Raw genomic sequence first — 261,839 nt, forward strand, 5'->3', positions numbered from 1 at the left:
TCACTACTGGTCAGTAATGGGGCCTTGCTGATGAATGGGGTTGCTGGACTGGGGTATTGCTGTGCTGCACAAACTGCTCATTTGCCTAGAGGGCTGCTGGTTTGCAGGAAGGTGGGGCCTTAGTGGTGGATTGCCCTAGGCTTGGAGCCTTGCTGCAGGCCCTCAGCTGTGAGACTGGTTGCTGCTGCTCCTGGTCTTGGACCTTACTCTCCTCCCACCCCAGTGAGACAGACCTTTTCTGCATCTAGTAAGCTATATCCCTGCTCCTAGATCAATTATGAAGTGGTTTTCTAGTTGTTTAGAGGGGAATTTTGGAGGGCTTCAGAGGGTTCCTTCCTCACTCCACCATCTTGGCAACTGATAAAGTTTAAAATTTTTGAGTCAATGTTTATGAATGATATTAGCTTCTGATTTGCCTTATGTATATTTTCTTTCCATGGCTTATGTATTAGGACTATATTTGTCTCATAAAAGGATTCTGGTAGGGTGCTTTGTTTTTCTGTTTTTGAGAATAGTTTATAACATTTTTTTCATTAAAAACTTGACAGAATTCTCCTGTGAATCCACCAGTACCTGGAGTTGTTGTGTTCTCTCCATCCCCCCACCCTCATTTTGGTAGTTCCTTTGTAGCTAGATCTATTTCCTTTTCTGAGATTAGGTCATATAAGGTCTCTATCCAGTCTTGAGATAGTTTGGGTATTTTACATTTTTAAAAGTAGTCCTCTATTTCTTGTTTGTTCTCAGTTTTGGTAGCATATAACTCTGCATAATATATTGTTATCATTGTTGTTTTTCCTTCTGGATCTGCTGTGATTTCACCTTGCTCATTTGCTATTTTATCAACATGATTTTCTGCCCTCTTATTTTTAATCAGATTAGCTAAAGTTGGTTAACTTTATTAATCTTTTCAGAAAATCAGATTTTAATTTTACTCATTTTGATGTATTTTTATTTCCAGCTGATCTATTCTTCTTCTAATTTTTAATACCTTCTCTTTTCTGCTTATTTTAGTTTTGTATGTTTCTTGGTTTTCTAATTTTTAAGTTAGTATTCAGTTTGCTGATCCTCTCTTTTTCTACATTGGTGATGTTTGTATGGATATATATTTTACTCCAATACTGGCTTTAGCTGTATTCCAAAATTTTTGGTTTATTGTTTCATCATAATTATTTTCTTTCATATAGTTATTGTTTCTATGATTTGTTTCTTGATCCACTCATTATTTAGAATTTCATTGTTATGTTTATATTTGGGTCTCTGTATTTTGTACATTGTCCCTAAGCAATGGCTTTTAATCGTATTATGGTCTCTAAAGGATATATTTGCCATTTCTGCTTTTTTATATTTGTTTGTAATATCTCTGTGCCATCATATGGACTTTTTAAATAAAATTTCCATGTGGTACTAAGAAATATGTATATTCTTTTGCAATCCATTTAGAAGATGCCATAAGTCTTTTAGTTCTTCTTTCTCTAGCAGTTTGTTTAGATCCATATTTTTCCTTTTGTCTATCTTTTTTTTTGACTTATCAAAACTGAGAAGGGGATATTAAAGTCTCTTATCACTATCGTGTTATTTTTGTCAACCTGAATTAAAGAGAAAGCTGCCAATATAGCAAAAATTAGCCAGGGTAAGAAAGTAGCAACCGGGGTTTCACATAGCAGCAAGTGCTAGGGAACCCAAAGAGGAGGCTGGGCATGGAGTTCTTATAAAGTACAAAGGGTAGAAGGAGAAGGGCTGCAGGTGAAAGAGTTTGAGACATTCCATGGTTTCACAAGATAAGTTGTTTAATTTATACAACAACTGAAACTACATAAAGAAAGCTTGGAAATTCCAGAGGGGAGAGTCTAGGACACTTACAAAATAATCAGAGGCTGGAAGTGATAATGTTTGGTGAGCTTCAAGAAATTCATGGGTCTGGGAACAAGGAACAAGGTCAGCTTCAGTTAGCTAGATGCATTTGATATCTCCTCCTCTTGGTCATGATGAATTCTGAAATTTCATGGCTGACCAAAGAAAGTGTCAAGGAGTTTGATGAGCTGGGCTGCAAGGTGTTCACTCCAGCTGCAAGGTAGACTGGTCTAGGGCTGGATCCCTAGAAAATGAAAAAGAAACAAGATGGTAAATGTCTAAAAAAGTTTTGAGTGACCCCAGCAGGAAGACAGAAGGGAAACCTTAGTGATGAGAGAGTCGCCATGGGGAGAAAGGATTAAAGGAAGAGCTCTGACACTAACTCTGAAAATGTGCAGGCAATATTTGGGACATCTGTCTTTTAGGGAATTAGAAACATTTTACAGTCATAATGTCTTGGAAAAAATAAGAATAAGTAGGTTCTGTCCAGCACACTTTCTTTTTCCCTGGCACTTTACATTTTCCTTGAAAATATTTGATCATCATTAAATGATTTGGCAACATTCTTATTGCCTAAAAATGCCATAATAGTAGCATAGTTAGGACAGCATTTAAAAAGTACATAAAAACTAAGCTGTAAAAAAATACAAAAGCTAATAAAACAGGACACTGGTTAGCAAAGTTCGCAAACCAGGCAATAAAACAAAATATATTCATGGAAAGAAAAAGGTTAAAACAGCATAAATGTGCTTTAAAACAAAAATGCCAGATAGTAATAAGACAAATTCTGTTGATTATCAATGAAAATAATCAAGGGGATAAAGTATCAAATAAATACATAAAGCCATCATAATATATGAATGATAGGAACATGAAAATGTGAAATGCCTATGAAACTTACAAAAAGACAACAGTAAACTTTGTTTTTAACTACCGCACCATTCTTCGTGTATAGTAATATACTTTCCAACATGCAACAGCTTGTAATTGACAGGCTATTATTCACTTATTTGATTATAAAGTCACTTGTTTCATTTCAATAAAATTCAAACCTAAGCTGATCCTAAGTAGATTTCATATTTTCCCCCCATTGGAAATAGTTCAAAAAACAAAGCACTAGATCATTGTTAGGACCCTGCTTATACTCGTCAAGATAAACACCAGTGGAAAAGGCTGGAGAAAAAAGGAAAAGGCAGTTTACGTAAAATATTTTTTAAAATATCAAGACTTATGTAAACTTCGAGAGTGCTTATGAGCTTCTCCAGGCAAAATTAATTTACCATGAACTCTAAGTTTGTTGACTTCCTTTGAGAGATTTCTTTGAATATATATGATAAACCTCCTTTGTTCCCTCCATTCTCTCTTTCAGTCCCTTATCTTCTTAGTGTGGTTGACTGGTTACTGTACTCCAGGAGTACATTTTTGACTTGACTAAAAATTGCATGCTTCCAGCAGTGTTTGACTTAATCCAGTTCATCAGCTCTACTGTGTCTGGGTCATAGAGTTCTCACAACTCTAATGGCTCTGCCATCATATCTGACCAGAGTATGAGTGTCAATACTGATACTGAATACTTCATCCTTTTCCTCCTCTTTAGTATATAGAGAAGGACCAGTTTTTCAAAGTAGCTCCCGCATGTCACTACTACCTAAACCAAATGATGCACACATACAAAATGCAGTGCATACTAAATGCCAACCCTACAAAAAGAATAGAGGGCATTGAGTTGTAGGTGGTTCTAGGCTTCAGTACTACTGCACATTTTCCCTTATTCTCTACGGACTGCAGATTGATCGAATCAATGAGATTCCAAGGAGCAATAACATCCACTATCACTGTAATGAAAAGAAAGAACATATCCTCATAAAAGAGAAAAGTATGTGAGTCTTTCAAGTATATTAAAGGGAAGGAAACCAAAAGTTTCTTCACCTATGTGAAGAAACACAGATTTGCACCAAAATCCCTTATTCTCCAAATCCAAATTTTGCCCTCAGAAATTTAGGTATGTGTTCATCTGACTTTAGATTAAGAAATTAAGATTAATAGGGCTATTGAGAAAAACTGTTAAACAAAGCACTAAGGTTAAGTAGTACAAAAGTTTCCCCGGCCTATTACTGAAGGCTCCAGTTTTCAGATTTTTTTTTTTTTTGGAAATTTTCTTGCTAATTACAAGTGATTTTGCCCAGGGTCACATAGTCATTATGCCCTGGAGAGTATCTCACAGGAGAGACATGAACCAGGTGTTCCTGACTTTGAGGGTTCTGTACCTGATAACCTTGGCAAGGTTTGTTCTGATTCCCAGGTTTTGATTCTACCTAGAAGTCATTCAGCTTGGTCTTTCTTGGAGGAAGTCTTTAAATTAATATTTAAAAGAAATGAATAAGGAATGATCTCATTTCCTCCTCAGTAACCGCATTCTGGAGTTTTACCAGATAGAAGAAAGTCTTTTTTAGCAGCAAAGCAATAAGTCAAGGGTTGGACAGAGGGCAAAATGCCTGGGGCCATCTCTCTTCTCAATTTTTAAAATGAGAAGCTTATAGAAACCTAGCCAGTATGGTACTGCAGGCTTTTTAAAGTTGTGTGATGGCCACATTCCAAATTTCCAGGAGAGCTTTAGGATCTATAGGCTTAGAGGCTTTGCTACTAAATTTAAAATTTGGCTTTAATACAGCCAAATAAATGTAGGTGGAACTTAATTTCTTACATGCAAGCTGATTTGTAAACTTTCCCATAGTTCTTACACCTCAAAAATCTTGCAGTTCTCGTTATGAAACCATATTAGTAACAGAGCAGATGAAAACTTATAACCATACCCAAATTAATAAATATAGGTTCTAAAAAGCCAGGTCAAAGTGGGTAGACAAGACCACTAGATGCCCATCTAACTTCATTTGTAAACCCTTTAGGCTTCAGAACTCTTAGGGCAATATGGTACAATGGGAATCTCTGCTCTTTGTACCTTTCAGTTCTCAACTAAAATCAAACCACTTACTTGAATGGTTAGCAGGGCTAACCAGATCCTAGGACTCTGCTTTTCACAAATGGTGACATCTTAAAGATATTCCCACCATTCCAAATTCACAGAAAAAAAAAAGAAAAGAAAAGAAAACCATTATAGATATCTATTGCATTTCTAAAAGAATAATTTCAAGTATTTAACATCATTCTTTCAACAATCGAATCTATAACAATTTAATCTATAACCCCAAGGAATACTGATCTAAAAATATCAAATATCTACATTACAAATTGTTAAACTGAAGTAACTTGTTTTAAGATTGCACAATTAACAAATTTCCAAACCCATGCTATTTTTTAATGCTGTCTTAATGCCAAACAGCACAATAACTCATGACTTATCAAAAGTGTCTTACCAGGAGAAACATATTTCATTTAAAATAAGACCAGAATAAATTCAATTACACCTGCATCTGTGTTCTCAAATGGCATTATTTGCAATGTATCTGATGCCCATCTATGGTTAGCATTTCAAAAAGAGTCCCTTATCATCAATAAATTCATTTTTAATACACATAGTGATTATTCCCAGCTTAAAACTGTTGACTAAGAAACCAGACAGTTTCCTGGATTTAAATTGAACACAATCTACAAACTTGAACTTTGGGGCTCAATTAAATGTGGATTTACAATTTCTAATACTCGAGGTTAATTATCAATTAAAGTTTTAACAAATCAAGCTGTAGTCACCCTCTGCCTCTCTGCATAAATTCTCTTTCTTGACAATTCTGCTTTGAGTGACAGAAAGAATTATATAGCTAAGTACAAAGGTAAGGGACTTATTCAGATTAATTGGTTGGGTAGGGGAAAGGAAGCATGTAGCTACCAACTCCCTCACCTTCCTCATCTCCTCTCATTCAAGGTTCCAGGTAGGGAGAAAAAAAAAAGCAACTCATCTTGTAATCAGGGACACATACATATATACAACACAGCACACTTTTACACAAATAGCATTCCTCAAAGATAGGATACAGTAGTGGTGTGCATAAATTAATACACCCTCTGTATCCTCAGAGCCTCATCAATTTGAGCTAGACTAACTGGTCTTTTTTGGGGGGAAGATTTTGTTAATGAAGGGGTGAGGCAGCACTTGCACTGCATCTGGTGGCAATTTTTCTTCCAATGGCCTGACTTTTTATAAGTCACTCTTAGGGCTTAGGGTTTGCCTGGAAGGGAAGGGCTAAAGGCCAAGGAGGAAGATTCAGGAACAAATGGGGGACACCCAAACCCCTCCTGTCCCAGGATAGTTGTTCTGGGTGCTCTTGTACCAGCTTCAGAGGTTTTAAGTATGTTGAGAGGGTGTGAGTAAGTTTTATTTTAAGAAAAAAGATTGAGAATGAAGATTATATAGTCTGATTTGAAAGTATCCCTTAACATACTGAGAGGAGGAAAAAGGCATGCAAAATTAAAATAAAAATCAGAATTCTTTGCTCATTCATTCTTCTATTTATTAAAAATCCATTAATTATAAGCACAGCTCTTGAAATGAGGATGGATGAAAGAGGTAAGAAAAATAATTAAAGGCTGCCATGTTGTACCACTCTGACTGAGGAGTCTCCGGCATGTTCTAGTCGATTCCTAGATCCAACAATACCTGCCAAATCAAAGAGTATGATGTCAGTCAACTCATTTTGGTCTATAGATCAAACTGGATTGGAACTTTTTCCCTTCTCTCAAATGCTTGCTTTCTTTCTTTCTCTTTTTCTCTCTTTCTTTCTTTTTTGAGAACTCAGTAGTAACAAAAATCATGTAAACAATAAAAAGAGAAAAGCAAATAGAAGACATAAATGCCATATCCTAATTGTAGCTTCAAGAGATTAAACTTTTTTTTGGTAATCATATTTTGGTAACAAATAAGGAGACCAAATATTACAAATTCAAATTTTATATAGGTATTTATGCAGGATATTTCAATGGAGACCAAATTCCAGATAATGTATAAGAAAATAACTGACATTTATATAGTTCCTTAACATTTTCAAAGTTCTTTGAATACATTACCTCAAAATAACCTTACTTAACCTTAGATTAAGTGACTTGCCAGATCACGCAACTAGTGTCTGATGCCAAATTTGAACTCAGGTCTTTCCTAATTCTAGGGCCAGTATACTATACACTGATCCACCTCACTGCCTCAATATGTATGATTGAAGCAGTGAAGTGGTTCAGTAGAAAGAATTGGACCTGTAGTCAGGAAGACCTGAGTTCAAATCCAGTCCCAGACAAATCCAGCTACGTGATCCTGGGTAAGTCATTTAACCTCTGTTTTCTCATTTGTAAAACTGGAATAATAGTTGGTTGTTGTGAAGATAAACTAACACTTATAAAACATTCTGTAAACCTCAATGCCCTACATAAATGCTAACTTAATATTGTTGTTACTAAAAGGTAATAGTGACGGTGTTAGCATTTATATGGAACTTTGATGTTTGCAAATAATGATTTTTCTTACTTGAAAATCAATATTTTAGCTTTTTTCTCTCTCTTGCTTTGACCTCTTTTGGTTGGTGGAGTGCCTGTTAGCACAGGCTGTGGCATAAAGATGGCTAAGTCTAAGAACCATACCAGCCACAACCAAGCACAAAAATGGCACAGAAATGACATGGAGAAACCTAGGTCACAGAGATATGTGACTCTGAAAGGAGTTGACCCCAAGTTTCTGAGAACATGCACTTTGTCAAGAAACACAGGAAGAAGGGGCTGAAGAAGATGCAGGTCAACAACTCCAAAGCCATTAAGGTCCCAAGCACCAAGACCTCCACGGTCAAACTCTTCAGCCCCAAGGCCAGTGCCTGGCATACTGACCACAAGGTGGTCACCAAGTGTCCAGGCCCTAGGGTCTGCACCAAACATCCAAGCCCCAGGATCACGAAGCCTGAATCTAAGGTTGCCAAAACCACTGACCCTAAGACTGCCAAGCTCACTGACCCCGAGGTCACCAAGTCTGCCACCAAAGTCAGCAAGTCTACTAAATCTGACCCCAAGGTCACCAATCTGATGCCAAGGTTGCCAAGTCTGATTCCAAGGCTGCCAAGTCCAATCCCAAGGCAGTCAAGTCTGATTCTAAGACCACAAAGCCCAGTGATTCCAAGGCTGCTAAGCCTACTGACCCCAAGCCTGCCAAGTCCAAATCCAAAGATGCTGGGGATAAAACTAATTGTCCCAAGCCTTCAAAATAGATGCTTCAGGACAGAAGGACTTGTTTAAACCCTAAACCACCAGTTTTTCCCAGCCAGGGTATGATTATATACTATTTTGTACAAATAAAGTAAATGATGAGTCGAAAAAGAAGAAAATCAATATTTTAAGTCACATCTCTACAATGAACCATGAACCTTGATTATTTGATTATAAATTCAATTTGTTTTCATTCATCTTTCCACAAAGTAATACTGCTAAACAGCAATAGACATTACACTTAAAATCTTATGTTACTGAAATCAGAGCAGAAGGTACTACAATGGCTGTTAGGGCTTATATAGCAACACAATAAAGGGTTTTAGCTCTTGAAGATGCATTTCTTAAACTTGACAAAAAATACTAGATTTTACTAGTTTTATGTATGATGCTATGCCAGTTTTCAACACCTATTACTACTTTCACATAAAACTAAGAAACCCCCTCTAAAATCTATGTTTCCATTGAATAACAATCCCCCACTTCTAATATTAATGCCATTATATGTACAACATTCATTCATTCAGCACTAACAAAAAATTTAGGGACAATGTAATGTGCTAGATGCTAGGGGACCTACAAAAATGTAGATCAGGATCTCTGCTGAGAGTAGAAGGAAGTGAATCATATATACCTAATAGAAATTAGAAAATAAATTACAAATGCGCTAAAGGAATATAAAGTCCTATGAAATCAGGTAGATGAAAAATATCTGACTGGGTAGTCATAGAAAAAGAAATATTTGAGCTGGGCTTTGGTGAATGAAGAATCTATGTGATCATATTGCATTTTTGTAATGATAATTACGATTATTCTCAGTGTTTAATTCTGATTTAATCATTTTTTGATTGGGCCACCACTATTCCAATTCTATTTCCTGAAAATGTTTAACACCTTGATGAATGGTGGGTAAAAGAGGCAACGGGGAGAATGAATGCAAAGAAAAAGGGTGGCAAAAAAAAATAGATTCTCTTTAACATTATATTTTAAAACTATCTTGTATTATTTGGGACAGTTATTTGGCAGAATTGGATAAAACACACATGTGCCTCCCTCTAGCAATCAGTTCTTTAATGTTCTCTTGGAATACAAGTCTAGTTTTTGGCTTAATGGTTAACTGTGTTATAGCGGACTTCAAGTTATATTGTGAGAGAAATGATTTAGAATTATTTTATAGATTAAATATCATCTGATTCAAATCTAACTCCTTTGCAGATGAAGGAACCAAGGCCCAGAAAGACTGTTTTGCTTAAGATCAAATGGTTAGTAACTGTAGGATGTCAACAGACTCTAGCATAAGGGACTGCTGCTATATATTCAAAATGTAGATGGGGGTGGGGTGGGGGAAGTCAACTCTACCTCATTTAATTTATATTCTAACCAAACTTATTTTATGTGCTATTTTCCACACCCTGTTCTTCATCATCTTGGTCTCCATGCCTTCGTTCCAACGCCTGGAATGTTCCTTCTCCTCCCTTCCATTTCTTGGAATACTTATATCCCTTAAAGACCCAGTTCAATATCCTACAAAATGAGGTCTCTTGTGATTCCCTCACTTGTTACTTCTTAACCCACTTCCGAAATTATTTTTGGGATGTATTTTATATTTATTTGTGTAAAATATAAGCTCCTTGAGGACAGAGACTGTCATATAAGTATTATTTAGGCAGCAGGGTATTCCTCATAGATAATCTATAGCACTTTGTACAAGCCAAGTATTGTTAAAAAGGAATCTGTGGTTTGAGCTTATCTGTAAACAGATAGGTGTGTAGACAAGCAAAAATTTGAAGAAGCAAATGACTTGATTTATTAAGAAACAAAGTTTAAAACCAGGAATCCAGGAATAGTGAATGAAATTATATAGGTCTTTTGATTTAAATACATTTTGTGGATCAGTATGACCTCTTGTGTTGAAAGAGGAAACTGCGGTATTTTAGTACCTTGCTAGGAAGTTCAAGGAAATAATTTTAATTTTCTGAAACATATCACTTTTCTCACTGTTCCCTTTTTTATGCCTCCCTCAAATATTTCTAAGGCATTATATATGAAACTATATTGTTTATACTCAAGCATAGACATACACATTAAATTATGTACATGACACAGATACAAAATAAAGTAAATCAACAAAAAGAGATAGGAAGCAGTGTAGTGTTGACAATTACTTTGCAAAGAATGCTCCTTTGTCAACCTTATGTTAACAGAAATAGAAATAATGAAAATATAAACATTTCTAAACTGCAGTCTAATAATATAAATCAATATGTTTATATTACAAACATTTAAGTAATGCATTATTGTATGACAAAGTTATGGCAGCATAAAACAATGAAACCCTAAGTTATTAATAGACCAAAAAGCATCTTTTCAAGACTATAATATATACAGTAGTCAGATGTTATCAAGAGCTAAAGGTACTATAAGTCTGAATTCCATTTTTTTTCTTTTTGGCAATCCACAATGCCACCTTCTTATTCTCTTGTACACATGTTGCATCCTATGTCTTCAGAGCGCTCTTTGAGGCTTAATGAAAAGTCTATACAATACTTATTTTTTAATATTTCAAAAATTTATTATTTTATTGGTATGAGCATCCAACACAAATTTTAACCTTACTAGAAGGACTTCAGCAGTTTTCAGCTGAAACAAACTTTAATAAGAAAAATACCATCACTACTGAGTAGCCAGGCTTAAGACCACAGGGCTAGTTTTGGCAACCAATTTCCTGGTGGTATTCAAAGTTTTTTCAGAACCATTGGGGCTTGTGCTCCATTGGCATAGTCTTCCTTAATCCAGGATCATATTCATGAAATGATGAGGAATTAGATCAGAACTTTAATGAAACCTTATCAATAAATGTAAACAATAAAAGTACTTCCTTGGTTAATGGCAAAACAATAATTCCTATAAGTGTAATAGGAAAATATAGGTGGCTACTACCATCCTGTGTAATAAAGAGATTTTTTTCACCACTGATCTCCCATTCCGGAAATTGTTGGACACCAAGAAACATAGTCACTCTTTGCTCTAAAAAATTTTATGAGATACTGAAGATTCTGCCTACTGTAATGCTGTAAGACATAATTATGAGAATTCTTGGAATTTTTATAAGCTCTTTCATCTTTGATTCTCAAAAGTTAAAAAATACTGATTCATTAAGCAGGATAAGATCTTTCTGAAGTATTCAGATCTTTAGAGATGGTTCATTCAAAGCACATAGAATAACTGAAAGAATATTGTGCCAATTTTTTCTTAACTGGAAAATAAAAAAGAGTGTAAATAGGCCATGTGTATGAAATTTTTTTCTCCATTAAGATGCTTTTATTTTTAAAACAAGTTATTTAACGCAAAAATATTTAACTTTTTATTTATTCAGCATTTGATGCTTACTGAGTTGACTCAAGGCCATGTGGCTTTTCATAGATGCTAAAAATAACAACCATACAATGCACCCTAGATTTTCAAAATGAGAAGGAGGAAAAAGAATTGTAGCCTACAGAATCAGATCTCCTGGCTGAATGAGTTTGATTTAAAAATAATCCTTCAAAAGATAAGTGTTGTCTCCTAACGAAACTTTTGGTTACGAAGGTACAGAAAGCAGATGGTCCCAACACCACTTGTCACTTGGAAATTAATAAAGTATACTTATGCTAGTCAGATATTAAGGGAGAAGATATTCCCTGGATCAGATTTCTTATGTGATCACAAAGTTCTAATATCTGAGAAGTATGCATTAGGGATAGCCAAAGGATCCCCAACAATAAACTCTGGCTATCATACTATAAACCATGATAATGGGAGGAAAATTCTGATAGTCAGTGATAGTTTATATGTGGGAATAATTTAGCTATCTCCCAAACATTCTTTTGGCCATTTATTAAATGCAAGAAAGAAAAAACAACTCTTCAATTCACAAATTACATTAGCTAAAGGATCTACTAAAATGAATTATTCACTTTACACTCTTGGAAAAAACACACAGAGAGAAACAGGCAGCAGGTGACCAACTTTAGGGATGTTGCAGAGTAGAATATCAAGAAATTGGATCCAGCTTAGCAATTCAATTACTTAATGAAAGTGATCCTGTGCTCGGGCTATTTTTGCCTATCCATTAAAACAAATCTCCATCATGCCTAAAGTCACTGTTTTCAAAGCAAATTTCCCAAAGGCCAAGACAGGAGTTTGCATCTATCTGACTTAGTCAGAATGTTAATTCAAAAGAAAGTCTGGGAGAAGGACCAAGGAACTGCCACATTTAGAAACCAGTCGGTCAGTCAATAAGAATTTATTAACCGCTTACTATTCTCAGGGCATTTTGCTAAGCTTTGGATCTCAAAAGAAAGCAAAAGATAGTGCCTGTCCTCGGGAAGCTTCTAATCTAATGGAAGCAGGAAACAGCAAGCAGGCAGAGAAAATAAAATATTGTCATTTTTTAAATGAAAATTTGCAATATCAAGTTATTTATCCTTAAAGTCCATACCTCCATTGTGAGAAGAGTTAACTTTACTGAAACTATCAATAACCGAGTGTGTGGCTATCTCTTCCTTATTTGCTCGTGGGCACTCTGCCCTTCTCACTAGCTTTAGCTCTCAATCAAAACCAGGTTTTGCCGGAGAGACGTTACGAAACTCTATAGTAACCGCTTCATTCTTCTCTGCTGTCTGTGTTGCAGGTAGGCGGGACCAGCAGGAAAAGGAGGAGCAGGAGCTTGAAGGACACCACATCACTGGGATCCGGCCTAAACTGAGATCTTCCTCCCTGGACAGTTCCCCACGTGGGCACTGTCTTCCCAGACTCGGGGGAAAACCCAGTGATCCTTCGTGAAGGCAGCCAGATCCAGCCAGGGAAACAGGACTGAGTGTCCTGGGGCACCACCTCTTTTATGTTTCTAAAAAGGCGTAAATGTAAGAACTCTCTTAGTTACACTTTAGTGTTGGGAATCCCGCCCCGACCCCCTTTCCCTTCCCAACTTCCAGAACAACCCAAGCACTAGCGGCCCCTCTACGGGATCAAGGACTTTAAGGGCATCCGGAGAGTTGCTCCCAAACCATGCCAGTCCCAAACCTCTCCAGCTTCAACAGCTGGATACGGTTAGCCTTTCCCGTTTTCCTCGTCAGTCAGACTGAAAACTCGTATCTAAGTTGATTCTGAGACGGCTGGGGATGGGGGAAACACGCCTAAACAAGCGCCCTGATGGAAGGGAGACCTGAATCAAAGAGTCAAGGTTACCTGAGCCCACAGTAGGTGCTACAGCCAGAGTAGGAGGTTTGGCACGGCCACTGGCCAAACTTTTCTACCTAGTATCTGATATCCTTGCAGTGACTGCTAAAACTACATCACTAAGGACAGTCAGCTTCTTTTTCAGAAGCGTGACCTAAAACAGGATGGGGAGGGAGGAGGGGGAGAGGCCGGGGGAAAAACAAGTCTAGTTTTGTCAGTTGAGGATCGACATAAAGTGGTTCCCATCTACCCACCACCCCATACCTCAATGCATTCATACATCATTTTCCCAGCACCTGCTGGTTTCCCCTTTCTGATAAGAGATTCTGGGAGCTAGAATGCATTGTAAATTAAATCATTCCATCAGCAAGTATTACATGCCTACAATGCACCCGGCATTGGGCTAGGAGTTAAGCATACAAGTAAAAGAATGATAAAATCCTTACTAGCAAGAACTTACATTCTAATAGAGAGAAAAAATAACATCCAAATATACAGTACAGTGTGAGGAAAATAGTTGATATCTATAAATTTATACAAAAATAGTTAATACAAGTTAATTTGGGAGGGAGGGCATTACAGGATAAGGGGATCTAGAGAGGCTTCATGCAGAAGATGTACTTGAGCTGCATTTTAAAAAGAGAGAGGTAAGGAGGGGGTGTATTCCAGGCATATGGGATAGCCAGTTCAAAGGCACACAGACCGGAGATGGAGTGAGGGATGTGAGGAACGGAGAGGAGACCAGTTTGGCTGAACGGAAGAATGAGGATGGGGAGACGTGGGAGCAGGTGATCAGGGGCTCCTTGCATAACTTGCACTACTCTAGCAGAGAGGCTAGTCGGGTGGCAATCCTTACCAGGCCTCAGTAGCCACCTCTCCTCGCTGCACCGCCGCCCCTCCCTTATCTCCCCCTCTGCCTCGGTACCCAAGCAAGCGAAATCACTCGAGCCAGAGATCTGAGCCACCTTTCTCCCTCTTCCCGCTGTTTGTCCCTGGGGATGTGTGGTGCACCCCCGTTATCCCTCCTTCCTTCCTTCCCCGCCCCTTTTCACAACCCAGTTCCATCAAGTCCCCTTCCTCCCCTCCCCCTCCTCGCCTCCGAGCCTGGCACCGCAACCCGCTCTCCTTTGCCCGCAGGTGATGTCATGCCCGTTGTTTTGGTGCGCCCGACCAATAGGACTCACCTCCTGGATTCTACAGGAGCCGGGATGGGCCCTTCCTCTCAGCAGCAGCAGGACTCCCCTGTCTCTACCATAACGCATTGCGCAGGGTGCACCACCGCCAGGTCTCCCTGCAGCTTTAACAGTCCTGCCATGGAAACCCCACTGCAGCTGCAGCGAGGCTTCTTCCCCGAGCAGTCGCCAAATCAGCCCCAGCCGCCGCCGCAGATCCAGGACAAGCCGTGCCTGTCCTTCCAGCCGCACTCGAGGCAGCAGCACTACTACCACCAGCCGCCGCCGCCGCCGCCTCAGATACACCAGTGGCAGCCGGGCAGCAGCGGCAGCAGCTCATGCCTTCAGTGCAACAGCTGCGCCTCCTCCGGCGCCCAGGGGGCGGGGGTAAGGGGGGGGGAGAACCTGCCCCTGCTGCTCCGCACCTCGTCCCCCGGCAGCGCCTTTGGGACCCGCAACTCCTCGCCGGCGTCCACCTCGTCCTGCTGCTGCTGCTCTCGGAGGGGCAGCCAGCTCAACGTGAGTGAGCTGAATCCCTCCAGCCATGCCAGCGTCCCTAGGAAGCAGCAGCAGCAGCAGCAGTTCCCCCAGCACCAGTACCCTTCCCAGTACCACCAGGGCAGCTTGCAGCAGGCTGCCAGTCCCACCAGCAGCCTCCGAAGCAGCGGCGGTGGCAGCGGGCACCTCCACCACCATCGCCATCCCCACCAGCAGCAGCTGCAGCAGGTTCGCAGGGAGAGCAACCCCTTCACCGAAATAGCCATGAGCAGCTGCAGGTACAACGGGGGAGTCATGCGTCCGCTCAGCAACTTAAGCTCCTCCCGCAGGAACCTGCACGAGATGGACTCCGAGTCTCAGCCCCTGCAGCCCTCCGCTTCCCCCGCCGTGGCCGTGCCTCCTCCTGCTGGGGCCCCCTCGTCCTCGGCCCCGGAGATAGTGGTGTCCAAGCCCGAACACAACAACTCCAACAACCTAGCGCTGTACGGGAGCGGCGGGGGTACTGCTGTGGGCGATGCGGGAGGCGGGGGTGGCAGAAGCGGACTGGGCGGCAGCAGCGGGACCAAGCCTAGCAAGAAGAAGAACCAGAACATAGGGTACCGGCTGGGCCTCCGGAGAGCCTTGTTTGAGAAGAGGAAGCGGCTCAGCGATTACGCTCTCATCTTCGGCATGTTCGGGATCGTGGTCATGGTCATTGAGACGGAGCTGTCCTGGGGCGCCTACGACAAGGTACCCGCTCCCACCTCAAACACACCCCTCCTGCTTTCCTACCCCGGGATGACTGGGCACACACAAAAGCACTAACCACTGCACCTTCGAACACTCCTTAGGTCGTTTAGGCAGGGGCATGTATGGGGTGACTCTGCGCTGGGCAGAGTGGGGACCCTAAGACATGTGGGCCTGCCAGCTCCTTCCTTTCCTGGAGCTCTTTGCTTCAGGATGAGCATTTCGGAAGTGCCTCTCGCTGCCGCCCAAGGTGCCCGGGTATTCTTGCAAATGAAATAAATAATCCAGGGACTAAGGGAGGTCTACTTTGTGCCACTGTGCTGGACTTTGCGTCCATTCTCCTGCACCTTTAAGATCACAGTAACTTTTGTTCCTGGTTTTCTCGCCTTCTGTAGTTTGGGGATCAGTAGCTGGGTCCCGGAGATCACCTTTCACCCTGTCCTCTTTATCCTCATTACCCTAATCTCTGCGTGGTCTCAGAGGCAGAGCGAAGGCAGGTGGGCAAAGAGGGTTCACTTCCATTGCAGAAACTGCTTGTCTCCGTGTGTCATTATAGGGGGTGTCAGTGAAGTGACACACCATTAATGTGGTTTTGAAAGAAAGTTCTTGTCTCTGTTTCAGGCATCCCTATATTCCCTAGCTCTGAAATGCCTTATCAGCCTCTCCACGATTATCCTGCTTGGTCTTATAATTGTGTATCACGCCAGGGAGATACAGGTAACAAATATGTTGCTTTTACAAATTATGAAAATGCTTCCTTAGTAGAAATGAATGAACCAGTCAGACTTAAAAAAAATTTTTTTGAGTTAATGGACATAGCTTACAAGTCTAAGAGAGTAAACTGATTTAAAAAAAACCAAAGACTTGGTGTTTTGAAGTATTATGGTGATTTTCAGCTTAAAAGTTAAATAGAATGTTTCTTGTTTTCCTCAACAGAGCTATAAATATCTATATAGGAACAGAACTACTTGAGTGGGTAATTTGACTCTAGAAATTCAATTCTTTCAGTTATTAAAACAGGTTCTTTCTCTTCTCCTTCCTCTTCATTCTCTCTTTTCTCTAATCTTTAAGGCTTCTATTTCTTCTCATGATGTTAGCATGTTTGATGCTTTCTTGTTTAACTTCAAATTCGTGTTTTTTTTTCTTTTTAATGAATTTTATCTGTTTTATTCCTTTTCAAATGAAGGGGTATGTAGGTGAAATCATAGCCATCTAGTGGACAAACTGCAAAAGTAATTTTCAGTGAGCCAAGTGTTAAAAGAGGGGAGAGAAGTTAAAAAAAAAAAATTTAAGTATGGTTTTTCAGCCTGACTTTTCTGCCATTGGTGTAGTTAATGAGTATTCTATAAATTGTCATAGAACGTTCTTTCTGTCTTTAAACTGTTACATCCATAGATTTGGCTTAATGTTGGAGTCAGGAAGATATGAGGTCAAGTTTTGTCTCTTGATATACGTTGTGTGACCCTGGGCAAGACAAGTAACTTCTCACTGTCCCAGACAACTCTGTGATAAGTTGCAGTATATTTATGGTTTTTAATTGGAATGGGAGAAATTTTTCCCCCTGTGAGTTCTCTAAACCAATGAAACAAGGGCAAATAGTCATAGATTTTACAATCTATGTTTCATTATTGACACATAGATGTTTTGAAGTGAATGCTTTTTATATTGAAGGACTAGAGAGATTTGATTGATTCCCAGGGTTTCTTATATAAATATATCTTGCAATTCTATGACATTGTTATAAATATCATTTTAAACATTAAATCTTCAAATTTATGCTGATGAATGCTTTCCTTTGGGAGCTATCTTCTTATTTAGGGTGTCAGTTACTACTTTCATCTGAATAAATTTGTATTTATTTTAAATTACCATCTAGCAAACATGCACTAACCTTGAAAGGGAAAAAAATCTAAGATAATTTTAAAAAATGCATATGTATGTGTATACATATATGTGTGTGTGTGTGTGTATAATTGTGGGAGCAGTATATCATCACTGCTAGTTTTGAATTAATCTTGAAAATCTCAAGGTATCTGGGATAAAGGAAGGTCACATTTTGGAGTGGTAGGATTAGGGGAGAAGAGCAGAAGTTAGGTACAAAGAATGAATAAAACTTTACTGACAGAGAAACTTCTTTAGTCCTAGGTTGTACAACAGTGGATTATTCTAGGAAAGAGGCATTATATTGATATTTTATGTTTTAAGGTAAGAGGTAATTTCTAAAATTGACCATGTTTTCCTATTCTTGTGCTTAGAGGGCATATCCCCCTCCAAAACACAAAAATGTTGCTGAAGCACAGAGCTGTTTTTCAGTTCAATTATACAAATATTTTGGTCAATAAAAGGCAAGATTTCAGTAGTATATAAAACTACTTTTTCTCAACTTTGAGATTTTGATTAAGAATGTCATACACTTCTTAATGATTTCTTCCCCTATAGTTAATATGATTATATTTCATCATCAAACAACTTCACATAACATTTTGATTTCAACCCTAAAGCACAATAGTTTCATTAAATCATTCTACAACCTCATAAGACTTGAAACGCTCATGGTAACCATTACATTTCATGACTTAATATTTTCTTGGGGAAGGTTATAAGAAACAATGAGAAGGTGCATTTTGCCTGTGTGTTTCATTTATCCATAGCAAAAGTATCCTACTAACTAAAATGTTTGAATTGCTATCATTATTGTTTTTCTCTGTGTGCAAGATAAAACCATACAGAAATCTAAAGCATGTTAACAAAATATTAATTATATATCCATGAATAATTTTGGTACTATATTAAAAGAGTCATAAGTACTAAAACTTGGAAAAGTTACTCTGCAAGAATTAGGGAAATGTATTTGCCTTAGCTGAAATGTAATAACTTTCGCAAGGACCGTTTGTCCTAATGAAATTGATGCTAACATTGAAATAAAGTAACATTTCCTTTTGCCTATTGGAAGCACTTCAGTGTGTTTTACTGTTTCTATCAAGTCAAGGCAACAAACATTTATTAAGCACCTTTTATGTGCCAAATGCAGCTCACAGGCAATATACAAACAATATATATTCAATATAAATTGGAGATAACGACAGAGGGAAACACTGTCATTTAGGATTGGGAAAGGCTTCTACAAGTTTGAATTTTATCTGAAACTTGTGACACAAAACACAAGATTACAAACTTTTTAATAAATTCAGAATAAGTATTTAACAATATCAGACAATTATCATGTGTCCAATATAGATATGCAGCTTTTAAATTTCATGTTTTCTTTAAGTGTTTTTTCTTAACTGAAAATCATTTTATCTCTGGTGTTTGTCTTTTTTAAAAATAATTTTTTATTTTTATTTATTTATTTTCATTTATCAGCTGGTAATAAGGAAGGAAAGACAGACAGAAGGAAGGAAGTAAAGAAAGCAGGAAGGAAAGAGGGGAAAAGAGGAATGAAAAAAACACATTGAATCCACCAAGTTAGAAAGTAGGGGACTACAAAAGTGTCCCCTTTTAACCATAGAATGGATTTAAGCATGTATGCAAAATATCACATATAAATTGGCATTGTAAATAATAAGGAAAAGGTCCATTTCACTTTCTGTAATTATTCAATCATGTCCAACTCTTCACGATTCCTTTTGGGGTTTTCTTGGCAAACATACTGGAGTGGTTTGCCATTTCCTTCTCCAGTTCTTTTTATAGATGAGGAACTGAGGCAAACAGGATTAAGTGACTTGCCCAGGGTCACTAATAGGTGTCTGAGGCTAGATTTGAACTCAGACCTGACGCTAAGACTGGCACTGTATCCCTTGTGCCATCTAGCTCCGCTTTTCACCAAGTGGCAGCTAATCACATGTATGTAGTGCTGACAATGTACGTCCTGCATATATTGGTTCAAGTTCAACTTCTGTGTAAGGTATAAAAAAGCCTCTTTGATTTGCCAAACATGTTAGTATGTTACATGATAGGAAATCAGTATTTTGTGAATGGATTTCTTTTTCAGAACTTCATCTTGAATTTATTTTTATAACCTAAAATACCCAGCTGTCGTTTTTGACAGCTTCTCTTTTTGTTTACCATGCTGGTCTCTTTCATGAATATGATTTCTTATCATATTGGTGGAGAATAAATGCTTTTCAAATGTTTTGTATTTAAAGAGTTGTAAAGCCACTAACAACATTATGAGAACTTAGCCTCTTCATTAGGAACCTTGGGGAATCAAGTTTCAAAACTGTCACTGAAACTTCTAACAAAGTATTTAGGCTAAATACAGCAAAGAAATACTGTTCAGTGGAGCACAAAAGGGGGAAAAATTGTGGTAGTAAAGTTTTTAACAGTGGAATAAATTCAGATTTGATGTCACATTTCAGCACCACAGACAACTCTTCACCTTTTGAATCAGCTATAGTTTATATAATTCCTAATGTTTATATAATTCCTACCTTTTATACTTTTTCAGAGTTTAAAAATATCCAACATTTAGTTGCTTTCTAAAGTCTAAGACAAGACAAACTGATATAGTGGGATTTTTTTCATAATGATATATGTTATAACACAACTACATAATAAATTCTACATTCTGAATCCATTTGCAGAGTATTTTTTTTGGTTCTTCACATAAATGCCTCTTAAAAAAAAGAAACAATTTTATACAATACTAAATGAAAACTGTGTGCCAAATGTGTAGCTTTTTAATCCACCTTCACAATTGAAATGTGGTAAATTACAGAGGGCTTATGGTGATTTTTTTTAAATCACCAGAAGTTGATATTGGAGATATTGCTTTAATGGATTAATTGCAAAATGCTACTTTCAAATAATATTTAGAACTTTGATAAGAATGATGACTTTAATTCTACTGTTTATCCTCTTCATGCTTTTATAATTAATATTTTTATAACTTTCCAGTGTGGAAAAAGTTTTAAATCTGAATTCACATTCATCTAGGATGCAGCTAAGTAAATGTACTAGTATTGCTGAGAGACAACATGGCTGAGAGAGCTGGCTTTGGAGTCAGGAAGACCTAATTTCAAGCCCCACTTCTGCCATATGCTGGCTATATCATTCTCGGCAAGTCAATTAGTCTCTTAATGTCTCATCAACTCTCTCTGACCATAAACTTGCAAAGTTGTAGCACATTTGCACTGATCGAATGCTTCACCAAGAGTTTACTATACAGATGAAATCACAAGTCTGAACAAACCAAAAATAAATAACAGACAGTATTACAGATTTGGAAGATTGTAAGGTGAATAATAATCTACACAGTAATACAGTGCTTCATCAGTTCATGTCTATTGTCTGATAATCAGCCTTGTTTAATTTGGAGGGAGACGCTCATCACTGGTTTGGCAACAGGGCAAGAAAATAATTGGACATAGGAACTCTTTAAGTTTAAGTAATTGAGAGATTGTGGTATATTTTGGTCAAGGAAAATTCCTTATTTTATGGATGGGAAACTGAGTCTCAGAAATATAAAATGACTTGCCCCAGGTCACACAGGTAATTCCAACCCTATCTGTTCATAGCTATGTGACTTGTGACAAATTGTTTCACTTTTATGCCCTCAGCTTCCAAAAGGTTAGACAAGAGAGCTGATCTCTGAAGGCTCTTTATACTCTGATATCTAAGGTCTATGATTCTAAAACCTGATCTAGCTCTGGCATTCCATAATTCTAACCGCCCTCCCACTTCAAGCTCTGATATTCTCTGATATTCACACCTCTCCTGACTATGGCATTCTATGATTCGTGATTCTAAGGTTCCTTCTAGCTCTGGTAATGTATTTCCTCCTGTTACATGACCTCTCTCAACTCTAGCATTCTATGATCTAAAATTCTAAGGCAGCCTCGAGGTCTGACATTCTATGAATCAATGTTGCAGAGTTGGGATTTGAACCAGTGCAACCCCCTTCCTGTCCCTGCTATATACGGCTGGGTCTTATTTCTGGGGGAAGAAATTGGCCTTATTGTTTAAGTTGATAGTTTGTTTTTTCCCCTCATTTTTCTTTCAATTACATGAAAAGATACTTTTCAACATTCACTTTTGTAAGATTTTGAGTTCTAAATTTTCCCTTTCTCCCTTCCCTCCCACCTCCCCAATACAGTAAACAATATGATATAGGTTATACATACCCAATCATGTTAAACATATTTCCATATTAATCATATTATGAAAGAAAGAACAAAATGAAAAACCATGAGAAAGAAAAAGCAAAAAAAAAAGTGAAAGTAGTACACTTTGATCTGCATTCAGACTCCATAGCTCTTTCTCTGGATGTGGATAGCATTTTCCATCATGAGTCTCTCGGAATTGTCTTAGATCATTGTATTGCTGAGAAAATTGTAGTTGATCATCTGAACAATGTTGCTGTTACTATGTACAACATTCTCCTGGTTCTGCTCACTTTACCCAGAATCAGTCCATATAAATCTTTCCAGGTTTTTCTGAAATCTGCATGCTCATCATTTCTTATAGCACAACAATATTCCATTACATGCATATACCATAGTTTGTTCAGCTGCTTCCCAACTGATGGACATCCCTTCAATTTCCAATTCTTTGCCACCACAAAAAATAGCTGCTATAAATATTTTTGTACATGTGGGTCCTTTCCCTTTTTTTTTTTTTTTTTTTTTTTTTTTTACAGTCTCTTTGGGTTACAGATGTAGGAATGGTATTGCTGGATCAACGGGCAGGGCACATTTTTATAGCCCTTTAGGCATAATTCTGTTTTGCTTTCCAGAATGACTGGATCCATTCACAACACCACCAGCAGTGCATTAGTTTCCCACATCTTCTCCATAAGTTGAAAGTTTTTAAAAATGTCTCTGAGCTTCTAGTCATTTACAAGTGTAACAAGTTTTAGATTCTTTTGTGGAGAATTGATCATATTGACAGTATTCTGCTGCCATTTAGTTCAAAGAAATCACACATGAGAAATTTGTCAGATTTCCCTTTTGTCATTTACTTGACTACCAAGAGACTGTAAAATTCTCCCTCTCCATTGCTTTTAAGTAAAGATATCTCTATTAATAGCTATACTATTTGATCTAATTTGTGCTGAGACCCTAAATTTTTTAAAATTCTATTTTCTCACATTTTAGGGATGCACAGCAGGGCATCCATGGCTTGAAAACACATGGGAAGGAAAGAAGGAAGGAAGAAGAAAGACAGAGAGAATCACTTAGTGTTTAGTATTTCTTCTCCACCATCTACACTTTCACACCTTGCCCTACCCCCAACCACAGTCAATTGCAGTAGTTGGATAGCTATCATAGTAAGGATTTTGAGAGTTCAGAAGGCACTTGAAAGCCTGCTTATCTGTATAGGACACTTATAATAAGTGGTTGCTTTCCAAGCTGAACAGAAAATACATAATTGTTTTTTTCCCCCATATCTTTCCAACTTCTGAAAAACTTATTACTTGGCTGATGCCTTTTATATGTGAAATTCTTTAAAGAAACGATGATATCCTATTATAGACAAATCGTCTTATTCCTATTCATTCACTAATTTCTGATAATCCATCAAATAATGATCTGATTGATTTCCAATTTCAAAGACAAAATAAACTGAAGGAATGTATTAATTTCAGGACGAAGACAGGGAAGAAGAGATTTTCCCAGAATTGTTTTTATGCCCCTGTTATGCCAGTATTATAGAGATTTTATAGACTGACACCTAGGGGAGATCAGTAAAAACTAACAAACATGAAGGGGATATTTTGCTATGTGATGTTAAGAAAAACAGCAAGTGTCAATGTTCATCAGCGTATTTCACCTTACCTGAAACAAGACTCTCAGTTCTTGTAACTTCATGTATATACACTGTAGTAACAAAATCACTCGGGACTAATTTATTCTACCTACCTGTTTAACGACCTTTGCATTATTAATGTATTTGGTACTAAATAAAACCATCCTGATGTGTTTACAGAGTAGCAACACAAGTGAATTAGGAATGATACTTTTAGGTTTACTACAAGTGGTTTTACTTATGCTTTCTTATGTAGGTCACATCACAGCATAGAAAAAAAAGGCACTGCCAGCAGAAACTATTATAAAACTAAATTTGGCAAGCTACCGAAAGAGGCTCTAAATGGATTTAATGAAAAGGCAATGAAAGTCAGATACTTTATAAGTAATCAATTCAGTTTGGGAGGTTTTTTTTTAAGCCTGATAAATATTTTATTTGCTTTCTACACATGGTGAAGAGACATCCTCTTGTGGAAACTCTCCACTAATACAAATTCACAGCTTGTCAATTTATAGTTTTAAAGAAGTGAAAGATTGTGGCATGTCCACTGTCTCACAGGTAATATATCTACAGCCAAGCGGGATTTAAATATGGGTTCTTCTAACTCTGAGGCTAACCAATACCCCACTTTTTTCCTTTCTAAGCATTTAATAAAAATACCATTTGTTTCCATAAATAATCTAGATTTTTTTTAAAAAATCAAAGTGTATGTCTTCTCTTGGAAAAGGAGGTTAGATTATCATTTTATACTTCAACATCTCCCCAATTATTTCTTAAATGAAGCTGTTTCTAAGGAACTTGCAGTGGAAGTACTATAATGTTATCATATAGGTTATTCCCTGGAAAAGTTGTGAAACCATTGTTTCTGACATCTCCTTTGCACTTTTTCATACTGAATTAGAATAGTTAAACAATGCTTTGATACCTGTGAGGTAAAAGTTAGGTATCTGCCTCACAGGGCTTTTGCAAAAACAAAAGGTGATCTTCCTTTTATGTAAAGGATTTAGAGTATTATGTGGTACAGTGCTAGAGTGCTGGTTGTGGAGATAAGGAGACCTGAGGCCAAATCCAACCTCAAATACTTCCTAGTTGTATGACCCTGACTGGGCAAGCCATTTAACCTCCATTTGCCTCAGTTTCCTCAGCTCTAACATGGGTATAATAAAAACACCTGCCTCCCAAAGTTGTTGTAAGGATCAAATGAGATATCTGTAAAACACTTAGAACAGTGTCTAGCACATAGTAGGTGCTATACAAACATTGGCTATTATCTTCAACAGCATCATCATACCTAGAACAATGAGTTGCCAGTGAAGCTGGAATATATCAATGGTTATAAGTTAAAGAATTCCTGGGAGAGTAAGAAGGGGCCAGAATTTAGGAACTTTAAATGCCAAAGGACTTCATATTTGATCATAAAGATAGTTGGGGGTGGGGAAGTATTGAGAAAGGGACTGACCAGTTGGGTGCTTTAGGAAAATCACTTTGGTCCTCAATGGAAGGTGGTTTACAGTGGAAAGAGACTTGAGACAGAGAGATCAGAAAGGTTATTATAATAGTTCAGGCAGAGGAAATGAGGACTTGAACTAGGTTTGTAGCTTGAACTATGGTGGTGGTTATATGAGTGGAGTGAAAGCAATCTATATTAGTGATATTGTGAAAATAGATGTAATAAGATATAGAAACACATTGGATGTGTAGGGTGAGATGGATTGAGGAGTTGAGGATGACATCAAGTTTGTAAGCCTGGGTGGCTGAGTGTTGTATCTGGTCAGTAACAGATTAACTTCTAAGCTTCTTTTTCCACCTTTCTTTTTTTAAAAAGTATTATTTATTTAAAAACATTCTTTTTCTTAAATTTTGAGTTTCAAATTCTTTTCCTCCCTGTCATCCCTCTTCTATTCACTAAGAAGGCAAGTGATATAATATTAATTATACATGTGAAATCATGCAAAGCATTTCCATATTAGCCATATCAGAAAAATCAAATTGAGAAAATCATACTTCAATTTGCACTCAGAGTTCATTGGTTCTCTCTCCAGAGGTGAATAGCATTTTTTTCATCATGAGTCCTTTGGAATTATCTTGGATCAAGGTATTGATCAGAGGAGTCAAGTCTTTTATAGTTGATCATCATTGCTCCTGCTATGTACAATGATATCCCAGTTTTCACTTCACTTCGCCTCAGTTCATATAGGTCTTGCTATGTTTTCCTGAAATCACCACCCCCATCATTTCTTAGAACACAGTAGTACTCCATCACAATCATGTGCCACAACTTATTCAGCCTTTCTCTAGTTGATAAGCATCCCCTCTATTTCCAGTTCTTTGCCACCACAAAAAGAGGTACTAGAAGTATTTTTGTTCTTATAAGTTCTTTTCCTATTTCTTTGATCTCTTTAGAGTACAGATAGAGTAGTGGCATTGCTCAAAGGGTATGCAATTTTATAACCTTTTGGGCATATAGTTCCAATTTGTTCTCCAGAATTGTTAGACCAGTTCACTACTCCAGCAATATTTCATCAGTGCACCTATTTTCCCACATTCCTTTCAGGATTTGTCATTTTTGATAGCTGTGAGGTAGTACCTGAGAAGTTTTTTAATTTGCATTTTTTTAATCATTTAGATTTAGAACATTTCTTCATATGACTATAGATATTGTTATTTCTTCTTCTGAAAACTGCCTGTTAATATTCCTTGACTATGTATCAGTTTTTATAAACTTACTTGTTTCTTGTATATTTGAAAAATGAGAAATTTATCAGAGAAACTTGCTATAAAATGTTGGTGTTACTTCATTATCTATGATGCTATTTAGCAAAATGTAGTCTCCCTGATTATCTCTTGTCATTAGATCTATTTTTGCTTTTGCTTTGTCTGAGAACTTGATTGCTAGCTTTGCCTTTTTTTTACTTCAGCTGAATCATATTAGATTCTGCTAAAGCCCTTTATCTCTGTGTGTTTAGATTTCCAATGTGTCTCTTGGATACAACATATAGTTGGATTCTGGTTTCTAATGCATTCTACTGTCTGCCTTCATTTTATGGTTGAACTCATCCCATTCACATACACAGTAATGATTACTAACTGTGTTTACCTCCATCCTATTTTCTTCTGTTTATCTTTCTCTCTTTTTTTATCTTGTCTCTCCTCAAAAGTTTGTTTACTTCTGATTACTGCCTGCCTTATCTCCCTTTTATCATCCCTGCCCTCCTGCACATCTCCTATCTCCTTCCCTTCCTATTTTCCTATTGGGTAAGATAGATTTCTATGCACAATAGAGTATATATATTATACACTTCCTTTGAAACAATTGTACTACATTTTCCCCTTCACTATAAAAACTCTTCTGTGCACATCTCTTTTACATGGAAAATTTCTCCCCTCCCCCTTTGTTCACTCCTTTCATTTTTTTTAAATCATCCCAACATAATCAGTTCATACCTGTGTGCTCTGTCTATGTAGACTCCTTCTAACTATCTTAATAATGATAAGATTCTTAGGAATTTCATGTATCATCTTCCCATATAGGAATGCAAACAGCTTAACTGTATTGAGTCTTGTGTTTAAATGTCAGATTTTCCATTCATCTCTGGACTTTTCATCAGGAATGCTTGAAAGTCCTCTATTTTATTACCCCTGGAAGGGGTACCCATTTACCCCTGGAAGGATTTTACTTAGTTTTGCTGAGTAAGCTATTCTTGGTTATAATCCTAGCTCCTTTGTGTTCCAGAACATTATACTCCAAACTCTCCACTCCTTGAAAATGGAAGCTGCTAAATTTTGCCTTTGTTTTACTCTTTCTTGATGTTTCATGGAATCATTAGCTTCCAGTTGCCCAAATCTAATTTTTAAGGAATTATTTTCTTCAGGGAGCTTTTGTACCTTTTTTTCTATTCTGAGAGGTCTTTTCATCAGTGAATTTTTGTGCTTCTTTTATCATTAGACTAATTCTGTTTTTAAGGTGTTATTTTCTTCAATTTTTTTTTTGGTGCCTCTTTTACCAAGCTGTTAGTTTTTTTATAATTATTTTGCATCACTCTCATTTCTTTCCCCAGTTTTTCCTCTACCACTCTTATCTTTTTCTTTAATGCTTCTAGGAATTTTTGCTGGGTTTATATCCAGATAGCATTTTTTTAAAGTTTTAGTTATAAGCTGTGTTCTCATTGTTTTCTTGTGAATTTATGTCTCAATCTTCCAGACCACCATAGTAGCTTTTTAATGGTCAAATTCTTTTTGTTGCTGTTGTTTGCTCATTTTTCAAGTTTATTTCTTGACTTTGAACTTTATGTTAAGTTGGGCTCTGTTCACCTAGGGTTGAAGAAGCACTGTTCTAAGCTTCAGGCTTTTTCATGCTGCTATTTTCAGTTAGTTCTGGGGATCTGCAAGTTTTCAGTGCTTCCAATGTGGAGTGATTCAGGAAAAGTCACTATTCACCAGGTCTGCACATTGATTTTTACACAAGAAGGGCCCCTGTTCCCTTGCAGCCACAAGTGCCAGCATTACTTCTCTTGACCCTAGATCTGTGACCAGGTCCCCTGTTCTCCTGCAACCACAAGTAGTATGTTGTAATAAAAATCTGCAGTGGAGAGAAACTGAGGCCCAAAGGTCAGAGCATGATCGTTTATTAGCAAGGTTTACAGTTGTCAATAAATGCAATCCCCAAAGCCCCTCAGTGGCCGGGGATACATTAGAACAATTGGAGCAGTCTTTTATACAGTTAGTAAAGGTGTAGGGTAAGTTTACATTTGGCATAATCATGCTGACTTGTTTACAAAAGAGGGTTTCCAAAGTCCATGGTAAGGGGGGAAGCACAGTCAATATCCTCTGGAAAGTCTGAAAAATCCTATGTCAGTGACCTTATACCAAAGTAGTCACATGCTAGGTTTATGGCCAGGCAGAATGTCTTATGACCTTGTTGATTCAATGGGTATGGGCAGAGAAATGGGGAAGTTAACATCTTATAAACTCCAGTGTTAGGTAGTCATACTGTCCTTTAAATCAAACTAAATCTTAAGTACTCATTCTACTGATGAAAACTAAACTAGGCCTCCTAATTCTTAATCTATCAGTAATAAATAAGTAATAGAATGATATCAAAGTTAATACTCCTCTTTGCCTTGGAACTGTGATGAGGGCCTCTGCTCCTTTGTTATCTGCCACAAGCATTCCTCTCTGCCCTGGAACTATGACCAAGAACTGCATATGGGTACGAGAATTCTCCATCACTGCCAGTTATACCCAGTGCCAGCAAGGGGTCCTCTGTAATCTCTTTCTGACCAATTGTCCAACCCCCTTGCCTTCTCTGGGCTGAGAGTTCAAGAAGCTGTTACTGCTGCCATTGTAACAGCCACATCCAAGGTCCATTGCTGATGTTACTGCCACATGCATTATGGGCTGCTCCCACCCCATTGTCCCAGACTCTCTTGCTGACTTCCTAAGTTGTCTTAGCCTGAAAAATGTCTCTCTGATCTTTTGTTAACTCTGCTGTTCCAAAATTTGATTTGAGGAGTTATTTTCAGTTGTTTGGAGGGGAATGTTTGTTAGGAGACTTCAGTTGAATTGCTGCTTCTAATCTGCCATGTTGGCTCCACCCTTAATTTCTGAACTTCTTATTCGCTACCTGATACACAATGGCAAACATTTGTTAATTAGAATACAAATAGTCCCAAAGAGTTAAGTTAAAAGTGAACAAAGGAAATACTTTAAGTAATGGAAAATTCTGGTGTTTAATCACCACTTCAGAGACCAAGGATAGCAAGAATTTTCAAAGGATTATGTTTAAAGACTGAAATTGATGGCCCTTTGCTTCCTTTCTGTTTCTTGTTATACATTTATGTGATATTAAAATAAATTACCTTGACTAAATCCATTATAATTGTGAGGGCATGGAGCCAGGGGAGTATATCATAGATGCCAACCTTGTTGTATGTTCTACTTGCCTCACTGAATTCTAGCAAAATAGGCTACTTTTAAAAATTAAGCCCTTTTTTTAAATACAGTATACACAGTAGACTTTTACATTTTTCAAAAGAATTTCTAACATTTTCTCTAGATTCTTTTCATCTCTCAGTTTATGATCTTATGATCTCTTGAACTTCAGGTGATTTGTAATTTATCACTGCTAATCTCTCGTTTCAAACAACATACTATTAATCTGCTGAATTTTAAACTTTGATTTCTAAATTTGTATTGGGTAAGTAGTTAAATCTTGAGTAGAAGAAATGATTCATTTTGTCCCACTCATGAAATAGAATGAAAACGTTACTGACAGCCATACTTTCTTTAACATTTGCCAAAGTAGTGTAAACATTAATCATTATCTTATTCATTTTACAAGCATTTACTGAGTGCTAACCAGAGTCACTGTGTTAAGTGCTCTAAGGAAGACAAAGACTTTGACCACAAGAAGCTGAGAGATTTTTAAAAAAGATAAAACATATCCATAGTTAAGTTATAATATAAAATAGACTACTTTAAGAAAGCTACAAGGTACTAAACAGTTTCAAAGAAGGACCACATTTTACTGTAAGTAGTTTAGAAAATTCAAATTACTCTCTGTCATTAAATTAAGCAGTTTGGTAGAGAAATTATCCTATAGGCCACTATGATCTTAGCCACTAGAATGCAAACTGTTGTTGCTGATTAATTAAATTTTTTTGGTCTTTCCTAGACTTTTGATTTCCACAGTGCGTGAACTCTCTCTAATAATACAGATGTATAGTAAAATTTTATTTATAGTTTAAGAGATTATCTGGGAAACTAGGAAGTTAAAGGATTTATCCATAGTCACACAGCCGTGTCAGAAACAAAACTCAAACCCAAGTCTTCCTGGCTGTGGCTTCCGCTGTTTCCATGCCATGCCTATTCTAATGCTGTCCTTTAAAGGAAACTAATGGCATACTATGCTCACTACCAGGCTTGCCCCTTTAGTTTAACACAATTATTTTGAACAGTATAAATTATCAAGTAATTTTTTTATGAATATGGCTATAGTTTAGTATTATTTTCTTAACTATCCATTATAGCTTCTAATACTAAGGAAACTATGGATGATTAATCTTTAAGGTAAAGTTTTTACTGAATAACTTGTGGGATGCAGGAGATTGAACTTTTTCTAGCACTGAATAACCTACTGCAATAAATTTTTTAAAAAATTAAAATAAATGAGTTTTCAGCTTCTTACCTGTACATACCAGATGGGTTTTTTTGTGGAGATCAGGTAAGAAAATGTCTACAAAACACTTTGCAAGCCTTAAAATATTACGTAGTTGTCAACTATCATATTGAACATTTCATAATTACAATAAGAATATACATGTACAAGGAATGCTATAAAGCCTATCTTCTGAAATGTATCTAGCATTTCCAAATGTTTATTTGGATAGTGGTATTTAAGGAAAACTTGATTTAGTTTCATTCTAGCATCTAAGAAAGAGTCTTGGTATTAAAGAAAATAATAAAACAATGAAGCATTTTTATCATTTGTGATTAGTATATTTTTAAGCTGGATCTGATAGCTTAAAAGCTTGAATTTATCTATTAATTTTGCATGCAATATTACAAAATTTTTAATATTAATGCAGAAAAGATGGCATATTTTAGTTTTATTCTTATTCTTCTAAAACTACTCCTCTAGTGAACCTCATTAATCTCGTTTTTCAGTATCAATCAAGGTATCAAATGAAAATGCACTGTACATATATATATATATATATATATATATATACATATATATATATATATATATATATATATATATATATATATATATATATATATATACATACACACACTCACATATACATACACACGCACACACGGTCAGTCCTTAACTTTTCCAGAGGTAATGCTCCTGGAAAACAGCACAAAAGTAAAAAATGCAAACGTTGATACATGGAACCTATGGAAAGTGGGGGTTTGAATTAAGAAAAATTGTAATTTTTAGCTACAGATTGCTGAAGATAGACTTTTCTAGGTACAATTCTTTATAACAAAACATTAATTCCATAATACGTACTTTTCCTAACACATGAAATAACCCATAAAATGCAGTACACAAAATAAAACTGGTAACAGGTGAAACAGTTTTTCTCAATACTTTCCTCCATGTTGAGAATATAATTAATCATTGATTCATTAACATCAAACTCACAGCAACAGCAGCTCAGACATTCTATTCTGGTTAGAAGCTTATCTAATATCTTTATTTTCTCACTAAGCCACTTTGTTTGGGCTTAGAGCCCAAAAGATTTGCACTATGTTTTAGGGGAATAACTGCAACACAAAATATGAATTTTAAAGGCAACAATGAAAATATGCAACAAATGTAAGGGAGCTCTAACAGTAGGATGAAAAAGACCAGTGAAGTACCTAGTAGGATACCAGCTGTTCCACAGACTTGTGGGCATCTTGCTTCTCATTTTTTTTCTTTACTGCTTATAGACACTAATGTGCCTGGTTGCCAATATGAAAACAAAATTGAGTTTACTAATACAATCACAGGAATGCTGAAAGTTAAGCATGCTAATGTTGAGGATTGACTGTGTATATGTGTGATACATACACACATATTTTATGTATCTTGTAGTGTAAAGGGGAGCTTCTCAGATGTTTGTTTATTAAAGAAGCTGTTTCCATTCCAGAAGGAGAACTCCCTATGGCTATATTTAATTCCCATATTGTAAAAGCCCTTGACTCTCAGATTCCTGTAACATTTGAAAAAAGCTTATGTCTGGCTGCTCATTTTTCTCAATACTGGAAAAAAATGTCCTATTTTAGATATTTTTATTCTTTTCTATTTCATATATATATATAAAACTCAAACTATTTTCATGACTAAGTGTTGTCTCTTCGATGTGTGTTTTTGTGTCTGTATAGAGGAAGAACCAAACATACTTCTTTTTATAGTTCTGGTCTGACTGTCTCTGTCTCTCTAAAAGCAATCTTGTTTGGTAGCAGTAATTTCTAAATAACTTGGGCATCTAGTGTTGCTCTTGGCACTTTTATACTAACTCAGCAAAAAATATAGGGTTAGTATATCTCCCAATATCCTTATTTTAAAAACTGACTATCTAATCAGTTGTTAACTGATTATGAATGGCTAACTGCTTTGCAACCCTTTTCAAGCAACAAAGGTTTTTACTCCCTCTTTGATTGCCAGCTGCATAGGTGGACAATTGGTAACTAACAAGAAATTTAACTAGAACTACTCAATAAATGAAATCTTTCTTTGCTGGAAATAGACCTTCAGGTATGAACTAGAATGAGAACAAAAAGTCTATAAAGAAATAGCCAATGAAATAAAGTAGTTTTTGCAGGGGAAGGGTGGCATAATGTTGGATGAGAGAGAGTAATATAATAAAAGATTGAGTATGTATTTTGACTCAATAACTTCTGGATTATTCATACTTTTCCCCTCTCTTAATTTGGATAGTGGATACCAATCAATACTAAGTCACAAATTACTTTAGCAAGTGAAAGCTTCTTTTAAGACAAAAGGGAAAAAATCATTGATAGATGAGTTGATATGAAATGTAATTGTGAAGAATTAGGATTTTGGGGAAGAACAGTGTTCAAAAATGTTCAAAAATCACTCCATTAAGGTGTATGTCTAGTATAGGTAAGGGTCCTTTCTAACATATTTATGTAATTTGCTGGAAGATTTTTAAACTTCTTTTCACTTAGGAGTTTTCAGCTAAATCTGAGATTCACTTTCAAACACTTTACTCAGGAGAATTTGAGGATTTACAATAATTCCATAGATCCTTGTGTCCACAAAGTAAGAGTACAAAGGGACATCTCACTTCATATCAGCTTACCTGTCAGTGATTTTTTGTTGTTATTTTAAAAGGAATTTTCACCTGCTAACGTTGTTTGGGATTAGGCATTGATTGGTGTCCATTACCCGAATTAATAGAGTGGAGAAGTGTGTATAATCCAGAAGTTACTTGAATTTAGCCAAAATATACATGCATGCCTCTGTGATATTATTTTCTTTCTTTCCACCTTATTTCTACTATCCCCTGCAAAAACTGCTTTATTCCATTGGCCATTTTTAATTTACTTTTTGTTCTCCTTCTGGTTAATAAACAAACACTGGACAATGTGATACTGTGATGGTTCCAGAAAGTTGCTCTCTCCTGGACAAGCCTAAGTGGCAGTCTAAAAACGGAAAAAGTAAAGATACTACTTTATAAAGATAAAATTGGTACCTTCTGTCTAGGAATATCCTTGTCACAATAGAACTTGTGACAACAGGTCAAACCGCACTACTGTAGAGAGCAGAAGCCGGTATCCAGTTAAACACATACCCCTGGTTTAAGAGAGGTAATGGATCAAGACCAGGGGATTTGTTCAAGAAGGAGAGGCAAGCGAATACTAATTTGTCTACTACCCTCAACCCCAAACACACCTATCCAGAACTGGTACCTTTCCATCAGCTCTTTCCCTTCTTGAATGCAGACCACCAAATTATAGCTACACCTGACAGGGATCTCTTTGTTACTTCCCAAATGTAGTCACTATGCAGGAGGGCTCTTCAATCCTAAACTTCATATAATCTCAGGGTTTACCAGGACTTATCCTTTTCATGATTCTGTAATCCAGGCATATAACTCCCCACCCTTCCCCGTTAGGCCTTCCAAACTGAAAAAATAATGAGGTCCTTCACCAAGATCTCCCTCTTTTACCCTTCTCCTCCTTTCCTATAAACCCATGCCTTTGGCTCGCATCTTTTCCTTCACCCCTGTCTCCCATAATCAGGTAACCCTTCTTGCGAGGACAATCCCTCCATAGGCACAAGTGCCTCCATTCCATACCATCTTCTCCATCAAATTGTACCCTGTATCCCTTCTCTTAGCCTTCCTCTTTCTGCTGACTACTTCTTTCCGACATACAAGTGTGCCCATGTCTCCTCAATTCTCAAAAATTCCCGGTTTGATTCATCTATCCCAACTAGTTCTCCTATCACCTCTCCTCCCTTTTGTAGCTAAACTCCTTGAGAAAGCAGCTTATACTTGTTGACTCTCCTTCTTCTTCTCATTGTTTACTTCAGCATTTAACTTGAAACTACTGTCTCCAAAGTTGCTAATGATCTCTTAATTGCCGACACTAAATTTTTCTCAATTGTCATCCTTCTCAACCTCTCTGCAGACACTGTTGATCACCCCCTTCTGCTTGCTAATCTCTTTTCTCTTGGTTTTTGTGGCACTATTCTGTCCTGTTTCTCCTACCTATATAATAATTGGTCCTTCTCATTCTCCTTTACTGCATCTCCATTGAGGACATGCCTACCAACTGTTGGTATCCCCTAGGGTTAGCCCTGAGCCCTCTTTTCTCCTCCTTCTATACTGTTTAAATATCATTTCTATGATGATGATTCTAAAGTCTGTTTGTCCTGACTTAACCTCTCTGCTGACATCCGGATCCACATCTTCAACTGTTTATTCACCATCTTGAATTGGATATCCCGCAGACATATCCAAAACTGAATATATTATCTTCCCCCCCAAATCTTCCCCTCTTCTTAACTTTCCTATTACTATTGAGGATACTACCATCTCCCTTTCCACCCATATTCACAAAATAGGTGTCAACTCCAACTCTTCACTTTCTCTCCTCCCCTCCCCCCCATTTCCAGTCATCTTTTTAATATGCCCCTTGTCTCCTCTGACACTACCCCACCCTGGGGCAGGCCCTCATCACTTCATGCCTGAGCTACTGCAATAGCCTGATGATTTGTCCTCCAATTACTCTAATTCATAATCCTTTAGCTATCAAAGTCATCTTCCTAAAGCACAAGTTTGGCCAGGTGGCCTCCCCTACTCTTCCCCACACCCCAACTTAAGAAACCTTAGTGTCTTCCTATCACTTCTAGGATTGAATATCAAATTCTCTGTTTGGCTTTTACTTCACTATTACCCTACCTACCTTTTAAGGGTTGCTAGGCAGATAGAGTACTGTGTTTGAAGTCAGGAGGACCTGGCATCAAATTCAGCCTCAAACACTTACTAGGTGTGTCATCCAGGGCAAGTCTCTTAACCCCATTTGCCTCAGTTTCCTCATCTGTAAAATAAACTGGAGAAGTAAATGGTAAAGCACTCCAGTATCTTTGCCAAGAAAACCCCAAATGGGGTCATGGAGCGTCAGACAAGACTGAAAATGACTCAACAAAAGCAAAAACCTACCTTTCCAATCATCTTTCAGCTTATATCTCCTCCCTGACCTGCTCTGAGATCCAGTGACACTGACATCCTTGCTGTTCGGACAAGACATTCCATCTCACCCTCCTGCAGTTTTCGTTGGCTGTGCCTATACCAGGAATGTTCTTCCTCATCTCCTATTGAATTCCCTAGCATCCTTCCATCTTAAGATCTCTCTTAATCCTTGGGCTTTCCCTTTGTTGATTATTTCCCATTTATCCAGCATGTAGGTTGTTTGTACATAGAGCTTACGTTGTCTCCCCCATTAGACTGTGAGCTTTTTGAGAGTAGGGGCTGTCCTTTACCTATTTTTGTATACTCAGCACTTAGTACAATGCCTGGAATATAATAGATGCTTTATAAATGTTTCTTGATTGATTTCAAACCTGTGTTCTTTTATTGTCTTTTTTTTTTACCTTTATTTCCTTATCTCTCTCAGCCCTGTTCTACTGAATTAGCTACTTCATGTTTGTCATAAACTCCAGTCGTTCCCTGTTACCTCCAGGATCAGATATAAAATCCTTTTTCATTCAAAGCCCTTCAAATCCTTTGTAGTTTTCTAGTGTTCTTACACTTTACTCCCTTCCACAGATTCCAGAATCCAGTGATGCTGGTTTTCTTGCTGTGCCTGGCACACAACCTTCCTTGTCCCAGCTCTCAGCATTTTCCCTGACTGCTCCCATTCCTGGGACCCTCCCTTTCCTCATCTCTACTGCCCACTTTTCTTCTAGTCTCAGTTAAAATTCTGCCTTTAGCAAGAAGCTTTTCCCAGTCCTTTGATTTTAGCACCTTCTCCTGGGATTTTATTCTTGCATATTTTAGTTGTTAGCATGTTATCTCCCTCATTAGACTGTAAGAGATATCAGGAAATTCCTTAGCTCAGATATTCTTGGAGAGTAATTCCTTCCACTTAGGTTTGATGGACGATCATTAAATCAAGACATAAGGCTAGAAGATAAAAAGTTTAATTAGCATCAGTAGATAGGGAAGTTGCTGGGTAGCTAGCTACTACAGCACAGGAAGATTCACACCTATATGGGGTTTTACACAACTTTTATGGCTGGTGGCTAGAGGAGCCTGTCACGTGAGGCTGCTCAGCCACTTTCCATATTTCAGAGGTTGAGTGGTAGGCACAGGTTGTCAGGTGATTTCGTTGGGGGGGGGGAAGCCGGGGAGGGGGGGAGCCGGGGGGAGGGGGGAGGGGGGGAGAAGACGGCTAAATGTCCTAACTTTGGAGTAACCTTGGTGTTAAACAAGATCAAGTCTATTCTAGGGAGTTTTCCCTGTAATTCAGCAGCTAGGCGTCTGTTAGATAGAGTGCTGAGCCTAAAATCAGAAAGATTTCATCTTCCTGAGTTCAAATCTGGCCTCAGATACTTACTAGTTGTGGGACCTGGGGCAAGTCACTTTAACCCTATTTGCCTCAGTTTTCTCTTCTGTAAAATAAACTAAAGAAGGAAATGGCAAACCACTCCAATATCCTTGCCAAGAAAATCCCAAATAGGGGTGTGAAGAATCTGACATGACTGAACAATAAATTTTCTTGTAGTTAATCTCATCAGAATGTCTTGGTGAAATTCAAGGTCTAAGCCGGTAGAGACTTCCTTTTGAGATGGAATCAGGCTAAGAGTAGACCTCTTTGACCTCTAAGGCTCTGATTTCTGGGGAGATGTTTTCCCTGCTCTCACAGCACACAGGTTTTGTCCATTTTCTCCACAGATTCATGAGAGCAGGGTCCATTTTTTGTCTGTTTTTGTATCTCTAGTTCTTAGCAGAGCTCATGACACATAGTGGTACCTAATAAGTGCTTGGGGCAGCTAGGTGGCTGTGGATAGAGCAAAAGATCTGGAATCAGGAAGACCCGAGTGCAAATTCACTCTCAGACACTTCTTAACTATGTGACCCTGGGCAAGGACACATACCCCTGTTTGCCTCAGTTCCTTTATCTGTAAAATGAGCTGGAGAATGACAAACCACTTCAAATGGGGTCACCTTGGACGGAAGGGTCTGATACTACTGAATGACTATAAACTACTTGACTCATTAATCCTTAAGTGTCACTATGGCTTAATCTATAGTTTTCCCCCTTCCTTTTAAAAATAGGAATGTTCCTTTTTAGCTTTACTTGGAATTCTTAAATTGTAATTGTTAATTGAGATGATTCAGATGTGAAGATAACAGATTTTAGAAATACAAATAAATAGAATAACCTGACTTATTGTACCTCCCATCAGTAATGCCTTTCTTAGGTAAAGCAAAACATACAAAATATATACAAAATTGGTCTGAATGCATCTAATATTAATATTAATTTTTATTAATTAATATTATGTATATTAATAATGTACAAAAACAAAATATTAACATAATTTTTGTTAATGTTATTTTGTATATTAATCAAAATTACAAAATATATACAAAATTGGTCTGAATGCATCTAATATTAATATTAATTTTTATTAATTAATATTATGTATATTAATAATGTACAAAAACAAAATATTAATATAATTTTTATTAATGTTATTTTGTATATTAATCAAAATTACAAAATATATACAAAATTGGTCTGAATTTCAAATTTTAATATTAGCTCAGATTCTTCCATCAAATTACTGATTTTCAAAAACTCTTGGAATTTCTTTATACTTAAAAATAATTGTTTTGAGGAAAAATTAGGTTCATAGGCTTTTTCAAGATAGAAGGTTCCTTAGAGGTCACCTACTCCATACTGTCTCAGAAGTGCATGCTAAGCATGTGTCATAGGGCTATGGATTGAAAGCCAGAAGGGACCTTACAGGTTATCTAGTACACGGCTTCTTAAATTTTTTCCACTCGCTACCCCTTTTTGCCTTTCAGCAATGTTGGATGGACTGTGTGACTTGAGGGCATGAGCAGTGCAAAGTGTGCTGACTTTGTGTTCCAAACCAAGGTTGCACTGAAGTTGCTCCATATAAAAAGGGGCAAGGTCTTCCTGACTCCATGCCCTGCACTCTATCCATAGCCACCTAGCTGCCCCAGCCATTTATTAGTCACCTATTCTGTGTCATGAACTGTGCTAAGAACTAGAGATACGAAGAAAAGGATAACTGCTCTGATTCATTAATTGATTTTTGGTCATTGTGAGTTCAGAAACCTTTTACTGTTGCCAAATTTTCCACGATCCCATTTGAGATCCGGATCGACATCCATTTAAGGAAGAGGAAACTTCCCTAGAGAAGTGAAATGATTTGCTAAGTGTCAGAGGCAGGATTAGAACTTTAGATTCATCATTCAGCTATAACAGTTTGCCTGTAAATAATAAACTCCAAAGGGCTACAAGTCCTTAAAGATAAGTTCTTTTTAATTTTTTAAAATTACATTTTATTTTTAAGTTATCAAGAATTTACTTTTTTCTCCCTTTCTCCCTTAACCCTCACTGGAAAAAAAAGAAAAGATAAATGAAACCTTTGTAACAAGTATGCATAGACAAGAAAAACAAATTTCTACATTAGTCTATATCCAAAAACATACCATTTTTGTCTATTTAGTTCATTGCCTTTCTATCAGGAGGTAAATAATTTTCTTCATCAATCCTCTAGAATTTTATTTATTTCATTCATCAAGGTTTGTAAGTCTTACTAAATTGCTTGTTTTTACAATATTGTTAAAGTTCTAAAACAGAGGTGGTAGCATGTTTTAGCAGTGTAATGATATAAGGCTTTCTTATATAATAAAAGATTTTTATATCAGTGAAACGACATATCCAGTCCTAATCTTAATGATTTAGTCTAGATCAGATTCCATTGGTATATATAGGGAACTTCAGTGGGGAAATGGCCTCCACTAATGCAGATATAGATTGGCAACTCATTGGAAATTTATAGTCTTAGAAAGTTTCCTGGGGCAATGAGAGGTTAAAGTGACTTTCCAGGGCAACACAAAGAATAAGGGTCAGTAGCTAGACTTGGAGCCTGGTCTTCTTGCCTGCAAGGATGCCCTTCTATCCACAATACCACACTACCTCTCACCAGGCCAGAATACATAAAAATAAGAAGATATGTGTGAATCTCATTTTGTGTGAAAAATGAATAAACACTTGGCTCTACCACTAGTTACTCTTTTTTCCTCTCCTCTGGACTATAAGCTAGGCTTTATTTTTAATTCCTTTAGACTTTGTTCATCTTCTGCAATTAAACAAGGATTTATTAAGTGTCTGTTGTTTGTAAAATACCATAACAGAGTGAAAGGTCTTTGAGAACAGGGGCTATGTTTTAGTAACTTTTATAGTTCACACACTGTCTAGCACAATGAATTATGTTTTGTTAAGTTTAGTATTTTGACTTCCAACAGCAGTTTGGCAAATCATTTATTCTATTTACTTGTATTACCTAGCATGCTAGCTGTGAGAAGTTGGAGAAAAGAAAAAAAAATTACGTGTTTAATACTCAGAATTTGTTTTAGGAGAATATGTAAGGGAATATGATATTTATAAGAAACTGAGAAAATAGTTTCATTTCAGATGATTAAGATCTTTTGAAGAAAATAGCCATATTATTGAATTATATATTATGGGGGGGGTGTATGTACGTGTGGGCATGTGTGCATGTGCGTGTGTGTGTGTGCATGTGCATGTGTGTGTGTGCATGTGCGTGTGTGCGTGTGTGTGTGTGTGTGTGTGTGTGTGTGTGTGTGTGTGTGTGTGTGTAAGATTTGTCAGGGTTTCCTAGGACACTTGCATTGTGAATCCTGTGCAATCCAGGCAACTGGGAATTTGGAGACAACTTTTAGTTTGGCCTTTGCAATGAACTTGCTGTGGGTTAAGTGACTCCAGGTTTTCTAGGTCTCATTTTTTTCATCTGTAAAATAATAGGCTTAGCCTAGCCCTAGATGATCTTTATGGTCCCTTCTAGCTCTGACTGAGTAGTGAGCTTACCCTTCCAAAGTGCTGAACTTAGAGACCAGAGCTCCAGGTTCTGTTCTCACGTCTGACAAAACTTGTTATGTGACCCTGGGCAAGTCATTCATCCTTCAGCGTACCCAGGCAACTCTTTCAGACAATTAGTTTCAGAAAAGCTGCAGATCTGCATGGGAATAAGGTTTGTTTTTTCTCTGTTGGACTATACTATGCCAACCAAATCACAGTTTCAGGTTAAAAAAAATTGCTTATACTATTTCCCTGACAGAGTTGTCCTGAGGAAAGTGCTTTGCAAACCTTAAGGCACTGTATAAAGTCAAGTTAACATTACTGTGGTGGTGGTGATAATGACAATGAATCGAGTAGCTGCATGGTAAAGTGGATAGGGTTCTGAACTTAAAGTAAGAATGATCTGAGTTCAAATTCTGCCTCAGGCTTTATTAACTCTGTGAATCTAGTAGACAAATCACTTAACCTATTTCAGCCTCAGTTTCCTCATCTGTAAAATGAGGATGCTAATAGTACCTTCCTCACAGGATTGTTATAAGGAACAAGTGAGATAACCTATGTAAAGTGATCTGTAAAACTGAAAATATGTAAATGACTGTAGAGATGATGATAACATTTCACATGAATTTTTGGTGGTGCTGAAATATTGCAGGAGAGCATTATTCGTAACTGAAAAAAATAGGTGAACTTAATTTTATGTCAAAAATGCTTGTTTTTTCTTAACTCATTATTTAGACTACACAATTATAGTATTATGTGAAATGTTTAATGAGACCTTTATATTAAAAAAAAAAAGTACTTGCTTTAATCTAGGTCACAAAGATCACAAGATATTAGAGAGGGAATCTAGTCCAACCCCAGAGAATTTAAAAATGACATGCCAAGGGTTGCAAAAGTGGTTAGGAGCAAACAGAGATTTGAAGCCAGGCCTTCTGCCTCCACACCCAGTACTCTTTCCATTGCCCCATTTTTCAGATAAGTATTGGTCCAGTCAAAGCAGTCATGTGGAAGAGAGGGCAACACGGTGCTATCACTAGGAACATTCCTGGATGTTTTCTTTAGTAATGACCTTCAGAGCTTGTAACATATCATGGCCCTTTGATGGATCTGATTTTTGACAGAATATTGGCTATGGGGAAGGCCTTTTTATCAGGAATAAAAGGGGACGTAGTAGGCTCCTTTTCACTAGATTTTGGTTAGCAAATGTTAACTGACCACCTGTTAGTTATGCTGTTACGGGGATTCTCGAATTCTGAGATCCGTTAGTTCTCATTGCTAACTTTAGATCATCATCAATCTCTAAGGCCATTTGTATCTCCTAAATGTCCAAAAGTTTTTATAATAAATTGAACCTGAAAGTGACAGGATTAGTCATCAGTTAATTTTCATAGCTGTCCTTGGCCTGTTATGTGATGTTGAGCAAAATACTATTCCAGGATTGATTTTTTTCACCTGTAAAAAAAAAATTGAACTTATGAAAGAATTCGGTACTTTGAGATCCCTAGGTGAAAGGCAAGATTTAGTCCCAAAATAACCTTGGCATTAAATCTGACCTCTTTTGTGTGTTGGCATTCTGATGCCCTTCCATCCACACGCTGAATATCTTTTGGGTTTTCCCTCTCTCTCCATTAGCAATTAAAGGGATTGGCATTCACTCTTCTCAGACTCTTATGTTTAAGGAAATCAGAGAATAGGCAATTTTTAGGCCAATATGCTATGCAGGTCTTGAGGTAAAAAGTCACTGAGAGTTATGAACAAGTTTAGTTTTTTGTGGGGGGTGGGCGGGTGGCATGGCAGATCTTACTGAACTCTTATCCATGCACGACAACTCTGATGATAGCATTTAATTTGAATATGAACTTGAAAAATATTTCTAAAGTACAAACTAAAAGATCCTGAGATGAGATGAGTATTTGTATTGTAGAAAAGATTTATTCATCTTGACTAGCCTGTGAAAACACAGATACATTTAAATTTAAAAAATGCCCTCAGTGACGATAATATCGTATTTCCATTCATATGCTGCTTCTTATGCCCAATTATAACTTACATTTTTTTCCTTTAAGCTTAAAATGATGCTATTCCAATTCTGCAAAATAGCATATTGTGTTCTTTAGAGGAAAAAATTGTCTTGAAATCCTGTTCTGTAGTAATAATAAGCCTTGATTGGTAATAAAGGGTGGTTTGTTTTCTTTTTCCCCAGTAACGTTTTACTGCGTCATAAGGAAATGGGGGGCTATTAGCAACAATTTGGTGGGAAAGAAAAACTTTAAATGAATCTGTGGGATGATTGTATGCAAAGGTTAACTATGTACAACATAATGTAACTGCCTCCTACTCATACCCCTTATCCAACATTTGCTGACTGTGTGGCCATCAACAAGTCATGTAACCACTCTGAACCTCAGTTTCCTCATCTACAAAATGCATATAATGAAATAACCTACCAAATAAGATGACTGTCAGAAAAGTAAACCTTAAAATACTATGAAAATATAAGTGGCTGTGGTTTTTGTTATGGCTGCCGTTTGAGTTGCTTTGAATCTGATCTTTTTCCAAATACTCTTTTGTACCAAGAGCCCAAAAGTAGCAAAGTGGGAAGAACTCAAGGAAAGACACAGGATTAAAGGCATTAGAAAGGAACCTAAAGTAGATTATATGGGGTCAATCAAGGCATATTATTTTTTAAAAACCTTATTGTCTCTTCCTTTTTCTTGTTTTTCTTTGCTCCTAATTTGTGAAGTGGCAGTAAGAAAGCAAGTCTAAAGCAGGAAAGATATATAGATATATAATTTAGATATACATATATATGTATACATACATACATGTATACATACATACAGATATATATATATACATATATCCCTACAACAATAGATAGATATCTAAACAAAGGGAAAAGCTAAGAGAGACCAAGGGAAAGAAAAGACAGCAGGAGGAATATGAATGGAGAGAGACACTGTGGAAAATATCTATCAATTTTTCTTAATAGCCCTATTTACATTTTTCTCATAGCAAAATCAGATTTTATCTGTGTTGGTTCTACATGCATTGATTGAATCAATGAGCATTTTAATGGGGAAGATAACCCACATAGTAGGTTTTAGCTGCAAGGAAGATGGAAAATCCTAATACTGCTTAGAGTACAGTGGCAAAGCAGATGATAATGCATATTGTTTAGTCTTACTTCCACTGGTAAAATCATAGCCATCTCTGATGTTTGATAGTGCTGAGTACTTTGATGATGGTTTTATTTTCAGATCATTAGTAACTGTGGCTATAGAGATGGCAGAGATTATAGCACTTCCAAAAGTAGTTACCAGGTAGCCTATCCATAGGGTTGGTTCTTTGGATGATAGCTGCAGGAATTGGGCTGCTTCCTTAGGGAAGACCTAAGGTTGTAGACTTCTATCAAAGTAGTCTGTGGGAAGGTGGTGGTCAAGATCCTAATGAGATTTTGAGAATAAATGTGCCCTGAAGTTTGGGTGTAAACAGTGAATGTAGGTTGAGTCTACATAAATAGGTTTCTTTGAGACAATAATTAATAAACTATGTTAGGATTTACTGCTTAAATGCCTTAAATTCTTGCTGTAGTGAAATTCACTATAGAAAAGAATTTGGAATAGTAAGGTCCATCTTGGAGCTTATCCAGTGGCAACTAATTAATGATGTAAATTTAAAATTAAATGAAACCATGCAGTCTGAGTCCTTTGAAAATATGTTATAATTTGCAACTAGACCCTTTATGTAGCAAGTCAATCCTATTAAACCTCCCTAATTGTTTTGCTTTTCCACTCACTGTAGTCTCTATTACAAACGTTTTCATCCTTCCTTAAACCTCCAGTGGTAATTTCAAAATCCACCTTCTAAGCAGAGGACCTTAGGTCATACTTCATTGAAAAAATTGAGATTATTCTTCAAGAGCACCCTCTTTTTCCCTTTTCCTCCTCATCTCACCATTACTCAGTTGGCTTCTCCTTCACATCTCACATGAAGATGAAGTCCTTCTCCTTGCCAAGACAAACACAACTATAAAACTCTTACTATATCCCATCCCAGCCACTCTGACAGATCAACCCCATTATCATGCTCACTTTCTTGCTAATCTAACTCTCCATATCTACTGGCTGCTTCCTTTTTATTTACAGACATTCCCATGTTGCCCCCACCTCCCTCTTTAAAAGACCTTCATTTGATCCAACTATTCTCACGAATTATCATTCTGTATCTTTGTAACCAAATTCCTTGAGAATTGTCTACAATTAGTGCCACCACTTCCTCTTCTCTTACTCTCTAAGAAACTCTCTGTAATCTGGCTGATGACTTCACCATTCAATTAAATTTGCTCTTCCAAAGTTACCAATGATTTCTCAACTGCCAACTCTAATGACCTTTTCTCAGTCTTCATTCCTGACCTTTCTTTCAATGTGTCTTTGACACATTGAGCACATTCTCCTGGGTGTTCTCTCTTCTCTGTTGTTTTGTCCTTCATTCTGGAAGAGGACTGTGACATCAGGAAGATTATGCCATGACTTGCAAGTGAATTGGATTGAAGTAAGGGAGGACTGTGCAAAGTCACCAACCTCACTTTCTCCTCCTGAGTCATCTGGGTCCAGTGGCAAGATACAGATCAGGATGACTGGAGATGGCCCCCTCCCTCTTCTCCAGATTTTCATGAAACTACTATCTCCTGATTATCCTCATACCTGTCTGACTATGTTGGGCCTTTGCTGGGTCTTCCTGCAGGTCATACCCACTAACTGTGGCTGTCTTCCAAGGATTTTGTCCTAAGTCTCTTCTCTCCCTCTCTACTTGCTTGTTGATCAGGCTGTTGTTGCTAACTGGGTAATTCAGATCATCCTCTCCCTTCTGTCCCTCCCCTTCCTTCTCCTCTCCAAAGGAAGGTAAATTTGGATGGCCAGAGGATGCCCAGTTAACTTGGGACCCAGTTAACTTGGAGCATACTGGCTATATTTCTTTCTTTCTCTTTCTCTCTTTCCTTCCTTCCTTCCTTCCTTCCTTCCTTCCTTCCTTCCTTCCTTCCTTCCTTCCTTCCTTCCTTCTTTCCTTCCTTCCTTCCTTTCTTCCCCAAAACCATAAACCCAGTGCACTGTGAAGGCCAAAGATTGGACAACAATAGGTCCCTGGCCAAACTCCACTTAATGACTACTTTCTAGACCCTCCTGGCTTAAGAGTGATTATCAGTGGTAACTGTTGCTCTTTCTCTCCCAGCTTGATTTACTTATATATTTTTCTTTTGTTCATTAAAGGGGCCATTCTCTGATTACTTCTTAAAGAGGCCTATTCCCTGAATGGGCATCACGTCACTCTAAATGAGTACCTTAATAGGCCTTAGGTGAAAAAGGCCAAAGTCTCCTATTGCATTCTAGGCCATCTCCAGTCATCCTGATGAATATCTGGTCACTGAATCCAGATGGCTCAGGAGGAGAAAGTGAGGCTGGTGACCAGCACAGCCCTCCCTCACTCAAAACAAAGTCAAGGGCAAGTCATATCCTCATTTCTCTGATGTCATGGGCTTCTTTGAAGGATGAACACAAGCTTGTTGATGTCATCAAATCCCAAGTGTTCAATTATCTCTGCTACAGCTGATTGTCCTCATTATCTTTTCATCGGGTACTAACCTTCTTCCTGACCTCCACTCCCACATCACTAACTAACTGTCTTTTGGACATTTCAAACTCAAAACATATTATTTCTCTCCCTCCTGCCCCATATTTTCCATTTCTATTACTGTTAAGGGCACTACCAGCCTCCCAGGATGATCAAAACTTAGGTGTCATCTTTGACTCCTCCCTTGTACTCTCCCCATAAATCTAATCTGTTGCCAATATTGTCATTTCTTCATTCACGGAATATTTTGTATATGTCTCTGTCTCTCTTCTGACATAGCTACCACTCTGATCACCTTGCCTGGGTAGATACCACTTGTCACCTTGCCTGGATTATTCCAATAGTGTACTGGTAAGAATGCCTGCCTGAAGTCTTTCACTCCTCCAGCCCATCCCTCACTCAGCTGCCTTAGTTGTCTTCTTAAAGCACAGGTTTGACTTCCTCCCTACTCAAGAATATCTGATGATTCTCTATCTCTTATTAAATATAAAATCCTATGTTTGACACTTAAAACCCTTACCCTATAATCCAGCAGAACTGGCCTTCTTTCTATACTTCACATCTCTCTCATCTAAATATATGTTATAATATATATATATATATATATATAACGCAATATATATTATATACACATATCATACATAAATGTATTATAATTACTATATATATTTTATGTGTATGTTATATCTCTCCAAATATGTTTTATATATACATAATATAATGTACACATATATTGTATGTTATGGGTATATATGCTATATACATATATTGTATATGTATAATAGAGAGATATGTGATATGTGTGTTCTATATGTGTGTATAATATATACTTAGATATATTATATATGAGAGAAAACATATATATGAGATTTTGTGAATATATAATCTTGCATACAGGACAGCTAGATGATGCAGTGGATAGAGTGCCACGTCTAGAATCAGGGAGACCTCTTCTTGAGTTCAAATTCTGCCTCACATACTAGCTGTGTGACTCTAGGCAAGTTACTTAACACCAGTATCTTTGTCAAGAAAACCCCAAATGGGTCACAAAGAGTTGGACACAATTGAAAAATGACTAAACAACAATGAAAATCTGGCGTATACATAGTTATTTGAATGTTGATTCCTCTATCAGAATGGGAGTTCCGTGAGGGCAAGGTCCATTTTCTGGACCAAGGTTTTGTAAGTATTACTGCATTAATAAGGCAGCTAAGTACTGTAGTGGATGGAGTTAGGAAAACTATTCTTCCTAAGTTTAAATCTGGCCTCATTATCTTTGCCAAGAAAACCACAACTGAAAACAACTGAATAACTCAACTGGTACATGATAAATGCTTAACAAATGCTTGTTGGACTGGTATAAAAATAGATAAATCTTCATTCCTGTCAAGGTCCTGACATTTTCATATAGTTGATACCCCTATACACAAGTACCAAACAGTGATAGAAGGTAGAAAGCACAAAGAATATGTCCAGTCAAATTTTATCTGAAAGTTGAGGTGGACGAGAACATTGTCAGTAGAGGTAGAAAGGAGACCAATGGATCAGGACAAGTTTTTTGGAAGAAATACCACTTGGCTTGGACCTAGAAGGGACTTCAATGGGGAATTAAATATACTTTTGAAAGCTGAAGCTTAATGTGTATTAACCTTTATGGCTGATCAGGGTGGATACAGCTACCTTAGAATCAGGTACAGTTGGGTTCAAGATCTGTCTCTGACACATACAGATGCTGAACTCAGAAAGCCACTTAACATCTTAGTACCTCAGACAATTCTCTACGAATATAAAATTGCAGAACAGAGATTGAGTCTATTAGTAGAGGAAGTTGTCTCACTGGGAGTTTCCTACACCAATGGAATCCATAGTTCTGACAAAAATAAAACTAACTAGTCTATTCAGTCCACTCATGAATTTATCAGGGAGAAGATAATGTATATGGGAGCAGCGAGGTAAGTCAATGGATAGAGCACCAGGTCTGGAGTCGGAGAGACCTGAGTTCAAATTTGACCTCAGACATTTACTAGTTATGTGACCTTGAGTAAGTCATTTAACCCCTATTTACCTCAGTTCATCATCTGTAAAATGGGAACACACTGGAGAAGGAAATGGCAAAACACTCCAGTATCATTACCAAGAAAATCACATGGACCAGTCCATAGAGTCACAAAGGATCATGGCTGAGCAGCAAGAAAATGAATATGCAATTTTAGAAGAAAAACTTAATGGTTCCAAGGTGGGGAAGATTTTCCTTACTGGGACCAACTATGGAAGAACTCACTAGAAACTTTTCATATCTTGAAATATTAGGGTGGGGATCAATCAAATTAAAGACTCAATCATTCCCCATCCTTCCTCTCCACTTAAAGCACTTAACAAGATACCATGACCCTGATAACTTATCAGGTAAGAGCACTTCTGTGAATTTTTGTCTTATCTTACCTGGGTCCAGAGATCCATGACACTTGCCCACCATCTCCGCATTGTGACTCTATTATCAGACCATCTCCATCTCTATCTCTGGAAACTGAGAAGTTGGAGTTTGTCCCCCAGGTACCTCTGGCTCTGATAGGGGAGATTTTGCCTTGTGTTACCAGGACCCAGGTCTCCACATCATCAGGCCACCATCTCCCCACTCTAATCCTCTACAGGTACACTCCTAGCCCACTTCCCAGCCCTCCTTTTACCTCTGTTAGGACATAAGACCTTTGAGTGCAGGAATTGTCTCATTGTTTGTGAATAACAGAGTGACTGACAAATAAAAATAGTAAGCGTTTTAATAAATGCTCTCTCAGTCAAAAGCATTAAACAAAGTGAGGACAACCTACCTTAATCAAGGTGGGAAGAAACTGAGTGCTTCAGATCACTGGATAAAATGAAATGATGCCATAGAAGAAGTATACTGCAGTTGGTTGAGGAGAAAGTTGTGCAATATAGGACGTGTATTATACAGCAAGCTAATTCAGATTCCAGCCTTCAAGTGGAGGATCAGCCTATTGGAGAGAGGACAGCTAAGTTCCTGAGAGAGAACTGCTTGGGGAGATGGGAGCTAGGCAGGAGAGGGGAAAGGGGAGGTGGAACTGAACTCCTCCACCCAACAATGACCTTTCCTCTGAGATTACCTTACATTTACATTCTATATGTCCATACACATACACGTGTATGTGTATATATATATATATGTGTGTGTGTGTATGTGTGTGTGTGCATGTGTGTGTATATATATATATTACATCTACTTAGTTATTTTAATGTTGTGTCTTCTCCACAAGAAGGTGAGCTCTTTAAGTGAATGCAGAGTGGGTTGTTTTGGGGTTGGTTTTTTGGGTTTTTTTTTTTTACCTTTTTTGGTATCCTCAGTACTTACCATAGTTACTTCCATATTGTAAGTACTTGTCGCCTGTCCAATTCTAAAATCACAGGCTCGTTGAATCATAAATTACCTGGAATGTATCTTAAAGGTCATCTATTCCAACCTCCTTCTCTTTTAAAGTGAGGAAACTGAAGCACTGAAAAGATTAAATGACTTTCCCAACCTCACCCAGATAGTAAATGACAGAAATGGAATTCAGATCTAGGTTCTCTTGCTCTAAATCTAGCTCTCTACCACAGCAGACGACTGCCAACAAAGCAAATATTCTACCTCTGTATTTATCCGTATTCGTTTGTGACAAAAGTCATTTCCGAAAATAGTTTGACTCGTATATTTTAAAAATTGGTATTTCAGTTTTCCAGAACTCGGCTGATGATCGCCTCATTTGTATTCATGTAGACCCTTTATTTCATACTAAAGATGATTTTTTTTCTACTTTATTTTTCAGTTATTTATGGTGGACAATGGAGCAGATGACTGGAGAATAGCCATGACTTATGAGCGTATTTTTTTCATCTGCTTGGAAATACTGGTGTGTGCTATACACCCCATACCCGGGAATTATACATTCACATGGACAGCCCGGCTTGCCTTCTCCTATACCTCATCCACAACAACTGCTGATGTGGATATCATTTTGTCTATACCAATGTTCTTAAGACTCTATCTTATTGCCAGAGTTATGCTTTTACATAGCAAACTTTTCACTGATGCCTCCTCTAGAAGCATTGGAGCTCTTAATAAAATAAACTTCAACACACGTTTTGTTATGAAGACTTTAATGACTATATGTCCAGGAACCGTACTGTTGGTTTTTAGTATTTCCTTATGGATAATTGCTGCATGGACTGTGCGAGCCTGTGAAAGGTAAGTTAATTTCTTTCCATGAGAATATTAAGTATGCTATTGTTTCCCTGTAAAAAAGGAAAAGAATTAGGTGCACCTTCTTTTGTTATTTCTGACACCATTCTCTCCAATAATTTCTTCCTGATTCTAACAATAGATGTGTGTATTGGTTTTTTTAAGTGACCATAGCAAACCTGCTTTCAAAGTGTATCTGTTTGGTTATATGGTTTAGGATAATGTCGCCATCAGTATATACACGATTTCTTTCTCATTTACTCTATATGGAGTTTCCGCTCAAGGATTATCTTTGCTTCCTGTGCCATGGTTTATGGCTATGGAATACATAAATTTGATTTTCACTGAAAACACTAGTTTAATAGAAGTCTTGACTCATCCCTAGTCCCCATGACCCCAGGTCCAGCATCGCAATTCTGCCTGTATTGTTTGTGGCCACTGTGGGCATGTCCTATAAAAAATTTACCCAAGTTAAACCCTTTTCAGACTCACTGATTCCCAATAAATGGGAATAACCCCATCCAGAAGAACCATCTTCTCCTTATCTAGCCTAGGTTAGAAACCTCAGGTAACCCCTAAAACCTAGGAGATTGGTAAGAATGAGACCTGTCTCTGGGAAGTATGCAAAATCTTAAACTTAAAGGATAATTTGAAATCTTCTAATCTAGTCCTTTTCACAAGCAGACGTGATCTTAGCCCTGTTTTAAAGATGAGATAACTAAGGCCTTCAGATGTTCAATGGTCTTTCAGTTATATCACATTGGAAGTTTGGGCCTCAATATAGTTGTCTCTTTGTTTTGGAGGAGAGCCAGCACTGAGCCAGGAATCATGATGATGTCCAGCTTTCTACATTTATGCCTGGTGTCAGTCAATTGATAGGGCTCTGGCTAGAGTTTCTAAAGAGAATTAATATTTTTTTCTCTGTCTCTTCACTGACTGTGGTTTTGAATTCTGTCAAGTTCTGAGGTAGAGGACTGATGTGTGCTAATGATAAAAATGAAAAGTCTTTATTGAGAGAAAAACCTCTGAAAATACCTTTGAAATAATTTGCTATTGCTGTTTTTACAAGGAAAAGACTGGTACAGTGTTAAGTGTAAATACCCTGAATTTTGCCTAATTCTTCCTCAACTTTAGTTATGATAAAAGGACCAAAGTAAAATTTTTGTCCAAAAGAAATAAGTATATGATAATTAATTCTATATGTTTTGTGATGATCTAGAGACCTTAAAAAATTGAAGAAATAAAGGATTATCTTCTTATTTGTACAGCCTATATTCTTAAGATATAGCATATTCCTGTTTAGGTAACCATAGTGAGACTTAAAAAACATTTTTTTAAATAATCCTGTAGCCATCCTTGTGGTTTCATAATCAATCAGCAGGCATTTATTACATACCTACTATATGCCAGACAATGTGTTAAATATTATGGATACAAAAAAAGGCCAAAAGACAGTTCCTGCTCTCAAGGAGTTCATAGTCTAATGGGTGAGACAAAATGCAAACAGGATGTATCTATAGATATTTATCTGTCTGTCTATGGCAAATTGGAAATAATCTCAGAAAGAAGGCACTAAGATTAAGGAGGACTAGGAAAAGATTTTTGTAGAAGATGGGATTTTAGCTGAGACTTGAAGAAAGCTAGAGAATCTTAGAGGCAGAGATGAGGAGGAAGAGACATGGCTGTCCAGCCATGGTGCACAGCCAGTGAAAATGCCTGGTATTAGGAGATAGAGTGATTCAAGAGTTATTTCTACTGTTCAATGGAAACTTAATTAAAACATAAGCCAAATCATGGCCCCCAAGCCTAACCATATGCACTAAATGTTGTATATAGTATGGCACAGTTATTCTTTTTAGTAGTAGCAATTTAGTTAGCACTTATCCCTATTTTATAGATAAAGAAGAACTAAGTCACTGAGAGGTTAGGTACTCAATTTCCCAACATTACACAGCTAATAAGTGCTGGAGTCCAAACATAAGTTATGGTCTTCTAATTATAATATTAATTTTTTTCTGCTTCACTGGCGCCTCATAATAATAGCAAATTTATATGTTTTTCCAGATTGACAAAGCACTTCTCTCACAGCTCAAGTATTTTTTAAAAATTTAATAAATGTTGAATGTTAAGGCTATTTAAAAGGATATGTAATTATTACTCATTGATTGGCTGGGTGCCTCAATTTTGGTTTTGCTTTTTAAAATTTTAATGGTATTTTATTTTTTCTAATTACATGTAAAGACAATTTTTAACATTCATTTTTTATAAAATTTTGAGTTCTATGATGGAAAATACTATTCACATCCAGAGAAAGAACTATGGAGTCTGAATGCAGATTTAAGCATACCATTTTCTCTGGGGGTTTTTTTCTCATGGTTTTTCCCTTTTGTTATGATTGTTCTTTCTCAGCATGACTAATGTGGAAATATGTTTTAAAAAGCTAAAATAAAATTTTGAGTTCCAAATTTTCTCCCTCCTTCCTTTTCCTCTTTCTACCCAAGATACTAAGCAATATGAAATAGGTGATATATGTTCAATCATGTAAAATCTATTTCCATATTATAGCTCAGGTATTTTTAAAAAATCTTCGGAATTCCTTTGAGAACAATCAAGTTGGAAAATCTCAATTTGAAAGAAATTTCTTTTCCTTATATTAGTCTTAGAGAAGTCACAAACGATTCTTCGAAAAGCAGTCAGTTAATAAATATTAAGCATTTACTGTGTGCTATGCCCTGTAGTTGCTCGGAATTAAAGTGGTTGAAATGGAAGCAGTCTACAGGAATTTACATTCTAATGGGAGAGAAAAGTAAAGAGTGAATGAACACAATGTAAATACCAGGTAATTTCGGAGAGAGGAAGGACACTAGCAGTTGAAAGGAAAAGCTTGATGAAGAAGACGATGACTGAGTTTTGTCTTAAATGGGAGAGAATGAAGCACAGAAAATGAGGGAATGCGTGCTATAGGTGAGAACACAGATGGAGTCTCAGCCTGTGTGAGGAACAGTGAGAAGGCTAGTTTGGCTGAAAAGCAGAGGGCAAGATAGTAAGTAATATATGATGAAATTGGAAAGACAGGGGTGGGGGGGGGGGGGGTCAGGCTTTCAAACCTCAACAGAGGAGTTGATGTTTTGTCCTAGAGGCTGCTGGAATTCTTGGAATAGGGAAGTCACATGGTCAGATATACACTTAATGAAAATTACTTTGGCAGCTAGGCTAAAGATACAGAGACTTGATGCATGAAATTAGCCTGCTACAATAATCTAAGTGAAAGATAATGAGGGTTAAATTAAGGTGGTTACTGTGTAAGTAGAGAGAAGGGGTTGGATTTGAGAGATGTTGTGGAGGTGAAAGTAGAAAGATTTCACAACTGATTGGATATGTGAGAACAGGGAGAGGAGAGTTGAAGACAATGCTGGGATTGCCATCCTGGAAGACTGGAAGGATGATGCTGTTGTGGACAGAAATAGAGAAATTTGGAAAAGGGGAGAGTTTGGAGGAAAAGATAATGAATTTTGTTTTATCACGTTAAGTTTGAGATATTACTAGAATATCCCATTTAAAATGTCCAATAACCTATGTGTGTGTGTGTGTGTGTGTGTGTTCGTCCTTCATTGCCAAGGAAGACCATGCCATCAGAGAAATGATGACATGACTTGCACTTGACTTTGAGTGAGGGAGGGCTGTGCAGGTCACCAGCCTCACTTCTCCTCCAGAGCCATCTGAATCCAGTGACCAGATGTTCATCAGGATGACTGGAGATGACCCAGGATGAGGCAGTTGGGGTTAAGTAACTTGCTCAAGGTCACACAGCTAGTGAGTGTCAAGTGTCTGAGGTGAGATTTGAACTCAGGTTCTCCTGACTCCTGCACTGGTGCTCTATCCACTGCACCACCTAGCTCACCCCCCCTCCCCAACATAAGCAGTAGATGAAACGGAAATAAAGCTCTAGGGAGAGGCTTGAGTTGGATATATAGATCATCTAGATTGAGGTGATAGTTAAACCTATAAGAGTCAATAAGGTTACCAAGGGAGAGCCTAGGATAGAATGTTCTATAACACTCACAGTTAAAGGTGTGATATGGGTGATAAGCCAGTAACAGAACCAGTAAGGGAGAACTAGAAGAGAGTATGTAGCACATAAATGAAAAAGGATAAGTATTGAGAAAAGAATTGGTTTGGTCATTAAGAGATCATCAATCCCTTTGGTGAGAGAACCTTTCAGTGGAGTGATAAAGTTAGAATCTAGATTGCCAAGGATTAGGGATTGAGTGAAAAGAGAGAAAATACAGGCAGTGAGTGTTAACAGCTTTTTCAAGAAATTTAGTTGAGAAATGGTAATATAATTTAATAAACATAATTTTTACAGAGTTCTTATAATTCACCATCTGTCTTGGTATTTGCAAAGGCTGTCCCCAAACAAGATAGTGAAAAATGGAGAAAGGAAATGGAAAAAGGAAGAAAAGTCAAGCTTCCCCTTTTAAAAGGAAATCCTAGTCCCTGCCAAACTCCCAGAAAACAGAGATTTAGGGTCTACAGTAAGTCTCACTCCCTCACCCTCAGGTGAGAATCCATACTGATCTGGTTGAAAATTCATCTATGATTCCTTTTAGCATGTAGAGTAATATAACTGGAGGTTAGGACAAAACCTCTCTAGGTATTCCTTCACACATCAGTTATGCCAAAATGTCTCTTGAGATCCTTTAACACAGAAGGTAATCTCAGTGAAGATTAAAACAGAAATTTCCTCTGGTTTACTGCACCACCATAGAGCTCTTGAAATTTCCCCAAATGATCCTTAATAGAATTCCTAATTCAGTTCTCAGTAAAACAAGTAAGTAAACTAAAAAGGAAAACTAAAAAGCACCGAAGAAATATGAGCCACCCCTCAAAATGCTATTAAGCCCTTGAGATTTATTACTCAGTTAATTGGCAGACTTTACCCATTGGTTTTGTAGCCCATAAGGATCTTAGGAAAATTGTCTGGACTCGTACCACAATAAGACAAGTATTCGAGATCTGATTAAAAGAAAATAATAACATGAATGAGGCACAGAATTCCCTAGGCACCAGTATTTTAGGGATGTGAAATCCATATTACTCACATTAGCTGTATATAACAGGTACTAATACTTAACTTTTGTTTGAATGCTCATGTCAGCAAAATCGGTCTGACTTAAAAAGTAAACACACAAGGAAACTAACTATCTTATTATGGTCTAAAACAAGAGAAGAAAAAATGCTTATTTTTCCCTAGTGAATTCCTGAAAAGTTAGAATATCCAAGGAGAGAGTACTAGATGAAGAATCTCTTCAGGGGTCCCTGAAAATGTGCAAGGGACTCAAGTATGTCCTGGGCCAAGGGCTTATAATGTATTCCCAAATTGCACTTGTACTGATGGGTTGTATCCCCAGAGGGTAGCTTATTTTTGTTCTAGGGGTAAATCTAGAACCCTCGGGGCTACTTCTACTACTTTAGTTCATGAACTCCCAATGTTGTACTCCCCATCAACAATAAGTAGACAGAATAGACTTTTATCAAAAGTATTTAATATTATGATATAGTAAAAACAGTTGGTATAACCTTCTCTTCCTCCCCAACAAGAAAGGCATACTGTCCCAGAAATATAAATAGCATTCATAGAAAGAGTGAGCTCATATTTAAAGTGTAGTGATAGTGCGGAACATGTATAGGATACACATGGGACAAAAGAGAATACATCTCCTGTTACTTGTAGGACTTGAAAGTTCTTCATATATTCCTCATTTAGTTGTACCTTTGGGTTCTACTAATCTGCTGAGTGGGCTGCTCAGCCTCCTGGATCCCTCTTTTCTTGAGTCATTTACCAGCAATGCTCTCTACCAGAAAGGGTTATACTCCCTGAATCTGCCTCCTCCCTAAGGTCCATATCCCTCTTTATATTCTCAGGGTATATCTCTGTTCCTGGCTAGACAAATTGTCTGTTATTAGTCCAGGAGCTCCAATGACATGGTCATTTGGGTGGAAATGGGGTAATGGTGAAATACTACTCCCCACTTTGCCACTTTCTGGTATGAGCAAAGAGGTCTGCCTCTGCAAAGTGTTCTGAACCTGAAATCCTTCATTGCTGAATGAGCTGCTTCACTCACTGTGTGAGATAATCAATTAATCGAAGAATGTTTCCTGTGTAGTCTCAGATGCCTTCATCTAATGACCAAGGCCCTAAAATCCTATCAAATTATTTAAGGACTTATTCATAAATTTATTCTGGAATTGTAGAAAAATTCCTTAATTTCTCCTTAGGTCTTCTGTGATTATAGTTCTCTGAGGTGGGAGAGAAACATACATACTTAGATAAGTTTTATCCCCTCTCTAGCATATAAATTAAGCATTGTTTAAATGTTATATTGAAAGTAAAATGATTACCTTTGTACCTATGGACAGATAGGAAATTCAGTTTGGTACCATATGATCAACTGGTCAGATTCCTACTTTGTGGCCTTACTATGGGTCTTTGTAAGCTACAGTACAACATAAAGCCTCATAACTTCATAACATTGATATATATCATATGATTTTAAGTTCACTGAGTAAAGTTTTCATTTGTAGTCTGAGAATAGCCTCTTTTGAGAATAATTAAATTTTGTGTCCCTTAGCCACAGTTCAATAAGGATTTGTGATTTTAATATTTTATTTTTCTATATGCGGCAAGCCTAATATCTAGCAAATGTAAATTCTTTATTTTTCATTATTTGGTATAAATTAGAAGTGAGAATTTGAAATGGGAACTAGAGTTTAAAATTCAGACTACTTTTTTCTTTTAAAAAATTATTTAGTATTGTATTTCCCCCAGTTACATGTAAAAACATTTTTAACATGTTTTTAAAATTTTGAATTCCAAATTCTCTCTTTCCCTTCCCACCCCGCATTGAGAAGGTTATTTGATATAGCTTATATATGTGTAGTCATGGCAAATATATTTTCATGTAAGTCACATTGTAGAAGAAAACACAGACCAAAAAAAAAATCAAGAAAAATAAAGCGAAAGAAAGTATACTTCAATCTGTATTCAGACTCCATCAGTTTTTCCTCTGGGGATGGATAGCATTTTTCAAGTCCTACAGAGTTGTCTTATACCATTGTATTGCTGAGAATAGCTGTCATTCCCTGTTGATCATCTTACAACATTGCTGTTATATTCTCTTGATTTCACTTTGCATCAGTTCATGTAAGTCTTTCCAGGTTTTTCTAAGAGCATCCTGCTCATCATTTCCATCACAGTTATATACTACAGCTTGTTCAGCCAGTAGATGGGCATCCCCTCAGTTTCCAATTCGTTGTCTCTAGAGAAGAAGTGCTATAAATATTTTTGTACATAGAAGTCTTTTTCCTTTTTGTTTCTCATTTCTTTTGGGATAGAGACATGGTAGTGGTATTGCTGGGTCAGAGGGTATGCACAGTTTTATGGCCTTTTGGGCATAGTGCCAAATTGCTCTACATAATGTTTGAATCATTCCACAACTCCACTAACAATGCATTAGGGTCAGATTACGTTTTTTAATGATTTTTTTTATTTTGCTTTGCGGCCATGACTTACAAAACAATAACCAAAATAAGTCCTATTTTAATGAACACTGACCATTAGAGACACCTCATTTCCTATTGTTTTTCTTCCATTTGAACCATGTTACCTGTGTTTGTTTCTTCAGTCCTTATAGGAACAAATCTTGCATGACTGAGGGGCAGTGTAAGACTTGTAAGTGATGCAAATATACTTTGCTTCAGTGATCCGATAAGGTCTTGTTTACATTTTGATTTGTGGCTATACCTTAAATAAGCAGTTCATTTCCTCAGTTCTATAAGGTCAAATGTCAGCTATTACAGGAAAAAAAAACTTGTTTGTTTAAGTATTTTTGTCAATAAGTTTCAAATGCAATCAACATTTACTAAGCATCTACCATGTGCAGAGGACAGGGAAATATCTTTGAGATTTTTAGATCATATACAGGTCTTTGACTTCATAGAATTTACAGTCTAATAGAATGGTGACCCAGCTAGACAGATTGGTGTGCTGGGTGTTTAGGGTCAAGAAGACCTGAGTTCAGATCTGGTCTCAGATACTTATTAGCTGTGTGACCCTAGGCAAATAATTTCATCTTTGTCTGCCTCAGTCTCCTCATTTGTAAAAACAAAATATAACATCTATCTTCTAGGATTACTCAGAAGACAAACTGAATTAAGTGCTTTGTAAGATTTTAAAGTTCTATATAATGCTAGCTGTTTTTATACAAAAAAATAATGCTAATATCCAACATTACATGACAAATGCATAAGAATTCAACGGATCTGTTAGACCCTTCGCAAATTTCGTATCCTCTCAGTGCCCCAGGCAAGTCTTTAAGACTTAGTAGAAAAAAAAATTTCAGATATACATTGATTAAGGGAATTACTTCACTGAGAGTTCCTCATATTAATGAAATCACAGCTCTAGTCCAAAAAAAAAATCTACTGATAAGTAAAAGGAAGAGGACATTCTGGACAGTGAAGTTTATTTTTTGAATGAGTACCAAACATTTTCATGAATAGACCCTGCAGCCCTGGGTTGACAAGCATCCTCTCCTCCTAAGATACCCCAGTTCTGAGTTCAAACAGACCATATTTGGTCCTGGAGCCAGGCTGACTTGTTTTTCTTGTCTCTGGCCCTTAAAGCTTAGATTTGTCTCAGGTCTAGGTCTTCCCAATAGGGATTAAGAAATTCTTTTCTATAAAGGTACTCAAGATATAAAACAAATTAGGTATAGAACAACTATTCATTTTCTTCATCACAAATCCTTAAAAATACCGAATATTAATGAATAAGAATTGACAAAAACTTTAAGCACAGTACCATAATCCATAATTCATATTATACTGTTTTGGAGGGTTGATACTTAAAATACCAAAACATGAAACCTTGTATAACTACTGAATAGACATTTCAACATTAACTCAACTCTGTACAACTCATACCTGGTCCACGTTTTTTTTTTTTTTTTTTGACAAAGCCAGAGCACAGTTTGGGGTCGTCTTCCTATAGATGGTCATCTCCTCCAAGAGGCATTCTTGTCACATAGTGGTTATAGGGAGTACCTCCTCCAAGGCATCTTTAGCACTGAGAGGAAATCAGGAGCTCTTAAACTCCTTAGGGAGTTACAAGACCTGAAAAGTCCATCTCCTATGATCACTCCTTAGTTACCTGTGCTCAAATAAAGGAACAAAAACCAAAACAGACAGGTAAGTCAGGAAAGTCAGTCTCAACCTTACCTATCATAAAGATACACATGCTCTTGTTGCTATAATAACTACTGGGAAAAGGTAGAGATTTCCCCCACCTACCACTGGAAGGGCACAGGAAGCCTTATAGAGTCCTACCCTGCTTGCTCATTAGTTAGGAGAAAAGCTCAAGATGGAAGATTCATTTCTTTTAAAAGACTTTCCATTGTAATAGTCTTCCTGGCTCACTGTTCAGTCTTCTTTGATTCAGACTCTCCTCTTCCTCATACTGCTGTCATGCGGACCAAGGGATAATTAAGGGATTACTGTATCATTCCAAAGTAAAAATTGTCTAGTGCCAAAACTGCATACATATTATCAGAAGTGACCAGGAGAACTCAAATCAGCTCCACATTCCCATCCCTGTACAATGCTTCATGGAATATACAGACCTAACCCTAGTAAATGAGGGGAAATTCTCTTGGTAATTCTCCATTACCTATTACATATAAATGCATCATCAGCTCTACTGGTAGTAGATATATTATGGAAGTTGGGAAAGGAAATGGTATTAAGGCGATGTGTCTTTTCAATATAATTTTTCTTTAGTCTGTGACATTTAAATGTCTGTTTCTTCTGTATCCCCAGACTTGGTCTAAATAGTCAATTTCTACCTGATATTCAGTAAAGCTTAACACATAAGATCATAGATGTAGAACTAGAAGGAATTTAGAGATCATCAAATTCAACATCTTCATTTTACAGATGAAGAAACTGAAGTTCAAGAAAGTTGAATGACCTAAATTCATGTAGTAAGTGACAGATTGATGATTCAAACCAAAGTCCTCTTTCTAATTCATGGTGCTTTTCTTCCTTCATTTTTTTCTTATAAATTTAGTAATAATAAATTTAGTATAAATTTATTGACAAAGACAAGTATTCAAATATAGCTTAAGAATAAAACATACACAGAATTCTAAGTTATTTATACTACATTTAGATAATTTTTGTGTATATGACCTTTAACAATATAGTAACAAACTTGTATTGATTTTCCTGTGTCTTATGAACTTTTTTCTTTAAGATAATTTTCATGATAATTTTGACTTTATATGCTTGTAGTAAATATGTATCTGTTCTGTTTTTTCTTTCATATGCCATTGTGTATTTCTTAGTATTCAGAATATTTGCCTTATTTGTGATACAGTAATATTCTTTTGAATGTATGTAAAATTTTTACAGACATTTCCCAAATATATGACATAAGGTTTCAATTTTTTTCCCTCTTTTCTGTTAAAAGAAATATTGTTTTGGGTCTTGCCCTGGTTAGTTAGACAGAATCTAGAAAAGAAAGGTAAAAAATTTTATTTAGCACACCAAGGCAGCAGGAAGTTGGGTGCAGCCAACTTCTATCCAAACTATACTGCTTTTTATAGACAGGAGTAAACAGTTTCCATAGAAGGGCGAAAGTATATTGATTGGTACATGTAATCAATGAGGAGATGAGATTAGTACTGCCTCAATACAGTAGCTTAGGAGATGGAACTGCTGGTTCCTGTAGGTTGGCTGCACATATACCCAAAGCCTAAAGAAAGTTTAAAAATGAGGTCCCTACACAAGTACCTGATTTTGTCCACTTTTCTTTCCCTCGGTTTGCTTATCTCCTCTTCTAGCTCTCTTTCCTTTTTTCCTCTGCTCTCCTTTCTGTTCTATTTCCCCTGTTCCCCTTCTGACTATGAATCTGAGACAGGGTGCCAGAGAGGAGAGAATACTAACCTTGGAGTCAGGAAGACCCAAGTTCAACTCCTGATTCTAAGATCTAGTACCTGAAGAGCTCTGTGCAAATCACTAAACTTCAAAATCCCTGAAGACAATTGCCTAAGACTTATATATTAAGTTTGTAGGCAAGTTATGATTGTTTTGGTAGAGAAAATACCCACAGCAAGAGTGGCTGATAGCGTTGATGCGCAGATCCTTCATATATTCATGTATAAATTACTTTGCTTGACAGAGATCTGAAATTGAGAAGAAAGACATTATTGTGATACATGCATATAGCAGAATATTACTGTGCTGTAAAAAAAAATAGCACGTGATAGAATGTAAGAAACACAGAAAGACTTGGATGAAATCATGCAAAGCAAAGTAAACTGAGCCAGAAAAAACAATATAGCAACGACAACAAAGTACATGGAAAGAATGACCACCACAAAATAATCAAAACTGAGTTTTGTGAAATTATAAAGAAAAAATTCAGCCCCAAAGAAGAGATAAATGAATGAATAAGTGAATGAAAAAAGAAACATTTATTAAGCTCTTAGTGGATGCAAAGCACTAGCTATACTAATTTTTAAAAAGCAAGATAGCTCCTGCTCTCAAGAAACTGATATTCTCATGGGGGAGGGAAACAAGATGTAGGAGATTCAGCTACAAGTCAGATGGAAAATCTCCGTGGTTCTTAGGGTACAGTAGCAAAGCAGATGATAATGTTTCTTATTTAATTTTATTTCTACTAATAAAATCATATTCATTTTTTATGAGGAACCATTTTATAATGCCAAGAAATTTTATGGCAAGAACTTTCTTTTCCTCATCTTTGATAGCTGTGTTTGCTAAGGAGGTAGAGGCTGTAGCACCAAGATACATGCATCTTGCATGTCCATAATGGTTATGGGAGTCCAAGGTAGAAGCAGGGCTAGTAACATATGCCAGGAGGGGGGGGGGGGGTTTACTATTGTTTACCCCCTTGAGTCCTAAGCTATCTCTGTTTTGGTCTGGAAAGACAGTGGTTGCAATAGTGGTAGTAGTTTGATTAGAGTGGCACATACATTGCTGCTTCAGCTAGGATGACTTATCTGTCCTCTGGGTATCATTTGGCTGGCATTTATGTGAAGCTCACCTCCCCACAACCTTCTTTGTCTTCAGAGTTCAGGCTCAACACATATGGAGCACTGCATACATTGTCAGGCAATTTTGATTTGTTCACCAATTTTATCTTTTCCCCCCGCTTCTTCCTCTTTTTCTTTCTTTAAAAAAAACTTTATTATATGACTCTCTAGGAGGTGAAGAGGATGGATACAGGGGGGATGATATAAAAACAAAATATATCAATAAAATTATTTTGGAGGAAAACAAATAGTGCTGTTAGAGATATTTTTGTATGAAGAGAGCTGGTTTATGATCAATAATATTTAATGAATGAAAGATGCTGTTTTAGGGATATATTAATCTATTTATTGGATTATTAACATTCCAAGAGTTTTAAGGGTGATTATTGATGTTTGCGTTTCTTTTTTTCAGGAACTGTCTTCTTTGATCCTTTGACCACTTATCTCTTGGGAAACAAACCTTACTCCTAAAATTTTATATCAGTTCCTTATGCATTTGGTTAGATTTCTATCAGAAATATTCAAAGCTTAGATTTTTCCTAATCTGTTTCTTCCTATTTTATTCTGGATGTTTGATGTTTCTTGTACAAAGGTTCTTCCTTTTCACATAATCCAATCAATATATTTTGTCTACCGTAATTTCTTCTGTTTCTTGAATAGCCAGAAATTGTATATCTTATCCACAACTGTGATAGATGTAACATTCCATTATCTTACCACATTTTGTTACGTAGTATTTTAGAAGGAAATATACTTGTTCTTATTCTACTAATATTAATCCTATACAGCCTTAATACATATATGTGTATATATATATATGCCTCCTTAAAACTGAAAAGGTTTTATTTTATTAACCCAAAGCACTATTGTTTCCCTCCTCTGACTTAATTTCTTTTTTTCTCACATTTTCTCTCATTTCTCTAACTCCTTAAATTAAGTTACTTTTTTTGCTTCTCTTCTCTCTTTTGTCAAATGGATTTCAAATATTATAAAGCCATTAACGGTCTTCTGATAACAAACTAATCATAGAATCACAGAATTGTGACAAGTGGAAGAGACCTCAGTAACTATCCAGTCCAATCCCAAAATATAAGGAATCACTTATGTCACCGTATAAGGGACATTTCCTTCAAGATAGAGAAACCTGATCCCTCAAGACAGTCCTTTCTACTTTTATATGACTTCAATGGCTAGAAAGTATTTCTAATCTAACCTAGTTTTCTTAATCTAGCCTAAATTTACCTCTTTGTAACTTATGGCCATTGTTCCTAGTTCTGCCTTTTAGAGAAAACAGAGTAAGTCTAGCCCATCTTCCACATGATGACCCTTCATATAGTTGAAAGTAGCTGTCATACTCTCTCCGTACCCAAGTCTCTTTTCCAAGTTAAACATGCCCAGTTCCTTCATGTGACATGGACCCAGGGTCCTTTACCATCCTAGTTGTGCTGTCTTGGATACTCCATCTTATCAGTGTCCTTAAACTGAGCTCCCAGAAATGAACATGATACTCCAGATGAGATCTAATGAAAAGAGAGGACAATGGAATGACCCCCTTCCTATTTCAGGAAGCTATATCTGTCTCAAGACAGCCCAAGATCACGTTAGTTTTTCTGATGGCTACATCTCACTATAGCAGTTATTTTTTCATAACAGTTGTTATCCTGTATTTCTGAAACTGATTTTTATTTCCAAGTGTAATGGAGAGCCCATTAGACCATGAACTTTGAATGGGACAGGAGATTTGACTCCTCACTAAAGGATATGCCCCATGAAATGACATGTATCAGATAGTTTTGGGCAAGAAAAGTGTCACTCAGTGACCTAAAAAGGAGTGACTGCCTTCTGTCACTCCCTTCTGCTAATCGTCTAGGAACTCTGCGAAGGCCTTCCTTGGATTTCCTATGAGAAGTGAGTATCTTCTCCTCCCACCTCTTTATCCTTATTCCCTGGGAAAGATGCTGACTGTTCCCACATAATGGAGAGAATACATGGGCTGACTTGCAACATGCAACTAAACTTCAAGACTATGGCAGCCTCTTCTGTTTTGTGTTTATTTCCCCAAGCAGAGGTGACTGAACGATGGTCATGAGAGAAGAACTTTGCTAGGGTGGCTATCTTGACAGTTCAGAGTTTCTGGGTTCCTCACTCAAAACTGACTGACAGCAGGAGGAGTTTTATGAAACCAAACCCTTCTTGAAGAAGATGACGATTGCCAGGAGGATGAGCCTAAACCATGTGCTACTTTGCCAGAAGATTTTGACCTTGATGGACTTGCTCCAAAAATGCAGACTAAAGTGAATATGAAATACCTGTTCTGCAATCCCACAAAAGTTTCCTGTTATAATATTTTAATCTCCCAGAGAATAAAATAGAAATTATGGGTTATCATTTCATTTTTAAAGTTTTTCTCAGTGAATATTTATGAGTTGTTTCCTTATAAGCATTTCTTTTGTGGCAAAGGAAATAAACAGCTGTCCCAAATCTGATCTACTTTCCACATTTCTAGAATAGACCCTGTTCATCCCTTTGGGGAGGACTCTAGACTTGAGCCAAACCTAAATTTTAAGAATTTTTTTTCCTTGTGCTGTCTATTCCTGATTCTCTCCAACCTCATTATCAGTGCTGTGCATTTTTAAGAGGTCTGGCTAGGGTTAAAGATATAGTGTGAGGCTATGTAATAGTTCATATACCTAAGCATTGTGTTCTGACCATTAACTAACTGGTATATTTGGCTCTTAAAGATTACAATGCTTTGTATTGTGGTGACAAGATTAACATAGTACAACTACATATGACAAAATTTGCTCTTCATGTATATAGCACTTGCTCTTGATGTGGTGGATCAGTGGCAAACAAGATGATGTATAATTTTTGAAGACTCTTCCCATGTATATTGCTATCAAAATAGTAAATGTGTTATATGAAGTATGACTTTTTGAATCTACTGAATTAGACTTCTAACTAGCAGAATTTTTTTTTACAGTAATCTTGTTGACAACTTTGGTGTGTCCCTATCTAAACATTGTACTTCCAGATGCCTTCCAGAAAAATTGTACCTTGTGAAACAAAAAAGATAGACAAAATCCTATCAGTGTTAGGTACCAAAATGTATCTGAGTCTAAGACCTAAATCAATCAATATAAAATTAACTTCAGGGCTTTAAGTTAATTCATACTGTGGCAGAAGCTGTACATCTTAAAATACTTCTTTCAGTATTCTTGTTTAAAATTTAAATTTATTTTTTAATTCTGAATTTAATGAACATTTAAAAATATCTATATATAAAGTAAACATAGGAAAAGAGGATTACATGGAAAACTATAAACCTCTATTATCTACTGCTTGCTTTAATATATATTATATATAACATTTTTCTAAATAAAAATACACATACTAAATTCAACATGTTAGTTTTTTAAACCTGCCTTATTTATATCTGGGTTCCCTTCTGATCTTCCTTATATTCTCATCAGTGCATTTTTTAAAAAATGTTTCATTTACTCTTTTTTTCTTTCATTACTTTTTGGTGAGTTTTTTTTGGGGGGGGGCAACTAGCTCCTCTCTATTCTTTACAAATCTCTCACACCTAAAAAAAAAACACACAACACCAATCCTTCTAATGAATAAACCTAGTCAAAACAAATCCACACGTTATCCATGTCCAAAAATGTGTGTCTCATGCTGCACCTTTGGTCCGTTGCTCCTGTCTCAGGAGGTTGGTAGATTGTTTCGTCATGGGTCCTCTGGAGTTATATTGGAGTTGCATTGGAGTTCTTAAGTTTTTTTCAAAGTTGTTTGCATAGGCAACGCTCTTGTTACTATATAAATTGTCCTCGTTCTGCTCACTTGTTTTTCCATCAGTTCATACAAGTCTTCACAAGTTACTCTGAAACTTTCTCTTTGACCATTTTTTATAGCACAATATTACATTAAATTCATATACCATTATGTCATTCACCAATAAAAGAGGACTCCTTTAGCTTCCAGTTTTTGTCACGACAAAAAGAGTGCTGTACATATTTTTGTATCAGTGGATCTTTTTCCTCTTTCTTTGATCTCTGAGGTGTAAGCTTAGTAGTGAGATCACTGAGCACAGGGGCATTGAGGGACATGGTTCCATATTGTGTTCCACAATGGCTTCATCAGCTCGCAGTTGTACTAACCCTGCACTCATTTCCTCATCCTGCAGCCTCTCCAACAGCTACCATTTCCTTTTTTGTCATCTTTGTCAGTCTGATAAGGTGTAAGATAGGATTTCAAAGTGGTTTTAATTTTTATTTCTTTATAATTATTAATAATTTGGAGTCTTTTGCCCTATGGTTGTTGATTACTTAGATTCCTTTCCTTGACAATTTATTAGGGAGTTGTTATCATTGAATATTCTATTAAATAGTTTCCAGTTTTTTATGTGCCTTAGCTAGTAGGAATTAGTAAATATTATTTAGGGAAACAAAGATCATAAATAATAGCTCATTTATATAATGCTTTCTTTACAGAGTGCTTCACATACATTATCTCATTTCATCTTCATAGCACATAGTCTTATTATATGAAACAGATATTTTTATTAAGCCTATTTTAGGGATGAAGTAATTGAGTTTCAACAGAATTAAATGTCTTGCTCAGGGTCATAGAACCTAGTAAGCTTTGATGGCAAGCTTTGAAACCAGACCTTCTTGACTCTGTGTCTAGCAGCACTTTAACACTGTTGTATGTCATATGAAAGGCATCGTAACTAGCCTTCTTACTTTAATACTGTACTGAGTAAGTTATAATAATAACATCATTGATTCTTGTTTTCTTGTCGGTATAGGTATTGGTTGTTCAGTACAATAATAAACATCTCATCAAATGAGGAGAGACTTGGAGAAGAGCTATTGAGTTTCCAGATAGATGCTTCCTAGCATACTATGGGAATTCTCACTCCGACTACAATGTTTGAGGCAGTTTTTCTACATTAGGGTTCAGGTTTTGTGTGTTTCTTGCTACAATTTACGTATATAATTAGGTTCTTGATGGAAATTTGAGCATTGTTGTTCATATTCCTTTCCTTATCCCCCACCTTCCCTTATTAAATTCAGAATACTTGTGCTCCTAGCACATCTTTTCTTATTATTATTCTTATACCTGATTATTCAGACTTATCCCCTGTCTTCACTTCCAACAATATGATGTATCAATGCCTTGCAAATAAATAGTGGGTGTTCAATAAATATTTGTCAAATGAATAAAATCTAAATAATAGACAACACAAAACTGCCTAATAAGTAGTCAATATCATGACATCAGATTCAAGATTCTTGTTCTACCATATCTTCACCATGGAAATATTGTGTTGGTGAAAGTGACTCAGAAGATGTGGAAGCAGGGCCCTCTCATTCACATCAGCCCCACTTCTGCAATCTGTTTCAATTCAGGAGACATTTACTTTGAGTTCTTGCTATGTGTTCAAGACCATACTATTTGCTATGGGAGGACAAACTCAATTATGAACTCTTCAAGACCATGGATTATCCATTATAGTTCACCTGTATACCTGTATTCCATTATAGAGTCTAGCAGAGTACATATGTAGATCCTCAGTAAATGTATGTTGGTCATTTTGTCTCAGTTTACCCATCATTTAAAACAGGAAAGTATTATTAAACAACTTTCTGTACTAAAATTCAACCCAATATAATTTCAAATAGCTCTTATTTTCAAAATCCTTGTATTCCAATAATGATAATACTATCCGTTTATCATATGAAGTGATTTAAGAAATAGCTAATAAAAATTGGAATAATACGAAATAAAGTTTATGTTATTTCAACTTCAATTGTCCTCTGCTATGTCCTATCCTATTTCACTCAAACTTTTCTAATTTTAGTTAATATAACAAGTTTAATGTAGCATAATCAGAAGTATGTATTAATTTAAAATCTCTGTGAAGTGACAGAAAAACAGTTCCTGCACTTTAAGGGATTGGAGGGACTCTGAGTTAAATGGGAATTCTAGAAAGCTGAATCTTTCATAATATGGAATGGTCATGCACAAGGAATCAAGAAAGCTGTTTGACAGGTATGGTGTTGTATTTCCCTTGGAAGTATTTTCATGTCTCTATTTATGTTGCTGATTTTTTACCTGAGCTTTTTTTTGGCATAAAATAATGGATTTTATGTGTTCCTCATAACAACGAAATGATGGAAGTTATTTAAGCAGATAAAGTCAGCGGGGACTCCCCTCAGATTCCTAAATGGGCTTGTGCATTACACTTGGCTTCTCTCTATCTTGAATGTCTTGGCCAGAACAGGAGAGCTAATGTTCTAATAATGTGGCTTTTTTCCCTCACGTATTTCTGTCTTTTTTTTCTCATAGTAGTGTTCAGATACAGGAAGATTGTTGCTCTATGACCTGACTTCTATCATACTATTTGCTTTTCTACATAAATGCTGTCTGAAAGTCAGGTTAATAAGAAAACTAGACAACTCAAGCACTCCTTCAGTCAGAAAAGCTTGTTACAGGGTGTTTTTTTTTTCTAACCAATCAGCTGGAGGACCTCTGAGAAAACTCAACAGCCTCCTGAGGGAAGGGACCACTTAACAGCCAGGTTAAAAAATCCCTTAAATCCTGTCTTTTGTGAGTCAACACATGCTGCTGAATGGGGCCAAGTGATCTCTTTGAAAAATAATGTAAGAATTTTTTTGATGGGTTTTACCTAGGTTAACTTTTTTTAGAGACTTTTTCCTACTTAGTACTCTGCTGACCTCCTGTTTACTCATCATTTTCCTAGGAACCAGGACAAAGAAGTGTTTGCAGAGTGACAGAACAGGTAGAAACACTATTTTCAATATTCTAAGTTTTCTCAGACATTATCCTTTAACGATGCCAATTCATTTCAAACTCTATAGTGTTATATGGAGAGATTAATTTTTCTGATTTTATTTTGGAGTCAGGAAGAACATCTAAGAAAAAGGGAGTAGTTTCCATAAGCCAAGATGAGATTCCCATTAAAGTAAGTATTATAGTATATTTTCTACTAAATTAACACTGCTTTTAATGAAATCTTATTCCTAATCAAAGATTAAAGGTCATTTAAATGGCTGTTTAATACAGTATACCTAATGATTTAAATATTTCTGCTAATTCCTGCTGTCTTGATGATTGTGCCAGTTTGTTTTTATATCTGTTAATTGATATGTTTGTATTCATATATGTATGTGTGAGTATATACTACACCAGTCACAAACCATCTAAATCAGGTTATAAGCTATCAGAGAAATGCTTTAAAATTTTAAGGACTAGAAGTAGCTTTAATCTTTATTAAATAAAAAATTTTTTTTCAGATTCCTGGATTTCAACTTTTATTGGGCTCATATAGCATTAGTAGGAACCCTACAGTGAAATGAAGATCTGAAAAACATGTAAGCTCATATTGTGGATAATATCATTGCTTTGGAATTGGGGCCCTGCCACAAACTCGAAATTGTCACACCATCTTTCCATTAAATGAATCTGAAGTATTCCTCGCTGGCGCCTGTTTAATAACACTTTAAAATTCAATTGTGAATTCCTTCCTCCCTGAAAATATGTTGACTCTGCTATGGCTATTTACTTTGACATTGTAAATAAGAGTGAAACCCCTCTTATTGCTATTATGTAATCATGGATGTTTTGTAATAAAATTCTGTGACTGATACTGCTCCATAGTCTCTAATTCTGAATACAGACCAGATTCTGCAAAATGGAATCTGGGTTAATTGACTTAGAAAAAGATAGCAGTTAAGAAGAGTTTTTCTGTCTGATTTTTAGACAAATGATTTTAATAGTCTGCTGTTAAGAAGTATTTCTTATTTATTTATAAAGAAGCCCTCTATTTAACCATTGTGACATGTAACAGTGATGGTACACCAACTGACATGACATTGCCAGATGAAAATGTTCTTGGAAAAAGTTTTATATGTGTGCACATTTAAAGAATAAGCATAAGTAAAGATCTTGATGGGCTAGGGCATTGGATTGAAGAGTAAATTGAAATTCAAGAGGGATGAATGTAAAATTTTACATTTATGTGAGAAAGAACAACTTTACAAGTTTAGAATTAGAGAGAGATGATTAGATAGCAGTTGCTAGGAAATATATCTGGGGATTTTAATGAACAGCAAGATCAGTGTAAGTTTGTACTATGATATGGCAGTCAAAAAAGTAATATGGTCTTGGGCTGCATTAATAGAGGCATAGCTTCTGGGAATAAGATGGTCATTCCATTGTACTCTGCCTTCATCAGACCTCATCTGGATTAGTGTACTCAGTCTGGAGTGCCAAAGTTTATGGACATTGATAAGATCTAGAATTTCTGGAGAAGGACAACTAGACTGGTGAAGAGCCTTGGGTTCATATCATAGGAGTGTAAGTGAAAGGAAATAGGTATATTTAGACTGGATAAGAGAAGACAAGCTAACTGTCTACATGAAGGGCAAAGACTGGACTTTGTCCTATGTCTATCCTATGAAGGACTGTTATGTGGAAGAGAGAATGGACTTGATATGTTTGGCTCCAGAAGGCATAAGTATGAGCAGTGGATGGAAGTTGCAAAGAGACAAATTTAGACTTGACTAGATTGCCTTGAAAAATGGTGGTGGCTTCTTCCTTGGACAGACCTCAGTCAGAGGGCAAATGGTAATTTATTGACTAAGTTATAGTAGAAATTTTTTTTTGTTGTATAAGTTGGATTAGTTAGTCCATAGGGCAGCTAGGTGGTGCAGTGGATAGAGCGCCAGGCTTAGAGTCAGGAAGACCTGAGTTCAAATCTGGCCTCAGACACTTTACTAACTGTATCTTCCTGGGCAAATCACATAGCCATATTTACCTGTTGTTAACTCATCCATAAAATGAGCTAGAGAAGAAAATGGCAAACTACTCTAGTATATTTACCAAGAAAACCCCAAATGGAATCATGAAGGTAGGGCACGACTGAAACAATTAGATAACAAGAACAAAAATTAGTTGATAAAGTCCCTTCCAACTATCAAATTTTGTGGCATAATTATTATTGTGATTGGCAATCATCACTGTCATATTCAGTTTTATATTCATTATAGTGAGCATAGCCCTGGTCTCTAATTACCCTTCATCCCAGAGGTTCCCCTATTTATTTGGCCAACTTTCCCCTTTTTAAAAAATGATCCAAGACAATTATAAAAGGACTAATGATGAAAAATGCTATCCACCTTCAGAGAAATAAAGAGAAATGAGGAAATCTTTCTATAACCCTTTAATTTGCATCATTTCAAAAGTTATAATTTTTTTAAATGACACATCTTGAATTTAATAATTTATCGTAAATTTGTGGGGTTTTTTCCTGCATTGAAATTTTGATAATGCAACCATAACTGTGACCATATCCATGCAGTATTGTACTGTAAACAAGTCATTACATACATATTTTCCTACTGATGCATGCTGGACTTCACGACAATGCATGACACATTTGTCTTCCAGCACTTACTTGTTAAGACCTGTCTGCAGACCACTGATGGGTTATAACTTGCATTTTGCATGTTTATTTGGAAAATCGCTATGACTTTAACTCTGTTATACAACAGATGAAACATGTACAAACTGTTTTTCAAAATTTTCTTATCTTCTTTCTTATGCTTTCACTATCCCCTTATTTTTATTCGATGCCCCCTAGTTGTACCAGAGCTACTACCACCACCCCTGAATCATTCCAGGGCACTCCAGGGGGTGGTAGCACCCACTTTGGGAACCTCTACTTCATCCTCTGTATCTGCTTTTATTTGGTCATGTAAGTAAAACTGAAGTCACTTCTGTGTTTATTCAAACTCGTGTTTATTCAAATTCTATCCCCAAATTAATGTATTTTATGACAATTTTTAATCTACTTAAAACTGATATTTTTATCCTCATGGGGATGGGAAGAGGGGAAGATGGAAATAGGTTGTACATAATTAAATAATAGATAGAATGACAATTAAAATTCTGTGATCTTCCTCTTTAAGTTTATTTAACTAAAAATTTATTTTAAATATTCTTTTTAAAATTGGGGTTCCAAATTTTCTAGCTCTCTCTCACCCCTCTACCATCCACTGAGAATGCAAATAATATATCAGTTATATACATGAAATCATGTAAAGCCTATTTCCATATTAGCCATTGGAAAAAAAAGCATGAAAAATAAAGTGAGAAAATTATACTTCAATTTGCACTCAAAGTTCCTTATTTCTCTTTATTTTTCTGAAGGTGGATAGCATTTTTTTTCATCATTAGTCCCTTAGAATTGTCTTGGATCATTTTATTGATCAGGGTCATCAAGTCTTTTCACAGTTGGTCATCATTGCTGAATATTGCTGTTAGTGTACACAATGATCTTAATTCTTCACACTTCACTTTGCCTCAGTTCATATATGTATTGCCATGTTTTTTTTCTAAATGCTTTCCAGTCTTTTCTTAGGGCACAACAGTACCTCATCGCAATCATATGCAACAGCTCAATCAGTCATTTCCCAGTTGAGGAGCATCTCCTCAGTTTCCAGTTCTTCGCCACCTTAAAAAGAACTGCTATAAATATTTTATTTACAAATAGTCTCTTTTTCTTTTTCATCTCTTTGGGGTACAGTTATAGTAATGGCATTGCTTAAAGGGTATATTGCATAGTTTCATAGCCCTTTGGGCACAGTTCCAAATTGTTTTCCAGAATGTTCAGATTAGTTTACAGCTATACCAACAGTGAATTAATGTACCTATTCCCCCTCCCACACCTGCAACAATTGTCATTTCTGATAGGTGTAAGGTAGTATCTCAGAGTTGTTTTAATTTGTATTTCTCTAGTCAATTGTGATTTAGAGTATTTTTTAATATGACTATAGGCAATTTTAATTTCTTCTTCTGAAAATTACCTGTTCATATCTTTTGAACATTTATCAATTAGGAAATGGCTCATATTTTTTATAAATTTGACTCAGTTTTCTACATATTTAAGAAATGAGACCTTTATTAGAGAAACATGCTGTAAAAATTTTTTATATTACCTTATTATTTATAGTACCTTTTGTCAAAATGTAGTTTACTTGATTATCTTTTTAAACTTGGTCTATTTTTATTTTGCTTTTTCTAACATCGTGATTGCTGTCCCTGCCTTTTTTATGTCAAACTCATTAGATTCTGTGCCAGTGGCTTATTTTAACTCTGTGTATGTCTTTCTGTTTCAAGTGTGTCTCTTGTAAACAACATATTGTTGGGTTCTTATTTCTAATCCATTCTACTGTCCACTTCTGTTTTATAGGTGAGTGCAGTATGATTACCAACTATATGTTTCACTCCATCCCATTTTCTTCTGTTTTTTCTTTTCTCTTTTATCTTGTTGTTTAGTCATTTCGGGTGTATCTGACTCTTTATAACCCCATTTGGGGTTTTCTTGGCAAAGATACTGGAGTAGTTTGCCATTGCCTTCTCCAGCTCATTTTACAAATGAGCAAACTGAGTCAAACGGTTAAATGACTTGCCAGGGGTCACTCAGCTAGTAAGTATTTGAGGCTGAATTTGAACTCAGGTCTTTCAAACTCCATTCCCAGTGCTTTTGTCTACTACACCACCTAGCTGCCCATCTCATGATTTAAAACATAGTTGGATTCTAGTTTCTAAACCATTCTGCTCTGTGAATGGGTAGCACCTCCCATTCACATTCACAGTTATGATTACTAACTGTATATTTTCCTCCATCCTATTTTCTTCCATTTTTCCTTCTCTTTTTATCCTATCCCCTGTTGTGCTTCTGACCCCTCTTCCATTGATTCACCCTCTCTTTTATCCCCTCCCTTTTTCTCACCCTCCTCCTCTCCTCTTTAGATATTAAATAATATAGATTTTTATACCCAACTGAGTTTGTATATATATTCTTCCTTCTTTGAATCCTTTGGATTTATGTATATTTTTAATATCAAAAACTTTGATAAGATCTTGAATAGTAATATTTTAGGAAGAGTTATTACTAAAAGATTTTTAAGTTGGTTTGTTTTTCCTTCCCAGATTTGGTGGGTTTTTTCCCTCAAAAAAAAAATGAATAGTTTGAAAACAAGTCTATATATAATTGAAAGAAAGGTTACCATTTTCAAAATTTTCAATTACCTGAAACAGAAAATTCTTGACTGACCCTTGTAAGAGTTAATAACATTCATTTTTATTGTATCTCTGAATCTTTTGTTGGCTGTATTTCCAATCTGCTCATGTTCAAAGTGGCTTAAGGAGACAAGACCCCTTCAATTTCATCTGTCTTATGTAAGTTAACTTTCAGATACTAATCAGTATTAATCAAGTGCCTGAATCTCCACAAAACATTTTTTCAACATGACATGTTATTTCAGCTAAGAATATAGGCATTTTAATAGTGATAAGAATTGGGTGTACATTCTCACAAGGTAACTAAGCCACATCTGTGTGAGCAAAGATAATGAGTCTACAAATCCTACTAAGAATACTACTTTATGAAGTTCTCATAAAAGAAGTATCCCTTTTTGTCCTGAAGTATCATTAGAACAGTATGGTTTTTGAATTGTTTGGGTGCACATTTGACTTAATCATTCACGTGACCTTGGGTGTGCTTGGCCTTATGGTGAAGGAAGAAACATTTTGATTTGTAGATATGAAATAGAATGAAGCTACTTGGCCATCATAGGGACTCCTCTTGGAGACTTGGTCTTATTAGCATACTTTAACCAACCTCTACATTTGCCAAAAATAGATAAGCCTTAAATATATAAACATATAAGAAGGGGATAATTTCCATCTCTTAAGTGAATGTGCTCCCATGTGTAGGCTGTATTTATATACACAGATACAGCTGAAACCTTCTCCATGATATTATCACATAAAAGATCTTCTTGAGAAACAGGACTACATTTCTAGGTTTCTACCCCTGGCTTGTCTTTTTAGATGTTTTTCCTGGTTAGCTGCATGTTGCCTTTGCCCATTTGTCTATAGATCCAACTGGACCAATGACTTTTCAGTAGAAAAAGCTCTGTTTATGTGCTTTAAAAAAAATCATAGATGATTCAAATTTTTAATTTGTAAGGTTTAGTACCTGAGAATTGACCCAGGATATCGAAGGATACAAGATACAAAAGAAATCCAGAGTCCTCAAAGACCTCACAAATAATAGATAGATAGATGAAAAGTAATACTCAGAAGAAGAAAATGGCTAAATATACTCACAAGGAAAAAAAAACAATAAAGATATTTAAATGAGCAAAGTGGGTTGCCTATAAAATGAAAAGTACACTCCATTAGTTAATTAGAAGACCTGCATTAATAACTAGCAAATAGTTATCAGATAAATAATTAATTAATTAAAATAATTGCATTAGTTAATCCCTGGAGCAACAGAAATTTAAAAAATTAGAAACCAAGCAGGAAAACAACATATAAAAAAATTAAAGAATTAAAAGAAAAACACAAGGCCTGGTAATCTAGGAACTTAAAGAAATTTTTTGGTGTTTTTTAATAACCAAGTAAATCAATCTAGATGTGTTAGGAAAGGGCAGGAAATAATTAGTGATAAATCATTTGTTGGTAGTTTAGAAAAGGGCAACTAAATGGCACACTGGTTAGAGTACTGTGCTTGGACTCATCTTCCTGAGTTCGTATCTGACCTCAGACACTACTTTTGTGATCCTGAACAAATCACTTAATCCTATTTGCCTCAGTTTCCTCATCTGTCAAATGAGTTGGAGAAGGAAATGGCAGAGCTCTCCAGTTTCTTTGCCAAGAAAATCCCAAATGGGGTCAGCAAGAGTCAGACATCACTGCTAACAACTGAACAACAACTTTTAAAAAATATATTGTGGGGGTAGGAAGTAATGTCTATGAAATATTAATTTACCATATACTAGGCTTTTCATAGAAAGTCAAATAGGAAAAGTATCTAGTTAACTTACATTTACTTTTAAAAATATAATTAAAGATAAAGGAAATGGGAGACCTGTTTTCCAAATGAAAACAGTAATGAAAAGCCTGTAAGTATTTTGTAAAATTGCTTGCAATGCTTACCTTTGCTCTATGAGGTCATAGTTCAGGACCTAAATCTCTTCTCTAGCCATGCCCAATATTGAATTATGTTCAGCAATCACTGTTAGGTAAGGTGTTAAGAAATAGTTAAGGAATTTATTATAGTTAAGGAATTTGGGAGCAAATATAAATAGGAGATGCCTTTTTGTCTTCCTTTCTTTATGAAAGAGCACTTAATATTTTTGTAATGTTTTCTCTGAAGAACTTTTTTTCCTACATGGTGATGGTTTATAATAATGCAGGTTTATTTTGAATTCTTTGCATTTTTTTCTACTCAGGGAAATCAAAAGCAGCTGGGGGAATAGATTCCCATGAGGCAACATTTCAAAATCTGATCATTTGACATTTAGAGAATGATGAACCATTCCATCCCCAGTAAGGCTGTACCCTCAGAAAGGGCATACTAGTTATATCTCCTTCATCAGTGTAACCCTTTTCAAATGCTTTTCTGAGAGAGAATACAGATACTGTATCTTTAAGGGCAAATGGAATGTGGAGAACATCAGCAGTGTGAAAAATGTCTTACTATGAAGTACTTCTCCGTATGGAGTCAGAGAGGTTAAATTTGAGTTGTGAGCTGGTATGAGGAATCTGTTGAGACACAGAGGGTAAAGTGAAATATATTTCTCATTAGTGCGATCTTAAGTGTTACATTACCAAAAAACGTAAAGAGAAGAAGCTGTGAGGAACTAGCAAGTACAATACACTCTGGAAAAACTTTACCATGTTTTCTGAAGAGAGGACAAAGGAAAGGGACTTATCCAGATTTTTACCCCTGAAATAATTTATTTAACTCTTGTCTTGTGGGAAAATATAAAGAAAGGTCTTTTTTCCCCATATTTTTTTTATTTAGTATTTTATTTTTCCCCAGTTACATGTAAAAATCATTTTTAACATTCATTTTTAAAACTTTGAATTCCATGTTGTCTCCCTTTCTCCCCCATTGAGAAGGCAAGCAGTTTGATATAGGTTATACACGCATAGTCATGCAAAGCATTTCCATAATAGTCATGGTGTGAAAAATAACAGACAAGAAAATCCTCGAGAAAAATAAAGTTTTAAAAAAAGTACACTTCACTCTGCATTCAGACACCATCAGTTCTTTGTGGGAATGTGTAGCATTCTTCATTTTAAGTACTTCAGAGCTGTCTTGGATTGTGGTATTGCTGAGAACAGCCAAGTCAGTCACAGCTGATCATCCCACAATATTGCCGTTCCTTTAAGGTACACAGTAAATTTCACTTTGCAAAAACTCATACAAGTCTTTCCAGGTTTCTCTGAAAGCATCCTGCTCATCATTTCCTTCAGCACAATAATATTCCACGACAATCACATGCCATAATTTGTTCAGCCATTCCCCAGTTCATGGGTATCTCCTCAATTTCCAATTCTTTGCCCCCGGGAAAGAGCTGCTATACATAATTTTGTACATATAGGTCTTTTTCCTTTTTAAATTTCTTTTGGGATACAGACCTAGCAGTGGCATTGCCAACTCAAAGTACATGCATAGTTCCAAAATGATCCACAGAATGGTTGAATCAGTTCATTCACCAACAGTGCATTAATGTTTCATTTTTCCCACATCCCCTCCAATACCTGTCATTCACCTTTGCCATCCTTATTAGCCAGTCTCATAGATATGAGGTAGTACCTCAGAACTGTTGTAATTTGCATTTCTCTAATCACTAGTGAGTTAGAGGTTTTTTTACATGGCTATAGATAACTTTGATTGCTTTATCTGAAAACTGATCATATCCTTTGATCATTTATCAGTTAGGAAATGGCTCTCATTTATACAAATTTGATTCAGTTCTCTATATGTTTAAGAAATGAGACCTTTGTCAGAGAAACTTCAAATTTTTTTTTACAGTTAATATTACTAAAGGTATTTCCCTCCATCCTTCCTCTCCCCCCCCCACTTATTCTGTTCTCTCTCCTTTCACCCTGTCCCTTCTCAAAAGCGTTTTGTTGCTGACCACCCCTTCCCCCAACCTTTCCTCCCTTCAATCACCCCTCTTTCCCTTATCTTCTTACCCCCAACTTTCCTGCAGAGTAAGACAGATTTCTATACCTAATTTAGTGTGTATGTTATTCCCTCTTTGAGCCAACTCCAAAGAGAGTAAGGTCAACTCACTCCCCTTCGCTTCCCCCCTCTTCCCCTCCACTGTAAAAATTTTTCCTTGACTCTTGTATATAAGAGAAAATTTGCCCCATTCTGCCTCTTCTTTTCCCCTTTCTCCCAGGATGTTCTTCTCTCACCTGTTAATTTTATTTTTTAGATATCATCCCTTCATACTCAACTCACACCTGTTCCTTCTGTCTATATATACTCCTTCTAACTACCCTAATAATTAGAAAGGTCTTATGAGTTACAAATATTTTCCCATGCAGAAATTTTAATAAGCCTGTTATGATTTTTCTTTCCTGTTTACCTTTCTTATGCTCCTCTTGAGTCTTATATTTGAAAATCAAATTTTCTATTCAGCTCTAGTTGTTTCTCAAGAATGCTTGAAATTACTCAATCTCATTAAATGTCTACTTTTTCTCCTAAAGGATTATACTCAGTTTTGCTGAATAGGTGATTCTTGGTTGAAATCCTAGCTCTTTTGCTGTACAGAATATCATATTCTGAGTCCTCTGATCCTTTAATGGAGAAACTGCTAAATCTTGTGTTATTCTGACTCCACCATATTTGAATTATTTCCTCCTCCCTGCTTGCAATATATTTTTCCTTGACCTGGGAACCCTGGAATTTGACTATAATATTCTTGGGAATTTCCATTTTAGAATCTTTTTCAGGAGGTGATTTGTGGATTCTTTCATTTTCTACTTTATGCTCTGGTTCTAGAATTTCTGTGTAGTTTTCCTTGATAATTTCTTTTTTTTTTTTTTTAGTCATGGCTTTCAGGTGGTCCAATAATTTTTAAAGTATCTCTCCTGGGTCTATTTTCCAGGCCAGTTGTTTTTCCAATGAGATATTTCACATTGTCTTCAATTTTTTCATTCTTTTGATTTTATTTTATTGTTTCTTGGTTTCTCATAAAGTCATTAGCTTCCATTTGCTCCATTCTAATGTTTAAGGAATTGCTTTCTTCAGTGAGCTTTTGGACCTCCTTTCCCATGTGACCAATTTTTCTTTTTAGATTTTCTTCTCATTGGCCTTTGGGATAGGCTATTTTTAAAGTGTTATTTTCTTCAGTATTATTTTGGGGTCTCCTTTAGCAAGCTGTTGGCTACTTTTTCATGATTTTCTTGCATCACTCTCATTTCTCTTCCCAGTTTTTCCTCTACTTCTCTTACTTGATTTTCAAAATACTTTTTGAGCTCTTCTGTGGCCTGAGACCAATTCATGTTTTTCTTGGAGGCTTTGGATTTGAGGAGCTTTGACATTGTTGTCTTCTACTGGATGTGTGTTTTGCTCTTTCTTCATACCATAGTAACTTTGTGTAGTCAAAGGTTGTTGGTTTTTTCCCTTGTTTCTCATATCCCCAGTCTATTATTTGACTTTTTAACTCTTTGTTAAAGTAGGGCTTTGCTTCCAGAGTGGAGGGCCCACCTTCAGGGGTTTTGTGCAGCTGTTTTCAGAAATACTTCCAAGGACCTATAAGTTTTCAATTCTTGCAAAGTGGTATGATCTAAGGAGAAGTGTTTAATAAAATGTTTAACACACCTGTACTCTGGTCTGTGAGTGACCACAAGCACTCTTTTCTGCCCTGGAACTATGAGGAGTGTCCCCCCTCCACTGTGGCTGCAAGCTCTCCCTGGGATTGCCACCCAGGACTGTGACCTGGATCTGAGTATGGGGAAAGCAACAGAGTACTGCCACTGTACTAGCAAAAAGACCTTTGTAATCGCCTTCTGATCATTTGTTCAACCCTCTTACCATCTATGGGCTGAGAGCTCCAGAAACAGCTGCTGCCACTACTGATTCAGTCACTCCCAAGGCCTGCTCCTGGTTTGCTGGGGACCAGTCTCCACTGGTGCAGCCTGCATTGGACTTCACTCCTCTCTCACCATGGTGCAACAAGCCTTTCCTGCTGCCTTATCAAGTTGTCTTGGGCTAGAAATTTGTTTCACTCCACTCTTTTGTGGGTTCTGGTGCCCTATAATTTGTTTAGAGTCACTTTTAAAAGGTATTTGGAAGGGTTTAGAGGAGAGTTCAGGCAAATCCCTGCCTTTACCATCTTGGCTCCGTCCCCAAGAAAGTTCTTAAGTGACTTTAATTAGTATATGGAGTTAACAAATGTGTAAGAAGGTGCTTCAAGATAAGGAAAGAGAAGTCATCTACTATTATACTGAAGGCTTGAAATGACTCTGTGAAATTTCACATGGCCACGTAGACATGTAAACATATTTTTGCTATTTCATTCCTTCCATTTATGTTCAGTAATTTTAATATGTATTTATTTTAGGGAATAAAGTTATTTTGTTAATAGAAAAATAAGTGTAATTTCTATTGAGAGGTTTCCCCCCATTTGTAATGAGAAAGAAAGTTAAATTAGATCCCTATATCCTTCTAAAGCTCAGAAAGAAGACCTCCTGATAAAGCAAATCCCTGAATCACTCTAGATAGAGCTCAGAATGATAAAATTAGCTATAACAATTTTTAGGAAAGGAAATAAATCAAAAGGCACGCTGAAGGGTAATATACGAGAGAGTGGTAGACTCAGATTCCATAAACCTGAGAAGATATGTGATCTTACATCCAGGATTTTTGAGTATTTTCCCCTTTTCATTTCCATTGATCTTTCCTCATAGAATTTATATGCAATGAGTCTGAGAAGCTACTGAAAATCAGTAAAAGTAATTTGTATGTTTAATGATTATTTTAACATTACTGGCTTGCTAATAAAATATCACTACTTTGGGGTATTAACATGGTTAGTATGTATTGTAATGTTTTCAGAGTGGAAATTCATAGAGGTTTCCCACTTTGGGGAGGAGGCCCTAAGAATGTGAATAAGGACATTATAAAAATATCAAAAAGAAATTTCAAAGAAATGGGAGAGTACAAGGCAATTCAGAAAGTAAGGTCAGACCTATAAAGTCAAATCCATCAGTACTCTATGTTATCTATTGGATCATTCAAAGTACCAACTACCTTAACAGTAATAACCAGTGCTGGGAACTTATTTATGAGATCAAGACAATTTTTTCCTTAATGAGAAAGAGGTCCCATAAGTAAGACGTTTGAATTTCAAAGTCCTTGCTATCAGGAATATGATTTTCATATTTAGAGCAGAAAGGATAACTACCAGGGAGACAGGCCTCAGCAAAGTTCCCAACAGTAGGAAAAGATAATTTATCTTTACACAAGACTTGACTCATGTTCCATTGACTTGTGGAGAAATACTACCAATATGTCAGGCAATAGTTAGGTTCCTTGAGTTGCCCGGAGAAATGAGGACCTATGAACAGGCTCCAGCTAAAGTACCTCATTACAGACAGAAATATAAGCCCAAGAGAGTAATTTTCTCAGTGGAGGATTGTTGTTCTCTCGAGGAAGACTTTGTAGAGGTAGAAACCAGGTGTGCAATAGACCTTTTATAAGATTGGCAGGTTTCTCACTTGGACAAAATAAATTGTTTGATAGAAAGTCTTAAAGGCCCCCTAAATTTGAATATGTGGGACCTAAGGAGAAGAAATTGGTTTCTTCTTCTTCCACATATCTGACAAAATGTGTGTGTATTTGTGTGTACGTACGTGTACACAGAGAGAGGGACTCGAATTATTCTATGACTCTCACTTAACAACCATGACAGCAATATTTAGTTTGGCAACATCACTGAGGTCAAAGAGGAGCCATCTAAATACCTATTGTGTGTGGACAACAACTTAACCAAACTGGTAGCAAATGCAGTGATTCCCACGGCATAATGCAGACATAACCAGAATAACCCACTAGCCAACAGACTTCAAGAGCAACTTAAATGAAAATATCCTTATGAACATTGAAATATCCTTATAATATTGAAATTATCACTGAACTGTGACTATGTAACATCTATTATGCAAACATTATGTATATATATATATATATATATATGATATATGAGTATACATATGAGAGAGAGAGAGTGCGTGCGTGCGTGTGTGTGTGTGTGTGTGTGTGTGTGTGTGTGTGTGTGTAAGTATGATAGCCAATATTGCAGACTCAAAGCAAAGACGCAAAGAAGGGTTATCTGAGGAAGTTCACAGAAAACATGCTAAAAAGTAGGCTCTTGAGCAAATTTTGTTATACCACCTAAATTGTATTTGGTACCACTCTTTGGCATGAAATGCAACCTGGAGTTTTTACTCTAAAATAAGGAGAGGGGACCTATGAGAGTCTCTAGGTCCTGGTCCATAGTACCTCTCCATGAACTATCTTAACAAAAAAGATTTACATCTAAAGCTATGTTGTTGTTAGATGCAAGCTGAACTCAGGTAGGAAGGACTTTTTCTGGGCAGAAAGAGCCTTAAAGGGAGACATGCTAAAGTAATTTTTACCGGATTCCAAGGGAAACCTGAAATTGAAAGGTTGTTATCACTTGGAAACTAAAACAGCTAGAATTATGAAACTCAGTCTATGAGTTAAAACATGTAAAACTAGATCAAGAAATAAATATGTATAGCTGTTATTTATTATTTTTTTGCATGCTGAGATTTCCTCTCACTGTATTAAAATCATTTTTTGTACCTTAACCAGCTATTTGGGTCTGTGCTGTGCTGATGATCATCTGGAAATGCATTGGATCTGGAGACAGAGGACCTTGGTTTGAATTCTGGCTCTGCTCTGTGGCTTTCGGCAAGTTACTTTAGCTCTCTCTGAGCCTTAGTTTCCTCATCTGTAAACTTGAATGGGGGAGGGGAGGCTTGGGGAGGAATCCTCTAATGTGTGATGTTGTGATTAACACAAGAGGGTTAAATAAGACAATAAAGATTGAGCTATAATATTTAGTCCAAAGAGGAGGCAACAGAAATGATCATACAGGATACTTTCTGTTTGAGGGTGTCCTATAACATATTGCTTTACTTGTGTAAGAGAAACAAAAAATGAGAAAGGAATGAGTTGCTATTTACTTGTATCACTTCTTTATAAGTCTCAGGTTTGGGATATGGGTGTAAGCACTTTGGGGGCAGGAGGAAAAGGACCAGACTTCAACTGCAGCTTCACTGCTCAATCTTTTCCATAAAATTGGAAGTTCTTTGGTTCATGATCATGTACTTTGTACTATCCCAAGCCAAGGGATATATTTTTTACTGAATAAGTTTTAACTTAAAAGTTTTTTCTGCTTCTTATTTCTTCATCTGAAAAATAAGAGGGATGGGCTAGATATTCTCTAAGATCTCTTCTAGCCATATTGTTCTCTGAGTCAAATGTGTTTATTCAAGACCAACAGATATTTGCTAGGCACTTACTATGTGTAATGTACTGTGGTAGGAAATGGATGATATATAAAGATAAAGAAGACATAAGTCCCCAAGGAACTTAGAATCTCACAGGTCAGAAAGACATATGTTCTGTTTTGTGTTTTTATGGAAGTTTGTGGGAGGAAGAAAGTTTTACGAGTTCATACAAGGAAGAAATCGTTTCCAACTGAGGGAGCTGGAGATGCATACATTAGTTTATCCGCAAGAAGTTTCTTTAATTGTATATTTTTTGGTTATTCTGATAAGGTTTAAATTGGGTGTCATTTATAGGAAAAAGCAATCATTGAACAGTCCAAGGGATCTGAGTTTGAGTCCTGGATCTACCAGAGACTTCTTAAGCCACCTCATTCATTTAGGAAACATCAATTAATTATGTAATTAATGTAGTCATGGGGGTATTCAAAGACAAAAGTTAAAATTTTACTGGGGTTGGGAATTCAGGATATAGATGTCTAGAGATAAGTTATCCAAGAAGGAAGAGATCGCTAAATGGAATGGTTTAGAGAAGCATTGCCAAAGGAAATAACATAAATGGAACAGACAGAAAACTAAGAAGTCTAAGAGTAGTTAGGGAATACATTCCAGGACTGAAGGATATGTGAAGACATGGAGAGGGGAACAGGAATATGCAGCTGAGAGAATAACTAGTAGTCCCTTTTGTCTAGAACATAAACCATGTGAACAGGAGTGTTGTGAAATAAGTCTGGAAAGTAGATTGGAGCCAGATTGTGAAAGGTCTAAAATGATGGGTTGGGAAGTTGATATTTTATTCTAAAAGCAATAGGGGGCCTCTGAAGCTTTTGGCCAGACCTATACCTTTAGAGATTTATTTTGATAGCTAAATGAAAGATAGATTACAGAAAGGAGAAAATTGGGAGCACAGACTCTCTAGGCCTGGATCTCCTTATTTGTAAAATAAGAAGCTGAGACAGTATGGTTTAGATGAAAAAGCATAAGATTCAGAGTCAGAGAACTTAGATTTAAATTTCATTTCTTCTATTTAAGACTTCATGGGACCTTGAGAAACAGTCACTTCACCTCTGACCTCAGTTTCCTCATCTGAAAAAAATCAGCAGGATAAAGCAGAACTTTAAGATTTCTTTTAGCACTGACATTTTTGTAGCATTGTAAGGTTTAAAAAACCTTTGTTTGGCCCTAGAGAACCCTGTATGATCTTCAACAAGTCTGAAATTCAGTTTCCTCATCTGTAAATTAAGGATGATTGTGCAAGTCAAAATCTATTCATCTCTACTTAAAGAAACGTTGATTAGCCATACAGTTGTTTCAAAGTCCTGAGGGAAGGGAGATTTGGAAATAATTTTTTTCTTTATTTCCTTTCCCACAGTTACAGTATCTATGGAAATTTATAACAGAAAGAAACATCTGAGTAAATACAGTAGTTGAATTTGATTTAATTTTTTTCACACTTGCAAGTTAAAGAAAATTAATACATTCTATGTATCAATGGAATAACTTTTCAAGCTCGGTAATCACTTGTCATAATAGTTCTGCAACTGTAAGGTGAATACTTGGTAGATCCAAGGGCCCAATGGATAACAAGTTCTAGGCCTTATTTTCTTTTGAACAATAACATTCTTTCACACTGAACAATTTTCTCTTCTTTTCTTGGCTGATTTTACCATTCATAATTCTAAGTAGCATTATATATAGCATTACTTTATTTCAGGTGTGGATGAAATGGAGTGGTCGTATTTTAAGAATCTTCCACAGTTAATCTAGTGAGGCTATAGCAGGTAGAGAGGTGGGAGGGAAACTATTTGCTTTATTAATGTTTCAGGGATATGCCTTTCTGTACTGTGTTTTCTTCTACAACTAACGATACCAACAGTATGCTGTAAGAGAAATGCATAGAAGCTTTTCTTTCATCAGCCATACATGGGGACTAAGTTAGGGCCTTCTAGCTGATGGTCCATCAGTTACAAATGGCATGACTTTCCTTTGTGATTTTTTTTATTCTATGTCATGGAATAATTTAGAAATAAGAATTTTTTAAATAAAAGAATAATGGTGATTTTTATACCTGCTTATATAGACTGTTGTTTTTATTGACATTAATATTATTAGGCACTTAAATTAGTAATACACTATAATTTCTGATTTTGAAAAATATTCTTATTTTATCCAGTTAAAGCACCAGTTGAAATTAATTTTTTAAAAAATTCTCTACACTATATTAATATCACATAATAAGAAAGGAGTACATTTTAAATTCCTAATGTAGAACCTATTCTGGGATACTCCTAGCTGATATTCTCAGGTTTTATGGTTACACTGTAGAACAGCAGTCTATAAGGCTTTAGCTCATCAACCTCTAATAAGTTTCTCTTTGATAGTAAGCCAGTAGATGCAATTAACCTCTTAGGCAAAGGTCCTTGAGATGGAATAATTTTTAAAAACCCTAGCTAAAAAAATTTTCTGCTATAAACCTGGAGCACACTCCTCCATAAAGACAGATAATATCCATCACATGTTTTCCAAATATAAAGTACCATAGTAATGAGACACTTATGTGGGAACAACCTCTCCTACATATAAGGCTTGGAAGTCCTTTCTCTCCTGTGGAGTCCTCATAAAGCTATCCCTTGAACACAGTGCCTTTGCCAGATTGGCCAGTCAATTTAATTTTCAGGATCTGGTTCTCTCCTCAGATCAACTCAATTGCCAGGGTTACCTCTCTTTCCTTCCTCTCTTTACCTGCTCTGATCCAATCAATTGCCAAGGTCACCAGTGATTGTCATCTTCTTTGCTGCCAGAGGTCTTGCTCCTTAAAGCAGCTTCTAGCCTTGAGTGACTGCCTTTCTATAGACATATATACTTGAAATGGGTTCCTCAAACTCTCTTTTGGAATCTCTATAACTGCTGGGTGGGCTATCTCCTGGGCAGGTAGTTCTGTTGTTAGACACCATGCCAGTAGGGGTAGGAAAAGTAGGATTAAGTGCTTGATTAAAGGCATTAAAGACTAGAAGGTTATGTGGGCCAGCAGAGAACTTTGTCCTATGAATCTGCAGACCACAACGATGTCAGACAAATGATCTGAACTCATGACACAAGCCTTCTAGGTTTGCTTAAAAGTAAAAAACACATTCAAAAATAGACATCATTCAGCTCTCACGGAGTGTTCTGACTGAAATGCTAGGAACCAATTTTCAAGGGTACAATATCCATATTGCTCATATTACCTGCACTAATGGACACTATAATATAACAGATATCAATGCATAGACATTCAACCAAGCATCAGTTATCACAAAGAAATTTGATTACTTTTATATAAAATGCATCAGAAACCTGACTATGCCATTAAAATCAGTTAATTTTTCTCCAGTGGATCCTTGTAATACTAGGACATTTAAGAAGGCAGTACCATTTAGAGTTTCTACAATGGGATTTTGAAAATGCATAGTGACCCAATTTTATTCTAGTCTAATCCATATACCAAAGGAATACCCATTATAACATAAACCAAAAGTAGTCATCCAGCTCCTACTTGAAGGTCTTTCTTTTTCTCTTTCTTTCTTTCTTGATTTCTTTCAGTAAAAGTGAAAGAAAGGTTAGGAGCAAAAACTAAGATCCCAGGAAATAGATTAAGTGTTTTAATCAGAGCTAGAATAGAAAATGCCTCTATACAATGAAGCTCTGAAAGAATTAATGATCCCTCTTCCCCCAAACGCTAAATGGATTAGGAAAATGATCAGAAGGAAAGAGTCTTTTTGATTGCTGCAGTTAATGGAAGTATCTCTTAGGTTTCCCTTTGACCTGCTTGCTGGAAAAGTCAAACTTTGAAGGGTATGTGAAAGAGAGATTGAATAGTTTCAGGAATATGATTCTTCAAGAGTATGCTAAAAATTAAGTGAATGTCGTTCTGTGTGATGCAGCAACCTGGTAATGGAACTGTTGCCTAAACTATGAATCCTTGCTTCTTTAAGAATCCTATAAATTGTGACCTCTACTACAGAAATGTTTAAGGATAAGATAGAGCTCTGTCAGTGTGGATAGTTCTCTCTCTAGAAAGAAAGTGCTTATATTTTAGAACATATAATTTTTAAAAAATTTTTTATGGTAGGCTTGTACCTTCAACACAGAAGACAATACAGTTTTTCTTCCGTATTTTTATACAAATCTGCATATTCAGCTTTCATGTCCCTCCTAAACTTCAGTCTTGCATCTTCATGACATTTGGCCCATAGGCATCTCTAACTCAACAGATATCTTTTATCTTTTCCCCTAAACCTATCTTTCTTACTAACTCCTATTTTGGTAGAAATGATCTTTCCAATCACCCAGGTTCATATCTTTTGAGTCACCTTCGATTTCTCCCCAACCCTAAATTCAGTGATTTGTCAAGGCTTGTCACTTTTGCCTCTGAATTTTATTGTGTCCACACCTTTCTTTCTATTTACCAATCTACCACCCTGGTTCAACCCCACATCACTTCTTGCCTGAACTGTTAGAATAATTATCTGCAGCCAGATTCTGTATTCTCTACAAAATCCTTCACATAGTTAACAATTGGATATTTCTAAAGCATGTGACATGTCAGACACAAACAGATACCCTTTATCTTGCTGTCACCCACAAATGTACTACCTCCATGTTCAAGAATTCCCAAATCCCTTTATTCAACCATAATCTCTTGATTTCACCTCTCACTGTCTTATAAAACCTCAATCTTCATCCACACCATAACCGCCAATCCCTTGACCCCATCTGTTTTCTACCAGGCCATACTCTTGCAATAATCACTGTCTCTTTTCCCCATCATCACTTCTTGACTTTTCAAACAATTCATCTCTGTACTGCCCTCTTCTGTTGAATCCCTAATACCCTATCAAGTCACCAGTTCACCCTGCTAAGCCTCAGCCACCATCCACTGTCTTTGTTCCTACACATGCTGCTAAATCAAGATGGAGAATATAATGCCACTATTCCAACTGAGTAACTACAAATTTGTCACATAACCTCACCTGGGCCTTCACTGCTGTTAGGCAATCCTCCTTTATCAACTCACTATCCCCCCTACCACGGTGACTATTCCAAACCTTTTCATCCTTCCTCAAATCTCTCATATCTCCCCCTCCCCTGACTTTCCCAGTGAGAGAGAACCTTACCTCATTTTACAGAAAAAGATTGTGATCTCTCTCCTCACCTTTTCTTTCTCTCCTATTACTCAGATGCCTTCTGTCATCATCTCTTCCTTCACTGCTGTCTCATGTGATGGATGAATTGACCTTGATCCTCTCAAAGACTAGCCCCTTTACTTGTTAAAGGAATCCCATCATATCCTATCTTCTCCAACAAGCTGCCCCTTCTGTCATCCTAACTTATTTTGAATCTTTGCTTCTCTATTGGCTCATTCCCTACTGCCTACAGACATGCCTATATCTCCCTCATCCTGAAAAAAAAGCCCTCACTTGATCCTTCCATCCTCTCTACCAACCTGTATCTGCTCAAAAAAGCCATCTTCTTAGATGCCTCCACTTTCTCTCCTCTCATCCTCTTCTTAACCTCTTACAATCTCACTTCCAACATCATCATTCCACTGAAACTTTTCTCTCTAAAATTACTAAGGATTTCTTAGTTGCTAAATCCAATGGCTTCTTCTCAATGCACATTGTCCTTGACCCCCTGGAGCCTTTGACATTGTGGATTCCTCTCTTCTCCTTGACACTAGTCTCTTCTGTCTAGGTTTTCAGGCACTTCTCTCTTCTGGTCCTCTTGCCCTCTTAACCAGATCATACCCTCTAACCATGTGTGGTCTAACCTTAGGGTTCTGTCCTAGGCCATCTTCTCTTTTTCTTCTATATTGCTTACCTTAGTGATCTCATCAGTTCCTATGGATTTAATTACCATCTCCATGCTGATGATTCTTAAATCTACCTACCCTGCCTCAACCTTTGTACTGACACCCAGTCTCATGTCTTCAACTGTTTGATATCTCAAACCACACGTCCAGTAGGTATCTTAAACTCATTATGTCCCAAATTGAATTCACTGTTTTCCCCAAAAAAATCCTCCCCCTCTCATGTACCTTCTCTGTTACTGTAGAAGGCAACACTATCCTCCCAGTCCCTCAGGCTCACTACCTTGGAATTATTCTTCTCTCCTCACTATCTCTTAATTCCCATATCCAATCTCTTGCCTCAAGTCTTTCCCTACTGCAACTCATTCTCCATTCAGCCACTAACGAAATTTTCCTCAAACACAGGTCTCATCATGTCACACACACACACACACATACACACACACACACACACACACACACTCCTCTACTCAGTAAATTTCAGTGGCTTCTTCTTGCTTCTAGAAATAAATACAAAATGCTCTGTTTGACATTCAAAACCCTTAATAACCTAGACCCCTCCTATCCTTGCAGGCTTCTTACATCCTACTCCAACACGCATTTTTCAATGCAGTGACATTGGCCTCTGGCTTTTCCAGAAACAAGAACTCCATCTCTCTGCTCTGAGCATTTTCTTTGGCTCTCCCCCATACTTGGAACACTCTCCCTCCTCTGATTCCACTGCTGACCTCCCTGACTCCCTTTGCCTCAACAAAAACCCACCTCTTCCTGGAAGCCTTCCCTTCCCTCTATTAATTATTTCTTATTCATCCTGAACATGGCTTGCTTTGTATATTTGTTTGCCTGTTGTCTCCCCCGTAACCCCAGAACTTAACTGCTCTTCTATTAAAAGGATATGAAAATCACTTTGCATATCTCTCTGTGATAAGACAGATAGAACCGTAATACTGTTTCCATTTTAAAAATAAGGAAGATTTGGCCTGGAGTTATGTACCAATCGTTGAAAGTATTTAACTGATAAAGTCTAGAATTCAGACACAAGCAACTCTTAGCCATTTTGTTCATGGTACTAAGGAAGTAGGTATCCAATATTATTAATATTTGTTTAATGAAACTACTGATTTTGTATTAGCATATGAAAACTTCTTAGGAGTCCTACTGGCTTTCTTTTTAGTACTGATATTAAAATAAGAAATTTTCAGTGGCCTAAATTTTAAGAAAATTGTGCTCTTTCCTAGTATTTGGAATACTTTAACAATAATAACATTCTTGATATATTCATTGGACTTCTTTTGTTGCTGTAACTTTGCTATTTTTATAGGTTTTTGCTTGAAATTCTTTGAGTTGAGGCACAAACTGTCTTTCATTTTAGTTAGAACTCACTTAGCCTTCCTAAAAAGATTTGTATATAAAATAAAAGGTTCTATACCTTCTGAAGATTATATACCAGAGAAGAATAATTAGTATACTTTTTCAAAAGCACTCCGTGACAGTAGTGAAAACACTCAAAATGTCCTTAAGGTCAGATTACAAAACCAAAATCAGGTTGCTATCTTTACTAGAGGACACTAAATCTTTTTTCTTCCAAATATAAAAATTAAACAGCATTCAGGAAGATGTTCAATGTGTTATGATATGAAACATCAGTGCTTCGTAATGATGACGTCAATAAGGTTGAGTATTGTGAGAAGGAAATCATTTAAGGCTGAGACTAAGTAATTCTTTACAGTCATTGAAAAGAAAGATTCTATCACTGGGTCATATAGTTGGAATCACAGAGTTGGAAGAGACTTAGAAGGCATTAAGTACACACCCCTCATTTTAATGATTAAGAAACTGAGGCTAAGAAAATTTAAAGGACTTCCTTAGGGCCCTTTGGGCAAGTTAGTGCCCAGCTAGTTATGACATAGAGTGCCATCTGAGGATATGAGGAAATCTGCAGGTTTGTACTGAACTCTTCTCTGGAGTCATTTAGTTTTTCTAGCTATTGACTGACAATAGCTCCTCAGCAATCTTCTCTGAAAATCACTTAGTCAACAAGCATTTATTAAGTGCCTACTGTGTGCCTGACACTGACAAGATTTTTTAAAATTGTTCTGCAGAGGTTTAGGGATTATATTGACTAGAAGGCCAACTAGAAATAAGTGACTTTTATAACCCTTGCCCTTGAATTTTTAGCCACACAAGGAGGGTACCTTGTTGCAAGAGTTGATACCTTAACAAGAAAAATACCTGATTTAAAATGTGCAGGTAGGAATTATGAAAGAAGTTAGACTGAATAGGGACAAATTTAGAGTACACAGTGAAGTGATGCTGACCATTTTGGGGAAGGGAAATAAGGTTTAGGATCATGCAGCTCTACAGAAAGCATACAAGTGTTGCAAGATCTCTGATGTTTCTTGGCTCTTTTTTCAAATCCACTGCCACCACACTAATTCTGGAACTCATTTTCTTCTGCCTCAGGTGGCTGATTTTTACTGTTTCCAGTCTCTTCCTTCTCCAATTAATGCTTCACACAATTGGCAAAATAATCTTCCTCATTCTTAGGCCTGTTGGGAAGCTTCAGTTGTTTCCCATTACTTACTGGAAAAAACACAAACTCCACAGTTTGGTATTCAAAGCCCTCTGTAGTCTGGCTCCACCATCCACCATGAACTTTATGTTCCAGTACTACTGAGAATTCCCTCACCTTATTTTGTTCTCTCTTAATCTTTCAGTCTGTAAAATGTGCTCTGCCCCTTGGAATATATAGTTCCTTGAGCAGTGAGTGTTTTGCAGTACAGTTATAAAACTTTAGATGTGAGCAGTCCTTAGTTTGGGCTTATTTCCAAACTATTGTAGAAAACACATAAAAAAAGGTCCTCGATTAAGTTCAATATCTGTGTGTAATGTATTGTTCATCAGGAAAGTAGTTTAAATATTGGCTAAGGACCCTGGACGATGTAGTCTATTGCCTTCATGGAACTGTGCTCAGATAGGACTATTGCTCTCGACAGCTTAGACAGTAGGGGCAAGACTTTGTCAATGCCAGAAAGTTTTTCAACTAGAGTATGTACCTAGGAGAGGGGTGAAGTCAGAAGGGAATAAATTGATGCAGTTTAGAGTACTCCATCCTGGGCATCAGCAGGGTGGTAGACAGACATGACAGCAGTAGTCAGAATGGGGGCAGGCCCTCATTATCACATAGGCTGAGAATCCAGGTCCTGTGGACCTGAATGAGAGTATCGTATCTTTTCACTTTCTTTTCTCTCTTCTCACCTAAATAGAAATGTCTTGTTTTCCTTTAAGCTGCCCTTTACTATTTCAGTCAATTCAGTGGCATTTTAAGTCCATAATTCTTTACATCAGTGGTTCTCAAACTTTTTGGTCTCAGGAACCCTTTACGTTCTTAAAAATTACTGAGGACCTCCCAAAGAGCTTTGTTTATCAGTGTTAAATCTATTAATATTCAACACATTCAAAATTAAACAATCAGCACTGTTAAGAAAATAGTTTTGACCTCATGAATCTCATGGATTTCCAAAGGGTCTCAGGGTCCCAAAAGGGCTTCAGACCACACTTTGAGAACTGTCACTTTAAAGAAGTAAGATCTTTCTCAGTTGTTCTCCAAATGAGGTTGCTGTCGGAGAGAAGGAGCAGGGGAAGTCTGGCATTATTGAAGCATGCTGGACAGAAAGTTTCCTTCTGGGAGGATAACAAACTGTTTTTTTTTTTAATAGTTTGAACATTTGGATAAACTTTCACAGATAGAGGGCTGAAATAAATTCAGGAAAGATTTTCTTCCCATATCCCGTCATTGTTATAGACAGAGTGGATGCACAGAGCTAAATCTTTTTCCTCTTAAGACCCAAGAGAAGGGAAGGAGGAAGCTGAAAGAGAGGATAATGTCTTCATGCAAAGTCAGTGGGGGAGGGCAGAGATAAGGTGTGTATTACCTATTCTGCAGAATTTGTATATGGCCCACATAACCCATTTTGGAGGAGGACAGATCTTATTGGCTATATGGAGCCCAATAGTTCTTTTAGTGCCTCATGTTGGCTACAGAATTTTAATTTCTCTCTATTCACACATCTCTTCTGTCTTGTCTCATACCTAAGATGACCTAGATCCTATGTATTTTGGAAAAAATTCCAAGAGAGCATATAGAAAAATATGTGGCACTACTTTTTTCTTTGTAAAATAAATGTATTATTTATTTTTGACATTCATAGTTTTAAAATTTTGAGTTTTGACTCCTCTCCCTCTTGCCTAACTTTCCCCCGCCTACTAAGAAGGCAAGAAATGTGATATCAAATATGCATATGAAATCATGCAAAACATATTTTCATATTAGCCATGTGGCAAAAAAAAAAAAAAAAGCAAGAAAAGTAAAGGTGGAAAAATTATGCTTCATTCTGCACTCAGACTTGATCAGTTCTCTATTTTTGGAGGCATGTGGTATTTTTCATTATAAGTCCTTTGGAATTGTCTTGGACCATTGTATTGATCAAAATAGCTAAGTCATTCACTGTTGATCATCATGTAATTTTGCTATTATGGTACACAACGTTCTCCTTGTTCTGCTCATTTCACTTTGCATCACTACAAATAAATTTTCCCATGTTTTTCTGACACCACTGGGCTCATCATTTCTTGTAGCACAATAGTATTCAATCACAAACACACACAACTTACTTGGCCATTCCCCAACTGATGGGTACCCATTCAATTTCCCATTCTTTGTCACCATGAAAAAAAGTGCTATAAATATTTCTATAGATATAGGCCTCTTTTCCTTTTTTAAAAAAATCTTGTTGGAAAGCAGACTTAGTGGTATTGCTAAATTAAAGGGCACCTGGTCCTTTTGTTCTCTAGAATGATTGGTCCAGTTTACAACTTAACCAACAGTAGACTAGTGCCCCAATTTTTCCATATCCCTTCCAATATTTGTCATTTTCCCTTTCTGTTTTCTTCTGTGGCATTACTTTCAAAGTGTTATTCCAGCCAGATTTGTGTGTCATTCACTTCAGAAGTGGACAGCTCCCACTAATGAACATTTGTCTTCATGAAAGAGTAATGTAATGATTGTGAAATAATGAGAAGTATACTTTATATATCTTAGGACTTTTCCTGTCACAAAATAGGAAGTAAATCATATTATTTCATTTCATTCAAAGTGTAGGCATCACTTAAGTATTCCTTTTTTCTCCTCTCAAGTCTCTTAGATGAAAATGAAGAATTTCTTTTTAGATAGGTAATGGTCCTTTAATTTAAATGTAATTTGATTCTATTTTCTGTCTTCTTTTCTTCTCCATTCCTCTCCTTTTTCTTTCTTTCCTTCCTTCCTTGGAGAGATGCAATTGACTTGTTTAATTATGGCTAAAAAAAAGATATTTACTAAGTTTATTTTAAAAGATTTGTCAAGGTTTCTTTCTATGCCAATTATTTGATACCTTTTGCCACTGAAAAACTCAATATTTTTGATTATTTATTTTGCAAAAGATATTATAAAAGATATATTTGACTGGGGAAAAATGTGTCATGAATAAGAGATGGCAGATATGTAGTCCAAACATTGACTGGTAGCCACAAAACCTGCTAGAGGAAGACCTTTAGTGATTTGGGGAGATTCATGGGAAGAGGATTGATGGAAAGATATGAACAAGGATGACACAGACTGAGTTAGGCAAGGGAAGGAAGGTTATGTTCTCTACTAGTGGGAGTACCGATATCAGTGAAATAATAGACTACCAGGAGTGTCAGTATCTTGTTTCTGCTTCCTTTGGACACATATACTACATATCTCAGGTCCTAAGGGAGCAGTCAATGTCATCCTCTATACTTTATCTCTGAAATGACAGTAAGTTAGTATTTTGCCAAATATAAGTTGCTATAATTAAGCTGAAAATCAGAATTCCAGATAATTAATCTCTATCAGGAGTCCTGAATTCTCCATTACTTCCTAGCTGTGTGATGACCATGGGCAATTAATTTCATCTTTCTAAACCTCATTTTGTTTCCTCATGTGGAAATTTCAGGAAATAATGCTTTCACTGCTTACCTCTAAAAGCATTTTTATTAAGAAGGTGCATGATAAACCATTTAGTTTTAATCATTATTACGGAACATTTGAAATCTTGAAAGAAAGTTCTAAATAAATTCATAAAGAAGATGAGATTACTTTCATTATATAATCCAAGTTGTAGAATATGATCTTGTTCTCTAAAACAATTTCCTGGTTCCCTAAGTTCCAAATTTAATTCTTTGAGGAATTGAGACCCAGAGGATATTAGTGTAAAAATACCAACCTTAGAGTGAAACTTATTATCCTGAATAATTTTAACCACAGTAAATGTTGATGTTTTTTCCTAGGATCTGGTTCTAATTTTACATAATCACTTTCCAAAAATGTTCTTTCTCTGCAGTATGCTAGCATTTTCAGGTTTCTTAGTGAAAAAAAAAATGGCAGCTCAATAAATGTGTGTTCATAACTCCAGTGCCAAGGCACCATTTGTGACAAATCACATAGTGTGCATATCTTGCCCTGCATTCATGAATTGGAAGAAAGTGGTGATTGTGAATTTCTGAATTGGGGATCATTTTTAGAAAAGTAATCTTGAAGACTTGTTGGTATATAATTTTAAAATATTTTTATAGATCGGACATTTTGGACATAATGTACAGTCTTAGTAGCATACTGGACAGAGCACTGTAGTCAGGACTTGAAATTGTCAAACTTTTACCAACTCTAGAACGCTGGACAAGTCACTTAACTCTCTGACACTCAGTTTTGCCATCTATTTGCCATCTATATATACTTTTTACCTCACAGGACTATTATAATAAAGATCCTTTATAAGCCTCAAAATGCAAAGTAAATGTGAACTGTGAGAGTCACGACATAGTAGAAAGAATACTGAAGCTGGAGGCAGAAGACATGAATTCAAAACCCACTTCCTTATTGTGTGATCTTTGGAAAGTCATTTTATCTCTTTGGACCTCATTTTCCTTACGTGTACTAGGAAAGAATTAGAGTAAAATGATACAGCTTGGGCACTCTGGAGAGATCCAATCTTTAAAAACAAGCAAAGTGAATTGGATGGAATTATCTTGTGGTCTGAGAAGTCAGCCAATCAATCAATAAACATTTCTTAAGTACTTACTCTATGCCAGGCACCCTGCTAGACACAGGAGACATAATGACCACATTAAATAGTTCCTACCATCAAGGAGTTTATTTATATTACAGTGAGGGAGGCAAGAGTTCCACATATCAGTATATACAAAATATATACAAAGCTTATATAAAAAGATATTGGAGCAGGAATGGAAAGAGCCAACTGGTGCTGATTCTTGAAAGGATGTTAAATTTCCAGAGTTAATATTTACATCTCAAATCTGAAAATGTTATAAATATATAAATGATTTATTGTTTTTTTGATTCTTCTAGACCTATGAAAGTAATAGAGAAAATGTTAATAATGGAAATTGAAATTTCACAACATAGGAGTCACTTCATTCTTCTTTCTCTCCTACCCCATATCCTGTTTCCAACTCTTGTTGATTCTATCTCTGCAATGTCTCTCACAGTTATCACCTTCTCTCCACTCAAATATCTAGTTCAAGCCCTCATCACCTCACACCTCACACTAGACACTCTGTGTCTAGTCTCTCCCCCAGGTACCAAAATTACATTCGTCAAACACATATCTAAGTCACAATTTGACTATGTTACTCCCCTGTTCTCCAGAAGATCCAGTGGTTCCTAATGTATCTATAGTGGAATGCAAATTATTTGAAACAAACAATAGTTTTGACATAGCTTCATTTTGTGGTAGTAGTGGTAGTGCGTGCATGGTTCTAAAGAGGATAGGCTGACTCAGAGTTTCTGACTTTCACCAGATGAAACTGGATTGAGCTGGTTTCCTTACCGTCATATGTATATGATATACATATCATATGTATCCCTATGTCTTACTGCTCTCTTTTGTAATATTTTAAATTCTGTGGCTTTTGGGGGCAGGTAGGTGGTACAGTGGATAGAGCACTAGTGCAGGAATCAGGAGGACCTAAGTTCAAATCTCTCCTCAGACACTTGACACTCACTAGCTGTGTGACCTTGGGCGAGTCACTTAAGGCCAATTACCTCCTCCTGGATCATCTCCAGTCATCCTGATGAATATCTGGTCACTGGATTCAGATGGCTCTGGAGGAGAAGTGAGGCTGGTGACCTGCACAGCCCTCCCTCACTCAAAAAACAAAGTCAAGTGCAAGTCATGTCATCATTTCTCTGATAGCATGGTCTTCTTCAGCAACAAAGGACGAACACATACACACACATAAATTCCGTGGCTTTTTAAAAAAACTGTTGGTGAGCCTATCAACATTTCAGGGACCATGAAAGGCCACAATAAAACAGGATCATTGGCACCAAATCACAAAAGAAAGTGTGGTTGAAAACAAAAAACATTGTCAAGGACTGGCAAACTATTGCTACAAATAAGTCTAATTAATCCCCAGGAAATAAGGAAAGATCTTGAGATGGACCTGACATCTGGAGGAATTATTCCTCTACAGTATGATGGAGACTTTATAAAGTTAGAGGAACAGGGAGAGGACCACATTATTTTTAAATCTATTTACCAATACACGGAAGAAAAGAAATGTTTGTCATGGGCACAAGATAATAAAAAGACTGGTATAATAAATTTTAGAAAGAGGTCACTATTCAAGGTTATTACAAAACCATTGTAAGAAAAAGTCTTCATCAGACTGTTAAACATTTATATACATATATTTACATACACACACATATATATTAAACATTTAGGGGACTTTAAAAAATTTATAATGGGAAGGGAAGTGTCTCCATGAAGAAAATAATTAACTCTGATAAATATATAGATATATTGCAAAGCAGAAATATATTTGAATCAAATGTTATAGAAGGTTAGAAAATTTATCCAAGGGATGCTTCCATGTTCTGAGAAATCACCTTTCAAAACCTGTAATCAAGGTTAGACTTAGAAAAATGTTTCCTTCATTAAAAATATGTTTGCTATCCAAAGTGATACAAGTGTGGCTTCATGATGAACAGTTAAACAATATGGTTGTCCCTTCCACATCACAACTTTCCCCAACACAGTTTCAATATATTATGAGTCAGCATAAAAAACTAAATGGGCATTTTTGGGGAGTTTTGCAGAAGCTGTAGACAACACACAAAAGCCAGCAGAGCCTATGACCAAACACTTAAACCAAATTTTACAGTAAGGTACTGTAAACACCCCATTTAAAAAAGAAAAAAATCAGACTTTTGGTGCAAAAGAAGGGCCAAAAAATTTTACACAGATTTTGCAGATCTTGGGGATGGTGGGCACCACAGTTCCCAATTGCTGTGATGTAGAAGGGATAACTGTGTTAAAATCATATGACTTCAGTCCCAAATAATGTAAAACAAGTGATAGTAGTAAAATGAGAATATTAAAAGTTTTTGGTGGCTTTTTAAAAAATTTGTGTAAGTCGATATGGATAAGGTTCAGGACTGGATATTTTATTTCACTGGCATAGGGAAAACTCAGATGCAGGAACTTCCTCTAGTAATTCAGATTTTCACTGTCTCTTCAACCTATAATCCTAGAGAGTTGCCTAGAGCACTGAGAGGTTGAGCAATTTGCCTAAGATCACACAGCCAGTTTGATTTACAAGCAACACTTGAATTGAGTTCTTCCTGGATCTGAAGCTGGCTCTGTGTCATGCAGTCTCTCATAAAAGTCAATAATTTTAATCATTTTACTTTGTTCCAGTTAATTTGCACTGCTGTTGGATAGAATACAAACTGATCTTATAACATATAAAGTCTCTGGTTCCAAAATACCATTCCAACTTGATGCATTTTTACCCCTTTCATGCATTCCAGTCAAACTAGTCATTTGATATTACTCACACATTGCCATTCCAACTCCTGCCCTGTGCTTAAATGTCCTCCCTCCACCTCTTTAAATATCTTACTTCCTTCAAAGCTCATCTCAAGCACCACTTCCTGTATGAAATATTTAATACACTACTGAAATTACCTTGTCAAGTTACTATATACATACACACACACACACACACACACACACACATACACACACATACTTATCCAAAAAAAACAACCCCAACCATTTCACAAACGTACAAATGAGAAATGTTACTAGAGAAAATAAAAAGTTCCTTTAATCCTATTAAAGCATAGTGTTAAAAATTTGCATAACCGTATATGTGTAGATTGTGTTTGTCCTTCCGGTACAAAGAGGACCATGACATCAGAGAAATGATGACATGACTTGCAGTTGACTTTGATTTGAGTGAGGGAGGGCTGTACAAGGTCATCAGCCTCACTTTCTCCTCCAGATCCATCTGGGTCCAGTGGCCAGATATTCATTAGGATGACTGGAGACGGGCCAGGATGCAATGGGAGACCTTGGTCTCTTTAGCCTAAGGCCTATTCAGGTACTGAGTTAGAGTGAGGTAATGCCCATTCAGTGAATAGGCCTCTTTAAGAAGTATTCAGGGAATGGCCCCTTTAATGAACCAAAGAAAAAAAATAACTAAATCAAGCTGGGAGGGAAAGAGCAACAGTTACTATTGATAATCACTGTTGAGCCAGGAGGATCCAGAAAACAGCCCTTAAAGGGAGCTTGGGCAGGAACCTATTGTTGTCCAATGTATGGGCTTCAGAGTGCAGTAGGTTTAAGGTTTTTGGAAAGATAGGAGGAAGGAAGGAAGGAGGGAAGGAAGGAAGGAAGGAAGGAAGGAAGGAAGGAAGGAAGGAAGGAAGGAAGGAAGGAAGGAAGGAAGGAAGGAAGGACGGATGGATGGACATCCTCTGGCCATCCAAATTTACCTTCCTTTGGAGAGATATATGTGTAGATATATGTATTATATAGAGAGAGAGATTTAATATCTATATATATGTGTATCACTTCACCATTGCAATAGTGTGCTGGTTGGTTTCCCTGCCACAAGTCTTTCTCCACTCCAGTCCATCTTCCACCCAGCTATCAAATTAATCTTCCTAAAGCACAGATCTGACCACATCTTCCCCCCATTCAATAAACTTCATTGGATCTTTATTGCCTTGTGGCCACTCTAACCATTTGCTGGCAAGGGCCCTGATGGGAAATACAGTTTTTCTCAACTGGAAAGAGGGACTGAAAGATAATGGAGGTGGGAGCCAGCTATTCAGAAAGGTTATTTAAGGGTAAAACATTCTTGAACTTCCAAGTCTTATACTGAAAAAAAAAATTACTATCACTTCCTTCTAATGAGGAATTTTGAGGTATGATAAAATAATGTCAAATATAATCTGTTTATGCATTGAAATATCACCTACCTTTTGAGAGCAGAAGTGAAATGAACAGAAAATGGAAATGGAAAATTGTTAAATAAGAAAATTATTAGGTAGAATGAAAATGAGGCATAACTCAAATCCCATTTCATTGGGTTCCAACTGATTGACCTGTTTCTCTTGTCCTAAAGTTTTGTTCTATTAATTATAGTTAATAATAAGAAGGTTGTTGACTAAGGTTTGAAATAACTTTCAAAAGTTATTTGAAATTTTTAATACTATGTTTTAGTAGAATTCCAGGAACTTTTCTTTTTCTTTAGTAACATTTCTTATTTGTCTGTCTATGAAATGGTTGGGCTTTGTTTTGTTTTGTTTGAATCAGTATTTAGATTCATGGATTCTAACTTTTAAAGCTGAAAGAGACAGTGTTATTTTAGAGGTAAAGAAACCAAAGTTAATTGACTGCTTATGGCCACAAAAGTATTACTATAACCTTTTCCATGATAGAACACAGTTCTGGTATATTATATATCCTTTGACATGCATAATTGGTGCCCAACAATAACTTCATCAACAACAAACCATCTAAATTCATCTGTTAAATTGGAAATTATCTTTTTTAAAATTACTTTTTTCTACTTCTTTGCACCTCAACTGTACCCTCCTCCCAAAAAAGTTTTCCAGTAATTGAAATTTACTGCTTATATCTATCTTCTATTGGGGAAAATAAAAAAGAACAGATTTGCTTCAGCTTACTACCTTCATACTTATGTGACATTTCTGACCATGCTTTTAGATCAGAGTTGTTAAGATTGTTAGAGAGGTGGCATGATGTGGTATATTTTACTCCTTTAATATATTCGTCAGAACAGAACTACCTTCCTTAATAAATTGGGCAGATTCTTTTTATTTTATGTCATGGGGTGAACCTGAGAAAATTGGAGTAAAATTTTCTAACAATGAAGTAGGAGAAATACTGGGTTTATGGAAATGTCACATCTGGAGATTCACAATGTTTGTTTTATTTATTTAATAAGATATCTGCAGGATAGTGAAGATGGAAGAGAAGGAGATCTCAAAAATCAGTAGTCTTAATCTCTTCTTATCCCTTTAGAAAATATTAGGTTAGCCTGAAGGCTGCTGGTAAAATGTTCTATGGGGTGATTTTTGCTGCTTGCATCATCATTCTTTCCTTGAAATTCTCACTGACTGACCCCCATTTTCTGCCTCTCATATCTATTTTGATATCTCTCAACTAGTGCCATTGCTGGGAAGGTCAAACCATACCATGCAGAAAATATTCCCTTTTCCTTGTTCTTACTTCATACATTCACCATATTGTCTTCATACATATTTATGGAATTTGAAATCAGTTGTAAGTTCTGGACTTGGCCTTCCTAATTCCTAGTCTGAAAATTCTTCTTGCTATAGCTGACTAGACAAATGGAATTATGCTTTAATGACTGTTCACAGGTACTAAATGCATAATTAAAAGTACATTTTTGACAGTTCTGGTCCAAAAATAGATCTATTGGTGGGGGAGAGCACTTACTTCCAAATCAGCTAAGTTTAAAAATAGGTGTATTTTTAATGAAAAATGCCAGTGATAGTGTATTATTAATTGATTTTTGCTTTCATATTTAACTCTACAAAATTTTACAAAAGTCTTAGTGTAGTACCAGCATACTTATCCAGAACTTTATCCAGCAACTAATCTAATACTCATCACAGAAACACTCAGGAAAGATTGAACATGGATACAATGGAATATCTTTCTTAACAACTTCTGGTTAAGATAGCCAATTCAAGTTCCTAGAGGAACCTAGAACTCTCAACAAATGCTCCAGCAAAGATATTAAAGACATTAGATGAGAAGAATGATCAAGGAACTATGAAAGAGACTAAGTCCCTCTATCTTGTCCAAAACTATACAAGCTAGCTAGAAGCCTATAATTGCCTAGAACAGGGATATACATGGAGGATTGGAAGGCAGACTGTAACAAGTTTGCAAGAAATGTATGAAATGTAAATATTTACCCAGAGGTCAAATAAGAAGTTGGAGCAGAAATCATTATGTAGCAGGTGATTTTTTTAATGGCTGGAAATCATGTTCTCAGATAAGGGAACAATAAAAGGCATGGTAGGAGAAAAGCAGCAAAGCTACATTATGCTTAAAGTAACCACTAATAATGAAATAATGTCAATACTTAATTTATATGCACTGATGGCATGGAATTTAAATACTTAAGAAATTATTTAAATAGATATCAGAACTATATTTGGGGACCTCAGTGTGTCCCTTTCAGAGCTAGAAAAAAAGGTAATAAAAAGACACAAAAGACAGAAAGTAAGAACCTGAATTGAATTTTTTTTAAGTCAGATATAATAGATTGTTGGCAATTACTGAATGAGAATGGAAAATAGCATGCATATTTCTAAGCAAAAGCCTTATAAAAGTGGGAAAAAAAGGAAAATATTACTATATTACTGGTCAAAAAACAAATTATAATAATCAAAAATGTTTGAAAAAATGATTTAAATTTAATATAGAGCCTAAATGATATAATCCAAATGACATGGGCCAAGGACAAAACATTAGCAGTAGAAAATTTTATCAAAGAAAATGACAATTGAAACAATATACCAAAATTTGGGGGATGCAAGCAAAGCAGACACTTGGGAAAAATTAATATCCCTAAATATTTTCATTAACAAAAGAGTTAAAGAATTGAACAAGCAATTAAAATAATTCTGAAATCCCGAAAATTAAAGAAGAAATAAAGATGAGAAAAATATTGATTTCATAAAGCTATGAATGGTTATTTTAAAAAAACACTAATTAAATAGATTAGCTGCCCACTAACTAGATTTGTTTTAGTTTTTTTTAAAGAGAGGGAGACCCAAAATGCACACAAAAACAAAAGCAAAATTCATAATACATGAAGAAATAATAAGAAACAATATTGGGGGGGAAATGCCGATTATATACCAAGTAAATGAATCATTCAAATGAAATGGCTATTTATAAAAATATAAAATATCTAGATATGTTGATAAACTATACAAACCTTGCCTTGACCACAATAGGAGAGGAATTCCTTTCCACTGGAGCACAGGTATAGTACCCAAGTACCCAGTCCTATTCCTAGTCCTGATTAGCTACTCGTGAACTAAAGGCAGATACCAATAGCCCAGCCTCAGCTTATTACCCATCTAGCTAATTCAGTTACAGTCTGACAGGGAGGAATTAGTAATATCAGAAAGCTTTATGAGGGTGCATTGATACCACTACCAAAGGTTGGTGGTAGATGTAAACCAAGAGCAGAGGCTAGTGTGGTACAAGCAGTGAAACCTATAGGAAAGAACAGAGAAGGAATTGAGAGGAGGAGTCTCATCAAGATATTTGCTAATTGCTATGGGAAGATCTAAACCCTGAGTATCAGTTGCAGGTGGTAGACAAGAATGCTGTCAACAGACTGGCAGTGATTTCTCTGTATATTAATTGGATTTAAGTGAGGGAGAGCTGTGCAAAAGTACCAGCCTCACACTTTCCTCCAGTCATGAAATTAGTCAAGATGACTAGTGATGGTCTGAGATGAAGTAGGTGACCTTGGTCTTTCTGAATTATGGTCTTTCCCAGGCTTCAGTTTATCTGAGGCAACCCTCTTTCAATGACTAAGGGCTAGGTAAGAATTGAGATGAAAGATGGCCTAATTTATCATCACAAAAATATCTGGGAGGGGAAGACCCTGGAAGTTTCTGGCCAGAAAAGAAAACAGTTGCTAATTTATACTCATTCTGAGCCATTAAAACTTTTTTTAAAAATGAGAAACAAAGGCTTGGGCTAGGAGATGTTATTGATGTGAATTCTTTAATTTATTTAGCCAAAATAAAAACTAGCATTATCTGTAATGGAAAAATGCTGGAAGTCTTTCCATTAAGCTTAGGGTGAAAGCAAGGAGGCTCATTGTCATCATTATTTTGATATAACTTTTAAAATGCTAACTCTAGCAATAACAGAAGGTAAAGAAAGGTAATGGACATAGAGAAAGCATAAAAATGATCGCTTTTTACACACAGAAATTACTTATACAGTTTCCCAAGACAACAAACTAAAAAAAAAGAATAAGTAAAGTAAGAAGTTATAAATCAAATCCAAAAGAAATCATTACCCTTTGCCTTCAGTGTATTTCCAAGAAAACCAAGAAATAAAGTAATTCCATTCAAAACACCTGAAGAGATGAAGAAATTAAAGCTATCTATGGTCACATGAAAAAAAATGTTCTAAATCACTATTGATTAGAGAAATACAAATTAAAACAACTCGAGGTACCACCTTATACCTATCAGACATAACAGAAAAGGAAAATGATAAAAGTTGAAGACATGGAAAAATTAGGACATTATTGCATTGTTGGTAGAATTGTGAATTGATACAACCATTCTGGAGAGCAATTTCAAACTATGTCCAAAGGGCTATAAAACTATGCATACCCTTTGATTCAGCAATACCACTACCAGGTCTCTATCCCAATGAGATGGTCTTCTTGAGCCATGAACAACATCCCAATGAGATCATAAGAAAGGGGAAAGGACATATATATATATATATATATATATATATATATATATATATATATATATATATATATATATATATATATATACATACAATAATAATTATGGCAGCTCTTTTTGTAGTGGCAAATAATTAGAAATTGAGGGGATGCCTATCAGTTGGGGAACGACTGAATAAATTGTAGTATATGAATGTAATGGAATACTATTGTGCTATAAGAAATGATGAACAGCCAGATTTCAGAAAAACATGAAAAGACTTACATGAACTAATGCTGAGTGAGGTGAGCAGAGAACATTGTACATATTAACAGCAACATTGTATGATGATCAACTATGATTGACTTAGCTCTTCTCAGCAATACAATGATCCAAGAAAATTCCAAAAGATTCATGATGGAAAGTGCTATCCACATCCAGGGAAAGAATGAATGGAGTCTGAATGTAAATCAGAGCATACTGTTTTCCACTATCCTTGTTGGTTTTTTTCATTTTTTCCTTTTGTTCTGTTTCTTCTTTCACAACATGTCTAATGTGGAAATATGTTTTACATGATTGCACATGCATAACCTACATCAGATTGCTTGCCATCTTGGGGAGATAGATAAAGTAGGAGGGAGAAAAATTTGAAACTCAAAATATTATAAAAATGAATGCTAAAATTGTCTTTACATGTAACTGGAAAAAAATAAAATACTCTTTACATAAACAGACACCATCATCTTCCCAGCCACCAAGGCTCACAACATAGGTATTATGCTCATCTGCTTACTCTCTCGTCTTCAACTCCAATCTAATCTCTTGCCAAGTTCTGTGAATTTTACCTTTATAACATCTCTCAAATCCTCTCCTTTCTGTCCTCAAGCACTGCCATCACCTACTCTAGACTTTTATCACTTCATACATGTACTATTGTAATAGCCTGGAGGATGGTCTCCTTTCTTCAAGTCTCTCCCCACTCTGGTCCATCCTCCACTCAGATGTAAAAGTGATTTTCCATGTTACCACTACCACCACCACCCCATTCAATAAACTACAGTGGTTCCCTATCACTCCAAGAGCAAATGTGAAATTATCTATTTGGCATTCAAAGTCTTTCATAAACTGTCCTTCCCAACCTTTCCAATCTTCTGACACCTCAAATGCCTCACCCAACTAGTGACACAGCTTCTTGCTGTCCCTTGAACAATACACTCCATGTCCTGAATCTGGATATTTTCCCTAGCTATTCCCAATGTGTGGAATGCTTTCTTTCATCTGCCAGGCTTCCATATCTTCCTACACCTTCTACAGGAAGCCTTTTCTAATTTTCCCTTAATTATTTTATCCTTTTTGTTAATTATTTCCAGTTTATCCTATATAGAACTTGCTTGTACAAAGTTTTCATGTTGTCTTCCCCATCAGATTACGAGAACCTAGAGAGCAGGAACTCTCTTGTTTTCATTCGTTATCTTCAGCACTTAGTATAATTCCTGCTTCATAAATGCTTAAACAAAATAAAGAAATTGATTTACTGACAGACTGGTGGTGCGTATATTTTTGGCAGAATATGGCTTAGGTTTTGGTGGAAATCCTCCAATGTAAATCTTTTCAGTATCCTAATTCTACAGTGTCTTAGCTGACTGTCTTCAGGCTGTTTCTTGAAAGATAAATGAGTTTGTGAGAGCTCATGAGTTACAGTTTTAGCAGTGACGACCCACAGAGTGCTTTGAATCTGAGTTCATTGTTGTCTGGTAGATCCAGCCTTGGAGTACAAATCAGAGGGTTACCCCTTAGGAATGCTATAGGCAGAATATATTTGTCCTGACTATCAAAACTTTACTAGCAAATAACCGTCCTCATCGTATACAAGTAAAAATTACCCTGTAATCATGACATTCTTTACGGGGATGAAATATTAATGAATGACAACGTTTAGCATCAAGTTCAAATCGGAATTTAAAAAATTCAAGGATCTCAAATTGGCAATAGAATGAAATATTTAGTATCTTGTGACTAAAGTAATTTTTGCTAAAATTATTTTTCCCCATCCTTGAGGGCTCACACAAAAATAGTATGATGAAGTACACTAATTTTGGAGGCTTGTAAAAATTTTATAATAGAAGTAATCTGTGGAAGGCAAGAAACCCTAACAATGATAGCTCAAATACATAGAGACAAATCAGCTAATGGAAGAAAATTGAATGCAAATTGGTGAAATATGAACTTTCAGTTAATATGAACATCAATTCAGAATGGAGATGTCATTATGAAGAAGAAAAGGAAGCAAATGGAAATTTTCTAGGTAAATTCAGAGCTAAAAGAGTACCTAGGAACAAATCTAGTTTGCAGTCAATGAGGAATGTTTTCTGATTTCATTTTCTTGAGCTGAAAGTAATGGGAGATGAGTAGTACTGAGAACTTTTCCCTAAATAACTTCCAACTGTTTTTTTCTTTTATTTATAACCTTTGTTTTATTTAATGAGATTGTCAGTTACCCATCCTAAAAAGGTACATTGTGCTGCCTCCTTTTTCTATAGCAGTATCTCAACTCTCTCCTCATATCCTGAGGCAATCTTCTGTTTTCTGTTTCACTCCATGTATTTTTGATGTCACTGACTACTCCTCTGGGGCAAGAAAACGGTAGTACCATTGCTACTTCCTATACCTGTTCCAGCGTTGACTAAGTGTTAACTAACCATCTGGGCCAAAGTATAAAGGAGTGAGTGTGTGAGTGTGTGTGTGTGTGTGTGTGTGTGTGTGTGTGTGTGTGTGTCTGTATGTCTGTATGTCTGTATGTCTGTGTCTGTGTCTGTGTCTTTGTCTGTGGAGGTAGGGGGTGTTCACATCTTGTGCCTGCTTGGGCTCAGTAACAATTTAACATTGATTCTTAAAGTTCAAATTTAATGAATAGTGTAATGTCTATGGTTTCTTTGAAATTTATCCTTGATAAGCTTTTATTATCCTAAGAGATGTAATTAACTAAGCATTTAGCCAAAGGATATCACATTACTTATTTCAGAGCAAGAACTTGCCACCCACCCACCACTCCCAAAAAGTAAAATATTCATAATATAGCATGAGTTACCAATTGAATTTCCTAATATCTACTTTCTGGAATTTCAGTAATTTGGAACTATGCCCAAAGGGCTATAAAACTGTGCATTTCTTTGACCCAGCAATACCACTCCTAGGTTTGTTTCCCAAAGAGATAACATAAAGGGGTAAGGGGAAAGAACCTTTTTGTACAAGGATATCTATAGCAGCTCTATTTGTGGTGGCAAAGAATTATAAATTGAAGGGATACCCATCAATTGGGGAAAGGCTGAACAAATTATGGCATGTGACTACACTAGAATGTTATTGTGCTGTAAAAAATTACAAACAGGATGATTTCAGAAAAACCTGGAAAGATTTACATGAACTGATACAGAATGAAGCAAGCGGAACTGGGAGAACATTGTACAGATTAACAGTAATATTGTATGATGAACAACTGTGAATGACTTAGCTGTTCTCAGAAATAGTTATCCAAGACAATCCCAAAGGACTCATGAGGAAAAATGTTATTCCCCTCCAAAGAAAGAACTGATGGGTTCTTAATACAAACTGAAGCATGCTATTTCACTTTTGTTTTTTTATTTTGAGTTTTCTTCCACAAAATGACTAACAGGGAAATGTTTCACATGATTGCATATGTATAACCTATATCAGATTGTTTACCATTTCAAGAAAGGAGGAGGGTAGTGAAGGTGGGATAGAATTTGGAACTTAAAACTTGAGAAAAAAAACAACAAATGTTAAAAATTGTTTTTACAGGCAATTGGGAGAAAATTAAATATTACATGAATAATTTTTAAAAATATTATCTATGTTTGAGAATGCCTATCTCATTCTGTATCTCAACCCCATTACCTTTCTGTCAAGAGGTATCACCAGTACTTTGAAGACACTATTGTTTGCTTCTGTCTTAAGAGTTCTTAGGTTTTTCTAAGTTGTTTTTCTTCATGATATTGTTGTCATTGAGGAAATTGTCCTGTTTATATTTGTTTCAATTTGTATAAACTGCAAATGTACCCATATTTCTCTAAATTAATCATATATATCATTTTTTATGACCCAGTAATATTCCATTATATTTCTATGTTACAATTTTGTTCCATAATTGTCAGGAACCTATTTTGTTTCTATTTCTTTGCTACTATAAAAAAAAACTACAATAAATATCCTTGTACACGTGATTTTTTTCCCCATATCTTTGATGTCCTCAAGATATATGCCTACTAGCAGTGTCATTGAGTCAAAGGGTATGTACACTTTAGTGTAGTGACTTTTTGGATATAATTTCAAATTGTTTTTCAGAATAGATAAACTAATTCACAGTTCCAGTAACAGTACATTAGAGTGCCTGTTCAGTCACAACCTCTCCAACAACTGTTATTTTCATGATGGATATAAAGTGGCAGCTCAGAATTTTTAAATTTATTTTTCTCTAATTTTCTTGATTTGGAATATTTTTCATGTGATTGTCAATAGATGGCCTCTCTTCATTTCAGAACTTTCTATTCATATCCTCTGAATATTTAACTATTAGGGAATTACTCTTACTCATATGTATTTATATCAAGCAATGTATGCTCAGTATATTTTTGGATATTATACCTTTAGCAGAGAAGTTTTACCTCACGGGTACTTAATTCTATCAGATTGCTTTCCAATTTTTCCAGTGGTCTTTGTCAAATGGAATTCTTTTCCCCAGTAAATGATATTTTTGGTTTATCAATCTTCTTTTCCATAATTATTGTTTCTAAGATTTGTTCTTTGATTCGTTTATTGTTTAAAAACTTGTGTTCTTTGAAAAAAGAATGACTCTTCCTGTTATTTCTGTCTTTTTACATTTGCTTGCAGTATCTCTGTGTCTTAGTACCTGGTCAATTTTTGTAAAAAGTTCCAGATGATACTGAGAAATATGTATATTTTTAGTGGTCCCATTTAGAGGATGTCATAAATCTTTTAGCTTGTGTTTCTCCAGGAATTTGTTTAGTTCCACATGTTCTATTTTGTTTATCTTTCTGTTAAACTTATCCAGAACTGAGAGACTGACATAGAAATCTCCTTTCATTGCTGTGTTACTGTCTGTGTATTCTTATTGTGCAATTAATGGTTCCTTTATGAATTTATATCTTAAGGCATGTGGAACATATAAGTTGAATACTGATATTAATTTATTGTCTGTGATTCCTTTCACATAATGTAGTTTCCCTGTTTATCCTTTCTTTATTTTCTGAATGTTTATTTTTGCTTTATTGAATACTATGTTTGTAACTCTTGCCTTTTTGTATTCACTTAATCCTAGAGTGAGTAGAAATTCTGAGAGACAAAGTTCCAAGTAATTAAAAATTAACTTACTAAATAGGCCAGCCAATAATCAATAAATTATTGGCCAGTGATTTTCTCAATAATTGAAGACAAAGATGTAGAGTCCTACGTCATTTTAAATGTTTTCCTGTCTTCCTAACAACATATTTTTAGGCCCTCCCCTGATCAGGAAAAGACCACCCTATTTGGTGGACACTTAATGAGAAGGGGGGCTAAAAGTCTTCAGCTCCTCCTATTGAGAATGTGGCTTGATCATGAGACTCAGCATTCTCCAACAGTCTTGGCACCCTATCCAGGTTCTCTCTGGTTTGGTTTCTCTTACATTATCTGGGTCACCCTAAATTCTAATGAAAGGGGGTAAAGGACAGGAGCTCTTTCTACCAGGGAGGAACCTTACCCAAACTAGATCCTCTTTGTACCTGAAAAAGAAATCAAGTTCCCCAGTTGGGTGGAGTCCTGTCCAGAGGCCTTGAGCAGAGCTGGAATGCTTCTGATATATTCTTTAGCTGGGAAGGGGCTCCTCTCTAAGCCTTTCTCTTTACAGGGAAAGGAATATTACAATTTATTATTAATAATCAAATTGTATAGCATAAAAATTAGTTTCTCTCCTTCCCCACCTTTGATTCACTGACAGACACAATCTCCTCAATGAATCATTAATTCTTATGACACATTTCATCAAATGTTTTCGATCATAAGGCTTAGATGGATGGAAAATAAGGTGAAGGGAAGAGGGAGAGAAATTGACTGATGCATTGACAGGAGCTGTTGGAAGCAGTCCCCTTCAGCAAGCAGACCTTATTAAAAAACAACTGTGCACAGGGAAGAAGTGAAAGGAAAGGGCAGTCCACTAGTACTGTTCATTTCCTCATATCTTATGGCTCAGATGTCTTGCTCAGTTATCTGGTTTCTCAGAACATCTCCTCCTGCAGCCGTCTGGTCCTCTGGAAATCTTTACTCTTGGACGTTCTGGAATAATCTTGTTCTCAGAGCAATTTCTTCTAGCTGTTCTGTTTCTCTGGCTCAGGTTACTTTTAATTTTCTGTTAAAATATCTTGCAAAATAATTCTCAATACAATTAAAGACAGTCACTTTAATTTTGCTCTGCCAGTAATTAGGTCATGTGATAAGAATAACTTAAACCTTATGACTCTAATAAGAACACCAAATTAGACCAGAGAATTTACATTTTTCCATACTCTTTAATGCTCTTACCTAAACCAGGTATTAGATTTAGACACCAGCAACAACAGATTGAAGAGAAAATCTGAAAGAATCTGTGAGGATATGAATTGTACAATGAATTCTTGTGGTTAAGAATTTATATTTACCAATGTAGCTATGTAAGCTAAGATTAAAAGTGCCTTTTAAATTGGCATTGATTCCACCATCATTTCATTCTTCACCTCATGTTCAAGCCCCAGAAAAGGAAGATTTCCAGTTTATTACCTATAACTGCCTTGTGATATAAGTTAGCAAATTATGTTGATATATTTAGGGAATTCAAATAACAGAAAATCAGAAAATTCTGCACCCAGTTTTTATATTTGACATATGTCAAATATCTGATTTGTGATCCTTTTTCCAGAAACAAAATTTTCACCCTAGTTATTTCATTATTTACTCTAATTATCATATTTTTAGCTGCTCATTTTCCACCCTTAGAAGGATAAGATGCTAAGGCTCCAATCCTATATAGAAGCACATAGGCAATAGTATTCTTTGTAGTTAGGCCACAAATGAATTTACCTGATCATCAGGTCATTTCAGATGAGTCTCAGTGCCCAATTTTCCAATAATGATTTTAAGTTCCTTATTCATACATTTAACTTGGCCTGAGCTCTGATGGTAAGATGTGAAATTATGGCTTTATCCCCCAAACAGAAATAAATGCCCAGACAGGAATAAATTTGGAATAAGACAGAATCAGTGAAGTGGGTATCCTTGTCAGAGTCAATGCATATTGATGGGCCAAAGTGAGGAACATTCTCCTTCAGGAGTATCTTAGCAATAAATGTCATAGTGGCAAGTGAGCCAGGAAAAGCCTCTACCCATTGGATGGGTTGGTCAGCAATAATAAAGCAGATCTTATAATGTCCAGCCTTAATGAGATAAATTCATAAATGTTGAAAAGGTGTGTAAGCCAGAAGGCTCTTACCATAAGCCTTGGCATAAAAAAGAATGTTGATTATGTACCTGGCAGGTAGGACAAAAGAAACACACACAGTTGGTGACACCTGAGAAAACCCAAACTCTCCTGACCAAATCCTCACTCCATTGCATGCCAAAATGGACACTCTTATGAACAGATGGGCTTGCCTGGTGGAGAGGAGTGGTTTGCCCTCTGAAGACACTCAGACCACATTAACTTGTTGTGCCTTAAATTTTTGCTTCTACTTCTCCACCTCAGAGTCATCACAGGAAAGAGGAGAGATTAAAAATATGTACAGGGGCTTCCAGGGAAGCAAGCTTAGAAGTAGCACCCTCATTTCCTCTTGAGAGAGAATCAGTCCCTCTCCTATCAGAAAGGCAGTTAATAATAGCCAGGGCAGCGGAAATTTCAGGGCAGACGAGATCCTTAATGAAATCTGCATTTACAATGACTGTCAGCAGAAGTAAAAAATCCTCTTTGTAACAAGCATCCCCACATGCAGATCTTGAATCTGTATAAATGGTGGCACTTCTCTCTTTGGCTGTGTGGCATGCCTGAGTGAGAGCCATCAGCTCAGCAGACTGAGTGCTAAGATTGGAGGGCAGAGAAACAGCCCAGATGTTATTATAGTCAGAGACTACTGCAGCACCTATGTGGTCCTCACAAAAGAGGACCCATCAGTTCAGAAAACAGAGTCAGAATTCTCTAAAACTATGGCAGAGAGATCATCATGGGGCTTCTCAGCCACGTCTGCTACAGATGCAGTCATGTAATAGTTCTCCTGAGAATAGCAAATTGGGTAGCAATGTTGCAGGATTAAGAAATGTATAGCATTTAAAGGCAATGTTCTCTTTCCCCCACAAAGTCACTTCATATTTAACAAGTCTGAAAAGACCTGTGTTCAGTGACAGAGCAAGAGGACCTCAACTTCATAAGGGCATTGTACTATTAAAGGGGAACCCAGAGCCAGATCACAAGCTTTCTCTACCAAGAAGGCATTGACAGCCACAGCCCAGAGACAGAGTGGTGTGGTGGCAGCCACAGCATCTAACTGAGCAGAATGAGCCACTCTGCACAGGGTGAGTCCTAATGCTTGAGTTAGAAACCAGAAGCCACCTCCCTCTGTTTATGTAGAAAAAGAGTAAAGGATTTACTGTAATCTGGGAGTCCCAAGGCAGGTGCAGATAACAGGGCCTGTTTCAGCTATTAGAGCTAAGAGATATTGAGAATTCAAGGGCAGAGGTTTTAGTCAGAGATCCAAGAGGCTTGGCAATCTCACTAAAAAAATATATCCATTGCTTGCAGTATCTAGCTGCTCCTAGGACAGCTCTTACTGCTACTTGGAGAAGGAAGCAGAGAGATATTGAGCAGTGTGAATGCACTTGGGAGAATTAGAGGGAGTCCCAGAAGCTAGAAGAAATTCCAAATAACCCACCTATGGGAGACACCACTGTACCTTTGATTTAGAAATTGGTGAAGCTCCAGTAATGGATACAGTGGCTGTCTTCCTGGTGGATCTCTGCATCTGCTGCTGATAGGAGCAGGTTATCTACATATTGAACTGTGGTAGCACCTTGAAAAGTGATGAAGGGTGAGTCTTGCTGTAAAATTTGAGGAAATAAGATGAGGGTATCTTCATACCCTTGAGGCAACTCAGTCCATGACAGTTCCCAGGTAAAAGCAAACAAATGTTGGGAATCTGGATATATGAGTATTGAAAAAAAATGCAGAACAGAGGTCTGCCACCAAGAAGCATGTTGCTTCACAAAGGATTGATTTGATAGTGGTAGGATTTAGCACGACTGGATGCCTAGGTATGATATATAAAGGAATTGTATGTAGATCTTGAACAAAACAACAGACAAGCTTGCCATTTGGCTGTGGCTCAAGTTTTTTAACAAGGAGAATTAGTGTACTGCATGGGAATTTGCAAGAAGTAGCAATGCCTTGATCTATTAATGTGTCATTTATAGGTGAAATTCCTTCAATAGATTACTTGGACAAGAGATACTGAGAAATAGATGAGGGGAGGGTTCTTTACTTTTAATGGCAACAAGGATGGCAGATTTTAGGAGACCCATGTCAGAGGATGAAGAGGGCCCAGAGGGAACCAGGGATATCAGGCAATTTCAGAAGTACTTCCTACTGTCTCCTGAGTGCTTGGAATGAAGACTGGGAACAAAGAGAGTCCTTGAGCAGCTGTAGGGATACACTGCCATCAGGAGAGCAGGAAATAATAGCCCCAAGTTTAATAGATTATATCCCAAAGAATTTGCAGGGGATTCAGACATGAGGAGAAATGAATGTTCTACTGTTGAAGGATCAGTTGAGGCCATACAGGAAGCTAGTTTAGGAACATATTGAGGCTTCCCTGAAATTCCAACTACATTTAAAGACCCAAGAGAAGTACATTTAAGACTGATTTTGAAGCTGACATGTCCAATAAATAGTCATTGTCATGGGAAAGGGAATGAACTGGGATAACTGAAGGTAGGACATCAGAGTCTGGGAAAGTAAAATTGTTGTCTTCAGGCTCCACAGCCTTTCCCCCTCCTCTGCGTCTTCGTGCATCATTGTTCCTCTGGGAGGCTCTAAAGTCATTACATCTCTTGTTCCAAAATCTGGTCCTTTCTGTCTACACTCTAGAGAAACATGGTCTTGTTTTTTGTAATAGAATCAAATGTGTGAGTCCTGAAACTTTGACAGGGACCCTGCCACCTGTGCAAGGGTCTTACCTCCTGCAAGGGAGCTAAAATGGTTTGGACCAAAGCTGCTCCTTCAGGGGTCATGATAGTCAATCCCTGTTCTTCTCGGTGTTTCTCTTTCTCTTTATTTTTTTCCTGTGTCTACTTCCTCCCTCTCCTTTTCATTCCCTTCATATAAAGCAATTATCTTTCAACTGTATTATGTTCATGGTATACCCACTTGGCCACCACTTGCAAAGAATGCTTCCTTATTTCTGCTGACAGTTGATTCATAAATTAAGTGCAGATATGTGCATCTCTCAGGTTAATTCGATCTAATCCAGCACACTGCTTAGCACTTTCATACAATCTATCATAAAACCAGTTAGAATTTTCTTTCTTTGTTTTGCAAAGTTCCTTCAAATCTATTCCAGTTCCCTGGTCTAATTAAACATGCTCCCATACCTTTAAGTAATGTTTCCATAGCTTTTTATACTTTGATGTAATCTTTGGGATTATTTGAGGCTCAATTATTTTCCTCTAGAGCGCAAACTTGGACTGACCCACCTGTAGGAACTAGCCTGTTCACTATCTATAAATGGTTTGTCTTTCTCTAGGGGAGAACAAAACTTGCATCAAATCCTTCATATCACCCCAAATTGGATTAAAAATCCTAAAGATTGTCTGAAATTGAGAAGCTACCACTGCTGAATCCTTATCAAATTTATTTAGATGTCCCTCCTCTAGGTACACAGATCAGTGGAACTGAAAGGAACATGCTGCCTGAGTAAAACTACAGTCCCCCTGCAGTTATGAGTGGCAACATTTTGTAGAGGAAAAATGCCTTCAGGTTTTACTTTTAACTCAAGAGAAATCAAACTCTTCTTTGAGTGAGATAACTAGGAAGGAAGAGACGAGACTGGGAGAGGAGAGAGAGGAGGTGAAGGAGAAAGTAAAGGAGCTGCAGCTAGCAAAGGCAGCTCTGAAATCTCAGAGTTCTCTAGGAATTCTTTGAACTGTAATTTCCATAGTGGTTATAGAATAAGAGGGCAGGTATCAGGAGGGGACTTCACAGAAGAAGGTGGCAGGGTGAGGTAGTTAGCTAAGGGAGAAGGAGCTGAGGGAAGTAAGGGAGCTAGAGAGGAAGGGGTTAAGGTGGGCTGCAAGACTGGAGGTGAGATCCAGGAGATAGGTGGAAGAAGAAGGAGATGGTTGGTTGGCTGTTTTCCTTCATTCTAGAAGATGACCAAAATGACATCACCATTGTAAAGTGAAGTTTCACTGTGTCCGACTGTGGCTGATCAGACCAATACAAGCTTGGAATGCTCTACCACAAGTTGGGCACAGATAGTCCATGTGAACATTTGGGGTGGATAGTCCAAATTTGCACATCCTACATTTACTTTGTGCTGTTTCGATTCTGCTTTGCTCATAGAGCACAGCACCTTTTCTTATGTGGTCACGCCATGCTGAGCAGTCCCGTGCCAGTGTCTCCCATGTTGCACAGTCAAATCCAAAGTTCTTGAGAGAGACCTTGAGAGTGTCCTTGTATCATTTCTTCTGGCCACCATATAATCACCTGCCCCATACAAGTTCTCCATAAAATACTCTTTTTGGCAAGCATACATTTTTCATTTGAGCAATATGGTCAGCCCATTGGAGTTGCACTCTCTGAAGCATAGTTTGAATACCTGGCAGTTCAGCTCAAGCAAGGACTTCAATGTCTGGTACCTTATCCTACCAGGTGATCCTCATAATCTTCCTAAGACAGTTCAAATGGAAGCAATTCAGTTTCCTGGCATGGTGCTGGTAGACTGTCCATGTTTTACAGACATACAACAATGAGGAGGAAGGAAGAAGAAGGTGAGTAAAGCAGGGCAGAAGATCAGTGGAGAAATTAAGCAGATGCCATCAGATCTCTGAATTCTAGGGGCCAGATCTGTCAATCTATTCCAAAGGTACCAGTAGTCTAGTCACTTAGGATTTTTGTTCCCTATATCTAGTCTTAAATGTTTCAATGTCTGATAATTAAAAGAGTTATCCCTGGGTCACACCCCAGTTGAATCCACTATTGTCTTAGACCAAATGTCATAGAACTAGTTGCCTGCTTTTTTTGCCATCCCTGACTCAATAGAAAATTCTCCTTCATCTCATGCTATGAGGCATCATTCTAAGCCTTTAGCGGGCTCTTTTTTGCTATTGTTGGCTCCCATCATTAATTTTAAAACTTTTTAAACCAGTTTTTAAGATATAGTCTCCCTTTCTTAAGGTTTCAGGAATCCTTCCTAGAAAACCTCACCATAGGCCTTGTGTTTAGATTAGCTGGAGACAGTTTCTCCTTCCCTAAACAAATTAGAGAGCTAAGGACAATGACAAGCTATTACTACACACACACACACACACACACACACACACACACACACAGGAATCACCTTCCCTTCAATGCTAACACACATCATACATTCCTCTCTATTCTCTTCCTGTACTCCCCCTTTCCATGAACCCTCCTATTTTGTAATTTAGTCCTACACACACATACACACACACACACAAAATATTAATCTACCAGTGAACTCAGTCCATAATACCCTTGGCTCACTTTTGCACCATCACTTCCCTGACTTCCACCTTCACCTCTGTCTCCTTGTGTGCATTTAGAAAAAAGTTTCTTAAGGGCATCGCTGCTGTCATTCTGTCACTGCTCCTGAATTGGTTTACTTCTCCTGGATGTCTGTTGTCTAGGGTGTTAGAAAAGCAAACAATTTCCTCAAGTCTGTTTTTTTCCTCTAAGAATGTTTCAAATGCTTTTTTTATTATCAAATATTCATCTTTTTTTTTTCATTTATAGTTAAGCTCAGATTTTCAGGATAAGCTGCATCTTGAGGTCCATTATTCTGAAGGACACATTATTCCACTGACTCCTTCATTTTCTGGTGGGTGCAGAACAGTCTTGTGTTATTTGAATTTCCTTTCCTTTGATTGGGATACTCATTCTTCTGGTCCAGGGGTGGTAAAAGAATGTGTTCTGTGAAGTTTGGGTTCAATCAAAGGGCTGCACTTAAGGACCTAGAGGTCTACATGTGGCCTCAAGGCTACAAGTTCCCCATCCTGATCACTTGTAGAACTTGTTGTGTGTTAACAGCTGAAATCGCCTCTAGTATGTATCTTTTATTTTATACACTTCTTTTTCTGGGGGTGATCTATAGATTCTTTTGATTAGTACTTTGTTTTCTGTGTTCAGAAGTTCTAGGCAGTTTTCATGTATTATTTCTTGCATTATGATTTCGAGTAGTTTGATTATGTCATGTTTTTCTAGGGCCTCTGTAATCCTTAAATTTTCTCTACGCATCCTGCCTTGGAGATCAATATATTTTGCTTGTATAGAGAGCATGTGTTCCTTTAATTTTATTTGTTTCTCTTCTCCCATATTGTCCTTTACTTCTGTGCATTTTCATTCCCAATCAGTTGTTCTTTGATAAGACTTAGCACCATGGATTCAATTTTTTCTTTTCCACCAATTATTTCAGTTATGTGCAGGCTATAAATCCCTGAATTTATTTACTATATCTGGAAACCACATTTCCTTTTGCTATTGAATTTTTCCCCTTGACTTATCTGCTTCCACTCAAGGTCTGAATTTTTATTTTCCTCCTGAAATCTTTGATGATTTTACTCTTTTTTTCTTTTTCTCCCCCTATTACTCACTTTCTGACTCCCTCCCTTCTGATTGTTCCACTGGGGGAATGGAGCCCTCCCCCTGCCCAGGGGCAGGCAGGGCGGGGGGGAGGGGGGGGTGTTTGATTTAAAAGCATCTAGCCTACTCCCTCACTGGGAAATTCATGGTTCATCAACTAAGGTCTCTTCTGCATGAGTATGGGGGCGGGGGGAAAGGTTCAAAACTGGCCATAGATAGATGCTGGTCTCATTCCCTAAGGCTTAGTGCAGCCTTGTCTCATTCCTTCTATTCCTCAGTTCACTGACCTAGTGGTACAGAGCACTGCCACACAGCTATTATCTCAATCTGGGTAAGTTTCTGCAATTTAGAGTTTGGATCTCCATGACACAAGGGAAAGGGCAGGGTCAAGGTGTAGAGTTGAGTTCTGTTACAAGCCCAGAAACGTCCTGCCCTATTCTCTCTTTTCCTCTATTTCCTACAGAGCTCTGTTGCAATATAGAATGTTGCCATACGCCTTGTTGTTACAGCCTCAGAAAATTTCTGAAAATTTCTGCTCTTTGGAGTTTGGCTTTCCTCAGCACTGGAAAGAAGAAAGAGTCTTAGCGGGGGCCAGGGCAGTATTGCATTCTGTTGCAAGTCTGTGGGTAGGTTTGTAGTCATGGTGAGCAGTGGAGGAGGCAGTGCTAAGTGAGCTCAAGTTAGTCATTAGTTCATGGAGTTTGCTTTTTTTTTAACCTTCTTTGGGTTCTTGTTGTCCAAGATCATGGAGACAGCTGAGATTGCTTTATCTCTAACACATAGCTTTTATTTTGGAGATGCTTGAGGGCATAAAAGAAAATGACTAGTCCTTATGTCTTTAGACACATGATCCAGAAGTCTCTTGAATATCTAAAAAACAATCTTACTATGTTTGATTATTTCTGAATTTTGTTTATATGATCTGTTCCGTTAATCAGCTTCTCTCTTTTTAACCTCTATTCAGCAGCTTTGAAGATAACTGCTTCTTGGGGCAGCTTGAGATCTTTTATTGCTAGACCCACTCATTTTTATCTTTTTTTCATTTTTAAAAATTATTTCTTTTTCTTTTTCTCTTCTTCCAGATGAATTTTGTTACTATTTCACCTAGTTCTACAACAAAGTATCACCTTGATATTTTGATTGGTATGGCGCAAAAATATAAATTAATTTAGGTAATGGAATTATTTTAGTTATATTTATAAGACCCAACCTTGAAGAATTAATATTTTACCAATTCTTTTTACTTCTGTAAAGATTATTTTGTAATTATATTTATGTAAGCCTCAATTGTACCTTCATTGTTAAAGCTCCAGATATTTTATAGTTTTTTTAATATGTATTTTTCTGTCTTCTCTTCCTGGGTTTTCTTAGTAATCTATAGAAATGTCATTAGAGGTTTATGTTCCTGTTGTAGACCTAGGACATAAAATGATGTATAAAAATACAAGGCAGGCTATAAGTGCTAAGTGAGTGACATTAAGGGCTGTGAAAAGAGAAATTCGAAAGAATGGATTCTGGGTATGAGTGATATGAAGGTCTAGCAAGGGTAGGGAACCTGTGGCCTTGAGGCCACATGTGACCTTCTAGGTCCTGGGGTGTGGCCTTTTGACTGAGTCCAAGTTTTACAGAATAAAATCCTTTTATTAAAGGGCTTTGTTCTGGGAAATTTGGATTCAAAGGGTCACTCTTGAGGACCTAGAGGGCTACATGTGACCTTGAGTCCTCAGGTTCTCCACCCCTAGAACTTTCTCAGCAATCTTCCATGTTTTTAACAGGATTGTAAAAGGATGTTATGGTATTCAACAGCAACAACTATTTAGGTTTTTTTTTCTTTTTTCAGCGGAGAGTATAGTCAGTGAAAGTAAGCCTCAATATGTACGAGGACACCATTTGCAATTCTGCACCCCATCCTCCCAGTGGAGATGGAGCATACTGGAAGAAGGCAGACATTTAATTGAGAGCAAAGAGATTATGTTCTCTCATATCCTCAAAGAGAAATGAAGATCTGCTCATTTAAAAGGAGAAGCTATTAAATTCATAAAGAAATAACTGCAAGGACATAGGCACAGCCTAAAATCTTAAAACCCTGAAAGAATAATGACAGGAAGAAATTAATAATGAAACCAAAATATTGAAGACTGATGGGCACTGAGAACATTAGGCTGCTATGAATAGTTGTAATAACACTTTCTAACTTCACATACTAAAGAAAGAACTCAATAATTTCCAATGTCTCCATTGATTCTGACTAGGCCTGTAGGTATAAAGGAAAAAGCACTGGATTTGGAGTCAGAAAATCTGGGTTCAAATAGTGTTTCTTCCACTTATTACTCGCTAGCTACTTGAACAAGTTTCTTGTTTTCTCTTGGCTTTGCATCCTCTTACAGAATGAAGTGGTTAAGCTAGGTAATAGTGTCCTCTATGATCCTAAGTCTCAATGATGGGTGTACAGATTTAGGGTATGAAATTGTTTTAAGTAAAATTTTGGCATGCTCTAATTAGATGGGACTTCAAGGACATTATTGAGTGAAAAGAAATTTATTTTCCCTCTCAAAGAAATGATCATGAACGATAACTGACTCTAACTTTCTTTTTAATTGCTATGTCACTAGTTCAAAATGGGTGATATTTCAGTAAGATAGTGATAAGACTGAGGAATTGGGCTATTTCTTCATTCTTCATGTTCTTCTAAGAACATAAATGCCATGATTCTGGCAAACCTGCCTGAGAAGAAAAAAAATCTGCCTAAAAATATCCTGCAGCAATAGTCATTTTTCTTGTGAGAGTGTGTGTTCATCCTTCGATGCCAAAGAAGACCATGCCATCAGAAATGATGACCTGACTTGCACTTGACTTTGTTTTGAGTGAGGGAGGGCTGTGCAGGTCACCAGCCTCACTTCTCCTCCAGAGCTATCTGAGTCCAATGGTCAGATATTCTTCAGGATGAGGCAATTGGGGTTAAGTGACTTGCCCAAGAATACACAGCTAGTAAGTGTTAAGTGTCTGAGATGAGATTTGAACTCAGGTCCTCCTGACTCCTGCACTGATGCTCTATCCACTGCATCACCTAGCTGCCTCTCTTGTGAGTACTGGTAACAAGAAATAACTAGTTTCTTCTTAGCTATATCAATTATCTTAAAAGTTGGAGTCCTAAAAACAAAACAAAACCTAAAAAAGCTAGAGTCCTAAAACCCATCTAGGCCATGAGATGATACCAAAGAATGTGTGATCAACCAATTGGAGAGTGAGGAGATGAGTTGTACCTCACACATTCTCATGGGGTTTTTATTGTATATGACTATAACATCCATTCATGGATGTTAACACCCAGCATTCCTCCACTCTCCTCTCAGTTGTACAACCTCTTCCCTTCTGTGCAGGGCATGAGCCCTTCAAGGTTGTCAGAACTTAACCCTAACTTGGGAATCTGTGTTAGTACCTGGGTGCTACTGGGGAAATCCTCCCTACCCACATTATACCTCCCACTCATCCTTCCAGATCCCTTTGTGTCTAATAATAAGCACCGCTGGGCTATCTCTGATCTATGGGCTAGTTAGTAGAAGTTCCAATCCCCTCTTCTTTTCATTTTTAGTGGGACAGAGTGAGTTATACAAGTTCAGGAAGTGTGGGTATGTATCACCCATTTTCCCCCTAAACACAATCACCTAGTTTGGGAACCTTGGTATTATCTTCAACTCCTTATTCTCACTACATATATCCAGTCTGTTTCTAAATCTTGTCTTTTCTAGCTCCACAGCTCTCACATTTGGCCTTTTCACAGTTACCATCCTAGACCTTCATCTCCTCTCACCTGGAATATATAAATAGCTTCTGAATAGGTCTACGTGCCTCATTTCTCTCTCCTCTTCAATTCATCCTCCACACAGCTGCTAGAATGATTTTTCTAAACAGTAGAATTTTCTAAACCTCAATAAACTCCAGAAGCTCCTGACTGACTCAAAAAAATATCATTTCATGCTTGTTTCATATTTTTAAGAGTGAATAAATTTAAATTTAATTATCTGAATTAAATTAAAAATGTGAATAAATAATTTTAGTTACGTTTTACAATATACATAATTAGTAAAGTAATAGTATAAATACATATTTACATTGGAGATGCATAATCAAATATATTTTACTGATAGGGATGCAAAATAAAAATTTGGGAGACCAGCAACCTATATAATGATGCACTTAGATGATGGTCTCTCAGGGCCTTTCAGGATCTTGCATTTATGATTCTGTGATCCTCAAGAGTATAAATTTCCCAAGAATATACATAGTACTACTCTGCTTTTTTTTAAAATAATATTTCTTTTCCCCAATTAAATGAAAAAAACAACCTTTAATATTTTTTCCCTGCCTCACCCCATCATCTTGGCTCTAGAAGTCTCTGCTTGCTTCTTAAAACAATGAAGGCAAAAGTCTTTATGATCTGGTTCCACTTTAAAATTTTTCAAATATAAAGCATCAAGAAGCATATTTATTATTACTCTTTCCTTTTGACTCATTTCTGTTTTTCTGGATTAAATGTTAGATAAAAACTCTTTGAAAATAAATAACATGAATACATTAGGGGTCACTGACTAACCCAACTCAACAAACCTTTCTGAAACAACTCTTAGGTCCAAGGGACCATGTGTTGCAGTCTCTTAGATCATATTCTGTTCAAAGGCAGTGGTTTCCATAAGCACTTCTGAAAAGTCATAGACTAATCCTTAGAGTTAAGTGAAGAAACTGAATTGTAATTGTACCTTGGAACTGAACTCAGAAAAAAGAAGTATACAATTTTCTTCAGCTTTAAAATGAAGATAACAGCATTCATTACTTTTTTTTTTTACATATACTCACAGGGTATAAAATAATACTTACAAGTGTTTTACCTTTTAAAAAAGTTTTATTGTTTTAATTAACAGAAATCTATTTTCTTTCCCTCTTGCCTTCGACTTCATTGGGGGAAAAACTAAATTACTTGCAACAACTATGCATAGTAAAGCAAAATAAATTCCCTCATTGGAGATTGTGTATGTATGTATTCACAAGTACATGTATGTGTATATCTATTTGTATGTTTGTATGTAAATGTAAACATATAAACATGTGTGCACACATGTATTGTGTGTATGTATACATGTTTCATTCTGTACCCTGAATCCATCACCTCTCTTTAAGAAGTTATATAGCATTTTTCACTACTGGTACTCTGGAATCACGGATGTGTCGATCATCACATTGATCATTCAGCTTTCAAAGTCATTTGTCTTTATGTTGTTAATGTTGCATAACTTGTTCTCCTGGCTCTACTCATTTGATTCTTCATCAAAATAATCTTTAAAATTATTTGTTTTTATAATGTTGATGGTATAGTAAACTGTTCATTTGATTCTGCTTGCATCACTGTGTCATTTGTCTTTCCATGTCTCTGAAAACATCCATTTCCCTGTTTCTTTTTTCCCAAATTTATTTGTTTTCATTTTTCAACATTTACTTCAGTAAATTTTAAATTTTCTCCCCCTTTCTTCCCCCTCCCTCCCCAAGATGGCATGCAATGTTATATGGGTTCTACACATATATTCCTATTAAACACATTTTCATATCAGTCATGTTGCATAGAAGAATTAAAATGAATGAGAGAAACCATGAGAAAAAACAAAACAAAAGAGAAAATAGTTTGTTTCATTCTATGTTCTGACTCCATAGTTCTTTCTCTGGTATGGATGGCATTTTGCATCATGAGTCCTTTGGAAATGTTTTAGGTCCTTGCATTGCTGCGAAGGACTAGGTCTAGCAAAATCAGTCCTCACACACCGGGGCTGTTACTGTGTACAATGTTTTCCTGGTTCTGCTTGCTTCACTCAGCATCAGTTCATATAAATCTTTCCAGGTTTTCCTGTTCATCATTTCTTATGGCACAATAGTATTCCATTACATTCATATACCGCAACTTGTCCAGTCATTCCCCAATCAATGGGCATCCCCTCGATTTCTAGTTCTTTGCCACCACAAAAAGAGCTGCTATAAATATTTTTGCCCATGTGGATCCTTTTCCCATTTTTAAGATCTCTTTGGGATACAGCCTTAGAAGTGGTATTGCTGGGTCAAATGGGAATTTCCATATTTCTTATAGCACAATAGTATCCTATCACGTTCATATACCACAATTTGTTCAGCCCTTCTCCAAATGATGGACATACCCTTAGTTTCCAGTTTTTTTTCACCATAAATGTAATCTGCTATAAATATTTTTGTATACATAAGACCTTTTCCTTTGATCTATTGTCGGTATAAGCCTAGCATGGTATTGCTGAGTCAAAGGGCAAGACTTTTTGTATATAATGCTAGATTGCTTTCTAGAATGTTTGCACCTATTCATAGTTCCACCAACAGTGCCTTTATTGCCTTCAAGGCACTTACATTCTAATGGGGATGGGTTATAGAAAGTATAATATAATATATAACACAATTAAGGAACGATGGGACAAAGAGTTAGAGGACTCTAGGTAGATTTTAAAGATTTTCAACTTTTTCCAAATATTTATTAAAATCCATGCTAATTACTATATAGGTGAAGAAACTTTACTGCCTGCCTCTTTCCAGAAATGCTGACTATGGTGAGAAGGGGAGTGGTGGGGAAGAGAAGAGGCAGGCATTATCCAGAAAGGTGTAACATGGCTTTTCCTGAGCTTTTGGTGCCCAGTAGAATGAGTAGTTTCCTCCTGCTTTCCATCTTTATTTATATTTCCTTAATTTTTCTGTTCACCTCTCCTGTTCTCCAGGTACAAGCCTCATGTCCTCTTTTAAAATTCTTTATGCCTGTGTTACCCCAGTCATCTTTCTTTTTTAACTGCTCCTTCATCTCCACCTCTTCTTCCTTCCACCTTCAGTAGTCTGGTTCTTGATCTCTTGTTTAGATTTAAACATACAATAATATTTCACATTTACTTCTGAATATGTTCATAATGGTCATGGACACAAAACGCCTGTCCCAGAATAATCTGAATTGACCCTGACCTAGGACTGTTCAGTACTAGAACAGCTGAACCTCTCTTACTTCAAATGTGTACTTTTGTGGTTGACTTTGAACCCAGTGATCTTTTTTAAAAAATAGAATGTTCTTCTCTTGCCAGAATTCCTGGTTCAGTACCCATCCAATTTGGTTATGCACAATTCAGTCTTGCAAACCTAGGTACAAGATACAGTGTGACAGTGCCATCTAGTGACTAGATACAACCATATTCTCTGCCTTCCAACAGAAAACCTGTCCCTCACTACTAACTGCCATGTATTTGGAAAACATTAGTGATAGTTCCTAAAATAATATAATATACTTTAATAATATAACATAATATACTTTACTATACCAGTGTAGAAATTTCCTGGTAGCTACAAAGAATAACTTCAATTATCTATTTAAATATTAAACAAAATACATTTGATCACACTACAGGAGAATTGATAGCAATAACAGTCAAGAGCTTGTTCCACTCCAAAAGGAATCACACAGGTGATTCTGGTCTGGCCTTACTTTTAATAACACCATTTATATGTTATTATGGCTCTCTCTGTTTGCCTCACTTGCCCATGATTTTAATATAGTATGTAAAATCCATAAACCTGATGATTTTAAGAGTACAATGATATTTCTGGTTATAGAATCTTTTTATTAACATAAGTGGAAATTTTCAGTAGAGCAAAACTATAACTGACCAGAAAAAACATGTAACTGACTCCTGCTCCTCCCCCTTTTTTTTTTTTTGAAGTCTAATTGTCACTTGAGGTAAAGACTTTAAGCATTTGCTACCTACCCTCCCCTTCCCCTCTCTTTTTTTCATTCAGAGTTCATTGTTTCTTTACCTAAAATACCTTGTCTTTTTTAACTAGATTGTATATGATTTCTCTCACTAGTTTCTCATGTTTGCCAAGTTACTCATTGGTCACTTTCACCACAATAAAAAAAATGTACCAACCTTTTTAGTTTTAGATACTTCAGAAATAGTTGGAATACTAAGTTTTATGCATATAGAATTGAACAAAGATGATGGAACCAAATTTGAAGGAAAAAAATGTGAAAAACACTGACCTATATGCCAGGATTTAGAATGAAATCATACCATGGACTGGTATTTAACACTGCCTATTGTATTTGCTTTTCTTCATTATTTGTTTCAATGGGAACCTGGAGTTACTGTATACAGTAGCTAACTCAACTCTCTCATTTTGCAAATGAAAAACTAGAGCCCAGAGACCATAAACAATTTGCCCAAGGTCATTCATGCTCTAAATAGGTCTTCTGACTCCCAGTTCCAGCCTTCTGAAATATTGATGCCATTTTGAAGGAAAATACAGGAGGTCAGAGACAAGATGGCCAAGTAAAGATAGTGATTTGCCTGAGCTTTCCCAAATTCTCCTCCAAACAATATTAAGATAACACCTCAAAACAAATTCTGGAGGGGCAAAACCAACAAACAGGATGAAGTGAAATAATTTTCCAACCCAGGAACCAGCAGGAACCAGCAGGAAAATACCCTGATCATAGTTCAAGGGTGGAAAAGAGTGCTTGTAGTTGCTCATAGACAAGGCACAGATCAGGGGGTGACCACATCTCTCCTTAGGTCATACCATCTTAGAAGAACTACAAACTTACTATCAGAAAAGAGCAGCACAAAAAAAAAAAAAAAAAAAACCTCAGAATAGCATCCCCTCCATCTCAGGAGCAGAGCCCAACTTTAATGTAAAGTTAGAAGTCAAGAAATAATCTGGGAAATGAGCAACCAAGAAAAAAAACATCCTGATCATAGAAAGTTACTATAGTGACAGGGAAGATCAAAATGCAAACTCAGAAGACAACAAAGTCAAAACATCCAAAGCTTCAAAGAAAAAGGTGAATTGGTCTCAGACCTAAAAAGAATTCCAGGAAGAGCTCAGAAAGGACTTTAAAATTCAAATAAGAGAAGTAAAGGAAATTTTTTGGAAAAAAATGACAGTGAAGCAAGAAAATAATGTAAAAAGAGCCAGAAGTTTGGTAAAAGAGGCACAAAAATTCACTAAAGGAAAGAATTCCTTAAATAGTAGGATTGTATAAATGGAAAAAGAGGTACAAAAGCTCACTGAATAAAACAATTCTTTAAAAATTAGAACTGGGAAAATGGAACCTAATGACTCCATGAGACATAAAGAAGCAATAAAACAAAATCAAAAGCGTGAAAAAATTGAAGAAAAATTGAACTATCACTTTGGAAAACAATTGACCTGAAAAAGAGATTAAGGAGATGTAATTTAAAAATTATTGGACTACAGGAACAGACAAACACCAGCACCAGCCTCATACCTCTGCATACCCAGGGGAATGGGCAGACTCCAGCTCCTAGAATTTCCATATGATTCAGCATAGCGCCAGGCAAACTTGCATTAATCAAAATCAAATAGTCTACCAATGGAGGGAGAGGGGGGAGAGAAAAATCTGGAACTCAAAATCACATAAAGAGGAATACTAAAAATTGTCTTGATATATAATTGGGGGGGGGGAATGAAATACTATTTTTTTTAAAAAAGAATTATTCGACTACCTGAAAGCCATGACCAAAAAAGGACCTGGGTATCATCTTTCAGGAAATTATCAAAGAAAATTGCCCTGATATTCTAGAACCAAAAGGTAAAACATTGAAAGACTTATCAGTCATCTCCTGAAAGAGACCCCAAAATGAAAACTCCTAGGAATATTATAACCAAATTCCAGAGCTCCTGGGTAAAGGAGAAAATAGTACAGGCAGCCAAAAAGAGACAATTAAATATTTAGCAGCTTTTATATTAAGGAATCAGAGGACTTGGAATGTGATATTCTGGAAGGCAGAGGAGCTAGGACTATAATCAAGAATCACTTATCCAGAAAAACTGAGTATAATACTTTAGGGGGAAAATTGGGAATTTCATGAAATAGAGTACTTTTAAGAATTCTCCATAAAAAAGACCACACCTGAATAGAAAATTTGACTTTCAAGTACAGGACACAAGAGAAATCATTATGAAGTCAATAACGTCATTTGCATTCCTACATGGGAAGATGATACTTGTAACTCTAAAAACTTTCCCATTTTTAGGACAGTTAGAAGGAGTTAGAAGTTAGGAGTGTACATAGACAGAGGGTGCAGGTGTGAGTTGACTGTGATGGGGTGATATAAAAAAATTAAAGGATGAGTAAAGGAAATGCATAAGGGGAAGGGGGAGGTAGAATGGGGTAAATTATCTCACATGAAAGAGGTGTAAAAGAGTGTTTTCAGTGGAGGAGAAAATGTGGAGATGGCAGGCTGCACTTGAAACTCACTCATCATAATTAATGATAATAATAACTCAAAGAAGGAACAACATACACACTCATTTAGATATAGAAATCTATCTTACCCTAAAGGGAAGGAGAAAGGAATAAGAGAAAGGGAAGCCTGATAGAAGCAAGAGCAGTTTGGGAGATGCAGTGGTCACAAGCAAAAACACTTTGGAAGGAGGGAGAAGGGGAGAGAGAGAGAGAAATAGAGAGAGAGAGAAATGGGGGAAGTAGAATGAAGGAAAATAGAAAATTAGTCATCATAGCTGGGAATGGTAATGGAATGAACTCACCCACAAAACAAAAGCAGAAAGCAGAATGAATTAAAAACCAGAATCCAATATTATGTTATGTACAAGAAACACACTTGAAGCAGAGAGATACATAGAATAAAGGACTGGAGCAGAATCTATTTTACTTCAGCTGAAATTAAAAAAAAATAGTGGTAGTAATCACAATCACAGATGAAGCAAAAGCAAAGATAGATCTAATTAAAAGAGATAAGTAGGGAAACTACATTTTGTTAAAAGGTATAACTAGATAATCAAGTAATACCAATAATAAACATATATGCCAAATAGTATAACCTCCAAATTCTTAAAGAAAAAAGTTAGACAAAAGGCAAGAGTAAAGTTATAGTAGTGGGGAACCTCACCTTATCCCTCTCAGAACCAAACAAATCTAACCAAAAGATAAGCAAGAAAGAAATTAATGAGATTAAGAGAATTTTAGAAAAGTTAGATATCATAGACCTCTGGAGAAAACTGAATTAGAATAGAAAGGAATATATCTTTATTTTCTCATTTGGTACATGGTATATACACAAAACTTGACCATATATTAGGACATAAAAATCTCACAATCCAATGCAGAAAAGCAAACACCTTAAATGCATCCTTTTTAGATCATAATGAAATAAAATTACATTTAATAAAGGACTGTGAAAATATAAATTAAAAATTAATTTGGAATCTAAATAATCTAATCCTAAAGAATGAGTGGATCAAAGACGAAAACATAGAAATATTCAGTAATTACCTTAAAGAGAGTGACAATGAGACAACATATCAAAATTCATGGGATTCAGCCAAAGTAATACTTGCGAGGAAAATTTTATTTCTAAATGCTTTACATCAGTTAAATATAGCAAAAGCAAATCCATAAATTGGGCATGTAACTTTAAAAAAAGCTAGAAAAAGAACAAATTAGAAGTTCCCACTTAAATTGGAAACTCTGAAAATAAGAGATAATAAAAGTGAAAATAAAAAAACTATTGAACTAATGAATAAAAGTCGGAGCTGGTTTGGAGGGGGACAATAAAATAAATCATTGGTTAACTTGATTTTTAAAACAAGAAAGAAGAAAACCAAATTACCAGTTTCAAAAATGAAAAGATTGAATTCACCACCAATGAAGATAAAATTAAAGAAATTGCTAGGAGCCATTTTGCCCAATTTTATGCCAATATATCTAACAAGAATCATACACTATGGCCAGGTGGGATTTATACCAGTAGTGCAAGGCTGGTTCAATATGAGGAAAACTGTCAGCAGAATTGACCATACCAGTAACATAAACAACAAAAACCATATGATTATCTCAATAGATGCAGGAAAAGGTTTTAACAAAATACAACACTGGGAACTTTGAATTTTGGTTATAATATTCCTGGAAGTTTTTATTTGGGAGTTTCTTTTAGGAGGTGAAAAATGTTGTATTTTTTTCGTATTATATACAAAACTATTTTTACATATTTTTTTTTAAATTTTGAGTTCTAAGATCTCTTCTAAGCAATTTGATATAAATTATACATGTGTAGTCATGAAAAACATATTTGCATGTTAACCAGGTTTCAAAAGGAAACAGAGCAAAAAAAATGACAAAGAAAAGTAAGAAAAATCTTTTATCTTCAATCTGCATTCAGACTCCATCAGTTCTTTCTCTGTAGGTGGAAAGCATTTTTCATCATGAGTTCTTCAGAATGGCCTCAGATCATTGTATTACTGAGAAAAGCTAAGTCATTCACAGTTGTTCATTGTATAATATTGATATTACAGTGTACACTATTTTCTGTTCAGTTCATGTAAGTCTTCCCATGTTTTTCTGAAAGCATACTGCTCATCATTTCTTATAGCATAATAGTATTTCATCCCTATTATATACCACAACTTATTCAGCCATCTCTTAATTGAGAAGCATCTCCACAATTTCAGATTCTTTGCCACCACAAAAAGAGTTGATAAACTACTTAGGTCCTCTTCCTTTTTTAAAAATTTCTTTGAGATACAGACTTAGTGGTTGTGATATTGCTTGTTGGTTAAAAGGGTATGCACAGTTTTAAAGACTTTAAGGCATAGTTCCAAATTGTTCTCCAGGATGGTTGGATCAGTCCACAACTCCATGAAGAGTTTATCGGTGTCCCAATTTTCCCATATCCCCTCCAATATTTGCCATTTTCATTTTCTGTCATATTAGCCAATCTGATAGGTATGAATGGTACCTCAGAGTTTTTTTAATTTGCATTTCTTCAATCAACAGTGATTTAGAGTATTTTTATGTGACCATAATACAGCTTTGACTTCTGAAAACTGCTCATTCATAGCCTTCTTTTTTTCTTCAAATTTATTTTTTTATTTATGGAATAAAAGAAGCATTTCCTTAACACAGCCCAATAAGAAAGATGATTGAACATGAAACTGAAAATTTGCTACTCCCTTCAAATATACAACAAAATTATCATGTAAATTTCTTTTTTTCCTTTTTTCCTATCCTCCCCCACCCTCTCTAGAGTTGGCCACCATTAGACACAAATGGATATATATATATATATATGTAAAATTGCTCTTATGGTCAAAATAACTTATTCACTCAAAATCATTAAAACAGTATTGCTTTTATTGTATACAGTGTTCTCTTGATTCTGCTTATTTTGCTGTTTGCTATTTCATACAAGTCTCTTCATATTTTTCTAAGATCATTGAGCTCATCATTTCTCTTAGCACAGTAGCATTCTATCATAATCATATACCACAACTTGTTCAGACATTCCCCAATTGATGGGCATCCCTGCAATTTCTAGTTCTTTGCCACCACTAAGAGAGCTGCTATTAACATTTTAAAACATACAGGTTCTTTTCCTTTTTCTGCAATCATCTTTGGAAATAGACCTGGTAGTGGTATTGCTAGGTCAAGGGATATAGGTAGTTTAATTAATGCTTTGGGTACTAATTCTAGATTGCTCTCCAAAATGATTTGATCAGTTCACAATTCCACCAGCAATGAATTAGTGTCCCAACTTTTCCATATCCCTGCCAACATTTTTCATTTTCCCCTTTAATCATTTTAGCCAGCTTGGTAGGTATAAGATGATATCTCAAGGATATATTGATTTGCATTTCTTTAATCAATAATGATTTAAAGCATTTTTCATATGACTATAAATTGTTTTGATTTCTTCACTGGAAAACTGCCTTTTCCTGTGCTTTGACCATTTATTAATTGGGGAATGACTTGTATTCTTATGGATTTGACAAAGTTCTTTATATATTTGAGATATGAGACTTTTATCTGAGAAACTCTATAAAAATTTCATAGCCTTCTTATAAATTTGACTCCATTCTCCACATATTGGAGTAATTAGACATTTATCAGAGAAACTTGCAATAAAAATTTTTTCATGTGTATTTCCCTCCTATTTCCCCTGTCTCTCTTTCTCTCCTCTCTCTCTTTCTTCCCTTTCTTCTCTCCTCTCTTTCTCTCCTTCCCTCTCCTTGCATCTCCCTCTGTCTCTCTCTTTCTCCCTCTCTTTCCTCAGAAGTATTTTGCTCTTGACCACTACCTCCTATAATCCACCCTCCATTCTATCAGCCCCTCCCCACCTTTTCCTTATCCCTCTCCCCTCCTACGTCCCTGTAGAGTAAGATAGATTTCTGTATCCAACAGAGTATACATGTTATTCCCTCTTTGAGCCAATTCTGATGTAAGTTTCAAACTTTGTCCACCACTCTTCCCCATATACCACCACTGTAAAAGCTCTTTCACACCTTTGATGTGAGATAATTTACCCCATTCCTCCTATCCCTTCCCTCTTCTTTCAATGCATTCTTCTTTCTCATCCTTTAGTTTTATTTTTTTTAGATATCATCCCATCAAATCAACTCACACCCATGCCCTCTGTCTGCGTATACTCCTTCTAACTGCCCTAATAATGAGAAAGTTCTTAGCAGTTACAAATATCGTCTTCCCATGTAGAAATATAAACAATTTAACCTTAATGAATCCCTTATGATTCTCTTTCCTATTTACCTTTTTATATTTTTCTTCAGCCTTGTATTTGAAAGTCACATTTTCTGTTCACCTCTGGTCTTTTCATCAGGAATGTTGGAAAGTCCTCATTTTATTAAATATCTATTTTTTTTCTTTGAAGGATTATACTCAGTTTTTTTTTCTAATAGGTGATTTTTGGTTATGATCCTATATCCTTTACCACACAGAATATCATATTCCAAGCCCCTCTGATCCTTTTATGTAGAAACTGTTAAATCTTGTGTTATCGTGACTGTAGCTCCACAATACTTTAATTTTTTTTCTGGTTGCTTGCAGTATTTTCTCTTTGACTTGGGAGTTCTGGATTTGGCTAGAATATTCCTGGGAGTTTTCATTTGGAGGATCTTTTTCAGGATGTGATCAGTGGATTCTTTCAATTTCTATTTTACTCTCTGCTTCTAGGATATTAAGGTAGTTTTCCTAGATAATTTCTTGAAAGATGATGTCTAGATTCCTTTTTTGATCATGGCATTTAGGTAACCCAATAATTCTTAAATTATCCCTCCTGGATCCATTTTCCAGGTCAGTTATTCAGGGAGTACTGCCATCCCCAAGTCTTACCTCCTTCAGGTCTCACCACCAACAAGCTCCTTTAGGCAAAATCACTCCCTCTGTCACCCAGGCTAGCTGCTCTACTCTGCCTGCTCTCTCTTCCAGCTCTACCTCAATCTCTCTCTGCTCTGCCCTTCCTACTACACCTGTTGGACAAGCTCTTCCCACCATGGGCTTCATGTAACTCAGGCTGTTTGGCTAGGTCAAAGCTCAAAGCAGGTCACATGGGCCTATTAAAGGACCAGGAAGATCTCCAAACTCCCTCACCATTACAACATTCTAGCATGGGGTGCTATTTTTCCAATTCTAAAAATTCTTTCTCAGGAGAATGTTATTATTTCATACACAAAAAGGATAATTTAACATTGAGTGCGAAGCCCCCAAACTTCTAAAAGAGTAAATCTTAGTATACTTGTTATTCTAAATTAAGTCCATATGATTCCATACCTCTAATATGTAGAACAGTGTTTTTGCACATTCTACCACTTACCAGATAGATATCTGATGAATTGTTACTGCATATTCCCTAGATCAAAGTTTTCAAATACACAACCCACAACACACCCGAGTATGATCCAAACCATCTATTTAACAAACTAGATAAAAATACAGTAAAATCTAGATAACATTTCATTTTAAAACTAAGTCAATATATAACCCACAGGGATCCTTATCTAATGGATTAATGGTAGCTGTTTCTATTTGAGTTTGACATTGCTGCCCTACATCATATGTCAATGCATATTCCCTCTGTCAGATAGATAAGGAGTTTGGGAAATAGAGCATAAGCCTGACACAGAGGCATGACATTAGAAAAATCCATTTGACATGCTTGGTGGTGGGAGGGGATTAGGAGAGGAGGGTGTGGAGGTAAGAGACTCTTTTTTTCTTCTACCACCACCAACCAGAAGATGACCTTGTGAACGCTGAAGGGTCAAAAGACTTCTCACTTATGTCTGAGCAGTGTCCCCAGAACAGAAGTGGCTAGTGGCAGCCTTGGAGAAACTAGAGAGAATTCTCACGACCCTCCACTGTCCTCTCCACCCCACCCCACCCCATTCTACTGAGTCCAGTCCTTTCTCCTACCTTCTAGAAAGAGCCTTATATGCCCTGGGAGTTCTATAGCTGGCCATTTCCAGTTGGGCAGTGTTGCTATTTCCTCCTCCTTTTCCTCCTCTGCCCCTTTTTTTTCTCCTTTGTCCATGTGGGGAATCATATCCTCAAATGTGGGTGCTCTGTTCAAAGGAATATAAATTTTGATCCTTTACAATTCACAAGGTGTCTTGGGGTTTGAGGGTTAGATTTTTTTCTTCTTCTTTACTTATTCTACTTTTATTTTTAACAGGGCTGTTTGTCTCATGTAGTTTTCATTTATGATTTCTTAAAATATAGCTGTGGAAATAAAGTCCATTGGGATTCAAATGGAACTACGTAATTATGCCTTTAAATCCAGATCACTCTAACTCTCACTGACTAGCTAATAATAGGTCCTGGCTCATTGTCTGGGTTTTGATAGGCTCAGAGTGAGTATACATAACAATTATTTCTCCTCTGCCCAGAAACTCTGAGGGTCTTCCCCTTGGAAGATTTGATTCTTTTAGGAAGTCAAACTAGGCCTCAATTCTTACCTAGTCTATAATCACTGAATGGGTGTTGCCTCAGACAAAGTAAGACCTGGGAAATACCTTAGCTTAAAAAGGCCAGGGTCTCCCACTGCATCCTGAGCCATCATCATTCATCCTGATCTGTGTCTTGCCCCTGGATTTTGATGACTCTAGAAGAGAAAGTGAGGCTGATGACTTTGCATAGCTCTGTCTCATCTAAATCCAATTTACTTGCAAGTCAAGACATCACCCTCCTGATGACATCCATCCTCTTCGAAGGGCAAACAGCAGCAACATTACATGCTTTAGGAGCTCTCTAGGACCAGGCTTCCCCTCTGAGAATTAAGGCTTTATTTTCTTTTCCTTTTTTGTCTTTATTGATTTGAGTTGCAAAAGGCCTTTGCAAGCATCAAACCAGGTGCTAACCAATGAGAACTTTATAAAGTGATATTTGTTTGTCAAATTGTAACACTATGTATATGGAAATAGGGAAGAATGTTAATGACCAAATTATAATAGAAATTGCATCTTGTAGACTTTTTTTCTGAAGTCTTTTTAGTATAATTTGAGAAGGATGATTTTGAATCTCCCCAAGTCACTATCCAAGATTTGGAAGTATGGATTTTGCCAAACATATTCAGGGGGATTTGATGAAGGCAGCAAATATTAAACTTTTGGGAGAATGTAAGTATATAAGTGCACTTAATCAATAGATCAATCATACCAACCCTACTCAGAATGATTAACAAGATACTTTTATCAGGTGAGAACATTATTGTTGAATCCAGCAAAAGCATGAAATGTTAACAGACTAGTTAATTAAGCAGGGAAGGATTAGAGGGGGTAAAATGACATGAAGCTCCATAGGAAGTGTGTTAGGATTAGTTTAAGAGACTGAGTGATGCCCTATGGGACTTGTATATAGTAGTAAGGCCAGTTAGATTCCAGTATTTCAAGAACTGGAGTTCACCTTGTGAACTAAAAGGGCCATAGATTGGGGCTTCTCATTACTATCCCATCAGTGTCCCCAGAAGGAGTAGTGGTTGGTGTCCATTTCTGTACTAGGAGCCTAGGAAAACTAGACACACTGAGGAAAGGCACATTCAGGAACCAAACAGAAAACTACACCATGCCCAAGTTGAACCTCATGAAGATGCCACAAAGGTAGAAGAGGAATTACAACAGTCAGGAGCTGTGAGATCACCTCTTTGCCATTTGAGCTCTCTAAGATTGAACCTACTTTACCCTGGATACTGTATGTATTTGTTGGATAGTGTGCCACATACCTTTGAGGAGAATGTTTTGTATTAATTTTTCTTACTATAATACCTTAGTAAATATCTATTTCTCAAAGCTGATTAAGCCTGGTTGACTGAATGGCTTTAACTCATAATCATTGGGGCAAGCACAATAGAAAATTAGAAAACACTAGAAAATTAAAAAAAATTAGAAAATTAGAAAAATAGAACAGTAGAAAATCTCTCCCAAGCCCTCAAGGTTCCACTTGAAGGGAAAAGTACTAGCTGATCATTAGAGACCCAACCTGTTAGTGCTACTGGGAGATGAGAGAGTAAGCCTTCGAGCTTATGCTATTTAAATTTAAATTAAACATTTACTAGTACCTACTATGTGCTGAGAATATAAAGTAGTACTGGAAATATAAGAACAAAGCAAAGCAAGGTAGTGTAGTGGATGAAATCAGGAGACATGAGTTCAAATCTGGTCCCAGACCTTATCAGGGTTACTATGTAACCTTGGATAAATCACTAAACTTTGTCTCAGTTTCTCAGTCTGTCAACTGGAGGTAATGATAGCACTTCCAGGGCTTAAGACAGTGCCTAGCACATTGTAAATACTTAATATATGCTTGTCAATACTCAACGAACTTACATTCCACTGGTAGATAAAGAGGCTGGGGTATGAAAGGATAAACATATACACAGTTAAGTAAATATCAGCAAATTTTAGGAGGGATAGCCCATTAATAACTGGAAAAATAAAAGAAACTATTCAGAGGAGCTATATTGAGCTGAACATTGAAGGAAGATAGATAGATAGGCAAAGGAGAGGAGTACTCTATATTCCAGATATGGGAAATAGATTGTACAAAGTAATGGAGGCAGTAGATAGGATATCAAATTCAGGGAACATGAAAGTCCAATTTGGCTTGAAAGTAGTCTGTGAACATAATATTAGACAGCTTAATTCGATATTCCTTCTGCTCTCCAAAAACATGCTATTTGAAAGTGCCTTACATTCATTTTTTTCCAGACTTCCATCTCATATATTACAGTGTATTGGCCTTACAGAGCAACTAGCCCTATAAATAGTTGACTGCAAAGTTAAACACTACACAATTCTGGTTCTAGACCTCATCAGTGAAAGCCAGATGGAAACTAAATGCCCCAAGTACAAATCAAACTATGTTCCTGGATGTTCGTCTTTCTCTAGTTAATTCAATGGGTGATAGTAGGTCTGGGACCAGATTTGAACTCATGTCTCCTGATTTCATTCACTACACTACCTTGCTTTGCTTTGTTTTTATATTTCCAGTACCACTTTATATTCTCAGCACATAGTAGGTACTAATAAATGTTTAATTTAAATTTAAATAGCATAAGCTCTAAGGCTTACTCTCTCAACTCCCAGTAGCCCCAACAAGTTGGGTCTCTAATGATCAGCTAATATTTTTCCCTTCAAATAGAAATTAGGTTAAAATGTTGGTTTCAATTCCTGTGTTGACTAGTTATCTGAACTCAGTCCCATTACCACAGAAAGCATGCTTCACTGTAGTTACAAATGAATGTATACCCCAGAAACGGGACAAATCCATTACTGGAACACAAACTCAAAGTGGAGTTTGTGAGTAAGCCATGTCTGAATAATATGATAAAAGATGAAATTAGAGGCCAATGGTCTCAAACCCAAAATCTGTGTTTGTCTATAAGACTAAACACCTTGTGCTACTACTCTATATATCTTTATTTTTCTTCACAAAGATTTCTTAATCATATTCATTTTAACAAAGAGGGGAAGGTTGTATAATATAGCTTGAGTAATCTTGCTATAAGCAATTTGTAATTTGGTTCTCATTTAACCACCCTTAACCTTCTCCCATTTAATAAAAGAATGCAATAGCTTAGGGAGTAACTTTAAAAAATAATTTTAAGGCAAGTACAAATTGCCCTCAGCTGCCAAATATTTAGATTGGTTAGCTGATCAAGGTTTTATTTTCTTTTTTCAGGTACCACGATCAACAAGATGTCACTAGCAACTTTCTTGGAGCGATGTGGTTGATTTCCATAACTTTTCTCTCCATTGGTTATGGTGACATGGTACCTAATACATATTGTGGAAAAGGAGTCTGTTTACTTACTGGAATTATGGTGAGTGACACTTCCCTCTCTCCACCTCCTTTAAACTCTGTTTTGATTCACTTGTGATAAAAGTAGATTTAGATTGTTCTATCCATGGGCCAAGTCACTTCAAACTAATTTCCTAATTTCTTCCTCACAGAAAACTAACATAAATTTGTCTTTTTTACCCTTTTCATTTTAATTTTTCACTTCATGGAGTTCCATGTAAAACATGTTTTAAGTAGTATCTGCCATAGTTGTCATTTCTTTTTAGGACCAAGACACGGTATAGTTAGCTGAGAATTTATTAGCTTTTAACAGTTAAGAGGAAAATTTCAAGAATAGAAGCTTGCTAAATTTTAAGCAAACCTAGTTTGTACAGTTGTGGTAATGTGGGATGTTACATGGGATAACATCATAGTTGATGGATATCTTTTATCAGGAACAACTTTAAATTTCTAAACACATAAATCATTTAATACTTCATAATGTTTCTCTTGAACTGTCCTGAGTTTTTTAGGCAGCTAGTTCTCTGTCTCCAAGTTCATTTTATCCTTGGCTTTTGTGGAGTTGATTTTAGTGTGTATCATCATCATAAACATTGTTTCTTGGTAGGTGCCTAAGTGTGATGATGAATAGGAATTTTGAATTCCTTAAGCACTGGGAATGATGCAATGACCTGTTTGAGCTTCTGAAGTCAAGAATGTCAGCTCAATATGCTAGGCATGCTCCACTCTGAGCTAAGGATGTTCCTTGTCCTGTTTCAGCACTAGTATACAGACCAAGACCTAGTTCTCTAAAAAGACCTCCCCTCACACCTGGCCCCCAACCTAGATTTTTTTGCCTATATGATACCTGACAATGGTAGAGGATACCTTCTTTGACATAATTGTGCTAGACTGAGGCCTCATTAGCCATGAAAATATAGCTGTAATCAATTATAAGATGAACAAGGGCAGCTCAGTGCCTAAATTACTAGTCTTAGTTATAAAATATAAAAAATTTCTGTCATAATTTATTGTTATTTGCATGGTATAAATCTATTTTCAGAATTGTGGCGAAAATTATTTATCCTACTTGGTAGGAGTTTATTTCTTATATTGTATGTTTAACATTGCGTCATTACCTTTATTTTCCAAATATAGAATTGCATGATAATGTGATAATGATAATATTTGCTTAAAAGTCTTCCTAGAAAGTCTCATAACAAGATATTATTTATTAAAATACCTCACAATTATAGGATATTTTTCATCAGTCTTCCAATTAGAAGGTTCCTTTGGGTCCTTTATGGAAAAGCGTTCCTTTATCTCTGGTCTTGAATCATGTCTGAGTATGGGCTAATATACAGGGACTTCTGTATTGCTGGATTAAAAATTAAACCCAAGGTTAATCTTTCTTGCATGACTAACTGCTGTATATTTGTCTTTCCTTGATTTTTCTATGTCCTGAATTCACCTGTCTTCCACCAATTCTATTTCCTTTCTCAACATCACAGACTTCTGATTTTGACATATTTGGCTCCACGGTCAAGTCTCATTGTAGAATGTAAATTTTAAAATTTGAAATCCATGGTCATTTTCATATAAATTGTTATTAAATTCCTGTCACGTGTAGTATGGCATAATAATACATTCCAATTAAATTACATAAACTAAGGGAAACATTAAATATAAAAAATAAACAGGTATATGAAAATTAAAGCAGCTCCTACTTTCTAACCTTGTATTTTCAAATACTATTTCCAGGCTGACATAAATTAGCCTCTACTTCCCATCTCACTCTCCTATCCTTCTCAGAGACTTTTGTCTAATTGATATATAATTGTCTATTACATATTTTGAGTGAATGTATCAGAAGAGCTTTACTTGTTTGTGGAAAATTCCACTCATCTTTTATGAATGGTACAATTTATATTACATGGAGCTATTAAACTATTTCTACATAGTTAGCTAGACAAATTTATCTGATACTGGGTCACAAGGTAGAATTTTGAGGGAAGTGATCTTAAGATGATATTCATTTCTTCGATTCAGTAAACCAGCTTCTATATGTTATGTTTATCTGTCATGTGATATCTCCATGAATTTGGACAAAGAATGGACATTGTTCTCTAAAAGACTGATATGGATATTGATATTGCCTAGACTGTACAAAACAAGTCAATTCATCTTTAAGAGCCACTTAATAACTTTTAATGAGCAAGTGTGATAGGAGCCATCTGCTGCCATGCAAAGCTAGGTTTTCCTTAATAGGTATTGAAACATCCTTCAAACCTAAAGGTTCAAGCTGTTGACGTTAGCTGAGTACAAAATAGCTATGAATAACTTCAGGTCCTCTTTCTGATGCTTGGCTGGTGGAAAATGATGGAAACCTCAGGCAAGAAAAATTCACTCAGCTAAATCAAATAGAGGGGTCCTCATTGCCTACCTTTGTTGAACATCCTTTGCTGTGGCTAAGAAAATCAATCTCCTTTAATTAACTATTGGAAGACCCACAAGCATCTCATTTTGTTCCAGTATCAAACTTAAATTTGGCCTGAGACAAGTCCTATCTAGAACAAATACATCAGAACCATCACTTCTTAACTCTCAGCTGTCTCTCAAGACTGTAATCTGAAATATTTTTTGCTCACCAGAAAGTGCTATTTGATTTCTTTTGAATTATCTAATCAAAACATGATTTGTTTTTATGTCATGTGTTTATTTTACTTATACAGAAATAGACTTCCACTCCTTGGTCATTTGTTTTCTTATGACTGGATCTCCCTATCTCACTCAGACTGGAAATTCAGTAGCCATTCATGGGCCTGATCCTTGGCCTGAGCCCATCACCAGTCATCCCAGAACCTTTAACCAGCTGAGTTATTGCTATCTGAGCCGGTTGATCCTTTTCTTAGAAAGCCTGGTGACCTTTGGCTCCCAGGTCACACCATATGGGTCTAGGACTTCATATGGATACCCTATTGACTTTTGACCAACTGCAACTCAGAATTTGTGATCAAACTTATTCTCCCCTAGCTCTGGAGACTATAGCCATGTACCAGGCTTGCCCAGCCACTGTGTATGTGTTTGAATAAGTGAACACAGTCCATCCTTTCCCTCCTTTCTGCTGATTTATGAAGAGGAAATATGTGCTATCCTTAAGACAAAAGAACTTTTGTCACTTGTCATTTTGTATCATTTCTCTGAAAAGGATGAAAATGTATTCATCCTCATCTTTTTGTATGAAGTTGCATTTTCATTAAATTATCTCATTGGTGTGTGAGTATATATGTTAGAGATGGGTGGAGGGGACTTCACTAATACGCTATTGCATCTGTGATCTTTGAAGTTTTGTACCAGAATATAATTCTTTCTTTGCTTGCACCTAACAGGGCTCCCATATTTTAATAATAGAACACACTAGGAAACTAACAGAATTGTGTTCTTTCCATAAAGTCCAAGTAATTATTTCATGCCATAATAATAAGTGTTGGCATTTTAATAGAAAAGCTTTAACTTTAAACAGGGTGATTTTCTATGTTTTAAATGGAGAAATACTGTCTACAGAAGTATTTAATCATATTTTAGGAGAAAGAATGCAAGTTTAAAATCATTTCCTTTGCATCAGGGACTTTGCGATTTAGTAGCTAATGTAACAAAGTACTTAAACAGGGTGGATAATAATATCAGTAAGAAGTAAGACTTTCTATAGGTAAGTTGACTACCTGTTTACTGTAATTTGCATTATAAGCTCACCTATCTTGTTTCTTCTGCACTGGTAGAGTACAGCTTGTCGTCATCAAGTAACTATTATAATATCATACCAATGCTACTCTTTGAAGGAATATAGTTGATGATGGAAACCCAAATATCAATAATATTTTTAATTAGAAAAATTGAGAAATCTCACTTTTTATTATAGCAAAATTTGCTAAAAATGAATTTTCCAAAATAAGATGTATTATATTTTGGTGTATAATATTTCATACATAATATAGAACTTGATATTTTAAATACGTGTCCTAATAAATTTTAATAGTAATAAAGTAATAACAATAACAACATCTTAGAACAAAAGTAAAAGTGATACCAAAGAATTCGAATTATATGACAAAAAGAAAAACATTGGTTATATGGCAAGATTGAGAGAGAACAGGTAGATGGCCAATATTAGTGCAAGAGTGTTCCACTGGTACTCTGAAGAGAAAGTGAAGACAGTCCCCAGCATGTTGGATAGACCTCTACGGAAAATTTTTGGGAGGACATGGATAAAAGCCACGTAAGATGGGCAGACATGGATGAATTAAAATTTATGTCCTTAGAGCGAACTTTCAAACTGATAAGATCAAAGATCCATTGAAGATTTGAATGTATGTACTCAGCTGAGTTAGGAATGAAATACCCTTAATGTTTAGAGATTTATTTTATAAGATTAATCTGAGAATCACTACTTTTTTTTCTTCTCTACCCCCTTGTCAGTTTAATGCCCTGTGCATCAACTTGCTGTTCGACTACCCCCGTTACTGTCCCAACCAAAATTCCTTTCTTTGGCTGTCACTCCCCTATATATATAATAGTGTTGTATCTCTCCATTAGAATGTAAATTCCTAAAAAGCAAGTACTATCTCACTTTTTGTATTTGTAAACCCAACATTTAGAATAGTACCTGGCACATTGCAGGCACTTACTTAATAAGTAGCTTTTCATTTATTTACTTTTGATTGATTAGATTCCCAACATAATGTTTTACATATTTTAGTCTTAATATCCAGTCTTTCTCAAAAATAGATTTAATTTTCTAATTTCATTTTGATCTTAGATCGTGTTATAACATTTCATTATGCAGCTAGGTGGTGCAGTAGATAGAGAGCCAGGCTGGTAAGACTCATCTTCCTGAGTTCAGATCTGACCTCAGACTCTACTAGCTATGTGACCATTTAACTCTGTTTTTCTTAGTTTATCATCTGTAAAATGAGCTGGAGAAGGAAATGGCAAACCACTCCAGTACTTTTGCCAAGAAAACCCCAAATGGGGTCACAAAGAAACGGACATGACTAACAAACAACAACAACAAAAAAAAGTTGTGCATTTTTAAATTAATGAACAAATTTTATTGAAATACAAATATCTCTTAAGTATATTCAGGAAACAGAAAGTTCCTGCCTGAGAATTTTCTGGTAATTAAACCCTGAAATAAATATAACAATAAGATAATTATCTTATTTTACCTACTGAAAGCAAGGGGAGAGAGAGAGAGAGAGAGAGAGAGAGAGAGAGAGAGAGGGAGGGAGGGAGGGAGGGAGGGAGGGAGGGAGAGAGAGAGAGAGAGAGAGAGAGAGAGAGAGAGAGAGAGAGAGAGAGAGAGAGAGAGAGAGAGAGAGAACGCCAACCTTGGAGTTGGAATGAACTGAGTTCAAGTGTGTCAGATTTGCTTCTGATGACTACTGGTTGTGTTGTATCAAAAGGTCACTTAATCTTTCAACGTCTTAGGTAACCTGGTGAGACTAAGTTACAGAACAAGTGCTAACCTGCCTTGGTAGGGAAAGTTTCTTGATCGATCAAATGGTGTAATTGCCTATACCAGGGAAATCACAGATCTGGGTCAAAAAAAAAAAAAAAGAAGAAGAAACTACTCAAGAAAAACTACACTTAGATAGTTCTATAGTCTCTAAGAATATAAAAACTAATAGATTAGATATTTTCAGGTTTCTAATTAGAAAAAAAAAATAGATCCATAGTATTACATTTTCAAATTTCCCCCTTCTCTCTAAATGTTGAACATCACATTTCTCTAATATTTTGAAATCTATAATAATAATGCCTCCTATCATTGATGTATCACTTGAAGGTCTATAAAGCTCTGTACATATATTATCTCATTTCATTCTCATGACAATCTTGTGAACTAGGAGCTATCAATACCCCCATATTAAAGATAAAACTGGAACTGAGGGAGGAAGATGAAGTGATTTTCAGCATCACACAACTAATGAGTGTCTGATACCAAATCCATTGATCTATCCACTCTGCCATGCTGTTTGTGAATTTTTAAAAAAATCACAGAGTGTGATAGCAGTAGTAAAAGTTATTAATTTCTCATTCCATTCATATCAGCCATAAGAGTTGCGATAAGTTAATGATTATGTTTTAAAATGCAGTGACCATGGGGGGATGGAAATGGCTAGTGTGAAAAAAAATTTTTTAAGCTGTGTGTGGTCCTTTATGTTTTCTGCTACCTTTTATCTTTATGAAATAATAGTCATTCTTTTCTGTAAGTGAACATGCCCAGGATTAAATGCTACATATTTGAAGCCATTTCCTAAGTTTTTATGTTTAAGTCAATGAACAAACTGTGGATAATGGGATCCTTTTTTCATCTTTTCTAGACTGCTTGTTATCAGAGATCTTGAATATCAAATAAAGTTTTAAAGGAATACTTTACTGTTTGGTTCTTTCATGGATGTTCATCTAATCTTACCAACAAAAGGGCCAAATGAGAAGAACCTATCTTTAAATTCTTACAACAATTTCTATTTTGTGCAGAGCAGCAGGAGGGGATGATGGGCCTTTTCAGTCATAAGGCTAAATTTCCCATCAGTGCCCTAAATGGATCTTCACTTCTCCCCTCAGTGGATCCCAAGAAAAATTCATAAGAAATGTGTCTGCTGCTTTCTTCTGGGTACAGGCAAGTATAGCTGGAAGTTTTTGTGACTTTCCAGCCCTCCTTGATCCCACTCCTCAACTAGTATCGCTAGTTAGCAGTGTTATATCTCATTCATAATAATTCTATGAACAAAATTATCAAATTAAGTTGATAACTAGGTTTAAAAAACTTATTTTCTTCCAAAAGTAAAAGTTGAACTGACACAGCACAATTTACTGAAATAAATTTAATATCTCATTCTGAGCTTTACCTTTTAGTTACTTGTATTATATTGTGTTTCACATCAGAAACATGACTCTTCTTTATAATAAGCACAATTAAAAGCAAAATTCATCCTGTAAAAAGTGTCTAGATTCACAGATCTGGAAACAGCACATTTCTCATAGAGGAAAATTATTTTTGAAGTGTTGTTCTTCATAGTAAATTTGGTGACCTGTAACAGATTTCCCACCACCTGTAATATTAATTATTTAATTATAGGAATATTAGCTATACTATTTTAGGAAGAAGCTTAGTATTTTTAGTTATTTTAATTCAAGAATGAATGGCTTATACCCTGTACAAAGAGGATACAACTTAAAAATTAAGTTGCTTGAATTCAGGGATGGTTTTTTTAATTCCTTCATCACCTACTAGCTTTCCTTGTTACATGGTAAATGTTTGTGAATTGAAAATTGATTTGATTTTGAAACTGCTAATTTGATTATTTGTAAGCATGTTGATTGCCAAATTATCATTTATGTTTCATTCCAATAAATGAAATCTTGTTGGTAGGGGTTTTTGAAGTTAATTAAGAAATTAACACAAATAATTCAATAATCAAAGGATCCGTGACTGTATTTGCATAGGTATTCCCTTTACCAACACAAACTGCTTTTGGAAATATACTACTGACCTTTTAGCATTGTTGTGGCCAACACAGCTTTTTCGGTTCTCAGAAAATAGAATTGTCATCACTTGCTGTGGCCATACCTGAAACTTTTCTGACATGGTAGGACCTGACAAAGATTGGGCTCCTTTTGAGAACTTAAGATCACCTATATACAAGGATGAGCTTTTTAAATAGTATTTTTGTGAAGAAAATAAATAAATATTTGAGGAATAATGAAATTTGGATGCTTAGGGACAAAGCTAGTTTTATAATATTAAAGGCAAACTAAATGAAAAACATGGTTTTTAAATGGAAATAGATCAGATGGGATACTTTTGACTGAAATTTATCCAACAACAAGTGAACTTTATCAGAGAAATTCACAGATTGAAATTTGGAAGAGACCTAGACAACCAGCAAGTCAAACTTACACATGAAAATACCAGAAGGAAACTATCATATGCACCTCCAATGCTTTGTCTGGTATGAACTCTGCCATTTCCTTCAATATATCTTCATATCACTTTGACTCAAGGTCCTTCACCATCTTGGGTCTTTCACCATCTTCTTCAAGAAGGTACCCAGAATGCAATACTCTAGAAGCAGTTTGACCAGGGCAGAGTACAAAGGAATTATATATAGGTCTTTTCCAGAGAAACTCTTCCATATATAGTTGATATTTTAAACTCAAATATAAAACTTTTGCATTTATTACTATTTAATTTAATCTTATTAAATTCATCCAAATGTCAACATCTTTGTGGATCCTGACTTTGTAATCTGCTTCCCAGTTTTGTGTTATCTGTAGACTTCATAGTCATGCCTTCTATCCTTTGATCCAAGATTTTGATAAAAGTGGGGGAAAAGGGAAAGAATAAGGATAAATCTTTAAGGTATTCCATTAGATACCTCTTATCAAGTTGACAGGACAGCTAGGTGGTGCAGTGGATAGAATGCCAGGAAGACCTGAGTTCAAATTTGGCCTCAGAATCTTACTAGCTGTGTGACCCTGGGCAAATCACTTAACCCTGTTTGCTTCACTTTCCTCATCTATTAAATAAGTGGAAAAGGGAGATGGCAAACCACTCCAATATTTTGGCCAAGAAAACCCCAAATGGGGTCACAAGAGTTAGACATGACTGAAGTAACTGAAAAGCAATAACCAAGTTAAGCTTGAATCATCATTGTCCACTCTTTTGAGTATATCGACAAGTTCGATATAATTGTGCTGTCATCTAGACCACATTTCTATCTTTTCTATAAGCATATCATAAAATACTTGATCAAGTGCTTTGGAATGAATCTAGAATTCAAATCTAGGAATCAAATCTAGGAAAACTTTATCTATAGCATCCCCCTGAATTAACAATTTAGTAACCTTGTTATAAAAGGAAATAAGGTCAGTCTTACATGACCTATTTTTTTGTGATAAAGCAATCACTACTTTGTAATTACCACTTCCTTATCTAAATGTTCATTATCTCTTTTATAATCATTTCTAGAATTTTCCAAGGAACCAAGAAGCATTTAACCTTCTCCAGTAAAGCTGTGTGTCTCCTGTTCTCCATTATCTTTCAAATATTACTGACTGGGGCTCAGCAATCACACATTCTAATCTCTCAGATTTTCCCAGTACTGATTTAATTCACATTAGTCAAATAATTTTGATTCATCAAGAGCAACTAAGTGATTTTTAAAAACTTGTCTTTTACTTGTTTTGGGTTACAGATCCTTGTTGGATTTTTTGTTTTGCTCTTTCCCATCCAAAGGTCATTCTCCTTGACAGAGGGGGAGAAAGAAGTAAAAAACCATTTTTGTTGTCCTCTCCTTTCCTCACCATCTTTAACTCATGCTGAACTTTAGCATTCCTGACACTGTTATTGTGAGAGGGCTCCAGAAAATGCTTCTACCACCCAAGTCCTCTGTCACTACTGTCTTATAATCTGTTCCAGGTTGGTCATTCATTTCATAAACTCCATATTTATTTCCTATTTTGTCCTGATGGTCTGTAGTCCATTCCAATAACAAAATAATTTATGTTTCTTCAATTGATCTTTGCCCAAATGCTCACTTACAGAGAAAAAAATGGTTACATTTTCTATATTTGTTGGGTATACTTCCTCAAAGGAAAAAAATGTTAACTTTGCAGAGGGTTTTGGCAAATGAATTTCCTGATCTTTTTAGAGATTTGACACTTGACTTTTGGAAATTCATAACTGACCAGTATAGTAATGTTATTCAAAGTACTTCTTTGTTTCTGCTTTGAGTATTTTAAATAGAGTATATAAGAGATTTTGACAAAATTACCTCCCTGGACTCTTCCTTGGGTGATTAGTAGGGCTCACAGTCTCCATACTGGAATAAAGGAACAGTTTTCTAGACTAGAGAAGGGAAATAGAATCTAATTTAGCAGCCTATACAAGATTTTCTAAATATAGCATACTTACTTTGCTTGCATTTATCTGTTCAATTTGTTTTGAACACAATGTGCTGAGATTTTCTACTGCCTTTTAGGAGGAGAAAAGATACTAAAAAAAAAAAAATCAAGCAAAATCAAAGTCAAAATGCTTCAAGTTTCAGTCCCATGGAAATGCTGTGTCTTTTCTATGGTGTCCACATACAGACAGGCACAGTAGTCTTTTGACACAGTTAATTTAAATTAACCATAGTCTTGTTCTAACAGTGTAAATGTAGTGCAAGAAGAATAGTCAGAATATGTTTTCTCATTTTGGTTTAAGAAGTCTTTTCCAAGTAGCTAACATCACACAGAAATTTAATTTCATTGAGTAGCCTATGGCAATCTAAACTGTGTCTATATTAATTAAAGAAACAGAAAACTTTAGACCTCATAAATTTTTATTGTAAAACCTTGTACATTTTTTCTGATCCACATCATGAACTAAAATTTCACTGGAGTGGACAACAGCATTATGACATTATTGAATTATTACCATGATCTTATTGACAAGAATTTATTTTCATCCAAGAAGAAAATTTTCTGGGTTTACCACATGTTGAACATGTCTTTTTAGGAATATGGAAAATAATGAAATATGTTGATTTTTGAGATTTGATTAAAGATACATTAAGTAGTATTCTAGGAAAAAGTGAAAAGCTTGGAGTCTTCATAGTTTTCTTTATTTGCACTGTTGGTTATTGGTCTTGTACTCTGGCTTCAAAGCAAGAACATTTCTTAGCAATGGCTTAGGTGAAAGTGAAGCAAAAAGGAAGGAAGAAATGAAGGAAGGAAGGAAGGAAGGAAGGAAGGAAGGAAGGAAGGAAGGAAGGAAGGAAGGAAGGAAGGAAGGAAGGAAGGAAGGAAAGAAGGAAGGAAGGAAAGAAGGAAGGAAGGAAGGAAGGAAGGAAGGAAGGAAGGAAGGAAGGAAGGAAGGAAGGAAGGAAGGAAGGAAGGAAGGAAGGAAGGAAGGAAGAAAAAGGAAAAAATTTTGCTATGCAGTAAATGCTTCAACTCACTAGAAAATCAATTCAACAAGTTTTCTCAAGATGAGGAAACACAAGTAGGAAAGAATGGAACCAGTGGATGCACAATAACTGGCTCCAAATGATACTTTTTCATCAATATTTTCTACTTGGTGTGAGATTTTAATATCCTTCCAAAAGTATCTTAGTCCTGATTATCTAGCAAGGGAAAACAAGTATTGACCTCATCCTGTCATCTGCCCACCCAAAACTATTACCTCCACGGACCTTTCAGATTTAAAGGATTTTTAAAATATTCTACCAAACATCAAGAAACTTGAACATTTCCATATATAAAGAACAGACAAATAGTAATTACATATAGAACCCAAAACTTTTCCATATAGCTAGTTTTTTTAAGTATATAATGGACTTGGCTGGTTAGTTCCAAAATATGTCTGCTTGTCTGTATCTCTTTCTAAATTTCCTTCTGTGTATTGAAAAAAAAGTTTCATTAACACTTTCTTCTTCAGGGAAGGGATTAGAAATGGTACCTCGTTATCATTATCACTCTCATAGTTTTACAACTGCCGCCCACCCTCAGTCATCAATTCTATTGTGAAAAGCAAAAAGTTCTGCTAGGAATATTTTTGTATATATGAGTCCTTCTCCCTCTTTCTTTGATTGCCTTGTGGTATGGGCTGACTAATGGTATTTTACAATAGAAGTGAATGTGACTTTTTGGGTATAGTTCTAAATTGCTTTCCAGAATTCTTGGACCAATTCACAATTCCAGTAGCACATTAATTCATGTATCTTCCCACAGTGCCTCCAATTGTCATTTTCCTTTTTTCTCTTTTTCTAATCTGATAGGTGTAAGATGGAACCTCAGAGTTGTTTTATTTTGCACACTCTAATGATTTGGAGAATTTTTCATAGTTCATATTTTTATATTTTTCGTATGTTCATATTTTATATTTTTCCATATTTCATATTTCATAGTTTGAATTTTTTCTCCTTTGTACTCCTTCTTCATATCCTTGAGGGAACTGATCTTGTTCTTACACGTTAAGTATGTTGCCTATAGATTGCTCCATTTCCAGCCTGAACTAGTTTCTCATTTCCTAATTAACTTGGTGGTCTTCTGATCATAGCAATTCACACATCTCATCTGCATAGCCCACTGCAACTCATGATTCCTGAAATCAAGAGAGCCACTAGCTTCAATCTCCCCATAGCTGGGATTACAGTGTATGCCACCATATTTGGCTTTCTGGTTTACTTATGGTGTAGCTTTTCATATCTAGATTAAATATCTATTTAGTGTTTATTATATAACATAGTGTGAGTGGTGCTTCAAATCAAACTTCTGCCAGACTTCTTTCCATTTTTCTTAGAAATTTTATCAAGTAGTGGGTCCTTACCCCAACAATTGAATTCTTTGTATTGTTTCTAGTCTCATATTCGGTTTCTTCCATGATTAACTTTTCTATTTTTTTAAACTAGTGTCAAATAGCTTTAAGGGTATTGATAGGTCCACTTTCTTGCTAGTTTTTTTTAACTCTCATTATTTCCCTTGACCTTGACCATTTGTTGTTCCAAATGAGTCAGATATTTTAAACATCTTATAGCTATCTTGAATATAATTTCTCTATCTTTTCTTATTGGAATTTATGGATAATATGAAGAAAGAGTGATAATTTATGTAGGCTTATTTTATATGATTCTACTTTGCTGTAATTATTTCAGTTTTTAAGTTTTCTGAGTAGATTATCATATCATCTGCAAAGTGAAATTTTTGTTTGCTTTTTGCTTATTTTGTGAATTTTTTATATTCTTGTTTTATTGCCAAAGCTAATATATTACTCTAGTAATAAAAATAATAGTGGTGATAATGGATATCATAGCTTTACTCTGATTTTATTAGGATGGCTTGCATGTTTCTCTATTACCTATAATGCTAGCTTTGGGGTTTTAGATATGCACTACTTACCAGTCATATTATGAAAAGCCCAGTTTGTTATTATGCTTTTTAATTTTTTTAAAAAAATAAAGGTAGGTTATATTTTGTTAAAAAGGTTTTTCTATGTGTATTGACATAGTCATGATTTATATTGCTTTTGTTCTTAATATTGTATAATATCTTTATAGTTTTCCTAACCAATCTTGCATTGCTAATATAAATACAACCTTGTCATAGTGTATAATTTTTTTCCCAAAATGTTTCAGTAACCTCACCGATGATGCTTTATTCAATATTGTTATGTTCCTAATTGTTAAAGATATTGGTCTATAGTTTTCCTTTTCTGCTTTGTCTCTCCCTCTTTTAAGTAACATGATCACACAAAAAAAATTATTAGAATCTCTACTTTGCTTATTTTTGTCCAAACACCATGTGTAATGTTGGAATTAACTTTGAGTGTTTAATAGAATTTGCTTTTAAATTAATATAGTTCTGAGTTTGTTTGCTTGCTTTGTCTTTTGGAAGTTCATTTTTCTCCTGTTCATGTTCTTTATTTAAATTCTTGACTTCTTCAAGGAAGTGAACAGAATCTTGGAAAAGTTAAATGTGATGGATCTGTGGAGAAAACTGAATGGGAATAGAAAGGAGTATAACTTTTTGTCTGCTGTATATGACTCCTTCACAGAAACTGACCACCATGTATTAGAGCATAAAACTCTCACAAACAAATGCAGAAAAGCAGAAATATCAAATGTACCCTTTCCAAACCACAATGCAAGAAAAATTACATTTAATAAAACATTATAGGAGCATAGATAAAAAGCTAATTTAAGTACTAATTAAGTGCTTTAATCCTAAAGAATGAGTGGATCAAGGAAAATTATAGAAATAATTTGTAATTCCATTAAATAGAATGACAACAGTGAGAAAACATTCCAAAATTTGTGGAATGGAGCCAAAGCAATGCTTTTGGGAAACTTTATATCTCTAATTGTGTGTGTGTGTGAGAAAGAGAGAGAGAGTGAGCACAGGTCAATTAATTGGGCATGCAATTAGAAAAAAACAAATAAAAAATACCCAATTAAATAACAAAATGGAAATCCTGAAAATCAAAGGAGAGATAAGTAAAACTAGGAGCTGGTTTTATGAAAAACCCAGTAAAACAAATAAACCATTGGTTAATTTGATTGAAAAAAAAAGAAAGAAGAAAACCAGATTACCAGTTTCAAAAATTAAATGGTTGAATTAACCACCAATAAAGATGAAATTAAAGCAATTATTAGGAGTTATTTGCTTGGTTATATACTAGTAAAACTGGTGACCCAAGTGAAATGAATGAATATTTACAAAAACATGAGTTCCCCAGATTAACAAAAGAAACAGAATATTTAAATAACCCTATCTCAGAAAAAGAAATTATTAAGCCATAAATGAACTGCCCTAAAAAAAATCCCCAGGATCAAATGGATTTAGAAATGAATTTTACAAAACACCTATAATATCAATTATCTAATTATAGGAATATTCACTATACTATTTTAGGAAGAAGTTTAGATTTTTACAAAACATTTAAGGAACAATTCATTTGAATATTTTTTAATCTATTTAGAAGGAATCCTACTGAATTCCTGATAAATATAGTTTTGATACCTAAACCAGGAAGAGCAAAAGCAGAGAAAACTATAGACCAATTTCCTTAGTGAATATTTCTGCAAAAATTTTAAATAAAATATTGGCAAAGAGATCACAGCAAAATAACGCAAAGATCATACAGTGTGACGAGGTGGGATACCAGGAATGAAAGACTGATTCAGTATTAGGAAAACTGTTGGCATAATTTACCATATTAATAACAAAACTAACAGAAATAATATGATTATCTCAATTGATGAAACCTTTGACAAACCTTTGACAAAATTCTATACCCATTTCTATGAAAAACACTAGAAAGCATAGGAATCAATATAGCCTTTTAAAATGATAAATAGTATATCTAAAACCAAGAGCAAGTATTATTTGTAATGGGATAAGTTAGAAGGATGTCCATTATCACTGCTGTTATTTCAATAACATACTAAAAATGTTAGCTGTAGCAATAAGACAATAAAGAGAAATTGAAGGAATAAAAATAGACAGAGAGGAAACAAAACTACCACTTTTTGTAGACAGTATGATGTGATAGACTTAGAAAATCCTAGAGAAAATTAACAACCTCAGCAAAGTTGTAGGATATAAAATAAACCCACCTAAACCATCAGCATTTCTATAAACTACCAACAAAACCCAGAAGGAAGAAATAAAAGATAAATTCCATTTAAAATAATTACACACAATATAAAATACTTGGGAATCTATCTACCAAGATAAACCCAGGGATTATATGGACATGATTATAAAATACTTTTTCACACAAATAAAGACAAATCTAAACAATTAGAGAAATATTAATTTCTCATGGATAGGCTGAGCCAATATAATAAAATGACAATTCTATCTAATTTGATTTCTTTATCCAGTGCTATCCCAAACTACCAAAAATTATTTTATTAGGCTAGAAAAATAATAGTAACAAAATTCATCTGGAAAACTAAAAAATCAATAATATCAAAGGACTTTGAAAAAAATGTGAAAGAAGGTGGTCTAGCAGTACTGGATCTTAAACAGTATTCAAAAAATTGTAATCACCAAAAAAACTGGTACTGGATAAGAAATAGTGTAGTGGATCAATGAAATTAATTAGATACATAATACATAGTAGTACATGACCATAATCATCTAGTGTTTAATAAACATAATGATCCAAGCTTTTGGGGCAAGAACTCATCATTTGATGAAAATTGTTAAGAAAATTGGAAAGCAGTTTGATAGAAACTATGTCAAGTCAAAATAGGTACATAATTTAGACATAAAGGGTGGTATCATAAGCAAATTAGGGGAAAATGGGGAAAATGTACTTGTTAGATCTATGGATAATGGAAGAGTTTATGATTAAAAAAGAGATAGAGAGGCTCATGGGAAATAAAATAGGTAATTTTGATTACATGAAATTAAAAGACTTTTGCACAAACAAAACGAATGCAGCCAACATTAGAAGGAAAATAGGAAACTGGGAGGGGGGATTTATTGCAAATTTCTCTGATAAAAGTCTCATTTCTCAAATATATAATAAACTTAGCCAATTTTATAAAAATAAGAGCCATTCCCTAGTTAATAAATGATCAAAGGATATAAACAGACAATCATCAGAAAAATAAATCAAAACTATTAATAGTCACTTAAAAATGTTCTAATTTACTACTGATTAGAGAAATGCAAATTAAAACAACTTTGAGATACCACCTCACATCTATGAGATTAGCTAACACAATAGAAAAGGAAATAAACAAATGTTGGAGAGGATTTGAAAAAATTAGTGATAGTAATGCACTGTTGGTAGAGTTGTGAACTAGTCCCACCATTCTAGAGAATATCTTGGAACTATATCCAAATGAATATAAAACTGTGCATACAAAGCAATACCACACCACTATCATAAAGTGATAAAAGAAAACTGAGAAGGATCCATTTGTAGAAAAATATTTTTTGTGGTGGAAATCAAGGGGATTCCCATCAATTGGGGAATGACTGAACAAATTGTGTTATATGGTTGTGCTGGAATACTATTGGGCTATAACAAATGACAAATAGAATGGTTTCAGAAAAACCTGGGGAGACTTATATGAACTGATACCAAATGAAGTGAGCAGAACCAGAACATTTTACACAGTAACAGCAATATTGTAAGGATGATCAATTTTGAAAGACTTAGCTACTCTGATCCAGATAGTGATCCAAGTCAGTTCCAAAAGACCTGTGTTAAAAAAATACTATCTCAATAGAGAGAACAGAAAAACTCTGAATTCAGATTGAAGCTTCCTTTTTTACTTTCTTTATTTTTATTATTTTATTTTGTTTGTGTTTTCTTTTCAACATGGTTAATATGGAAATATATTTTTCATGACTATACATATATAATTGATATCATTTTGCTTGACTCCTAATGGAGAGAATAGTGGAGGGAGGCAGAGGGAGAGAATTTGGCACTCAAAAAAATTTTAATGATTGCTGATATTTTTTACATATAATTGGAAAATGAAATAAATTAAAATAATTTTAACAAATTCTTGACTTATTTTGTTAAATTTTTTGTAAATATTCTCCAATTTCATGTCTTATCCATAATCTCTTTAGGCCAGTATATAATTGGGCAAAAATATTTCTTAATAATTTGCCAGGCCTAGAGGCCTGAGGGCTACCCGAGTCTTACCTTACCTGTCCCAGGTCTTCGGTTGGCCAAAATGGATAAACGTATGAGAGAAGAGACTTTCCGGAGTCGAACAAGGGTTAGGCTTTATTCAGGGTCCTGGTTACATGTGCAGGGGGAGCTCTTCCTTAGGAGGGAGAGAGAAATCTCCCAAGGAGGCAAAGATCTTACGGTAAGAGATTGGAAGTAGAAGTGTAAGTGGGGAGAGAGGGGGAGGGGAGAGCGAAGAGAGGAAAAGTGGAGTCTTCTGTCCTGTCAGGGCCCCTCCCGCGCTAAGAGCGCCTTCAGGCTTTCCTGACCCTAATTAAGCTCTCCGGCCGTGTAGTTTGCACCTGAATACCGTGCCTGTTAGATAACAATAGGTGTGCCCAGATCCGGGACAGTCTCGAGGGCGGGGATGCTCCTCCCATCACATTTCTCACGGGAAGAGGCGGAAATACACGAGATAGCTCGGTCTCACTCCTCAATTCCCTGGTGTTTCATGGGGGGCCTCATGAGAACTCTAAGATTTAGAAGTTCCCACCTTTACCCGCCCGAGACTGTCCACGTGGAATTGAGCTTCCATCCCCAACAATAATTTCCTTTACTTTTTCATTTGTTGGGAATTCTCCTTTTTCATTTCTGATTTGGCAATTTGGTTTTCTTTCTTCTGTTTCAAAATCTTATTAGCTAATATTATATTATTTTCCTAATTGGTTCTAAAGAAGAAAAAGAACTCAAGATCCTAGTTTTATTTAGCAGTTCAGTGTTGGTTTTGCTTTCGGTTTTCTTAATCTCATCTTTGATTTTTAGTATTTCTATTTTTAGTGTTTAGTTGCTGTTTTTATATATTGCTTTTCTCATGTGAGTATTTTTTAATCTAGTCTTTTGTTAATGAAAATGTTTAGAGATATAAATTTTTTCCAAAGGACTACTTTGGCTGAATCCCAACAGTTTTGATTGTTCTTCATTTCATTGATAAAATTATCCATTGCTTACATGATTTGTTCTATGATCTATTATTTTGTTAGGATTAAATTGTTTTATTGAATCCTTTCTTGAAATGCTCGTTTAAAAAAAATAATTTTTATTGTGCCATACCCAGTAAAGGATATATTCAACGTCTGCTTTTCTAATTTTGTTTATGAAATTTTGATGTCTGAGAACATAGTCAATTCTTATGAAAATGCCATAAACAACTGAGAAATGTGTATATTATTTTTGTTCACATTCAATAATTTCCAAAGACAAATCTAACTTTTTTAGTATCTTATTGAAGTTTTTAACTTCTTTCTTATTAACTTTTGGTATTTTCCCCAGTTACATTTTTACTCTTTATTCTTATCTCTAATTCATTTTACATTTCTTTTAAGTAATTAGATACGCTGCCATTTGGCCCATATATATAGTAAGTCTGATATCATTTCATTATCTTTTTGCCTTTAAATGTAGTTCGCATGGTTATGTCTTTTTGCTATGCCTATTTTTACTGTTCCATTGTCTGAGATTATGATTGCTATCCCTCCTAATAGCAACAATAATAATAATTGGCTTTAATATGTAAGGTTTGCAAAGTGCTTTACAAATATTATCTCATGTTTTCCTCACAACAAACCTGAATGGTATTACTTCTTTCATAAGTGAAAAATCTGATGCCTTGAAAAGGTAGGAAAAAAAGTTTGATTTATTAAAATAGCAAAAAGCCATGTACAAAGAAACACAATTTTCAAAGAGTCACATGATCAATTTGGGACAGAAAATGAACTATGACAAAAAATTTGAAGTCCTAAATCAACTTCTAAAGGATTAGGATGAAGCCTTTTTCCTGTGTAGGAAGTCTAATGATTTCAAAAGACACAGATCTTTTGTTTACTAATAAAAACTTACAAAATTTAAGTGTGAAAAAACACAGTCTTCAAAGACACAGATTGTGTGAGAACACGACTTTGAGAAGTAATAAATAATACATAAAGAAGTTGCAGGGAATTGCATTCCCTTATCTCATTTACATGCAAGTGTTTTAAGAAGGTAAAACTCACAAAATGAAAGATCATAAAAATATTTAGAGACCAGGCATGATTTTTAAAAAAGACTGTTGTTGTTACCAAGGATATTTGGTGATTTGTACCTCATAAGCAAAAGATGAGTCACTGAAGAAGCTCCTGGTATAAGCTACTGAAAGCACAGTGAAAGAGTTGAAGAAGTCGGACAGGAGTGGTCCTGAATGAACAGGTGGTGGAAGACTCAGCAAGAGCTAGAAAAGACAAGCTAGCTCTATTGGGACTGCCTTAGAAGGGGCAGCTGAAGTTGTGAGTGACCAGAAACTTCAGTTCTGAGCTCCTGACTGGAGCACAATGAACGGGAGCTTAATTACTTGCCCTTCTACACTATCTACATAGTTTGGGAGAGGTGAAACCTTTCAGAAATGCCCACTTCTTTGCTAACACTCTTGTTTAAGGAGGGAATGGCATGTTTTGTACTTCATTTGCTAAATAAAAAGAAATGTTGAGGTCTAAATGGATAACAATAATTTAGTCACTGAAGAACTGATTGGAATTTTCTATATCACACAGGCAATGAACAATTCTGCTGTGAGCTTTGTTTACTAAGATTGGATGATGCTGGTGCAGAGCTGGCTGTACCTGTCTGTATCTGCCAGTGGAGTCAGCCTGATGAATTTTGTAGTTTCTCTGATTCTGTTTTTCATTTAATACTGTACCATTATTTAATGTCCTTTTAAAGTTGATGATGAGTAAAAACTGTTTTCCATGCTTTACTAGTTAAAAAAAAGGGGGGGGAAAGAAGAGTATTTTTTGGTATTTCACTAGCTAAAAAAAAAAAATATATATCAACCAAATAGTGAACCTTAGAACAGAAAAGGCAGCAGAAAGCAGTTTCATGTGTGGGCAGATGTTAATGAATTGACCGATGGCATCAAAGTCTAAAGTCTAGGATTATGAATTATCTCAAATATATGGAGTTTCCTCATTCATATTTCCCTTCTAAGTTTATGTGCCTCCTCTGTCCCACACATAGTGAGTACATTTGTGGGCAAGTGTGAACCAAGTTGATAAGTAGATTTTGTGTGTTTATTTTCCTACATTTCTTTAATATATGAATATCTGCGATGTTATTTCCTTTGCCTTGTTTCTAAGTAAATGGCTATATTTATGATCTAAAATTGGCATCATTGTGAATGGCTTGAGACTAAATTGGTGATGAGGAGAAGCACATTTCTCTTCCCCCAACAAGGTCGTGCTGATCTTTCTCTGGGAACCTAAATCTTCCTATGTGAAGGTTGATAAAGTGAAAGACTACAGCAAAAAGAGGTATCCATATACTCTGTTAGAGAGCTACTACTATGTGAGTGAACATCCCAGGTATGTGTTATAAGTCTTATAAGTTCCCTATCAAAAGTGCATTTTCCCCCAAAAAATTATACTGAGTTTTTTAAGTGACTTCATTATAATCATTTATATTTTGAATTTTGGAATATTTCAATATTTTTTTCTCCTTCCATGTAATTGCTACTAAGTCTTGTGTGACACTGACTGACTGTGGTACTTTAGCTCTGATTGCTTCTGTGGGGACAGAACAGGAAACCAGTATTTGTAGCATTTACTGGATTTGAACTGAACATAGATCTGTTCATTGGATTTCTAAGCCAACATAAAATCTGATCTTACAAAAAGTCTTATTTTGATCTCTTTGTGCTACCTTAGGTGATACTCTTGTCGGGGAAAGTGAGCTCAAGGATACCTTTCTTTTCATTTCTTAGTCATCTTCTCTATTTATCAATTGAATGTCACAAATTCCCTTTTAAATTTATTATGCCTTTAGAAATATAATTTAAAATATTTTAGCATTAGTTGCACAGAATGTTTAGATAAAACTCTACTTTTTATTTCTTTTTATATATTTAGTCTGTCACTCAAGATTGTATTGATGACATTTTTTCTGGATTATAGAAACCCTTAAACATAGAGATCACACTGACATACATCCTTGTAAACACTTTTCCCTTCTTTTGCAAAGCTAATTCATCATCATCACTTAACTGTCTTCATAAATAAAGGACTGGGGAAAAAAAGATGTATTAAAATGAAACACTGAAATTTACATATCCCCAGTGAACTCTTTAAAATAAGAAACAAATACAAGCAAAAAACTAATCTTAGCATCCTATCACTGTGATCTTACATCCTTTGTACATGTTACTTTTGTACATTCACACATACAATGAATACATGATAGTTGATTCAAGACCCTAGAAAATATCTGGCTACTGTATGCTTCCAGAATAACATATCTGTATTGCCTATTTACCTCTTATGCAAAATGAAATCTTTTAATCTATTAAAAATCTATTGTTACTTCTTGTTTTTTAGACTTTGTCTATGGAGTTTTCTCAGCAAAGATACTGGAATGATTTGCCATTTCTCTCTCCAGTGTGTCCCCATTTTTACAGATAAGGAACTGAGGCAAATAGGGATTAAGTGACTTGCCCAGGGTCATATGACTGGTTCAGGTTTTGAGGCTGGATTTGAACTCAAGTCTTCCTTACTCCAGGCCTGGCACTCTATCCACTGCTCCACCTAGCTGCTCCCTATTGTTACGAAGTTGGTTCAAGCATGTAACTTCAATACATACTATTTTTAACAGATATAATTTAATAATTTTCCTAGGTGATAGGCAAATAATCTCAGATGTAATTAAGTATGTAATAGTAATAGTATGTATATAAAAGTAATTATTTACTACATTATCCATTTCAAAACAAATGTACCCCATTAAATATTGTAAGTTTTCAAAGATTTTGCCACATTCTTTTAAAAATTCAATTCATAACCTAATAACATCCAGATTAAGAGAGGTTATTCTTCTAACAGCTAAATGATAAAAATCATTTCTCAGATTTCACAGCATAACAAATAATTTCTTGCATTTAAAATCAGAAATAAAACTTATTACCAGTCAGATAATATCATTCAGCCAAATACATTTTCAAATTATCTTACAGAGAAAATCATTCATTTTATCACCTTTGACATTCTGAACTGATTTCATTGAAGACTAATATAGAGTACTTACATTTATTAGCATTTATATAGTGCTTACTATGTGTCAGGAATTCTACTAAATACTTTACAATTATTTGATGCTCACAATAACCTTGATTTTATTCCCCTTACAGATTAAGAAACTGAAGTACACAGAGGTGAAGTAATTTTTTTAAGTTCAAATAGCTAATACATTTCTGAGACTGGATTTTAACTCAGATTTTCCTGATCCATGCATTTTCCAGCATATTTCATTAATGCCAAATAGCAAACATAATTTGCATAAAGTTCTGATTTATCACAATTGCCCTAATAGGAGAACTCACTGTAAATGAGATCACATTATGATCTTATTTTCAGGATAAATTTTGACCAAATTAAATCTGGATTTATAATCACTAATGGCAACATTCTAAATCTCAGTTTTTCCAAGGGCACTCTTGTTTTCAGTTAGCTCAAGTTCAAAAGTTCATAGTGGTATTTATGTTGTGGTGGCATTATGTTGTGGTGCATGGTGGCATTTTCATTTATTTGAAAGCTCTGGATTTTGGCTATGACATTCCTACCTCTTAATTTGAGATGTCTTTCCATGAATTGATTAGGATATTCTTTCCATTTTTACTTTGTCTTATGACTCTAATAGATCTGGGTAATTTTCATTTGTGATTTTTAAAAATATATTGCACAAGTTTTTTTGTCTGGTTATGACTTTCAAGGAGTCCAGTTATTCTAAAACTCACTTTTGTTTTTTTTTTCTTTTTGAGGTCATTTGTTTCTGATACTATATACCATATACTCCATTTTTTGTTCTTTAATTTTGTTGTAATATTTCTTTTTGCCTTCTGAAGTTATTAAGTTCTATTTGTTCCATTTTAATTTTCAGGGAGTCAACTAGTTGGGTAAGGTTTTCCTCCTCCTCTTCTTTATTTGACTTCTATTTTTTCCCTCTAGAACTCATTTCATTTTTTAAAATATTCTTGGCATTCTCTACATAGTAGATTAAATACATTTAATTGTCCTTTTTGTTTACTACAATTGGCCAAAACTGACAACTATCTACTTCATCAATCTGTCTTACTACATGCAGGCCTGGTCACATCAATTCAAGCCAAAAAGCCTAGTTGATTTTTTTTATTTTAATTTTTAATTTTTTATCTTTTTTTTTTGCTACATTGGCATATATGTATCTCTTTCTCATATAAAAGTAGAATGTTAGAACTGGAAATGACCTTAGAGCTCTAGCACCAGCAAATCAAGTTCAAGTCATCATCTTGCAAATAAGGAAATTGAGATCCTGAAATTTTTCTGGACAAGTTCCCTTATGCAAGTTCACATAGCAAGTCTGTGAGGCAGATTAAAACATTCTGCAAAATGGTTTACTATTGTGTTAATTCTCTCAGATCTCCACTTCATTTTGTCCACACAGATACAGCCTAAACTTACATGCCATAACATATGGTGATATGATGTCATTTTTAAAAATGTCCGGTTTTATTTCATCCAGGTACTCTGGTAGTGCTCGGTGGGAAGTCATTCCCCATCCTACTCCCCACCCCATGGCTTTACTGGTCTTTTGTGTTTACCTCTTGTCCATCTCTTGACCTAAAGTCCATTGTTACTTTGGTTGGTGTCTTCTAGTCATATCTTCAGATTCATTTCCTGGGTTGGAACTATGCCAATCTGGCTCATTCTATACTTGTTGATGAGAGGATCAGTTCCTTTTGGTCCTAATTTTGATTTCTTGCAGGTTATCTCCTACTCCCATTGTCTCAAGTCAAAGTACTGTAGTTTTTAGAACTAGAATGAGAGTACTCACTTTTTCATCCTCCAGAGAGTACTCACATTGCTACTAGTCTCTGGCTTTCTGGCAGCGTCCATAATCAGAGCACTGTTGACTTTCAAATCCCTTAGAGTTTCCCTTTCAGAGCTCTACAAGCTCCTGGTTGTTAGCTTCAGTTAGCACTAGAGTAGGGCTTCTTAAACTTTTTCCATTGTAGCATTGGCATTGCATGGCCTGAGAGCATGCACAGTGCAAAGTGCGCATGCTTTGTATTCAGAACTGCCACGAAGTTGGGCAATGCAACTCAGGCAAGGCTGCCAGAAACACCTCAGATTGATTACACTTTGATTTTGAATTAATTTTTGGCTGTTGTGCATTTCAGAAACCTTTTACTGTTGCCAAATTTTTCGTGACCCCTCAACCCTCAGTTTAAGAACAGAATTCTTGCTCAAAACTGGCTGGTTTCCAGTCGCTTTACCAGTGCTTCCATTGGCTTTCTTTACAGGTTTCCTTTCCCCACAATTATAGATATCTTACTCCTTTTTTTATCCTAGGCTAGATAAAGGTATTTAATGTGTTGCTTCTTTTGGATTTCTTGTTCGCAATTCCATTTGGTGTTTTTTTTAGATCTTTGCTAAAGTATATGTAGGCTTTTCAGAACTTTTTCCTGTCTTCATTTTAATCAGAAGCAAGACACTTACCACTCTTTCTAAAACTCCAGTTACTGAAGAGTACCTGATTTTTATATTCCTTACTTACTAAAAATAAAATATCACTGATTCTTCTTCTTAATATGTATTACTTGCTGAGATGAGTGGATAATATTCATGTGATTCATATATAGGTATGATCATTAAATAAGTAGAATTAAATCCATGGCTATAACAGTGTTTAGGCAATACTTATTTTTTTTCCAACAGCTAAAGTAGGAGAGTGTATAGAAAAACAGTTCATTGTAAAGAATTCTCCATTTTCAGCCCAGACTTTATCTTACTCTAGATCTAGATATGAAAAAGAGATATAGGATAGCTGCAAATTACTCATTTAGTTCTGTTCCTACCTTCTCTTTTTTCTCCTGTGCTAATAGGTTTCTCATTTTCCATTTCTTCACTCTAAGCATAGTTTAATAATGTTGAAAACTAGTAATGAAAGTCTTTTGCTTTCTAATTTTTTATTATTATGAATTTAATATTATTCTCAACAAATGAAGAAAATGATAGAAATAAAAATTCATAAGTGTCATTGCCGCCTTTCCATTTCCTCTTCACTTTAAGATTGGTAGAACAGACATTAGTCACACTACTACTTCAAGGATCCATGGTTTCATCAAGTCTTTATAAGTTACTGAGTCATAAAAATTAGTTACTTTGTTGACAGCCTTGTGCTCGTGAGTCTCTCCAAATTTAAGCTAATTCATCAACTCGATTAATACTCAAAATATCTCCAGATTGATATAGGACCTGCCATTGTTTGTTCTCCCTTAGAATATCTTTGGAGAAATCATTGCATCATTGAGACATTGGAAGAGGAGTGTATTGCAGTATGCCAACCATACCTTAGAATACGAATGCCGCTTTTTAATTTTTACTACAAGCTGTGTTGAATTTGTAAATGTTAACTATTTATGCAGTTGTAATCATCAAAACAAGGGATATAAACATGAGTAAAATGGTCTCTTGAATGCACTACCAAAAATTATCTCTGTGGTAAATCAATTACCATAGATATCAATTAACTTGGGATATGCCAAGTTAAAGACCTAACAAACCATGATTAGCTAAGGTAAATGGAGGGAACAATCATTTTTAATGTGAAATAGAAGTATTCTGAACATATCACTTGAATTTGGGTTTCAGTTTCCTGAATGAACTAGATTGGATTATCCATAAAGTGCCCACTAACTTAAATAGTTAATGACCAGGGAAGCATGATCTCTCCTTTTCTTATGTTATTGATTGACTTTATAGGATTTTGAATATAAATTGCCTTTCAATCTTTCTGAAATTTCATATTAAAGAAACAATACCCTACACAGTTACCACGTGGCCATGTCTGTATTGCTGAAAGAATAAGACACTGGGGAGACAGTACTAAGGAAGGTCCGTTCCCTTTTCCTGAACTGTTCCATTCAGGTAAATATTGCATTCACATCAGTGGTGTGGTCATTCTGATGGATCATATCTGAAAAGGAACTTAAATGTCTGCTAGTCCAGATGATTTCTTTTCTAAACACAGGTCTCATTTTATAAATAAAAGGGAGTCCCAGAGACAATATGACTTACCTGAAGTCACACAGATATGAAAGAGTTGGGGCAGGATTTGAATGCAGATTCTCCGATCCTGAATCTTGTATTCTTTTCATTATTCTACACTACCTTGCATGTAGAGAGAGCCAAACTAATAAGCCAAACTAACAAAGCCCTAGAATTATGCCCAAATTGATTTTTTTAATTCAAATTAAGATAAAAATCAAATTCCCCATTATTTACTATCTTAAATTTGTAAAAAAAAAAAAAAAAAAAATGTTTACAGAAACAAACAACATGGATTAACAAAGGAAGGAAAGAACAAATGGAAAAATCATTTATTAAGCACTTAAGATGTCCCAAGCACTGTTCTAGGCAAAGCAAAGATAGACCCTACTCTCAAGAAATTAATATTTTAATAGGAGAGACAGCACTTATTAAGGAAGAGTAACCAGAGATGGGGGCTTTGGTAGGAATTTTATAGGAATTGTGAGTGAGATTTTAGGGAAGTAGGTTAACATCTAGGAACAATGACAGAATGGATCTGATCATGGTTCTTAGTTCCAGACCTAAAAGGTATGGGTGAAAAAAATGTACGTATCCATAAGCAAGGGAGCTGGCAAGAAGGCTGTGGAGAAGGGGACCAAAGAGGAGCGAATGAAGTGCAAAAGAGTTAGGACTTTCCTAAAATAGTGTTCTAAGTCAGCAATCTGAAAAATTGAGGTGCCATATGGGAATTTTTGTGCAGGAGGGGGTCTCTGGTGTAGGTGACAGGGAGGTTAGAGAGGAAATTGTGAAGGAGCTTGCTAGAGAAGAGGGAGAAAAAAATGGCTTTATCATTTTAGAATTTAAAAAGGAAATGCAATGTTCCTGAAGGCTAAGATGCTTTTATTTTTTTAACTTTGGGCTACTGTTGATATGCTTGGAAAATATAGAATTGCAATTAAAATTCATATCACTGGTTGTACCGTTTGCCTTCTTGGAAATCTTCAGTGGTTCCCTCTTGTCTAATGAGAAAACTTCACACTCCTCGGGTTTCAATCAATTCCCTTCAGTCTGGAACTGCCTTCCATGATCGATCTCCGTCTTCTCTAGTTTTACGTAATAGTCCTCTTATAGTGCTCACTGCATTCTAACAAAACTGGCCTACTCTTTGCCATCATTCCCCTGCTAAATGTCCTCTCCATTGAACTGGACCTGTTGAATTCTCTACCCATCATTTAAAGCCAAACTCAAATACCTCTTCTTCAATGAACTTCTTTTGATCCTTCCTAAGCCCAACTACCTTTTCCCTTTGCCATCACATACTTTATTTTCTATCTCTTTGATGCACTTTTCCAGATTATTGCATATTATGATTATGTTTTTAAATCATATTCCCCATGAACTTCGTAAGAAAATGGTCCATTTCATATCCAAAATTTCACCTAGCACTTATCGCAGTGCTTTGCATGCAGTGGGCACTTAATAAATGTTTATTTAATGGGAAGGGAAGAAAGGTAAGGAACAAGTCTGTTCCATGCTAGGCACTGTGCTAAGCATTTGACAATTATTATCTCTTTTGATCCTTACAACTGTAAGACAGGCGTTCTTACTGTCCCCATTTTACAGTTTGGGAAATGGAAGTTGACAGAGGTTAAGTGAATGGCCCAGTGCCACACAGCTTAGCAAATGTCTAAAGCTGGATTTGAACTTGGGTCTTCCTAACTCCAAGCCCAGTGATCTAACCACTGGACCACCTAGCTGCCTAATGAACCAATGATTACTAATAAAGCTTTTTTTTTTTTTTTACCAGATGTTTCAGGGGTGAAGACAAGGTTACTCACTGGGGGTGGGGAAGTGTAACATAACTATTGTCCCAAGGACCACAGCAATGAGGTGTGTAGGAGGAATGATAAGACATGCTGTAATGAACAGCTGTGTCAAAGCACCCCACCATACACAGGGAGACCTTCTATCACAGGTTCTTAGATCTGCATTTATAAAAGTCAAAGGAGGTCAATAGTAAATAAAAGGAAAGGAAGGGGTCAATAATCCCTTTAATCAAGCACGTGTATCATTCACTTAGTTCAGGGGAAAAAGTCAGCACCCTGAACTTCAGAGAAAATACAGAGAAATCAAAGGTCAACAGACAGGCTTCCAAATGTCTGACAGATCAACAGACAAATCCAGCTGTCTGCTCATAGTTACCAGAGAGGAAAGCAGGGAGAAGGGGTCTCCTTAAGGGCTTCCCAGAGTCTCATCTGGCCAAGGAAACACTTCCAGACAGTAAGCCCCAAAGTAAAATCTCACCCTCAGAATATTTATATATTTTTTACAGCCAGAAGACAACACAACCCTGGAGAACCAGTGCCTCATTAACAAAAGTTGTGAGCCTTCCTACAAATCTTCCCAGGTCCATTAATGAGTGGGAAAGTTCTTTATTCACATTAAAATAATTAACTATACAAATGCACGTACCATTTCTAGTTAGAGAAACTCTTGTTTCTGTACATTACTTGAAGTAAAGACTCTTGACTGATAAAGGCAAGATTCAATCAGAGGCACTTGATTATACTAAAACAAAACAGCAAAGATCCTACTTTGCCTGCATTTTAACAGTTTGGCATCATCCTCTAGCGTAAGACACAAAATACAAAACACTCAGTGTTGCCTTGGGTGGGAAACAAACTTATAGGAGAGTAGTGTATAGAGTGCTGTCCTGGAGTCAGGGAGAACTGGGTGGAAATCTAACCTTGGACAACTAAAAGTAGTTATCTGCTTAAGGACAAATGTCTCAATTTCTCTGAACCTGAGTCTCCCCCTTTGTAAGATGAAATAGTATTACATGGTGTCTTCAGGTCCAAATCTTTGATGCTGTGATTCACTGGGTCACAGTTCCACTTCATGTGTTTAGGTAGAACCAAGTAACTCTGCATGATGCAGCATATCACTGCCTTGGAAAGAAGCAAAGTATACAGGTCCTGCAACACAGTACTGAGGCCAAAATGCTTAACATGCCTGTTTATGCCTATGAAACTTGACATAAACTATGTAAACTCAGATTACTGGAGAAGGTTCTTGGGGCCACTAAATTAGTGAAACCTATTTTCTCCTTTAAAACACAAAACAAGTGGTTCAAGTCCAGAGTTCATGGGCTTTTATGAGATCTAGGTAAAGCATGAAAATTCCAATAAGAACCTTCACTATAACACATGCATATACCTTGATGTCACAAAATAAATATGCAGCATGGAGTAAAGTATTGTCTAGTTTAAAAATATGTGCATTTATAAAAAGTAATATTAATAAAGATCTCTTGCAACTGTACAAGTAGTTGTACCCTTCTGCATGTTGCCCTGTAAAGAATTGCCTGCCTTTCCTCCCACTTGTCCCAACTCAGACTATACCTACATGAATCCTTCTACCTGACTTCTGAGTGACCCATGACTCAATCAGTCCTGTTGCCCTTCTAACACTACTCTAAGTATATTGAAGTTGGGCATCATTTTCCAAAGACATAGTGCCCCAGTTTTCCAGGGATAAAGTGTCCTTTCCCTCCTAATTTCATTGTTCATTTAGCACATACTATGTTGTATAAAGCCGTTAGTGATGTATGACCTAGATGGGACTCAGCTGTATTCAAAATAATAAATATTCAGTCTACAGCTGAACCATCACTAGAGAAAATGCCTATCACTGACCCTTTGATTCATATGGGCTCATGATAATTTCCCCTCATTATCATAATCATTTTGAGAAATAGCACTATATAATCTTTTTAATATTTTCTTTATTTTCAGTAAGTTGCTTCTGATCTTTTGCAAATAGGAATACCTGCATCTTTTTCTAGTGGTAAAAATAACATCTGTAAATATGGTATTTCTATGTATAAATAACCGTTTCAAATTGACAGTGTGTTATTTACTTATTCAAACTTGATTCTCTCCATCTTTCAGGATACTTAATGACCATATTCAATACCTGTACCAATATGATGTTTCCGTCTACCAAATATGCACTTGATACAATGCAGTTTTTCTACATAGGTGAAGATTCTTAAGCTGCGTGTAATGCTCCTGATGGTAACTCCCTGGGGTTCTCTCTTGTCATCTGCAGGGTGCTGGTTGCACTGCACTGGTGGTAGCTGTGGTTGCAAGGAAATTAGAACTTACCAAAGCTGAAAAACATGTGCATAATTTCATGATGGATACCCAGCTAACCAAAAGAGTAAGTCTATATGCCATATATCTGAAAAGAGGCTATCTTTTTAATGTGTTTTCCATGTTTCATGAGTACTGTAACTTTTAGTTTGAAGGTTGCCATTAAAATCAAATGACATCCTTTATAATATTCTCTTTAGAGTCAATAATTATGTTTCAAAGAAAGAAAATTATTTGGTTTAGAGACAAATAGCTCTCTTAACCTTAGAAATGTGATATTTCCTAAAGAAATAAGCCAAACCAACACTTGTGATTGACAAGTATCCCTCATATTCGTTATTCTGCAGGTTCATCATGTCTAAGAACATAATAGCATTTTTATTTGAGAATTTTTATATTTTTCTCTCTCCATTATAACCAGCAGTACTGGTCACTAGTAACCAAGAACACTTGATATTTTATTAGATTAAATCATTTCTGTTGACAGTTGTTTCAAAATACATAGCATGGTCAAAGATGTTGAGGTGTCAAGGCTAACTGCAGTGGTGAATGGCAATGGATATTTTTTATTTCAAGGCTAAGAGGAAATAAAGCAAAATTTTTCACTTAGCACCTGTGCATGTGTATATATGTACATAGATATATACAAAGAAATTCAATCCTTTACTTTCAGAATTGTGCTGCATGTCAAGCAAAGACAAAGCCACACAATGTGTCCAAAAATTCTCATTATTCTTATTATTTCCTCAATGTTTAATAGAATATATCTACTGAGATAAAGTATATGATAAAAATATCATGCACAGGTATTCATATATACAAACTCAGAATAAATTATGCCATGAGAATTATATCCAAAACACTGTGAGGGAATTAAATACATTTTAAAGCTAAAGTAAAGGAAGAAACGTGCAAATTAAAAATTCTCTGAAAGGTAAACCATGATTTTTAAAATATATCATGAGTTAGAAAACAAACATACATGTGAATTAATACTGGTCATGCATGTGTCAAGGGTAGTTGAGTTCTTAATAACAACTTTACTTGAGCATACTTAAAATTCTCAAATGGAGCTTTGACCTGACCAATTAGGTTGTTTCCTCCAGTAATGGAGGATACAACTCATCCATGTCTACTTATGGCTCTTGTCCATTTTATACCATAAGTTCACCACAGGGGATCCCTCCAATGTGCTGAATGAAGGCTTTCCTTTGTTTTCCCTGACATGGTAGAGATGCTAGTGGAACATTCTGACAATGTACTAGTCATTCTTATCTTCTCTTATGATACATTTCCTTGATTCCTTTGATTTCCTTTTCTTTCATTCCTATTCTGCTTAAAAGTTCCTCATTGGTTAGGACTGTTGTAGCCTAAATATACAGAAAGGCATATTCAGCATATGCCTTTCTATTGCATTATATGTAGTATTTATTTTCAGTTTTCAGAGACTTTTGCATTGCATATGCCCCCACCATTAATTTAACATATTGTATTATTAATGATATTACATGTTTGCCTTTTTCATTCTTCTTGAACTATAGTATAAAATTTGGCCTTTAAAAATTCTCTATAGATTATATATTATTTTTAGATTGCTGGATAAGACATCGTCGTAATGATGCCATTTTAAGGGTCAGTTGGCTTTGTTCTGTTTCAGAGTTACATATTGAACTTGTTATAAGTAATCTCACATGACTAAAACTGTCCCCGCCAAAAAAGGAAATCATTATATTATGAGATAACATATATAAAATGTTTTTCAAACCTGCCCTACTAATGCATTTAGCAAAGGCAACAACATTATGATATTCCATATGTATATTCTCCAGATGGTTTCAAGGTATTTTTCTCTATACTTGATGGGTTAATATCCCTTCCCCATTACATTCCTCCTCCCATTAAATTTTTCATACCCTCAACATATTGGCTACATTTTAGACTCATTGTCCATATTCCCATCCAAAAAAGTTTCTATAGGATAACATGGAGACGTAAGCATTATCCTCTCCCTTGTCTCTTCTGTGCAACATAGGTCTCCAAAAAAAAGTTCAACATGGCACAAGTCTTATACAATCCCAAATTATAGTTAGAAATATTGTCCCCAAATACAGTTACGCATATTTAGTAAACAAAGAATGTTTTTATAAAGTTTATCAGAGATTCTTACTTGACTAGAATTTATAAAGTACCTGTTTTGTTTCTTTCAAAAGGCCTTCCCCTACCTAAAGGCAATAAAGATAAGAAAAAGACAAAGAAAATCAAACTTCCTGTCTAAGAGAGAAACTTAATCCCTAAAGAACTTTCCAGGATAGATGGAGCTCTCTTCCCACAGGGATTTTGCATATGGAACAATGGGAAGTTACTCCATCCCCTCTCACCCTTGATGAAAAATCAAACTGTCCTAGGTAAAAATTCTTTCATATTTCCTTCAGTACATAGCACTATCCAAGCAGAAACCAGGCAAAATCTTTAGGTGTCACTTTCTAGACAGGGCACACACAAATTACTCTAGCAGTTGCTATATTATAAGCAATTCCCTTGGAGGTCCAGATAAATTTCTTCTGAGTCCCTATACGAAAGGGCACCCCAAATTAACCCCAGTGGATCCCTGCTATTACAAGGGCAATCTAAATGGAATTACATAATCACTCAAGAATAAGGGAAGGATGGAAGGAAGGAAGGAAGGAAGGAAGGAAGGAAGGAAGGAAGGAAGGAAGGAAGGAAGGAAGGAAGGAAGGAAGGAAGGAAGGAAGGAAGGAGGGAAGGAAGGACGGACAGATGGACGGACTCACTCCATGGACCATACTATAACAAGCCATTCTGTCCTTCACTATCTCTCAAAGTCTGTTGAAATTCCTGTTCACTGTTTCCATGACAGTATCTATCCATCTCATCCCCAGCTGTTCTCTTTTCCTTTTGCCTTCAATCTTTTTTAGCATCAGAGTCTTTTCTAATGAGTACTGTCTTCTCATCATATGGCCAAAGTATTTAAGTTTCAGCTTCAGTATTTGCCCTTCCAATGAATAATCAGAGTTAATTTCTTTAAGTGTTGACTGAATTGATCTTGATGATGTCCAAGGAACTCTCAAAAGTCTTCTCTAACACCGTAATTTGAAAGTATTGATTTTGTGGCACTCAGCTTTCCTTACAACCCAACTCTCACAGGCATACATTACCACTGGGAAAACCATAGCTTTGACTAAACAGACCTTTGTCAGCAAGGTGATGTCTCTGCTTTTTAATACACTATCCATATTTGCCAGAGCTTTCCTTCAAAGGAGCAAGTGTCTTTTAATTTTATGACTGTAGTCACCATCTGCAGTGCCCAAAAATATAAAATCTGACATTGCTTCTATTTCTTTTCCTTGATTTACCAGGAAGTAATGGGTCCAGAAACCATGAACTTAGTTGTTTTTTTGTCACATTAAGCTTCAAGTCAACTTTTATACTCTTTTCTTTCACCCTCATCATGTGGTTCCTTAATTCTTCTTCACTTTGTGCTATCAGGTTGATATCTTCTGCATATCTGAGATCATTGATATTTCTCTCAGCAGCCTTAATTCTGCATTTTGATTCATCCACTATAGCATTTTGTGTGATGTGCTCTGCACATAATTTAAATAAATAAGGTGACAATGTACAGCCATGTTATGTTCCTTTCCCAATATTGAACCAATCAGTTGTTCCATGGTCAGTTGCTTCTTAGTCTGTATGCTGGTTCCTCAGGAGATAAATAAGATGATCATATACTCCTATCTCTTAGAGGATTTGTCACAATTTGTTGTGATCCAAACGGTCAAATAATGTAGTCAGTCAGTCAGATTTTTTTTTTTTTGGAACTCCTTTGCTTTCACCCTACTCTAGTGAATTTAGCAATTTGGTCTCTAATTCCTCTGCCTCTTTGAAAACCAGCCTGCACTCCTAGTAATCCTCAGTTCACATACTGCTGAAGTCTAGTTTGCAAAATCTTAAGCAAAACTTGCTGGTATGTGAAATGAGTTCACTTGTTCTATAGCTGGAATATCCTTTAGCATTGCCCTTCTTTTGGATTGGAATGTAAACTGATTTTTTCCAATCCAGTGGCCCGAGTGAGTTCTCCAAATTTGCTGGCATATTTAGTGCAACATTACAATAGCATCATCTTTTAGGATTTTAAATAGCTCGGCTGGAATTCTATCACTTCCACTAGCCTTATCAGCAGTGCTTCTTAAGACCCACTTGACTTCACTCTCCAGGATGTCTGACTCTACATCAGTAACCACACCATTGTGGTTAAGTTCTTTCTTCTATAGTCTATCTGTACATTCTTGTACTCAATACAGCCTCTGAAGTTGAGATGAAACAAAGTATAGATCAGTTCTCTGCACTTGTGCTAATTTTGGCCTAATAATTAACACCATGAAAAAGCACAGATGCTTCATCAGCCACTACCACATCACCCATATGTGGAACCATCAGTTACAGCAAATGGAGAAGTTTTGAATACTATGGATAAGTTCACTTATCTTGGTAGTGTGCTTTCCAGGGATGTACACATTGATAATGAGGTTGATGCACACATTAGCAAAGATAGCTCAGTGTTTGGGAGGCTCCAAAAGAAAATGTGGGAGAGAAGAGGTTTTAGACTGCCTACCAACCTGAAGGTCTACAGAGCCATTGTGCTGACCTCATTGTTGTATCACACCCAGGAAACTGAATCATTTCTATTTGAATTGTCTTAGAAAGACTCTGAAGATCATCTGGCAGGATAAGGTACCAGATCCTGAGGTCCTTGCTTGAACTAAACTGCCAAGCATTCAAACTATGCTTCAGAGAGAGCAACTCTAATGGGCTGGCCACGTTGTTCAAATGCAAAACATGCGCTTGCCAAAAAGACTGTTTTACAGAGAACTCACACAGGACAAGCATTCACATGATGGTCAAAAGAAGCGATAATAGGACACTCTCAAGGTCTGTCTGAAGAACTTTGGATTTGACTGTATGACATGGGAGACACTGGCACAGGACCTCTCAGCATAGCATGCCCGCATCAGAGAAGGCGCTGTGATCTATGAGCAAAGAATTGAAACAGTTCAAAGGAAATGCAGGATGCACAAATTTAGAGAAGCCACCTCAAATGTTCTCATGAACTATTTGTGCCCCACCTGTCGTAGAGTATTCCAAGCTCATACTGGTCTGATCAGCCACAGTCAGACACACTGAAACTGGATTCTAGCATAGTGATGTCATTTTGGTCCTCTTCGAGAATGAAGGACAGCAGCTGTACATTCTGGCCATCTCTTCTTAATCTCTTCTACTTCTTTTAAGTACCTACCAAATTTGTCTTTTATTATACCCATTTTTGCAGGAAACATTTCCTTGATCTCTCCAATTATCAGAAAGAGATCTCTTGCCTTTCCTGCTCTGTTGTTTTCTTCTCTTTCTTTGCCTTAAGAAATCCTTCTTATCTCTCCTTGCTGTTCTCCTTCATTCAGTTCACTATATCTTTGCCTTTCACTTTCCTTAAGACCTCAGATTTTTTAAAAAGCCTACTGTTTTGCTTTCTTCCCCTTCTTTGGGATGTTTTTTGTTGCTGCCCCCATATAGTATTGTCTATAGTTGTCTATAGTTATTCAAACACTCTGTTAACCAAATCTAATACCTAAAATCTTTTCATCATCTCCATTACATATTCATAAGGGATGTTATTTAGATCATACCTATACATTCTGATGATTTTCCCTACTTTCTTCAATTTAAGTCTGAATTTTGCTGTCAGAACCCCCATTAAACATTAGAAGTTGATTATTCAAGATTTTTAGGCTAGCAGGCAAACAATAGCTGTGAAATCTAACAGGAAATCAAATAGGGTCAATTTAAAAGGAAAAATATTAATATTTTTGAGCTGTTATAGCAAGCTGTATGACAGGGGTACTTAGCTGAAGGTCTATGAATCTTTTAAAAAATATTTAATTATCTCAATAGAATTAGTCTCTTTTATAATGCTATGTATTTAATTTCATTTTATGCATTTAAAATATTATTTTATGAAGAGGTCCATAGACTTTATCAGACTACCAAAGCAGTCCATTTAACTCTCTATTTTTCTCTCACACATTCTCTCCCTCTCTCTCTCTCTCTCTCTCTCTCTCTCTCTCTCTCTCACACACACACACACACACACACACACACACACACACACACACACACCACAAACATAATTAAGTAATTAGGGTTCCTACTCTAAGAGAACTTGAACTTGAACAAATGGATATAGTGATACAATAGGTTAGTACATAAATATTCAAACAAGCAAAAGTTATTAAATAGAAATTGATCTATAAGGAAGCAAACAGGAAAACAAATTATTGTATCTAAAAGAAAAGAGAGAAAACCATTGCCAATTCTTCTTTACCAAAAATGAGGGCATCTGATAAGTAGAGCCTTGGGTGAGGAATATCTCTAGGAAGTCTTCCGAAATGCAGAAGTCCCAATATGTATTCTAAATGAAGCCCTATCAAATGTGTTCCCAAATATGATTTAACCAAATAACAAGAATTAGCTTTTATAAAAGATTATTTTTATTGAAAAGGTATAGCAGGGATCACAGTACAAAATCATTCTTTTTACTCTCTCACTACCCACCCACCCCCTAAAAAACATATCCACTTAGTCCCTGAGAAGAGAAAACTCAAATATAAAGTGGTTGCAACATAACACCCAGCCCCAATTGTGGGGAATAAATATACTTCTTGGTCCTTTGAATCATTTTCTCCCTCTGTGTAATCACCACCAAGTTCACTTCTATATGTGGCCTTGCCAAGTGGAAAGTCAGTTCCCTTGCTTAGCTGGTCCAGCTTCTTGTTGGACTGATCAAGCAGGTTGCTCTCCAGTACTGCTGTATACCTTACCAGACTCAGCTAAGGCTACCACTGACTTCAGGACTTGGGTTGTTTGGGAGACTTCAGATGACTTTGAAGGATCTGTTCTCACCAGCTGGTTGAGTGTTCCCCTTGATGAGTCTCTCAGTATCACTGGTTGCTTGGTGTTCTCCTCTCAGGATTAACATTCACCTAAGATCAGAATAGAAGAAATACACAAGGAACAAAGGTGCCATCCCAAAGACAAATCCATGTTGAGCAGAGAGACAAGGCAGGCAAAGCTGTTGCCCTCCACCCACCAAAAGATTTACAATAATTCTTACAGAAAAGCCATCAAGAAAGAGAGCAAGAGATCTTCTCCTTAAACCTTTTCTTAATGTGTTTAATAAAATGTATGATCTATTGGGAAAAACCCTACCTTTCATTCCTAATCTCTGATTAGCTTTCATTCTTCACAAGTCAAGAACTAGAATTTCCATTGTTGCAAACATCCAAATCCTTCCCAAAGGTTGATACACGTACATGCAGTAAGAGTAAAGTGATCATTTAAAAGGTTTTTGGTCACCATGCATCCAGCCAAGTGGATAGACAGAGGATACCTGTGCATCTACAGAGGATACCTCTGGAGTGAGTGAAAGCTCCCCTTCATTATACTTGCCTAAAAGTAAACTCATCTGAGTTTGAACCAAACAAGACATGACAAATGCCCTAAAGACTCTGCATGAGGATGCATCAGGTGCATTCTTATATAATGAGCTTATATATAATGGGTTGTAACCCATTACATAAGAATCTGTAGAACCCCTACAAACTATGACCAATGAAATACCTAGATATTATATTTCAAGAAATCACAAGAGAGAATTGCCTCTTAGAACAAGAGGAGAAAGCAAAAATAGAAAGAAGCTACCTATCAATGCCTAGCAATTCCAAACCGAAAATAGTCAAGAATGTGAGAGCTAAAATCTTGTGTGCTCCAATCAAAATTATTACAAGGAAACAAAAAGAAAGAGTTTGCATAACAAGCTACCATGATCAGGACTTAGTAACAAATATTATAAAGAAATGAAATCTTAGAATATGAACATTCTAAAAGGCAAAAGATAAAGGTTTGAAATAAAGAATTGCACCTTGAAAAACTGAGTTCCTTTGTTGGGGAAAAACATAGATCTTTAGTGGAGTACAGTGCTTTGATCAATATGGAAGAAAAGGCCAGAACTCAGTAGAAACTGAGAAATATGAATCTAGGAGTTAAGAGAAACCTAAAATGGTAAATATATTTGAGCAAATAGAAGATAAACAATGCAGAAGCACTTCAGGAAAACAAGGTCCAGATGTGGGATGTTGAAAAGAGGAAAGGGAGTTAGGGAAAATGGGATATACTAGAAAAGAATTGAGGAAGAAGGGAAAAGTTACTAATTTCCATAACTGGAGTGCTTGAGAAGAAAAATATACAAGGAAGGAGTAGGAGGAGCAGGATTCTCTAGAACTCACTCTTCTCAGAAACAGGCAAAAGAATATTGAAAAAAACATGGTTATAGTGTAGAAATACATTAAACTAATCAAGGAAACAGATGGGATCAGGAAAGGAGAGGGGGCGGAACAAGAGGAGGCTAAGACTCGTTGAAGGAGTAGTCATAAAATAATCTTCAACTTCAGAGGGTTGATCATAAAGGGAGTATTAAAAAGAGAAAGAAAGTGTAAGAACTGGAGATCAGGTCAGAGCTTGGCAAAGAGAGGAGCCACACAGGAGTAAACAGATTCAGTAATTTTATATTGCTAGGGGGTGATCAAATTCCTCCTCAAAAGAGGGGAAGTAGAAGAAGATGGAGGGAAATATATAATTAGCAATTATAACAGTGAATATAAATAGAATGAAATCACCCATGAAATGAGAGGGTAGCCAAATGGATTGGAAAATAGAATCTCATAACATACCATTTACAAGAAACACTTGAAACATAAAGAATCACACTGTAAAATTTAGAGGTTATAACAATTTATGATTCTTTAGGTCAAAAAAGCAAGGGTTGCAATTATGATCTCAAGCAAAGCAACAGAAAAAAATGGATATTGTTAAGAGAGATAAGCGATGAAAGTATTATTCTTAAAGGCACCAGAGAGAACGAGGTAAATCAATACTATACATGAACATAAATATGTGTATATTTACATGTATACATATATCTGGACCATAGACATAGCATATAAGTACTTAAAGAATAAATTAATTGAAATGAAGAGAGAAGATGTAACAAAAGACATCTTAAGGACCTGAATGCAGTATTAGAAAACTTAGATTATGATAGATTTCTGGCAATTACCAAATAAATCGGAATTGAAAAGTTTAAAAAACTGAAAATAAGATCATACCACTCTGATGGCAGAAAGTGAAGAGGAATTAAGAAGCTCTTGATAATAAAAGAGGAGCATATAAAAAGTTCCATGAAGCTTCACATCAAAAAATAAAAAGCCCAAGGTCTTGGCAACTTATCCCATGACTTCCTGGCAAAGAGAGATAGAAGAAATGGAAGCAATGTCAGATTTTATATTCTTGGGCTCAAAGATCACTGCCAATGATGACTTGCAGCCATGAAATTTTAAAAAAAAAAAAAAAAACCTTGCTCCTTTGAAGAAAAGCTAAGGCAGATCTGGACAGCAGACATCACCTTTGGTGATCATAGATCAAAGCTATGGTTTTTCCAGTGGACAGTATGATTGTGGGAGTTGGACCATAAGGAAAAATGAGCATGACAGAATTAATGCTTTTTAGTTGTGGTGCTGGAGAAGACTTTTGAGAGTTCCTTGGACATCAAAGAGATCAATTTAATCAGTACTTAAAGGAATTAATTCAACCTGTTCGCTGGAAGGTCAAATACTGAAGTTGAAACTTAAATACTTAATGAGAAGACATGACTCACTGGAAAGCACCCTGATCTTAGGAAAGATTGAAGACAAAAGGAAAAGGGGATGGCAGAGGACACGATGGATAGATAGTGCTATGGAAACAACAAATATGAACATGGACAGACTTTGAGACATAGTGGAGGACAGAAGGAGCTGGCATGCTCTGGTCCATGGGGTCATGAAGAGTCAGACACAACAAAATAATTAAATTTTAAAAACTACATCATAAAAACTTTGGGAAAAAAAGAAAAAGCAGAAACATGAAGTACTTCCTTGACTTATCGCAGCAAAATAAATATATAATCAATAAAGATTATTTGAAAAAAAGATTCAGAAGTAAATGGAGAACAAATATTTTCATACTAAAAAATAAATGATATAGGAGAAAAGTGGGTAATTTAGAACTATACTTCAAAAGTCACTCATCAGTGTAAATTCTTTGACCTAATATCACTACTTGGCTTTTGCAACAAAGCAAACAAAAAAGAAGGGATGGGATGCGATGTATAAAATTTTTCATGGCAGCACTTTTTGTTATATCAAAAACTACAAGTAAAGTGGGTGCCCAACAACTGGGGAATGACTGAGCAAATAATTGTATTTTAATATAATAGAATCGTATTGTGATGTAAGAAGTGATTAACATGATGATCCCAGAAAAATCTTGGAGGTTTTATAGGAATTGATGGAGAATGAAGTGTACAGAAGCAAATGAACCACTTATATAATGGTTACAACATTTTAAAAGAAAGAAATCATGAAAAAATTAAAGACTGGTTAATCAATGTAAGAAAAACCTGTCTGCACTAGATAACCTTCACTTTCTCTCCTTGTGATTACTCCTCAACTCTTTGGAATTTGGTTTCCAGCCTCATTACTCAAATGAATCTGATCTCTCCAAAGCTATTTTCAATGATCTCTTAATTGCCAAATCTGATGTTCTTTCTTAGTCCTTATCCTTCTCCCCCCATCTATTCCATTGGACATTCCTGACCATCCTACCCTCCCGAATATTCTCTCCTCTCTGTGACATACTTTCTGGAAGCTCTTCTTCTGCTTGTCCAATCTTTCCTTCTCAGTCTCTTTTTGAAGGCTCATCATCTTCATCTCTCCTTAGCTGTGGGTTGTGACCCCATAGGGTCACTTCAGAAGTGATGGAGGGGCTGTGAGTGAAAAAAGTTTAAGAAGCCCTGAATCCTACGTCACACTCCTTAATTGTAGGTGCTCCTCAGAGTTCTATCCTGTTCCCTCTTCTTTTCTCTGTTTATAGTCTCCTGGTAAATTCATCAGTTACCATAGGTTTATCTATCACCTCTGTGCAGATGACTCACATGTACATGCAGAGTCCCAGTCTCTACCCTGAGTTTCACTCCTAAATCATGAATTGGACATTGGACATTTCAAGCTAGATGTCCCAGAGTTAAAGAAAAAGATTATCATGACCCCCTCACACTCTGGCCTCTTCCAAACTTCCCTATTTCTTTTGAAGACCTCACCATGCTGATTATCTCCTCGGTTCATGTATTTGGAATTATCCTCAAAACTTCACTCTCTCTTATTCCACAAAACCAATTGTCGTCTTGTTTCTACCTCCACTTATCTTTAGCAACTAATCTGTTCTCTTCATTTACACACCCAGTACTTTAATTCAGTCTCTAATGAGTTTCAACAAATTATTGCAAGAGCCTCTTATTTCAAGTCTCTCTCTACTCTACAACATCCCATACTCTACTTCCAAAGTACTTTTCCTTAAGTGTAGATCTGTTCATGTGACTCCCCTAGTCAACCAAATCCAGTGGCTTCCTGTTGCCTCTAGGACAAGGATTCATAACCTGGAGTCTGTTTTATACTATTTTGATAATTGCATTTCAATATGATGGTTCCCTTTGTAATACTATGTATTTTATTTTATTTTATGCATTTTGCATATTCTGTCAAGGGGTCCATAGGCTTCAGCAGACTGTTGCACACATGCGAAAATGTTAAGACCCTTGCTTTAGGAGAAAATGTAAATTCTTCTGTTTAGCTTTTAAAGCCTTATACAACCTGGTCTCAATTTATCTTTCAAACCTTATTGAATATTATTTCTCCTCCTGCACATTGCAATCCAGCCAAACTAGGCTTCTTAAGATTCCTCAAACGTGACATTGCATCTCCCATCTCTGTGCCTTTGCACTAGCTAGCCTCCTTATGCACACTCCGCTTTTTACCTCATGCCTCCAATACTTTCCCTCCTTAAGCACCATCTTCTGCATTAAGCCTTTCCTAATCATTTCACCTGCTGCTGTACTCTCTCCCAAACTACTTTGTATATAACTTCTCTGTATGCATTTGTATTGATTCATTCTACATTTATGCCACACATATTTGTATATACACTTGTCTCCCTCATTCAATGGAAGTGTGGACTTTTTCATTCCTTGTACAAATATCTCTGGCTCTGTCCTTGATAAGATCTCTTTGAATACGGACTCTGTTACTCAGTAACTAGACTTCATGTCATCTGAAAATTTGGTAAGCATACCACCAATGAGATCCAGGCAACCTTTCTTATGAAAAGGTCAGCGCTCACTAGAAAATTTCATTTTCAAATACAAGACTCAAGAGAGAAATAAAAACATACACAAGAAGAGAAAAGAAAAAGAAAACTTGTTATTTAATATGGGCAAACTATTTACATCCCTATATGAGCATTACCTCTCTCTAAATGAATACCTGAAAAGGCCAGCCTAAAAAGGTCAAGGTCTCCCATTGCATCCTGGGTCATCTCCAGTCATCCTGATGAATATCTAATCACTGCACCCAGATGGCTCAGGAGGACAAAGTGACGTTGGTGATCTTGCACAGCCCCCCCTCACTCAAAACAAAGTCAAGTGAAAGTCATGCCATTGTTTCTCTGATGTCATGGTCTTCTTTGAAAACAAAGGACAAATACAGATCTATGCTGAGATACAATGATTAGTCTTAAAGCCAAATTTAAAAAAAGGATTATTTCTAAAGTACTTTCTAAAAATCACACACCAGTCATCTCTTCATACTAATATCTACAAAATAATTTCCAGTGATTGGCAATCTACTCATTACTGAGAAAAGAGTTAGTGAATACTTTGGGTTATGTTTCAGTCTGGAAAAAGAAATTCTCAGGATCAATATCCGTTTAAGATTGGTTGTTCATATTTTAGAATGATAAATGTTAGAGGTATAAGGGACATTAAATACCATCTAGTCCAATCTCTTATTTCACTGAAGAGGAAACATACTCAGACACATAAAGTGTCTAACTAGTTAGTTAGTGACAGAGCCAGGATTCAAACACATTTCTCTTGACTCCCTATTTCCCTTTCTACTACATCACATTGCCTTCCTTGAAAGGCAGTTTTCTAACTTCGAATCATCACCTTACTTCCATCCTTCCCATATGGAAAGCTCATTGTTTTCACATTAAATACACCAGCTTTAACTTCTGATATTAGCTTCTTAACTTAATAAGGATTAATAAATCCAAAAGTCAAGGATTTAGAGTTGGAAGTACCTTAGAGACCAGCTGGTCCAACTCTCATTTTACACATTAAAAAATTTTGAAATCCAAAGAAATGATGGGTTTGTCCAAAGACACACAACTACTGAGCAACAATACCCAAACTAGATCTATACGGTACAAGACATCTAAATAAAAGCAGAAATCTTCAATAAATTTTCTGAATTTACATAATCACCATACTGCCAAACACTTGGATATTAAAAAGTAGTCAAACACAGGGCCATTTATTGCTACTCCATACTGAGATTAGATGAAAAGGCAACAGATTTTGCCTTTCAGTCATAATTGCTGAAGATTTTAACAAAAAAAGTACTTGATTTAATGTCACTGTTGAAGTATAAAAGTACATTTAGACTATCATTGTCCATTCAAGGAAATTATCATTTATGAAATATACTAGACTCCAATTTTGAGCAGCCCTGCTACAGTCTCTAACCTTATATGTTTGGCAGTTTTGCTTTTTTTTTTTTTTTTTTTTTTTTAAGAAAAAAGTGACATGGGAAAACAATCACAGCATGAAGTGGAAATAATTTAAAGGACTAAGAATAGGTCTTGAGGAAAGCTCCAACAAGGGAACAACAAAAATGGTGAAAAGCATCATTTTGTATGTATCAGATACTCTAGCTAATATAAGTAGAACCAGGACACTTTGGTTTGAATTCTGGGTTTGCCCCTTAATACCTTTATATCTCTGGACCTGAGTTCTTTCATCTATAAAGCAGAGAGATTTCACATGAACTATGCGATCTCTAGAGCCCCCTCCAGTTTTTATCTTATAGTAATGTCTCCCCTCTCGAAAACTAAAAGGTCTCTCTAATGTTGCATAGGTACATGGGAAACGATACATTAAAATCCCTCTCTCTGTTTCCATGCATTTTTTTGCATGCAATAGTAGATCTATTTAGCAGACTTAACTCATCACAATGAATTTGATGAACAAGGGCCTCCTAGAAAAGTACTAGAAGATTCAGGTACTGATTTTACGAACTTGATCTTTTTCTTTTTATATAGGTGAAAAATGCAGCTGCCAATGTACTCAGGGAAACATGGCTAATTTACAAAAATACAAAGCTGGTAAAAAAAATAGATCATTCAAGAGTAAGAAAACATCAGCGTAAATTCTTACAAGCAATCCATCAGTAAGTAGTAATTTTTCTCCCATTCTGCTGTTATATCTTTGGATTTATATTAGGGGAAAAATTTTATTTTCAGAGGGCATTAAATGGCAAAGTAATGCTTTTTTTAGATATGAAAATTTTTGAACACTGAAAAATTTGTAAATTCTTTGCATATTTGAGAGATTATACACCAATAACATACATTGAAAGGAATGAATATTTGATATTGTAGTGGATGCTTAAGACTCTCATTTCATGTGTTGCACACATTCAAATTATTGCTAGAGTCGTTGTTAAGGTTTTATTGCCTAACAAAGCGTATGAATCTTTGTCATTTGCTCTTTGAGAATTAGGCTGGATCTATATGATACCAGACGTCTGTATAAAAGCAGAAATCTTCAATAAATTTTCTGAATTTAACATAATCAATATAATGCCAAATATCTGAATATCAAGAAATATCTATATAATTGAGTTTTTCAGCTCCTTTCCATATTGTAATCTCACTTAAACTTATGTCCTTCATATAGTTCTATATTCTTGAATTCTTTCTGTTAGCAGACTCTCACTATTATGCTGATGTTAAAAAGAATGGTTATATGGTTATATTTTTTTACCTTATAACATCAAATTTCAAGAAAGAAATACATACACAGTATTCACTGGTGCATTGGAGGCATTGGTTTTTAGGACTCAGTGACTTTCTTCCTAGGGCTGGATGCATCATATATGGATGCATGTATTTTTCCTGGGGATGTTGGCTATATGAATTTATTGATTTCTACCTCATTACATCCTTAAGAAGTGGGAATAGATGAGTTTTTTACCTCCCAGGATAATCTGTTTTACAAAGAGCCAAATCCAATATTACCCAGTAAGACAGTAATTGCAGAAAAAGATCTTTTGATTCCTACTGTATTGCTTTGTTCAAGATATCAGACCTCTGTGTGTCCTTAAATCTAAAATATTGTGTCCAATAGAACAGACTTTTGGAAGTTTCTTTTGATTATTTTCTATAATTTATCTAATCAACATAGTATCATTAGATTTTGTTGGAGTTTTACAATTCATTTGCCCTCTTGTGCACCTACTACTTACTCTCTTTCCCATCAGTTTGTATGTAGGGTTTTTTTAATCTATCTAATCCCTTTTTTCTGTTGACTCTATGTTAGTTTATGTGTTTGAAGGGCAAACAGTTCTATATATGTTTTTGTTCTTATGGGCATGTGCATACCAGTATGTTCATATGTATTATAGAGCATACATCTATATGGGTGGGAGAGAGTCTGTTGCCAAGTCTTTTTGATTCTACCTTTGTAACATCTCTCATGCCTTCTTTCCTCCGACAATGCCACCACTCTGGTCCAGTCCCCTATCAACTCCCACCTGGACTTGTTCATTCTTCTCCCTGGAGTCTCACCCAGCTATACTCATCTTCCACTCAGTTATCATATTGATCTTCTTAAAGCACAAATCTGACCATGCCATACCCTCTCCCATTCAGTAAATTGCAGTGATTCCCTCTTACCTTCAGGATCAAATTTAAAATCCTCTCTTTGACTTTTAAATGTCTTCATAACCTGCCTCCCCTCCACCTTTCCTTATCTTCTTATACTTTGGTCATCCATGTACTCTGTGATCCAGTGACCCTGGCCTTCTTGCTGTTCCTAGTACAAGACACTCCATTTCCTGACTGAGTATTTTTATTAGCTATCACCCACGCCTGGAATTCTCTCTGGCTTCTCTGTTCTCCTTAAAGTCCCTTATAAAAAATCCTATTTTGCACAAGAAGCCTTTCCAAATCTCCCTTATTTCTAATGCTTTCCTTCTGAGAGATTTATCCAGTCTTTAATTTGTGTATCCTGTTTCTACACAGCATGCTGGCTACCCAATTAGACTGTGAGCTCCTTGAGAATAGGGACTGGGATTTTTTTGTTTTGGTTTTTTTTCCCCTTTCTTTGTATCCCCAGCACTTAGCACAGTGCCTGATTCATGGTAGGTTCTAAAAATGCTTGTTGACTGACTGACTGATTAGAGCATATGAAGATGCAGAAACATGTCTGGAAGGGTAAGTATTAGCATTGTGTGAATAGTGGAGTGCAAAGTGATTTTGTTCATGAATGGATATTATTACAAGAAAATATATTGTATTATGTATACATGTACAGAAATGAATTCATAGAAATCAACATACATAAAAACTTTTGGAAAGCATAATCCTAAATACACTAACAAATATTAAGACTATTTTAATGGTATTATGATAGCCATACTTGTGCTAGAATGATCTGAGGGAATACCTGTTATCTTTTGCTTATGTCAGACATTGTCTGCACTGCTGTTTCTATAGTGATATAAATTTTCAATATTTTAACTTATACTTGCAATTTTCAAAGACTACAAGATCTCATTTTATTAATCAATATTGTGATAGTCCTGGGCATATTGTTTTTAGGAAAGCTATATTTTCAGAACGTTCAATTGTATGTTTATAATTATGTGTCATATAAGCTTATTCTGGTAATATATAATCTGATTTTAATTTTGTTGAAGTTTAGAAAGTTTTTAAAAAGCGCATAGGGCTCGATTCTTATGGCAAGGTTTTTGATAGAGTCAGAGCATTCAGACACAGTTTTTGCTTTACACTTTGATAGTTGAATGAGTATTGAAAATTAATTTGATAGGGTTCTCCTGATTTTTATTATTTTGTAATAACTCCAGGAGAGCTTCATTTGCTAATTTTTGCAAATCTAATGGTTTTTGCTTAACCTATTCTCTTCCATTCTCTATCTCTTATTTCCTCTTCCACAGCTCCCTTAGTGGGAGAGGTATAAATGCCTCTACTCAATAATTGACCTCTTGATTTGTGCCATTTAATTTTTTTTAAATTTTCAATGATATAGTTTTTTGTCTTTTGTATGGACAGATCTATGTCATGGAGCTATTAGATTCAGTATGTTTTTATTCTTTATGATGGTGATTTTGGCTTTAAAATTTATCATGTTATGATCTTATTTATAAGCCTCTTGGTAAATGTGAATCTTTCCCATAGATAACAGGAGATAGATAAACAGATAGATAGATAGTTGAACAGATCCATCCATCTATCTTATATATACACATATATGCATAAAATAGGTCATGATTATCTTACTCTCATAAAGAAAGTTTCTGAAGAATCCAAAATGAAATAAGCATGTAGAAAGTAAAGCACAATTTCTGTGACATTGTTTGAAATCTGTTCCTTTAAATCAAATCATATATCAGTAGTGCTTGCCTTCAATCCAAAATACCTCATACTATTGTTTCTAATATCAATTCATACATAAGAGATATCGAGACATTTTTATTTTTTAAATTTCATTGTTGTGAATGAAAATTGGATAATTCATTTCCATTTTCAGACCCGCTTGTCTTGAATCATCACTATTACTGTGTATATAACCAGAACTTTGAGAAGAATTTGCTGCTTGGAGGGAAGGTTCCAGGGATGGGCTTAGCAATGTGGAAACCCTTATGGGGTAAAAAATACAAACACCAAGGTTATTCTAAAGAGTTTTGGTGAACCTTATGAACCTGCAGAATTAGTGCAGGACCTCCCAGCTGGTGAATCGAGCCCCCTGTGTCCATCTGAACACCATTCTATGTTCTTTTCTTCCAATATATTTTACAGTTTCTTTTCTTTTGTTTTGTCTTTTTATTTCAACAAAATGAAAATAGAGCTCGGAAGTAAGTTGTATGAGCTGCTCTGCTCAACATTTGCAGAATTTACTACCGTCTGCATGCAACCAGCAGATCCTTTATTTGTGAATTTCAGTAGTCTGATTGCTACCATAGAAATGTGATCCAAATTCATGGTCTTTTTCTGTGATAAGTGAAGTTCACAAGGAAGGAGTCAACATGTTTCTTACTCTCCTCCCTCTCCCCCCTTTTTTTTACTTTGAGGGGAAAACCCCACAACACACAAACTTGCATGTTACCTTTTATTCTGGCAGCTACAACTAAAATAAGACCATTTCCCATTAGATCTTTATCATGACAGTCAGAATAAAAAAATAGGAAGTCAAGATCAAGAGGACTTAACATTTTAAGCAAAGAAAAAAAGTTGAGTTCAGTCAAAGATGTATAACTTTATTTTAACTTTTCTAAGCTCTGCAAAAAAAACATGATGGGCAAAATTCTACTGTTAGATATAAGTATAATATTCTCTTATCTAAGAGATCAGTTAGGCACCATTTCTTGGTATGTAAAATACTTCATTGATGCTTTCCATGATTTTTGCCTGATCTTAAGGGCATGATTATCCATCCCTTTGACATAATTTCAAAAATGTAAAAATTTATCTTTGTACCTTATTCCATATGGATCTTTTAGTTCTGTTATAAAACTTCATAGCTGGAAGAGAACTAAAATGATGATGGTGGTGGTGGTGGAGGAGGTGGTGGTGGTGGTGGTGGTGGAGGTGGTGGTGGTGGTGGTAATGATGATAACAGGTAATAATAACAGCAGCCACAGTGCTTTAATATTTTGGAAAGCACTTTGCATATAATTTGATTTGATTTTAGAAAATATCCAACCTCACTCTTTATCGTACAAATGAGGATGCACTTTGTTCAGAGTTAGCAGCAGAGGTAAAACTATAATCCAGGTTTCTATATTTCCTGTCTAGCATTTTCTTTCCACTGTACCATGTTACATATCCATGATTGGCTTGCCAATTTAGCATTTTTTAAAAAGGTGTCCATAAAGTTAGTATGTAAAAACTATCTATCACAATGCTACATGGCATTTGGGGGGAAATGATGCTTTGGAATCATCTGTTTAGGACCAGGGTCCTTAACATTTTTTTGTGTCATGGCAGTCTGGTGAGGCTCAAGGACCCCTTCTCAAAATAATGTTTTAAATACATAAAATATGTAGAATTACAAAAGTAACCAGTTTTCCTAAAACATAGTGTCAAAATATGTTTTAAGAAGTACACAGAGCTCAGGTTAAGAATGCCTAGTTTAGGATAAGTTTATAACATTCCTTCCTTAACCTTTTGGAATGAAAAGGTATACACTATATAATATAATTTCAATTCAAACCAAATTGGCTTGGTTTCTGATAAACTTACAGAGAAATCTCTTAGGCTCTCAAAGAAAAGTAAGATAAATAACCTAAAATGATTACAGATCCTTCTTTAAATATGCTTTAACTACTCAAAGAATATATTGCCACAATGTTGCAGCATTGGTGACATATGGGATATTGAGGTTTCAAAGAAATCCAGATTTGTAGAAATTTCCCTGGCAATACACTCTTGCCCTAAAAGTTAAGGGTTTTCCTGTGTAACTATGTAAACTCTTTAAGTAGTTTAAACTACCTTTTTTTTTTTTTTTTTTTTACATTATTGAGCTTCTGAACTATGAGTAAATTGATGGTGATTTTTAAAAAGTAATTTTTATTCCAAGAGTGGCTCCTCTTGATCTGTTCATCTTTTAGAGCATAGTTCTGGAGTATAAGTAATCTAATTTGTATTAGGATAAGGACCTGCTTATTTGAAATGCCAAGAAAGATAGTGTTGGAGAGATTCTCCCAGTTAACTGTTTTCCCATAAGTATTATACAGTGTAAGTCAATTTCCAAATCATTGTTAAAAAAAAAAAACAAACTTATTTTTTAGTTCAAGATATACATAAAACAAGATTGAGAGAATATTGCATTATATTTTTAAAAAACAATTTTGCCTCAAAGCATCAACTATTAAAATCTTATGACATGTGTATACAAATTTGAAAACAAGATATTCCCCTACTTTGCAAATTTATTAAGCAGTTCAAAGTAAAATTCAAATTAAGTACAGTAAGGAAAAAAGTGAAAGAATTATGAGTTTAGAGTTTTAATATGCTGCTGATTGAATAAAAGCTGTGTTTAAATTAATAAGAATCTCACTTATCACTGTGTTTTCATCAGTCCAAACACTTACCCCAATCCATTTCAGACTAAACAGGGCTAATTATTGTATCTGTTCATATAGGCATAGGAAGGTGTTGAATAACTACAACACTGTTGAAAATTCATTTGCTTTATGTGTTTCTTCCTATGTCTATTTGTCATGATACCAAGGCTTCAAGGAATGTTGTGGCTTTCTCTCATATGAATAAATCCTTATTACCCCTTTTCAAGTACAACTTCAACCATATGGTGGATAATAGTCCTGAGGACATCACATTTCTTGCTCTCCTTTTTTTGTGGTGTTAAAGAAGCATGCTTTTCATTATAGCAGATACATAAGCAGTTTTTGACTTTACCCCAAATACTCAAGGCATTATTCATGCGGTTATTTGCTCTTGTTAATTTTGTGCATGCTTTTGGGGAGGAAAAGGATAAATGAAAGAAAAAAAGGAGAAAACTATCTGACTTTAAATTTTACCTCATAGATTAAGAAGTGTAAAAATGGAACAGAGGAAGCTAAATGACCAAGCAAATACATTGGTGGACCTGGTCAAGGTGAGTCAACACATTCCCTCATCCTATTCTCATGGTCCTCTAGTCTGAATTTTAAGTGTTTTTTCAAGGGCCATTCAGACAAAATACAAAGGGTATTTGTCATTTTTACAAATATTTGGATGCCCATAGTTCAGTCTTGAGCAAGACAGTGCTGCCTATCATCATCAGACTGAAACATCAAGAACAGGATTTGGTATATGGGTTAGACTATGGCTACCTCGTATCCAATGATATCTTGTTGTAGGTGTTTCAGAAAGAGGAAAAAAATAAAGATAACTTATTTAAAATATTGTGAGGTTTTCTAAAGCCCTGATTACTAGAAGCTCTTTTTTATTTTTTAGTTTATATCTGTGTTTGCATAGAAACATCTATAGGCAGCACAAAAGGAGCAAGTGGAGATTAGAAAAATGTGGATAATCTCCAAGAGAAGATGGAAAAGGAAGGGAACAAGGGTACATGGAGAGGAGCTGGCCATGAGAAGGACCATCTCCTCATTTGTATGGAGTAAAGAATAAGGGGTGATGGGAATGACGTCAAGGAATTACAAGATGAGGACAATGGGAGAAAAGGGAGATCCCAGTGAATAGTTAGGATTTTTTGCATAAAGAAATGACACAGAAACCGACATTTAGAGAGATAAAGTGACTTACTCCAGGTCAAAGTGTAGTGGAGAGCAGAGGTGAGGTGAAGAGGGAACGTTCTCTTACTTTGCTTTAAGGCATTAAGAAGTTTTTTGGTTGCTCTTTTTAATTCTTTCTTTTTTATTAGAGTTCATTATTAATATCCACAAGTCATGCTCATTTGTATTTGCTTTAGAATGCCAGCTATTTTTATTTTTTCCTTTGTATCCCTGAACCTAGTGCTTGAAATTATATTTAATAAGTGTTTCCTGAATGAATTAATAATAATTGTTGGCATTTATGTAGCACTTTTAGGTTTGTGAACCTCTTTAAAAATATCTCATTTTTATCATCATAACAGCCCAGGGCAGTAGACGTAATTATTATCCTCATTTTACAGATGAGGAAAGTGAGACAGATCCATGTTAAGTGACTTGTCCAGGGTCACACAATAGTAAGTGTCTGAGCCCTGTTGTTGTTTCTTGAACCGTTTCATTCGTGTCCAACTCTTCATGACCCCATTGGGGGTGTTCTTGGCTTAGATACTGGAGTGGTTTGCCATTTCCTTCTCTAGCTCATTTTACAGATGAAGAAACTGAGACAAACAGGGTTAAGTGATTTGCCTAGAGTCATACAAGTCGGTCTGAGGCTGGATTTTGAACTCGGGTCTTCTTGACTTCAGGTCTAGGACTCTAACTATCTGCCAATGGATGGATGAATGAATGAATGAGGACAGGGAGAGGGAGAGGGCAAGAGAGTATACTTATTCCTCAATGAATATAACGCCATAAGGGAGTCTGTGCTAGCTGAGTATTTAGCACTCAAGCACTTCTGGGGCCATACCTTCTCTTCATGCTACTTATATATGTGTCATCCTCTTCCTTTTCAGACACAAAGCGTCATATATGACATGATTTCTGACATCAATGACAGAAGTGAAGAATTTGACAAGAGGGTTGGTACCCTAGAGAATAAATTAGAGACTTTGATTGGTAACATTCAAGCCCTCCCTGAACTGCTAATTCAGACAGTCAGCAAGCAGCAGAGAGATTTCCTGGAATCTCAGATGCAGAACTACGACAAGAATGCCGCCTACAGTGCTGAGCGCTCACGGTCCTTGACCCGAAGGAGGTCCTCCTCTACAGCACCACCAACTTCATCAGAGAGTAGCTAGAAGAAAATAAGTTAACCACAAAATAAAAGACTTTTTGCCATCATATGGTCAATATTTTAGCTTTTATTGTAAAGCCCTATGGTTCTAATCAGTGTTATCTGGGTTCTGATGTCAGAATTCTGGGAACCTGAACACAACGTTTTAGGCCAAAATGAGTGAAAACTCTTTTCTTTTCTTTCCGATGCACAGGGAATGCACCTATTATTGCTATATAGATTGCCCTCCTGTAATTCCACTAACTTTTTATTCATGCACTTCAAACTTTACTACTACAGTATATAATATAATAAAAAAGGTTAATTTCTGCACATATTTGCTTTATCACTCCAACATAACTTTGGAATATGGTATTTTTGCATTATCTTCAAGAGCAAATGATCAGTGTAGAACACCTACATACTAATAATACTCATTTCCAAATTTTCAGTCTATTGGGAAAAGAAATTAAATTGCTTGGTGCTGTATTCTTTCAAACAGTATGTAAAATAAGGTCACTAACACAACCACCTTTACATTTGTAAAATTAAGGGTTTCTGATTAATTTTCAAGTTAAAGTCTAGGCTCATTTTTATCATGGCAACAGTGTCACAGGTCTCACAAACTAATTGACTAATCAATTTGCTTTCAATTCCATAAAAAAAATTAGCATGATAAGGATGCCAAGATTAACACTAAATTCATTAAGCAATATTTTCTGAAATGTAATTCTAGAGTTTTAACATTCTAAAAAAATAGATATTTCATAAGTTCCCTTTCATTTACTAATCATGGACTATCTTTGTTGCTTTCAAAGAGCATATGCTTAATAGAAAGGAGAATCAATAAAAGGGGTGCTTTCATTTTCATAGACCATTTTTGACCTATAATATGCCATAATTACTTTCTCTAGGTCTGAAATAAAGTTGGAAACATTTTTGTTCATGTTTCTAAAATAAAGTACTTTTAAGATAAGTCAAAATTTACTCTAGTTATCGATTCACCCTCATGCTTTCTTATCTTAGTTATATCCCTTAATACAATTCAGAGTGAGCCATTCTCCTTGAGCAGAACTGATGCCTGATACAGAATTATGATTGTCTGATTCTGCCTGTGGTCTTCTTTTGGGTTTACTTTCCTGTCTGGCACAAAGGCAATGAATGTAGAACAAATACAATTTGAGAAGACATCCCTGAATAATGATTCCTTCACACTATGACAGTGTTCCTATGTTAATCATCTGGATGTCCTGCAGGACCTAATGTGAGTCTGTTTGGAAAGTCGTCTGTAATGTGGAACAGGGTAACATTCAGATTCCCCTTTCCCCTTAAGTCATGCTTATCTGTTTCATTAAGAACTAATTTTTCACTTCTCAAATCTCTGACTTAAGATGCTTAGACCCTCAGCATCATTTTCTAACTATCCCAATTCTAATCAATTTCTGGCCTTTGAAAGTTGCTAATACATCTAGATATATCTTTCTTCTTTACCTTTAGGTAGAACTCTGGTACAATATTTGATGGGGGTAGCATGGCTGGATAAAGCGATTTTCATGACTATTCTTTGTTGTCAGTGCTAAAATCAAACATTGTCTTTCCAGGCCAAAAACATAAAAAGTGACATTTCTTAGGAAAACACAAGGACATAATATTACTATCAAAAGAAATCTCAGCGACCATATGTAAAGCACATCTCCTTATCTCAAATATATTTTTGATTATATGAAATTCATTGTCCTAATCAAGAAAAGTTTGTGTTTTAATGTAAAAAATCCCCTTTGAGAAAATCATGGACATATTTAGTATCTTCTTAATATGAAGGGAGAGGGAAATAGAAAGGGAACCAGGAATAAAAGTCATTTATTCATCTATTTCTACTTTCAACCCAAAGGCTAATCTGTTGTAATGATGAGATAGGGTGGTAGTCTAATTAAGTATTTACCTCTCACTGATCAACTCACAACTCCAACTCAAAAAGAACTGAAACTTGAGGAAAAGCTGATGTATTATTAGTCTACTGATAAATATGAGAATTGAGATTAAATTCTACAAGTACAGACTGAGGAACATATCTCTAGCCTCTAGATGGTGGGGAAAATTAAAAACTACCAAACACCAAGTAGTCAAAATAAAAAGATTGAGTGGGAATGGAAAAGAGTATCCACACATCTATTGTATTGCAAGCATTGCCACAAGAATGTGTAATTTATAGGCATCTTTTAAAGACTGGAGTCACTGCTAACAGTGTGGTGTACCTTGACACAAAAAGTCTTCAAGGGGTTGGGTGCTAGAAAGGTCTATAAGCTCCACAAAAGTTCTACTCTGATGTCTCAGGGTAAGCAAAGTGAACTTGGGTTTATACAAAGGTATAGCATTGTACAAGCTCTAGCAGGTCCTACCTAACTAGAAAGGTTTTCAATAAAGACCTAGAGTGGTAAGTCTAATCTCCCCACAACGTTGCTTAGGTCCATGTCTTGCCTCTCTCCTGCAACGTAGTTTAGGTCCACACCTTCTCTCTTCCGTCTGTGAGAGGGATTTGTTTTCCCTAAAAGAAGACCAAGCAGTCCCCAGGACCTAACTGGCCTGACATAGACTCCTGCTCACCAAAGACCATAAAAAGTCTTAACCAGTGGGGTCTGGGCTTCTCAGATTGGTGGGTGCCAGAGCGCAAGAGTCACCATACCCCATCCTGATGAGACCCGCTAGTCTACCCTTGTTACATATCCTTACTGTATTACAACAAAGTAAACCTTTTTATCTACTTTTCAGTGACTTAGGAGTGCCTCATTTCGTCCCCAAATCAAACCTGAATTAAGAAAGCGCTTTCATAAGGCATTAACTCTAATATTTAGTGGAACAGCAAACAAAACAAAATGAGATAGACTCGTGGCTCACATCCTTGGAAAAACAGCAGTACAAGTATTGAGACTGGGGTTATTGGACAGTGCATAACTCCCAGGTACTAGAGACCTCCTGATCTTGGGACGGGCAATTCTCTCCAGAACAGGGATAAGACTCCCAGAGAGAGGAAGTTCGGTAAGTGCTGAAGGAGGATGCCTAGGAGGGCAAAGAAAGTGCCAAGTTCAGGATTCCCTGACAGCTGTTTACTATTGTACATAAGTTAGACCGCAGCATAATAAGAATACTAAATACAAAAATATCTCATATGCAGCTAAAGAAGTCGTTGGAGGAAAAAATATCTTTAAGAACACACTCTAGCAAAACAGAAAAAGAGAGGATTGCTGAACCGAATGTGCAATTTTGAAAGCTGGAAAAAAAAAAAAACACAAGCCCAAAGCATGTAAAAAAAGGAAGATTTGAAATTTAGAAAAGAAACCAAACACTACAAATAAAACTAAGGCTAGTTCTTGAAAAGACTAAGAAATTAATAAACTCGTCAGCTAACCTGTCTTTTAAAAAAAAAAGGAGGAAAAAACCACCAAAATAAAAAATAAAGAAGTTAAATCTCAAATAAAATCAAAAATCTCAAAAAGATCAGAACTTACTATACACATTTACTAAATATGCAAACAAAACAGAATTTCAAAAAGTAGAGAAACAGCTACAAGAATGTCAAGTATACAATATGAATTGAAAATCCTAAACAATTCAATTTCATAAAAAATAAATCAAACTAGATGTAAATGCATCATCATAGGAGTAGGGGAGAAGAGAGAAAATGGTCCAGATGGATTTACAAATAAATTTTATCCAACCTTGAAGAAGAATTGTACATATCTTCCTGCAATTCTGTAATGGCAATGCTTTAATGGCTTCACCAGACTTCTTTCTCCTGCCCCAGTGGAATGGTTTTCTGAGAGGTGAGCATTCATCATATCTAGCTAGGACAAGACTGGACTATGCCGCATGCTAGCCGTCATCCTGCTAAGCCACCTCCCTATTCCCACTTTTCCAGTTTCATCTCTTGGTGGAACAATAATTAAATTAACACTGCCCATTCCTAGTAAATAAGGGCATATTTCAACTTGCTTTTGTAGTAGCAGTGTATTTTTTTCTGCTCCCCACCAAGGACAGGTATTTACAGAACATGATAAAGTCCATACATATACACATGTACTCATGTAAATGAATTTAGTATCATTAATTCTATAGTATACAAATTGACACCATACCAATTTTGGACAATGGTACAAGACCTATAGTATTTATGTTGTTATATGGAAAATCTATTTTAAAAAGTGCTAAATTACAGTAAAAACAAAAAAGAAATGATTGACAGCTAGTTGGCACAGTGCACAGAGGGTTGATTAGTTAATAAACTTTTATCAAGTGCCTACTTTGTGCCAGACACTTTGTTAAGCACTAGCAAAGAGAGGTCAAAGATGATCTCTGCTCTCAAGGAGCTCTGTCTGATAAGGGAGAGAAATAGCTAGTGAATGTGGTCAAACAAGTATGGCTGAGAACTGGTGAGTGGGGCCATGCATGGGGAGGCTCTCCATGGGCAGAGAGAACGCTGTCCTCAAAGGAAGGCACAAGAGACATCTTTAATCTTTAACCTCTTCTCCAAAGGAGAGTTTCATCCCTGCCAGGTAAGGAAACAGGAGATTGGGGCTGGAGGTCACCACTCTGCTCCCCTCAGAGAGAGAGCTATCAAGCTAGAAATATTGTTAGTCTAGGGGATATAATCAGGCTCCATCTAACTTTCGATCACTTTGTCATTTTTAGGGGAAGGAACCCAAGCTTTATATCCAAGGATTTGCCCCTTCCCCACCTCATACCAGTTTCACATAGCAGAACAGAAATCAAAGAAGGTGTACATGGGAAAATATATACCAGACAACATAGGGTGAAGGAGCTCTCCCATTGAAAATGAGATAACTCAGCTTAACTCTCTCTCTCTCTCTCTCTCTCTCTCTCTCTCTCTCTCTCTCTCTCTCTCTCTCTCTCTCTCTCTCTCTCTCTCTCACACACACACACACACACACACACACACACACACTGAGGAAGACAGAAAGAGAGAGAGAGAGAGAGAGAGAGAGTGTGTGTGTGTGTGTGTGTGTGTGTGTGTGTGTGTGTGTGTGTGTGTGTGTGTGTGTGTATGTCCTGGATCTCACCCAAAGGGACACTCCTCAAAGGTTCTAGAGTAGCAGCAGGGACATGACAAAGACTGCTCACTCCTCTCATGTCTTCCCAGAGTCTTTTCCTCCAGCAACCCAAAATGGAGTTGGCCTCTTCCATCTTTTCTCTCAAAGCTAGAAGCTGACACTACCCTCAAAGAGGGGAAGTGGCTGAGAAGCGACACTGGAATCCATCTCCAAGCCTGTGCTGCTCATTATGCAGATCAGAGCCTCCATCCCCACCAGCCCATGCCATTGGGCTTTGGGACAAGGCTTGCACAAGAAATGCACAAGAAATATAGAAAATAATTAACAGAAGGAAGGAACTAGAACTAAGAAGGACTGGGAAAGTCTTCCTAAAGAAGGAAAGATTTTATTCGGGATCGGAAGGAAAGTCAGAGAAACCAAGAGGAAAAAAAATGGGGAGTGGGGGGAAGAATTATTCTAAACAAGCAAGAATTTCAATGAAAATGCCCAGAGTTGGGAGATGAATTATTTTGTTCTAGGAATAATAAAAAGGCCAGTATTATTGGGTTGGAAAGTATGAGGGGGTGGGGACAGTAGGGTTAAGGAATATCGGAAAGGTATTTTCCAGAACAGGACCAGGTTGTAAAGCCACTTTGCTGTACAAGGCGAGATGGAAGTCACCAATTGCACCTACCTGTGATGTCTTTCCTCTTCCTTTCCCCTCAGGGGACACATGAAAGTATGTGGTCAGATGGAAAACCTCAGTTTAAATCCTGCTGTAGACACTTACTAGCTTCATGACCCTTAAAAAGTCACTTAATCTCTCCATGCCTTAGTTTCCTTATCTGTAAAATGGGGATAATTCTAGCACCTATGCAAAAATATTATTGTGAGATAAAATGTGATAACAGATGCAAAAATGCTTTATAAACCCAATAGCATTATGTAAATTCTTATTATTAGACTTCTAGAGCATTTTAGCTCAGAAATTAGCCAGGTTCTTAGTGTAGATGAATATAAGTTTCTCCTCATTAAAATAAATGAACATCAAGGGATAGATGGTTGACAAGAGCTAACAAATTAAAGGCTGAAGTGAAAGATTAAAGCATAATTACCTGCTAGCTTTTCAAGAAAAATCTCCTTGATACCATGAAGTACTCAAATATTCAGCTATGTTTTATGCCAGCATTACAATCTAACTCAAAAATTAAACAAAAACTATTGAATTGATAAATTAAACTAGGAGCTTTTTTACTCTTATAAAACAAATAGCTAGCTTGATTGTTTAAAAATGAGAGAGGAAAAATCAAATTGTTTATATCAAAAACGAAAATGGAGAACTTCAACAATTGAGAAAGTAAAGGAAATTCTCAGATACCCAATTATATGCTAAGAAAGCTGACAACTTGAAATAGATTCATACTTGCCAAAAAATCCCTAAATTCACAAAAGAAGAAATAGACTATTTAAATAATTTAGTATCAGAAAAAAAATGGAAAAGACCATGAGAGAACTCACAAATTAAAAAAACTCCAGGGCCAGATGAATTCACAAGGGAATATAATTAAACATTCAACAAATAATTAATTTTAAAGAAAAGTTTAAAGTAACTGAAGACAAAATGACATAATTCTAAAGAACTATTCTGTCAAAGAATAAATTATAGAATGTTTGCAGAAATAAGAAAACAAGTCATCCTCCCAATCAGTTTGACCAAATGATCTTGATACCCAAACCAGAGAGAGACAAGGCAACAAAATACAACTGTGATCAATATCCTTAACAAATATTAATGTAAAAAATTTAAATATAACATTAGTAAGTAAGCTGAAATAACATAATTTTACACTATGACCAGATTGAGTTTATGCCAAAATTGCAGGGTTGGTTCAACATAAGGAAGACGAAATATAATAAACCATTTTAACAACAAATAATAAAAACACATGATGTCATGGTTTTTACTAGAAAGGTTTTTGACAAAATTCAATATTCATTTTCATTGTAAACTATAGAAACCATACAAATAAATTGACTTTTCATTCATAAAGAAAATAGTATTTATGTAAGTCTAAGAGTGAACATCCAAAAAGATCCAGAGTAAAGTAAGGATGCCCAGTATCATCAGTACTATGTAACAAAATGCAAGAAACACTTGCTGTAGCATTAAGGAAAGAAAAAGGGGGAGGAGCCAAGATGGAGGAGTAAAAAGATACACATGTGCTAGCTCCGAACTCACAGCCCATAAATTACCTGTAAAGAAGAACTCCCAACAAACTCTGGAGCAGCAGAAGCCACAGAACAATGCAGTGGAGGAGACTTCTGTTCCAGAGAGACCTGAAAAACTGACACCAAAGGTCCATCGCTCACCAGACCCGGAGCACAGCACAGCCCTGCCTTGGCTGTGCAGCACCAAGAGGAGCTGATCTGAGCAGGCTTCAGGGATGAAATCTCCAGCTCCCTCCACCCACAGGCGCTAAAGGTCAGTGAGAGAGTCTTTTTGGCTTGACAAGAGGGGAGCAGGGTGTCTCCATAACTCAGGCCCCTTCGGGAGGCAGCAGCAGAGGCAGCAGTGGACAGGGGCTCCCAAAGCAGGCAGGATCCATTGTTGAAGGGCTCCACATAAACCCCCTGAGGGAACTGAGCCCCGTGTGGCAGCCCTGCCCCCACCTGAGCACCTGAACTTAATCTCATGCTGAATAGCAGTCCCACCCCCACCCAAAGCCCTGAGGATGGGAAGGAGCATTTGAATCTCAGACCCCAAGTGCTGGCTGGGCAGATCTGGAGGCAAAGTGGGTGTGGAGAGGATAATCAGAAGTCAAGTCACTAGCTGGGAAAATGCCCTGAAAAGGGAAAAAAAATAAGACTATATAGAAGGTTACTTTCTTGGTGAACAGGAATTTCCTCCCTTCCTTTTGGATGAGGAAGAACAATGCTTATCATCAGGGACAGACACAGAAATCAAGGTTTCTGTATCCCAGCCCATCCAATGGGCTCAGGCCATGGAAGAGCTCAAAAAGGATTTTGAAAATCAAGTAAGAGAGGTGGAGGAAAAGGTAGGAAGAGAAATGAGAGAGATGCAAGAAAAGCATGAAAAGCAGGTCAACACCTTTCTAAAGGAGACCCAAAAAAATGCTGAAGAAAATAACACCTTGAAAAATAGGCTAACTCAATTGGCAAAAGAGGTTCAAAAAGCCAATGAGGAGAAGAATGCTTTCAAAAGCAGAATTAGCCAAATGGAAAAGGAGGTTCAAAAGCTCACTGAAGAAAATAGTTCTTTCAAAATTAGAATGGAACAGATGGAGGCTAATGACTTTATGAGAAACCAAGAAATCACAAAACAAAACCAAAAGAATGAAAAAATGGAAGATAATGTGAAGTATCTCATTGGAAAAACAACTGACCTGGAAAACAGATCCAGGAGAGACAATTTAAAAATTATGGGAATACCTGAAGGAAATTATCAAGAAAAACTGCCCTGATGTTCTAGAACCAGAGGGAAAAATAAGTATTCAAGGAATCCACAGATCACCACCTGAAAGAGATCCAAAAAGAGAAACTCCTAGGAACATTGTGGCCAAATTCCAGAGTTCCCTGGTCAAGGAGAAAATTTTGCAAGCAGCTAGAAAGAAACAATTCAAGTATTGTGGAAATACAATCAGGATAACACAAGATCTAGCAGCTTCTACATTAAAGGATCGAAGGGCATGGAATAGGATATTCCAGAAGTCAAAGGAACTAGGACTAAAACCAAGAATCACCTACCCAGCAAAACTGAGTATAATACTTCAGAGGAAAAATGGTCTTTCAATGAAATCAAGGACTTTCAAGCATTCTTGATGAAAAGACCAGAGCTGAAAAGAAAATTTGACTTTCAAACACAAGAATGAAGAGAAGCATGAAAAGATAAACAGCAAAGAGAAGTCATAAGGGACTTACTAAAGTTGAACTGTTTACATTCCTACATGGAAAGAAAACATTTGTAACTCTTGAAGCTTTTCAGTATCTGGGTAGTTGGTAGGATTACACACACACACACACACACACACACACACACACACACACACATGCACACACACACACAGAGACAGAGAGCACAGAGAGAATTGAATAGGATGGGATCATATTTTAAAAAATGAAATTAAGTGGTGAGAGAGAAATATATTGGGAGGAGAAAGGGAGAAGTGGAATGGGGCAAATTATCTCTCATAAAAGAGGCAAGCAAAAGACTTTTTAGTGGAGGAAAAAGAGGGGAGGTGAGAGAAAAACATGAAGTTTACTCTCATCACATTCCACTAAAGGAAGGAATAAAATGCACACTCATTTTGGTATGAAAACCTATCTTACAATACAGGAAAGTGGGGGAGAAGGGAATAAGCAGGGTGGGGGGGAGGATGGAAGGGAGGGCAATGGGAGGAGGGAGCAATTTGAAGTCAACACTCTTGCGGAGGGACAGGATCAAAACAGAGAATAGAAGCAATGGGGGGCAGGAGAGGATGGAGGGAAATATAGTTAGTCTTACACAACACAACTATTATGGAAGTCAATTGCAAAACTACACAGATATGGCCTATATTGAATTGCTTGCCTTCCAAAGGGAATGGGTGGGGAGGGAGGGATGAAGAGAAGTTGGATCTCAAAGTTTTAGGAACAACTGTCAAATACTGTTCTTGCTACTAGGAAATAAGAAATACAGGTAAAGGAGTATAGAAAGTTATCTGGCCCTACAGGACAAAAGAGAAGATGGGGACAAGGGAAGGGAGGGATGATAGAAGAGAGGGCAGATTGGTGATAGGGGCAATTAGAATGTTTGGTGTTTTGGAGTGAGGGGAGGGGACAAATGGGGAGAAAATTTGGAACCCAAAATTTTGTGAAAATGAATGTTAAAAGTTAAATAAATAAATTTTTTTAAAAAGAGAAATTGTGGAAATGAGCATAGGCAAAAAGAAAATAATTTTTTTTTTTTAGCAGATGCCTTGGTGTTCTTAGAGAACTATAAAAATTTCAACTGAAAATTTATGTTTCTGGGAGCCAAGATGGCAGGGTAAGCAGGAACTCTCCTGACATTTCCCAAATTTATCTCCAAACAACTATTAAATAGCACCTCAAAATGAATCCTGGACTGAGACAGCCAACAAAAAGATGGAGTGAAACAATTTTCCAGCCCAAGACAGCTTGGAAGGTCAACAGGAAAAGTCTGTCTCACTCCTGTAAAATAGAGTATAGTCCAGATCAGGCAGTGTCCTGGCAAACCAGCAGTAGACTCTACCTCAGCAAGCCAGTGGGAGGGCCTGAGACCCAGCACAGACCAATGACTGAGGTTCCATGGCCTCAATGCAGTAGCAGGTTAGTGATTAGCCCCTCCATGGCCCCAGCACAGCATCACGCCAACCTGGTCCCTAGCACAACACCAGGCTAGTGGCTAGACCAGCCCTCTACCCAAACAGCCCCAGTGCAGCACAAGTACCACTTCTCCCAGCCATGATGAGCCTTGGGACAGTACTAGACAAGTAGCCAAATCCCATACCCCCAGAGCAGTACCAAGAGATTATCCAGTCCCCCAACTCAGACTCACCCCAGCACGGCAGTAGGCTAATGGTCAGACCCCATCATGGGCCCTGACACAGCACCAGGGCCCAAGCCCTGTGAACCCCAGCACAGCACCAGACAAGAGGTCAGGCCCCCAGTGGCATATGCATAACACCAGGCGAGCAGCCAGGGACAGTAACCCCATACACAAGAAGCTTGGGATAGTGCCCCTCCACTCTAGGAACAACTTTAAAAGTAGTGAAATATTCTTAAAAGATGAGTAAAAAAAGAAAGATTATGAACCTGACCATAGAAAGTTATTATGGTGACAAGGAAGACAAGACACAAACCCAAAAAAGGACAACATCAAAGGCCTATACGCAAAGCCTCAAAGAAATAGTGAATTTGTCTCAGACCCAGAAAAAACACCTAGAAACCTCAAAAAGGACTTTAAAAATCAATAAGAAAGAAGAAAAATTGGGAAATGAAACAAGAGTGGTGAAAGAGAATCATGAAAAAAGAGCCAATAACTTGATAAAGGAAGCACTAAAAAATGGGAAAAGATGTACAAAAATTTACTAAATAAAAGAAATCCTTAAAAGATAGAATTGGCCATATGGAAAAGGAGGTAAAAAAAGTAAACTGAAGAAAGTAACTCCTTAAAATTAGAATTGGACAAGTGGAAGCTAATGATTCCATGAGACATGGAGAAATGATAGAACAAAATCAAAAGAATTAAGAAAAAAGAAAATGTGAAATATCTCATTGGAAAAGCAACTGATCTGGAAAACAGATCCAGGACAGATAATAGAAGAAATATTGGACTACTGGAAAGTCATAATCAAAAAAGGAACTGGACATTATACTTCAAGAAGTTATTGTTTTTTAAATCTGCCCTGATATCCTAGAACCAGAGGGTAAAATAGATATTGAAAGAATCTACTGATCACCTCCTGAAACAGATCCCAAAATGAAAACTCCCAGGAGCATTGTAGGCAAATTTCAGAATTCCCAGGTCAAGGAGAAAATATTGCAAACAGTCAGAAAGAAATGATTCAATATCATGGAGTCAAAATCAGTATTACACAGGATTTAGCAGCCTCTACATTAAGGATAGGAGGGTATAGAATATGATAGTCTGAAAGGCAGAGGAGCTAAAATTACAACCAAGAATCAAGTACCTAGTGAAAGTGAGCATAATCCTTCAGGGGGAAAAATAGTCATTCAGTGAAATAAATGGCTTTCATACTTTCCTGATGAAAAGACCAGAGCTGAACTCCAACATAAATTTGATTTTCAAATACAGACTCAAGGAAAGCACAATAATGTAAAAAGGAAAGAGAAAACATAAGGGTTTCAAACAGGTTAAACTGTTTCCATCCCTACACAAGGAAGATGAGACTTGGGATTTTTAAGAACCATATCACTATTAATATAGTTTAGAAGGAATACTCACAGACAGAGAGTACAGGTATAAAATAACTCTGAGGGGATGATATCCCCAAAAAAGGGGTGAGAAAGAGAATTACACTGGGAATAGGAGGAAGAGAGAGGTAGAAAGGGGCAAATTATATTAAATGAAGAGGTGCAAAAGATGTATTAGAGTGGAGGGAAAAATGAGAGGGAGGGGTGGGCATCACTTGAAACTTACTCTCATCTGAATTACTTCAGAGTAAATAACATATACAGTCATGGAGTCTATCTACCAAAACAAGCCAAGGAACTATATGAACACAATCATAAAACACTTCATGCAAATAAGTCAGACCTAAACAACTGGAAAATTAACACTTCCTCATGGGTAGGCCAAATCAATATCATTAAATTCTACATTAATTTACTTAATCATTGCCTAACCAACCAAACTACCAAAAAATATTTTATAGAACTAGAAAAAAATCATAACAAAATTCATCTGGAAGAACAAAAGGTCAAGGATATCAAGAAAATTAATGAGAAAATGGAAGGGTGGCCTGGCTCTGCCAGATGTCAAACTCTATTATAAAGGGGTAATTATCAAAACTATCTGGTATTGGCTAAGAAATTGAGTGGTGGATCAGTAGAATAGGTTAGGTACCCAAGACACAGTAGTAAATGACCATTATAATTTAGAATTTGATAAACCCAAAGACCTCAGTCTTTGGGATAAGAACTGCTGGGAAAACTGGAAAGCAGCATGGTAGAAATTAGGTATAGACCAACATCTCTCACTGTAAACCAAGATAGGGTCAAAATGGGTACATAATTTAGACATAAAGGGTAATACAAATTAGGGAAGCATGGAACAGTTTACCTGTCAAATCTGTGGAGAAGGGAAGAATTTGTGACCAAACAAGAGATAGAGAGCATTACACAATGTAAAGTGGATAATTTTGATTACATTAAATTTAAATGTCTGCATAAACAAAATGCAGTCAAGATTAGAAGGAAACAAGAGAAAACTTGGAAACAATTTTTAGAGCAAGTGTGTCTGATAAAGGTCTCATTTCTCAAATAGAGAGAGAACAGATTTAAATTCATAAGAATACAAGTCATTCCCCAGTTCATAAATGGTCAATGGATATGAACAAGCAGTTTTCAGAAGATGAAATTAAAGCTATTTATAGAAAAATGCTCTGAATCACTATTGATTAGAGAGATGCAAATCAAAACAACTCAAGTATCACCTCACACCTGTCATATTGGCTAATATGACAGAATAGGAAAGTGACAAATGTTGGAGGGGATGTGGGACAATTGGGACATTAATGCATTGTTTACTCTGGAGTTGTGAACTGATCCAACCATTCTAGAGAACATTTTGGGACAAGGCCCAAAGGCCAATCAAAATATGCCTACCCTTTGATCCTGCAATACCACTAACAGGTTTGTATCCCAAAAAGATCATAAAACAGGGGGAAAGGACCTTTATGTGCAAAAAATATTTATAGCAGGTCTTTTTGTGGTGGCAAAGATTTGGAAATTGAGAGGATGCCCATCAATTGGGGAATGATTGAGCAAGTTGTGGTATATGACTGTAACAGAATACTCTTTCTGTAAGAAATGATGAGCAGGTAAGATTTCAGAAAAACCTGGAAAGACTTACAAGATCTGATGCAAAATGAAGTATAACCAAGAGAACATTTTACACAGTAACAGCAACATTATAGAATGGTTAACTATGAATGACTTAGCTCTTCTCAGCAATTCAATGATCCAAGACAATTCCAAAGAGCTCATGGTGGAAAATGCTATCCACATACAGAAAAAGAAATGATGGGAATCTAAATGCAGACTGAAGCATACTATTTTCACTTTCTTTAGTTTTTTTGGTTTTTTTTCCTTTTGGTCTGTTTCTTCTTTCACAACATGACTAATATGGAAGTATGTTTTACATGATTGCACATACATAATCTGTATCAAATTACTTACTATCTTATGGAGAGGGGAAGTGAGGGAGGGAGGGAAGGAGAAAATTTGGAACTCACAAAAATTTTAAATGAATACTTAAAATCATCTTTTCATTTAATTAGAAAAATAAAATATTATTTGGAAAGAAATAAATGAAATAACTTCAGTTGCAAGATATATGATAATCCATAGGAATCACATATTCCTGTATATCATCCACAAAACCCAGCAGGAAGAGATAGAAAATGAAATAATCTTTGTAACTCAAGCCCCAAAGTTCATTAGTAAAGGATTATCTGTTCACTGATGGAGATCAGATCCTTAGGCTAGCATGTAGGGAGGGGTAGAGTTGGCAAAGGCAAAAGAGGAGAATGATATGGGGTTCTTCTACCTTCCAGTTTTGAGAAAAAAAGACTTCTGATGCTAACTTCTCTTTGGGTTACTAAAGGAAGAGAAAAGCCATGGAAAGAAAGTGACATAAAGAGAGATGATAGTCATGTCCCTATAATCAGTTTGTTATACTAGAGATTTCAGGGAATTTATTATGGGACTCTCTCTGTCTCTCTGTTTCCGTTTTTCTATCTCTATATCTGTCTCTCTTTCTCTCCCTCCTTCCCTTCTTTCCTCCTGCTCTTAACTAAGCTAAGATATCTCTCATCCATTTGGGAGGCTCTCTCAATCTGTATTGTCTGGTATATATTCTCACATGTAACCTTCTCTGATTTGTTTTCTGTTGATTTGGAAAAATGGGTTTCTTTGTTATTTGCTAATGTGTTTATTGTAAAACCAGTATTTGGTTGGAAGGAAGTAAAGCCTTAGATGTAAAGCTTGGGGCCCTCCTTTTCTCATTAATGAATAGTGATCTAGAGTTTAACTTGAACTCAAAGTTACTTTCCCAAGACTAACAATGAGGAAGAAGATAGATAAAATTCTAGCCAGATATTCCTTTTCACTGACCCTTCTCTTGCTTCCCCTCCTGAAAGGAATGAATGTCTCCCTTGAGAAGGGCAGGGAGAAAAGAGGTATCTATTCTTGCCTATCTGCAAGCCACTTTGAGATGGCCATATTACACATTCAAAATAACTACAGAAGGTATAAAATACTTGGAGATACTAACAGCATCCCTAAGGCAGTATAGAGGGCAATCACACCTATATCAGAAGTCATTCTTTCTGGATTTGTGGCCAATCCTATCTAACATAGCTTTGACACAGTCTCCCTCCACTTTCATGTGTTTGGAGGATCTCCAAGGAGCCCAGCAGCCTAGGTGGACTTCATAAGGGCACCACAAAGGTTAGAAAAGGATGTCTAGCAACCAGGAGTTGTATATAAGCTTTGCTCTAGCCACAGAAGCTTTCTAAATCTGAGTCCACTTTCCCCTGAACTTTGTGTGTACTGGCAAGAATATGTATCGTGAGTATTGAAAGGAATGCTTTGTACCAAGTGCTGTTATTACACCACCTTGGTAAATATTTCTTTCTAAAGGCTAATTAATTCAAGATGATTAATTGACATTATGATAATCAATGGGGGAAGACAATAAATTCTGACTCAAGGAATTGAGTAAAGACACTTTATGTAAATGAGGAAAGACACTTCCAATCCCTCAGATTTAACACTAAAATTCTGAGGGAAGATATTGCAGTAACTTTCTGAGGTCCCAGGCTACTAGTGAGAGTTAGGAAGGGAACTCTGGCAACTCTGCCACACATTGTTCAGGGCTAGCTTCAGTCTAGTCTTTCAGCATTACCCAGCTTCTTCTCCTCCTCATTATATCTTTTTGTAAAGAATTTGAGGCCAAGTTCACACTAGACAACGAAACCAATACATCCTGGTATCCTGCTACAACTGGACTTTGGAGTTATTTGCTATCAACCATTTAATATTGGCTATGTTTTGCACTTTTTAAGATTAATATTAAAGGGACAGCATGCGAGGCAGAGAACTGGTTTTTTTTTTCTTTTCTCTAAGAACAGCTTGTTTCCATGACATTTAGAATGAGCCTTTTCTAAATGACAAGCAGATTGTTGAAAGATGTTATTTTCTATCTTTTTTGATATGGATCTTTGCCTAGTTAGTGTAATGTGAGTGAGACAGATTCATAAGGAGATTTTTAGCTGTACAGATATGGAAAATAGGTTAGGGGTGGAGGGCTGGGATGGAATGCCTTGTTATGCTTGCTACAGAAGTAACCTACTGTAATAAGGCATAAAGTTATAAGATACCTTCATTCCTATTTTAAAAGATCTGTTTCAAAATATTATAAAACAATTTCCAAAAGATCAACTTTTGAAGAAATCACAGACATACACAGATAATGCATAATGCCAAATTTCAAAGAGATACCTCAAGCATCGAAAAATAAAATAAGTATAAATGAATGTCATTAGCTTCTTTGAGGGTAGAGACTTTCTTTTCGTTTTTATTTGCACAATGTCTGGCACACAGTAAGCATTTAATACATGCTTGTTTCTTTTTTTTATTCCTTCCTTTCTTTAGCTGTACATAATATGAGTTTTCTGACACTCAAAATCAGGCTGTTCTGTTATTTAGCATTAACAGAGATCATAAAAGAACTCTTAGTCAAAAGAACAGGATGACCAGAATTCAAGGACATCATTTTCTATCTTCATTTTTTTATATATGAGCAACAACTGTGAAAGGAGAGAATTTGAAAAGTCATCTTTCTCTTTGTTTCAAATTTTAAAAAGAATATTTATGAAACAAAGCTGATTTTTATTATATACAAAAACAACATTAAAGTTACTTGTGCAATTAGGAGATCCAAATATGCCAACTAGTGTTAGTGGTGTTACTTCTACAGTTCCTTAGTGGCACAAAGTAGGACTAGCCTTATGGTTCCTAACATTAAACAAAGGCAAAAAATTATATGCAAAATATTTTAAGAAATAAAAGAATCAACTGTAACAATAAGAACCTCCACTGGGCCCAGCAGAAGGGAATGCTGCATCCTCTCCCTCTATACTAAGGGACCATCCTCAGTACTTTACTTCCAGTCTTGCAGGAACCTGACTTATTAAAGAAGGGTCAGGTTCTTTTTTCTTGAACTCTTTGGCTCTTTACAGCAGCTACATTGGAGCCTCTGGAAAAATTGCATAAAACTTTTTTTAGGTTCATGCTTGGGGTCTCCCCAAAGAAGAGAAAAAAAGGAGTAAGAAGTTTATAACTAGATAAAAGCAGGACAGGAAAGAGGAACTAAAAAGCAAAACCCCAGAGGGAAAGGAGTAACTAATGAGAGAAGGGACTTGGGATGAGGGGATGTGAACCAATGGGCCATGCTTTAAAAAAAATAAAAGATTAAAGTAAAGAAACTGAAGGAACATAGCAGAAGAGGGTCAGATGGAAGCTTAACATGGAGGGAAAAAACAATATTAGAAACAGAGAAAAATATAAAGCTAACTTTCACAACTTTCAATAAAAATGGATTAAATAATCCAATAAAATACAAAAAAAGTGACAGATTGGCTAAGAAAACAAAACTCTATGATCAACTGATTACAAGAAACACATTCTAATATGCAAAATGAAAGGGAGAGAATAGAAAAAAATTTACTATCCATCAAGTGTATCCAAAAAAGCAAGAGTTGCGATCATGCTATCTGACAAAGCTAAAACAAATATTGAAAAACTAAAAAAAAAAACTATATTATGCTGAAAAGAATGAAAGACAACAAACCAGTGTTGGTAGTAAACACAATTGGCACCACAGATTGGGTTTATTATTGGCATACACAATCATTAGTCCCTGAGAGGAAACATTATGTGAGCTATGAGAAGACGTAGACAGTAATACAATAGAAATGGGAAACTTCAATTACCCTCTCTCAGTTTTGGTGAAGACAAATAGACAAACCAAATAGAAAATATGAAACTGAATAAATTATGGGAGAAACTAGAGTTAAAGGGCATCTTCTAAATGGGACAAGAAAAGAATATTAATATTTATCATCTGCACATGGAACTTTTATAAAATCTGACCATGTACTAGGGCACAGAGATATTCAAATAAATGTAAAAGGGCAAAAACAGTGAATATCTTCTTTACACGCTATAACACAATAAAAACAGCAATTGGTTCAGGAACCACAAACAAAAGATACCATCCCAAATAAAGATTAATGAAATGTTAAATAATGAAGAAGAAATCACAGGAAAAATAAACAACTATTTGAAAGAAACAATATATCAAAATTTCTGGGATGCAGCTAAAGTAGTCCTGAGGGCAAAAAGTATAACCTCACAAATCTCCTTTAACAAAACAGAAGAAAATTAGTACTAATGACCTGTATATGTATTTTTTAAAAAGAAAGCCAACAAATAAACCTAAAATAAGCACAAAAGAAGAGATATTAAAAGGGAAATAGATAAATTGGAAAGGAAACACAGAAATTACAAATAAGGCTAAAAACTGATTCTTTGAAAAGACCAATAAATTTATAAACCTCTAGTCAATCAGATTTAACAGAAGAGGGCAGAAAATCAAATCAATAAAATGGCAAATAAGCAAGGTTAAATCACAATACGAGAATGAATTTTAAAAAATTAGAAAACATATGTACAGTTTCAATAACAAATTGAAAATACCACAGAAATAGAGAAATCTATTAAAAAGCATAAAACATCCAAATTGTCAGAAGATCCAATAGAGATTTTAAATAACACAGTCTCAGAAAAGGAAATGCCAAACCAAAAAACTCCTGGTCATTATTAGGGTTTTTTTCTGTCCTGTTGTTAGAAGGTTATTTCTTCCTCAATAAGAAAATTCTATCTAACTTTTAAAGAAAAATTAATAATCATATGTTACAAATTATTCTCAAAAAATGAGAAAGCACCCAGAGTACTACCAAAATGAGACAAATATGGTCCTAATACATAAACCACAGAAAGATAAAACAGAAAGAAACCTATACATCAATATTGTTCATGAACATTGACTTGAACTTGATCAAACAGACTTCAGTGATTTATTTATTCAAGGAACCATTCATCATGACCAAGTGGGATTTATACCAGGGATGCAGGCATGGTTCAATATTCAATCAACATGGTCACAATACAAAACCAAAACATCCAAAATTCAATGATCATGTCAGTAGATTCAGAAAAAGCCTTTGACAAGCTCCTTATGCTAAAAACCTACCATAGTGGTTTTTATCATCTATCTAAACCCAAACAAGCATCATATGCAATGGGGATACACTAGAAACATTTCTAATAAATATGGGCATGAAGTAAAGATGCCCACTCTCCTCACTATTATTTGATATGGTTCTGAAAGTGTTAACAGGAGCAGTGAGACAAGAGAAAGAAATTAAGGCATAAAGATAGGTAAAGATCAGATAATATTATCCCTGTTTGCTGATGATATGATGATATGGAAAATCCTAGGGTATCCAAAGATATTAATTGAGACAACTAATAGTTTCAACAAAGTTGCAGGTTACAAAATAAATCCTCAGAAATCAACAGTATTTCTATATAACAATAACAAAATAGAAGAAGCAAAAATAAAAAGAGAAATTTCAAAAAACTACAAGATACATAAAGTATCTGACCTACCAAAACATGCAAAAACATTCAGTCATGTCCAATTCTTCATGGCCCCATTTGAGGTTTTCTTGGCAAAGATACCAGAGTGTTTGCCATTTCCTTCTCCAGCTCATTTTACAGATGAGGAACCCGAGGCAAACAGGGTTAAGAAATTTTCCAAAGGTTAGTCAGCTAGTAAATGTCTGAGGCCAGATTTGAACTCAAGAATATGAGTCTTCCTGACTCCAGGCTCAGCACTCTATCCACTATGCCACCTAGCTGCCCACAAAAGACATAGAGGTATGCAATCACAAAATGCTACTTTAAAAAAAGAGAACAATTTAAATAGATGAAGGAATATTCAGTGCTCATGGCTAGACCATACTACTATAGTACAAATAATGATACTACCTAAATTAATTTACACTTCTAATGCCATAGCAATTAAATTACCAAAAGAATACTGTATAAAGTTTGATTAATTGATTTATAAAATTCATTTGGAAAAGCAAAATATGTAGAATGTCAGCAGAAATGATGAAATCCTTCTTTCAAATGATGATGGATGAACAGCACTTCTGGAACTCAAAGTAGCAGCAGTCACCAAAACCATCTGGTATTGGTTAAATACATCAACAGAACACACTAGATGAGGGAGATTCAAAAATAATAGAACTCAATAACCCAGAGTTTGATAACATGGAAAATATAAATTACTTAGGAAAAACTCCTTATTTGATAAAAACTGCTGGGAAATCTGGAAAGCTGTCCAACAAAATTCATCTTAGACCAATGCCTGACACTATATCTTATAACACATTCTACCTGGATACTGAACTTTAATATTAAAGGTTACACTATAAAAAAATTAGAAGAGAAACAGATCATACATCTCCCAGAACAATAGGAGACGTATTCTTAATCAAACAAGAGATATAGGCAATTGCAAAAGATAAAAAAGGCAACTTTACGTGAAACTGAAAAACTTCTGCACAGACAACATGAATCTATCTAAGATAAGAGAAGTGGTCAAATGGAAATAATCTTGCTATCAAATTTCTCTGATAAAGGTTTATTATACAAGCTATATAGATAATTAATAACAATATATGTATATATGTGTGTGTATATATATATATATATATATATATATATACATATATATATGTCATTCCCTAATAGGTAAGTGATCATAAGACGTAAATAAATAGTTCTCAAAAGAAGCATTGCAAAATATTCACAGCCACATGAAAGATTACTCCAAATAAATTATTAGTTATTTGGAAATCCAAATCAAAACACTTCTCACCCTGAAAATTAGCAAAATGACAAAAAATTGTAACAGTCAATGTTGTAGAAGTTATGGAATGATAGGTACACTTACACATGACTGGTGGAACTGTGAAACAGCACAATCATTTTGGAAAGCAATTTGGAAGCAATCTGGAATTATGCAAATAAGTAATGAAAATGTCCATATCCTTGGAACCAGAGACTCCACAAGGAAACCATCAGTAAGAAGAAAGTCCCCATACACATCAAAATATTTATAATAATTCTTTTTGTGATAGCAAAGAATTGAAGAAAAAAACAGCTAAATATCCATAGATAGGGGACTGGATAAACAAATTGTTGTACATGAATGTAATGGCATATTATTGTGCTATAAGAAAATCCATCCTTCACTTACTTGCCAAATTGATCTTTTAATGTGCAGAACTGACGAAGACACTCTTTTGTTCAGAAAACTCCATTGTTTTAAGAATAAAATACAACTTTCCCTGTTTAGCATTTAATTTTTTCTTTTTAAAATTGTTCTTCATTTTATAAGAACTTATTATTACCTTTCCCTGTTACTGTGCCCCCATTTCAACAATTAAAAAAAAAAGAAAAACCCTCATAATGTATAGGTATATCCAGCAAACAAATTCCCACATTTGCTATGTGGGACAAAAGTGTATATCTAAGTTCATAAAAGGAAAAGTTAGGTAAATTATTCATAAAAGGGAAAGTTAGGCAAATTATTAAAAAAAAATTTAGGGGGGAGGAGCCAAGATGGAAGAGTAGAAAGATACACACATGCTAGCTCCAAACCCACAGCCCATAAAATACCTAAAGAAGAACTCCCAACAAATTCTGGAGCAGCAGAAGCCACAGCACAATGCAGTGGAGATTTCTGTTCCAGAGAGACCTGAAAAACTGACACCAAAGGTCCGTCGCACACTGGACCCAGAGCAGAGTCTAGCTCTGCCTTGGCTGTGCAGCACCAAGAGGAGCAGATCTGAGCAGGTTTCAGGGACGAAATCTCCAGTTGCCTCGCAGGTACCTCCACCCACAGGTGCCAAAGGTCAGTGAGAGGGTCTTTTCAGCTCGCCAAGAGGGGAGCAGTAGTTACGGGGAGGCAGGCCCCCTCGGGAGGCAGAAGCGGAGGCAGCAGTGGATAGGGGCTCCCAAAGCAAGCAGGACCTCAGATCCATTGTTGAAGGGCTCCACATAAATCCCCTGAGGGAACTGAGCCCCTGTGAGGTGGCCCTGCCCCCACCTGAGCACCTGAACTTAATCTCACACTGAATAGCAGCCCCGCCTCCACTGAAAGCCCTGAGGCTGGGGAGCAGCATTTGAATCTCAGACCTCAAGCACTAGCTGGGTGGAACTGCAGGCCAGATGGGTGTGGAAAGGAAACTCAGAAGTCAAGTACTGGCTGGGAAAATGCCCTGAAAAGGGGGGAAAAAATAAGACCATAGAAGGTTACTTTCTTGGTGAACAGGTATTTCCTCCCTTCCTTTCTGATGAGGAAGAACAATGCTTACCATCAGGGAAAGACACAGAAATCAAGGCTTCTGTATCCCAGCCCACTCAATGGGCTCAGGCCATGGAAGAGCTCAAAAAGGATTTTGAAAATCAAGTTAGAGAGGTGGAGGAAAAACTGGGAAGAGAAATGAGAGAGATGCAAGAAAAGCATGAAAAGCAGGTCAACACCTTGCTAAAAGAGACCCAAAAAAATGCTGAAGAAAATAACACCTTGAAAAATAGGCTAACTCAATTGGCAAAAGAGGTTCAAAAAGCCAATGAGGAGAAGAATGCTTTAAAAAATTTATAGGAGCACCTCTCTTGTATATTTATATAACTCTGTGAGAGCTTTATCAATTCAATAGAAAGATAAACAAGAAAGAAAATATAAAGGTAAAGGCACAGTTGAACGCTAGATTTTCAAAAATGTAGGGAAAGTAGATTTGATTGAAGGCAAATTCTGAACAGGAATATTAAAAGACATACATATTTTTAATCTTATGATATTTTCAAATACTTATTATATACTAGTTAGGACATAAAGGATTCATAAACAACATGAAAAGGAAGATACAATAAATTTGTCTTTTACAGATCATAATGTAATAAAGACAGTAACAAGTAAAGAAAATATGACTAAAAGATATGCCACTAAATGGAAACTAAAAAAGAACATCCTAACTTATAATTGATGGGTCAAAGAACAAATTAGAGACACAATAAATAATTTTGTTAAAGATTAACGAAGAAACAAGATACCAATAATGAATATGAATAAGTAAAATAAGTAGTTCTCAGAGGAAAATTTACATCTCTGAAAACTTACATTAACAAAGTTGAAAGAAGGATCAACCACATTTAAAAGACTAGAAAATAAATTTGCAACCCATTTTAAGATTTAAAAAAAAAGAAGAGGGAGAACAAGCTTGAATGTTAGAGGAGAAATACAGAAATTTGAAAATGACAACTGGCTTAGTGAGCTAGGTGCTACTTTCCTCACTTAGGGACCTGAGATCAGGGATAACGCAAACTATATTCAGTCCAGGGAGCAACTGCCTTCTAAAGTGATGGATCAGGTTGATGTCTTTTGTTGGATTGATTTTCGATCACTACCCCCACCACAAAGTAAAACTCCAGAGAAAGTCATTTAAACAAAATTTACGTTTGGCTTATGTACATGATCTCACAAAAAGGGATTAACACAGTCCCGTCTCAAAAGGTAGTCAACGTACAAAGTAATTAGACATAAGACAGCCAATTATTTCCTCTGCCAAAAGAAAATAAACAAAAAAAAGAGCATGTATTGACAAATATTTAAGGAACAAGTTTTTGCCTTCCTCTCTGTTCTACAATTTTTTTAACACCTTCCTTGATAGAAGTCTATATCTCTTGGGAAGTCAGGACATGACTTGGACTCAGCCTCCTGTTCTTGATTATATCCACTTGTAGTAGCCATAGAAAACTGCCTCCAGTCAGCACTGACTGAGGAACCTAGGAATTCCTGAACTCAACTGAAGTACCAAGGACACATTGGAACACCCTCAGAATGACTTGTGTTCAAAGAAAATGCAAAACACAAGAAGAAACTAAGGCTTTGAGATCCAATCTCAGGTTCACCTAAACTAGTACAAATTCTCAAACATGTGAAGGCAGTGACCCTGGCTTCTAGGATTCAGGAAGGGAAGACCCATCCCCTGACTTCCCTATCAGATGTCTAAGGGAGAGCCGTACTAAGTCCCAAACCACATGCTCAGAAGAGAGCAAAGGCAATGGCACCTCCTTTTTTAAAATCTAATGGGTGGTTGGCTCTTCCTGGCTGAGCCAATTGTCTTTGATGCAGCCCTCTCCCCTGCTACTACCACAGGAGCTCAGTAATTGGTGCACAGTCTCCAAGTCCTTCAGTGTTAAATATGAATCCCTGGAAATGCTCCAAAGAATTCAGCTCTTCTCCAGGCATGCTCTATGGGATATTCTTTAACCAGAGAAGACTATGATTACCCCCATTACAATTTTTAAAAGACTGTCATACTAATAAAACTGAGCTATTTTATTTATAGAGGTGATAAGCACATGATTTTTAAAAAGTCACTATGTGAAATGATGATTCTTCCAACTATGTTAAAAAAAAAAGTCTGGATTTCACAGTAGGATTCCAGGTTTATAAAATATTTCATAGACCATTCAGATCAAGAAACTTTCACTGAAATATTAGAAAGAGATCTTTTCAAACAGGATTCCATGACTGGGTTAGAGCTAAGAGTTCTTTTTCTTTGTTTTTGTTTTTAAGGCTAGAAAAATTGAAAAATACTATTATTAGGTAAACTGATTCCTCTGCTGCTTCCACTGAGAAGATGACCCTATGACCTGGGTCACCTGTGTGCAGAGGTGTGACTACAGCTCCCAGTGTATCCACCCCTGCTGCTTCTTCACTTGCCTGTTGCCCCATGTCTGAGATAGGTAAAAATGATAAAATGGTATGGGTGATGTCTTTTTTGATGTGTAACTGGATTTCAGTGAGGCAGAGTTACACGAAGTCATCAGTCTCTCTCTTCCAGAGTCATCACAGTCCAGTGGCAGGACAAAGTCAAGACTGATGATGGCTCAAGATGCATTGGATGATCTTGGTGTTTTCAATGTCTAACCAAGTGCTCCACAGCACATGCTTCTGCTGTCTTCAAAACTGTTGGAACAAATTTTTCTCATCCACCGTTCCACCAGAGGAAGTCTTCACATGCTTGGGGTAGACATCCCCCTAACTCACTGGATGGGTTTGAGACCCCTTGGTTACCCTCAACCTGGTTTAGTTCATCTGCCACAGTGGTTTACTTGAGTTTGGCCACTGTGCATGCTACAGCTTCTTGGAGACACAGGTGAGAGTTAGGTGGATCAGGTACACACCAAAGGTGGAAAGCAACCCGGAAAAGAGCTCAACCACCATCCAAACAGACCTACTAGTCTTCCCTGAACACACCCTACACTCCAATTTAAGTACTTTCACATCTTATTAAAGACACCTAAGATTAGAGGAAATAAAGTTGAATGAGATATTTCTCAAGGACAGCCACAATACCATTGACAGCTCCAAGATTCTGGAAGCACATGGGAGAGGAAAAAAGGAAGCCATCCATAGGATTGGGTAGGTCATCTTCGCTCTGCTACTTACTAGCTGTGTAATTACCGGCAAGTGACTTAACTTCTCTGAACCTCAGTTTCTCCATCTGATATTGACTTGTTTTGAGGAAAGTGTTGGGTGTAACTTTAAAGCATTATATAAATGGATATCTATACATACACATGCTTTACCATTAGTATCATCACCTATGAATATTTCAAAAGAAAACATGAACAAGATCTGTATGAGAAGATATAGAGGAACTGCAATTTGTGTACATGGGAAAAAATATTCACATCAATGAAATAAGAGCAAAGAACATAAAATATTCTCTTCCTCTTCTGTTTCTCTCTCACTAACAAAATGTTACTGGGCATAGCCTGTGTGTAAATATTTAAATACTTTACAATCCTCTTTCAGAGAAAGACATGGCTAGAGAAAAAAATCTGTAAAACCATTAACAAGTAATCAGTAATTTCCATTCACTGGTCGAGATCGCCACCTCTTGGTAAGAAGCAAGAATATTAAGGCACAAATTGAACTACAGCAAAAAAAGAATGTTTAGTTGGCAAAATCCATCCCAGAATCTCAGAGAGACCTCAGAGGTCACCTAATCTCACTGACACTCAAACAGGAATCTCCCCTACAACATGCTGCACCTGCCTCATTGAAGGCATCATTCAATCTTTGAGGATATCTATTGAAATCTTACATTCTCATTTTCCTCCTGATCAAAATCATCTGTGTCTTCAGAATTCATTGTTGAGAATTTCCTTTCCCTCTTGTTTCAACTTCCCTGTAGATTTTTCTCTCATAAGAATGTGTCTATTTTCTCCAGAACTTTTGAAATCTTCTCATCCTAAATCTGTGGGTTAAATCAGACTACCAGTTTCTTTGTCCATTATGAATTCTAAGGTGGAATGATCCCTTCCTCCCAACAGTCCCACCATTTTAACTTCAGCAACCTTCTTGTTAAGGTCCAGTATTCCTTATTGCTTCCTTAACTGCCACCCTTGCTACATTTTGAAAATTAAGTTATTATGAATTTGAAGTTAAGATTTTAATGAGTTATTTTGCATATGGGATGTGCCAATAGTTTAAGTCCCCCATAAGTAACCTCTATCTCAAACTTTTTGTCAGCATTTTCCTTCTGTTTAGGTGATCTGACAAATACTCCAAAGACAATTTTGCTCCAAAGACATACTGCCTTCATATTTTGGTTTGAAGCTTTCAGAAGAACATAAAAGCACTATGTATAAAAACAGCTACAAATGTAGAACAAGCCTTTTATCTATCAGCCATGACGCTGCTTGTCAGAGAACCCCACCAATTCACCAAGAGAAAATAAATAGCTGCAATGGATTTCCTTTGTAGGCTTTGCCAAATTCTGGTTCTATTTTGTAAAGCATAATGTAGCTAGCCAATCTCTTCACATTTAGAAATTGAGTTTTCCATCAATCTGCTAACATACACACAGATATCCCAACATACAGTATGTAACATATGATACTAACCTAACATATAGTACCAAGCTATCAAACCTGTTTAAAATCTTGACAACAAATTTTGGTTAGCATAGTATCATTTGCTTCAGTCAGTGCTTTTCTGAGCTAACACTGTAGCTAAGCCTTCTCCTTTTTCTCTCTTCTCTTTTCTTGAACTCACTGAGCTTTATCTCCCTCCTGAAAAATGTATTCTTGTACTTTCACTCATACCACTCTGCATCTCCATCACTCATTACCCACAATTCCAAAACACTGGTCATGGTGGTAAAGTCAAAATATTCCTTGCTCTTCATTGTCAATATTTCTTTCCTCCTCCTTTCGTGTTCTGCGTTTTGCTGAATTCTGACTCCCACCTTATGGCATGACCTCTATAACTTTCCAATACTGGTTGCACTTTCACTCAATCTCCCCAACTCATTGGCCAAGGTCATGGAATTGGAATACTTTTTGACCCTCATTGCCAATTTCAGACTCTTCCTCTTTCATCTTCGCTAAGTAACCTCCTCCTTCAAAATTCATTCAGTTCCTATTTATCACCCAAGAAAGTTGTTAGACATATTTATCAACCTCCAAAACATTCTCCTTCCTTCGTCAATGATTTCATTGCATGGCTCAAAATCTTTCTCCCCTCCCCAATTCTTGTCCTCATACTGAGGGACTTGAACATACATAGTTATATCACTTTAAAAACACCCTAACTTCACAGCTCAACTTATTTCCCATGACTATTCTTTTTCATCTTGCCATCACCTGAAAGTGTTCTATTTCTATGTTCATACTGAAATTCCTTTAACCGTTTATAATCTTTCATCATTCCAATCTTCCTAACATCCTTACCATGACCTCTAATTTCTCCAACTTTTAGCATTTCCCAGGCCATCACGTCAGCATTGACAATATTCTTCTCCCTTCCCCACCTTGACCACTTGGTCAAGTAATTCAAGTCAACGCTATCCTTTTTTCTCGCATTCTTTTCTCTTCTTATCCTATAGCTAATCTTGCCCTGCCGAGTCACGGCTCTAGATTATTTCTACTGTTTATTGACTTTATCACTATTCACCTGCTCCTGAAAAGTCCTGGAGAAAATAACAAAACTGTTAACTGTCCATGCAAATTTGTTAGATGATATCATCTTGGCCTTCAGTGGAGCAAGGCAATGCTTTTACAGCTCCAAAATTGACTCACTTTCCCCTCACCCCATCAACTTTTCCAAACCTTTTCATTCTTCCCCTTAGGTCATGTGCCAGAAGAGTGTGTGGAGTTTTATGTGTTTTGTCTTTTTTGGCTTTAAATAGGAAAATAATCACACACCCAGGATCTTAAACAATGGAGAAATTGGAGCCCAGGATTCAGATCAGATGTTGCAACCAGCCCCACAGGGAAACTCCAAGAATTCAACATCCTAGGATGCAAATCTATTGGAGAGGTAGTGTGGCTTTGGACTTAAAAAAATATATATTTCATTTTTCCCAATTGTATGTAAATACAATTTTAACATTCATTTCTTTTAAATTTTGAGTTCTAAATTCTCTCCCTCCTTTCCTCTTCTCCCCGCTCCCTGAGATAGTAAGCAATTTTACCTAGGTTTTGTACAACCAGGCTAAATACTATTTCCATATTAATCCTGTTGTGAGAAAATCTCACAAAAATAAAGTGAAAAATAGTATGCTTCAATCTGCATTCACACTCCATCAGTTCTTTTTCTGGATGTGGATAGCATTTTTCTTCATTAGTCCTTTGGGATGGTCTTGGATCATAGTCTTACTGAGAATAACTAATTCATTTACAATTGATCATTTCACAAGGTTGGAGTTACTGTGTAAAATGTTCTCCTGGTTCTTCTCACTTCTCTTTGCATCCTTAAGTCTTTCCAGGTTTTTTGAAATTATCCTGCTCATCATTTCTTATAGCACAAGAGTATTCCATTGCAATCATATACCACAACTTGGTCAGCCATTCCCCAAATGATGGGCATCCCCTCAATTTCCATTTCTTTACCACCACAAAAAGAGTTGCTATAGTTTTGTACAAATGGGTCTTTATCTCTCTTTTTTTAACCTCTTTGGGATACAGACCTACAAGTGACACTGTTGGATCAAAAGGTATGTACAGTTTGATTGCCCTTTGGGCATATTTCCAAAATTCTCTCCAGAATGGTTGGATCAGTTCACAACTCCAAAACAGTGCATGTGTCCCAATTTTCTTGTGTCATTTCCAACATCTATCATTTTCCTTTTCTGTCATATTAATCAATCTGATAGGTGTAAGGTGATACCTCATAGTTATTTAATTTGCATTTCTCTAATCAATAGTGATTCGGATCATTTTTATGACTATTAAGAGTTTTGATTTCTTTGTCTGAAAACTGACTGTTCATATCCTTTGACAATTTGTCAATTAGGGAATGACTTATATTCTTATATATTTGACTCAATTTTCTATGTATTTGAGAAATGAAGCCTTTATCAGAGATGCTGTAAAATTTTTCCCTGCTTTTTGGTTTCTTTCTAATCTTGGCTGCATTGGTTTTGTTTGTGTAAAACCTTTTTAATTTAATATAATCAAAATTATCCATTTTACATCTTGTAATGCTCTCTGTTTCTTGTGTGGTCATGAACACTCCCCTTTTCCATAGATCTGACAGGTTAACTATTCCATGTTTCCCTAATTTGTCCATGGTATCACCCTTTATGTCCAAATTATGTACCTATTTTGACCTTTTCTTGGTATGTGGTGTGAGATGTTGGTAGCTTTGGACTTTAATTTCGTGGGACTGATGTTATGTAGAAACTGACCTAAAGTTGCTAGCCTACCCCTCCCCTCCCAGGTGATGGGAGGTGGGGTGGAAAGGAAGAGAAAGAGAGTTATGTACCTGAGGTATTGGAGACAAATCATAACATGTTTCTTCTGACTATACTTTTGGAGTGTATTCCTGTGTAAAAATCTAATCCAGATTTTAAGTGGTTAAATAAAACTGGGGTACTTGGACTCCTAAAATGGGGAGACATAATTGAAGACTAGAGTGGGTGACAGAGAAAAGAGACCCTTCAGCCTCCTGAGGGTACAAGATAATCGACATAAAGACCCTGTCCTTCAGACAGTGGAAAAGGAGGTGTGGAGAATTACTGTTACGCACACAAGTTTTAAGGGTTCGTGCTCATGTTCTTCAGATACGCAGCCTACTTTAGGAGTATTTTTCTTTGTGCACCATAAGTACAATTTTCACACTTTTTGTTGATATCTTCAGTCATATAGAGCCTTTAGAATGTTTTCTTCCAGTTCCTTCCTTTATGCATGTGTCCAAAGTCATATTTATGCTTTCATATTCACAGAAATACATACACTGGGCATCATCAACTGCTTCCTGGTACTATGTGTGGGATCCGTGACAATCTGGTACAATACCCCACTATATAATTTTAACTTCTGTCACTGTCTCAAAAGCAGGGTGTCTTCAGGGGACCAGCATTTGAGCTCCTTGGCATCAACACTTCATTTCTTGGCTTGCATCATTTCTGGCAGTTCTTCAGCCATCTGCTCTCACCACCATTCAGTCATCAAGAGATAACTGAGAAAAAGAATGTGGGTTTAATGAATTAATGGTTTAATTAATACACCACTGGCATTCTGTCTGGTGAAAGTCCCAAACTTTCAGCTGTGCTGCCATTTAAAAATTTGTTTTCCACCATCAAAATCTGGTTTTTCTTCTTCCCACTACACCCCCATTGAAAATCAAAGAAAAACAAAACTCTAGTTACAAACAGGCAAAATACGTTTCCATATTGGACATGTCCAAAAGGAAATATACATATATACAGGCTTAGGAACTCAGTGATTAATGACCAACTAAGATTCTAGGGAACTAATGAAAAAATGATACCTATACTTCTTGATAGATGATTCAAATACAGAATGAAACAACATACACACATAATACATATGTATATCCATATATTATATATAATATGCACATGTTATATATAATATTTTGTATGGAATAACAAGTTTCACCACCATTCAATATAGATCATATCATGTATATAAGTACATGTGTCTCTCTGTACATTTATATTACTAATATATGTATATAGTTATATATGTATATATATCATGCAGTCATACTCACACACGTGTATATAGTCATATATATCTCATTTGACACTCTGAGTCCTTCACTTCTCTATCAGGAAGCAGGTAACGTATTTCTTCACTAGTCCCTTGGAACCATGATTGGTCATTATGCTCACCAGTGTTCCTAAGTTTTTCAAAGTTGTTAAGTCTTCAAAATATCGTTGCTGTTCTTTGAACATAGACAGGTCAGGACCACTTCTATCCTCTCTGAGTCAGTGTTCACATATCATTTCACTAGTATATGACAAGTATATGATATACTTGACAAAAGTTTTGCAAAACTAGCACTTAAATGATCGTTTTAGGCCATTTTCTTCTAGCTTATCCAAAATTTTCATCAGTTTTTTCCTCATGCTTTTCAAGTCTTCCTAAAGATAACGATGTCATCAAGGAATACCATCTCATATAAATAGTTCATATCAACAACTACTCTCTCCTTCACTCTTTGGAAAATGGCAGGTGCTCCTCTGATGCCTTGGAACATTTGCTCAAATTGGTAAAAAAAAAAATCCACCTGGAAAGATCTTTTTTCTTTCCTTTTCCCTGTCTTGCTCCTCTATGTTGGTCAGTCATTTTCAGTCATGCCTGACTCTTAGTGACCCCTATCTGGGGTTTTCTTTGCAAAGATTCTGGAGTGGTTTGTCATTTCCTTCTCCAGCTCATTTTACATGTGAGAAAATTAACGCATACAGGGTTATGACTTTCCCAGGGTCACACAACTAGTAAATGTCTGAGACCAAAGTTGAACTCAGGAAGATGAGTTTTCCTGACTCCAAGCCAGCATTCTATCCACTGCACCATCTAGATGCCCTTCTCTACCATAGGAACCTGATAATAGCCACTGTGAATATCCGTTACCAACAACCACTGGCTCACTAACAGAAAGTATAGGCTGTCTAGGATACTTGGCATGGTATATTTTCCATCTTTTTTTCATGGTCCAGTAGTATACATGCACACGCGCACGCACACACGCACACCTATTCTTCTTCAGTACCAACTCTATAGGTGACGATTATGAGCTATTGGACCCCATGATGATGCCACTGACTAGCAGATTCTTGATATTGGCTTTTGAGGTCATCCATTACAAAGGAATTTTTCCGAATTATTTATAGACTTGACATGAACTGATCCATGGATTTTGCAATATGCTTCTCTGGCATATACCATGTCCTACTGATGCAGTGTGAATGTATCCATCCTCTTGTCAAGTTTCTGCTTCAACTCTTCCCATATTCTATTATCAAGGAGTCTTCAAGGCCAAATTTCTCAGAATCCACTTCTCATTCACAATGAGATAATGTTCATTATCATTACCTGACTCACTCTTTACAACTCTGCACAGAGCACGTGGGTGTTCAATGCATGCAGGTATTGGATTGTGGGTTTGCAGTAATTTTTTTTTATTTTAAAAACCTAACAAAGTACTTAAAATGAGCACTTCCATATACAAGGTAGAACAGAAAAGAATTCCATTCAAAATTGCAAATCTCTATTATGTACAGCTTGTTTTTATGTATATAATACATTTCAATATATAACTTGCAAAGCAGTTTTGCTTTGTGCCTATTTGTGTCTGTTTTCTTCTGGCCTTCCTCCTGTTCTCTCTTCTATATTCTTTGAAAATGGTTCAATGACCTTTTCTTCCCTTCCTTTTTTGGGGGGAGGAGTGGAGGCAACCCCAATACCAGGCTGTTTCCCCCCACCTCCTCCCTACCCCATTAAGAAAAAACAATAGAAAACTTTTAAATGTTTCTAGTCAAGGAAAATAATCAACCACATTGGCTGGATCAGAAAATGAATGTTTCATTCTTCTCACTGAATCTACTACCTCTTTTTCTCAGGAGAAGTTTTAGTAACAAGTTTCATCACTTATCCTCTGGAATCATGACTGATCACTGCATTGATGAGAGTTCCCAAATCTTTCAGAACTATTTTCATATACAATGTTATTTTATAAAATATTCTGCTGATTCGAATTGTTTCAGTCTGTATCAGTTCATATAAGTTTCCCCAAATTTGTCAGAAATAGAACCTTTTCTCATTTTTCATGGAGAATAATCCATGTGTTTCATAATTCACTCATTCTCCAACTGATAAATACCTATTTGTTTCCATTTATTTTCCACAGTAAAATCTTATGCTATAAATACTTTCTTGCATGTGCGCCAAATTGTTCATTTTTCTCTAATCTGTTTGGAGTATAATGCTGGATTAAAAGGTAGGCAAAATTTAGGAATATTTTGGTAATAGCTTCAAATTGCTTTCAAGATTGGTTAAACCTATTCATAACTTACATACAACAGAATACCTGTTTTCCTATAGCCCTTTTAACAATTATCATTTTCCTTTTGTTGCTGTTATCATCTTTACCTTAGATGTAGTTTTAATTTGCATTTTATCAATTTAGCAACACCAGAATTGTTTTAATTTGCATTTCTCTAATTATTAATGATTTGGAGCATTTTATTCACATAATTGATTGTTTGAATTTCTTCTTTTGGACATTTATCTATTATCATTCTCATAATTTTAAATCATTTCCTTAAATAGTCTGAAAATAATATCTTTATCTGAGAAATTCTTAGCCCGAAAAAAGGCATACAATGTGTCACCATCAGCTTTTTTCAGAGCCTGGAGAATTGAAAGGGCCTCGTCTTCTCCTTGTCATATGGGGAACAACTAAAATATAGAGTCAATTAATGATACTCCACTTTGGGGGTGAAAAGGGATTCTTTTTTTTTTTTTTAATGGGTTTTTCTCCCACAGCCTGATCAGCCTGGGGAGTGTGGCATATATAGCATGACCTCTGAGGACACCTAGTGACCAAACTGAGAACAGCAACATGCTCTTGGATGTAAAAGTGGCACTTAGTAACAAGGGCCCTTTAATTTTTTTAGGAAGAAAGATGGTCTCCAGGTTTGGCCTTAATGCTGCCCTTTCCCAGCTTATTAACTAGGTCCCTGGACAAAGGACTGAACTTAGTGGCAGCCGCACCTATACTGGGGGAGTGTTGCACTGGGACCCCAATTATACAAAACAAGGGTCGATAGAAATCAAACCTATGTCTCTCCCTAGGAGGTTTCACTGACATTTCTGAATAACCGTGGGTTTTTCCTTAGCCATTAACTGACCATCAGTTCTGGGGCTAACAACTGGCATCCAGTTCTTTAACACCTGAAAAGTCAGGAGGGTTTCCTGCTAGCAATTCCTGAAACTTTATTAGATTGATAACCTGAGCACCAAGGCTACGACCCCTCATGAGGGATTTCTGAAATAATTAAAAACTTAACTGGGCACTGTCAGTGACCCTAACTCTATTAAGTTACCCAAGTAACTAAAATAGAAATCAGAGTAGTAAAGGAGCTTTTTAACTTCCCCCAACAGAAGAGGTACTCCAGAAGCAATGTGGAAACCTTGTAGTCACTGTCTTAACTGAGACTTGTGGGGATGCTCCCCAAGTTTCATCAGCCCTGTATTCGTTTATCTGTGTGTGTCTCATGAACTTTCCTGGTTCACATTTAAGAACTTTTTTTAATAATGGGAACTAAAATTATCAAAAATAAGGGAGAACTCTTGAGCCAAAGGACTAAAAAACAAGTAATTAAGTTTTGTGGTATATGGTTTAAAACGGGGGAAAATCAGCTGGTGAAATATTGTGATTCTCATAAGATGAAAGATTTAATATTAGTTTTAGCAGATAAAAACACAAAGCAATTAGAATATTGGTATTTATGGAACAAATGAACTGATTCTTTAAGTAAATTTAAGTCGTGATAATATCTTCCTTCTTTAAGAAGCTGTCTCAGAATCATAGGGGCAACATAGTTTTTATTAGACAACATAAGACATTCAACCCTTCCAACCTCTCCTCTTGGAGAAGCAACATTACTAGATTAGATGAGGATCCTGGAGCAGTTATAAACCACTTTTTCAAGGGATATTTAGAGGCTACAAACCTACTAGGAAAGAAGGAACTGATTTAATGGTAACTCCATGCTTCATGGTAGAAAAATGAGCCATCATAGAAGCAATGTATAGGTTGGCTCTGGTGGAGAGAGAGATCCCAATTCCAAGGGCCTCCCCAGCTGGCCTTTACAAGACCCACATTGGGACCCCAACAATCCAGAGGATTACATCAAGCAAAGCAATCTTTGCTTAAGGGTATGAATTATTATGTAGCATTTCCAGAGAACCAAAATAAGTTTCAGGAGACAGTACAACGAGGAGGGTGAGAATCTTAATCATTTTTATAATAGGCTGCACAAAAGTGCTAAACTATATAGCTTATCAGCCCATGAAATACATTTACTGTTAGCACACACTTTATTAATCAATCATTGCTTGAAATAAAAACACACTTCCATAAAAGATGCCCTGAATGGCATGAGATACCTATAGGTCAGCTTAAAGATATTGTCCTATTTGTTTATGGAAGCAGGAAGAAAGAAAAACAAGAAAAAGAAAAACCAGAGAAGGAAAAAGAAAAGGAAAAAGTTGTCTTTACAGGCAGCTTCAGTTCAAACCATTCTTACTCTATTACCAACTGTCTCAGAAATCCACAAACAGGCAGTGTCAGGATCAGTCTCAAAACCTTGCAATTCATGTAAGTGTTTTTCCTATAGGAGGAAGGGCTACATTGCCATAAAAAGAGAAGCAGAACCCCAGAAATAAAAAGAGAAATAATTGTAGAAGTTCTCAAAGAAACAATAAGGCATGAAGGTGCAGGGGAGGCTGTGGATCTCAAAGAAGGGCCTTTGTATTTCCCCCCAAACCTGAAGTACTAGCCCCAGTTATTCCAGTTCATTCTTCTCCCCAAGATGGTGAACTCCATGTCAGCCTTAAGGTTGTGATCACAAACTCTGATTGTTTTCTCTCTACTGGAGCCTCTAAATCAATTCTAGTAAGTAAGTCTGATTGCAACTGTGCCTCTTTTGGGTCTTTAAATGTTGTTGAGGTTTCAGAAAAGCCTCAGTTTGCTCCTAAATTGTCCCCTAACACAGTTTCCATAAGTCCCCTTTCTGTGGAACATTTCTTTCTTCTTATGCCCAAGTCCCTGCTAAGTCTTCCCCACTGGAACAATATCTCCAGTGCAAACTTAGGGTCACTATTTCCTGCTTCTCCAATAGTATGCTGCCCACCCAATATCTGATACGAGTGCAACATGTTTAAAAACTGCAAAAATAAGTTTGGCCCTTAAGGCATGCTTTGATTAAGGTCTTATTTAAGACCAATTGTATTTACAATGTATGACAGAATTTACAATCGATTTAGAACATCAGCAATTAATGTTTGAAATAGACTCTACTATTGTAAAGTCATTGTATAAGAAATGTTAAGAATTAGAAAATGTAATTCTCTTGATTTGGAAATTACAGAATATTAACTCTGTCCAGATTCTGAAAACTGCAAAGTAAGTAAACAAAAAAGAAGAGAGTAAGTAAATTTAATTTGGGAAAATGTTTTGTGTTGCTTGTTGCTTCAACAGATCAGACTGTTTTTTTGGCAAGCTGTTTAGTAACTAGGGCTGGGAGAACTCAGAATCACTCCTCCCAGGCCTCAACAGGAGTATAAGCCATTGTAAGCCTCCTGCTTTGCAATGTTATGGTTCAAAAGTTTTTGTAATTTCTAAGAACATCTTTCATTTCCAGGAGAATGGCAGAATCTCAGTCAGCTAGCAATGTTTCAACAGAGTTCAATGGTCATAGATAAATTGGTGACAAAGTCATCTGAGTTGAAATGAACTACGCAGCTTAGGAAGTAAGACACTGGTTTTGACTAACAACATTTTGTGCTAAAGGAAAACTTCGGTTCTACGGAGCCCGAGATACTATTGAAATCTAGAGACTTCAGGAACTGAGCAAGTAAAAATCAGTTTAGGAGAAGAACATGAAGGAAATAAAGAATTATGGTTTTGAAGGCCACTGGAGAAAAGGAGGAGGGCCTACATTGGGAGCATGTTGGAAAGAAAGGCCTGGGGAAGTTTGGGGTTTCATTGAAATAAGGATATGAGAAATTTCATGGGCTTATTCTTTCTACATGGAACAACTGTAATAAGATTTGGCAGCTTGAAGTTCCTGGGCCCCAAAGCAGGGGATGGGAAGGTGAATGCTGCCTCAGATGGTAATCTGTGAGGAAGATGGGGCCACCTTCATTGAAGGTGTTGTTGGAAAAGCAAATTCTCTTTTACTTTAATTTAATTTAATTACTTTAATTCTCTTAGGATATAGATTCAGTTGCTATAAGACTGATGTAAATATGGTCGAAAACTATATAGAAATACAATAAGAGAGGGGGAGAAAATTTCAAATTCAACATTTTATGGAAGTGAATGTTGAAAACTAAAAGTAAATAAATTAATTATAAAAAAGAAAAAATAAACATAATAGGTAATGGTAATACTTTTCTGTAATTTTGATAGAGCAAAAATCTCTTATGATATCCTCATTCTAAGATCTTACCAGCCCTGCTAACAGTTCTACGCTTTAAAAAACAGTGCTGAAAGCTGATCTCCAGCGTTGCTACCTTGAAGTACTCTTTATTCTCTGACTTGACTTCTGTCTCCTTAATCAGAGTGAAAGCCCAAAGAATTTTCCTTTTTGGTGATAGTCTGGTGACATTGAGACCATATAAGGTATCTATGGGAAATTCCTAACTACTTCCACATGGGAGGGAGAAAGTCTTCAGTTTCATGTTAAGGTTAAGGCGGAAGGAGCAAGGTGGAAACGTGGTTCTGATGCGGTTCAGACTCTGGGAACTTCCTTGAGCTCCCCTGGAATCTCCTCACTTAACCTAGCTTTTCATATTCAAATTGAGCTCTCTTTTGTATCTCCTTCACAGAATCTGGCTTTTCATACTCAAATCAGTGGCCATTGTCTGTTACTTCTCGGTTGCCCCACCTGCTTCCCACCTAGGGGCCCCCTAGTCTGATACCTCCTGATAGCCTCCAGCTATTTCCAGCCTTTGACCCTCCTTGGATTCCCTCCTTGGACTTTTCCTCAAGACCCTTCCTAAATCCCTCCTCCCATCACCCTGGACTACCAGACCACCCCCCAGATCCCTCCTACACTCTTTCCTGTATTTAAGTTCCATCTTGCCTCCATGAAGGCGCTCAGATTCAATCCAGCTCAGACTCTGTCTATCTGGGATTCTATCTGACCAGCTTGTGAATACAAGCATCACAAATGCTTAGGCTCCTTAAGAGGCAACCCAATTTGGTGAATCTTTAATAAACTTTGTTTTCTTTAGCTTTAAGAAAGCTTGAGTCAAATTCATTCAAGCACGACCAGGACTGTCAGTATTTTGGGGTCCCCCATCACCCCAGAGCCTCGTCAGTTCTAAGAGTCAGGAGCTAAGCGAGATCCTATTTTGAACAAAGCCAATGTTGCTAGAAGGCCTCCATGTTAACAAAAGGCATCTTACTTTAACAGCTTACCTTTCGACTGAAGGAACTGGACTTAAAACGGGAAGCCAGAAATGCCCAGAGCAGTTACAGGGCCTGAAATAACAAGGCTTGGAAAGAACTCAAAAGACTATCTCCAGAACTGAAAAGACTTGAGCTCTTCCTGTCTCACCAACTCCCCTCCACCTCTCACACAAGGCAGACCATTCCTTCCTATCAATGAGGAGAGAGCACCATGGACTTTGGGACTGAAACTACAATAGATTTAGAGCTGGAAGAAATCTTGGAGATGATTAAGTCTGATAATGTTTAATATAAAATTTTGGAATAATCTCTTTGTTCTCTCTGAAGCAAACTCAGAGAATGCCTCTTCCTATGTCAGCAAAAGCCAGCCAAAGCTGACTCTGCACTCCTTGGGAGACCTTTAACCTATGACATATCTTGAATAATGGGACTTTCCTTTGTATCTTATTATCTATAGACACATACTATGTTATGGCATATTAATGGTAAAGAAAAAATAGGCATCCTGGGTTTCTATTGAACATTGTTTGCCCTTTCCTGCATCAGTTACCTGTTTGGGGCAGGAAGCCTGCCACTTACTAGTGGTGGGATTTCCTTACCACCTGGGACATATGTTTACCCAGCTTGGAATCTCAAGACTTGACTGACATTGCTTTGTTAATTGTCCTGTCTTACTGAATTTATGATTTGCTCAATTAGGAGAGTTCCTTTCTCATGGCAAAATGTACATAAGCCAGAAGATTTCTGCACTGGGTAGCCAGAACATTTCTGGTTCCATAATGCATTATGTTACTGTTTTCTTTAATAGGGAATTGATCAATTAATTAATTAAATCATAAAATGTATGCATTTAGCCATGTTGCCTTTTCTTTTTAAGTTTTTAGGTCAACAAGTCCAAAGCGTTTATTTACCAGTGAGGCAAGGGAAGCACAAGGGAGGTTGAGCAACCTACCCAAAATAGGTCATAAATTACACTGTCCCTCCTACAGTGTGGCATGCAGAAATGAACGCAACGCTCTATGTGGTCTGACCAAGTGTGACAATATGGACAATCAACATAGCTTCAGTTTGTATTGACTTTTAAATATAATTTCACAGTTTCAAATGCATATTTTCTGTATCAAGTCTGTTAATGAACTCAAATCTCAGAATATGTAGGCATCAAAATAAGAAATTTCAACAAGAGACAGGAAGAAAGCAACAGAAAGAATTCCTGAGCAGCACCTAATGGGGTGTCCTTGCTGTATCAGATGCCTAATAAGTGTGGTCGTCGTTTGGGCTATGTTCTCCAAAAGGACTGAGGGCATCTGCAGGGTGATGTTTTGATTTGCAAGTGAATTGGATTTAAGTGAGGCAGAGCTGGGCAAAGTCATCCGCCTCACTTTCTCCTCCAGAGTCATAAAAGTCCAGTGACAAGACAACTGGCAATGGCCCTGGATGCAGTTCGAGACCTTGGCCTTTTTAAACTAAGACTTTCCCAGGTTCCAGTTTATCTGAGGCAACACTCATTCAGTAGTTAAAGGCTAGGCTAATAAGGGTTTGTTCACTAAATGAATGAATAAGTAAATGTACTAACAAGACAAAGTGTGAAAAGAAGTCTTTGTCACATGGAAGGATGACCTTAAATCCAGGAAATAGCTACTTTGATTCATAATGAGAAAATGCTCATATATAAGACAGACCTCCCCCAGTTGTCTTTGCTCAGTCACCTTAGAGTGAGATGCTGGGAAATATGTTTTCTTCAGAAGAGAGATATCAGGATGATGAAGAAACTCAAGACCACTCTATATCAACATTAGTTCAAGGAACTGTGGGTGTTAAAATAGAAAAGGGAAAAATAATAGCTACCATCAAAGTACCTGAAGAACATTTTCTAGGTAAATTGTAGAGAGGATTCCCATTCTGGTATGGGGTTCAATCAGATGGACTCTGAGGTATTTCCCAATTCTGAAATCAATGTTTTTCATTCTGAAAGAAGTGCTATAAGCCTGGGTAAATGTTATCCCATTTCCTAAAACAGAGAAGAGTTTATTACATACTATTTATCAGACTTACGGATAAGCAAGCAATTTATGGATAAACAAGAGATCAAGGCAAAGTTAGGTGTAAAACGGACAATTTCAATTACATTAAATTAAAAAGGCTTGTACAAATAAAACAAATGTAGCCAAGATCAGAAGGGAAAGCAGAAAATTGGGGGGAAATTTTATAGACAGTTTATCAAATAAAAGTTTCTTATCTAAAACATATAATAAAGAACTTTGTCAAATCTATAAGAATATGAGTCATTCCCCAATTGATAAATGGTTAAAGAATATTAATAGGCAGTTTTCCAATGAAGAAATCAAAACAATCTATATTCATATGAAAAAATGCTCTAAATCAATATTGATTAGAGAAATGGAAACTAAAACAAACCAGATATCATTTTATACCTACCAGATTGCCTAAAATGATAGAAGGGGAAAGTGACAAATATTGGAGAGGATGTGAAAAAACTGGGACACTAATTCATTGTTGGTAGAATTGTGAACTGATCCAACCATTTTGGAGAGAAATCTGGAATTATACCCTAAGATATATCAAACTATCTATAGTCTTTGATACCATTATTTGGTCCATTTTCAAGATGATTAGGGGAAAAGGAAAAGAACCTGTATGTTCTAAAACGTTTTAGCAGCTCTCTTTGTGGTAGCAAAGAACTGGAAATTGCAGGGATGTCCACCAATTGGGGAAAGGCTGAACAAGTTGTGGTATATGATGGTGATGGCATACTACAGACTATTGTGCTAAAAGAAATGATGAGCTCAATGATCTTAGAAAAACATGGAAAGATTTGCATGAAATAACAAAGAGAGAAGAAAACACTGCATACTGTAAAAGCAACATTGTTTTAAGAATAACTTTGAGCAAATAAGCTATTCCATCTATTATCAATGCCCAAATCAACTATAAAGAACATATGAGGAAAGATGCTATCTGCATGCAGAGGAAAAAAATGATAAATAGATGTATGTATAGAATAATTTTACATAAATATATATGTATGTGTGTACATATAATATATATTTGCACACACACCTATTTGTGTCTAATAGCAGTCATTTCTAGGGCAGAGTAGGGAGGGAAGAAAAAAGAAAATAAGAAATTTACATGACAATTTTCCTATATATTTGAAAGAAATAGCAAGTTGTGCATAGTGGATTTACAGTTTCATGTACAATTATCTTTTTTATTGCACTGTGTCATGGAAATACTTATTTAATTCCATGTTAAAAATAAAATTTTTAAAAAGAAAAAAAGAAAGTGCTGAAGTTCAGCAATAACGTCAACACTTTAAGGTTTTAAGATTTAACCTCATATTCAGGCTAGAATGTAATAATTTAATATTGGTTGAGAACTAGAAATTACAAAGCAAAAAGTTTCAATTCATATTTCCACCCATTATACCACACTGTCCTAAGAATCATGAAGCCTTAACTTCTTAGCTTGTTACAAAGGCAGTTAGGTAAGTATCTGGTAACACAGCCATACATCAAGCACTATAAATGTTGGCTATTGTAGTTACTTCATTTTCAGTGCTCCATTCTAAATAATAATATAAAAGCATAATAACTTGTGTTTCCTTATATCATGCAAATTGAGAATCACTGTATTAAAACTCTTTGTATATTCTGGGCTTGAGTAGCCTTAACCTTTGTGAAAAACCTAAAGGACTTCAGTCTGAGAAAGGAGGACCAGGCCCTGTCAGTGAAGTTAGACTCTTTAGAGCCTCTCGTCTGGGCCCAAAATCCTAATAACTTACCGGCCCTCTATCTGAAAGATTAAAGTAAAAAAGTTTAACAACAGTGACTTAAAATATTTAGTCCAGCATACTTCAAACTGACTTGGCAATGACAATTGTGAATTTAAACCAATGGAGCCTTATATTGTACAACTTGATAGCATCCACATTGTTAGAAAAATTACTTCTTGTAATTTGGACACTGTTAGATTATAAATTCAGCTAGTGAAGAGTTACTTAAAAGCTCCTCAATATTTCTTTGAGTGTATTCTATTTTATTAGGATTATAATAATAGTTACAAGAAAGTTGTTTTATCTGATCAATTATTTGAGACTTGCTATTTCAGCATGGTTATGAGATAATAGTTCTGCTGGTGATATGATATAATGTTCTCTAATGATCAAACCTGAAAAAATAGTATTGGAACTAGAATCTTGCCAACCTTTAAAATGTGAAGAAATGGCTTCAAAGCCAGCTAGAAAGGGAAATTTTACAAGTTAGCTAACATTAAAAAATAAGTTCCAACTAAATGTATTTAGCTGTATTAAAGCCACATTTTAAATTAGTAGCAAAGACTCTAAGCCTACAGAACCCAATGATCTTCTGGAGGTTTGGAGTGCAACCATCATATGAGCTTAAAAAGTGTCCTGCAGCACCAACACTTGTCCACACTGACTATAGTGAGCCTTCCATTTGAAAAATAAAGGCATTTTGACCCAGCCCTGTAGTCCCTTCCCCTGGTTTACTACTCTGCCTGGAGTAATTCTGCTGCTGGAGGAGTTTCCCCATATCTTGTGAAATCCCAGAATATAGTTATAGAGAAAATGAGATCCCCTCTTGTATTACCAATACTCCTTGACCAAGTTTATAGTAGCAATTTATGGGATGATTTGTGATTGTAAAAAATATGCAGTTGTCCCTGGAATGGTGTATACTGAAGTTACATCTTGAATCAGTCTATTCTTAACAGACACCATTATTAGGGACATAATTTTGCTTAAGGGGTCAATCTAGAAGACTTATTCTCAAGGACATAAGAGTAAAAATAATTGAATCCAGCCCTAAGCTATGATTAACGAACCTTTGTTGTTTAAAGTTAAATCTTGTGGGACTGTAAGTGAAATTATTCTGAGTTTGATTCTAGGTATGATCACTGGAAATGTCATTGAGCACCCGAAGCCCAAAGGGAGTGACATCTGTGAACTGCTACCAGCAGGTATCTGTCCCTGGGGAATACTTGGGGGGGTGAGGTGACCTTGGGAAGAATAAGGTAAGACCCTCTTGACTTGGTTTCCCATACAAAAAATGTCCCCCTGGTTAATTCTGAACCTTGGTATAACATCCTGTCAATACAATTGGCTACCTATAAAATTCTTGCCTGGAATTAACACTGAATTAGGGGAGCATCTTCCCCTTGCTACAACTATGTCCTTTTTCCTTTTATAGCAAGTTTCTATTATCATGGAAGGTGGTTAGTAGAAGATATTGGTGTGATACTTATAATACTTATTCAAGTATTTAATAGACTGATATTGGAACACATTTCAGTTACTATGCTAGGATGAAAGTGAGATCTGACTCCTACTCAATCTGAATACAGTCATTTCCATATCCTAAACAACTAGGTAGATGAGTACTTGGGCTCATCTTCTGCCTGCTCCTAAGGTATTCATCTATCAAATTAAGTCTGGAAATAAACCAGCACAACACATACTCTGAAATACAAGCAAATTACACAAAAATTACCTGAAATATGTCCTCATGGTTTAGAAAGTATTTAAGAGCAGGGATCTACATCTGGGTCATATTTATCCCATTTGAACATGGTTAATAGTTCAACATGTTCCACCACAGACAACTCGCATGACATACACTGTTCTCTATATTAATTACTTAGTATATTTGTATGTCTATCCCATCTGGAGTCAAAACTAAGCATCTTTTCGGTAAGTTCATGTGTACAGCCATAGCACCTAAGCAGAGAGGTCACCAGGGTTCATCCTCCTCAGTGCAGTGCTAGCATGACCTTCACAGTGCCCACAGTGGCCATGAATATGCCAGGGCAATGCCCCAGCCTTCCCTCTGCCAGGCTTGTAACAAACCACAAACAGGCTCTCTCACTCACCCTGGTCAGTTACCTTTCCCAGCTGTTCTCTAGCCCCGCCCCCTCCTGACCCACCCCCTCCCACTCCATGTGACTTGACTCATGTGACTCAGACTTCCATGTGACTTCAGCAGGTCACATGGGTTTATTAATGGATGGGAAAGATCTTCCCATGAAGAAGCAAAATTATATTAACAATAAGCAAAAATGCGTTATCGATATAACGTCCCTCTCTCAATTTTGGAGAAATATAACAAAGATAAAGAAAGGGAAAATATGGAGAGAATTCTAGAGAAGCTAGACCTAAGAGATTGTGGAAATGCAAAAGCTCCTACACACTGCCCTGTACTACTTGACTCTTGTACATGGACTGACTGTATATTATATTACAAACCAATATAAAGAGACAAGAAGAGCAAATGCAGCCTTCACAGACAAAAACACAATAAAAATGGTAATCAGCTTGGGGACCCCAAAGGAAAGTCCCAGACCCACAGGCGTTATGGCTGCACAAGGTCCAAGCTTCCAGCTTTGAGCAGTCACCTAGTATGGTCAGGTAAAAGGTCCCAAGGAGTGCTCTAAGTGTCCACACAAGTTGGTGACTAAGTCAGCTAAGAAAGCTAGCCAACTGCAGGTGGCCCTAACCAGAAAACACTCAGTGGCTTTCAGGAAAAAAAAAAATAACACAAGAAGGAGGTAAAGGCTGGTCCAGCTTGAAGTAGCTGGGGTCAAGGACTGAGTGACTTAAAATTCCATCTGCACTTGCTTAATGAACCTCATGCATCTAAACAGACACAACCCACATGAAATTATCCCTCCATTTTCTCATCATGGGTGCCATGTTGAAACACATTTGGGAGGGGAGCCATGTGTAGTATGACCCAAAGGAGACAGACCAATCTGTCCTCTGATTGGAGGACCTGTCCTGGTCATAACAATGGCCCTCACTTCTCCATCCAGCACTTCCTCCTCTGGAAAAGAGGGGTGGGGTCCACAAAGCCTTCAGTTCCTCTGAATTCTCACCCCATTCTTTCACAAAGGTAGACAGTGCACAAGTATAGCACATTGTACATATTTTCAGACATTTTAAAGGTCTATTTATTCAGATATGCTGATTTTTTTTCCTCTTTTTTTGTCTTTAAAATATTACTCTGTTGGATGGCATTCAAGAAGAGATGGAGAAAAGATACTGAGGGAACTATAGTGATGTAAAAAAATATATATCAATAATAAAATAATGATTTAAATAAATTAAACACTATGACCAGATTAGATTTATACCAAAGTTTCAGGTATGATTCAGAATAGGGAAAACGATAAACATAATATATAAATTTATACACATGCATATATTGCTGGATTCTTTCTAATCCATTCTGCTGCCTTTTCTCTCCTTTTTTATGAGTAAGCTTATCCTCTTAATGTTCCTAGTTATAATTATTAATATTTTAATTATCAAATATATTTCCTTTCATAATATCCTCTTAGGAGAGATAGCAGGAATCTTATCATGTAAGTAATCTGTATTAAAGTTTTTTTCCTTCTCCCCCTTCCTCTTTTCAACTACACCATACCCTGATCTCTGCTTCCTATACTTTTTATTTTTGTCTCTTTTTAATCTCCTGCCTTTTGAGTCACCCACTGAAATTGCAATCTGTTTTCCTTATCTCCCTGACTCTACCTTCCTTCTTGGGCTCACTTCTCTCCTCTCCCTATCACTGCCTATTTTCCTGTTGAGTTGTGTATAGTTAACCTTTCTTTGTCTAATTCGGATAAGAGTGAAGTTCATGAGATGCCTACTCCCTTCACCCCTTCCTCCATATTTGCATGTTCTTCTTCTCATGTACCTAGCTATGAAAAAAGAACATGTTCCTTCCTCCTCTTCATTTCTTACTGTTGTGAGCTGGACTACTCAGTCCAGCCTTCTGGTTCAGCCTTGAGATTGGTAAAAGATGAGACACTTAGCATAGAACCTCACACATAAGTGGAGTATAATAAATGCTTGTCAACTGACTCTAGTAGACCAACATTTCATAAAATGGGGTTGACTTAACAATAGAATGGAGAAGATATTCAGTAGGGCTATAACATGGATTCATTTTGGCAGAGGTCCCCTGCCTCTTTATTTTCCATGGTAGCACATCCTGGTTAGTAATATACGTCAAATCTGAGGGGACTCCAACTCCTCATGTACTTTGCTTTTATACTGCAACCAGAAAACTACATCAAAATCCAGAGCATTAGCCTGCTTCCACCAATTAAGTCTCAAGGATGGTTTCCTTGCCTTTTAGTGAAAAACTAGTCTAGACAACATGTGAGATGTCAATATGGAAGGTCAACATGTAGATGTTGCTCTTAAAGGTCTCTTAGAGGATCTCCGGCTACTTAAATGACTTATGGTCACTTTTAGACAACCATGGCCTTGGGGATACCGGTTCTGGGCCACACTTGAAATATGTGGCCTTGAGAGTGATTTGGTAAATGCGAGCCATCAGGATACCCAGGTATGGGTTCTCCAAAACCCAGAGTCCAATAAATCTCTGGGCTTCCTTCTTAGATTTTGGGGAAGCAATTGTCTGTAGCTTATTCAAGACTGTGCCTGAAATTCTCTGGGCTTCCCTATTCGCTCTGTTTCCCAAACATAGACTGAGCATGCTGAACCTTAGATTTTCTTAGAGTTGATTTCCCATCCCTTATGTCTCATATGGGCAACCATCCAATGTAGGATGTCAGCCATCATGGTCTAGTGGTATACATTTAGTGCTCTCAGGGAGAACTTTTTCAGGTCTTTGCCCACCATAATGTGGTAGTATAGTGAGAGTTCAGGTAGCCCTGGGGAAAGACAGTGAAAATATATTGGACTCCTTTCAAAGTAAAAGCAAACTGCTCCTGACTAATGTCAGCCATAGAAAGAGAGAAAATAAACATCACTGAGGTCATTTACCCCCTCCTACTTACCATGGGTCTGGACCAGCTGGTCCACAACATTGATGAGGTCAGGTATATCTGCAGTGATGATGACAAGGACTTTGTTCAGATCCTTGTAGTATACCACAGTTTCCAGGTGACATCTGCCTTCCTCATGAGCAAAACATGATTGTTTTAAGGGAAACTGGTATAAACAAAGTAGTCCAGCTTCCTTCATCTCCATCACTAGAGAAGAAATATCTTTGGATCCCCTCCTTTTCCCTCCCCCACTGGGACCTGATATAATTTAGTGTTAACTGCATGAGATGGTTCAAACAACAAGTTTTCCATTTGGCCGTACCCACATTAACCTGCATAGAGGTTTCAAAAGGACCTACACAGATCCTGAATCCCAACAGCTCTTGATGCCTCTTCCCTATGCCCTATGTAATCTTCCAAAATGATCCAGACACATCAGGAGCCTTAGGGTTGAAGGGTCATTAATACCCTGGTGCTGAATTTCCCTTACAGTTTTACTAGCACCCATATAAACTGGCCATCAGTTGGTTTCTTATCAATCCATAGGAGCCACATCCAAATCTTCTAGTAGAGAGTGTTATCATTCTCCGATTACCTAGAAAGATGGGAGGCAGGGGGCTCTGAACCTCCTTGTTGTATTTGAACTGACAACCATACTTGCCCAGGCCACAGCTGTCCTGATCTATCTAATCTACCACAAATCTCACAATCAGCCTACACCTAGAGTTGTAGGGCAGGAAGGACCCATAGCTAAAGTGTGAAGCCTTTCTGGCAGGGTTCCATCCAGGAAGTGGGACCTAACTGCCTATGAGCAGGCTGTGGGAGGTGAGTCATAGAGCCAATCTAATTAAACCTATTTCCTTAAGAAACTTTACCTTCTTACTTGCAGAGCCTCACTGCAACAGGAATTCATATCTATGAAAAACTCCCCATTTTAGCAATCTGAAAAAAAGGGAACAAAGGCCATTTCTACGTGGAACAATCAACTGATCCAACCAGGCTTACAATAGTTAAGTCCTCAGAGATCTTGCCCAGCCTATAGAGCTCTGCTCTGGAGGTTCTCTCCATTGACTCCATTAGACCACCCTCTCTTAGCAGCTACTGCTCCACTCACTAGCTTGAACTTTTCTTATAACCTCAACAGTCCCTTCGTGGTGAAGGTTTGCCAGCTCAGTCTGTGGAAGAAATCCCCCTCCTCCTGGAAGCAGTAAAAAGGAAAGCAGTAACAAGGGGCTTGGGGCTTTCTTACCACAGGCTCTCAAGTCTCACTCCTGCTTTCATTCTTCTGTCTTATGGTTCTGATTCCCATGCAATGCAAAGAAACCTGGACTGGAGATTGCACTTACCTAGAGACCTGTCAGTTCCTGGCTCAGCCTGCTGTCCCCACCCCATCAACCAAGATTCCTTCCCTTGGGCTATTTAGCAGCTCCATTAACTTCCCCTGGGCCTTCATCACACAGTCTTTAAAAGCCAACAGTTCTGTCTCCAGTAGCTGAACGTGCTGAGTCAGTTTACTTTCATTCTTACTTACTGGCAGTTCAACTTCTGTAGGACAGTAGACAACCTGGGAATGCTGGACCTAGAATTTTCTTTAGTCTCCCTGTCAACCTCCTCTAGCACTCACTAAGGTGATTGCTCCAGGTCTCTGCCATTGTAATGGGAGTTAAAAATCTTCCCTGCCCATGGATAGGCCTCAGGTGGGGCTATTGAGGGAAGCTTGATTGAGGAAGGCTTGCTTTATACGGGGGTCCACACCTTTTGCTGATTGCTGGTGAGGCACTGGGTCACAAGACATGGACAAATGGGAGTCTTTCTTCTCAGCAACCTCTGCTTTTGGAACAACCCTTGACACCATTCAAGAAGCTGAGCTTTATTCACATCTTGGTCAAAAGCGTGGAAAGCTGGTAGGGAAATTTAAGATTTGAGACAACTGAGTTCCTTATTTAATCTTTGAACTTTTTCTTTTTCCCCTAGAGACCACTCAGTACTGTCCTCAAGAAACAGAAGTCAAGATCCAACGAGGGCATAGTGGCACATTTTCATCAGATAAGGGAGTCCTGGGGGCATTAGAGAAAACAGAAGCAAGAACTCTTGACCACTTATTTCTCCAAGGTTGGCAGACAGGTTTCCTCCCCACCATTACAGAAAGCCATAAAGTTCATTTGAGGAAGACTTAAAAAGAGGAAAGAGCTGGGACTGGAAGACACCCTGCAGCTTTGCTGGAGACCTTGCCTCAGTTGTGTAAAAGTGCTTATAGTGCAGATGAAGAAACTGACTTGGCAGCTAGACCTTTTGATTCCTGATAAAATGACCTGAGGTCCTTATTCTTTAAGGCAGCCATGGCTGAAAAACAGCAGTCCAGAGAAAGTGGTTTAACTGCCTAATCCCAGCCACCTGGAGAAGGGCAGATAGCGCCAGGGACCCCTTGGCCTTGAGTGTCCTCTTTGAAAGTTAGATTGTAGGTCTTCAAGATCCCTTCCTTTAAATCCAGCTTCCTAAACTATGGAAGAGTCATTTGAGTTTTACTAGTATTGAAAGTTGTGTAATATTCTCTGGCAAATTGTGTCTATAATGAATCTGGGAAAGGGAAAGAAGGGAGTCCTCTTCCCCATGACTGGGAGTTTGGGGGAGACCTGGGTTTGAGTCCCTCTAGCACAGCCACAAGCTAGCCCTTAGACCACCGGCAAGTTACTGGCCCCAAAAGGGGCCAAAAAGGCATGCTAATTACAAAACCTAATTCTCTTTCTGGCTTTGGAAATGTAAACTGCTAAAGAAATGTAAATTACTATGTTCAACTTCCTGTTGCCCAGTTGTCTCCAAAGAATTCTTTATGCCCTTCCCCAACACTTGTATCTTGTATATATTATCTCTTTGTATACATCATCTCTTTCCTCCCTTCCTCCCTCGATCCCCTCTCCCTGAATTGGCCTTGTGTCTTGTAATCCTCAGTGCCTGTCACATAGTAGGCTTCCTTAATAAATATTTGTTGGATTGGGAAAAAAAAAGAGTATTTATACTCTGAGTGAGGTTTTTGAAAGAAGGTTTGTGGACCAGATGAGACTCTGGGCAGCCGTTTTAAGAAGCCCCCTGGCTTTGAAAACCCAGGTGATGCTTCTCTCTCTGGTAATGATGTATGTATTGCCTATGGTCACAGTTGGAAGGTCTGTCTCTTGGTCCTGCCTGTATTTTCTCTGTTGCTATATGTGTTTGATTAAAGTGATTGGTGTCCCCTCAAAAGCTGCTTTCCTTTTAGAAAAGCATTTCTAAGAACATGTGCATCAGGCCCTCCTGTATATGCCAGGGTCCTTACTGCTACAGGAAGTCTACTCTGTGACACTGTGAGGATTCTCCATAATCCATCAGAGGGGCCCTTGGCAGAGGTACCAGAAGGTGACATCTGACTATCTGATCATCTTACATTTGGAATTTGCAGGACCCAAAATGACACATGATGCCATCTCATCCCAATTCCATTTCTGACTACATCAACTCTTAAGGGTTGTCCTAACTCCCATCAGATTTGATATAAAAAAAAAATTAAGTTTTCATCATTCAACAGTTAACAAAAAGGTGCTTACTTAGCTTTACCAAGGAAGGGACATTCAACAAAGATGATACATAGCTTCAACTGGACAAGGCAATATTTTTACACCTTCGGGATTCACCAAAGTGACTTTTTCAAACCTTTTTTGTCCCTCCCCACCACATTCCATAGCTTCTCCACCCTCTAAACTGAGAACCTTGACTCATACCTCACTGAAAAAATTGGGGCCATTCTCAACAGGATCTTTCTTGTCTTCATAATCTTACATCACTCAGAAGCCTTCTGCCACTTTCTCCTTCAACTGTCTTACATAAAGAGATGACCCTTCTCCTTGCCAAGCCTAACCCACTCTATATGCACAAGTGATTCCATTCCATCCCTTTTTCTCTGACTGACTGTCCCCTCTACTGTCTTCCCCATTCTCTCACTTATCTTAAATCTTTCCCTATCTACTGGCTGCTTCTCTACTGCCCACAATATATCTGTCTCCCCACCCTTAAAAAACCCTCATATGTTCTATTTTCCCCTACTAGCTATCTCCTTTCCCTTTTCTAGTTAAACTCCTTGAGAATAATCTTTATTACTATTGAGAGTACCACCACCCTCCTAGTCACCTAGCTTATAACTGAGGCCTGTCAAGAAGCCTAGGTATTTGGACATCAACTCATTCCCTCCAATGCACAAGTGAAGAAGGCAACTCTTTCTCAACCCTGCAGCTCACAAAGAAAAAGCCAGAAATCTTTTTAAAAAGAACGCTAGCCTAATCTTACGCTTCTTGGATATGTATGTGACTGTAACCAAGAAAGAACAAGCCAGTAAGTACAAGACAAGAAGCTACTAGAAATAATGTAAAATTCAGTCATCCCATATTCAATCAGTTGTCAAGTTCTGTCATTTCTACCTCTGTAACATCTCTAGTACATGCCCCCTTCTCTCCTCTACTGCTGCCACCACTCTGGTTCAGGGCCTCATCACCTCATACCTGGACTATTGCAATAGCCTGTTTGTGGGTCTGTCCACCTCAAGTCTTTGCCTACTTTAGTCCATGCTGTACTCACCTCCTGAAGCAATCTTTGTTAATTGTAAGTCTGACTATGTCACTCATCATCCAAACAATTCCTGTGGTCCCCCTTTATCTCCTGCATCAAATGAAAAATCCTATTTGGCTTTTAAAGCCCCCCATAACCTGGCTATTTCTGACCTTTCCAATGCTCTCATACATTTTTCTTTCTACCTCCCACCCACTTTATCTGTGATCCAGTGATACTGGCGTTCCTCCATCTCGCTATTCCAGGCATTTTTAATAGCTATACTCCATACCTAGAACACTCTCCTTCTTCATTTCTGCCTCCTGGTTCCCTGGCTCTTTTCAGGTCTCAGCTAAAATCTCATGTCTACAACTAGACTTTTCAGATTCCCCTCAATGCTAGTGCCTTCCTCGGTTGGTTATCTCCAATTTATACTGGATATCTTGTTTATACCGGGTTTACAACTGGGTGTTGTCTCCCCCATTAGGCAGTAAACTCCTTGAGAGCTAGGCTGTCTTTTGTCTTTCTTTGTATCCCCAGGCACAATAGGACTTAAACAAATAAGTGTTTGTTGGTTTTCGACCCTCCCCCCACTCTCCCCACCCCACCCCCACCATGCCAAATCAATTCTCTGTGACACTTTTGTCTTGTTTCAGGGGAAAAAATATTGCCCCCATCTGTATTGTTAATGTATTTTTTTTGCATAATGGAAAAATCTTTCTCATCCATTAATAGGCCCATATGACCTGCTTGAGTCACATGGAAGCCTTGGTCACATGAGTCTATGGTGGGAAGGCTTGCCAAACAGGTGGAATAGGAAGGGGTGGAACAGGAAGGGTAGAGCAGAGCTGAGAGTTGGACAAAGCAGTTAGAGCAGAGGGAGAGAGAGGAAGCAGGCAATGAGCTTTGTTGGTTTGTAGGAGAGCCCTAGGTGGGGAAGGTTTAAGGATGGTAGTACCCCCTGCATTGTTATTGTGTATAGATTTCTTTGTTGCTATGATAGATTTGGCTTTCTGGTGTTTAATAAATGCTTTGGTTCTGTCTTCTTGTGGAGAGTCTGTTATATTTTGCAATTCAGAATTACACCAGCATATTTATTGCCATCATAGGTGCTATGAATATCGTGTTGGAGCTACACCATCACTTTCAGATACAGATTGCAGCAGATTACTTCTGAATTCTCAATTCAACAAACATTTATTAAATACCTACAATGTGCAAAGTATTATGATAGGTACTATAGATACAAAGACAAAATTCAAACAGTCTGACTCCAAGGAGCTTACATTCTATTGAGGAATGCAATATGTGGACACAAAAGTAAATACAAGATAATCTTAGGAGGGTCAGGTTTGTCTTCCTGAACTAAATCTTGAAGGAAGCAGTGAGGAGAAAGTGTATTCCACACCTTTGAAAAGGCACATAGGTAGGAGATGGAATACTGAATGGAATACTGAATTCAAGGAACAAGTAGGTTAGGCTGAAACGAAGTGTGTGGAGAGGTACTGTGAATAAGGGAGGTAGTGTGAAGAAGAGCCAGAATGAGTAGCATTTTAAATGCTAACCTAAGTAGTTTGTATTTTATTCTAGAAGCTTCAGGAAGTTGCTGAAGATTCTTGAATAGGGAAGTGACATGCTCTGGTAGGTGAGAATCAGTAGGCCATAATATAGACCAGGCAGTTCATTTAAGGTATATGTCCTGAGAAACAAATGAGCTCCTGAATAAGCAACAGTCAATTACAGAAAGGCCCCACTCAGGAATATATAAGGATTATCCTACCTGTTCCTTGAGGGTATTTTAAGACACATTGAGAAAATGAGTTCTCAGATTCACTGTATAGGCAGGAAGTCTTCTGACCCAACAGAATAACTATGCCAAACACTTCTACCAAGAGTTATTGAGCAAGGCTATCAATTATCAAAGTCATTGAGAATCCTACTTGTAAATTTTTGGACTTTTAATAAACTACCTGATTTCCAATACTGAGTACTTAATTTCACCAGAACAGAATGAACTTGTTCCCACCCACAGTGTACGCTCAAACCCAGGTTTTAAGATTTTTTTATTTTGAACAACTTCTGGAGAATGGATTGGCAAGAGGACAGATTGGAAGCAGAGATAACAATTAGGAGGCTTCTGCAATAGTCAAGGCAATGAGGGCCTGAACTAGGGATGGTGGTATGTAGGGTTGTGTAAATGGATTGAAGGGTACAGATACAAGAGATATGCAGATGAAGTAATAAGATTTGGGAGTTGATGAGGACCAGATGAAAGATAAAGAAGATTCAAGGATGATTGAGGTTGGGAATATGGCTAACTAAAAAGAGTCTAACACAAGCACTCAATTTTGGGATGAAATGAAGCACTCTGGTGACACTGAAAAGTTAACAAAAAGGAGGTTTACTTAGGCCTAACACAGAAAGGATATACAGCAAAGATACAGTGGCATATCAGCTTTGGTAGATGTGACCTTCCTCACTTCTTTACAGAAACATGTCCAGTCGTTAGACTTCAGGGCAGGATATGATAACTCTCCTGTTCTCAGTCACCCAACAAGTCTAAAGAAATGCCTAGACTCTAACTGGAACTTGTTATACCTTTACATGGATAGGAAGCTATGTCAGCCAAGCTGCATCCAGTAAGGTTCCAGGGAGAGCTTTGTATCCATTGTATCCTATCCATTAGGAAAAACAAGTCTGTGTTACAAGAGAGAAGGAGGACTGAACTAATCTATGTTATGAGGAAACACTGGTAGATATTAGTACCTGTAGTAGATAGTAGTCACAAGTAGTGATGCCTTCAAGAGATCCCAGGAGCTTTCGAGAAGGGATGGAGTTGATGGGATGGAGAGAAGATAATGAGTTCCATTCTGAACATGTAGAGTTTGAGATGTAGATGGCATATCCAAGTGAAGATATCCTAGGGTCTTGTAAGGGCAAGCAAAGTAGGATCTTTTGCTGTTTTTGTTTTAGTATAATCAATTGCCTCTGATTGAATCTTGCCTTTATCAATCAAGAGTCTTTACTAGGAGTAAAGTATAGAAACAAGAGTTTCTTTAACTAGAAACAGTGTATGTATTTGTATTGTTATTTTAATGTGATTAAAGATCTTCCCCACCCATTAATGGGCTTGCCCATTAAGGGGAGTTTGATTAGGGAAGATCTGTGGGAAGGCCCAAGCCTTTTGTTAATGAGGCACTGGTTCTCAAGGGTTGTGATGCCCTCTGGCTCTAAAAAAGGTATAAATACTCTGAGCTGAGGTTTTACTTTGGAGCTTACTGGAAGTGTTTGTTTGTCTAGATAAGGACTCTGGGAAGCCACTAAGGAGCCCCCTCCCAGTTTTGAAAACCCAGATGTTGGTGCTTCCCTCTCTGCTAAATATGGTTAGACAGTTGGACCTGTCTGTTGATGGTCAGGCAGAGAAAGCCATGTCTGTTGATCTTTGATTTCTTTATATTTTCTTTGAAGTTCAGGGGGCTGATATATGTGCTTGATTAAAGTGATTGTTAACCCCTCAAAAGTTGCCTTTCCTTTTATGAATGCAGATCTAAGAACCTGTGGTAGCAGGCCCCCTGTGTACACTGGGGTGCTTACTGATACAGGTCTTTATGGTATAGAACTAAAATTCAAAAGAGTCATAAAGTTAGATTATATCTTATGGAAACATGTCCAGTCAGTAGATCATCAGGACAGGGTATGATGACTGTCCTGTTCTCAGTCACCCAGCAAGTCTGAGATGCCTTGACTAGAAATAGATACAGAGATTTTAGAGTTATGTACACAAAGACAACTGAACCCATGGAAAATGATAAGCTATATAAGAGAAAAAAAAAAGATCCAGTACAGAGTCTTAGGTAATAACCACCTCATTTCAGCTAGGTTGCTGGGTTAGAAAGATTTAAGTTCAAATCTGTCCTCTGATACTTACTAGCTTTTGTGACCTTGGGCAAGTCACTTAACCTCTGTCTGCCTCAGGTTCCATAACTTGTGAAACAGTGATAATAACACCAACTACTTCTCAGGGTTGTTGTTAGAATAAAATAAGAAAGTATTTGCATAAAGCATTTAGCACAGTGCCTGGAACATAGTGTTATATAAATGCTTAGTCTCTTCTCCCTTTTTTTCATCTAAGTAGTACCTTACTGACCTGCCTATCCAAAGGATAAACTTCACACTAACAAGCCAAACTTTCTTTTGCTGTTCTCACATCTAAAGCCTTCTACAACTTCATATATCTATTTTACAGTGAACCAGAGAGCCAGCCAACAGAGGGCTCTGCAGGAGCAGGTATCAAGGACCATCTTCAACATGAGATCATTCCTGACCTCTCCAGTTACTTTTGTCTTTCAACCTTTTATTTATCTATCTATCTATCTATCTATCTATCTATCTATCTATCTATCTATCTATATATATATATATCAATATCTATCTATATATCTATAGGTATATACCTATATCTATATCTACATATCTATATCTATATCTATCTATGTATCTATCTATCTATCTATCTATCTATCTATCTATCTATCTATCTATCTATATATATATATATATACACATATATATGTACATATATATACACTGTCTCCCCAGCTAGATTACAAGCTCTTTGAGGACAGGAATTATTTTCACTTAAGCCTGAATCCCCAAAGCCTACCACAGTGCCTAGCACAGAGTAGGCATTTAATGCTTGTCTACTGATTGATTAACACAAGAAGCACTGGCTCTAGAATACATAGGCAGGGGATATGATAACCATTTGCTGAGATCATACCATGTAAGGAAAGAGGAAGTTCTGTGGAACAAGTAACCACAAGGCAAGTCCAAAAATAGAAAGATAATATTGTGTAAGCAGGAAGAGATACAATAAGCATTTATTAGTTCTGAATGATAACACTTGCTGCAAAGATCATATTGCACCCAATTAAATGCCAACAATGAAATATAATCACTATTGTGATATATGATTGCCCCTAATCTGAACTTGCATAGTAGTCATATTGATATTACGGTTTGGGGCGACTGAGAAGAAGAATCCCCATGGGGCATACTGTCACTTGTTAGAGACGAGGAAGAATTTGGCTGAGGATATATCACAAGAAAGCAGAACTAGAGCACTGAACTTGGAGTCACGGGACCTATGATTGAATCCCCATTCTGCCACTTAAAGCCAGTGTGACCTTGGGCAAACAATTTAACTTTTCCTCATATATAAAATGAAGGAGTTGGATTACATGACCTCTAGGCTTCCTTCCAGCTCAAGATCTATGATCCAATAAATTATCTACAGGGAGCAATCTTTTCCAGGGGAATAAACACTGAAAATCAAGGGTTGAATGGGAAAGATGAGTCCCCAATAAACAAATAAAGCCAACATTGATCAAACATTTATCAAGTGCTTAGTGTATGCCAGTCACTATGTTAAGTGCTGGAGATATAAAACACACAAAATAATACCTGTTCTCAAAGAGCTTACATCCTAACAGGGGAGACGTAAATAATTAGGTACATATACGATACAAGATAGAAAGAAGATAAGCTTAGAGAGGCTTTTGAGCTGAATATTGAAGGAAGTCAGGGATTCTAAGAAGTAGATGACAGAAGAGCACATTCCAGGCATGGAGATACAAAGACATGCAGCAAAGACATGGAGATGAAATAAAAGATGGAAGATGACAGTATTGTGTACAAGGAACAGCAAAGTAGGGTAGTAGCTATTTCCAGGACTTAACAGTGCCTGGTATATAGTAGGCACTCAATGTTTATTGATTAATTATATCATAGATTTCATGATGTACTTAGAAGTAAAGTGTAAGAAGGCTGGAAAGGGATAAGGCTATGAAGAGGTTAGAGTCCTGCCCTCCTGCCCCCGCCAAAAGAATTTTATATTTGATTCTCAGAATAATAGGGAGCCACTGGAATTTACTAAGGGGAAAGTGTTAAGTAACATGGTCAGACCACCATTTTATAAATATCACTTTGGCAACTGTGTGGAGGGAGGAACATGAGATAGGGAGACCAATTACATGCATACTGATTGCTGTCCTTTGTTCTTAAAGAGGACCAAAATGACATTACTATGTTAGAGTCCAGTTACAATGCATCCACCCATGGTCTGATCAGATCAATATGCTTTACCATAGGTCAGGCACAAGTGAATATTTGGGGTGATTCTCTCTATTTGTGCTTCAATTGGTACTTCAATTGTGCTTTGCCCCTTCTCTGATGAAGGCACGCTATGCTGGGTGGTCCTGTGGCAGTGTCTCCCATGTCACACAATCAATTCCAATGTTCTTAAGACAGAAACACATTAAATGGTACACGGAAGTGATGATGGGGGATGAAACTAGAGTGGAAATGGTAAGAGAAAAGAATGTATATGAGAGATGTGGTAAAACTAGAAATGACAAGACTTAACAACTGATCTGTAAGTGAGAAAAGTAAAGGAAAATCTGTTATTTGTCCCCATGTCATTAGTTTCCCCCCTAAAGAAAGGAAGTTTAAAAAAAGTACTTAATATACAAATATAGAGTGTGGATGGCACAGATCTTTTATTCCCACGCAGAAATGAAGGTGATTGGTCACTGAGGCAGGAAGAGCCACTCACTCAATAGGCAATAATGGCACTTAGAAAAAGCTATTTATTTTCTCTTCCTCTCTATTTAGCATATATTGCTTAAAACTCATGTGTAGCTATGATACCTGCTCAGAGTGGAGAAGAGTGGGGAGAGTATCCCTCCCTTGCCCATCCCAAGAAGTCCAAGGGTGAGGCTCCAAACAAAGAAGAGAAAGAAAGCTGCTAGTCCTCCTTTCCTCTTGTAGTCTACTGCCTCAATTGCCAGTTAACTTCAACGCAGATCCAGAGTATTTAGATAAAGCACAGTGTGTCATCACAAAGTCCTGAACAAGAAGGGTATTGTCCCCATCAGAGTGTGCATATCAGTTCCCAGAGAAGTTTCATTCCAGTCCCACTGATAAGGGTGATTCCTTATTATTCCAATTATTCCAATTAACTCTTGTTAAGTGAGAATATATATCTAGAAATATTGATTGGTGATGAAGATTTTATTTTGTTATTTCTAGTATTTTTTTAAAATTTATTTATTTAACTTTTAACATTCATTTTCACAAACTTTTGGGTTCCAAATTTTCTCCCCATTTGTCCCCTCCCCCCACGCCAAAACACCAAGCATTCTGATTGCCCCTATCACCAATCTGCCCTTTCTTTTATCATCCCTCCCTTCCCTTGTCCCTATCTTCTCTTTTGTCCTGTAGGGCCAGATAACTTTCTATACCCCATTACCTGTATTTCTTATTTCCTAGTAGCAAGAACAGTACTCAACAAGTGTTCCTATAACTTTGAGTTCCAACTTCTCTTCATCCCTCCCTCCCCACCCATTCCCTTTGGGAAGACAAGCAATTCAATATAGGCCATATCTGTGTAGTTTTGCAAATGACTTCCATAACAGTTGTGTTGTGTAAGACTAACTATATTTCCCTCCATCCTCTCCTGCCCCCCATTACTTCTATTCTCTCTTTTGATCCTGTCCCTCCCCATGAGTGTTGACTTCAAATTGCTCCCTCCTCCCATTGCCCTCCCTTCCATCATCCCCCCCCACCCTGCTTATCCCCTTATCCCCCACTTTCCTGTGTTGTAAGATAGGTTTTCATATCAAAATGAGTGTGCATTTTATTCCTTCCTTCAGTTGAATGTGATAAGAGTAAACTTCATGTTTTTCTCTCACCTCCCCTCTTTTTCCCTCCACTAAAAAGTCTTTTGCCTGCCTCTTTTATGAAAGATAATTTGCTCCATTCCATTTCTCCCTTTCTCCTCCCAATATATTTCTCTCTCACTGCTTAATTTCATTTTTTTAAGATATGATTCCATCCTCTTCAATTCACTCTGTGCTGTGTGTGTGTGTGTATGTAATCCCACCAACTACCCAGATACTGAAAAGTTTCAAGAGTTGCAAATATTCTTTCCATGTAGGAATGTAAACAGTTCAACTTTAGTAAAGTCCCTTATGACTTCTCTTTGCTGTTTATCTTTTCATGCTTCTCTTCACTCCTGTGTTTGAAAGTCAAATTTTCTTTTCAGCTCTGGTCTTTTCATCAAGAATGCTTGAAAGTCCTCTATTTCATTGAAAGACCAATTTTTCCCCTGAAGTATTATACTCACTTTTGCTGGGTAGGTGATTCTTGGTTTTAGTCCTAGTTCCTTTGACTTCTGGAATATCCTATTCTATGCCCTTCGATCCCTTAATGTAGAAGCTGCTAGATCTTGTGTTATCCTGATTGTATTTCCACAATACTTGCATTGTTTCTTTCTAGCTGCTTGCAATATTTTCTCCTTGACCAGGGAACTCTGGAATTTGGCCACAATGTTCCTAGGAGTTTCTCTTTTTGGATCTCTTTCAGGAGGTGATCAGTGGATTTCCTGAATACTTATTTTGCCCTCTGGTTCTAGAATATCAGGGCAGTTTTCCTTGATAATTTCATGAAAGATGATGTCTAGGCTCTTTTTTTGATCATGGCTTTCAGGTAGTCCCATAATTTTTAAATTGTCTCTCCTGGATCTATTTTCCAGGTCAGTTGTTTTTCCAATGAGATATTTCACATTATCTTCCATTTTTTTATTCTTTTGGTTTTGTTTTGTGATTTCTTGGTTTCTCATAAAGTCATTAGCCTCCATCTGTTCCATTCTAATTTTGAAAGAACTATTTTCTTCAGTGAGCTTTTGAACCTCCTTTTCCATTTGGTTAATTCTGCTTTTTAAAGCATTCTTCTCCTCATTCGCTTTTTGAACCTCTTTTGCCAGTTGAGTTAGCCTATTTTTCAAGGTGTTATTTTCTTCAGCATTTTTTTGGGTCTCTTTTAGCAAGGTGTTGACCTGCTTTTCATGCTTTTCTTGCATCTCTCTCATTTCTCTTCCCAGTTTTTCCTCCACCTCTCTAACTTGATTTTCAAAATCCTTTTTGAGCTCTTCCATGGCCTGAGCCCACTGAATATTTATTTTGGATGTTTGGGATACAGAAGCCTTGAGGTTTATGTCTTTCCCTGATGGTAAGCATTGTTCTTCCTCATCAGAAAGGAAGGGAGGAGATATCTGTTCACCAAGAAAGTAACCTTCTATGGTCTTTTTTTTCCCCCTTTTCAGGGCATTTTCCCAGCCAGTACTTGACTTCTGAGTTTCCTTTCCACACCCATCTGGCCTGCAGTTCCACCCAGCTAGTGCTTGAGGTCTGAGATTCAAATGCTGCTCCCCAGCCTCAGGGCTTTTGGTGGAGGCAGGGCTGCTATTCAGCATGAGATTAAGTTCAGGTGCTCAGGTGGGCGCAGGGCTGCCACAAGGGGCTCAGTTCTCTCAGGGGGTTTATGTGGAGACCTTCAACAATGGATCTGAGGTCCTGCCTGCTTTGGGAGCCCCTGTCCACTGCTGCCTCCCGAGGGGGACTGAGTTATGGAGACACCCTGCTCCCCTCTTGTCGAGCCAAAAAGACTCTCTCACTGACCTTTGCACCTGTGGGTGGAGGTACCTGTCTGGCTGCTGGAGATTTCGTCCCTGAAGCCTGCTCGGGTCTGCTCCTCTTGGTGCCGCATGACCAAGGCAGGGCTGGGCTCTGCTCTGGGTCCAGTGTGCGACGGACCTTTGGTGTCAAGTTTTTCAGGTCTCTCTGGAACAGAAATCTCCTCCACTCCATTGTTCTGTGGCTTCTGCTGCTCCAGAATTTGTTGGGAGTTCTTCTTTACATGTATTTTATGGGTTGTGGGTTCGGAGCTAGCATATGTGTATCTTTCTACTCTGCCATCTTGGCTCCTCCAGGTATTTTCTCGCTAGTATTTTTTTTTAATAATAGACTTAGCTGGTAGACAAAACAATGCATCTTTACTTTTCAGTACTACAGTTATTTTATCTTTTTCAATTATTATTGAATGATGAGAAGATCACTTTGGTTATCAAAAGTACAAAAATGATTTTTTAAATGAAGATCTATTATAAACTACAAGTCTATGGGTTATAGATATTTTCTGGGAAAATAACCTTCAAACTGAATTTATATCCACAACTAATTTTTTAAGTATACCTGATAAGTTAAAAAATTTAGTTGGCAACTTGTATAAGTGCAACAAAATTTGGAATTATTTTGTGATGTGTCAGTGGTGCCAAACTCAAACAGAAACAGATCCCTGCAGTCATAGACTGACTTACAAAACCACAAATTAAACTTATCTATGTTGTGTTGTAATATATTTTTTTAAAAGATTTTGTTAAACATTTCCAATATTGTTCTGAATGAGGGAGTCTTTGGGGATTATGAGGTTGACATAAATAATGTAAGTAAATCAAGACTATCTTTTTCATTTGAGTTTTCACATTTTGATCCTTTCTCTCCCCTCCCCCATTTCAAAAGAAAGGCACTACTGTATTGAAAGGGTAATAATAAAAGAAAAGATAAATAGGATTCTCCTGCATGTTGATTAGCCTTTGTTAGTCACCAGTGTGACCACTAGAATTTCAGTTCCTTCTTAGGGTATCTGATCTGTATGGTTATTAGTCCTCAGACATCAGTGGCCTCGTCATCTAAGGGCTACTGAATAAATCAACTTGTATCAGCCTTGGAACATAACCAGTTAAGTGTCAAAACACCATGACCTTCAATAGCTCCACTCTCCTCCTATTCCCATCCGGACCCCTCCTCAGTGAACCAGTCAATTCTACAATATCCTCTACTGTCAAGTAGATCATGCCCTGCCAAGTCTTAACCTTGCATTACTTTTACCTTCTTTGTTTTTACTCTCATGCTGTTTGTTGAATAAAGTTGGAGAAAACCAATACAATATGCTGCTGGGTCCACTCCAAGTTTATGTTACATGACCCTCATTGGGTAAGGTAATTCTTCTACAACTCTCTGATCTAGTCACGTTCTATTCACCACAGTGGCTTTTCCAAACCATTTCATCTTTCCTTTGTCCTACTGTACTTCCCCCAACAGCCCACCCTCATAACTAACCTTGCCTCATATTTCCTTTTCTTTAATAAAATTTGTATTGATTTTTTTACATCACCATAATTTCCTCTACTACCCTTCTCTCTTTTGCTCCCAGAGAACGATCTCTTATAACAAGTAATATGCTAAAACAAAAAAGAACAGCAAAAGACTAAAAATATATGCAATGTACCACATCTGTGGATCTCCCAAGTCTACAAAAGAGGTGATCTTCTTTAGAGCCTACATGTTCTTTGTAAATTTGCAACATATATTTTTTGTGGTTCTTTTTGCTTACATTGTTATAGATATTGTGAATACTGTTTTCTTGGTCCTGCTTACTTCACTCTGCATCAGTTCAAGTACATCTCTCCATGTCTTCCTATATTCATTATATTTCTCATTTCTTATACCACTGTAATACTTCATTACTTTCACATGTAACAATTTGTTTATCCATTTCCCAGTCAATGGGGTTCTACTTTGCTATCACAAAAAGTGATGCTATAAATGTTTTTGTGTATATAGGAAATTTCTTATCAATAATATCCTTGGGGTATTTAAGTCTAAGGCTGATACTGCAATCTCTTGAGTCAAAGGGTACAGACATTTTAGTAATTTTATCTACATAATTCCAAATTATTTTCTAAAACAATTGCACGAATTCACAGTTCTACCAACAATGTTGTAGAGTTCTTACTCTACTCCAAAACTGAGAATTCCACCATTTGTCATCTTTACCAATTAGCTGAGTATGAGGCGAAATTTCAAAGTTGCCTGATTTGTATTTCTCTTAAACATTTGGAGCATTCTTTCACATGGTTATTAGTAGTTTGCAGTTCTTTTGAGAAGTCTGTTCATGTCATAGATCATTTGACTGCTAGGGAATGATTCTGTGTCTTTCATCTATCTGCTAATTGATTAAATATCTTGGATATCCACGCTTTATCAGAAAACCTGATTTTTTTCTCCATTTAATCACTTCATTTCTTATCCCAAGTGCATTAATATTTTTTTGTGCAGAAGCTTTTTATTTTTATATAATCAGTTGCTCATTTTTGTCTTTTGTAATTATCTCTCTTGTTTGGCTAAGAGTTCTACTCACAGCTGTGAAAGATATGTGATCTTTATTGTTAATATCACATAGCCATTTTGAATTATTGTGGAATGTAGCATAAGGTCTTGTTCTAAGCCTAGTCTGTGCCAAATTCTTGCCAGTTTTCCCAGCATATTTTATCAAACAGGGAGCTCTTTCATAAATAGTTTATATTCTCCCCGAGTTCCATTGTTTCTAAATCTACCTTGCTAATCTGTTAAGTCAATCAATAAACATTTATTAAGTGCCTACTCTATGCTAAGAACTGTTATAAAAGGGATAAAAAAAGACAAAAGATTGTCCCTGACCTTGAGGAATTCACAGTTTAACAGGGAGACAACATGCAAGCAGCTCCCCCCACATACTGGAGATAAACTCTATCAAAAATAAACATAGAACTGGCTGGGAGGAGTGTAGGAGTAAATTTAGAATATAGTGGTAGTAAGGCACAAATGTAGAATACAAGTAATGCAAATGGGAACTCACAACTCCTGGTACTACAAGGCCTGGAAGTCTTTTCTTTGTAAAGTCGTAGGCATTTCCTTTTGATTGAAGTATTTCTACTGGACAAGCCACTCAGCCGGACTCCTGAGGTGTGCTTCTTTCTTGAGTCCATAGATCAGTATTTTCCTCAACTTCTAAGAAATCACACTCTTTGAAGTCCTTTAGGGACTCTCTCCACATTCATATCTATCCTGAGGGTGGAGGTGTGTGTGTATGTGTGTGTGTGTGTGTGTGTATATGTGTGTGTGTGTATGTGTCTGTCTGTCTGTCTGTCTCTGCTCCAAGCTGCATTTTCTTCTACTCCAATGACAAGGCTGATAAGGGAAGGAAAGTCACCTCCCCATTCTCTGCTCTAGAATACAAATCACAGTATGCCTGGAAACTTCCATTGCTGAATGGAGGTTTCACATATAAGCCCAGGAGATGTGACTGATTCAATCAATTACAAATGATTTCTTACAGGATATAAGATCCAATGGCTAAGGCATGAGCTCTCAAATTGATTTAGGTATGTATTCCCACAGTTATTGAGAACTACGTGGAAAAACTACGAGGCAGTCAGATGGTTCAGTGGATAAAGTGAAAGGCTTGGAGTCAGAAAGATCCAACTTCAAATTTAGCCTCAGTCATTTACTAGCTGTGCGACTCAGGGCAAGTCATTTAACTTCTGTTTGCCTTAATCCACTGGAGAAGAAAATGGCAAACCCCATGAATAGTATGATCCACAGGGTAATAAAGAGTGTGATAAACTAAACTGACTGAACAACAAATTGAAAAATTTAAATCGTTCTTTATACTTCGTGATCATATTCTGGGCTTATAGAAAAGGGAAACTCTCTCACTCTTTCCCTTACACTGATGACATTCTGGACGTTGATGAAATCAGCTCAAGTGGAAAAGGAAACTCCTTCCTTAATACGTCAGATTTTTTTGAAGCATTATCCTAAAAAGTGAATTTTTGGACTAGAGTGAGAGCTTCTAGGGAAAAAATGGAAAGTATTTTGGTAGAAATTAGTTTTAGATCAGGATTCTTAAATCATATACTAAAATAAGCTAAAAAATACTTACATAATTTAAGTATAAAAGGTCACATTACTGTATTTAAAGAAAATAAAGGAGAAATGACAAGGCACACTGAAGAAGAGATGAGGTATGCAGGTCAAGCCACCATCACCACCTTGATCATCATTTTCCCTAGGATCCTGATGCAGCTACCCAAGACCCTAAACCCAAGAGCTTTGAAATAGCAATGCGTCTCAAAACATCAGACCTACTTCTAACCCATTTTCCATAGCCATCACTGAGGGGAGAAATCACTGTGGAGGAGCCCACCTTCCTTACCCCACTCGCAACAATGGTTGACCAGTTTTGCCTCCAAGAGATGTGTAAGCACAAGAGCCCTGAGAGTAACAGTACCCTCCTCTCCTACCTCACCCTGTCCTGCTTCCATCCCTGCCCTCACAGTCATCATCATCAAGGAAAGTGGTTCCTGTGGAGAAAGGGCTAGCCATCTCCACCAACCACCAACTGCCACTCAAAAGGCAGGCTAGCTAGCCTAGCTGAAGTAGAAAGGTACGCTTAGGGCGTGACACAAGGTAGCATGTGCCAGGAAGGTCAAATCACCACCAACACCATCGTGAACACCATCTCTTCTCTGACACAAATAAAGACAGCACAAGACCACAAAACTAAGAGAAACATGCAGAACAGCTTCCAGTCCAGTGTCCCCAGCCAGCATCCTGAGAAGCAGACTCTGTGGAGATGTAGACTGGTGACTGTTCCTACAGGAGATACTGACACAACTATTGAAGATTCAGAAAATACAGTTTTTGCCACTGAAGTCCTTAACACTGTCAAATGGTACCAGTATCATAAACTGATAAGATTTTATCAGTGGAAATGGCATAAAAGTAGAAATTAGTTTACTTCTCTACCTTAAAGATCATGGACTTTTCTATCTCTTACAGCTGAAACCTTCCAAATATCTTGTCTCTCCCATTTCTTTTCTACTTATAAAAACACTAAATAAAGTCTTTTTTATTCAAATGATGGGAATACTTTTACAACTATGGTTAGAGGAAGAATTCATAACTATGCAAGGGAAACAGGTGATCATAAGACAAAACACAGCACTTTGATGCATAAAATAAAGTTTTTGTAAGAACATCAAGGCAGAGTGTGATGAGAAAGCATTAAAAAAAATTCTTTGTAATAAATATTACTGATAGAAACCAGAAATAAAGATAAGGGAAAATGAAAAGTGGACAGATTAAAAGTAATCTAAGAATGTGAACAAAGTTCTACAAATTAGAAATACAACCTATGAATAACCACATGAAAATGTTTCTGTCAGTAAGAGAAAAACAAACTAAAACAACTCTGAACCTCACACTCTGCAAACTGGCAAAAAAAGAGGAAGTCAGTGTTGGAAGACATATGAGAAGACAGACCTACTAGTAATAGTTAAAGCTCAAAACTGGTCCAACTGTTCTGGGAAACAATTTGTAATTATGTAAGAAAAGTATAAGTAAACTGTTCATACCTTTCAACCCTGGGATTTTATAGTCATATAACCCAAGGAGATCAAAGCGAGAAAGTCCAATATATACTAAAATATTCATAAAAATGCTTTTTATGTTTGTTAAGGCTATCCATCAATTGGGCAATAGGAAAATAAACTGTTTTGTGAATATATGGAATATTATGAATAAATGGTAAGTAAGAATTAAACATGGCAAGATTTTTCTAAGAACATGTAGGCAGAACACTATTTCTATACAAGATACACAATAACTACAAGTGAAAAGATCACTCAAAGAAAGACAAACTCTGAATAACTGAAAAACCAGTAATAATGTTCATGGAGAAGAAATGAAATACATCTTTCTCTTCTCAGGAGGAAAGATATTAAAAGAATGGGATATCAGTTTATTTGATTAACTGCCTTTTGGCTTTGTTTTGATTTAAAGGACAGAAGATGTGTTACAATTACAAGGATGCCAGGGAAATCTCCAGAAATAACTGTGATATAAAAGCAAAAGGCATTATTAAAAAAAACCTATTTTTATGAAGTGAAATAAGAGGAAATGGCAATTTATGAGTCAGCATTGATTCACTGAATAGAAATCTGAACTTTATTTCTTTTAGAAAAGGTCTCTTGACTGGTAGGTAACTAGAATACTGACAGAATATACCTGGATTTCAACAAGGCCTTTGACAATCTGTGCAGCAGACAACTATCTATGCTGTTTTAATTAGGTAGATTCAGAAGAACTTGACCCAAAGAACTGTAATTCTTTTATGCCAAATGGTATTAAATTTGTACAGTTTTTGCCACTAAAGTCCTAATATAGGGCTTCTATTGGGGATATGGATGCAGAGATATACTTTTCAAATTGGCAGATGACAAATAAGTAGGCACTGGCATAATTATAAGGGTCCAATAATGTCTCAACATACAAGAATGAAGGGTCAAATAGAATTAAATGACATTTAGACAAATGTAGCACTTGAATTAAAGAAAAAACCTGCCTAAGTACATAATGGAGAAAGATATAGCCAGATGACAGTTTATGTGAGAAAGATTTTAATGAACTAACAAAGATCAAGGAATCAAATGTGACTTGGTAACTAGAAAAGCTTACATAACTGAAGGCTGTGCTAACCAAAAACACAATGTACAGAATATAGAAGCTACAACCTATACAAAACATAGATTGAGTGGCGGGCTTAGAATCAGGAAGACCTGATTAAATTAAATACAATTTCAAACACTTCACAGCTGTGTGACCCTGGGCAAGTCACTTAACCCTATTTGCCTCAGTTTCCTCATCTGTAAAAATGAGCTGGAGAAGGAAATGACAAACCAGTCTAGTATCTTTGCCAAGAAAACCCCAAATGGGGTCACAAAAAGTCAGACACAACTGAAACAACTGAACAAGAAGTTGTGATTCCCATTGTACTTTACCCTGGGCAAACCCAAACTCTTGATAAAAAGTTGCAGGTGCCCCATTTTAGTAAACAATCCCAAGTGCATCTATGATGGTGAGTAGACTCAAAGTCACGCCACAAGAGCATCACCTGAAGAAACTGATTTTGTCTGTAAGAAACAGGGAAACAAGACCATTTGCTGCCTTTAAATATTTGAAGTGCTGTCCTAGCAAAGAAAGATTAACTATGCTTTGTTTTACCACAGAAGTTCAAATAGGGCTGAAGGGTGGAGGCAGGCCACCTTCAATTCAATATAAGAAAAAACTAACACTTGGAAAGGCGTCAAAACGTAATGAACTGTACCTTGGGAATCAGTGAGCTGCCCATCACTGGGGGTCTTCTATCACATTACCTCATTTCATAAATAAGACTACTTGCTGAAGATGGGATGCTGGTTCAGGTACAGCTGGGCTGGGTAACCTCTACAGTGTCTTGAGTTATTTTTTTATGATCATCTCCATCTTTTTCCTATACATAACCTAAAGCCCAGCCTTTAAACAATAATATTAATCTTCCTGTGCTCCTCAGGTAGGATGTGAT

The 261,839-nt window shown here is 36.5% G+C and overlaps 1 protein-coding gene, 1 long non-coding RNA gene and 1 pseudogene across 11 annotated transcripts; 2 read left to right on the forward strand and 1 right to left on the reverse strand.

Annotated features, from left to right (window-relative positions):
* Positions 1–1,769: 1,769 nt before the first annotated feature.
* On the reverse strand, positions 1,770–14,538 carry LOC140496872 (uncharacterized). 3 transcript variants are annotated; one of them, XR_011964429.1, is made up of 5 exons: positions 14,451–14,538; positions 12,527–12,934; positions 6,408–6,463; positions 4,844–4,902; positions 1,770–2,095 (listed from the first exon to the last, which is right to left on the reverse strand). It is a non-coding gene; the product is annotated as an uncharacterized lncRNA (long non-coding RNA). The 3 variants fall into 3 exon arrangements; XR_011964431.1 differs by lacking the exon at positions 14,451–14,538 and adding an exon at positions 14,363–14,427; XR_011964430.1 differs by lacking the exon at positions 14,451–14,538 and adding an exon at positions 14,123–14,312.
* Positions 7,391–8,142, forward strand: LOC140496871 (uncharacterized; annotated as a pseudogene).
* KCNN2 (potassium calcium-activated channel subfamily N member 2) lies at positions 12,862–193,160 on the forward strand. 8 transcript variants are annotated; one of them, XR_011964428.1, is made up of 10 exons: positions 12,862–12,950; positions 14,404–15,665; positions 16,284–16,379; positions 49,970–50,388; positions 69,028–69,169; positions 69,271–69,309; positions 69,430–69,492; positions 69,824–69,901; positions 74,733–74,774; positions 83,248–83,301. XR_011964428.1 is itself a non-coding variant. In XM_072597187.1 (9 exons), the coding sequence occupies exons 1-9, from the start codon at positions 12,929–12,931 to the stop codon at positions 192,850–192,852; spliced, it is 2,535 nt and encodes an 844-aa protein (XP_072453288.1). In that variant the 5' UTR covers positions 12,862–12,928; the 3' UTR covers positions 192,853–193,160. The 8 variants fall into 8 exon arrangements, 7 of the variants coding, with proteins under 7 accessions (XP_072453288.1, XP_072453290.1, XP_072453292.1 ...); XM_072597187.1 differs by lacking the exons at positions 69,028–69,169; positions 69,271–69,309; positions 69,430–69,492; ... (1 more) ...; positions 74,733–74,774; positions 83,248–83,301 and adding exons at positions 139,618–139,759; positions 170,098–170,208; positions 184,461–184,588; positions 190,989–191,058; positions 192,568–193,160; XM_072597189.1 differs by lacking the exon at positions 74,733–74,774 and having other exon boundaries at positions 83,248–83,332.
* Positions 193,161–261,839: the final 68,679 nt, after the last annotated feature.

The sequence above is a fragment of the Notamacropus eugenii genome, chromosome 3 (assembly GCF_028372415.1).
Source record: "Notamacropus eugenii isolate mMacEug1 chromosome 3, mMacEug1.pri_v2, whole genome shotgun sequence".
In the NCBI taxonomy this organism is placed as follows: domain Eukaryota; kingdom Metazoa; phylum Chordata; class Mammalia; order Diprotodontia; family Macropodidae; genus Notamacropus; species Notamacropus eugenii.

What these genes read in the sequence shown, in the direction of transcription:
- KCNN2 (XM_072597187.1), top strand. Translation starts at nt 12,929, where the DNA reads ATGTTTCTAAAAAGGCGTAAAT. An exon ending in ATCACGCCAGGGAGATACAG is followed by an intron (nt 16,380 to 49,969) that starts GTAACAAATATG and finishes TTTATTTTTCAG; the next exon opens with TTATTTATGGTGGACAATGG. An exon ending in ACTGTGCGAGCCTGTGAAAG is followed by an intron (nt 50,389 to 139,617) that starts GTAAGTTAATTT and finishes TTCTTTTTTCAG; the next exon opens with GTACCACGATCAACAAGATG.